Here is a 212,571-nt window from a genome sequence, read left to right as displayed (position 1 = left end):
TCCATGTACTGTTTCTAAAAGGAAGCCAGGATGCCCACAACAACCACATGGGGATTTCTAGCCCTGTTCAGAAGGCAGGCACTACTTCAGCATACCCTCCCTGGGTCTAGTTTCTTTCCAAAATGGTAATCATTAGCCATATGGCTGTTCCAACCAAAGCTTCAGTAAGATTCCAAATTCAGTTAATTTGCTCTCACTAGCTGCCATGTTGAATAGTAAGACTGAAGAACATTTCCAACTCCACATAGGGTTTTGTCAAGAACCTTGATGGACTGACTGTGAGATGAGACCCAAAATTTACCAGCGGAGTGCCCTAGTATCCAAATCTATCAAGCCCACAAAGGGATTACATGAACTGCTCAAACCCACACTGTTGTTTGAAACTATAACAAGTTATGCAGTAATGAGAAATAGCTGCATTAGGATGTGGTAACTGTAAGCTCAAGGACTGATATGGATACTGGGAACTGTAAACACTAAGAGAAGTTAATCGTATTGGCTCCCCATCCTCACAGCCCTTGGTCACAAGAAATCAGCCTTGGTCTTCTGTACCAGATACAACCGTCCTTTCATTTTTCCCAGTCTACATTGGAGAGTGAGTTCTTGGGCTGTTTGTGATGCTCAAAAAATATCTTTTCTAGAATGCCTTCATTCGTTATAGAAATCTGGTGCCGGGGAGAAATGCGTATGCCCTAGTCATTCAAAAAAATAATTTGGCCGGGCGGTGGTGGCACACGCCTTTAATCCCAGCACTTGGGAGGCAGAGGCAGGCGGATCTCTGTGAGTTCGAGACCAGCCTGGTCTACAAGAGCTAGTTCCAGGACAGGCTCCAAAACCACAGAGAAACCCTGTCTCGAAAAACCAAAAAAAAAAAAAAAATAATAATAATAATAATAATTTGGTATTTTCCATTTTTCTTGAAATTATAGTAAAATATATACAATGTGAAATTTGCCCCCTTAACCTTTCCTTTCATTCTTCTCTCCTTTTCTTCCTTTCTTTGTCTCTTTCTTGAGATAAGGTCTTTTTGTGTAGTGCAGGGTGTTCCAGACCTCAAGAGTGCTGGGTTATAGGTATGCAGTGTCATGAGTTCATGCTAACCATTTCTGACTAAAGTATGCTGAAATGCATAAATACAACATGCTCAGTCTGTAAATGCTTCCTGTACATATGTTTTCAGGGTTGGCCGTTTGGTTTTAAATAACCAACTGGTGCTGTCTTCCCTGGGCAAACGGTTTCTCTTACCCTCAGGGTCCTTAGTTGCCCAAGACCACGAATTTGAAAGAGGGTGGGGCGGGTGATATATAAGCAAAAGGAGGACTAGAAAGGGACAAATGATCTAATAATATTATAATCACAAAAAGCAAAAAGAAAAACAATTTTTAACTTTTTTTTTAATTTTGATGTGTATTTGATGTGCATTTAGGTACTCGGCAGAGACCAGAAGAGGCATCAGATTTCCTGGATCTAGAGTTAAAGGTGACTATGAGCCACCCAGTGTGGGTGCTGGCAACTGAACTCTGGTTCTCTGCAAGAGCAGTAAGCGCACCTCACTGCTGATTCACGTCTCCAATCCATTTTAGCATTTCTAAGTGTACCACTGTACACTGTCTTGCTCCGTCCTGTGAGTGCAATGCCTGGCAATCTACTAATATTACTAGATGGATCCATCTATAACTATATCAGGAACATAAGGCAAGCACAGAATGAGATTTCCATGATGAGGCAAGGAAGATTCCAAGAGCAGCAGTAGGCTGAGCTGAGTGTCTTCCCAGAGTCCTCACCTGACCTTCAGGCGCGCCACAGATCAAGGACTGCCACAAGCCGTCTGCAGGGACAGGTTAGGATGGAGACAGGGTCAACCATCCTGCCTGGTCATAATTTGACTCTGTAGACCAGGATTAAAGCACAGTGACTAATTTAGACAGGTGGCCAACTCCCAGTTGGTACCACATGATAAGTGAATTGGAACACAGGTCTGTCTTATCCTTAAGGCTATCTTATTCAAATTTCTTCCCAAGACTGGCAAGAGTCTTCACCAGGATTCCAACAGGATTCCACTTTCTATCCTCTCAAGCTGCCCGGGTCATTCCACCCAATGGCTCTGTGCCTGTGGATCTGCATGGAACCCCACTTCTATGCTTGCAGGGTCTCAGGTCTGCCTTCTCATGCAGCTGAGTCCAGTTCCCAAGCCATGCTCCTCATTGGGCACTGTGAGGATTGGGCACAGTCTGGTGTGTATTAGAACAACCTTAGCTGGGCTGTCATGTTATCAAACAAGGTACAGCCCATACAAGAGCAGCCTTTTACACTGTGCCATCTCCTGCTTCTCCTCTAGCCCTTGTCCCCCACTGCCTTAGTCCATTTGAGCCATGCTGTTCTTGTATTTTCTTTTACTCTTGCCCCATGTTGGAGCACCAAAATGTCGTTGTTGGTTTTACACTTTTTACTTTTCTGGCTCTTTGCTCTTTTGTGGGGCCTGCCACCCAGCTCCTAAATAAATCACACTTGGAGTCTTATTCTTTCTTATAAATGCCCGGCCTTAGCCTGGCTTGTTTCTAGCCAGCTTTTGCTAAATTATCCCATCTGCCTTTTGCTTCTGGGCCTTTTCTTTTTCTTACTTCTGTATATCTTATTTTACTTCTTCCTCTGTAGCTAACTGTGTGGCTGGGTGGCTGGTCCCTGTTATCCTCCTCTCCTTGTTCTCTTGTTCCTCCTTTCTCATGCTCCTTGCCTTTATACTTTGCCTGCCAGCCCTACCCATCCTTTCTCCTGCCTCACTATTGGCCATTCATCTCTTTATTACATCAGGTGTTTTAGACAGACCAAGAAACACAGCTTCACAGAATTAAACAAATGCAATGTAAACAAAAGCAACACACCTTTACATCATTAGACAAATGCTCCACGGCATAAACAAACGTAACACACTTTAAAATAATATTCCACAACACTAATTGGCCCTCTAGAACGCATGTTAAAATTTAATTGTTCCCTGTCCGGGGAGACTTAATTGGGGGAGGGGGAGGGAAATGGGAGGCGGCGGCGGGGAAGAGACAGAAATCTTTAATAAATAAATAAATAAAAAATATTTGGGAATATGGGCAAAAAAAAATTTAATTGTTATTTTAACAGTGCTGAGAGATGCTTAGGTCAGGAGGGTTCTGTGGGTGTGGATGAAACCTCCTGTCCCTCCTCCTCTCCTTCCCCTCCCCATCTTGTTCTCTTACTATGAGTTGTCTTCTGCAGTTATGTGTAGTGGCATTACAATTGTATTTTAGTAAATAAAGAGTGCCTGAAGATCTGGGAGGAAAACAGTCCCAATGGTCAGTCTTACAGACCAGGTTATGGTAACACACATCTTTAATCCCAGTAGCCACACTAGTTGCCATAAAAACCAGGTGGTGCACGCCTTTAATCCCAGTGGTACACGTCTTTAATCCCAGCCCTAGAGAGGAATATAAAACGGGGAGAGACAGCTCTCAGACACAGTCTCATTCTGAATTGCCCGGAGGCAGGATCGCCATTTCAGACTGAGGTTAGGTAAAAGTCACTGGTTGGGTGTTCTGCTTTTCAGATCTTCAGGTTGAACCCCAATGTCTCTCTCTGAGTTTTTAATTAACCGTGCTTCAGTTCTGACCCAGCAGAACAACCCTCAGTAGATACGATCCCTTGAGCTTGGACCTCCAGAACTGTGAGACAAATTAAATTCTATTGTTTATAAGTTACTTCGTCTGTGCTGATATGTGATGGTATCAGAAAACAGACTAGAGCACCTGGTGTAACAAATTAAAATAGACGGAGTGGGTTGTAAACAGAAACACCTTTCTTAGCTCTAGAGGTCAAATCCTGAGACCAGGAGCCAACATGATCAGGTTCTGGAATGGACCCTGCTCTGGGTCACATGACTGAAAGAGCTGGCTGCCGCTCTGGATTCTTCTTAAGTTGATGATGCCACTGATGGGGCTCCACTATCGTGTCCTGACCACTTCTCAAAGCCCTACGCCCTAACACTTTCACACCGAGTTTCCATAAATGAATCTTGGGGTTTACACACATTCAACCCATTGTACACCGCATCCCTAAATATAGACAGTGACCAGTGCTCTGTGCTCAGCGAACTTCTTTTGTCCTGTGTGGAGTCTCTTTCCCCTCCCCCATCTCCCATGCGCTCAAATCTTATCCATGTAGATGACTCTTGGACTGCCACCCCAAGGTGACTTCTGCATCACCTACACATTTGCTTGTCTACCTCTGTGCACTTTTTTTCCTGGGGACTTTAAGATCCCTATTTCTACAATAATCTCAGATTTTTTATTCTGTTCTCACTCCAGCCAATCTCTCCTATTATCCTCATTTCTAGTAGGGCAGCTTCAGCCTCCCCGTTGCTGTCCTCTCTGCATCTATGAAACATGCACTTGCTGTGACCTAAAAGCCTGGCTCATTTCCGTCGCCTCTCTTATTCTCTGGAGCCAGCCTGTGGTGCATCCTATTGAGTCTAACCACTTGTTTCAAAATATATCTTCTAGTTTTTGACAGCTCTCTTCATTTAAAAAGAATGTTGTCTTGGTGCTGGAGATGTGTTCAACAGGTAAGAACACTAGCTGCTCTTCTGAAGGCTCCACGTTCGTCTCCCAGCACCCACATCAAGTGCCTCGAAAGCGTCTATAACTCCAACTCCAGGGGAATCCTATATCCCCTTCTGGCCACTTCTGTATCCTATATCCACTTCTAAGGCCACTACACTCACATGAATATGTGAGTGAACACACACACACACACACACACACACACACACTGTCAGACCTGACAACCAGGGAGCCTGCATGAGACTGACCTAGACCCTCTGCATATATGTTACAATAGCTTGGTCCTCTTGTGGGACACCTAACAAGGGAACAGGAATTGTCTCCAACTCTTTTATTGGCTTTTGGGACCCTACTCCTCATACTGGGTCACCTTGCTCAGCCTCAATACATGGGGAGATGCTTAGTCTTACTGCAACTGGATATGTTATGTTTTGTTGATATCCATGGGAGACCTGCCCTTTCCTGAACAGAAACAGAGGAGTGCATTGGGGAGTGGGAACAGAGGGAGGTGGGGGAAGGGCCTGGGGGGAGAGGAGAAAGGGGAACCTGTGGCTGAGATATAATATACATGTGTGTGTGTGTGTGTGTGTGTGTGTGTGTGTGTGTTTCCTGGGGACAAAGAAATGTTCACAAGTCTTGGGAAGCTAATAAAATGGATAAAGCCCACAAATCTCAGAAAGTTACAAAATGTCCAAGGCCATCTCTCCAAGGTTATCAGTAAGCAATTGTTGTAGAAAGGGGACTTTCTCCAGCAGCGCTGCCTGGAAATCATACATACAGGGAGCTCCAGGTACACAGTTTTCATGAGGAGGTGGGCTTTAAAAAGTGAGGCATCTGCCTTTGACTCACTCATTCTCCTGCAAGCCCTCGTTGTTCATGCTTGTGAAAGTAGCCACAGTAAACCGACTGGTTCACCACGCTAACACACACACACACACAAATTTATTCATCCTGCTCTCAAGAAAGCAGAATAGTAACCAGGACGTGGAGCGTGCCAGGGGTGGGCAGAGGGGTGGGGATGAGGGGCGCTTTGTTTAGCATAGTAAACAATTTCAGGTGTAAGACCTGATGCTTGCCGATGTCAGAGGCAGATTTCTGGCTGTTGTTGTGTTTCTCTATACAAGGTCAAGTAAGAAGTGCTGCTTTGTGAGCAGGCTATTTTTCCGCAAGGTTGTGTTTACTTTCCTGAGTGGATAATCATGGCGCCGTAGGTGTCAAGTTTCTGGAGGTGAGCTCCAGAAATGGCACAAAACAGAACTTAGCCATTTCTCCATTACTTCAAGCCTCTCTCCAGCCACATCTGAACAAAATACTTGTGCTATAGTCTTTAGTTTCACTTTATTTACTCAAAACCCCGCCACAATTTCCAGCGTTTGAAAGTACCACCTAATAGTGTCTTAACAGTAATAAAGGGCTTTCACTGTTTCTAGAATGGGTGATTGGCCAGGCAGGAAGTATAGGAAGGGTCCTTCCCAATCTGTGTGCTCATTATCAAAGGAATTCAGATGAGACTCACAAGCCATGGGAAGGGCAGGAAGAGTTTATCCCATCCTCTCCGCGAGTGAGAGTGGACAGTGGCTGCATCCTTGTGCCGATCTGGATTTTAGGCAGACTTCATGCTATTTCTAAATTCTCAATTGTAAGCAGCTTGGACCTATCCTGTCCACGTGATTGACAGGCCTCTTTTGGATTGACTTTTACAGGATGGTGTAGCATATGTCTTTGATCGTTGTTTAAAAAAAAAAAAGCCTCCTGTTTTACGTTGATCTTGTAGGAATTGGGACTCCTGATCCTGAAGCCACATTGAGATAGTCATCTATCCACGAACTTCTAGGTAGTTGAGGATGTCACAATTCCACCAGGGCCGGATGGCCCACATGCCACTCCTCCAAGCAGTAATGAGAGCCCTGTTCCAGCTGTCAAAGTTTGCACGCTGTTGATGCTGAGGGCAGAATCAGCACCCAATGTCCAAATCTGCTAGTAGCACGTTAGCTAACTAACATTGACACCTGGATTTGGGGCCGCCCACTTCCAGAACTGCAGGAGAATAGATTTTCACAGCTGCGAGCCACACAGTTTGTGGTGATTATCCCTGCAACCCTGGAGAACCAACCCAGGAGCTGCTGTTCTCTCTGTCACCTGCATGCCGTAGAACATGCAGGACTTTAGAAACCCCACCATATGTCACTCAGCCCCTCCAAAGCACCCGGTCTTTCAGGCTCCCTGCAACACGTACCTTTTCTCTTGCACTTCTCTCTTGCCTCATACGCGGAGCCACTGGGAGCGGCGACCCTGAAAGGACTCCCCCAGCTTCCCGAGGCTATTAGGAAGCAAGGGTCCCAGTCTTGAGGTGGAGAGATTTGGGGGATCAGGACAGTGCCTAGAGGCCAGGGAACATGTCACACAGAACACGGGACTTGAACACAAATTTCCCTCCTATCCACCCTCTCAGCTACCCTGAAAGAGGTGGGCAGATCCTGGCACCTGTTATAGCTCAGTCCCTGGCTGTCTCATGAGGTCACACAGAGAGCAAAGGTGAGGAATAGGCTGGTGAGGACTCCCTACAGGCAGGTGGGGAGGACAGCAGTGACACAGGGACACCCACCACTGCTTACAGAGATTTAAGAGGGCCATAACACTGGAGAGTTGGGAAGTGAATACTTGGTTAATGGTAGTGGGTTGCAGGGCAAGGAAGTGTGCGCCTCACCGTTTGCCCTAAGTTTTATTCCCTCTTACAAATAGAATTTAGTTTGAACCCATCCAGGTCACAGAAGTAAACAGGTATGGAATGCTGAGCAGAGAGTTTTCAGCGCCAGCTCCCTAAGCTTGAGAGGCACTCGCTAAAAAGTGATCAGAGGCAGCTCCTTCTACCTGCAGGTGCTGTTGTGCACACCTAGAGGGCGCTGAAGCTGAAGGATGCTTTCTAGGTGGTAGGCGCTGGTGGTTCCCATCATCAGCATCAGTTAGAAGCTCCTCAAAGGTAGGAGTTATCTGTGAAGGGCACTCACAGGAGGCTGCTTACACGAGAGGCTCGGGACTCCACAGTGTCTATTTCCCCACATCCCCTACCTCTCCCTAACCCTCCTTAGATTTCCTTCCCAACTCTCAGCCTCTTTCCTGCATCCTCCGCCCCTGACTGAAGACACTCTCTTCCTGAGTGTCTCAGGGCTAATTCAGACTCAGCCGACTTGATCCTGATGAACTTTCTAAAGGGCCTTGGGCAGCCCACAAAATCGATATCTTTGTTGGTCTTAACAATGACAGATGGAACTGACGGTCTATGGTGAGTGTTAATTGGCAAAACCAGGTACCGTTCACCTCAGATCATCTGATCTCATGTGTTGATCCCTGAAGCATCCACTCTCTGCAGACATCTTGTCAATGTGGTTCCAGGTGGCACGCAAAAAGCATGGGCTCCTGCTGCCCCTGTCTTGTTAAGGTAAACAATAGGATACTGACAAGGTAAGTTACCAGTTTGGAAGTTCTCAATTGAAAATGCAATGCCTGTACCTGGAACCAATGAGATGGCTCAGTGCATAAAAGAGCTTGCAGTACAAACCTGGCAACCTGAGTTTGATTCCCAGAACCCATGTAATGGTAGAACAAAAGAACCAGCTTCACTGAGTTCTCTTCTGACCTCCGTGTTCACACCATGTCATGTATGCGCACACACACACACAAACACACACAGCCCACAACTACAGATAATAGTAATAACAACAAAGGTTTTATAAATAAAATTCAATACCCTTACTATGTACTGCATTTGAATTGCCATATACATTTGTGTAAAATTAATTGAATCTGCGTCAGCCTTTGTAGACCTTCACACATACACAAACACAGACATTTTCACCACCCTGTACCCAAACCTCCCAGCTGCTTCTATTGTTGTCTGTATCTTTAAATGTTTAAAATATTTATATGTATGTGTGTGTGTGAGCACATATGTGTAGACACACGTGGTGGTGCCCTTGGAGGCCAGAAGAAGGAGTCAGACACCTTGGGGCTAGAGTTACAGGCATTTGCGAGGTACTAGACATGGGTCCTAGTGTTCAAATTGGGGCCTCATGATGGATCAGCAGGGGTTCTCAACCACTGTCCTCCGCTGAGCTATCTCTCATGACCCTATTGTGCCAATGGAGTGAGGTAGGTGGGAGAAGACACCATGTTTTAGGGTCACAAGACCAGGGTTGAAGCCATCTAACTTCTCTGAACTTCAACTCTCTGCATTTCCACCATGGTCTCTGTTCTACTACTGTGAAGAGAGACCATAGATAAAGCAATTCTTCTGAAAGAAAACACTTACCTGGGGGCTATACAGGTTCAGAGGCTGAGTCCATCCCCATCACGGTGAGAAGCAGGCAGGCATGATGCCAGAGCAGTAGCTGTGAGCTTTCTATCCTGATCCATAGGCAGCAGGCAGAAAGAGAGAGAGCGCTCAGCATGGGCTTTTAAAACCTCAATGTGCCGCACCTTCTCCAACAAGACCAAACCCACTACAACAAGGCCATACCTCCTAATCCTTCCCAAACAGTTTCACTAACTGGGGACCAAACACACAAATGTGTGAGCCTATGGGGGACATTCTCATGCAAACCACCACAATTTCCTCCTACGCACCGAGAATAGCTACGTCTAGCTAGCCTCCATCCAGGATGGTAATACACACAGACACAAAAGCAGAGGGGGAACAAACAGAGCCATCCTATGGTTATCGCTTGCCTCCTCTTAATGTCTCCATGGTGCTTTAAGAACCTGGTGATTTCTTCAAGAGCTAACTGAAAAGACAAAGAAAACAGAGAAAGAAGAGTTAGACTCACAAGATGATTTTTTTTCCCTAACTGCACATGGAAATCAGTCTAAACCGGTACATTCCATTTTAGACAAGAGAGGTGTGGACGGGGCTCCAACTGGGAGGAGACACACCTGCCACCTTCTCAGAGGAGAGGTAACCCAGGAAAACTCTCACCAAGGAGGAAGGGAGGAGGAAGAGCAGTTTGGAAGCAAGTGCTGCAATAGCCTCTGGATCCCTTAATAGGATAAAAAACCATGATGGTGATGACATCTCTGTCCTTCCAGGAGCATTGGATATGGTGGCCATGGAGGGCTTTCAGGTGGCCAGAGAGGCCGTGTGCTAGTTAGATCCTTCATGCTAGGACCAGAGACCCAATCCCAGCTTTTCCACCAGCTGCCTCATACTGGACTCTTAGCCAGCGGCCATATGCTTTCAAATCCATATGAAAGATGAACCTCATGTCCCCAGAACATGTTTTTCCTTCACCCACTTCTATCCTCCCCTATGTCTGCTGCTGTCCTGCATCTGTTTCATACATGGCAGCTGCTGTGGGTTGATCCTTTGACCTCCAGTTCCATCTTATTTTGGCTGTGAGCCTAGCCTTTAACGGCCGAGCCATCCCTCCAGGTCTCCATCTTGTTCTAAAGTGTCCTCTTGAATGGAATGAGCTGGGAAATCCAAGCTTACACTTTGTGGATTCTTGACCACTAGGGTTCAGGGCAGACTGGAGCAGACATTATCAGACACGATCGTGAGTGACCAGGATTCTGAGCCGGGTGACATAGAGAAAGGGCATGTCCCCAGGCATTGTACCATCTGTGTTGTCAATGGCAACAGTCCTACACCAGGAGCATGGCAACTTCCTTAGCTGAGTGTTCACTGCGTGACTTTGGACATTAGTTCTATGACCTTATTGAAGGGCGTTTTCTCACCATTCCTGGTAATCCTGGAGGTACAGCCCGTCCCTCATAAATGTGTTTCAGTAGCGATGGTGAATTCTCAAAACCCAACCGCAAGCCCTCAGGCACGGGTCTGCCTAGCCTTGAGATAAAACACCCCTTGGTGGCCCACATAAACCCTTTCCCAGAGGACCATTCTAGGAAGGCTTCTGTGAAGCGACTTTCTACACAGCGTGATAGCATCTACAGGCTAGTACATTATAGCACATCTAACACCGGATGTGAATAAAGAGACCCAACACCACTTTGCCTCAGCTGTCTGATGGCTCGTCTTCATCGTCAGCATCCTTAGCTTCACGGTCCCCTAGGACCTCGGTGATGCACAGCTCTGGCTATGTCTGTGAGTGTATCTCCAACAAGAGACAGACTCATTCTGAATGTGGGTGGCACCGTCCTGAGAGGCGGGGAGGTCAAACAGAAGAAAAAAGGAAAAGAGAAAGCCTGCCCCCACTGAGCCCTGGAGTTCTGTTTGCTTTCTTTCTGCTAATACCAGGGCTGCTCCACTACCCCTGCCCCCCATGGACTGAGTTTTCTAAAACCAAGAACAAAATAAGAAGCTCTCCTTTCAATGGCTTCCATCAGACATTAGGCCCCAGCAATGATACACTTTAACTCATATAGCGTCCCCAAATCAAAAAGAATTCATTCACTCGGGCCAAACAGGAAAAAAAAATGTCACCGAAGTAGAAGGTATATAGAAACAGTGTACCCAAAAGACTGGGTTTGTTTTTTTTTTTTATTTAAATTTCACAGGGGGCCTTGGGACAAGGCGGGTTTGACCTTGGTAAATTCGCTGAAGAGAATTCAGGTTTCCAGCAGGGACGTCCTGGAACTCTCTGGCTGCGATGCGCCTCCCAAGTCAGACATCGTGCACATTTGGGCAATCTCCAGCTCTCAAGCCGTTCTTAGGATCGTCGTCTCCATTTCTGCTGCGTGCATAAATGTGATTTCTGCTACTGCAAATACCACCCACCGGGGCAAAGATAAGTGATACGAAGTGGGTTTTTGCAAGTGTTTTTGGTATTTTTAGGAAAAGGCATTTTGAAATGTTCAGTTGTGTGAGACAGCCTGTTGTCGGAGAGAGAAGCAGGCCTGCCTGCCTGAGCGTCATTTCTGCGTGGAAGAAAGGTTTCTATCCTGGGCCTGGCTGCATCTGCCCTGGCAACGCTGACGCACAGAATGTTATGGGATTTGGAAAAGGCAACTTGGGGGAAATGCGAAGCTAAGCCTCCGAACCATGCACAGGACGCCTGTTGGGGCGCCTGTGAGTACGCACCCCAGGTTTCCCTTTGCGAGCTTGAAGCTGCCTTGGCAGAAGACAGGCAGCCGCAGCACTGGGGGCTTCTGGGGTTTTTTTTCCAGCTGCCATAACAAACAAACAACAACCAAAAACATAGGCCAGCTGACTTACAAACAAAGGAAAGATACTCTCACAGTACCAGAGGCTGGAAGTCCAGGGCGAGCAGAACGGCAAGGTTTCCAGCAGGGGCTCACTTCCAAGTTCACACACAACATCCTGTGGCTTCACTTGGTGGGAAGGACATGGCTTCTGTCCTTGAAGCTTCCCTATAGATGCACTGAGCCCCACACGGAAGCTCCTCTCCCCAGGCAAGATCACCTCCGAAAGGCCTGGCCTTGAGTAAAGACTTCAACATAAATTCAAATCTCACCCTGTACAGGAGTCCTATGTAGAGTTAGTACACATTTAAAAAAAAAAAAAAAACTTTGGGTTTTAGCTTTGGGAGACAATGTCTCATGTAGTTCAGGCTGGTCTTAAACACATAATCCTCCTGCCTCTGCCTCCCACATACACCACCACACCCAGCTTTGACGATTACAACTTAATAAGAAAATGTTTAAAGCCTTTCAGGGGAGCCGCAAACCTTCCAACCACAGCAGCAGCTACAGTTACTTTTACAATATGAGTAAATAATGATGTCTCTGAAACCTGACCTGGTCTGATCCGTTTAAAACTAGATGCAATTCTGCTTACGGCTAGGAATTTAATATTAAAAATTGCCAAGCCACTAGCAATCATCACAGAAAACTACCATATGGAAAAGTTATCAACATGTCTGTTTTGGAAGCAGAAAAATCACTGCAATGTTTTTAAGTATCAAAAAAAAAAAAAACCCATTACACACATTTCTGGGCAATTTTCCTCCCATAGGGGTGAGAACAGCTCTCCTCCCATTAACGAAGGAGGGAGACGCTCGTGTTCTCAGAAAGCTTTAAGGGCTAATTGCAGGCAAAGATGTAAATCAGGCCTGAGAGCCCGGACTTTACTCCCACGCCTTGCAGGTCATTCATGCGGGTCCCCGGCTCAGATAGAAACGCGGCTGTTTTTTTCAGAAGTGTGGTGGGAGTCAGGCCCTGCCATTGAGGATGGATAGCTACTACTTCCCTGGGGCTATTTAAACCTTCTGGAATAGACTGTTGGTGAGTAGGAGGCACAGGCAGTCATGAGGGTGTGAGCCAGGCTTTAAGTCAAAGTGGTATGAGTGTGTGTATGTGGTGTGTGTGTGTGTGTGTGTGTGTATGTGTGTGTGTGTGTTCACTTAGGTGTGCTGGTGAGTATACCCCTAGCAAGTACACAGATATAAAAGGAGCATTCCACTGTCCTGCTCCATCACGTTCCTCCTCATTGCCTGAGACAGGGTCTCTCTGGAAACTTGGGGCTAGGCTGGCAGCCAGAAAGCCCCGGTAATCTTGCTTTCTCTGCCTGCACAGTGCTAGGGTTACAGGCATGGGCCCAGGCAGCCCCAGGTTTTTGCATGGGTGCTGGGATTTGAACTCAGGTCTGCACACCTGTGCGGCAAGCACTCTTACTCACTGAGCTACTGCACCAGCCCAAAGTTCATTCTAAAAGACTGTTCTGCCCTCATTTTCTCCATATAGTCATAGCACACTGCAGACAGCTCCCGCTCAGAGCTAGTGAAGAAATGCTACTGAACCACCAATGTGCCCTTTCTCCTCAAATAACGCGGGAAAAGTGCCCTGGCAAACAGCAAGTAATGTGGGCAAACGGCCCCTGCAAGGCTCCACATATAGCCATGAAAGAACGTGGTTTGGGAATTCCGGGTAACCAAGGCATGAGAAAAAACCCACAGCTGGAGAGTGTTTCCAAACAGAGAAGACCTGCCATTACACTTGTCTCTGATAGAATGGACCACCCCACCTGGATAACCCTACAAAGTTCCCTGCGTTCCACCCTTCGCCTCATCTTCAAGGAGCTGCCTAAGTTCAAGTGTTTTTTACTACCTCAGCTGTCATGTGTCTAATTCCCACAGCTGAATACTGGAACCCTGATTACTACTGTAGTTTATCAAGAAAGAGATCAATAGGGTTCCTTGACCACAGATAACCTTTTCCCACACACTCTCCTCCGGTAGAAAAGTGAGGACGTAGGACGGGAGCCTGGAGACGAGAGTCAGCAAGAGATATGATGGAGGGCTGAAACAAGCGGAGTCAGTGTGGGCATCAGCCACGTAGCCTCAGTGCCAGCCTTCAGATAAGATGCGACAGTCTCTGAGTGTGGGCATCAGCCATGTAGCCTTAGTGCCAGCCTTCAGATATGACGTGGCAGTCCCTGAATGACCTCTTGGCCCACTTTACCCCATCCCCCTTCCATCTTGCCTTTCTTTTGTTCACTAATAAAAATCAGGGTCTGAGCACTGCTTCAGGAATTTCTCAATTCACTTATTTGCCATCCACAGAATTTCCAAAATGTCAAAGTTTGCCTCCATCAAAACCTCAGCAGGACCAAGTCTGAACCAGTCATGCAAGGACTGGGCTGGCACACCAACAAACCAACCAAGAAGGATGGAGGGGCATGTGGGCAGGGCTGCTGTAGCATCACAGGCTAGAGGAGCTAGGAGCTAGGGTTGAGTCAGTCAAGCCCTCGCATCCAAGGGATAAGGGAAAGGAAGAAGGTCCATGCGAACAGGACATGGAAATTTATCTCCAAAGAAACCAAACAGGGACCGGAAAAGGCTATGTACACTGAAAACCACCTATAGTTCATCATCCATCGTGGGTCTACTCCCACTGTGGGGATGACAGTGGGGACACATGCCTACCAATCTGTCCGGGCCTTCATTTCCTCAGCAACCAAACAGGAAAATAGTAACCCAAAGAATCTGCTGTGAGGGTTAGGCAGGCCTCACAGCTTACAGCTCCTGAGCTTTTGTTCAAGTGATGTACGGTATAATAGGCTCAGGCCATCATCTCTGTGTGGTAGATACCACTCTCCCTCTGCCCAAGTCAGGACCCAGGAAGTTTCCTTTGACGGGCAGACAATGGGCTCTGTAAAGCGAGAGGTAGCCCTTAACCCATGGATTATACAGGACAACAGTTGTGAGGTTGTATGAACTAATCAGATCAACAGATAAAGTACCTAGAGGATACTGAAGGCCATGTCCTGGGAGTAGACTTAGTTCGTTTCTACCAAAAGACAGTCTTAACTAAGGGGCTGGAGAAATGACTCCAGCAATACGTGCTCTTTCAGAGGATCCAAGTGTGGTTCCCAGCACACTTGTGGTATAGTTCACAACCACCTCTAACTCCAGTTCTAGGAGATCTGATGCCCTCTTTTGGCCTTTTCAGGTACTGCACTCATGTGGTACACATATACACATAAACATACACACACACACACACTACTACTACTACTACTACTACAATAATAATAATAATGATAATGATAATATAACCTTATCTGAAATGTTAACTTCTAGGCCCTTGGCTATAAGAAATTGAGATAGTTATCCACAAACACAGGGGAGTAACGGCAAGGAAGGAGAGTCGACTTCTGGCAAAAGAACTCAAGGACAGCTTCTTCGATATTACAGTGCATGATCTTGAGTTATGGGAAACTTCATCATGTTGGAAGGGAGGGGAAAGCACGCACTAAAATGTGAAATTGAAAGTGTATGTGTATAGAGTCCACTGCAGGAAGCAGTGGAAATAGGCACCCAGCCAGGACAAGGTCAGGTTAAGATAGACCCTGAGAATCTAGGGAGTGAAAACTTGGATTGGTGACCCTTGAAAATAACAGAAAAGTTAATCTGGCTACAGAATCAGAGCCACGAGTCAGAATGTCACTCACAGGACTCCACGGTTCTCATGGCTGTGAGTGGATATGTCAGAGGAGCTGTTCAGGGGTACAAGGATGGTGGGGGACAACCAGGGGTCTCAGAATGATAGCTATTTACCAATTAGTAAGAAAGTATATTGCTGTGTCACCTCCAGTCTGGATGAGCCTACTTGCCTTGTACAATTCCAGGCCCGTTGTGAAGCTCTTGGAACTTCTTCCTTGCACACGGGCATCAGTTTCCCCAGGATAACCTCTCTCATTTGTCATTGAGCTTCCCTGCAGGCCTTTGGTGTCCATCTTCTGCATAACCTTCTTGTTGCCCTCCGCCAGGAAATTAGGAAGCCTTCCTTAAACTCCAGTTCCGTTTTTTCTTTTCATCTTTCAAAATTCGTATTTCATAATTCGTAACTAGTTATTATGACCAAAAGAAGGCTATGGAATATGCTAAATTAAGACCCAGCTACAAAAAAAAGAAAGGCAATGGAAATGGGAAGGGAGGAACCAGTGAATAAGAACCTCCCAGAGCTGAGTGTTAGGAGATGATGGGGGTGGCATTAGAGGCAATATTAAAGACACGGTACATCTTTCAAGGTTGAGTCATTAGGACAAAAGAAAGCATCCTAGTTGGACTGTGGAGGTTGGGAAGATGTGCTGGACAGAGAGGAGGAAAGGATAAGTCGTGTTGGTGGTAGAAGTGCTGAGGTGGAGATGTCCAAACGGAGGCAACAGGTTGTAGGAAATGGGGGAAAGTGAGCACAGAGCTAAGAGAAGCTGCTGGGGAGAGAGCTGTGGAGTAGACAGAGGTTTCAAAACAGGATCAGGGGGCTGGCTTCTCCCAGGAGAGGAGGAGCAGAGCAATGGGCTGAGGACAGGTACCCAGAAGCCTGCTCACTGATGTGGTGGTGAGAAGCAGGGACCAAAGAGAGGGCTCTGCTAAGGGAGCAGAGTCTAAGATCAGGGTGCACAGGCTTGAAGTACACAACGATGAACCTGGAACTAGAAAGAACTGGACAACACACTGCTCTGTTTTTTTCTCGTGTTTGATAATAACATTCAGACATACTTCACCTACCATCCAGTTACCCGTTAAAGTGTACACTGACTGAATTTTCGTGTATCTACAGTTATATAAACTTGATCGCCATCAATTTCAGAACATTTCATCATCCCCAGACCCTTATCCATCAAATTCCAAACCATCAGACTCCCAGAAGACTTCTACACTGTGTCTAGCTTTAGCTGGTCTGGATGTTCACATAAACAGAATTCTTGGTTCTTTGAGCTGCCTTCATTCACCCAGAACCATTGTATTGTTGTCCGTTCATGGGTTCGTGCCAATGTTTCATGCCTATTATGGCCAGATAATATTCCATCATGTAAGTAATACCGGGTTTTGTTTATCCATTCAGGTGATACGTGAGTTGTTTCCAGTTTGAAGTTCTGATGAACAATGCTGTTATGAATATTTGTGTACAAGTTCTTTTGTTTCTCTCGGGTGTATACTTACACATCGAAGAGCCAAATCCTGTGGCAACTCTATGTGTATCTTTGGGAAGAACTGCTCATACTGTTTCCCAAAGTGCCTGCACCATTGCCCATCCCCACCAGCGGTATACAAAGGTCCCGGTTTCTACTCTTCCTAAGCATCAAATGCTATTTTCATTCAGACTATTTTCTAAACTACAGTTGTTGTGGTTTGTGTGTGGAGTGTTCTCCAAGAGGCTCATGTATTGAAGACTTGGCCCCCCAACCGGTAGATCCAGTCATTGAGGGGAAGAATGGATCCTGGGGGCTATGATGTCATCAATGGTTAGTCCTTCGGCAGACTCCTAATATTAGGACATTGTTAGAACATAGTGGAAAAGAAAATGGGAATTAGTTGCAAGAAGTTGGATCGCTTGGGACATACTATGGGAACATACCTCTCTCTCCCTCTCTCTTTTCTGGGAGTTCTGAGGTGAGCAGCTACCACAGGAAGCTCCTTCCATCACAACATTCAGCCTTACCTCAAGCCTAAAGCAATGGATCCAAGTAACTGTGAACTGAAGCCTTGACGCCATAAGCTAAGAATTTCTTCCTTTAAACTGCTCAGGTGTTTGTCACAGCTACAGAAAGCTGATACAACAGCCACCCTAATGAATATGAAATTGAATCTCATTGTGGTTTTAATTTGTATACCCTTAATGACTCGTGATATTGAACAATTTATTATGTGTTTATTATGTGTCCGTTCAGGCCTTTACTCATTTTAAATGGATTCTTTGTCCTTTATGACTTAGCTGCACGCGTTCTTTTCTGTTCCAGATACAACAAACCCCTCCATCCATCCACAGCTTTGCCTTCCACCCTTTTGCTTCCCATTGGTCAACTGGTCTGAATACTAAATAAAAATTCCCAGTAATAAATAACTCATAAATTTAAGATAACTTGGTCTTGTAGTAATCTTTTAATAATTCCCATTATATCGTGTGTTTTTATTAGTCTCCTATTGTACTTAATATATTCTTTAAGCTTTATTGTAAGTACATAGAGGAACCCCCAGAGCGAACGTAAGGTTCAATGCCCCCAGGGTTTCAGGCATAACCGGAGGGCTCAGATGGTTTTCTCTGAGAGCAGTTGGTCTCTATTGGTTACAAATGTTCTCTCTCGTTCTGTATTTTTTTTAATATTTATTTATTTATTTATTATGTATACAATATTCTCTCTGTGTGTATGTCTGCAGGCCAGACCTCATCACAGATGGTTGTGAGCCACCATGTGGGTGCCGTGAATTGAACTCAGGACCTTTGGAAGGGCAGGCAATGCTCTTAACCACTGAGCCATCTCTCTAGCCCCCCGTTCTGTATTTTGACTTTCTACATTCTGTGATAGTATTTCACAGGCTTCACACTTGAAGAGGTCTAGTTTTTGTTGCTATTGTTGTTGGTGCTGGTAGGATTCTTTCGATAGAGGGGTATTATCCCTAAAAATCGGTTGCCAAATGCAAGGTCATAGAAATGTACTTGTGTGTGTGTGTGTGTGTGTGTGTGTGTGTGTGTGTGTGTGTGTTACAAGTTTCACAATTTTAAGCATCTACATGAATGCATTCATTCCATCTGGAGTTGTTTAAATAGTATGGGGTAGATTCCAGTTCATTTGTTTTATTTTATGTGTTCATGTACAGTTAGTTGTCCCAACATTATTTGTTAGAGAGAAATAACAATAATAATTTTCTCATTGAAAAGACAGGGTCAAAAACAATTAAGCATAAGTGTGAGCACTTATTCTGGGCTCTCATTATATTTCCTTAAAGCTTTACACCTGCTTTACACCCACCCATATTCTCTATGAATATTGTTGTATTAATTTGGATACGGGAGTCTATTTCCTGGCTTGATAGCACAGATGATTTCTCTTAGACGACCAGCTCCCGCGAGTTCAGACAGTATCCACAGAATCGAATTTGCATGGAAGTTGACACCACTGTGGCTAAGGCATGACCCCCCCTAACACTATGCCTTTCACAGTAATGGGGATTAAACCCGGGGCCACACAGTGCTAGGCAAGTGCTTTGCCACTGGGCTGCACCTCCATCCATGTATGGGGTCCCTCTCATCCCAAGGCCATAGCAAAATTGCAGCCTGAAGACACTAGGTCTGTGCCAACGTGCTGAGATGGGATGATGTGCTGAGAAGCTCATTTCTATGGGGGGGATGTGGGTGGGGGAGAGAGCAATAGAGAGGTGAGTGCCAGACATGGAGTGTAGGAAAATAAAGGAATAGGAAATTTGGGAGAGAGTACTAGGCAAAGTGACACATTAAAATTCTTATCAATCTCATGATTATGTGCCCCTGATTGTTGTGTTAGGAGTGGCGGGCTACTTTCCCAGCACCCGGCCGCCCACACGGCTAGCTTATGCCCAGAAATAATTACACGGAAACTGTATTCTTTTAAACACTGCCTGGCCCATTATATCTAGCCTCTTCTCGGCTAACTCTCGCACCTGGACTAGCCCATTTCTAATAACGTGTGTAGCCCACGAGGTGGCTTACCAGGGAAGATCTTAACCTGCGTCTGTCTGGAGTGGGAGAATCATGGTGACTCCTTGACTCAGCTTCTTTCTCCCAGCATTCTGTTCTGTTTACTCTGCCTACCTAATTTTATGTCCTATTAAAGGGCCAAGGCAGTCTCTTTATTTAACCAATGAAATTAACTCAAGCCAGAAGACTCTCCCCCATCACCTGATATAATAGCAGGGTACTCAGAATTCAAGGAATGGGACCCTCTGGACCTCCAATCTAATGCCTGTTCTGTAGAAAAAGGGGGGGGGGAGTAGGTGTGGTGGTGTACTCCATTAATCCCAGCACTCAGGAGGCAGAGACAGGCAGATCTCTGAGTTGAGCCCTGCCTGGTGTGCATAGTGAACTCCAGGCCAGCCAGGGTCATAGAGAAACCCTATCTAAAACAAAATAAAAATTATCCTCAGAAAGTAGCTGTAAAAGTTAAATAAAGGCATGTGGTTGCATTAGTCTTTGGCCTTGCACAAGAGGCCCACACAGCTCAAACCATAAAAGCAGAACAACCAACTACATAAAGAAATGAATCTCAAACCTTGTATGCAATAGAGCCCTTCTGAGAAGCTGACTGTTTGCCCAGACAGCAGATTCAGGGATCTGGTAATGTAAAATGGAAGTTTACATTTCTAACAAATTTCCGGGGGATGCTTGAGATAGCACAAATAACGAGCTTTGAGAACTATTCTTCTGGTCAAAAAAAAAAAGAAGAAGAAAAAAAAGAAAGAAAAAAAACCTCAAGCGCTGCCTGCTGACATCTTTAACTTCTACCTTCTACGTGCAAAGTCTTCAAATAAAAGCCCTAACAATCAGTCCCAGCCCCGGATGTTGTGGGCTACCTGGACCCCTAACGTAAGAAGGAAAGGGACGTAAAACCACAGTCAAGCCTTGTTGCTTGAAGCAATCTGTAAAGTCTTCCTGAATCTGGAGAGGCAGAAAAAAGTGCTGTGCATAGGTGCGTGAAAAAACCCCAGCGAGGTCATCTTCAAGTTCACTGTCAACACACGCGTTCCACCGGAGCCGTTGAGAAGGGCTTCTTTCTCACCAAAGTCTTCAACAAAGCACGCTGATCAAATAATGCATGCCCATACAGGAAATGCGTCGCCTGCTGCCTCCTGGGGAGGGGACTATAAATAGCTCCTTGGAGAACATTTTTCTATAATTAGCCTTCCACTCCAAGTGAACTATGTGTAATGAATTTCATATCGCTAGGTGTTCTTCCTGGACAAGGTGCGTGCAGAATCTGCATTTGTTGGTGCAGAAACTTAACTGTTCAAACAACATCGCACCAAATGCCTGCAGATCTGAAAACGGAGCAGACGAGCAAACCACACTGGGAAATAAACTCCCTTGCCCACGTGCGTGTGCATGCATGTGTACGTGTGTGTGAGAGAGAGTGTTCTTACAAGCAGCTGGGTGGGGAAATATCAGAATCACCTCTTTACAGTTGGGGCAAATGGAACGTCGGGTGGGAAGAGCTTAGACAAGGTCCGCTTGAGAGTCGGTGCAGCTGTTTCTCTGCCCGCACTTACAGAGTGCTCCTGGTGCTTGTTAGAAAAGCGCGTGTCTCAACAGCTTGTCGGGGCCTCCACCAACGCTGGCCAAGAGCAGAAGCCTCCCTGAGTTGAGATTTCTCCTCCGTCGGTTGTGCTGGAGCTCTGGTTTTCCGCAATCCTCTCTGCTAATTACAGGAGCTAGCACCACCTCCCATCCTTCTGGCACCTTCTCAGTTCCCCCACATTGCTGCCCTCACCACCTGCCTTTCCCCAGCCCTCAGCACCCTGTACACAAACACCTTTCAGCCCTTCTATTTGTCACAGGCACTGAATGCCCCTCCCACATTCCACAGGTTCACCGCGAAGGCAGTTAGCACACACCGGGAGTGGGAGGGATTAAAGGCTTTCTAGGGCCACTCACAGTTGCTATCTTGCCCATGAGAAAGGATACATCCCTGTACATTCAACCAAGCACCTTCCTTGGACTGACCTATTCTGGAAGCAGGAGGAGGAGGAAGCCTGAGCTGTACCCAGGGACTCTATAAGGAAGGGAACTCGCATCCATTCCCAGCCTAAGACCTGGAATTGGCTGGAAGGTCACCTGTATTTGCAAGCATACACTCCCTTCTAGCCTACTGCCAAAGTCCAAACAGTGCCTTGGTGAGATGCCAGCATGCCGGTCATGCACATATTGACCCATGAACTTTATTTCCTTCACAGAATTATCAGAAGGACCAGGTGTTGCTCTTTCACCAATCCCAAGCCTTCGTCCTAGACTTCTGTTTCAAACACATGGAACAGTGCGGCTATAAAAATGGAATAAAGAAGCCGGGAGTGGCAAACGCCTGTAATCTCAACACTTCAGAGGCAGAGACGGGTTGGTCTCTGTGAGTTCAAGGCCAGCCTGGTCTACGCGGGTGTACGTGGTGGACTGGGCAGGAGACGCTTAGACACACACAGTATTAAGAGTCCTGCTCATGCTTTTCTCTGTCAGATTTGTCTGCTGATTGGCTGAGAGCACCTTGAACAGAGCCTCCTGAAGATGAAATGAAGTAATTTGAATACCTGGCACATGATATTAGATAAATGTCACCTTTTATTACTGCAAACATTATTTACTGAGGTTTCATTTTAAGATACCTTCTTGTCCAGACAACTGATTTTTTTTTTTTTGGCACTAAAATGAAATGAGCTATTGAGTCGTGAAAAGACACGGATGAAACTTACTTAAATGCAGATAACTAGGTCCAAAAAAGCTTGCATACTGTATTATAGCAACTGCACAGAATTCTGGGAGCAATTAAAAAAGTCTAGAGCATGGGGTGGGGTAGACAGGGTTTTTTGTTTGTTTGGTTGGTTAGTTGGTTCATTGGTTTTTAAGGACAGTGTTTGATGCCACGATACGGAGGCATGATACATTTGAAACCACCAAGAGGGAACACTAGTGCACGCTGTGACCCCAAAAGATTGCAACACCTCCTATGGGCTCACCAAGTGTCAGAAATGTGGGGCGCCAGCTACAGAAAAGGCTCAGCAGTTAAGAGCCTTTACTGCCCTTTCAGAAGACCCAAGTGTGATTCCCAGCACCCATGTCAGGCTGCACAAAACTGCCTATAAGTCCAGCTTTGGGAGTGCCGACACCCTCTTCTGGCCTCTGAGGGCACTTGCAGTCACAGGTTCAGACTGACACAGAGATACACACATTTATACATAATTTAAAAATAAGAAAAATAAAATTTTTTTAAGCAGTAATAAGCACGAAGGCCTAGTGGGAAGTGTTGGTATTATGTGTCTACAGTGGGGGAGAATACGCTAACTCTCTTAATTTCTTGTGAATGAACAATGCTCTGACATGTCTGCAATTTTTAATGTTCCCGGAGAAGCAAATAAGACTAGATTCAGACTTCATTATCAGAGTTGTCTCTGATAATAAAGAGACCTCCTCCAAGAGCTCAGTCATAAGGAAGGCTTGTTCTCAAGTGCCCATCTTTCCTACAGTGCCAACCGCTCTTTTTCGGATTTCTGTGTGCAAGCCTGCGAACCCAGACCGGGCCCCATGCGCACCATCTCCTCCAGGGCTCTGTCACCTCCAGACTCCTCCAGCTCCATTTTCCAGCCTGGTCCTGCCCGCCAGCTCACTTCACTCTTCAGCTGATCTACCAGACAGGAACACCCAGTGAGGTCTAAACTATACCAGGCTGGCTGTGCAGGCCGGATTGTCTCCTGCTGACTTGGAGGCCCCCAGGGGACAGCCAGCTGCATCCTGCTCTTCCCTCTGCTGTGAAGCTGCTTTAGGAACAGGGTACCTAATTCTCACCTTGATAATTTCAACACAGGGTAGGCAATTTCTGACTATTTTCTTCATCGCTGCTCACAAATGCTGGCCTTTGCATCATCCCCAGTTCCTGCAGTCGCAGGCCTCCTCCTGATCTTCTATTCCACTCTCTGCCGTGTTTGTCTCAGACTCTTTTCTAGCAAAATATGATTCTACGTAAAAGGCACGGTATGGTACTTGAGTTTTCTTTTGGGTGGAAAAAAAAATGATGTTCGGAGGTAACGGTCTAGAACCTTCTAGTTATTCAAATCAAAGGGCCTTCCCACCTGTGGCTAACTAGATATTTCTGAAGGAGCTATCCTTCAGAGTGGGACTTGGTTCTATTGATTATTCTGAACCTGTGCTGCGGTTACTATATGTGTGTCCCGTTAAGAGTCCCAAGCCCTAGGCTAGTGCTGTGTTTACTGTTAGAGCCCACACAGTCTCGCCTGCATACAACGCTAAAAGCAGACACCAATCGCTGCCCAATACCTATGTTGAAAATTAATTCTATTGATATTCCTAATCAGGACATGCTACAGATTTGACTTCCATGATGGGGAAGATGCAATTAGACAATGGAAATTTTAAAAAATTGATAAAGAGGAAGAATTTTATCATCTACATCACACATTTTCATCCCTTGAAAAGTACCTAGGGTTCCTTGGGGAGTCATTGAAAGCCTCAATCAATAAAAGAAGGCTCCTTTCAGGGTTAATGAGACCGGGACCACTTGAGAATCTCCCGTGCCCAGGTTTGAAGTGCTGCATTTGATCCATGTTGCATATTTTAAATAGTGTGTAGGTCACGACAATCCAGCCCGACGTCATCACCTTGTCATTGGAAAGTCCTAGCCCGTAGGCCATCTTCCTCAAGAAGCCCATTCCCAGTTCCTCTTTCTAACTCCTCTGCCACTTGCCCTATTTAGCTCATGTTTATCTCTGTGTCAGACTGCGAGCCTTCTGTGTACACAAACCCTCTCAATGGTCCCCCCACCCCACCCCACCCCACCTGGGCCTTCTTGTGAACCTGGCCTGAGTCATGGCAAACTTTCAACAAGAGGCAGTAAAAGGAAGAGCTCGGCCAAATGCATAGAATGAAGAGTGGGCAGTCTGCATTTGGAGGGAAAATGCATTCTTCTGGGGACTCTATTGTCCACTCTAGCTCAGGGTCCTACCTGGGAGGGAAGAAACACTCATGTAATGGGTTGAAGCTCGGAGTAAGTATAACAACCACACCTACACCGTCTCCATATGAACAGGAAGAAACCAATCAGTAAGATATCTTAGAACCGATAAAAACAGCACAGAGCAAAAATACTTGTTGCACTGCAGACTTGATGAGTTATTAGGCCATGCCAAGTTTCTTAAAAGATCTCCCAATGAGTTTTCAAACTGCCAAAGGGCGTTTGGAATCTCTTTCAAAGAAAAAGAAAGAAAGAAAGAAAAAAAGGAAGGGAAGAGGCTCTAAATTCTTCATTAAATCCAGCTAGAAGCACACAATTTCATCTTTGCTAGATATTAGTCATAGCCACCCTTTAAGGGCAAAGTTAAAGCATACTTGCCTGAAGGAAAAAGTAAAATGAAAGACTCCCCTTCTCTAGTTGGAACATATCAAGGGGTCCTCTTCCCTCAGAATCCCGAAGCAAGCCTGAGAATGTCAGCATCTGTGGGATGCTTGGAGGTCTATACAGATGCTTATTTTTCAGGAGAATTAAACAAAAATAATACAAATGGGAAATAAAGAGAATGACCTACTTTACTGTGTGTTGGGGGGGGGGGCGGACTCTGTGAGTGTTTTGATCTAATTGACGGTGTGGGGTTGCATGCCCAAATAAGGCGTCTTTGGTGTTGGTCCTGTTTGCGCTGGAGAGGAGAAATCCAGACCCCGGAACCCCATGAGCCACACACACACACACACACACACACACACACACACACACACACACACCACGGAAAGGGGAGTCAGCGATGGCGCTTTCCTTGCCTGAGCCACTTGCTGGAATGTGGGATCTAGAAAGACACTTGAAGGACTGCCAAGGCAGGGTGCTGCTCCAAGAAGCCAGCACAGAGGTGTCAGGGAGCAAGTGATCTTTGTGTGCCTAGTGCGGGGGAGGTGGCTCTTTCTTTGGACTGGGCTAGCCAGGTGCCTGCGGCCCTCAATGATCACCGCCGGGAGTGGAGCATGGTTATGGGTTTGAGTAAAACCTGCTACCCTTGTGCTCCCTTCACCAGGTTACCGGGTTAGCAGTCTCCGCCTTTCATCCCATTTGCGCCCCCAAGCCCCTCAGCGTGTCCAACAGCAGCCCCTGGTTCTGAGACACCGTGTCTGCACATCTGTCTTGGCTTGAGGTTTGCAGGAGCTTGGTAAAAAGCCTCCCTGTGTTCTTGCGCGCGCCGCTCTCTCCAGCTTCTCTTTTTCTTGGATTCTTGCCTGTCTCCTCCCACAGGAAAAAAAAAAAGGTCACGTATGTTTGGAAAAATATGTAGGTCAGTGGAACATTTCCTGCACTGGTGCAAAAGGAGAGAGGGCAGTGGGGGCGGGGAGGGAGAGGCCCGACGCTGTTCCGAGGGCGCCTCCTGGCCGCAGCCCCCGACCTGCTGGCCTAGGCTTACGAGGGGAACACTTAGCGGGTTCTTGCCAATCCTTGACCCATTTTCCGGACCAGCTACATTAGCCTTGGAGGAGGCACCGAGCATTCCTCTCTAACAACCGGTGCTGTTTTCCACGAACAGCGTTCACTCTCGCGTCCCCGGAACCTCTCTTCTCACCTGGTGTCTCCTCACCCACCCACGTCCCAGTAGACCTGAGTCACAGAAGCACGTTGGCCTGCCCTTTCAGGTCAGCGTTGGGCAAGGGGGAGTGACAGTTATGTTCTAGCGGACAGGACACCCCCTTCCCGTGACAGCAGAGTGGCAGCAGACACTGCGATGCTTTCCATTTACCCGGGGCGCAGGATTCTTTACTACCCCCCTAGTGACAACTTTAGCGGGACCCCAGCTGGCAGCTCCACGATGTCATCAAGCTTGCCTCCCTTCTTCCCGGTTCCGCGCCAAACACAACCTCCACCCTCCACGGAGCCCAGACTGGCCGGACCCCTCCACCTCTAGCCCCCAAGCTCATCCTTGAAGCCCCCGCAGGACCGCAGAGGCCTTGGGGACGCACTGGTGTCTGTGCCTCCGAGAGACGCCGGGGGTCGCAGGGTCCGTGTCCCTGCGGCACGCGCTGAGTGAGCGGCTCAGACTGTGTCCGGGCCAGGAGGGAGCGGGCAGCCGCGGGAGCCTCGAGGCTTAGGAGGAGGAAGAGGAGGAGGAGGAGGAGGAAGAGCGGGAGGAGGAGGAGAGGGAGGAGAGGGAGGAGAGGGAGGAGGCGGCGGCGGGGCGGGGAGGCGGCGGCGGCGGTCCCCGGTTCTGTGCGCCCAAGAGTTTGCGGCGCGAGCGGCGGGCTTTCCCGCAGGACCCGAGGGACCCGCGCAGCAGTCGCGGAGCTCCGAGACCCCGGCGGCAGCGGCGAGAGCAGCGCCTCCCGCCGCCGCCCGGGAGAAGGTCCCCGAGCCCGCCAGCAGCCCCGGCTCCCAGCGGCGGCGGGAGGCGCGTCGCCCCGGCCCAGTTGGTGCCCGGCCTGGTGGGGCCACCCCGGCCAGCTCGGAGGTAAGAGGCCACTGCGCCTGGGGACGCATGATTTCGGGTGGGAATACATGCGCGTAGCTCGCGACTCTGGTCACCTGCTCGCCAGCGCTGGGGACGCGCGGGGCAGGGAGGGACGCTCGGGCGCGACACCGCGCGAGGCTGCGCAGCGCAAGCACCCGGGGGTGGGGGCGCGGGGAGGTGAGTCCTGCGCACTACGGTTCCTGTCGCCCGGGGCATCGGGTCCCACCGACCACTGCAATCAGACGGCCGGTGGGTTCCCGGAGCTGCTCGTCAAGGGAGAGGACTAGGCACCCCGAACCTCGGGATTGGGGCCCTCAGAGGGTACTAGAGGGGTACTGCGTCCGGGACAGGAGCTTTGAAGATTGCCAGCTGCCCTTCCAGAGATCCATCTCGTGCATCTCTAAACGTAGGGAGCCCGGGACGCCTGGAGAGTGTGACTACCGGGCCGGGGCCCTGGTGTCATTGCGTCCCTGGGTCTGACTTGGCTTAGGGCCGGATTGAAAGCCGGGTCTTTGTGCTTAGACAGCCCGAGGCTCCTGGGACTCCCGGGATTGGGTGCTAGAGCGTTGCTTTACTGGGATGTGTGCCTCCTCCCCATGTGGAGGAGGGGTGCACCTTGACCTTTCTCTAAAACCACTTAGGGTGGGAACCAGGGGGCAGGGACAGGTACCAAGAGGCTCAATTCAAAGCCAGCCTCTCCCCTCTGCCCGCCTCTCCTTAACTGCTTAAGGTAAGAAAGTTTGTTTTCAGCTCTGTAATTCATAAATAATTAGTAGCCAGTTTTGTTGACGAGGCAAGATGGAAACCTTAAGTATACACGCGCATTTCCACGAATTCTAAAATTTCCCAAGGTTAAATCCGGGAGTCTCTAGCTCATAAAGTTCTAAACTGCAGTGTTCAACAGGTGTTGCAAGGGTCCTAGAGGGGCCAGCTTCGTGTTTTCTTCTCTGCCCATTGCCTTAGGATCCGCCCCGAGTTCGTGGTTAGCTTGTTTCTTTACAGGTGAATATTGAGTAGTTATTAACTGAGTCGGCGGAGACAGCTAGTCTGTCTCAATCACTAGAACTCTATTATCCCTAATAGGGTTTTCTTTAATAGGAGGGAGTTCCCATTTGGACTTTCCAGGTAGTTAGTTCTGAAGCAGTTCCTGGCGGGACCGCTCTCTCAACACCTTTGTGTCTCCCACAATGAAGTCCCCATCCAGCTAACTGGCCAACTAATTAAGGCTCTTATGAAAAACAGAGCTAGCCCTGGAAGGCATCCTTCAGACTCAAGAGCAAATACTGGCTTGATCTTCCATCCTGCTACTAAAATTCCCCTGAAGAAAAACGTTGCCAGAAATAACCTCCATTTTTTTAAAAAAAAAAATAACCCCCAAATAAATATCGTCATGTTTTTAAAAGAGAGTTTGCGATCTGGGCCACTATTTCACAAAGCAAAATTTTTCGTTACAGACAAAATGTGAACCAGTAGAAGTATTGGCATTTCCCAGCAGTCTACTTACAGATTTAGTTAAAAATAAAGTGTGGAGCATAAAAGCTTTTGGTAATTATCCTCTGTCTCAGAGAGACGTGGAGCGTGGCTTACAAGATTTGTAAATGTGCTTTTTGCCATTTTCCCGCAGAAATCCATACCTCTATTTATTTGCTGATGTGTCCCGCTGTGCAGATGTAGAAATGGTTTTATTCTCACTCCTCCCCAGAGGGACTTCCTGGGGAGGAGCACAGGCTATACTCTAGAGAAAGTACATTATTAATAAAACGTTAAGCACCATCCCCAAGACTTAAATGTGCCTAGAGAATGAACTGAGACACTCACAATCGGTGTGTTGAAAGGAAAAACCTCTAGTATGATAGATATTCAGATGGTAAGTTGAGGGATAACATTTATATAGAAAATAATTGTAATGTTTTAAAGCTTACTTAGTCGTTTGTAACAATTTGGTCCCTGCTTTATATTTCTGGCTGTTTAATAATGGAAACATAAAAACAATGAAAACAGTTTTAAAAATTGCACGATGTGTCATCAATTTAAATGCATCCATCTTTAAATCCATCTTTTTGTACTATCCTTCTTAGGTCTTGGTAACCTATAAAAGCAGCTACTTCTCAAAGGCAAGAGTCAATGGTATTGAATTCCCTAGGTTAAATTAATGCATGGGTCTCTCCATCTTTATAAGTTTTTTTTTTTGCCCCAGGATTTTGCTTACAAATAAATCTTCAGAAGCCAAAGTGCTAAATCTTTGTGTATTTTAAAAACAAGTATATATGCGTTTTGTCCTTGACGTGACTGGCTGTCCGTGAATGTCCACTGTGATCAAAACACTGGTTGTTTTATGCTGATACCCTGCACATTGCAACATCTTCCCCAGCACAGGTCAAATTGTGTGGGGTTGAAAATAGCCTAGTGACTCAGGATTCTTGGCTGCTTTATGCTAACAGTTTAATTGGCTTCATCATAGCAGGCATCTAATCGAGTTTCACATTTAAGTAGTGAAAATGGTACTTGAAGCCTTATTGGCTTACAGGGATGTTTGATTAGCATATTTCCCCATCCTCAGTTCTATTTGTAGCAAAGACAGGAGGTTGGGGACAGTGACATTCAGATGTCATTTCTTCCTTTCATCTCTAGGAGGCCATGTTCATAATAGATGCTCAATAAATAGGTGTGGGAAACAAGCTGAACTGTCGGTAATCACTATCCAAAGGTTAGAAATTTCTGAGTGTTAATGGGGTACTTAACTATGAGTAATCCTGCGGTAAATCAGAGGGTGATTAATATAAGTACACCAGGACACAATTATTAAACACCAGCATGGAAAGGAGACATTTTTCATGCCCTCTTTAGCTCAGGCCGCGCTGTTTCTCATTTGAATTTGTTTAGATTAGAGACCACTTGCTATGTTAGGCCAGGAGTCATTTCTTGGGAAAATTTCCCCTAGAGGCCACTTGAGTGACTGCAGGTCAGAACGTCTGGTTCCATTTGATGATTCACAACAGAAAAGAGAATTTCTCTTTTCTTCTTCGGTGAAATACACAGTGTGTATAAAGAGGTGGAAGGGGTGGAAGGGGTGGGGCCTCTGAATACAGTGAGTCACTGGGGGTGGGGTGGGGGTTTGTTAAATGAAGATTCTAGTTCAGGAGCTGCGGTGCACCTCACCAGCTCCCGGTGCAACACACGAGCCAAGCTCTGGGATATTTACCTTCATTAACACGTGCTAACTGGACATGCACTAAACAATGGACCAGATGATACATCACATGGAGATGGGGCATGCCTACATCCTCAGAGCTGAGAGACAGACGAGGGGGAGGGAAGTGCAATGGCTTCCTACCATGCCTCTCTGTAGGGCGGTGGACCAGGAGGAGCCTTGCCTGCAGTTTTCTGGGAGGGTTCCCTCGTCGCTGCCTTTGTGCCTTGGTGTGGATGGAGGAGCAGGTTGCGACCTGGCAAGAAATAAAACCCAGTTTGAAGTCAGAGGGACTTGGGCTAGGCTCTCTCACACCCAGCTGCCTAGGGGCAACTTTTTTTTTTTAACATTTATAAGCTTAAATATTCAAGTCAGAAAAAGATAATGGAAGTGATGAATGTCTTGCCAGGTCTCTGGGATCACCAGTAAGGGTGTACAGAGGCCTAGCAAATGGGATGGCTCTTGTTGTCATTTCCGCTCCAGCAAGTAGCTCCTCACCCATATTCCCGTCAGTTACCCGAATAAAACTCATTGGCTCACCCAGTTGGACTTTGGTGGTATCTGTATTCTGCTGTCATGAGCTCCCTAGCTGGGGTGAGTAGATGTGTCTGTCACATCTCCCCAGGAAGTCTGCCACATAAGAATCAGTAAAATAGATGGAGATCATGTTAAAAGTTTTTTTTATTTATAAGAACATATCACATAGATGTTGGAAAAGACTGAAAATAATGGAGTGAATGAAAATACATATCTTGGCCAGGGTGTTTTCCCTCCCAGTCTCTTTCCCAGAGTTTAAACTGTTTATAGTAGACTTAAAATTCACACACAGAATTTTGTCCCTTTCACATTGCTGTCCCATGATGTCTGACGAAAGCAATGGAAGGAAGGAAGGGACCATTTTGGCTCACAGCTTGGGGTACAGTTCATCGTGGTAGGAAGAAGGTCAAAGCCGCAGGAGGATGAGACAGCTGGTCACCCTGCATGCCCTTTCTTCAGCTCAGGACCCCAGTCCATAGAATGAGGTTGCCTGTATTCAGGGTGAGTCTTCCCAAGAAACACCTTAATCAATACACCCAGAGCTGTCTTTACAAATCCAATCAAGTTGATAATGACAATTTAACTGCTACACATACAGGAAAATCTTACAGGAAAAAAGTCAAACAACCAGATATATTTCAATAAGAAGCAAAAGATCCCTTCACCTCCCTCGTGGCCTGCTTAGCCACCATTTCCCATGGTTTGACTTGAAAGAAACCTGGCTTTTCAGAGGAGTCTGATCCCCCCCACCCTGATGTGGGGCAGGAGGAGAATACTGATGAGCCACCAGGAGGGCCTGTAGCCTTTTCCAGTGATTGGCTCCAAGTGATTACCAATAAAATGTGAGGTGAGGCTACTCAGAGGCGTCGAGGAAAGTTTCCTTAGCTCTGGAGATGAGGTAAGGGAATAAACCACCCTTCTCCCACACAGTCCTGTGCAAAAAGTGTCTATTAGCTAAGCAACCACGGGCCTCTGGGTAGGTGGGGCCGGAAGAATGCAGAGGTGGGACTGGGGTCTCATTAGAGGCTTTACCCAGAAAGTCCACTCTGAGACATTTCTGAGCTCTGAAACCTTTGCTACTGTGTGTAGCTGGCCCAGTTAGGTTTTCCTTGCATTGTAGTAAAGTCACTTGGGTACCTGCACTCCCCCACCCTTTACAAGGGGGAGGAATTTAACCATAGGGCGTGCTCTGCTATTCATTCTGACTGATGCACTTACACACGTAGGCACATGTTTTAGAATAAAGCTCATTCTATACGTATTATTGATTATTTTGTAAAGCAACTGTGTGACACAGAGAGCTTTGTTTTGTAAAAGAAAATCATCACTCATATTCCCTTTATGGACCATATAATATCATTTGATGTGGCCAAAACCTGTTGTTTTTTTTTTTTTTGGATCATGTCTAAGATCAACATTGGCTACATTCCTCCCACTTTACATTTTTATTTACCTCCTAAATATAAATCATTTCATCTGTAATTCATGCTTTTGTAGGTCATGCATTTCTAGGAAAGGATTCCCAAGCAAAAGGCATATCTCTTTGGAATATTGGTAGACACTGTTCAGTTGGTAGCTAGAGAGTGGTACCCATGCTTCCCATCCATCGGGCTTGGCTGTCTTGCTATTGTGTCTTCACTACACTGTATATCACCCAACTTTTAAATCTCTTCTGTGCATTTTCACATGCAGGGCACTTATTTCCACCCGTGATTGATTGGATGCTCTAGGGTGAGCTAGAAGATGGGGAGCATGGAATGCAATCGTTGGGCAATGTTTCCATGTGTGTAAAGGTGCAAAAGGAAACCTTAGAAACCAAGGCTGTCTATGAAAATTGAATAGAAGTGATTAACCTTGTAGTAATCTTGGAATATTCCTAGAGAATAGTGTTAGATGATCTTTAGTGATATCTAATGAGAGAGACTTTCAGGTCCTGGTCTCCATATGTATCTCTGGCCGGCCTCGAACACCACAGAGATCCCCCTGCATCTGCCTTCAGAGTGCTGGGACCATTGCGTGTGCCACTGGTCCCAGCACTGGCCCCATGCACTTCTGAGAGGCTTTATTGCTGGAACCTGTGTGTTACCATTTGATGTACTCTGATTTGAGCTTTCTGAAGGTTCCGTTATCACTTGCAGATATTTTGTGTCGCTCATGAGACCCAGCTAGAAAGAAAGATGCTGGATCTTTTGACTTTTTCACAAAAAAGACAGGGAAGAAAATGGAATGAATGAAACTCAAGAAATACTAATCGCCCTTCAGAAAAAGGTGGTTGACAGGGTGGGGCTCTTGTTCCAGCAGTGACCACGCACGGTCCTCTGATAGAGAAGGGAAGGGGAGCAAACACACAGAGAAACTCTCCAGGAGAAAACAGCCACACAAACAGATATGACTTCCTAATGAGAGCTCTCAGTAGACTTTCTGGGTGTGCCACCAGGTACCTGACATAGCTTTTTGGTCTTTATTGTATGGATTCCAAATATGTTGAGAAGAATCAGATAGTCACCAAACCATCTTCAGTAAAGACAGAAGACAGAGGAAATTTGGAGATGACCAAGAAGTAAGGGCATGTCCATTTCCCATCAGTTTTATTAATATTTACATTTTTTGGCGTACAAATGCAAATGATTTTTTTCTTATTTAATTCTGGCTGGTTATTTTTATTAAAGCCCAGTGTCTTGTTGCCGACTCTGTGCATGGGGCAGAAGAGCTTCTGGGTGATGCTACAAGTCTTCACATCAATAGAATTTAGAATTTATTGTCATGCAGAGAAACCTTCATCCAGTGTTGTGCTGGCCATTTTTCTGACACCGCGATAAAAATCCTGAGACAAGCTAGTTTCAGGGAGGAGAGGTTTATTTTGGGCTTATTTTTCAGAGGTTACGTTCTTGGGTCACCTGGCTCCAATGCTTTCTGCTTCCTAACATGACAGATCATGAGAGAAGGGCTCTGTTCACTTCATCACGGACCGGAAATAAAAAGAGACAGGCTGGGCACACCCTCGGCAAGCTAATTTCCTTCCTCCAGGTCCATCTCTTCAAGGTTCCACCAGGTCTCAGTAGTGCCACAGGTGATGCCCAAGCTTCCAGCAAGAGCCTCCTGAAGCGCGTTAAAGATCCAGGCTGCTGTGCATGCATTCAGCTCTGGAACTGTTTGGTTTCCGTTTCCCGTTGTTTTGCAAGGGTGAGTGATGTTTGGAAATGGGTGTCATTAAAGGCATGCTTATCTCAGGTGAACAGTTCAGAGCAGCCTCCTGTTGACAGCACCTGGGACAGAGGAAGGCAGAGGAAGCCAGGACAACGGCAGTACTGGCCAAACCAGTCATGACATCTGCCACATCAACGCGTTTGTCTCTTTCTCTGTCCTAGTTACTTTCTTAATTGCTGTGATAAGACATTGTGAGCAAGGACATTTAGAAAGCGTTTCTTTTGAGCTAATGATTTCGGAAGGCTAGAGTCCATGAAAGCCAAGCAAAAGTGTGGCGGCCGGAATAGCTGAGAGCTCACAACTTGATTCACACTCAAGAGGCAAAGAGAGCACACTGGGAATGGAGTCTTTTGAATCCTCAGAGCCCTCTCCCAATGACAGCACCTCCTCCAATAAGGTGACACCCCTAATTCTTCCCAAACAGTTCCACCAATGGGGGAACAAGTATTCAAACACATGAGCCTGTGGGGGCCATTCTTGTTCAAACCCTCACAGTCTTGGGCAGACACAGCCTGCCATTCATCTGCCCTGCTAAAGATGCTGGTTTCACTCTAAGAGAAAAAAAGAGAAACACTGTTGCACCCAAGTTTGGGGCTGTGTTTGTTGCGGGGCTGAGAATGAGGCAGGAGCACTGGAGAGTCCAGAGGAGAAACTCACTCAGGGTAAATGAGCATGGCCACTGTATAACGGCCGTCAGAGCCTTCATGCCAGGGACGGAGCAAGTCACCCCATGCAAATGTCGGGTTTGCTTTGCCAGCAGTCTCTGGGTGGGTGGCTCAGGACAAACTGAGCTTTGTTCAAGACGAGGGAGATTCTTACTTCTGAGCTGCTTCTGGGACTTTCCATACTCCACCGTCCTCAAATCTTAGCCTTTCCTGTAGAGAGTGGCGAGGTGGCCTTGAGCCACCTGGTCTGGATATCACAGACGTTCTATGCTCTACTTTCTCTCCTGATTTGCACAAGTCTCCCCCATGCACCAGGGTCACTAGTGGGCACAAAACAAATGCTTTCAGTCTCCCTTCGGGAGATGGTGTGTAAGGTGTGGGAGTGTCTAGATACTGGGATTTAGAGTTCAAGGTGACCTAGATGTGAATAGTCAGTCCCCTCTCCGTCACTGCAGAGTCTCCCTTTAGGTAACTTAGGCTGGCCTCAGACTCACTTAGGCTGCCCTTGAATGTCAAGTGACAGGTGTGTGCCACCACGCTTAACAGCCATAGCATTCAATGTTGGGGCTGAGAGAACTAATTGGCTCCTGCCAGACAGCGGATGTGTGCCCTCACATTGATTCTCCTATGGGCAGACAGTCCTTTGTCCACCTTCCCACTTTGGGCCAGTTTGGTATTCATCCTTAATCACTGATTTCTTTAGAAATCTGCCCCAAGCTCTCAACTAGTATGTTTACAAGTTATCCTAACCCTGGCATTATTGGGTTTTCTACCATTCTGTATTGTTTTCATGGTCTACAAAATGATGTTGTTCTAGGCGTCAAGATGGCACGTTTGGTTTGCACCACATTTGTTTGGAAATGTATTGATTGACATACAATGATCCCTAGGGCCCTTGGGGCTGGAGAAGTTTCAGGACTCGTGAGAAAATCAAAATCTGAGCATGCTTAAAGTGCCTTATACAAACATACATCAATAATGTTTGCATGTGACCTACACACGTCTGCCCGTGCGCTTTAAATCACTCATGCGTTGCATAGTTCCCTGAAAACCCTATGATTGCTGCGCAGATCAATATTGTACTATACAGGCCACAACATGAAACAAAAAGGCGAGGCCATGTTCAGCGCAGACAATGTATTTCCAAATATCTTCAGTCTGCGGTTGATGGCATTGGTGGAGGCATAACTGAAGGGTGCGAAAAGCTGACTGTGTGTGGCTTTACTCGGCGGTCACCTACCGCCATTCCAGCTCTCTAGGGCAGTGGTTCTCAACCTTCCTAGTGCTGTGACCACTTAATACAGTCCCTTGCATTGTAGTGACCCCCAGCCGTAACACTATTTTCATTGCGACTGCATAGCTGTAACTTTGAGGCTCTTATGAATTGTAATGTAAATATCTGATATGCAGGATAGCTGATACATGACCCTCAAAGGTTTTCTTATTCTGTGCTCCCTTCTGGGGACAATGGCATTTCCCCTACAAGAAGCTTGCTGCCTGTCAGCTTCAGACTGGGTGCTATAGCCACTTGCTGGCTGAAACCTAGGAAGTGAGGGTTCCATTAAAGATGATGCCATACCTCCACTTTTAAAAAGAACCATTCTTTTTGTGTTCCTCATTTCCATAATGTCTTCACAAAGTATCTGTTAGGTGGTCATCTAGGTGACTTGTACTTGCTATAGACAGCCTCCTTTGGTCCCTGCCTTTCTGTGTATCTTGGGTCATATCACCATTTAGTGGCATCTCCATCCTCATTCAGGGCTTCTGAATGTGTCTCGTTTGGTGCCTCACTAGGATGTACTGACTGGAGGTTCCCTCTGTGTCATCTTTTTATATTTTGCTAAATTTGTTTATTCTTTCTGAATGTATACACAGAACACACCCACACATGCATGAACACACACGTGTATGCATATACACATATACACCTACTATATATATAAGCATATCTCTAGTATTTACACTTGTGACTAAGGACAGTTAAAGCACCACTAAAGCTAATAAATAGAACGGATCTGAGACCATAAGAGGATGCGTCTCCTCTCCCATCACGCCCTGGCCCAGATGTGAAAGTCGGAGGATAACTTGCAATTGGCACTTCTCTCCTCCTACGTAGGTTTCTGGGATTAAACTCAGATCCTTGAGCTTGCTGGCAAATACCTCTACCCACTGAGCCATCTCGAAGGCCCCGATGCTTGTGTTTTCCAACATCTCTAGTACATGTGATTCAATTAGGTGCCTATAAAAATTCCTCTGGTCCTCGGGTGTGTCAGCATTGACTTACGACCTTGCTTTAAATCCCAGCCTATACTGTCACATGGGTCAGTGACACTTTTGTATGGCTTAATGGACACAGCTTGTCGCCCATAGTAGGAGGCTTTGTCATCTTGACCCCGTTGCTGTGACCGAACAACCTTGGCAAGTTCCAAATACCTAAGAGTCAATTTTTCCATCTGTAAAGGGAGACACCAATATAAAAAAATTGAAAATCAGGAACATAGACTCCTTCCTAAATAGTTTCCTATAAACAAGAAGAAGTAGTAAGGTTTCATCGCTGTTGTGACCCGTTCATCCAACCGCTGCACACATCAGCTGGGGACATGCCAGCCTCAAAATGTTTTCTTCTTGAATGAGGCTCGTGGGTTTGTTTTTCCCCGACTATGAGCACTGTCTGCACACACAATTAAAAGCATAACGTTGCTCGGTGTCCTCATGAAGGCTAACACAATGAGGGAAAGTGAAAGAGTCAACGGTAGAAATGGAACACTCAGAACGCCTTGGCAGTTGCTTGAGGTTGCAGTTTGCTTTCAAAGCCTTTGTCCATTTAAAAGAACAAAGTACGGTGATAACCCTGTGTGCCTGAGATTGTAATCCCAATCAAACAGCCTCTGTGCATTCCTGGTTCTGAATCTTATGGGCTGTGTGGGACTGTGTAGGTGACGAATGTGACCTTCACTGTTCCGTGGGATCTTTCTTTTTCCTTTTCTAAAGAAGTTTGGTCTGAAGTCCTGAGTCTCAGCTCCTCCCTCCCTGAAAGGGTCTTGTCATTTTTCTCCTGTGCCAGAAGCTCCCAAAGAGCAAAACTGAGCTGATTTTCAATGGGACCAGAATTCTGGCTAATCAAGTGGTCTGATATGGAAGGAAGAGGCCTCAGCCATCTCCTAATAGTGCAGCTCATGTTTCCCACAACAAAATTGGAGGTGAACACACCCACAGCTGCCTGCCCTGGTCCTGGAGCTTGTAGATGACACCAGGCCTGTGCATTTCTGGGTGGCTGGGTGCTTTCCTCCCTCCTTCATCGGGAGAATCAGGGACTTCTTGGGCTCTCCTTCCAGCCAGTCCCCAGGAACGAGGCTTCCCCGGCTGCAGCCAACTCATGCACCACCCAGAAGTCCCGGGAGGGCCGTGCCGCAGACAGAAAGGCCAACTTTGCCCTGCCTCGCCTCATCGCTCTGCGTGCTCACCCCAATCTGTGCTCTGACATGAGAATAATAAGATAAAGAAGGCAGAGTTCTGTAGACAAGCCAGTACAGGGAGAAACGAGGGCAGGGCTGGGCTCGGAATGTCCATACTCATTCGGTGAACCTCCTCGCTACTAGTCTCTGACATCCAACTTTTCAGATAAATAATTTTTTTACAAAGTACCTTGCTTTCGTAATAAATTAGTAAATACTCACTTTAGTGACAATCCTGGTTAGTTCTGTTGCCAACATGATGCACCTGGACAATTGAAGAATTGCTTCAATTGGATGGGTTTGTGGATATGTCTGCAAGGCATTCCCGGGCAGGTGGGTCTGGGCCTCATTAGAAGTGTAGCTAGCTGACCGAGAGTTTGAGAGGAAGCCAGCAGGTAGCATTGCTCCCTGGTTTCGGTTTCAGTTCATTCCTTGAGCTCCTGTCCTGACGTCACTCCCTGGAAGTATAAGCTGAAATAAAAGCTTTCTTCCCCAAGTTACTTTTGGTCCTGGTGTTTTTCACCAAGAAATAAAACTAAGGACAGTACGTTTAACAACTGGCAAGGAACTGTATATCCTTTTGGGAGACAGTGTGTTTCCCCAGTACATTTTTGTACTGTGTGTGGGTCAGCTCGGGAAACAGCTTGTCCATCATCGCCAACACTTCTTACTTCCTTGTGATGAGAACATTCCGAATTCTCTCTTCTAACTGTTTAGACAATTAGTTTATTTTCTGTTTTTTTGGTTTTTTTTTCAAGGTTGGAGAGATTGCTCAGTGGGTAGGATTACCCACTGCTCTGACAGAGGACCAGCGCCCGCATTGGGTGGCTCACAACTGACTGGACCTCCAGCTCCAGGGAATCTGACACCCTCTTCTGGTCTCTGTGGGCATCTATACACACACACACACACACACACACACACACACACACACACACACACACACACCACACGGGGGGGGGTGTAAAATAAAATAAGGCTCCCATGTTGTGTTATCATTCACTATCTTTACTCTGAATGGAGTGAGACACCAGAATGCGTTCTCTTATCTAGCCAGGGTTTATCTTCACTTTCAATGGTCCTCACATTCAGGGTCATACAGGGTTGGGCACAGGATTCAAACCTGCGTAGTCCCTTTCTGGGCATGGTCCTTATCACGTGTCCTTTAGCAGTTAGACAAGCATGAGTATCATTAGCTCCAGAGAACACCTGGGAGAGGGGGAGCCCATGCCAAGGTCATTGTCATCCTCTCCACACACAACTGACGTCCCTTTGATTCAATGATAGTCTCTGGAGGGCAGGGTTACTTTGTTGCCATATTTCTTTTTCATGGAAGAAGTTGAGGCCCGGAGGAGTGAGATGACTCAGGCAGCTGGAGTCAGAGCTTGAATGTAACCCTTTACAAAAAAAGGACCAGAAATAGAACCAGCAGTGTGTATTTACTTTTTTTTTCCTGAAATGCCACCTCCAAGAAGATAGAGAATGTGTCCAGAGCAAATCAAGCCTTCTACATACGCCTTCTTCAACTTAAGCACTTTTCTCAAGTGCGCGCTATTGTGCGCTGTTGGGTGTGTGCAGTTTGGTTCCCGTGTGCCACCCGGCCCTTGGGGAGAGAAGGCCGCATGTGAAAGGGCACAAAAGAGGAGCGCTGGCAGGAACACCTTTTTAGGGCACAATCATTATTCCGTCCCTTGCCATCTTTGAGTAGCTAACCTGCTTTTCAAAATCGTTTCTCTGCCTGTAATAAGGACTGTTAAACCAGGACACTCGTTCAGCCGCTCCTCATCTTCTTGGAGTCAGGTACAACTTCCTTCAACAGGCTCAGCTGGGAAGTCACTCGAAAAAATATGGTGGGAGCTGTCTTGGGTACCACGTTTGCCAACCAACATTTCAGCAAGGCTGTATCCCCCTACCCCCCACCGCAGGTGCCTAAAAAACTGGAGAAGTCTCCGTGTCTCCAAGAAGTCATTCAGAGTTATGGTGAAATCTCCCCCCCCCCACACACACACACACGAGTGCAAACCTCAGCCCTCAGTGTAATATAAAGAAACATACAACCAAAGTATTGGAGGCTTTCCAGTTAAAAGAAAATTCCAAGATTGACTTTTTAAATGTATGCATGTATGTGTGTCTACGTGGGGATATGTAAGTGTGAGTGTGGGTGTCTGTGGAGACTGAAGGGAGGGGTCGGGTCTCCTGGAGCTGCAGTTTCAGGAAGTTGTGAGCCCCACTCCGAGGTGGCATGGATGTGGGGAACTGAACCTTGGTCCTGGAAGAGCAGCAAGTACCCTTAACCCCTTAATCTCTCCAGAGCTAGTAATAGCACTTTTTAGGTTGTTTCTTCATTTTAACTGTAGGGGAATACCCCTGAGGAGGGCTACTTGCTTTGCTAAGGGCAGGGCAAGACACCACAGCCCTCCTTCCCTTCTGATGTCTTTGCCAGCTGTGGACTGAGGTACCAGGCTCTTCTTGTATAGGAGCACCAGGAGTCCCAGTTACCTGTTACCTATTTACCTGCCTGCCACTACCATTTATGAAAAACAAAATCTATAAGCATAAAGATGATTTGGCCCATCTTATGATTGACGTAGGTATGCACACACATCATATTTATCCCCCACAGAGTTTAAGTTAGCCACTCAGCACCTCCTTAGAATGAGTCCAAGACATTTCTATTTATTTTTCCTTCAGAATTCTTTAGTAATATCTCTCTGAATTATTTCTGGCGGCATGTGAAAGGGTACAAGGGAAGGATGCTTGCATACATATTTTCAAAACTCTAGGAAATCGACAAACTGATGAAGGAAGGGTGTTTGAAGGAATGGCAAGGCAAATGGAGGATGTGATTCGATAGTGGAATGCGTGGCTAGCGTGTATGAGGCTTAGATTTGATTCCAGCAATGTAGAAAGGTAGATAGATGAATGGATGGGTGGTGGATGGATGGATGGAAGGGTAGGTGGGTGGTGGATGGATGGATGGGTGGGTGGTGGGTGGGGAGATGGATGGATAGGTAGATTAGATAGATAGATAGATAGATAGATAGATAGATAGATAGATAGATAGATAGATAGATATCTAAATAGATAGATGATGGATGTATAGATGATAGATAGACAGAAAAAATAGGAGACAAAAGTTTCTTTGTAGAGCAATGGTGATATGGGAGGTTAAATTTGTATGGGACAACCATTAAAAAATATGTTAAGGAGCTAATAATTCAAAAGTACAGCAGAATTTCAGTAATGCAAGCTGGGTGTGTTTTCCAATTTGCCTTTACTATAACAAAATAACCTGAGACAATAATAGGAAGGTTCTAGTTCATGACTGATTCTGCTGTTTAGGGGTCTATTTTGATACATGGCAGAACCATGTAGGAGGGCCAGCTATTTACCTCATGGCCAGGAAAACAAGAGAGAAAAGAGACTAAAATTCTCCAGTTGCCATCAGGAATTTGTCTCAATGACCCAACTTTGTCCCACTAGGCCCTGCTTCTTTAAGGCTCCACTGGTAGCTTCATGCTTTCAATACAGGGCCTTTGGAGATGTTGAAAATCTAAACCATAGCATCAGGAGTGGCTGTACCAAGCGACTGCTTCCTTACCAGCTCCACACACAGATGTTTCTGCATCCTGGCATCAGTGCCTCCCTTGTTCACTGCTGTACAGTTTTGTTTACATTCAAGGTAGGTCTCTAAGTCACAGTGGTCAGGGAAGGAGATAAACCAAATTTACATGGAACGTTTCCTCTTCAGCTTTCCCAGATACAGGAGTATTTAGTCAGAAATACCAAAGGATTGCATGAAGAGCATGAGAGAATTGGGTGACTTGGAAAACAAAGATCTTCACTTAGTTCTGAGGTAGGCTTCTTTTTTCCAAGATAAATAATCAAAACCAAGGATATTTTTGAGCAATGTACCTTTACTATTTTTTGCTTTACCACACTCCTTTGCTATTCCTAGTGAGTTGGGTTGGTTACAGACACCTGGGTCATGCAAGAATGAGACCCACCCTTCTAGACTTTCCCATTGTTCTAGGGTAAATTCTAATACCCTAAGAAGACTGTTACAGAAAAATCAAAGACCTGAACTCATTTGAATTCTGGCAGAATGGATAATTCATTTAGATCACTGAGGGCCAATGGATGACTATGGTGTATCCTTGAAAGGCTGTATTTCCCTCATTGTCCCATTTCTGTGTCTCTGTGTTATACCTTCGATACTATATATATTTTTGACAAACAGACTGTATTCCGCATTTGCAGTGTTTTGATAAGTATCACAGACTCCTAGCTGTATTTAGAGTTAGTTTCCTATGAGACTGAAGTTAAACTGAGTTTTCTTTAAATGGGTCCTTTTGCCCTCTTTGAGCTAAAAGGAAGGAAAACGGAGCACACCCCGAGAAGATAAGATACAGAAGAAAGGCAGCTTCAGTGCTGTTGCTTTGCAGGCGCTGTTGGCTAGACTCGGGGCAGTTGGACAGGCTGTGAGCTGGGAAGCCAGAGCCATTGTGTTACAGAGGGGGAGCCTAAGGCTCAGCAATGGCAGAGCCTTGGAGGGATTGCCTCCAGCCGCCCATTATGAGGCGGCCACCTGCCTCTTCTTCACTGGGCTCTCTGAAACAGCCTTCCTTTCTCGCCCTACCTGCCAACCAGGAAAGGCGCTGATCATCTTAAGAGCAAAGACAGGACTGTTCCGTTGACATCCTAGAAAAATCTCAAGCCATTGAAGCTCCCAGTTGCCATCACCAGTTTGGTTCATTTTTCTGATTTCCGTAAATTGGATGTTAAATGTGCTCTCCGTGAACTTAGAATCTGATTTATTGTCCTTGAAACTTGATTTGCAGAGTTAGTGAGTGGAGAAGCAGAGAACTGGGTCTCCCAGGTCAGGAGGCCCTCCCACCCCCAGTCCAGATCCTTTTAATACACTTACTGCTTCAGTGTGGTGTGTGTGTGTGTGTGTGTGTGTGTGTGTGTGTGTGTGACTGTGCATCTCTGTGTGTTACAATGTCTGTGAATGTCAGAGAACAATTTCTGGGGAGTCCCTTCTCTTTCCACCATGTGGGTCCCAGGGAATTAACTTAGGTCATCAGACCCACTGACTGGGGCCTTTACCGGCCACCCAACCCATTGGTCTTCCAGCCATTTTTTAGCCTCAGTGAAGTTATCTACTTCTCTGAAGCACTTAAGATAACAAAGTCCACCTTCTATTTGTTTTATTTTTGTTTTATTCAGAACTACTTGGTTTTTTAAAAAAGTGTTTGAGGTTGTCATACACTATACATTATTTACATTATTTCCATCCCTCCTGTTGTCCCCCAACTCCATCCACCCATCAACCCACTAATCCACCCACCAATCCACCCATGCATCTACCCACCCCCCCATTCATCCATCCACCCATCCATCCATTTATCCATCCATCCACCTACCCACCCACCCATCCATCCACCCACCCATCCATCCATCCATCCATCCATCCACCCACCCTCCCACCCACCCACCCATCCATCCATCCATCCACCCACCCCACACCCACCCCCCAACCCCCCATTCATCCATCCACCCATCCACCCATCCATCTACCCACCCACCCACCCATCCATCCACCCACCCACCCATCTATCCATCCACCCACCCATCCACCCATCCATCCACGTACCCACCCACCCACCCATCCATCCACCCACCCACCCATCCATCCATCCATCCACCCACCCACCCTCCCACCCACCCATCCACCCATCCACCCACCCATCCACCCATCCACCCACCCACCCACCCATCCATCCATCCACCTACCCACCCACCCACTCATCCATCCACCCCCTCCCACCCACCTACCCATCCATCCATCCATCCATCTACCCACCCCACACCCATCCACCCATCCAACCATCCATTCATCCACCCATCTACCCAACCAACCTACTGAGTACACTTAGTGTCACTTATATGCACACATCTGTAGGAATAGCTTCTTGGGATTTGACACATTCTTGGAATCTCATTCCTGGAAAAAGGTGATCTTCCCTCCCCCAGCAGCCATTGATCGCCTGGAGCTCTCCATCTATGGATGACAATTTGTGAGTCTTCCCCATTTGTGCTGGTATATTGACTGCCATGGTCACTATGCAGGTTGTGGTTAGGTAACCATATTGTTGAGACTTAATGGGTACAGCAACCCTCTCCCATCTAAACTACACCATCTTGAAGCAGGCATCCTGATCCTCTGACTCTTAGAGTTTTTCTGTCCTTTCTTCTGCCACGTTTCCCGGGCTCTAGGTATGAGGGTTGTGTTGTAGATGCATCAGCGGGGACTGGGCACCCCCAAAGCCACTTACTCTCTGCATTTTGACCAGGTGTGGATCTCTGTAGTAGCTTCCATCTGCTGCAAAAAGAAGCTTCCTTGATAAATGGGGAGAGCTATATTTATGTTGTTGGCAGGCACTCAGTTGGGACTCTAGATGGGCGGCCACCTTCCACTTGTGATGAGCAAATGACATAATGAGGGTGGCTCGTTTTGAAGACCGTCGGTACTTAAGACTAAAGGGTATTTTACTCCTTTGTGTCAGAGAAGTGGTTCTAGCATGCAAAAAAATTATGATTGCAGTTTGGAAATGAATATTAATATTGGGATGTAGATTATTTCAGCGATCCGCAGAGTGTTCTCCTTCCTCTTTGTTTTTATCAGAAAATCAACAGCTAGGGTGTCTAGAGCTTTTGTTTCATATCGGTTACATGTTGTGCCTACAGAAAGACAGTACTGCATATTCTCAAATGTGGAGGCCAAAAAGGTTGACCTTGTAGACACAAAGAGCAAAACAGAAGCTAGCAAAGGCTAGGAGGATGGCAAGCAGGTGGGCGAGATGTGAGGGGACAAGAAGGATAACCTCTGATGTCCTATGGCACAGCAGGGTCATTGTCATTGACACCAGTTCATGGACTGTTTCAGAATTGACAATGTAGAGGGTTTTGAATGTTTCTGACATAAAGAAATGTGTGTGTATGATCAATAGTTCCTCTAGTGGCCCTGATCTGATCCTTGGAGTGCCACACCATGTTCTGTCTGGGTACAATCACTATTGTGTCGATTAAAAAGCCTCACACATTTTAAAGATCATGTGCTCAGCTTTTGAAATTCATCTATAGACTGACTGTGAGCAGCACTTACAAGCTCTTCTGTTCGCTTAAATTACAGTGTCATTGTTTTATTTGGAATTTAGGGCTGTGTAAAAGCTGCTCCTGATCAGCACCTGCTAAGTCTGTGAACCCTTCTCATCCATGTCCAGGGGTTTGTATTTGATGTTTCATGTGTACAGCGAGTGTTGCTTGCAATTAGCTCTCATCTAGGATTCCGAGACTTTGCCTGTGTGTGGCCTCTGCCTTGAGCATCCTTCTCCTTGCCCTCGCCTGCCTTCCTGCGGGACCAGCTTCCATCCTCTGGGTTTGCACAGACCCTCTTTGAGTCTGTTCCATGGCAGGGTGTGTATTTCTGTTCTGAGGTTGTCAGCTTCTGTAGCTCCCTAACATTGGACCATGGGCTTCATTTACAGAAATCACACTTTCTGACTTCCTCAGAACCCTCTGGTAGTGCCTTCTTGACAGCTTCATGTCCCAGGAGCCTTTGTGTCTACAACCCTTCCTCCAGGCTGTCTGAATCTATACAGCCTGAAGTTCTCCAGGCTTCGGGGTTTGGCATCTACAGTCAGACACTCCACTTCATGTCTTGAAGAGCATGGGAGCCTGTGAAGTCATAAGCCCCCTAGTTGTGGGGCGGAGACACTGAAAGTATCTCCACCAAGATGGTCGCATACACCAATGGAAAAAAGCAGCTGAAATTCTGAATCCACATCCACGAAGGACTGTAAGCCTGGGGAGGACATGTAAGCAGCCGGGGCTCTAGAACAGAGTTTTGAACTAGCTGCCTGGAGTTAAATCTTGGGTCTACTTCTGCCAGGTTTGCCACTTGGAAAGCTGCTTACAGCCGGTGAGTCATCTCTTGCCCTGTAAAACAAGCGTAAGAGTTGGGCCTGGCTCGTCATGCTGTTCTGAGGATTCTCTGAAGTGATGCACACTGACCCTTCAGGGATGCGCCTGGCATCTTTGGGAAATGATCAACACCTAATCAGCATCAAATTATCTACAGTGAGGAGATGTCACTGACCATGAGGGTCCACGTGGCCCATTCCTTCTTTCAGCAAAACACCTAGTACATTTTTTTGGTACAAACTCTCCCTGGGTTCTTTTATAGAAGCATACAGTTTGATGGGGTGACTCGGTCCTACGCTGCTTCTGAGAGGGGTGGAAAATGCTGGTACCCCTCTCTGGGCATTCTAAGTTGATTGGCCTCATCTGGAAATTTCATACACTTTCTTTCTGATCAGAGTCCAAAGACTCTACCTTGTTCAAGTTTTCATCTTCGGTTCTCTCCACCCATGCCCACTCCTGCCGTTGTACACACATATTTTAAACTCAGACCGTGAACGGTGATTTAGTTCCTTGTTTGGCTGGGGGTGGGCAAGCACATACTTCACTAACCAGGTTACCAAATCTGTCATTAGGTGGGGGCGCCGTGTCGGTCTCAGAGAAAACAGCTCACTTTTGAAGTTTCGCTCTGTGCGCTTTGAGTGTTTTGAGATAGCCTGGCCTGTGTGCCGAGTTTTGCAATGGATCTGTCTTCTCTGTTATTTCTTAATATTTATATCAAACAAAAGAGGGAACAAGTTAGGCTTAAGTGCTTTCCAAACTCTTACTAATATGAACTTTCCCTTGATTAAGAAAGCCTGGTGTTCCATTTCTTTGGAAGAAAGAGGTGACATCGATCAGCCTGTCTAAAGTATCAGGCATCAGGGGAAGGTGATAACAGATGCCCAACTGAACCACTTCCTTCTCGGAATTTCTGATACTGCCCCATCAGTTGGCTGTCCAGATAGGTTGGGAAATGGGCGGTGATGTCGAGATAACCCATTCCTGAGCTGAGGTAGCCTGACCCTCCTGTCCTCGGTCCTGTGGTCACTCAGGAAACAGAAAGTGGTTTGATACTCAGAGGAGACAAGATGAGCAAACAGAAAGAAGATGGGTTTAGAGGGACACCTGGCCTGCCAAGATAGTCCATGACACTCAGATTCTTGGGGTCCTATCAATTGTCAGTTCCTGTAAGCTCACAGCCTTGCCAGAGCTGATGGTTCTTTTGTCAGTGCTGAGCCAGCTAACACAGGGTTGGCATTGGTCCTATACGTGGTGAAGTGATTTAATTATCTCACGTGGGCCCAGTGTTTCTTAGGCCCTCACTGTGTTGGGCACTGTGGTAAGTGTCTAATGGGATCCTGGAGAGGTTTAGTGCTCATGTCCCAGACTTGCAGTAGGCCTTCCTCTGTTGCTGTAACAGACTACCCGAGACCGGGATTTACAATAACCAGAAATGTATTTGTCTTATGATTCCAGTAGTTAGGGAGTCTAACATAGGATGAGGTCCTTGAGACGGCATAATCCCACAGTGGAAGGGAGACAGGCAAGGGTAGGCAATCTTTTGTTGTTGTTTGTTTCGTTTTGTTTTGTTTTTTAAAATCAGGAGTCTTCTGCTCGGCTAATGCCTAGTCACCTACTTCCCATAACTCCTTCATGGAGGGTTAAGTCACCACATGAACTCTGAGGACTCATGCAAACCTTAGGAGACCTTTACCTGAGGTGTTCAGAGAGTCCAGAGCTATGGCTAGCAAGCAGTCTGATGATTCTCTCTGAATATATACCTCATACTTAGAACAACAGTTTTCGGGGAATTAAATAAGCAGACGTAAATGCTACTCAAAAGTTTACCAGTTGAGCCTTTTAACTAGAATGGCATCATTTCTTCCCTCCTGCTTTTTCCTCCCTCTCCTCCCTTGTCTGCCCCATCCCCAAATTCAGTCTCCTTCTCTAGAACTTTGTCAATTACATCTCATATACATAGAAACAAACCAACACAGAACTACAATCTGCTGAGTCCACTCTGAGTTGTCTGCATATGTGTCTAGAGCTAACTTGTCAATACTGGATAACCAATCAAAGGTCTCATTCCTGGGGAAGTCTCATTTATCCCCCTCTCTCAGCAGTTCATTTCTTGTAGCTCATCATCTAGGAGTGCAACCCTACGAGATTTTCCCATCTACGTTGGGATGTCAGCTAGTGTTGCAATCGTCCAGGTCTTCTTTAGGCAGTCACACTGTTGAGATTTCAAGGGCGTTGCTTCTATCTTATAGTTAGAAGGCACAATCTCACAGCAGGCTTCTTGGTCCTCTGGCTTTTACAGTCTTACTGTCCCCTCTTTGAGGATATTCCCTGAGCTTTAGATGCAAGGGTTGTGTTGTAGATGTATCAGTGGGATCTGGGCACCCCGTGGTGAGTTGTTCTCTGCATTTTGACTGGTTGTAGCTGTCTTTAGTGGTCTCCTGCAACTGCAAAAAGAAGCTGGTTTGATAAATAGTGAGAGCCATACTTACCTGGATGAGCATTTAGAATACAGTTGGGAAGTCTGCTGGTTTAGAAAAGCGGCAGAAGTAGGTGCTCCTTTAAGGCCCATGGCCTTGCTCTACACGAGTAGTTGGCTATGCTTGCAGCATCGGGAATGATTTCCCTCCAGTTAGAGGGCCATAAGACAAATTAGACAACTCTTGGTTACATCCAAACTATTGTACTTTAGAGATACCTTGCTGCTCTGGTCATATCTGAGTAGGAGTATTAATAACTTTCTTCCTTTAGCAGTTTACACATCACACCTTCTGCTACTGTGGCATCAAGTCTTTGGGGAGGTAGCGTTTTGGTCAGTTCTACCTCAAATCCTCTGAGTCCTGTGTCCAAAGTGTATGGTGTCTTTAGCAATAGGGATTGGGCTTAAACTTCCAGGAGGCAACCAAGGTAAAAAATAGCAATAGGCTCTATTGTTTTGGGAGTCTCTTGGACGCCCTGGACCAACAATTTGACAGGTTTCTCATGCCTAGTACTAGAGTTTTTGTTAAATAATCTATGGTACTTGGGGGGAATATGATCATCTCAAGTGGCATAATTTTATTTAATATATCAATATTATATTCATCTATCAAGCATCCTTGGTGATTTTTAAGCCCCTTCTCCCTCTCGCTCCTTTTGTATACCTCTCTACCTGACCCCCACGTAAGCCCCACCCCCACTTTCCCATTTCCCCTTCCCCTGCATCCTGCTCTTACTCCGTCTACAGCTCCCCACCACCATCCCTAGGGATGTAGCTCTGTGAAGCGAGTGTTTGCCTAGCATGCATGAAGTCCTGGATATGATTGATCCTTAGCATCACCTCCACCAGGTGTGTTGGCACATGCCTGGAACGTAAGCACTTGAGAGGTGGAAGCAAGTTGATCAGACGTTCAAAGTCATCCACAACTGAGTGGCAAGTTTGAGGCCAACCTGGGCTACATGAGACCCTACTTCAAAACATAAATGTTCACCTTGCTTATTCAACCTCCAGCAGTACTGCGGAGCCCATAATGATGAAAAGCTGCTGCATGTTCCCTGCTGGTTTTATGGCTGAAAAGGGTTGGGTTGAGACACTGGCACGTATCTGCAAGAGTAAGGGTATCATTGAGGCAGACTCCTAGTGTTAGCAGCCACCCCCTTTCACTTTCTCAAGAATCCCTTCCTTGGGGGATTGGTAACAACATCCACTTTTCTCTCCCAATGTCCTGATGACAATCCGCTGTGCAAATCTACCACAGTTCACACCAGGAAACCAATGGGTTTGTTTGGCTTACACAGAATCCTGGGAGTGGAGTCATTGGCAGGAACATGTGACTCCCAAAGCTCCAGCCCTGAAGAGTCTTCACCCAGTGTAGTGATTGCTTATAGCTGCATAGGTGGAGCCCCTCCCCCTGATGCTTCCTACCCTGCATGCTCTAGTCTTCCCCAGAACCCCCAAGGCTGTATTTGGCTAGGAGTCAGCCAATTGCTTACAAATGGCTGGGAGAGGTGGCTGGTTACTTAGGTATGGGTTCAGTGCCTCTGTCTACCCCTCCTTCTAAGAGGGAAAGTCAGCAGTCCACAGGACAAGTCCCGTGGAGATGGAGTCTCCCAGTAGGAAGCATTGAACTCATGAAGATGATGGCAGTTTGGCTTAGAGCAGTGGTTCTCAACCTTCCTAATGCTGTGACCCTTTAATACAGTTCCTCACGTTGTGGTGATACCCAATGATAAAATTATTGCTACATTGTAACTGTAATTTTGCTACTGCAATGAATCATAATGTTAATATCTGATATATGACCCCCGTGAAAGGGTTGTTCAAGCCCCCTCCCAAAGGGACCACAACCCACAGGTTGAGAACCACCGCCTTACACTAATCCACATGGATGGTGTGGGCACCTGCGGTTAGTTTTTCTACATCAGTGAGTATTTACTGCCAATGCTTTCATCCAGGTCACTCACTGTACCTGAAGGCGAGAGAAGATGATCATTTTTCCAGAGCCATGTCTCATGCCTGCCTTAGAATTTGTTAAATTGGCCTGGTGGTGGTAGCACACGCCTTTAATCCTGGCACTTGGAAGACAAAGGAAGGCGGATCTTTGTGAGTTCAAGGCAAGCCTGGTCTACAGAGTGGGTTCCAGAACAGGCACCAAAGCAACATAGAAACCCTGTCTCGAAAAACCAAAACTAACAAACAGATAAACAAATAAACAAACATATGAAATGAAAAAGAAAGAATTTGAAGAATTTGCTAAATTGCCCTCAGTACTTTGGATATAAACGTAGATAAAGAGGGGAGCATGAGGAAGGCGTGAGAGACCTAGTCCTGTTGGAATAAAGGAAGACTCCCAAGAGAGAAGGGTGAAGATTTCTTAGCCCTCACTGCAGTAAGGGGGCTGGCCACTGCCGCCATCCACACAAGTAGGGACAGGAAAAAAGTTCATAGTGAAAGAAAGAAAAAGGTTCTCTGAATGGATATGATTGGTCCGGAATAGCCAGTCAGGTAGGGGGCAGGGTTAACTAGAAAGGGGTCAGCTGCGTGACAGGTTGGGAGTGCACACTGGTTTGTTCTGGTTGGTCCAAACTGGAACACACATCAGCTTACCTGGTAACTTGCTCCTTATCAAGTCCTGGCAAACTGGGGTCTCTGGTATTACTTGGCCTCAGGGATTATTGTTATATAAGGTGTGACTTCTGCAAGTCTAACATAGTGCAGGCTGGGCTTCTAGGCTGGGTCCTGCAAGCTCATTGTAAGAGTTCTGCTTTTATATGTGGCCCTGTCTGTGTGTCCAATCTTTTAGAGCCAATGTGTGATGTTGGAAAGCCGCTTCTCCAGGGGCAGAACCTTTTAGAGGACAGGATCAGCCCACCAGAACCAACACTGGGGTTCTTGCTCTTAGCCTTAACCTGGCCCTCACTGTAGCAGAAGGGCTTTCAATCAAGAATGGATTATGCTAACCATTCTAAAATTTTCTGGAGCAGTGAATTCCTGCGCCACTGCGGAAGCTCAGTGCCATGGCTTCCCTGCCCTGGGTGCTTCAGGAATTGAAGCCTGAAGGCTGTAGCACAGGTTTAGCTGCCCATTCCCCACAGTTGTGGGACCCATAGCCCTCTGACATTCAGGACACTCGGGGACCTCTGTGCAGCTTTGTTCTGACATTTACAGGAAATTCCTCAGTGGAAACATGTCGAATAGTCAAGAGATGCAATGGAACCTTTTACTTTTTCTAGAATATGCGGGGTGGAGAGGAAGCTTGCAGCTTGAAGCCTTAAAGCTTTACAGAAAATGTGTTTAAACTACATAAGTTCTATAAATAAACTAAAAACATTGTGTAGGGATTTGAAAAACATCTGCAATTTTTGACGAGGGGTTGGTTTTAGAAAGACATCTCCTCTGTCCCCGTGTGTGTTTGCGCTTTTAAATTAAATGACATCCGCTGTGTGTAGGAGTTAAACTCAAAGCTGGCAAGAATTTTTTTTCCCTCCTAATAACAACTCTTGTGCCATTGACTACCAAGAATAACAATAAGATTTTTTTAAGTTAAAAAAATGAGTATTTATTTTTGTCCCTGAAAGAACAATTATCTGTGTCCTTAAATTATTTAAACTATTTCTTTGAGTTCTAAGAATAAAGCATTTTGAGGTTCTGTAGCATGAAGTAAGACTTGCACCTGGAATGTCTGGGCTGCTGGCCTTTGGGCAGGCTCTGTGTCATCTGGTGGACACAGCTGCGTCATCCGCTGTTGGAAATGTGTTGAACGTACTGACATGGGCTCTTCAGCCTTGCCCCACTTTGTATCTTGCAGACTGGCTTGGTCCACTTTCCACCACATGGCAGAATTCTAAACATATAGGCAAATAATAAGTACTCGAGATTGTTTGGGCAATGGTGCTTGAGGTTGGCAGGTCCCCAAGGCAAGATGTGGCAGTTCATCTTCATCCCGTGATGGAAGGCCGAAGGGAAGGTGAGCACCGAAGCCGAGGGGGTCCAGTTGACTGTACTTTTTCATTGGATGCGCTATTGTGATAAGGGGTGGAGCCCTCATGACCCAATCACTCCTGCAAGCTCCACCTGTTAATACCATTACAATGGCAGTTAAATTCCAATGAAAGTTTTTGAGAGGACATTCAAACTCTGCTACGATCTGAGGGCCAGACAGGTTCAGTCATTTGCCTGAGATCACGCAGAAAATATGTTCTCGTTAAACCGAGGCCACCAGACATTCACCGTAAGCCTGCTTGGACCGGAGAACGTTCCGCTGTGTGCTGCTGCTGAGACAGTCAGCTTCTCTCTTGTTTTCCCTGAAACGCACATTTGTTATATATGATTCTCCCTAAGAATCCTTTAGACTTTTGCCGTCGGAGAGATAATAATGGCCAGTGTGTTCTCTTTGGGAATTTGACACGAAGGGGCTGATGACACAGTTGCTGCTGATTTATCCCGAAAGCTAAAGTTGAAGATGGGTCCAAAGGACACAGAGAATGGTGCTGATAAAAATACGCCATGGCTCTCTTCTTATCTTGTGGTTCTCTCTGTACAACTAAATGACGCCATTGAACGAGTCTTTTAAAGTGGCTGCAAATATAAAATTCACCTAATGTCTAGTTCATCACAATAAGATGAAATGGACGTGTAAATACATATTCATTTTTAAATCCATGCTCAGCAGGGTGTGATGTCCGTGAGTCTCAAAGGCGTGCTCATGTTCTGTGTTGACCTCAAGAGTAACCAGAAAGCTTTAGCAACACATAAAGGCCTCAGAGGACTGAAACAAGGGAAGGACTTTGGGTGTCATCCCCGCGCCCCTGTTTTAGTGGCCTTAAATCCACTTCGGTTTTATCGAAGCCTGAGGACGTGACAAAAAAAGAGAAAGAATTGGGGAGCTGTGTCTTTAGTAGGGGTGCAAGGGGAAAGGGAGGAGCCAGAAAGGAACGGGGAAAGGACTGTGAAGGATGGGGTCACGGGCCATGGCTTTAATGTTAGTGAGCCTGGCTTCCTTCAGGAGTGGAGTCCTCAGGACTTTCCCCTTCACAGAAGCCAGGGTGGGCACTGGCGGTGTGGGTGGGCCTGGAGTGTTAAAGCTATTCACACAAATCAGATACATCCTCCCTACTCTGCCCTGATAGTGGTTTTGTTGACGCTATCAGGGTTTTGTTTTTTTAAGACTATGGTTTTTTAACCTCTCTGAGATCCAAAGAGGATCTAAAAAGATGAAAGTGGGTGGTGGAAAGGAAAATTCCAGAGGCTCAGCTCCCCTACATCTGGCCTGAGCTCTCCCAGCTCACCATAAAAGGGTGGCTTCCATATCTAGGGAATGCTTTGCGTCTCAAAGGCCTCCTCCCTTTTAAAATGATTTATTTACTTTTGTTTTATGTGTATGGGTGTTTTGCCTGCAGGTGCCGCATGCGTGCAGGGCTCACGGAGGTCGGAGGAGGGTGTTTGAACTAGAGTTAGAAGGGATTCATAAGCTGTGGGTTCTAGGTACTGAATCTGGACCCTTACTTGCTGATCCAGCTAGAACTAACTCCAGTCCCTTCAAAAGCCCTCTTTGAAGGACAGAACACACCCATGCCAGCGTAGGTTGAAGCAGTAATCTTCTCAGCCTTAATCGGTGAGAGCCTGGGAGCTATTTGCAGTGAACAATAAGCGGGAGACAAGTCCAGTCAATGAATGCATAGGTAAGAAGCTGGAAATGAGTTTAATCTCAGTATTTCCATAATAGACAAACTACCCATGTGTATAAACCCCTCTCGACTGTGAGCAAGTTCAAAAAAATCTTTTTGGGGGGATAAAGCTTGTTGTCGCTTGTTCCCAGTTGCTCTGGGTTTCTCTGCTTTATTTCCCCACGTTCTGTCTCTTGGAGTACAGCTAGTGGAGGTCAGGAGTCCTGTCCACTTAGTACTCAGGGAATAGCTGCAGCAGGTCACCTCAAGCCCTTTCCTTGCTTCCTGTCAGGAGTGCAGATCTCCTTGTACAAGGGTGTTGTGTGGGAAACCATTCCTGGGAGACACACGTGTCTATTTTCCAAGAAAGGGAAGCCATAGCAGAGCCAAGTAACCATTGGATTGAAGCCCCTCTTGGTGAGCCAATGAGTTGTTACTGGGGTTACTAACAGGAGTGTAGCTAAGGGGTTTACTGCAAAGGAGAAAGGGTGACCCAAAAGTGTACTAATAAGAGCGGCAGGGCTGCGTTCCCGGCACCCGGCCACTGACATGGCTAGCTCTAGCTTATTCCCCGAAATAATTACATGGAAACTGTATTCTTTTAAACACCGCTTGGCCCATTATATCTAGCCTTTTCTTGGCTAACTCTCGCACCTGGACTAGCCCATTTCTAATAATCTGTGTAGCCCACGAGCTGGCTTACCAGGAATGATCTTAACCTGCATCTGCCTGGAGTGGAAGAATCATGGCGACTCCTGACTCAGCTTCTTTCTCCCAGCCTTCTGTTCTGTTTACTCCGCCTACCTAATTTTTTAACCTATGAGGGCCAAGCAGTTTCTTTATTGCTTAACCAATGAAATCAACAGATTGATATATGACACTCCCACATCACAAAAGAACTGAGAAGCAGGGAAGTGAGGGAGAAGAGGAGGGGAGAGGATAGCAGGTTCCATCCTCGATGGTGCCGTTGTCTCTAAACAGTCTATGTAAACTAAAAGAGGCATCCGAAGTTGTCGTGTGGAAAGGCGATTCTGCACTGTTCACGAAAAGACTAAAAAACGAAGTCTACAGATTTACATCCCTACCTATATAGTCTGCATTAAGTTCCAGACCCGTCTAGTGGTGACATTCTTTCTTTTTTGGAAACACAGAAGAAAATAAAAACTAGAAATATTTGTGGGCCGCTAAGAATAAAGAACTCCCTAAGAAGAGCAGAATGAAAAGAAATCACGAAGACCAGAAAATTCCAGCTATACTCCTGTCCTCTATAAAAAAAAGAAAATAAAATCAGGTGTGGTGGTGTTTGTGCATGCTCCTCGCACTTGGGAAGGACAGGCAAGGGGACTCGGAGTTCTGGGTCATTCTTAGCTACATGCTGCCTTTCTAGGAATATCCTCACAGACACACCCAGAGACAGGCTTGACTAAGCAGCTCTCAATCACCCACTTTGATAATGAAGATTGGCACAGATGGGTTGGCACTGGTTCTTGGACGGGGCTTGAATGGGACTTTTAAAAAGCCATTAAGTGTCTTGGTACGAATTCACCCATCTATCTTTCCATATCTCTTAAGATAGGAGGCAGTGTTAACATCCTGGGCTTTCGTTGGGGAGCAGGAATCAATCACTGGAGTCATGGATTTTAATGGCCAGTCTTATAAACACTATCTCCCGTGTGACAGAGTGAAGGCGCTCCAGCTGCACTCCTTGGGTTCTCAGGAGGGCTGTTTAAGATTCTGTGACCCTGCCCATTATTGCTCTAGTGAATGGAGTGTTGTGGAGAGATATGGCGCTCAGCTACCATCTGAACGCAGAGCTAAAAAACAAGGGAACAACACCTGATTTAAAGGGAGAATTGCACTCTGTTTCTAAATAAAATTGCATGGCAAGTTTCTATACATGTAGCAGACTCCTTTGCATATACTACTATTCATAGTGCCATTGAGGCCACACCCAGGTCTACTTCCACAGGGTGTCAAGTGTGGCTCATAGATTCCCTGAGGGACAGTTCTTTGGACAAGTGTAGAAATCACTCTAAAGGGGAAACCTCACACCTATGCAGAGGACAGGGATGTCATCCTTGTACTTATAGCCTTGGGTCTAGAACCTCTCCTTTAGGGCTAGGTGGATTTGAGATGTAGGTGTTTCAGAACAGGCCTTTTATGCAGCGACAAAGGGGCCACTTAGAGCCTGGTGGGAAGGCAAATTCTGGCCCATTTGCTTCGGAAGGTGTGAGGACAGAGGGGAGGTGCAGGCTTCAGCGGGAGATGGAGACACTTGACTTCCTGGTGCATGTCAATCCACAGGACAGGGGTGTGAGGACAAAGATCTGAAGCCACGTGGTGACCTGGGCAGGGCACTGATGAAACTTAAAAAAGATGCAAGCCCTGTCTGTTGGGTGTCCCGGTGTTCCTCTCTGAAACTTGTTGCCTCACAGGGTCTAGACGATAGTGATGGGGGGAGTGTCTCCCTGCCAGTAGCTGAAACCCAACTCGGATTAGTCTACACATGTGTGAGAAGACTGGGAAGGGATTGAAACTGGTGGCTAAATCTGTAGAGACCTGAACTGCGGCCTCGGGGCATGGAGCCACTGGTTTTTGTTTCTTTGTCTCTCTGACATTTACATTTATTGGTCTTCTCTGGGCACCTTTCCCTCTAGTATGGGTGAGGACAGTGTTAGCTTTATTTCCATAGCTCGTTTATGGGATGGTTGGCTTATGGATATCCTAAGTGACAATTTTGTCTCTTCATGGCCTCACCTGAGACAGCCTCAACTCACAATGGGGAGAGACCCAGAATGACATCCTAGAAACCAGGAAAGAAAGGCAGAGAACCCCACCACTCCCTCACCTGTCCTATCCAACTTCTGTTTTCAATGTTTTGGCTTGCCTGATCACATGTCCTCCTATTAGACCACTGTTGTGGTATAAATTATGTTTGGAAGGCCAACACTAGGTAATCATCTGGGAGTGAGGAGACAGATACCCTGTGAGTGACAGGGGTGAGGAGGCAGATACCCTGTGAGTGACAGGGGTGAGGAGGCAGATACCCTGTGAGTGACAGGGGTGAGGAGGCAGATACCCTGTGAGTGACAGGGGTGAGGAGTCAGATACCCTGTGAGTGACAGGGGTGAGGAGGCAGATACCCTGTGAGTGACAGGGGTGAGGAGGCAGATACCCTGTGAGTGACAGTCTCATTCAAACTGTCACAGAAACTCAAAGGAAACAAACATCAAATAAACTAACCTGAGCCCCCCCCCCCAAGAGTCGGCTACTGAGGCTCTGAGATCTGAGCTCTGCTTAAGATACATCATAAGTTTAAGATATACGTTACCGTTAAAAGATTCAGTGGGGGCAGGGGAGAACATGCAGTATCCTGCTAGCATGTTTCATATTTATTACTTGTTGGAATGATGGCATTTTGATATATTGACTAAAATTAAATATCTGACCAAAATTACATTCACCTATATCATCTTCTAAAAATGTGTCTTTTAGATTTTTTTTTCATTTATTTTATCTTTGTGTGAGTGCAGGTGCATCGGGGCCACAGCACGGATGTGGAGGCCGGAGGTCAACTCTTGGGAGTTTGTTCTCTCTTGATGCTTTGTGGAATCCGGGACTCTCACCATCAGCCCCCACTGTAGGCCTCTGTCCCCACCAAGCCACCTTACCAGCCCACTTCTAGATATTTTAAATTACATATATGAGTTGCATGTTTCTCTGCATAGCATTTTTCTAGACTGTTCAGGTCTGTCTTGGGATATTAATATGACAAAATACATATTGTGGGTAAAGCTTCCTGTCCAACTGGGTCATAGTCTTTCATTTTCCTTGAGTTATCCACAGATTTAAGCATGGATTCCCAGTGTTGGGGGATTTCGGGGGTGAGTCATCATTTTCCTTTCATGGTTCTGAAAGAAAAGTCTTCTAACTTGTTTAGTCTGTCTCATGAAGGCCAGACTGCGGGTTCACTGGAACCACCTCAGACCCAGGAGAAATATGGTGTCTGCAAGATGTCACAACTAGTGAGATTTCATTGTTGAAGTTTACACATCTCAGTTAAAACAATTGCATTCAGAATCTCTCTCCCTTTCTCTGTCTGTCTGTCTATCTGTCTCCCTCTTTCTCTTCCCCCTCATTTCTTACAGGTGTTTTGTTGTTTCCCCCCCTTCCTTGCTGACCTATCATGCATTTTGTCTGAAGCCCAGGTGTGAGGGAGCTCTTCAAATCTTAATGAAAACACCAACCCTTATTTTCCTTCATGGGCCTCACACCTGTTTCCCCTGTTCAGCCATCTTCCCCTGTTCTACCCTCTACCCCTCCATCCGTGATCTTGTCCCCATTGCTGGCATGTCCCATGGGTGCTGGGTGCTGGGTGCTGGCAATATTGCAGTGAACCCACTCATTCTCCAAACTAGGGGAGCCAATGAACTGCCCACCTACACATGACTTCTCCTTACACATGACTAGTCAGTGGCTCTAAACCAGTGTCCCCAAAGCTCTCCCAGGAAAGGCCACTGCCAGGAGCGAAGAGACCCAGAAGAGTTCAGCTTCAATGGAAAGGTCACTGTGGGGACAGGTGTCCTTACTGTTCTCTCCAAAGGGCTCTGCAGAAGCCCCTGTCTCAATCATTCCTGTCTTCAGAAGCCCCTGCTTCCGATCACCTGTGTCCTCTCCAAATAAGTTAGCTTGGGCTTTCAGAGATATATTTTAATTCAATGGGTTAGAACTGAAATTCCTATTAATCAAGCAAAACAACAACAACAACAACAAATGAGATTTCTCTGAAATCCACAGCTTAAGAGAAGACCAAAATAGAAAGGGGTCCAGATGTGCCTGGCTTCTTGAAAACCCTTCCCTATGGACCTACGGTAGGTGGCCAGCGGCTTTCTCTGTGCCAACACTGTCCACTGAGAAGGAGGCAAGATGCTAGCTACTAGTCTCTGTCCTCTTTAAATAAGCAGACAGATTATTCTTGATTAATTAAAATTAAATGTCAGCATCATTAAGTCATTGCCCACATTCCTGAAATATTTCTGATGTTCCATACTCTTACAGGCCCCTTACTCATGAACCTCTGGCCAACTGTGTGGCCCCAGCTGGAGGCTCCCGTTTCACCTGCCAGGGCACCATGGATGATATATTCATTGATGAATAGTCAAGTGTTTTCCATATATACCTTAGTAGAGATACATTAGAGAGCATTTGAGGTGAAGGAGAAAAGTAAGAAAGAGAATAGTTCTCCTCTTTGGACTATTGACTCTCTGTAATTTTTTTTCAAAAAGATACAGTTTAAAAAATTGAATATAATAATACTTAATGAAAGCCACACAATGTGTTCTGAGTGTGTCTACAAAATCAGAAACAGCACAAGAAGAACATGAGTCCAGAGGGGAGCATGTGTTTGACAAAACCACAGATGATGTGGGTCAAAAAGGAGCTTGAGCTGTGTGGCCAAGGGAAGTCACCACATAAGAAGGAGAGGCGTGGGCATGCTTGGCAACCAGACTCACAGGCCATTCGCAATGTTGGAGGGTAGAAAGACAGCTCTGTGTAAGTCAGTGGGGCAGATGGTCCAGAGTGGATGGCAGGGGTGCACTTTTGATGGAGCCAGGCATAGATCTCTAGGAATGACAAAGGGGAGGAAGAACAGGATGTCCAAACCCAACTTAAAATGTCATGCCCTGAGACCACACACGCATACAAGCACACATACACATCACAATTGTGTGTGTCCTCATGCATGTATGCGCTCATGTGTGCACATCCCTTGTTGTAATAAGAGCGGTGGGCTGTGTCCCCAGCACCCAGCCGCCCACACGGCTAGCTTTACCTGAAATAATTACACGGAAACTGTATTCTTTTAAAACTGTATTCTTGGTCCATTATATCTAGCCTCTTCTCAGCTAACTCTCACACCTGGCCTAGCCCATTTCTAATAATCTGTGTAGCCCACGAGCTGGCTTACCAGGAATGATCTTAACCTGCATCTGCCTGGAGTGGGAGAATCATGGCGACTCACTGACTCAGCTTCTTTCTCCTAGCATTCTGTTCTGTTTACTCCACCCACCTATGTTTTAACCTATGAGGGCCAAGCAGTTTCTTTATTGCTTAACCAATGAAATCAACAGATTGATATATGACACTCCCACATCAATCCCTGCGACTTTCCACTTCTTGTGAACACCTGCTGAAGCCTTCTGCATATGTGTGACAGGGACGAGGAACTAAACAGTCCATTGTCTCTGAATAAGTCCATTGTCATGAGTAAACACAGCTGAGTGGCTACCCTAGGATACAGTCACTGGGCTCTGTGCTCACCAAGGAGGGTCGGGCCAAGATGGGTAACCATCAGATAGGTCACTAGACCTTAGTTTTAGAGAGAGTTCTGATATTGAAAGGCCATTGACTTAAAGAGTAGAATTAATTGCCCAGTCTTCCTGGTGTCAGAGGTGAGCTCTGCCCACATCTCTGTCCCAAGTTTTTGCTACCCATGCATCTCTGCGCCCGTGCTTCACTCTGGAACTCAGTCTTCCTTTGTGAAGTGTCCGATTAACTTTGACTGTTAGTTTAACAGAGCTCAGAGTCATCTGAGAGAATTGTCTAGATCAGACTGGCCTGTAGGTACATCTGGGTAAGTGTCTGGATTCTTAACTGCCATAGGAGGGCCCAGCCCACTGTGGGTAGTGCTAGCCCTCAGCAGGTGGTCCCGAGCCCTTTGAGAAAGCTAGCTGAGTGTGAACTGATCTGTGGGGCAGCTAGTGAGCAGTGGCCCGCGTGCTTCTTTGGTTCCGGGTCTACCTCCTTGGCTGTAAAGTGAGCTCCTTGGTTAGCGGTCATACTGTGTGGAATCCCAAGTAGGCCTGACTCTGTCTAGCCTGTCTTCCCTCAGAAATGTCAATAATATACAAGCTGTGAAATAAACCCTTTCTTGCCCACAGTTTTGGTCAGGATATTTTATCACAGCAGCAGACTTGAAACTAGGACAGTGTCACCAGGTCCCTACTTGCTCCATAAACATTCCACTTGGCTTATTTTGTGACGTATCTCCCCAGCTTCCCCTGTATGAGGACTCAGCCCACCCCTCTCACACATTGCCCCAATGTGTATCCAGCCATGACTGGTTATAGGAAAACTGGTTAAAACATTCTTTTACTTTAAGAATTTGGAAGAAGAGGGGTTTGGAAGATGATTCAGTGCATAAAGCTTTGCCTTGTATGGTGGTTTGAATGATCTGTCTTCCTCCAAGGCTCTCGTATGTGAATACTCGGCCATCAGTTCGGGGAGGTCCAGTGTTGGGGAGATTATGGAACCTTTAGGAGACAGAGGTTCACTGGAGGAAATGTCGGTAGGGTGGACTTTTGCCTCCACTCCCAGGTCACCCTCTCTGCTTGTTTTTGTGGTTGAAGCTGTGCTCTCTCAGCTTCTGGCTCCAGCTGCCTGTTGCCATGCCTCCTCCATGTCATTACAGACTCTCCTTCACACTTAAGTTCAACGTAATCCCCTCCTTCTATAGGTTGCTTCTAGTTATGGTATTTCACCACAACAACAGAAAAGTAACTCATACACCTTGTAAGTGTGAAGACCTGATGAGCTCAAATGCCCAGAGCATAAAGCCAGATACAGCAGTGTGCGTCTAAAGCCAGATACAGCAGTGTGCGTCTAAAGCCAGATACAGCAGTGTGCGTCTAAAGCCAGATACAGCAGTGTGCGTCTAAAGCCAGATACAGCAGTGTGTGTCTAAAGCCAGATACAGCGGTGTGCGTCTAAAGCCAGATACAGCAGTGTGCGTCTAAAGCCAGATACAGCAGTGTGTGTCTAAAGCCAGATACAGCAGTGTGCGTCTGTGTTCCCAACCCCATTACAGTGAGATGGGAGTCCAAGAGAGAGAAAATCTGGAAGCCTGTGAGCAGGACTATCCTGACCTATGGCATCAAATAAGAGTCCTTGTCTCACATAAGGAGGAAAGAGATAACCAACACCCAAGGTGGCCCTCTAAGCTCTACACATACGCTGTAGTATGTACATACCCGTACTCACACATGCTCACATAAGCCCTTGTCTATGTGCCATCTATATGCACATATACAAGGATTAAAAAGAAGGAAAAGATTATACAGGGGTTTTGTTGTTGTTATTTGGTAGTTGTTGTCGTTTTGGTGCACACAGTGGAACTCAGAGCCTCAGTCATGCTAAGTAAACTCTGTTCCACTGAACTACACCCCATTTCCTAGCTGTGGCTTTAAAAATGTGATTAGTATTCATCAGTTTGTCTGCATGCTAGGCCTAGACCAAGAGAGTGAGGTCAGCCTTGATTCTGTATTAGTCAGCGTTCTCTAGTCTAGAGGAACAGAACCTAGAATACACACACATACACATATACACAAACACACATGCACACAAACATACACATATATACATATACACAAACACACACATCCACACACATGCACACAAACATACATACACATACACAAACACACACATGCACACACATGCACGCAAACGCACACACATACACACATGCACACAAACATACATACACATGCACAAACACACACATGCATGCAAACATACACATATACACATGCACACAAACATACATACACATACACAAACACACATATCTACGCATGCACACAAACATACATACACATACACAAACACACATGCACACAAACATACACATATATACATATACACAAACACATACATATCCACACACATGCACACAAACATACATACACATGCACACACATGCACGCAAACACACACACATATAAACATGCACACAAACATACATACACATACACAAACACACATATCTACGCATGCACACAAACATACATGCACATAAACATACATACACATATACAAACACACACATAACACATTCACACACATGCAAACAAACATACACACAAACATACATACACAAACACACACAAATACAAATTCTGCTGCCAGCTCAGTTCAAAAAGCCTGACTCTTCAGCACTTCTCATCTGGCACAAAAGGCACAGGAGTTCCCAGGAGAGATGCCCATGTTGAGTCCAGTGACAACTGAGTCCTATGTCTGTGGTTGCTACAGAAACCTCAGGAACACTTACTTGGAAAACCACCAGCCCATTACTTGATGTTGACATATTTGTGATCCCCAGACACTGCCCTACGTATATGTCAGTCCTCTCCAGAATGGCCCTCACAGACAGCTCCAAGGTGTCTGTCATCCATCCTCAAGTTTCTTATTCGGGCCAAGCTCAGACCGGCCATCACAAGTACTTCCCAGCAAGCCATCACTTAGCACTATCTTATCACAAAAGTCACTGGTCATGTGACTCGGCCCTTCCATTCACAATGCTGCCTTCACTTGAAACTGACGTGGGCACCTACAGAAATAAAGTAGATGACAAGAACCAGATTTGAACACATATCTCTTGCCCTACTCTTTGCCAAATACCGCCTCTCTCCCTTGGTCTTTGGATTTCTACTCTCTGCTTTTAAAAGCTACAGAGAAAAGCATGGTGGTTCTGAGATGTGCCCTTGCTTTGTTTTAATCACTGGAATTACCTCTCCGAGCAGAGAGAGCATTGGTCAAACTAAAATCTGCTGGGTGAGCATCTATTTCTGGTTCTCCACATGTCTCCCACTTTAAAGAGAGTAGTAGCCCGTGGCCGACAGGGTTGGGAGAACTAGGAGGGCTGAGCGAGGAGCTGTTGGGAAGAAGTCAGTGGAGGGCTTCCAGGACTGAACATAAAAATTAATTACAGAAAAGAAATACATCATTAACGTCAGAGCTCACAATAGGTCCCAGTGTGACTATTATGTGAAATTAATTACTCCCTGCTCCACTTTCTAAAAATCATCTTCTCTGTGCTATGAAAATAGTCCTAACTACTGGCGTCAGTTGTTTTAAGTCATTAAGGGTCATCACTTGGTATGTCGCTCGTTCTGTGGTTGTACTGGGGTTTAAATATAGCAGCCCTCATCTCTGTGAAGATCTTTCCCCCCCTACACTTACACATTTGGCAAAGCTATGTCAGCTTGTAAGATCAAGGTCTCGGGGGGGGGGGGGATAAACAGGTATTAAGGATAAAATAATAAAATCTATTTTTTTACATGGAAAGACTATTGTCTGAGACTAGGATGCTGGCCACGTCTCTGCAAGCGAGATCTCTTTTGCAACTGGGTCTTGGACCTGGAAGATGAACGTGGGGAAAACAAGCCTAGCCTAGAGTTTATGGCAACTGTTCTTCACCTTACCGAAGCTGCCATCCTTCAGTAGAGTTCCCAAATGCGGTGACCCCAACCATAACATTATTTTAGTCACTTCTTTGTAACCATAATTTTGCTACTGTTATGAATTGTAGTGCAAATATCTGATTGCAGGGTAGCTGATATGTGACCCCCAAAGTGGTCTTGACCCACAGGTTGAGAACCACTGACTTATCGGCTGGTGGGGAAGAGGGAACTTCAAGTGGGCAGGTATAGAACGCTACTCACGGTGAGGACCTTGATCTAGTCTAGGGAAGAGGAAGCAACACTTAAGCCGAGGACTGAGTGGTGAAAAGAGGTGGGTAGAGTTTTCCCAGCGGTAGAAGGCGTGTCTATAAACCTTGTAAGGCCTGGAGCGACAAGGCACTGGCTAGAAGCTCTTTTAGAGAACCAAGTTTAGTTCCCAGCGCCCATACGGGGCAGCTCACAACTGTAACTCCAGCTCTAGGGGACCTGACTACCCTCTTCTGGCCTCTACTGTCACCTGCACACAAGTACACAAACCTCCACCTGTATATGTACGCATACTTTTTTTTAAAACAACTTAAATTATAAGCAGAGAAAAATAAAAATGTGATCTAGGGGGCAGGCAACTGGAGTTCCAGGATCCTGATGTAGCTTGAAGTATTCTGTGCCAAAGATGCTTTGGGGCATGTTTTTGAGGTCATTTGCTTGGACTAAACATTTTTTTCTGAATCTTTTCACATTTAAGGACCAAGAATAGTACAACTAAGTTCCTTCTATCCTCCACAGGAGGATGGCTGGAGCATGATGCAGCTTCATGGGTTGGGCAGTGATGGTGCAGGAGGATGGCTGGAGCACGGCGCAGCAGTGTGGGTCGGGCAGTGATGGTGCAGGAGGATGGCTGGAGCATGGTGCAGCTTCATGGGCTGGGCAGTGATGGTGCAGGAGGAAAAGGCAGATGACTGTAAGGTCGAAGGGAAGCTAGAACTGGCAGAAGAAGTAATGGGTGGGATATGGCAGTGGTACAGGGGGATGGAGATAAGGAGGGAGGAGCAGGTTTTGGCAGACGTGACTCAGACTTCTAGTTTGGGCCTGTGAACCTTGAAAGTTGAATGGTAGCCGAGCAGTGATGAGAAGGGGCAGTGCACACGGGAACATGGGGCTGAGGAGAGACGGGAGCTCAAGCTGCTCACCTAGGAAGAATCAAGCACAGTTTTCCCTTGCACACGTTTTCAATCAGGTCCTCCTGAGCAGAGAATGCTGCAGGCTGTACTCTGCCTTACTTTCTTTTGCAGTACTTGGCAAATACTTGGCATTTTAACAGCAGATTTTGAAGCCTTGGGCTGTTTAAAGCTTAGGGCCTGTTCTCTGGCTGTAGCCCTTGATATATTCATCAAGAAAGAGGACTATAAATAGATTATTTTCTTGTACCATCGCATGGGTACCTAACTCCAACACACTAGGGAAGGCATCAAACTGTCACATTTTGCCCATGTGTTCAGTGATCTATGCCGGTGCTAAGAGAAGAAGGAACACGTGACATGTGTATATGCAAACATGTATTCGTGTGTAATGGTAAAACTGTTTACTATCAAAGATACGTTAACAAAATTATTAAAAACAGACCGAGAGGGACCTGAAGAGATGGCTCCGCAGTTAAGAGTGCTGACTGATCTTCCAGAGGTCCCATGTTTGAGTCCCAGCACCTATATGGTAGCTCAGAACCTTCTGTAACTCCAGAAGGCACTGCATGTACATGGTATGCAGACTTATGCAGGAAAAACACTCATAGCTGTTCAATCAAAACAAATAAATCTTTAAAAAGTAAAACAGACCGGAGACTGGAGGGATGGCTCAATGGTAAAGAGCACTTACTGTTTTTCCAGAAGACCTGTGTTCTGGTCCCAGCATCCACACCAGGTAACTTACGGCAGTGTGAACCCCAGCTCCAGGAGAGCCAATGTCCTCTTCTGGCTTCTGTGAGCACCCCATTCATATGCACAAAGATTTGAAGGCACGCATGTAAGCATGTAATTTTTTGTTTAAATTTTTTCATTTTGCATTCCAACCCCAGTTCTTCTTCTCTCCCCTTCTCCTACCCCCTAACCTCCTCCTTTCTCACCCCCATCCACTCTTCAGAGGGGTAAGGCCTCCCTGGGGGAGTCATCAAAGTCGGGCATACCAAGTGGAGGCAGGAACAAGCTTTCCTCATCCCCAGAACCAAGGCTGAGCAAGGTATCCCACCATAGGAAAATGGGCTCCAAAAGCCAGTTTATAAGTATTCCATGGGCTGAAGAGATGACTCGGCAGTTAAGAGCATCTGTTGCTCTTGCAGAGGACCTGAGTTCAATTCCCAGCACCCACATGATAGCTCACAGCCATCCCTAACTCCAGTTCCAGGATATCCAACACCCACTTCTAATTTCCATGGGCACCACGCATGCATGTGGTACATGTAAGCAGGCCAAACACTCCCAACCACAAAAAATAAACAAATAACTCTAAGAAACTATATTTAAAAACTTCAAATAGCACCCTCTCTCTGATCAAACACTGTACATTTTTTTTAAAAAAAGATATTTTTTTAAAAGAAAAGCAGATTATTGCTTAAAGTCATGACAGACACTCTCTCCACAACATCTCCATAACCCAGGGGGGCTGCAGAGAATTCTTCTCAGCCCAGGAAGATGCTGGGCTTGAGTATGTTAAGAATGTGTCTCCCAGAGGTAGAGTGTGCTAGACCCCAGTGGGGCAGTGTTGCTGTAGACCCTCTAGGGAGTTGCATGTAGGGGAAGGTGGCTGGGTCACGCGACATTGGGGGGGGGGGATTAATGATGATCTCAAGGAGCGACTCAGCTCTTACCAGAGTGGATCGTTTTAAAGCAGAACTACCCCCACGTGCTTATGCGCATAGCTGGCCCTCTTTCTGCTTTCCATCTATGCTGTCATTCAGCTGAGGCAGGGGCGCATGCGCTAAAGGCTGAATAGATGGCGTCACCTAACCTTGGACATTCAGACTCCCAGACGCAGCTTAATAAACTTATTTTCTTTATAAACTATCCAGACGTAGGTATTTTGCTATAATATCAGACTAATACACAGGACCAAAGCCCGAACTGCTACTAAATCAAATACATAATTCATAAACACGTAGTGATTTGGTCATAAACCTTGCTGCTCGGACTGAAAGAGAGAGGGATTTGGCTTTCATGCATCTGTTCGGTTAGTGCAGGTTTGTTTGTTTTGGCATCTGGGGTGATGTTTGCTGAGTTCCTTTTTCTTCTGAATCAGAAACAGCTGATGTTAATCAGGTTGTTTTTAAATTCGGTTCTCACCACGGAGCTACTTTGGGAGTGTCCGAGGCCCTTTGGTTTCATTTTTAAATCAAGGACTGCCACTGACCATGGTACAGAGACAAAAACTGGTGAGTGGCCAGGACTGGTTCTATCAACGGAGTAGCGGTCATGTGGCCGGGGCGGAGCCGTGTGTAGCTTATGACCCACCTACTCTGTACCTAACACATGCATAGGCTTTGGCCTTGCGCTTCGTCAGATTGAATCAAAGCTCTTTGTGGAAAGCTCAGGTGACGGTCGCTCTTAATGAGATCGTCTGTGTACAGGCTCACCGTGTGCACCTCTGGCTTATGTCTTTGTCATAAGGAAAACATCAGCTCTTAGGCCCCCTACTTACCCTACTGGTTGACAGCATTGGTAACAGCTTATGTAGTGCCCTCTGCAGTTAGCAAGGACTTGGCTTCCCTTCTCTATCGGGGACCACAGGCCAGGCAGAGCAGTGTAATGATGGCAGACCATGGTTTCTCAGGTGATCTAATGCCTCTAAAAGCCTCCATGGAAATGGCATCCCCCACTCAAACAAGAAAGTGAGCAAAAGCCTATAGCGACATGTGACATAGCATGGTGCAAACACAACTTGAGCTTGTGAGTGCTGTATATGCAGAAAGTCACTTTGACGTTTGGCCATTCACGTTCCAGAAAGTGACCACCCCTGCTAAGTGTGCCTTTCCCACAGTGCAATAGTTGGTGGACCAGTTTGTTTGGTGAGCACTCATGTGGCTACTCATGAGCCCCTTTCTCAGTTACTGATTGTATTGAGAGAGAAAAAAAGAGAGGGGGAGGGAGAGAGAAGAAGGGAAGGAGGGAGGGAGGGAGGTAGGGAGAAAGAGAGAAAGAGAGAGAGAGAGAGAGAGAGAGACAGACAGACAGACAGACAGACAGACAGACCCTGGCAGGTAGAGAAACTCCTGCCTGGTTGTACTACCCACACACATAGCCTGTATTTGATGCACTGTTTGCTTTTCTCAATATATGAAACCCATCACTAACTTCTGTTATGGAAATATATTTAATGGGTCAGAATGGTATGTGAATGACTTTAAATAGCATCTCCATGTTTTTGTCCTACTATCTAAGCACTGGGGTGGGAAATTATAGATGCTGACGAGTTGCATATTTAAATACTGCTAGACCAGTTTCACACAATGGCGAAGAAATGCTTTGTGCCAATATTTTTATCTCTTTGTCATTTTGATCACTCTTATTTTAGTCTTTTCCATCTGTGAGCTCTAATGGATCCTGTTATATATGTGATGTGTACGGAACTCCCTGGGTTCCACCTCATGATGCTATTGCTGATGTATTACTGCTCCACAGTGTTCATAATGTAAACATTTGGCTCAAAGCACATGTTACTTCTGAGCTGAACTCAATTCCACACATGGATGAACAAAAACATCTCCTACAGTGAGACTGCTTAGGTTCGCCTTATGCCGCTATAACAAATACCTATGACGATCAACTTCGGAAGAGAAAAGGGTTTCTTTTGACTCAGAGCTGTGGAGGTTTCAGCCAGCAACTGGAGATCCCCATTGCTTTGGGCCTTCTGATCATCTTCATTAGAGTGAAGCCACTCACCTCATGGCCAGGAAGCCAAAGAAAAAGAGACCCGGGTTCCAAACCCTTCCTTGATAGCATGTCCCCAGGGAATCCTTTGGGGCTCTCACTGAAACAGCCCACCCATCAAAAAGGGTAGCTTCTACTAGGCCCTACCTTTCAGTAGCCTGAGATGGGAGGTGAGGTTTTGGGGAGCTACTGAGGATCAAACGTTGCAACACTCGTGGAGCTATAAGGTTGCTATGCTGCAGTCTGGAGATAAACTGGGAACTGCGACCAGCACATCAGTGGCTAAAGGCTCATCCGGAAGTCAGTTGGTTACGATCAAAGTTTCTCAACATGTAGGTTGTAACCCCACCTTTGGGAATCAAATGGCGTTTTCACAGGGATCACCTCAAGCCACCAGAAAACACAGATATTTACATGATTCTTAACAGTAGCAAAAATTGCAGTTATGAAGTAGCAACAAAGTAATGTTATGGTTGGGGGTCACCAGGACATGAGAAATGTATCAAAGGGTCACAGCAGCGGGAAGGCTGAGAACCACTGGTTTAGATTACTGTAAACTAGCATCGGATCTCTTTGGAAGTTAGAAATAGTTTAGAGCATATATGGAGAACCTTTCTCTTCTCCTTGGCTTGTTGGTTTGTGTGTTGCTTGTGTATGAGAAAGAGGACTCATCTGAATGTCATAGCAACATTTTGTGGTATTGTATCAGTCATGTGTTCAATTAGCTTCACTTCCAAGCCTTGGCAGTCTATTGAGAGAAAATATTAGGAGTATATCCAAATTGTTCAAAAATGTCCTGATGTTTTCCAAAATAGTGTCATATAATGAGATTCTATGCTTCCTAAGAGGCTGCAAATGAAGCCTTTGCAGCATTTAAATCGTGACAGTTCCAAGTTGAGTTCCCATTTGATTAGCCAAGAAGTCTTTGGGATAAATAGCTCCATGAGGACCCTAATTTGGGGCACACATAACATGCCTACTTTCGAAACTATGGAGCCATTTCTGAGCACAAGAAAAATGCCATTAAACAAATGATTGCCACCACTTCCCTATGACCATACATCTATACAACAACAAAAATATGGCACAATAGTTATGTAGCCTTGTTTTTAAATTTATTATTTATTTTGTGTGTATAGGTGGCTTTTTTTTGCATGTATCTCTATGCATCACATGGGTGTGGTATCCATGGAGGCCTGAGGAGGGGATTAGATCCTCTGGGGGACTGGAGTTACAGATGGTTGCAAGCCCACCATGTGGGTACTGAGAATTGAACCCAGGTTCTCTGGAAGAGCAGCCAGTTCTCTTAACTGCTGAGCCATCTCTCCATCCTCATCTCATAGTTTATAAAGTGATTCATGTTCCCAGTGCAACGGTTTGAAGTCAAAGATTTAACAGTGAAAAGCTGAAGTATTAGACTGATTGATCTCAACACTCCTGGACATTCCTAAAAAGTTTCAGGAGGAGTGTATCTATGGTCCTAAGAAGGTTGAGGCAGGAAGATTGCAAGTTTGAGGCCAGCCTCAGCTATCTAGTGAGATCCTATCTCAAAAAGAACAGGCAGGGGGAGAAGGGGAGGGAGAGGAAAAGGAATAAAAAATCCTATCTGTGAATAGTTGCCAGGTTAGAAATTGAATGTGAGAATGGTTTTGAGTGTTTGTTTATTCCTTTTAAAGTAACAAGTGCATTTAAACAAAGTAACTGTTTCTTAAAACAGTTTAATCTGGTGAGAAGAATGACATTGCTTTAATTTTTATAAATCTCTTCAGTGTCTGGCTTCTCAGAGGCAAATATCACACATCAGTAACCCCTGGGAACTCCCCTGCACATTCATGAGAAAAGTGAGCTTCAGAAAGGAAAATAATGTCTTGGTGTTATTATGAAACTAAAATGGAAAAAGAGAGAGACTAGTTTTGATTTCGCAGCTCATGATGCAGATGCCATCATGAGTGACCCAGACCACATCCTGGAAATCACAATCATAATAATTATTTGAACAAGGATATTAAACCCTGAACCAATGAAAATTCTGCTCTTTGAGGCAAGATAAGAGGAGTCTGTGGGAGGACACAGGCCTCTACCTGCTTAAACTAATATCATCTTTTGTCCTCCATCTTTTCTCTGTAACTGGGACACAGCCCCCATTCTTGTCTGCTTAGGATGACACTAACTCCCTACTTAGCTTCTTTGTGTTCCTAGGCTGATGTTTCCCACTGTCTTAGTTAGGGTTTCTATTACCGTGAAGAGACACCACGACCACAGCAACTTTTACAAAGAAAGCATTTAATTGTGGTGGTTCACTTCCAGTTCAGAGGTCTAGTCCATTATCATTATGGCAGGACATGACAGTGGGCAGGCAGTACATGGTGCTGGAGAAGTAGCTGAGACTCCTGCATCTCGCAGGCAAAAGGAAGTGGTCTGAGACACAGGGAGGCATCTTGAGCATATATGTGACCTCAAAACCTACCTCCATAATGACACCCTTCCTCTAACAAGACCACGCCTCCTGGTAGTGCCACTCTGTTTAGGGGCTGTTTTCTTTTCAAACCACCACACCCACTCAGTGTTGTTCCTTGGACGGCTCATCTGATTCCTGTGGTCCCATGACCTGTTCTGCTCTATCCGACACCTGTGTTCAACTCAGAGAACCTGGAGATACCCATCCCTATTGACTAAGCTGAGATGGTAGCTCCTGAGCACCCAGGATCCACCCTTTGGACTACCTCAGAGATGAATTTGGAAAGGGAACAATTTCAGGTGTCTGACGCTATGGCCTGAACCTTCAACCCATGTGCAAGGGATCAAGCTTCCGTTGGGTTTACAAACTGAAGTTTCTCTGCTCTGTATGGATAATGCTGACTTTGAACAAAGTTGTTTCCATTTGGACCAAACTGTTGGCTTTTTGGAAAGCTTCCAGCAACCCTAAGCACTTGCCTAGACCCTCATCCTCCTATCTTCTGCTTCTTACTTTTACACCCATTTGAACTGCAGCCTGGGACATACTTCTCAGGCTGCTTGCCAAGGGTGATCCTCCAAGCCTGCTTGAGTACTCATGTTTCACTCTACTTTCATGGGTGGAGAATACATGGTGCCTTCTTGAGACGGTCCTTGGTGTTGATGATGCTCTTTGCTAAGCCCTAGCCGGACCATGAGTGAAGATGAAAGATTGGAACCCAAGTGAGTGCTGACATAGAGGATTTAAGATAAAATGGAGCAGCTGACCAATGCCGAGAATTCTTGCTCATCTTCACTTCTCCGCAGACACTCCTGAAGGAATAATATACCCATAAGTCCCTTGAGTGCTGGGAGATTTCCTTCCCACATCTGTAAGAAAACTGCGATGGAAGAAGAGCTTGATTCATTCTTCTTTCTTCCTTCTACTTAATGAAATGAATTCTTTGATAATTTCATACATGTATATAATACATTCTGGTCACTCTTCCCTGCCCTCTTATTTTTTTCCATTTCTATCTAGCCCTCTTCTCCTTCCTCCTACCAGACTCCAGATTCATGACTATCAGTTTTGTTTTATGGCTCAGTTAGTTCAACTGTATTGAGCATTGGCTTAGAGCTGCGTGTGGGATTCTCGTGAGGTTACCAGTGGGTTCATAACTTAAGGCAACGACTTCCCCTCTTCCTGAATCTATCAGTAGCAAACAATTTAACAGTAAGGGGTAGGGCCCTAGCTCCATCCTCCATCCATGTCTGACTGTTGACAGACCCATTCGTGTGTAGATCCAGTCATTTTTCTTTCACCCTCCCTCCTACTTTTCCCAGCAGGCTTTGCCCCTAACAGCAGGCCCAGGTATGCCTGAAGGACATCTCTTTGTCCACCAGTTTCAGATGGCATGGAGCTGGTGTGTGGAACACAGAAAAACAATGTAAACACAGAGAGCTTTCATTCTAAAATACATGTCAGAACTGGAATGTGGGTTGACTAAACTGCTCACTTGTCCAATTGATTTTGTCTGCCACAAAATGTTAGTAGCTGTTCTCATATCACGAGGAAAGGCGAGAGACTATCCAATAGAGTATAGCAACCTCGTTTCTTCATCCAGTTTTCCAGAACTATCTACCATGTGTTACAATATGTCAGGCACAGCCCTATCTATAAACATATATCATCATCCCATCCCACTAATACTTTAGCCAATAACAAGTCAGGCAAAATTTTGGACAAAATAAATTTGTAGGGCCTATAATGATGGCTATTTTGGATGTTAGCGCTTTGATATTTATTTGCTATTTCTTTTTTTTTTTTCATCAATTCAGGGATCTGCATGTAATTGGAATAGACAATGTTTATTCTCTTTGGTGACATGAGACACAGTCCATTCTAAAGACAGGTCTTTGCAGCTTAAGTTATTTGATATCCAATATAATATTTGGTCACCTACCAACGAGGGAGAGTTTGAAATGGTTTCTCGAAATTCTCTGTTATACAGACCAAAAACCTACTTTTTAGATGATCAATATTTGTTACGTTTTTTTTATTGGAAACTGTTTCTTCTAATGTAATTGGGAATGATGTCCCACTAGGTCTCTGATCCTCAGTTTCTATAATTCTAATAAATTGTTGTATTCCCTGATATATCAGTTGTGAGATGAGATATGCCAGAGATTTCTGGCCATGGTAGAATTGTCAGCTTTTCCTAGTGGTTCAGCACATTTTTGCTTTATGCATTTTAAGAGCACACATACACGCACAGACACTCATGCAATAAGCGAGTAATCTATTTTTTAAAAGGCCTCAGCAGACACATGGCCTTGGGGATGGTGCAGATGTGAGGAAGATGATGATACAGTGACCAGCATCCCAGCAGACGGCAAGAGCGATCCTCAGCAGGGTCCCACCCTGCGTGACTCTTGGAAGCAGGGCTTGCTGGGGCTTGAAAGGCATGGGCAGGGCTGCCTTCTGTTAGTTCTGTAGACCAAAGGAAGGTCGTTTACTTTGGCATTTTTAACAAAGATTTAAAGTTTCTGGAATTTTCCAGTCACCTGGTCTCTCGTTCAGATTAAGCAGTGTGTACTTTATATTGCCTTAAACGCAGAACAATAGCCTGCCGCATAAAAGCTTTCTCGGGGCTGTTCTTCCCCTGAAGTAACAAAAACGAAGACGAATGAGGGGGGAAGAAACCACCCACACAGACTCAAGTATCACAGAAAGCAAATTTCAAGCCACATGATGCCAGCACAGAGACTCTGGGGACAGGTTGAAGCCATACACAGCACACCTCAGAAGTGAGGCCTCTTACATTATTTTTAGTGTTAAAAATGCCATGAATCCTGTTCTCCCACCACACTGCACTGGATCAAGCCATTTGCCTTTCTCCACATTCGCCATGACAAACTTTTCTGTGTGAGCAGACATGCTACAGAGGCCACTCTCGTCAGATCCTCAGGCCTACTTTGGGGCAACCCATGGCCTAACTGGCTCTGTTCCTGTCTCCCCCATAACTGGTACTGGGAATGGCATGTGGAAACTGTAAGTTGATTCTACAATCTTCCTTTAGGATGAGGAGGGTAGTGCCCAGTCCCAAAGTAAACTCTGTGATTTGTGTGTATGTGGGGGAGGGGGACCAGAGGGCAGTGAGTTGAGAAACTCAGCAGTGGGCCTGTCCTATGCCTTGTGGGTGGGCAGCCTATTCTACCACTGTTATGGGGTTTTGCTCTCCAAACTCTAAGAGCTCTTCAGAAGAACGTGAAGTCAAGTATCTGCCCCTTCCTTTTTTTTTTTATTGATTTTTATTGGGCTCTACATTTTTCTCTGCTCCCCTCCCTGCCTCTCCCCTCCCCTTCAACCCTCTCCCAAGGTCCCCATGTTCCCATTTTACTCAGCAGATCTTGTCTTTTCCACTTCCCATGTATTTCTCTCTTAGAGTCCTCATTGTTGTCTAGGTTCTCTAGGATTGTGATTTGTGGGCTGGTTTTCTTTGCTTTTATGTTTAAAAACCACTTATGAGTGAGTACATGTGATAATTGTCTTTCTGGGTCTGGGTTACCTCACTCAAAATGATGTTTTCTAGCTCTGTCCATTTGCCTGCAAAATTTAAGATGTCGGGTTTTTCTTTGTTGTTGTTTTGTTTTGTTTTCTGTGTAGTACTCCATTATGTAAATGTACCACATATTCCTTATCCATTCTTCAGTCAAGGGGCATTTAGGTTGTTTCCAAGTTCTGGCTATGACAAACATTGCTACTATGAACATAGTTGAGCACATGTCCTTGTGGCACAATTGAGCATCCTTTGGATATAAACCCAAAAGTGGTATTACTGGGTCTTGAGGAAGGTTGTTTCCTAATTTTCTGAAAAATCACCACACAGACATCCAAAGGGGCTGTACCAGCTTGCATTCCCACCAGCAATGCAGGAGTATTCCCTTTACCCCACAACCTCTCCAGCATAAGTTTCTATCAGTGTTTTTGATCTTGACCATTCTTACAGATGTAAGATGGAATCTCAGAGTTGTTTTGATTTGCATTTCTCTGATGACTAAGGATGTTGAGCATTTCCTTAAGTGTCTTTCAGCCATTTTAGATTCCTCTGTTGCGAGTTCTCTGTTTAGGTCTGTACTTCAATTTTTATTGGATTATTTGTTCTTTTGACAACCAATTTCTTGAGCTCTTTGTATATTTTGAAGAACAGACCTCTGTCTCATGTGGGGTGGGTGAAAATCTTTTTCCATTCTGTAGGCTGTCATTTTGTCTTGTTGACCATGTCCTTTGCTTTACAGAAGCTTTTCAGTTTCAGGAGGTCCCATTTATTAATTGTTTCTCTCAGAGTCTGTGCTGCTGGGGTTAAATTTATAAAGTGGTTCCCTGTGCCAATGCATTCAAGTGTACTTACCACTTTCTCTTCTATGAGGTTCAGTGTGGCTAGCTTTATGTTGAGGTCTTTGATCCATTTGGACTTGAGTTTTGGACATGGTGATAGATATGGATATATTTTCATTCTTTAACATACTGATATCAAGTTATGCCAGCACCATTTGTTAAATATGCTTTCTTTATTTCCATTTGATATTTTTTGCTTCTTTGTCAAAAATCAGGTGTTTGTAGGTGTGTGGAATAATATCCAGGTCTTTTATTCAGTTCCATTGGTCCTCCTGTCTCTTTTTATGCTAATACCAGGCTGTTTTCAGTACTGTAGCTCTGTAGTAGAGTTTGAAGTCAGGGATTGTGATGCCTCCAGAAGTTCTTTTATTGTACAGGATTGCTTTGGCTATCCTGGGTTTTCTGCTTTTCCATATGAAATTGGATACCTTTCTTTCTAGTTCTGTGAATAATTTTGCTGGGATTTTGATGGGCATTGCATTGAATCTGTAGATTGTTTTTGGTAAGATTGCCATTTTTACTATGTTAAGTCTACCTACCCAAGAGCATAGGAGATCTTTCTACTTTCTGGTGTCTCTTCAATTTCTTTCCTCAAAGATTTAAAGTTCTTGTCATACAAGTCTTCCACTTGTTTGGTTAGTTTCTCTGAGCTATTTTATGCTATTTGTGGCTATTGTGAAGGGTGATGCTTCTCTGATTTCTTTCTCAGCCCACTTATCATCTGTGTACAGGAAGGCTACTGATTTTTTTGAGTTAGTCTTATATCCTGCTACATTACTGAAAAATGTTTATGAGTTGTAGAAGTTCTTCGGTAGAATTTTTGTGATTGCTTATATAAACTACCATATCATCAGCAAATAGTGAGAGTTTGACTTCTTTTCAGATTTGTATACCCTTGATCTCCTTTTGTTGTCTTATTGCTCTAGCTAGGACCTCAAATACTATATTGAATAGATATGGAGAGAGTGGACAACCTCATCTTATTCCTGATTTCAGTGGGATCGCTGAGTTTCTCTCCATTTAGGTTGATGTTGGCTGTCATCTTGCTGTATGTTGCCTTTATTATGTTTAGGTATGTACCTTGTATCCCTGCTCTCTACAAGACCTTTATCATGAAGGGATGTTGTATTTTGTCAAAAGCTTTTTCGGCATCTAATGAGATGATCATGTGGATTTTATTTTTCAGCTTGTTTACATGGTGGATTGCGTTGACAGATTTTCATATGTTGAACCATCCCTGCATCTCTAGGATGAAGCTGACTTAATCATGGTGGATGATAGTTCTGATGTGTTCTGGGATTCGATTTGTCAGTCTTTAGTATTTTTGCATTATTGTTCATGGGTGAGATTGATCTGTAATTCTCTTTCTTAGTAATGTCTTTCTGTGATTTGGGTATCAAGGTAGTTGTAGCCTTATAAAAAGAGTTCCTGCCTCTTCCTTTTGGACTTGACCTTCTAGCCCCTTCACTCGTAGCTGTATGTCACAATCTCCACCCATCCCGAGGGCTCCAGGAGCCTGAGTTTCTGCTGCTGCTCCAAGATGACTGTGACTAAAATTCATGAATTGGATAGTTCATCTTTGAGGCCATAGATTGATGGTACTTGGAGGTGGAGCCTTTGAAAGGTGTTTCTTCTAGGACTGGGTGAAGGCAGAGCCCCTTTGATGTCATCTGTGGCTTTATAAGAAAGACCTAAGTTAGCACGATGCTCTCTGTCTCACTGAGTAATGTCATCTACTACGTTAAGTTTCAAGAGGAAAGCCCTTACCAGATGTCAAGCAGGCACTGGCACAGTATTCTTGAGCTCTCTAGCCTCCAGGACCATGAATCAAATACACCTGTATTCTTCATCCATTACTGGGTCTTGGGTATTATATTATAGAAACAGGAAACAGACTAAATAGCTGCTCTCTACATCACTGCCCTCCTCACCCAGACTCAGGAGCCACAGCCTTAGTCATCGCCTTTCCATCTGTTACCATCCACAGACGGCTTCATCGTGGACCTGATGTGTGGCTGGTCGGGAGGAGAGCCTCATAAATCCCAGCTGCTTGTTAGGATGGTGCATGTGGTTCTAGGAACTCGAGACTGAAACCTATCCCTTTGCTCATCTCACCACTCTGGATAACACAGCATAAAACAGAGAACAGGATCCACCGTGCTGAGCCCCCAAGGAGGAGCAGAGCGCTCACCAACCTCTTACTGCAGATACATGAAGGTGACATCTGCCCCACCCCCAGGTGTTCAGGACAGGAGTACTGTGAAGAACAGGGACTATAGCTGCCAGGAGAGGTAGGCGACCCTCTCAGACCAGGCAAAGGGTAGAAAAATGGCAGAAAGTGGGAAAATGAACTGAAGAGGTTTGGGGTTGCATGAAAGCATTGACTTTCATGGATCCAGTTCATCTAGATGACTCTAGCCCAGTGGTTCTCAACCCTCCTAATGCTGCAACCCTTTAATACAGTTCCTCACATTGTGGTGACCACCGACTAGAAAACTGTTTTCATTGCTACTTCATAACGGTAATTTTGCTACTGTTCTGAATTATATTGTAAGTATCTGATATAAAAGATGGTCTTAGGCAACCCCTGTGGAAAAACCAGTGGATCCCCAAAAGGGTCACAACCCACAGATTGAGAACCATTGCTCTAGCCCATCAAGAGGTAAAAACTGTCCCATCTACCCTACTGAGGCAGGCGAGATAGGATCTATCCAAAATGGTTAAAAGAAGGAAAATTCTGCAACAGTATTTTTAGAGGATTTGTATTCCTATCCCATGAAGCCACACAAGACCATCCTCTCTCTTTTCCTCACCTCTCCTCTCCTCTCCTTTTCTCTCTTTCACTCTCTTCCCTTCTCCTCCCCTTTCTTCCCCTCTTGTCTCCAGTGATCTCAGTAGCTGTGGGATGTTCAGGAGGAGCTTCCTTGTTTGAGAGCATCCTGTGAGTATTCCCACACATTTTACACAAGCCTACATCCACAATGCTTTTGCCCCTTTTGATTATCATCCCAAGCTTCCGTAGGTAGATCATCATCAACCTGGGAACCGTTGTTTTCATCCCATGAACTGTCTTGAAAGCATACCAGAGACCTTACTTGTTCCAGACCAAGGACCAGGTGAAACAAAAGCCAAACAGTCGGCATGCTGGACAGCTAACAGTCTTTGCAATGTTGGCTAAGAACACCCATATAGACACACACACAGAAAGACACGCACACAGAGACACACAACACATACACACCCCACAAGGTAGAGAGAAAACTGAGAAAAGAAAAGACAGGGTGCTGTGTTTGTTCTTCTGAACAAGTATTTGGCTTTGGTGTCGACTGACATGGGAGATGGTCTTGAAGGGCACACAGGGCTCAGCAAGAATGTCTACTTCCGGTTCACTGCCTGGTCATTCAAGGTAACTTCCTTGTTTGTTGGCAAGTTCACTGAGGCCAGTTTGGTGGATTCTCACTGATAATGAACTCCAAGCCTGCTTGTTTGAAGTTCATCCAAGCTTGTGGACTATACCCTGGGTTTAAATGTTCACTATTGATCTTTTAATACCACAAATTACTTGACAAAATGCTTTCAAAATGTTTTCTTAACTATGCAGTAAAAAAACTGTCCCTGGGGCATCTGTTGGAGACAGAGATAATTTATTTTTGACACAGCTTCATGGTATTGTATGTGTTTGGCATTTGTAAAATGATGTTGTGAGACATGCAGAAGGGGAAAGTCACAATTGTAAAGCTCACTGACATAGCCATTACCTCATGGGGTTAATTTCTGGATGACATGAGCAGTTAAAATCAACTTCTTTAGCACAAAAAGAAAGGAAAAAAAGGAAAACCTTACTGTAACATGATCTTTCCCAACTATTCATGACATGTGTTAGAACTTTTGAATTGTTCCTTCTTACGTATCTTGTGTCTTCTTTGAACAATATGTGGCATTCCCCCATACCTGATAACCAATGTTTTATCTTTTATATTTAACACACCCCTTTTTTAAAAAAAATCCCACAAATAAGAACAATCATTCAATGTTTATATTTGTGCATCTGGTTTCCTTCACTCAATGTAACATCTTCTTGGTCTTTCCATGTTGTGGCAAATTGTAGGCTCTCCTTTATAGCCAAATAATATCCCCTGTGTACACATAAACCTTCCTTTACCCATTAGTGTAGACACCAGTACTGTCTGCACATCTCGGCTATTGGGAACAGCACTGCAGTCCACAGCAGGGGTTTTGTGAGTCTGAGCTTTCAGTTCCTTTGGGTGGTCGGAGTCCAGAAGTTGAATTGCTGGGTGTGGAGTATTATAATAGTTCCCTGGTAAAACGGAAATGTTTACGATGTTATGCATCACATCATTTCCCTCTTAAATCTAGAGTCACAATCTCTCTTTAGGAAAGAAGAAATCGCAAACCTTTTAACATTTTAGCAGGTAAGGGGGAAATACGGCTCCTTAAATATAAGAAGGAATAGGTGCACGTGGCTGGGTGCTGGACAGAGTGGCATTTCCACGTGCTGTGGTTTGAGTATGAATGGCCTCCGTAGACTTATAGATTTGAATGCTTGGCCACCAGACAGTGGCCTGCTTTGAAAGGATCAGGAGGTGTAGCCTCGTTGGAGGAAGTATGTCCCTGGTGTTGGTCTCTGAGGTTTCAAAATGCCCCCTCCAAGTCCAGAGTCTTTCTCTTCCTGCTGTGGAGATCTGAACGTAGAACTCTCAGCTCCTTCTCTAGCACCGTGGCTGCCTGCAACCTGCCGTGCTCCCCACCGTGATGATAATGGACTACACTGCTGAACTATAAGCAAGCCCTAATTAAATGATTTGCTTTATAAGAGTTGCCAGGGTCATCTATCCCTGGTGCATGATCTGGTTTGTTGGGGCCCATTCCCTTTGTTGGGACACCATGCTTATGCAGGGGCAAGGGGCTTGGTCCTACCCCAACTTAATATGCCAGACTTTGTTGACTCCCCATGGGAGCTCTTACCCATTGGGAGTAGATAGGGGTGGGCTTGTGGGGGGGTGAGAGGGGACACGTGGAGGGTGGTAGGAAAAACTGTGGTTGGAATGTAAAATAAAATTTAATTAATGAATTAATTTTAAAAGAAGAGTCACCATGTTATGGTGTCTTGTCACAGCATCAGAACACTGACTAAGACACCACGCTTTGCTTGGACTCTGTAACTTGAGGCCACTATTGGAAGGTACCTAGATGCAAGCCCACACTGGTCAAACTGCTTTGGAACCAGCCACCCCACCCCTCACTTTTCTCTCATGACTCCTGCCACTCTGGAGCCTCCCGTCCCCTCCATGACCTAGGATCCTATGGGCTCTCTCAGACCCAGGGAGACATGGCTGCTCTGAACACCCAGCAGCACGACATTCTCCGTGCCTTCATGGAACTTCACCACAGACTGTCACTTTTTTTTCCATTTAGAAAACACCTGTAAAGCACTCACAGGGTCTACAAAACCACTGCAGCAGAGGCTCCTGGGCTGGAGCTAAAGGCTGGCCATAGCTGGTGGCCTGCACAGCAGACTCCTAGACCCAGCACTGCAGTAACACCGGGTACCTCCAAAGAGCATGTGTCGGAGGGTCCTTGACACTTGAAAAGGGAGTGAAGATGCTAGGCTTGAAAAGGAGGCCTTGGGCAAGGGGTCAAGGTCATTCTGCTCCAGTATCTGCGACTGCAACCCCAGCATGTCTTGAGTGAGAAAAACATTTTTGATGGAAACAAATAAGAATTGGTGAGAATACGGAGAAATTACAGCACTCAGACATTGCTAGCGGAGATGTAAGCTCTGCAACCAATGTGGAAAACAGTAGTTCTGTAAACCATCGGATTGCTGTGTGACCCGGCGATCCTTCTCCTTCATTTGCCCCCAAGAGAAATGCAAACCTAGGTCCACATAGATCCATATGTACCCACATCTCTGGAAGCTCTGTGCATAGGAGCAGAGAGGGACAGACACAATGGGATCTACCGTGGGATAGGTTAGCCACTCTTTAGAAGGGGGAAGCATTCTGGCACAGCTCCAATGTGGATGAGCCCTTGAACTACAAAGCTAAATGTGAAGCTCACGACACAGCTCCCATATCACGCGGTTCCATTTATAGGATGTAGCTAGCCAATCAAGAGCAGACAGGTGGTTGGGGAAGATGGGAATGCGAGGCACTTGTTAATGGGCTTTCTCTGCAATGATGAAAGTTTTTTTTTTTTTAGCCCAAAACAATTATAATTTTTTTATTGATTTTTTTTAATTTATTTATTTATTAAAGATTTCTGTCTCTTCCCCGCCACCGCCTCCCATTTCCCTCCCCCTCCCCCAATTAAGTCTCCCCCCAGCCCGAAAAGCAATCAGGGTTCCCTGGCCTGTGGGAAGTCCAAGGAACCCCCACCTCCATCCAGGTCTAGTAAGTTGAGCATCCAAACTGCCTAGGCTCCCACAAAGCCAGTGCGTGCAGTAGAATGATGAAAGTTTTGGACTGAGATCCAGCTGGCCTGAGCACTACCTTGTGAATGCTGTAAATGGCACTAACTTGGGCATTTTAAGATGCCGAATGCTCACATGGGATCACCCCAGTTAAAACATTATGATCCGAGCTGCTGTTCTATGTGGTGCTAGAAACAAGAGTCAGAAGCCATGACTAAATGCCCCGCGAAGGGAGGGCAGTGGTATTTGGTCTCAACAAGGAGTGTCTACTAAGTACAATTAGCAGAATAGGCAGGGAGTCACAGGAAAAAGTGGCCGTGCAACTCTCTGTGAAGTGAGGGGCCCAGGAAGCACCGCTGGATACTGAGAGGCAATAGATGCTAAGGAGTATCAGCGGTCACACTGGCTACAGCCTGGAATCTCCTGGGCAACACTGAAAAGGAAAAAAAAATAAACACAAAAACTAGATCCCTACCCAGGGATGCTCATGCCGCTGGTCTAGGGCATAGCCTGGTCGTCCAATTTTAGGCATCCCCTTCCCAGAATAGGCGCAAATGTTTGATTCACCTTGATAGTCTGGAGGCCGGTTTTAAAAGATCCATGAGGGCTGACTTGTGTGAGCTGGAGGCCTTTCTAAACAAGATGCTTTGAATTTCATGTTCTCATGTTACCATGTGGGTGGGTGGGTGGGTGTTGCTCATGCATGTGTGTATATGGATGCTAGAATGTGTGGGGGTACTTGTGCATGGTGTGTATTTCTGCTCAGTGTGTGTGTGTGTGTGTGTGTGTGTGTGTGTATGTGTGTGTGTGTGTGTATGTGTGTTTGTGTGTAGGCTAGAAGTTGACCCAACTGTCTTCCTAACTCTCAACTGTATCCACTGAGGCACTAATTTAAGAAGTCTATCTATGTGTGCCTCGGGGATTCCCTGTCAGAGCCTCTGAAGTGTTAGGATAACCTGCCACACCCACCAGGTTTTACAGAGGCGCTGGAGATCTGAAGTCCACTCCTCCTACGTCATGGCATGTGCTTTGTCCTCTGAGTCATCTCCCCAGCCCTTCATTTTACCTTCTCAAAACCACAAGTAGCCACTAGAGCAGGTGACAAATGTCAACCATTTGACAGCTGAGAAAGGCCAGGCACAGGGAATTCCCTTACTGCAATGCCTCAGCACAGCCCATCTCCTGGGATGGCCAGTCCCGAGCTCTCGCCACCAGGCCTGGGAACCCATTTCGTTCATCTTTACTTTTCCTTTCCCCAATTTCACCTCCGTGTCCTTCCCAGAACCAGGCTGGGTAAATATTTGATATATTGAGGAAGAAGAACCAAAAAGTGGAGGAACCACGGGCCCCTTCTGCTGTGTCCACTCCCAGGAGCCCAGCGCGCCTGTGCTTTCCCTAGCTCAGTCTCTTGTTTCTGACATCTCTGGTCCCAGCCCTGCCTGGTGTTCTGTGATGCAGGGCCTCACTAAAGGTACCAGTTAGGTGAGAATGAAGTCAAGCACAGGGAACTGGGTAGTTTCCTTAAGGTGAGAAACTGGCAGCGGCAGAGCCATTTTGAAGAGGTACCAGAGCCTTAGCTAGGACAGGAAGGGTCTGCTCTCCTCATGATGGCTGCAGGGCCTAAGGAAGGATGCATAGCAATGTAGACGTTGCATGTATCTGTTTGCATGTGCTTATGTGCACATAAGTTGGCTTTACTGGGGCTGGAGTTAACCAAACCTGGGTCTTCTGCAAGAGCAGTAATGCTCTTTAACCACTGACCTCCCTTTCCAGCCTTGATCCCTTGCTTCTTTGGCTCAAGGTCCATAATCTCCAGAACTCTAAACAAGTGGAGGGATGGATGAGAGCTCTTGTATCCCCATGCCCCATTGATATTCAAGCCCGTACGGAGTTGAAGGCCCTCCCCAGGCTGAACTGACGTGGGGTAACAACCTCCAGCCTTGGTGTTTAATGACATGGGGCCCCTCACAGTATGCCCCTCATCTTCTCATTGGCTGTTCCTTAAAAAATAAATAATAAAAACACACAGAGAGACACACACATACACATGCACACACATGCGCACAGAGATGCACACACAGAGACACATATACACATGCATGCACACACAGAGAGACACACGTACACACACGTGTACACACATACACACGCACACACATGTGCGTGCACATAAAGACATGCACACATGTACACACACACACCTTGAGGCTGAGAGATGGTTCAGCTGGTAAAGGGCGGCCACCAATCCTGACCACCTTAGTTCAATCCCCAGAACTCAAATGGGGAAAAAAGAAGACAAATTTCCGAATTTACAACAGCTTTTTCTTTGAAATAGTATGCATTCTGAGGAAGTGAAAAAGGTTCATGCTCTGGGCCTCCATCATCCATTAGTGACATCCAACATTGCTGCAGCACAATCACAGCCAGAAAGTTGTCACAAGCACAGGTGTGTGAGGTCCAGTGTCATTTCACAACAGTATAGATGTGTGCAACCATGTTTACACATTCCCTTATTTTAATTAAAGGAGAGAGAGAGAGAGAGACATCTTGGCAAATTTTATAAAGACCGACTTCCTAGTGGCAGGAAAGAACTGTAACATATCAAAGAGCAGGTCACTCAGTGTGGAGCGGCACAGCCATCCTCAGTGTTGCCTGATATTTTCTCTCATGGGTATACATGTGTACACACACACACACACAGGCACACACACACGCACAGGCACACACACACACACACAGGCACACACACGCACACGCACACACACACGCACAGGCACAGGCACACACAGACACACACACACACAGGCACACACAGGCACACACAGACACACACACAGGCACACACACACGCACAGGCACACACACACAGGCACACACACACGCACAGGCACACACACACACACAAAGAGCAGAGGTACACACACATAGGCACTCACATACATAGGCACACAAAAAGGCATAGTTGCACACACATAGGCACACACCCAGGCACACACACATAGAGGCATAGATACACACACACACATGTGCACACACACACAGACAGACACACACACAAAGAGCAGAGGTACACACACACACATAGGCACTCACATACATAGGCACACAAAAAGGCATAGTTGCACACACATAGGCACATACACAGGCACACACACATAGAGGCATAGATGCACGCACACATGTGCACACACACACAGAGGCAGAGGTACAACACACAGAGGCATAAGTGTGCACACACATTGGCACTCACATACAAAGGCCCACACAAATGCATAGGTGCACACACACATAGACACACACATGGGCACACACACATAGAGGCATAGTTATACACACACATACAGAGACACCATGTTCTTTCTCTGGGTAAAAGCCTGAAGTATTTCATGTTGCTCTGAGGCCTGTTCCTCTGTGCTCGGAAGGGACAGGAACGGGCTCCTTTTACCCATATTTCTTTTCAGAGGCGAAATTGGATAGTCTTGAGAATAGGAGTTGCCTTTCAGTGCAAGAAAAAGAAACTGACTAAGTCATCAGGAAACTCCTCCAAATCCCATGTCCTGTACTTAGAAACGTAGCTTCCATCCCAAGGAACACCAGAGTCTCTGCCTAAATCCAAATGAGTGAAGAAAGAATTTTCTTTGAAAAAATCATAGTAGCAGGGGATTGATGAGTACAGCTCGTGGACCCCTTTTGTGGCCACTGGTCTGTTTATATTAAACAAGTCACGTTAATATGTTAAGATAAAAGTTTGTGTAGCTCACAGTTTTGGAGACTGAGCTTGGCCCCAGCTCAGGGTCTTATGGTGGTCACAGTCACACTCCCACATCCTTAAGAGATCACACAATGAGACAGGACACAAAGGAGGGACTGGAAGACCAGGTTCTCACAAGAACAACTAAGTCTTGGTCACAAAACTAACTTACTCCTTCCTTCCAAGGGTAGCACCCCAGCCCCCGGTGACTCAGCCACTTCTCCCTAAGCTCTGCCTCTTAAGACCAGCACACTGAGGGTCCAGCTCCCAACGCAGGAGCTTTCGGTAGAAAGACATAGCAAAAATATTAGCTTGTTTTGAAACAGGTTCCTATCTTGAAAACAAAAGGCCTGATCCAGATGTTGGTATTAGTATCTGGATTTATACCAGGCCATCGGCAAACTTGGTTGTAGATGTTCCAAGCAGGGCTTGGGGGTCAAAATGGACTTGCAGCCTGGTCCCTTCCAGCGCCTGTCAGCAGGTGGGAACCATGTGACTGGCAAAGGCATGTCAGAGCCACTGCTGGTAGCAGAAGCATAGGAAGCCAGGCACTCCAGGACATTAAGGTTTGTTAAGAGGGTTAGTACCAATGACTCTTGAGTCGCCACCATGGCCACTGATGGAGAATAGTGTAAGGTAACCAGGGCTTCTGCTTTCAGAGGTTCCTACCGTCATTCCTCACTCTTCCTACGTAGCCACTGGTGCAAGTGACTCTTGCCTCAGCATGATGTAAACGGCCACCTTCAAATAATCACAGTATCTCATTTCTACTGTGTTTTATTTATTTTATTAGCATATATTCATTGTCTAGAGTAGCAGGCCTCATGACAACATTGTTAATGCATGCATTGTCAGGTCCTTTCATCATATGCATCCCACATTCTCCTCTCCTCTCCTTTTACTGCTTTTCCTCCTCTTCACAAAACGTCTCTTCTACTTCGTGTCTTTTGTCTTTAATCCAGACTCCGTGGATGAGAATGAATGTAACATTTCTCATTCTGGACCTGGCTTTTTTCACTTAACACAATGATCTTCCGTTGCATCCGTTTTCCTGTAATGACATACTTTGTCCTTCTTTAAGGCTGTATGTGCACTATTGTTTTCTGATGGACCTTTGGGCTGCTCCCATACCTTGGCCATGGTGAACAGTACCTCAGTCAGCATGAACATATGGGTATCTCTATGGTACCCTGCTCAATCACAAGACTAGTTTTAGTCTTTTGAGAAACTTCTGTTTCCACTGATATGTATAGTGGCTTAGCAACACCAACAGCATATACAGCATTTGATAGTTTACAGAAGTTCCTTCCTATTACACCAAAGAAAACACAGTCCACGTAAGGCCAACAGTTCCTCCAAGGTTCCTCAGGGATGCCACAAGGATCCTCGTCTTCTAGGACTGAGCATACTTTGCCATTGCCTTGGACCCCTTTCACCCCTGGAGGGAGGCCCATGGGCCTGAAGCTCTTGTGGGAGGCAGGAACAGCACCCCTTCTGTGGGAGTGCCTTGGATTCTCCTCTTCTCATCCTCTTTAGAAGTCCTCCATGCAGGTGCTTGAGAGATCTTGATCTTGACTCTTTATAGTCTGGGTTTTCTTAGCCATAGCTGCAGATCCAAGGGGGCACTTTGAAAACAGCTTGCTGCATGAAAAACCACTCTGTTTTTATTCTCATTTATTTATAATATTATGATTGTCTTCCTAACTCCTTTCTCTTTGCCGGAATGCAAGCCACATTCTTACCTTCTTCTCTTGACCATGCCATATAAGAAGTTGTGAGGGCATGTAGAAACCCATTAGGAAGTAGTGTCTTTAGAAGATAAGGTCACTTGTTTCTCTGTAATCAAGAGCAGAGGCAGCCCGTGGAGGAACATCCAAGCTCTGCCACCAAGCATTGCAGGTGATGCGCCATCTTCTTGCCTGCTGAACTCTTGGTCTTGCCAGAAGACAGCTCTTACTGTCGCCTGGCTCTGTGCATACAGATACAGACTTTCTTTAGGTCTCACTTGTGACCGAGGATAGTAAAGGTGGCAGTGCTGTTATTATTAACTAGTCCTTTGTCACCCTGCGAATGCTTGCAAACTTGGACACCCAGACGGCACTCCTCCACAGGGAACCAGAGTAGGCTCATTCTAAGTTGGTCGGTGTTCCTCAGTGAGGTAGAGTACGCAATTTAAATATTGTGTGAAGGAAGACTCACAAGTGAGAAACGTAGTGGAGGGGTAGGTGGAGAAGAGAGAAAACAACACTGATGAGCATAAGATTGAAGCATCCATCAACTCTGACAAATGTTGAAGATGGTCTTCATCCTGCAGGATGATTCAGTGTTCCTAGGAGAAGGGCTTAGGAAAGACGTAATATCTTACTACTACTCCTTTGAAGAATGTAATACATACACACACATATAAGGGGAGCAGGGGAAAGAGAACTTGACTGCTTAATTAAAAAAAAATAACCTTAACATTTCTTGCCAAGTGACACACTGGACTGCTCCTGTAACTTAAGTAACTTGGAGGATGGAGCACTCTTTGAGAGAACGCTGCTGCGTTAAATGCCTGGGGTTGCAGGTAGAAATGATGTGTCTCCACGTTTAACAACGGTTCGCAGTTGACTTTTTATAATTTAGCTAAGCGCACAAGAAAGAGTCTTTACTTAAAATTAAAACAATAATCACAATTCAGACATCTCTCATTTTATCTAGGATTCCCAAGTTTGGAGAGAAAAAAAAAATCAAAAACAAAAACAACAAAAAAAAAGAGAATGCATTTAGCCCCGGTTGCCTGGAAACCAGGTGTGTGCTACTTTGTTTGGCAGCCTAATTGGCAGTGAGGAATTCTGCATGGCAGAAGGCTCATTAGTAAGGGTGGGTGGGACTCGGAGCTCCCCTCGCTGGTGGCTGTGAGCCACTCACACATTCAAAGTGTGATTCAGCTCATAGAGATGTTTACTGCCAGCTCTTCAGGAAACTCCTTGCATGCCAGCCGACTTCCCTGGTCTAGCAACCATGTAGATAGCAAGGTCCATTTAAAAGGACGCACTTTGCTGGTTTCCTGGTGGCGGGTGACAACTGTCTCGGAAGTTTAGAAGTAAAGCTAATAGCTGCTGGTCAGGAATTGGTTTTCAGTTGTAAAGACATACGGACACCCTTGGGAACTGTTGTGACAAAAATGGTCACCTGCCCATCCCTGGTGTTTTACGTTCTAGATGCTTCCAAGTTATTGTGTTCTCGAGTTTCACAGCCCCGGGGCAGGCTGGAGACAAGCAGAGAGAGTAGCGTGGCTCAGGTCACTCAAATGGCTGGATGACAGACAGTATTTGAATAAGGGATCGTCCTAGACCCGTGCCTCCTGGAGGGTGAATCCCAGTCTCTCTCATTAGTGTTGGGGTCCCTTTATCACCTGCTAAATAAATTCATAAGTATAGGTCAAGGGAAGGAGATAGAGGGGAGAATGGAAGGACAGAGAGAAGGAAAGACAGACAGATGGCTACTGTAACCTTTTGTTCCTAGAAAGTCAGAGAAAACTTTTTTCATTAGGTCATCTCTTAAAAGAGGTTGAGAGAATATTCCCAGAGTCCTGGGTATTTCCTGTTAGATGTTTCTCAAGGACCAACTGACAAGGCTTCCTCATGCGTCCATCCATCTCTTGTGGAACGGCATTCAGGAAAAACCGCGACCTGCGTTAGAAAAACCTCTGAGAAGCGTGTCTGCTGCCGCTTTGCTCTGAGCGTTCTGGGACCCCAGACCCACTCTCGTTTGCCCCATTTGCTGAGAGCGACACTCCAGTGTTCTCTGGGGGAGCTCTGGGCTCTAACCAGTCTGCAGGTGTGTGCTAGACCCTTCTGGAACCACCTGCCTCCTCATGCCTGTTCCCATGCCTCACCTGCCTCTGGTCGATTTCTGTTCAACTTCTAGACAGAAATGCCCGGGGAAGGCCTTTCCGTATGTTTTCTTGCAGTGCTGGGACTCCAACTTAGGACCTCGTCGTAGGCAAATGTCCTACCACTGGTCCAGAGCCTCAGCTAGACCTTTCTGTCTGTACAGCTGCAGCCTCGTTACGCCATGGGAACAGCAGAGGATAGCAGACCCCTCGCGAGGTCTCTGTTCCCACCAGGCCCAGCAACCCTTAACCAAGTCATTCCTCTCTCCCAGGCAGCAGCATCTATTCCAATGGCTTCTGGGTTGGTCTTGGGGGGGGGGGGGAACCGCAGAGGAACCTGCAGACCTGTGAGGTCGTGTTGCCTTCCCGGTTGCCCATGTAAAGTGTTACAGCAGAGCCCTGAGCAAGTGAAGTTGAGCCAGCTGCATCACAATAAAGACTTAAGCCAGTTTGTCTTTAGTGACAAGTCTCCTGGGCCTCCAGGAACTTCTGGGAGCATGGACCTGGGCTGTTTTACTGTAGTTTAGGTTCACCACATTTTTGTTGGTTTATTTTTTTAAAAGCCAGTTTTTATTCTTTTAGTTATGTGCTTATGTTTGTCTAAGGGGGCAGGGGGTCTCGTGGGAGTGCAGGTGCCCACAGAGTCCAGAAGATTAAGGAGGCAGATCTCCTTAAGTGCTGCTGTTTCCCCGTGCTTTTCTGTGGGTCCCCTGGCTGCCACCTAGAGGCCACCCTGAACTGCTCAGGCTGGACCTGGGACCGGCCTTGCCTTCCTCACGGTTTATCATCCAGGAAGTGCAGGGCTGTTATGCTGACCCACTTTTGCTGTTTGCCCACAGCAGGCTAAGCCTGTCTGGCCTTGCTCGGTTGCCTTCGGAAGGAGTGCAGATGGCCGTCTGAGTCTGCGTGTTCTGTCTAAAGAACGCCCACCTGGCACCCCAAGGTGGCTGGAGCACAGGATCCAATCACGGGGGTAGAGGGGGGGTTGCTCCACATTCGGCCTGTCTCCTGTCCCCAGTAGCCCAGGGTTAGGATACACTCTCGCTGAGAACCAAAACTGGGTTGTTCTGCCACAGCTTTAAAAACAGATCCCCACGTGCAAACTATGTCTGTGCACAGGCCACGCTGAACACCTGCCCCGAGCCCTAAGAACCTCCGTTGCTTGTAGAGCCACCTGGAAGGTGGAGACGCTCCTTCCTTGAGGGGTTTGCCATCCAGGAAAAGGGGTTCTGAGTGTCTAAAGCCAGGGAAAGGGGATGGCAAATAGAAAAGAATGGTACCAGGTGCCAGAGACAGAGGAAGTACTGTGGCTGAGCAAAGGATGATGGGAGTGCCAGATCATCGATTGACAGCTTGTCATCGGGGCTTTGGATGCTACAATGTGATCTCTGTCTCCTAAACTATGGGGGCTGTGTTGATTGATGTGTGTGTGATCCATCCCTCATCTTCTCTGCACAGACTTGCTACTTGTATTTCTTGCCGCAGTCTTGCCAGATTGGTATTTGTGAGCATAGGATAGCATCTCTTCATTGTTTTGGATGGATTAGAGCTATGATCTGATGCCTATGGCAAAAATAAGTTGATGTATAAGAAAACCATAAGCCAGAGCTTTAGCCAAAACAGGTCTCACCAGCTCATATATTCATATATATACCCATGAGCCTTAAGAAGGGTGTCCTGGACCCAAGACTTCTGATTCTGAAGCCAAAGCTCAGGTGATGATTTAGTGAGTAAAACACGGGCATCTCAAGTGTGAGGATCCATACTGACAAGTACAACCCCAGCACTGGGGGGAAGGGGACACGCAGAGGCAGATAGAGCCCCAGAGCTCGCTGATCAGCCAGTCTAGATGGTCAGTAAGCCTCACTGAGGTGGAAGGACAAAGAGGTGGTTCAGCAAGTAAAACACTTGTTTACCTAAGACAGACAGCCTGAGTTCGATACCCAGGATGCATAGGAGAGAGAGGAGAGAGAGAGAGAGAGAGAGAGAGAGAGCGCAAACTCCCAAAAGTTGTCCTCTGACCTCCCGGTGCAAACTGTGGTACACTCAAGTGTGCGTGCATATTGACCTCTGGCCTCTATATGCACGGGCAAGCACACCTGTATTTACTCACACTGCGGGGGGTGGGGGGGGGGGTGAGAAGAGGAGGAAAAGGAAGAAGAAAAAAACAGGAAAGCCCTGCTCTGCTATAAACTTTCTCTGGGCATGCTGGGTCTCTCCAGTGGCAGACTGTGCCTGGGTCCAGGTCAGACTCAGAGTTAACAGGAGCCAAGCTACTTCACACTTGACTGTAGGAAGGCATAGCGAAGATGGCTTTGTTTTGTGGTCGGCAGAGAAGCAAGTCAGGGATAATTAGTTCCCAGCCCTAGATGTAGAGCTGCACTGAACCGTGCAGGCCTTCATAAGAAGGACCTAGCAAGAGGGAGAGGGGCCTTGAGGACATCTGGATAGGACTGTAGGTGTAACTGTAGTACCTTCAGAACAGCACGCCAAGGGGCAAGTAGCAGCTAGTCACATAAAGTGACCTGAGAGCTCCTGACACACCCTGCCTTCTCATGATCAGGACCTTTGAACGAAACTGCGCTGCCTGCCCCTTCTGTTCTCAGCTGATCTGCTCTAGAGCCAACTGAGGAAATACGGGGAGATTTAACCTCATGGGTACCTTGTAAAAGAAAGTAGAATAAAGCACAATAGAGTTTCACACTGTGAAGAAAGAAAGCCCCTTGCTGCTGGTGCTCTTAGACAGCCCCTACAGGAGCCAACGCCACAGCCTGTGAGCACAGCCGGCTTAGCAGTATTAGCAGAGTGGGTGGGCCACAGCCCCCTGGATGTTTAGGGCAGGCAGACAGGGCACTCTTCAACTCTAAATGAAAGAAGCAATGATATCAGGAGGAGGGAAGAAACAGTTGCTAGTTACTGATTCTTCATCCTTGCTGTTGCGTGGCATTACGCAGGCCCGACCTGGAAAGCTGTGGTTCCAATGTAGCTACTGTCCAGTAGAAGAGAAGAGGGTCCTAGTGGTGTCTCCTCTTGACTGCACAAGACAGGTCTTAGCCACATCCATTGCTGATGAAATCATCATACTCAGGATGCAGCAAGAGCCACCACAGGACCAGAAGGGAAGAGGGTGAAGGACTGTCAAACCCAAATCCAACTCCCTCTCAAACTAACTACTGCCTCCACCAGCCAGGGGTTCACGTGAAACATCCCACATTCCGGTGAACTGTTATTGGACACCCTGATGTTTTAAGCTCAAAACCCCACACGCTAGTGTCCAAACTAGTTTTGGCTTCTTGTTCCCAAGGATATCTTGTTTTCCCTTTGTTCTCTTTGAGTCCAATTAGGATGAAGTTTCCCAGGCCCAAAGGATCTTTTGGAGCGCAGTTACCTGGAGAGAGAAGCAGGGCTGAGCATTACTTGTGGCTCCTTTGGGTTTGTCTTTGGCAGCAGCTCCCAACAAAGGCTGCCAGTGACTCAGCTGCCAGCCTGACTCACGGGCCTCCTCTCCCCACTTACTGATTTCTCTAAGGCAGCCATTGTCCACGCCCAGGCCACACACTGTCACTCATCAGATTCCCTAGTTGACTCAGGACGACCGCAGTGTGGCTTGAAGTCTTCAAAGGAGCCCCCTAGAGGGAATCTTCAGGGATGGAGGCATAGGTGCCCAAGGTTACAAGAACTGCATGGACAGTCACAATGGCCCTTTCACCCAGATACCGTGACCATTTCTAGTTTGGAAACTATTTGATGACCAACAATGTCATTGTAAGTTGACTTAATAACAAATTTTCTAACTTTCTCCATTCATTCTTTCATTGCCTATGTCATCTTTTCCCTGAACAGTGAATCACCAGGCCCTTAGAAAATGGCAACTACAAAAGAACCAAAGTCACAAGAGGCAGATAAAGCCACAGCCTTGGCCCTGTGGATGTTTGTGGCAGAGCCGCTGGTGGTCACGGGAGCACTGTAAGGGTCTGGTCATGGACTTACCCTGAAGTCTCACTCTGTGAAGCCACAGAAAACACTCTTGAGATGTGGCTTCTTGTGGCCAGTTCTGGGTTGGACCAGAGCTGAGATCAAATCTGCCAGCCTGGTTCTTCCCCACTCAGGAAATATGCCTGAACCTGAGAATTCCTTAATTGTAGGGCAATTGGGATTGTGAGAGCAGCTGCTGCCGCTCTGGGTTTTAGTGCCTATTGCCTTTAGAAAAAACTATCCCCCCCTCCACCCGCCTCAGTGAATGAATCACCAGCAAGCTGAAAAGCCATTTCCTGAACAGGAAGAATCACAATGTAGAAGTGACTTCCTAGTTTCCCCAAATGACAAGGGGGGTACATCTACAGTTCATTGGCAACTGTCCCTCAAAACCTTTTTATAATGTAATAAGGAAAAATTGCTGCCAATCTCCCATGTACAAGATACAGATACTTGTTGAAGCCAACATGAGACAATATCAAGGGCTGCCTGGACAAACAGAAGGCAAATTCTCTGTTCATAGCCATAAACCCAGCCAGCTGGGGAGGATGTATGTTTGGCCTGTTTTGATTTCGACTTGTTTTTGTTTTCGGTGTTTTGGGGTGTTGTTGTTGTTGTTGTGTTTTATTTCTTCCTTTTAATAAACTAGATTCACCAGATTTTGTCGGTATGCTAGGGATTTTCCAGCTAGCTTGGGACCTGTAATTCAAACCACTTCTGAGCCATTTTGAAAACATCTCCCCTTTATTTTGTGAAAAACATTGGCCTTGTAGCACAATAGACTTGTGGAAGTCATTTCACAGAGGATCCATGATGATACAGAGTGACCCACTGGGCCTATAAAGATAGCACAGAAAGTTCAAAATGACTCTAGTGATAATTTAACACGCTTGGCCCTCAGCCTATGTTAATAGATAAAGTTTTATTGGAACACAGCCATAATGCATATGTGATCAATGCCTGGTTTCACATGGTCGTGAGAGTTGAGCGATCACACAGACTATACGGTCTGCTCCTAAACTGTTTACCAGCTACTGACCCCAGCCTTAATAAAATAAAAATAATATGATTTCAGTGGTTTGTTTTAACAGATTTCTAAAGAATCTCTTTTTTTTTTCTTTTGTTTTAGTACATGAGATCATAGGCCTGGGACTTGCACAGAATTACAGGTTGATAAGGAAAAATCTTAGTCACAAAGGTTGAAGGAATCCTTCCTATTCTAGGTCACAGGGGATAAGATGTGTTTTGTCTTAAACAAAGTTCATCACCCTACTAGTTAGTTAGGCTCTCAGGAAATTGCAGGTTTATTGCTGGGCGGAGTAGGTTAAGCCCAAAGGTCACCTGTGCTTGGGCCACAAGCCTGATCTATTGCTATTTTAACATCTTTATCTATGAGAAGAAGGACTGTTGTCTTTGTGTGGGCAATCTTTACGGAAAGGTTCTGCTCGCTCGGAATTGTTGACTCTCGGAAGGTGGGAGGGAGGCTTCCTCTACTGCTGAGCTGTTGTCTGTCTCCACCCTGCCGGTCCTTGCGATCACTACTGCAGGAAGTCAGATGAGATGCGCAGAGGAGAGTGTTGAACACAGCTGGGGGTCTATCACACACACAGGGTGGCACTCTCAAGGGTGAGGGCGCCAAGCTACCAAGGAGGAAAACACTCTAACGGGGTAGCGTAGATGATGGCCAGCGTCTCCATGTTAGGCAGACTTCTGCTGACCCTCAAGAATCTAGAACTAGAAAGCTTTACCGGGTGACTGGCTTGCCAATTTGGATTAACTCTTAAGATAGAGAGGGCAATGGTGTCTGTTCTTTACTAGAAAACCACTGGTTAAATAGTAATCTAATGACCTGCTGGGCACTTCAGACTCTTGCGATTTCACCTAGGAACTTAGATTCATTGAGATCCCATTCTATTGATCAGTAAGAGTGTTTCAGTCCATGGTTATTTTTAACTAGTTACCTAATTTACCTGGTTATATCTAACTAGCTACCTGATTCACCTGGTTATATCTAACTAGCTACCTAATTCACCTGGTTATGTCTAACTAGCTACCTAATCTGAAGGCTCTATGTCTCCTTCATTTTCCTCATGTCTTGTCTCATTTCTATTTGGTCTCTTCTGAAGCCCCAACTGTCAGCTGCTAGTCCCCAGGCAAACCCCGTCCCCTGTCTGCCGCACTGTTGACTCACTGTGAGCCCCAAAGGCATACATATGTAGCACCAGGAAATAGCCACACTCTCATTTACCAGTTCCCGTTGATTCAGAGGCAAAGCCCCTACCCACTGGTTAATAACTAAGTGTCTGTGAGAAAGAATGTTCCTGGGTCCTCAGGGCGGAAATGTCACCCGGGTCATATAAATGTTATTTGGAGCCTTGCTGTATAAAAGATATCTTCAGTCACTTCTGCCCATGCTTATTGCATTTCCCCGTGTTCCAATCCATTCTCCCACTCCTTCCCAACTTCATAGTGGCCAGGGGTGTGTCCCTGCTATCATCAGCATAATCTTTCCTCCATTCGGCATGCACATGTGTCTGTGTGTATATTACCAACAGTGCATGCATGTACACACACACTTTGACACTGATAGGTAGAAGCAATAATCCTCCTCCCAAAGACACCTGCCCCCTTCAGTACCACGCCCCACTGCTGACCCCCTTTTTTTTTTAATCTCAGTATCGTTACTGATACCGGAAGTAACAATGACTACAGTTTTAATGACTTGCTTGTGCCAGGGACTATGCTAGGGTTTGGATTTGCTCATCTTACCGACTAAGCACAGAAATGGAGGCCCTGCTGTCATCCCCACTTCACAGATGGAAAACTAGGGCTTCACACATGCGTGAGATCGCATGAGCAGAGGCAGAGCCAGGGTTCCAGCTGGAAAAGTTGCCGCAGCCACGCTCTGCTTTTCCTTCTGATGTGGGATGGAACCTGCCCCTTTCCGCTGCGCCGAATTAACCATTTTAGGTCCTACATACAGTGGAGCGGACGCTTCTCTCTGAGTCCAGTTATGCCACTTAAAATAATGTCCTTCCCAGACTTCAAAAGAGGACAAACAGCTGATTGACAGGTATTTGGAAGAAGCTCAACTTCACCAATCATTAACTAGAGAAACATCAATCCAGGTAATACCATGGTCAGAAGCCAGAAGATGGCAAGTGGCGGTGAAGATGTGGGGGGAAGAAGGCTTTGACCAGCACAGAAAACAGTATGGCTCTTCCTCAAAAAATTAAAACCATAAGTGCCCTAGTGTCCAGCAACCTTCTTCACTGCTGGGCACATTGTTGAAGTTGTCGGCGTTGTTGAAGTTGTGTCTTTACTTGGATATTTACAGTAGCAGCGTGGGCATCAGACAGTGACTGGGATCTACTCAGAAGTCCTGTCATTAGTGACCACATAGATGGGCATCCCTTGAAGGTCAGTCTCTGCACACAAGAGGGTCACCAGGGGGTGCGACAGACACAAACCCTAGAGTCACACAGACCTAGTGTTTCATGAAAGGACTCTTGAACAGAGGAAGGGAAGAGCCATGTGGCACACAGAGATATACAGTACACAGTCATGTGGTACTCAGAGCCATGCAGTATACAGAATCACGTGGCACACAGAGCCATGCAGTATACAGAATCACGTGGTGCACAGAGCCAGATGCCCAGCTGCAGCCAGGGCTGCCCCCACAGCCCCAGGGACCACTTGAAGCTGGCAGTGTGTTGGACAGAGTGAGACAGGCTGAGGCACTTGTGCTGGGCCCAGGAAGCAGAACGAGAGAAACTAACCAAGCAGGAACAGAAGTGCACTGAGTATGCTGAGTTTTCTGGAAACTGTCAGGGCTGTGAGGAGACAGAGCATGGAGTTACAGGTGATGGAAGGCAGGAATAAGCTCCAGTGCCATTCTGTGCAGTGGAAAGACGTGATCAACACATCCTGGAAGTTTAAAAACAGCGAGCAGACAACAAGGCAATGATAAATGGGGCTGTAGCTCAGTGATTGAGTGCTTGTGCGAGGCCCTGGGTTCAATCCCCCCGCACTAGGAAGAGAAAGACAGTAGTTGCCGGGGATGGAGAGTTACCCCATTTGATCGGTGTACAATGTGGAGGTGTGTGGACACATCGTACTGTGCTCTGTAATACATAGCTTTAAAAATAAAGACTAAAGTACATTACACTTAAAAAGGGAATTCAAGGCAAACAACAAAATGGGAAACTGGCACCACCTGCCTTAACTAACAGACTTGATGACATGTTGTCAGGGTTTCAGTCCTGCCCGGTTCCTGCAATCGTTAAGTCCCAAAGAAATCACACAGAGGTCTACATTAGTTATACACTGATTGGCCCATTAGCTCAGGCTTCTTATTAACTCTTATAACTTATGTTAGCCCATCATTCTTATCTGTGTTAGTCACATGGCTCAGTATCTTTTTCAGCGAGGCAGTCACGTCTTGCTTCTTCTGTGGCTGGGCCAGCACTGCAGAGGAAACTTCCTCCTTCCCAGAATTCTCCCATTCTTGTTGCCTACCTCTTATTCCTGTCTGGCTACTGGCCAATCAGCATTTATTTAAAATACAATTAACAGAATATAGAACCTTGTCCTGCACCAGTGACAGGGGAAAAGGCAGAACAGTGGTGTGAGGCAGATGAGAGATGATACATGCCGGGCATCAGACTGGGGCCCTGGCTGTGCAGGTATGTCTCCTACCTGGTGTGCGTAGCCTCCTTCTAGAATAGAGAAACAGGCTGGCATCTAAGTGGCTCACTGGTGTCATGGAACAATTAGGTAACAAAGGAAAATTAAAGTCAGGCTGGCAGAAAGCCAGTCACCCTGAGCAGCAGTGGATGGAGGAATGTGGCTGTGTCCATTGCAGGGCCAGTACTCTGTCCTCCGAGTTCCATCTGTGGGCAGGCCATGCATCCCACCTGGAGATGCCTTCCCAACTCCTACACAGAGGATGGCTGTGGCCAGCTTCCCCCAAACCCTCACCATGGAACTGGAGGGAGACAGGAGCTTTGGTTTACCAAAACCTGGCTGTGGCCGAGAAGTGGTGAAGGAATCCTTGGGCACGGGCTACCATTTCTGTCCCCGAGGGTTCTCTTCAGCGGGTAATTCCTGCATGCACAGCAGTTCTTCCTTTCATTTTAGTCGTGAGGATATAATTGTACCTTGAAATATATTACATAAACGGTGTTACCCTGGATGCTCCACGCTCTCAGGGAGCGATGTTAGCAATTGCAGGAGATGCAGAGAGGGGGTCAGCCCAGGATAGTCCCTGCCCACCCCCATCCCTGTCCCTGTCTCTCCTTCATCCCTCATGATTATATCATGTACTAACTACGCTCTGAAGAGTGGCTGGATGTACGGACTTGTGAAGACACACTATGCTCACGCCTGGCCAGCTGTTTCTGTGTCGGTTGTGAACCTGGCTTTGTAAACTTAACTCACTAAAAGCTTCAGCTATCCTTGGAGGCTAGAGTCTGTCACTCCTCTGCCCAAAACCTCCAGTGCCTTCCCACTCCACTTGGATAAAAACCCAAAATGTCCCCATCTCCCTGATGGGCCCCCAACTACACTGACTTCATCTCTCCTGCATCAACTCCACCCTCCGTCTTGGCTTCTTAGCCGCCTCATCACAGAACTTAGAAGGAGCGGTAGGGAAAGATGTCCTAGTCATGGACCAGACCCTTAGCACATCAGTTTCCCCAATCTGAGTCCTAGACTCAACATCACAGTGGCGATAAAAATCACAGAAAGTATCTTTATGAAACCTGACAGGCTAATTCTAATTTTTCATGGAAATATACAAATTGAGTGTCTTGGCTGGTCTTTGTGTCAACTTGACATAAGCTAGAGTCATCTGCGAGGAAGGAACCTCAAATGGAAAAATGCCCCCATAAGATCAGGCTATGCACAAGCCTGTAGGGCATTTTCTTAATTAGTGTTTGACATGGGAGAGCTCGGTCCATTTGTGGGTTGGGCCACCCCTGTGCTGGTGGTCATGGGTGCTATAGGAAAGCAAGTTAACCAACCAATGAGGAGTCGACCAGTAAGCAGCACCCTTCCAGGTCCTCTGTCAGTTCTCGTCTTCTGGTTCCTACCCGGTTTAAGTCCCTGCCTTGGCTTCCTCCAGTGGACTGTGACTCAGGATATATAAGACAAATCACTTTGGGCCATGGTGTTTCGTCATGGTACTAACAACCCTAACTGAGTATAGACAAGACAATCTTAAGTAAAGATAACATCAGAAGATCTACACCACAGTACTGTTGAGAATTGCTGCTAGCTGGGCATGGTGGTATATATCTGTGAATCAGCAGTGGGGAGACTGAGGCAGGATGGTGACAGAGTTGAGGCCAGAGGTTAAGTCCAGCTTGGACTACAGTAATAAAACCCTGTCACAGAGAGAGGGGAGGGAAGGGGAGAGAAGGGGAGAAGAGATAGAGAAGTGTCTCAGCTGCTCGCTGGTTTTGCAGAGGCCCAAGTCCACTTCCCAGTGCCCAAATTATGGGGCTCACAACTGCCTGTAACTCCAGCCCCAGGAGATCTGAGCCCTCTTCTGGACTCTGTCTGCATCCACACACATGTACACATACACACAGAGACACATACATTTAAAAATAAATATGTAAAGGATATATGTTTAAGAGAAAGAACGAGAGACAGACACTAAGAAAGAGAAAGTCTGTAAACATGTAGGAAATTTAAAAGAATGTCACTGGAATAAAGACAGGTCGGAAAATGCTGTTACTTCAGATGCGGGTCAGCTATGCTCCCTCAAGGAATGCGCAACGCGTGCCCAGGTGCTTCTGAGTGCCGGGCGATGAGTCCACTGGTGTCAACGTGAAGACATGGAAATTTTCACACGTGACCTTTTATTCAGATTAGAAACTGCATCTGCTTTAAGTTTATACATTCTCCAGATCAAAGGGTGTCTGGAAGCTGAAAGAATGCATTGCACATGCTGTGGAAATATAACTGACACACCCGTGCTTTATTACATGTGCTACATGGTATATATGACTCTTAACACTGTGTACATAGCACATGGCAATATACCGTTCCTTATCAGGAAACTAACTTCCCACTTAAAGATGAGTTCACCAGACTCAGCAGGTAGAGGAACTTGTTATCAAATCTGACGACCTAAGATCCCAAGACCCACAGGGTTGAAGGAGAGAACCAACTCCTGCAAATTGTCCTCTGACCTCCACGTGTACAGTATGGCGCACACATGTGCATACACACACACACACACACACACACACACACACACACACACGAAAGGGGGAATAATAAAATAATAAAAAAATAAGTTAATCACTACCATAGTCTTATTTTTAAAAATAAGGCCACCCTCCACAGGATAGGTTATAGAGACAGCACAGTGTTGGGGGAGGCCACGTGACCTCTGGGATACTCCTCCCCAAATCCACAGGAGTGAGTGTGCTCTTCGCACGAGCATGGCCATGTCAAGGACCGCAGGAAGTGGCAAAGCCTGCCCTCCTGATCTGAGTGTGAATGTTGACAGTATGTGGAGAAAATGTCCATTGCAGCTTTGGCTGTTGGAGGACTGTTCCTTCTACAGAGATCGTTCCGACCCAAAATAGCTAAACCTGCCTCCTTGCTTGGCTGCTGAGAGTAACCCTCCCTTCCTGTAGTTCTCTTGGGGAGACGGGGAGAATGAGGCAATGGGTATTCACTTCTTGGATCCCGTCTTGGTTTGTCTCTCGGTTTATCAAAGGCTGCTTCTCCTGTGTGTCTGTCACTTCCAGGTGTGGGAAACCACTTTTCCTCTAACCCCTTACCTTTACTGTTGCCGACCCCGGTAGTGACCCCATCCCACCTAGTTCCCTATGGCCCACACACCTTTGCAAAGTGAACCTTCCTTCAGGTATCCTCACAGTACCCTCTGCCGTCTGTAGAGTCCCGGCTACCCAAGCCTTAGGACTCTGCTTATTTGGAGGGAAGACCTCGGCTTCCTTTCACACTCCACCCTGGTGGTGAATCCCACCAATGGGTGTTTCTCCAACCCCAAGAAGAAATTCCCTTCTCTCCACAGATTTCTCCCCACCGTCTTTCTCAGGTCGTGAGAAAACAGCTGCTCAAAGTTTCCTTGTTGGAAACTCTATATAATTGTGTAAAGCAATTATATTCCTTCATTATTTCATTGTTGCATGCCTCCACAAATTTTTTAACTTCTTCCTGAATTCCTGTTAGTCCTTTAATGAAACCAAGTGTGCATTGAAAGACGAGCCAATAAACAAGATGCGCTATAACTGACGGCGGGCTATCACTCAGCCTTTAAAAGGAAGGAAATGCTGTCACATGGTACAGCATGGAGAAGTCTCACAGGCATCAAGACTAAGCAAAAGAAACCATCTTCAGAGGACAATACTTTAACACTTTAATATCTAAATTCATGGACAAATTCACACTAACAGATAGTAAAACAAGAGTCACTAGGGCTGGAGACAGTGGAGGACAGGGATATCGAGTTGTAACTTTGAGGAGGATTAGCGTTCTGCAGAAGGACGCTGGGGGTGGTTGCACAGTAGGGTGAATGAACGCCATGCCACTGAAGTCCATAGTCACGAATGTTACAACACTGTGATTCATTATACGTACCTCACCAGTATTTATAGTAAGAAAACAATGCGTAGGGAAGACATGGGAGATGGCGGAGGTGACAAAGCAGTGGGGACAAGAATGCCCTCTGGGGAGGTGTTGCTGGGGAGCTGGGATTCTTGCTTCTCAAGAGGAGCAATTTGGCTAACCAGGGGGAAGGAATGGTGGTGGAGACATTGGAGGGAGGGGAAGAAAAGGAAATGAGTGCAGGTCACCCAGGCTTTGTGGATCCAAATAGTTATAAATGCAGATAAATGATAGCTATTGGCTTTGAATGCTTGGCTTACGATGCATCCGTCCCACTCACCCAGTCAGGATCTAGTACCGGACCATTCCATCCCTCCTGCAAGCGTGCTCTGTCCAGGGGCATTGTAGACACGGCTTACTGGACCCTCACTCCTCCCGTGGACACGTCTTACTGCCACAGCCCTTGGTGGTGGCACAGGACCCAGGCAGGGCCTCACTGAATGCCCCTAAGGTCTTTTCCTCAAAAGCCCTGAGCAGATTCCATCCGGAAAGCATCAAGGGCGTGCCTGTGCAGGTGCAAGCCCCGATATGGATGTGATGCGAACCTTAGCTGTTAAGTGGAGCTCCTGGTGCGTTTACCCCTAAACCCACCCACCACTGGCCAAGAGGGCCATGGAGATGAGCAGCCGCCGTGGCTGCAGAATTTCCTGCCCTTCCTCTGGCTCAGCTATGAGCTTGGGCATGGAAGCAACCAAGATCACAAGACGAAACCGCCTCGGGAAAACTTTCATCCGAAACTTCAAAGATGCAGTGTATTTGCCAGGGAGGGCCAAGGGTGGAGTTCAGACGTCTGGGGAAGAGCAAAGCATGATGGGGAGGCTGGTTCGTTGTCCCCGCTGGCCCCAGCCTCGCTCAGCCCTTTTGCCCGCTCAGACACTGCTACTGTCTGCTTCTAGTACCCCAGTGGGCTCTTCCTCGTGGGCACTCCGAGGCTGTTTCTCCTTGGCTGCTGGCTGTCGGGGGAGCACTGCAGGCAGGCAGGTGGTGCATGATAGAAGAAAGAATCAGGGATATGCTCTGCTGTGGGAAGAAAACCCAGGGCCACCCAGGGCAGATAAGGAAACTGCATTTTTGGGGCCCATGGCCCAGAGAGTAGAGGCTCCAAGTGGTAGAATTTGGGATACAAGAACATTCCAGAATGATTGTATTGTCTTTCATATCCATGAGCTTTAAGGAAGGTCTATATGGGTCACACTTCTTTGGGGCTGAGTCTTCCTGGTCACATGTCTTTGAATGGACAAGTCAAGGGCAGTGTCCTCAGGATATCACAGGCATCTGCCAGAAGGAGCTTCCTGGGGTCTGGTTTAGGACAGAAACGCTGCTTCATTGAGAAGGGTCTTTAGGACATTTCTCAAAACATGACCAGGATACACCTAGATCTACTTTTGAAAAAGTAGTAATTGTTCGCTTAAAAACAAAAATACGCAGCCGGGTGGTGGTGGCACACGCCTTTAATCACAGCACTCTGGAGGCAGATGCGGGTGGATCTCTGTGAGTTCAAGGCCAGCCTGGTCTAGAAGAACTAGTTCCAGGACAGGAACCAAAAAAAAAAAAGACGCATTCCCTGGGGTTACAGTGAACTTTTCTAGAAGCTGCTTAAGCATCCGATAACTTATAACTCTAATAGCACCAGCCCCTAAGGATCTGTCATTGTGGTCCAATACAAAAATCATAAACACACCTGAAACAGTGTGAGGTTTCTCTCTCTCTCTCTCTCTCTCTCTCTCTCTCTCTCTCTCTCTCTCTCTCTCTCTTTCTCTCTCTCTCTCTCTCTCTCTCTGTGTGTGTGTGTGTGTTATATGTGTGCACACATGTAGGTGGGGACCTTTGCCCATTGAGCACATAAGGAGGCCAGAAATTTATATATCTTTTCTCTATTGTTCTCCATCTCTTTTTTCTGAGGGGGGTGGAGGATAAGGTCCATCATTGAACCTGGAGCTCACTGTTTCAGCTAGACCGATAGTCCAGTGAGTCCTAGTATCTACCTGCTTGTGCTCCCCAGTGTTCGGGTTTTACACACACACACACACTACTATGCTCAGCTCTCACGTGAGTGCCAGAAATCCAAACTCAGGTCCTCAGGCTGATAAGCAATGAGCCACCTTCCAGCGCCATCAGAAAGGTTCACCGCAATTTCACTTTGACCGTGTGGTCCTAAGCAGATGACTTTCGGATGACAAGTGGACTGCCCTTTCAGAAGGTTAGGCAGGCTCAATGCGATGAATGCTTGTACCAAAACATAACTGTTGGAACTCACATGAACAAGAACACTTTGGAATCCAGCGGGGAGGGGAGCTGCTGTGGTCAGTAAGTTCAAGAACCACTAAATTGAAGCCTGTATGTTAGATAAGACCAAAATAGTGACAACCATACAGACCTGTAAGAAAGATCTAGAAACAGACTGCAACCATCAGATTTTCCCCCCATTTTGTTTTGCAGGCAAAACTGCAGAGAAAATCTAATGGATGAAGATGAGAAGGACAGAGCAAAGAGGTAAGTAGGAGGCATGCCCCTGCCTCACAGTGCTTGCCTTCATTTGCACTCTATTTAACAAAGCTGTGAGATGCGTCTCCACACTCTCTCCCTGAAATATTTAAGAGTGGCTCCAAATTTTTGCGACTCACCAGTGAAGTTATCCATTGTGTGGGACCCTGTTGACGGTGGTCTCCAGAGGCCTCTGGTTACTGCTTTCCTAGGACAGATACCGCTTCGCAAGGCGGGCTAATAGGAGCCAAGTCTGCCTGGGCTCAAGCCTTGGTGGTGGTGTTGGGCATTGCCTGACTTTGGGTAGAATAGCATCATTATTACCCCATCATTACTGTATCCATCCTCAGTTGTTGCTGAGTGGCCAGGAACCAAACAGCACTGCACTGAGCACTGTCCTGACATTTCTCCATCTATGAAGTAGGGGCATGGTGCCCCTGGTACCACGGTTGAATGGTCTGGATTTCCTAGCCTGGCAGTTGTTATGTTAAAGCACCTATAACCCTGTGTATGTGTGTTCCTTTGTGAGCATTTGTTAAATACCTATTGCCTTCAAGGTAGCCACAAAGTTGATACTGAAGGTCAAGAATGGTCAAATGCCCTCAGACTTGACACAACCGCCACTGTGCTAAACTTGGTAAACTGGGAAAGCAAGGGCAGGTAAGTGGCTTCAGTCTCCCCAGGGATACACAAGTCAATGAGCGAGGAAAGCTCACTGAAAACTAGTAGGGTACAAGAGACAGGACAGCAGTAGAGGGAGTAACATGAAATGCGGGCAGGGGAGCCTCCATGACGGAGCCACACACCAGCCTCCTCCTTTCAATTCCATCCTGTTCCCTTCCACACTGTGCGGGGCAGGTACTCCATCCTCTGCTCTAGGCCTTCCCGTGGGCCCCTCACAGACATACCTACTTCCCTCCATAGAGCTTCATGACTGACTTGCACTGTGGTAGCTCTACAGCGACTGTCCCCTGAGGAGAAAGCCATGAGAGACACAAGTCTACAGCCATGGCAACGTTGCTCAGTCTGACTCCACAAGACTGCGGCAGTCTGGACTGTTTTAACGGCCCCTCATAGTTCCAGTAACTAAAGGTCAGTGTGCAGACCAGGAGCTCAGGTGGGACCAGTGTGCACGGAACGAGAGGTAGGAAGTGGCAGGCCAGCCGTCTCCTTTGATCTTATTTTCCTTGTTTTTTGGGGGGTAGCGGGAACTAAAGGGAGAACCTAAGGCCTCATGCATGCCAGGTTATTTTATCCTTACGTCCACTTTTTCAAGCGCACAGACACCCCTGCACAAACGGTCCAACAATGACACCTGCGAGTCTTGAGCTTCTTCTGAAACAACAGCTCTGGGCCCTTCACCTGGTCCTGGGAGTTCCAGCCTCCTCCAGAAATGCTTTTGAAGTCACAGCCTGCAAGGTCACAAAGTCCATTTGTGTCTTCCCAAACAAGTAAAGGAGTGAACTAGACTGCACAGGCCAAACACATTCTTGCCTGCTCTCATGGACAGGCTGGCACCTAGCTCTTCCTCTGGAGCGTTTTGCTTTTGGATTCCTGCAGGGTGAGCTAGAGACAGAACAGCCTTTATGATTCCACGCTCCTGTTCTCTCACCTGCGATACAAGACCTAGTCTGTTGTTCTACTCGAGGTATTTTGGGAGCTGGCCACCACACACACCAAGTGACACTTAGGCATGGCTCGCCATGTGTCTGAAAGTTCATAGCGCTTTACAATAATATGCTGACAGAATAGCAATATGAGAATTTATACAGAGACCAGTGGTGGCCAGCACGCACGGAGAGTTTCCTGCACATATCCGCTGAGTACTGAGCAAAGTACCTGTGTGTGCATTACCCCACATCATCAATTCAACATCCTTTTGATGTGTATATTGGTTTTATTCTAAACTACGGCTTAGGAAAATCAAGGAAGTGGCAGGTGGGACATTAAATGTGGGCTTTCTTAACCTTAGACTGTGTTCTAATCCCTTTGGACATGCGAGAGACTTTTTTCATATAAATACAAATTCCACATCCACCCCCCACAGGCCTGGACCCAGACGTTCTATTTAAGTCCTTGAAATCAGTCAGACTCCCTGCGTTCTGCTTTCATTCATTCCCAATCCCATTTGCTCTGGGCTAAGACATCTCTCCATTTAGTCAGGTACCCATTGCTATAAGAGAATAAAGCGGGGAGGGGTTTCCTTCAGTCAGAGTATTGGTGGTGGAAGGGAAGGGACTCTGGCGAGAAAACTGTGGGAGATGGCATCACATAGGAGCCAAGAAGTAGAGGGAGAGATTACGGCAAAGGATGAGGAGAAAAAGAGGGAGTGGGAAGGATGAGGATGAGGGAAGGAGAAGAGAGGTGAAAGGTCACATCATGAGCATCATGAGCATCATCAGATCAGGAATCCAGAGCAGAGAGAGGCCAGGCTCACTGCTTCCCATTGGCTGCACATCCTTGGTCTCTCACCATCTCTTCACACCATCCCACTGAGGACCGCTTCCTACAATATCCCTTTCTACAGGGTACCACTACATGGATATCTACATACAGAAGCTGCTAGCCCTTGCTTCTCTCACCTTCAGACGCACAGAGGGACTCAGAACAACTGTTAACGCCCCCAAGCCTTGGCCAAGATGCAGCCCTTCCTAACACTGTGACTGTAGACTGTTCCACACTCTTTTCAAAATCTCCAGTTTTGCAGACTTTTGTGGCAGCAACACAGGAAGCCATTCCTTTAGCATACCTGGAGACCCTGGAAGGATTTCCTTACATTCACAAGACATTCTTATGATATTAGCAATGCTTATTATCTGGAGATCATGATCCTCATTGTTTCCCCCCAAAAACTTACTTTATGTGAAGCATGATTCTCAGAGCTTTGGGGGGAAACATAGTGCCTTCAGATGGATGGCTCACGTATTCTGGAAAGGATTTGATTCTGCTCTCTTCTGTGAATTTCCATGTCAACCCAGTGGGTATTTATTGAATTCATCTAACGTGTCCAGGACCATCTACTGCTTTCTTTGGGGAAGGCTTAAATCCAAGAGGTCAAAAGAGAAACACTGTGGCTGAGAGATGTGAGGTCCCAGGTCAATGAAGCTCCCAGTTTGCCATTTTGTATAGGAGTATGTCTCTGTAATTCAAATGAATCACTCTGTATGTATGTGTGCATGTATGCGTGAGTGTATGTGTACGTGAGAGAGAATGTGTGTATGCACACATGTGTGTGTGTGTGTGTGATACATAGGCATCAATCACACAAAGCTGGCTTTGATTCTTTTTGTCTATTTTGGACAGGCCACCAAACTACCCTTAACCTCAGCTTCATCTACAGTATAATAGGTGTGACTGAGACAGTCACAGGCATTCAGTGTGTGTAAGCTTTTGGCACCGCTAGGCGTCCACGGTGCTGAAGAGACAGCTAAGGTATATGGGCCCCTTGGTTTGCCTGGGTCGCCCAATCTACAGCTCCTGTCCCATTCTTGTGGAATCCCTGCAAAGTGGGCTATTACTGCCCTACAGTAGAGAAGTTCTGGAACCTGGGATTCCACAGCCCACCAGTGGCCACAAGGATCAACTCTCAATATCCCTGACCTCCTCCCACGCTTAAGAGTAGAAGCTTTGCTTTGCTTTGGGCTCAGGAGACAAGGGCAGAAAGTGCTGGCAGTTGCTTTGCTCAGAGAACACAGGTGTCTGCAGGTTGTCTGCCTTGTGGAATTGTGTGCTTGACTCGTTGCTAACGGATACTTGATGCTCAGTTCATCTCTGACCTGGTATTGAAGAAAGTGATGCTCTCCTCTTTCCAGTTGGCTAGGAAGTTGTTTCCATAACCCCGGGTATTTAGCTGAGGTGAGGAGGTTATGGCTTTGCTGTGTTTTGTTCAAGAGAATCAAGAGTGTCAGGCAAGATTAGCCGGCCTTTGGGGTTCTCAGTAGGGATTGCTGGATCTGAAATGTGAACTCTTGTTCATTCTTTGACCCTAATCCTTAGTCTCAGTGTGGTTTGGGCAAAAGGGAGACATTCAAACAGGATGAGAAAGAATTGTGTTCCCACCACTGCACTGAGGGAGCCATGTGTGAGGGAGAGCTCCAGCCACGCCCAGGTGTGTCGCTACTTCTCAATTCCCAGGTGGTGGGAAAGGGTGTGGACCGCTGCCTGGGACCATCCATTTGCATTTGTTAACCGAGTCCTACAGTAAGCAAGTGAATGCTATAGAGGAAGGCAGGTAGCATCCTTCCTGCAAAGGGCACATTTGGGGCGGGGGTGGGAGGCGATCATGGAAACCATCATAAAGGGGAAAACAGAGCCTGCGGTCTGTTAGGCAAAGCCGGGGCAGTGAGTGATCGAGGTATGAGCTCTGCCTTCTCAGGCAACTTTTCACACACTGATCTTGTTTCATTTGTACGAATTCTTTGCCTACAAATAATGTAGGTGTGGGTGGAAAGGCTCACAGACAAAGGTTGCGGCCAACACAGAAGATGTGGGATCCATGCGTGCTCGCAGAGTGCCACGCCCACAGGCACCACGCCCACAGGCACCACGCCCACAGGCACCACGCCCACAGGCACCACGCCCACAGGCACCACGCCCACAGGCACCACGCCCACAGGCACCACGCCCTGGCTCTGTGCTATTGCTCTTGTTGGATCTTGGATACTCGTTTTGCTGCGATTTCCTATCCCAGGCTTTGGACTTGATTTTACGTATATCATCATTAGCTCCATCACGGGACAGAAATGACAGTAAGCCATTTTCGAGGCTTTCTCTGTGTGCTTAGATGGTGATTAAGGCAGCGGCAGGCATCGCAAGAACAGGGGCGGTAACAGGACATGGGATTCATTTATATTACCCCGTAATTTCCAGATGAGTGATTCTGCTCTCAAAACAAAGGGAAAAGTAGAACTGTGCTTGCAGGCAGAATGCTAATTCTTCCCGTGGCCCAGTAAACAGCAGAATGGAAAAGGGGGCTCCCTCCTCTGGGGCCCTTTAGCTCTTACCTTTCTGGTTTCTGCTCTTTTGACTAAAGAGAACTCTCATCAGAAATCTGTGCCTGGAAGGTTTGGAAACCTGGAGCTGTCTTGGCTCGGGGAAACCCAGAACCTCTCTGGGGCATCCGAGGTAAGGGATAATTTATTTCAAAGCAAGTTCAATGATTTCAGTAAGTTACCAGCCAAGTAATCAAGGACAGCCAGGTGTCCACCTTCTTGGCCAGACCATCCTTCCTTGGAAAAGGCTAGCCATTCCTGTAAGGAGTTTAGTGACAAGCTGCGAAGGGCCAGACTCAAGTTAAAGGATGTGCGTGTTAACTAAGAGTCACTGTGAAATTAGGCCAGCTTCCCATTGGGATGCCGACGTTTTTCTGAAAATGGTGGCTAAGAATAAAGATGTCCTGCACCATCTCAGAAGCAAAGAAATGCCTCAAAACCACTCTGAATTAGTTGCCAAACCTGCAGAGAAGTCGTAGCTAGATCCCCAACTTCACCCCAGGTGGCATCAACCTAACCCATTTTGCCCGGTATGGAACTTTCTGCCCTAAAACCCAAATAACATCTTCTTCTACAAACTACTTCAGGCTATGTGGTGTCCCCCCACCCTGACATCTCTTCTTAGGCCTCCACCTGGAATCCTAGACTGGCCATGTGGGACTGATCTGAAAAACCCTATGGACTCCTCAGCAGAAGTCATAGAAGCGTCTGGAAGTGGGACACTGTTTTTTAAGTGTCAAAGAAAAAGTGTTCATCTTAAATTCTATTTCCAATGAAACTGTCCTTCAGGGAGGATGCTAAGTGGGGATGATATCTAAGAAAGGGGGGCCATGCTGTCAGGAGACCCCGCTAGGGAAGAATTACTCAAGTAGCACTAACAGTAAGGAAATAATATCAGGCACAGAAACCGGGGAGTTCATGAGGGATAAAGGAAGGCGTAAAGGAAATGGCAGCTAACTGGGGAGAGACGGTAATGTCTGACATATTAAAACTGCATAATCTCCCAGTGTAGTTGGGGCTTAGCATCTGCACACCGAGTACAAAAACACAGAAACGCTGCAAACTGGGAGAGAAAATAAAGAGAACTACACAGAGTCAAATTTCACACGCACATTCTGGAAAGATAAATTTCCATTGTAGAATCCCTAAAGTGTTTACTACACACATTGCAAAGAAATAAAAAGGAATATTAGATGAAATAAAGTAAAATACTAAACAAAATGTTCATCTAATTCAAAAGAAGATAGAAAAGATGAACGGGAACAACCAAAAGGAGCGAGTGAACAAACAGAAAACAGATTGTAGAATGATACATTAAGCCTAAACATAGACACACACAGAGACACACACATACACTCACACACACAGAGACACACACACACTATTCTGTTAAATACAAATTATCTAACAATGACACAGAGGTTGTCCAATGGGGTTTTTATTTATTTATAACTAGGTGTGTGTGTCTGTGTGGGGGTACGTGCACAGAGTGCAGATGCTGGCAGAGATCAGAGGCGTCAGATCCTCTGGAGCTGGAGTTACAAGCATTTGTGAGTTGTCTGAATACACGGGTGCTGGAAAACAAACTTGCTCTCCCAAGAACGGTGCCCTCTCCCAATCACTGACCATCTCCCCAGGGCAATATCTTTTAAATTATAATATGCTTATATAGTCTTTGAGAACACCATACATGTGTACAGTTTTGTTCATAATTACCCCACACCCCAATTCTTCCCTGTTTTGACCTCCAAATTCATGTCCTCTTATTATTTTTATAAATCACAGAGGCCATTTCGTGCTGCCTATACATGCGTGTGTGTGGTGTGTGTGGGTTCATCTGCTGAAGTATGGGCCAGGCTACCAGCGACCACACCTGTCCTAGTGATGACCAAAAGGCAACCTGGAAATAAGAGGGCTTGTTTGACATACACTTCCATATCATTCTTCATCAGTGCAGGAAGTCAGAGAGGAACTCTAGCAGGGCAGAATCCTGGAGGCAGGAACTGAGGCAGGGTCCACGGAGGGGTGCTGCTCACTGCCATGCTCCTTGTGGCTTGCTCAGCCTGCTTTCTTATGGAACCCAGGACCGCCATCCCAGGCATGGCCCCACCTACGGTGGGCTGGGCCTTCCCTCCGTCATCATCACTAATTAAGAAAATTAGTACTTCCATACAGCCTACAACCCCTTCTTATGGAAATGTTTTCTTAATAGAGCTTCTCTCCTTTAGAATGACTTTAGCTTGTGTTAATTGCCGTAAAACTATCCAGCACAGTATCCCTAAAGAAAACCAACTCTTCTTTGCCTGGCAGCCATCAACCATCAACAGCTCCTCATCTAGGGGTGGGGGCTTATGTGCCCCCTCCCGCATCTATACTAGAGTGTTATTATGGCTGTGCTTGGTCTTTGAGTTCCAGAGTTCAGTGGTCCTGCCACATCCAGAAGACACTGTTTCACCCCAGTCCTTCCTGACCTCTGGCTCTTAGAATCTTTCTGCCTCCTTCATCCACAATGTTTGCTGAGCCTTGGGGGTGTGGCACAGAAGTCCCATTAATGTCTGATCATTCTCCAGCCTTTCATTCTTTGCACTTGGGCCTGTTGTGAATCTTAGTATTAACTAACCACTGAACAAAGATGCTTCTCTGATGAGAACGGAAAGCTGCACTAATCTATGGGTATAGAGATACATGTTAAAAAGACAGCTTGATACAGTGCCCATTTAGCAAAGTAAGAATAGTAGGTTCACCTGTGGAGCCTCAGAGCTCCCCAACCCTGGTTCTGGTCAGATTTTCAGTACCAGGCATGAGTTTCCTCCTGTGGAACAGCCTTAAATCCAATCAGAAATGACACTATTGCACCCATAGGCATAGCTTGCCAGGTCAGTTGTTACTGTGGCTCCCAAAGTTGACAGCTGTAAAACTGTTGATGATTTTTCTTTCCTCTGGAACTATGAACTCTAGTCAGCAGGGAGAAAGCTTCCGGGCCAATACCAGCTTGATTTCTCAAATTCTGTAACCAAAGCATGTGATGTCTTCAGCAACAGGGTCTTACCATCAAGCAGGATTTAAAAAAAAATAAAAGCAGCCTAAATACATGCTGTCACAAGAGACACTTACCAGAAACCTAATCCTGTAAGTAGGTTAAAAGTAAAACAGAAACTTATATTTGGCGCAAACAGTAATTTAAAGAAAGCCAAAGTGATTACAAAGTATATGTCAGAGTCCAAAATCGTACCAGGAAGATAGAGTGACACTCATGAAGATAAAAGATCAATTCACCAAGAACAGATAACAATTCTAAATGTGTGCACACTAAAAAGCAAGAGCTTCCAAGTCTGTGCAGCACAACCTGAAGAACCAAGAGGAGTCCTCACTGTGCCTTCCTCAGTGATAAACTAGCGAGCCGAGACGCAGCAAAGATGTCAAAGAGCTAAAACGCACTAGCAGCCAACAGAATCTGATTGACATTTATAGAACGCGCCACACAGCAATATCAGAATCCGATTTTCAAGTACCTATTGAACACGTACCAAGATAGACCAAATGTTGCTTCATTAAACAAATGTGGAAAAATCCAAATGAACCAAAATTAAATTAGAAACAGAAAAACTTTAGGAAAAAAAAGATCTCTGAAGCTTAGAAATTGAATAACAAACTTCTAAGTAACCCTCGGGTCAGAAAGGATGTCTCCAGGAGGATTAGAGACTGTATCGGCTGAATGAAGCTGAGAGTATGTTTCAGGTGCTGTGCTCTACGGCGGCTGTAGTGCCTAGATAACCCCGCAGCAGCAGATACTCACATCAGAAAAAGAAAGTGTCCTATGCCACCACCCAGCTCCCACCACAGAAGGAGGGAACTGTAGGATGACTCAGCAGTTGAGATGCGGTTGGGCTGTTGCAGAGTTCAGTTCCCAGCACCCACATCAGGGGGCTCACAACTGCTTGTGACTCTAATTCTGGGAGACCTCTTTTGACCTCCTCAGGTACTGCACACACCGGCACAAACTCTTATTCACACACACACACACACACATACACACACACACACATTTTTAAAGGTAGAAAGAAGGGCTGGGGAAATGGCTCCATTACTAAACAGCCTGCTATACAAACAGGAAGACCTGAGTTCAGAACCCTGGCTCTAGCATCTATGTAAAACCAGGTATCTATAACTCCATCTCTGGGGGCCGGGGGCCAAAATAAGCAGCTCCCTACATCTCATGGGCCGGCCAGCCTATCTGAATCGATGAGCTCCAGGTCTAATGGAATGCTCTGTCTCAAAAAAAAATTAGGTGGAAAGCAACTAAGGAGCGATTTTTGGTCTGTACACACAGATGGAGGGGGTGGGGAATAAAAGGGAGATAAAGAGATGAGAAGAGAAATGGAAAAACAAAATTAATTCATAGAACAAACATAGCAGCCATGGTGGCCCATGCTTTTAATCCGAGCTCTGGGAAGGGAAAGGCAAGCAGATCTCTGTTAGTTCAAGGCCAACCTGGTCATGTAGTGAGTTCCAGGCTTCCCAGGCATATCTAGTGAGTCCTTGTCTTCAACAAGAAGAGTAGCATAAATCAACAAACTTGAAAGCAAAACAAAACAAACAAGCAAGCAAAACATGGAGAAAAGCTGACTAGACAGAAGGTGATTCTTGAATCAAGCAAATTGACAAACCTAGTTGAGAGAGACCCCCTCAAAAAAGACACGGATTATCAGTAACAACAAAAGAAGACTACTGCACAGCTCTTTGCCATTAAAAGGGTCATAAGAAAGTTCTATGACCAACTGTGTCCATGTAAATTCAAGAACTTAGATGAGATGGACCAGCTATTTAATAACCACAAGCAGTCAGACTCACATGGTGTAAAAGAGCCTGAAGAGTTCTCTGATACATGGATTTGAATTTACAAATGGAAACTACAAAAGCCCAGATCCAGATGGTTTAATTGATGAATTCTGAATTCTGCCAAATATTGAAGGAAGAAATACCTCCCTCATTATGCAGTCCTGTGTGGAAAGTAAAAGAAGCGGGGAATGCATTCCAGCTGATTTTATGAGGGCGGCATTATCCTCTGAACAAACAAGAAAATAAGCTAGGGACCATGTCCCTTGTGAATGCAGATAGAACATTCCTCAAGAAAACACTGGAGTTCGGTATGGTGGTGCACACCTCTAATCCCAACACTTAAGAGGCAGAGGCAATCAGATCTCTGTGAGTTCGAGGCTAGTCTTGTCTTTATAGTGAGTTCCAGGGAAGCTAGGATACAAAGAGAATCCCTGCCTCAAAAAATAGGAAACATTGGTAATCCAGTTTGTTGGGCACATACCTGGAATCTCAGCTCTCAGCAGCTGAGAGAGGAGGGTTATGAGTGTGAGACCTACCTGGACTATGTAGTGAGACCTTGTGTGATCTTCACACAAAACAAAGCAAATACACAACACTGGTATTTCTCCCCTGCCTGCTTTGTGTGTGGGGGAGGCGCCGTGGTAAAGTCACAATCAAGTAGAATTTATCTAAGGAATGCAAGGCTATGTAGCATTTTAAAATCACTGAGTACAATCCACTGCCTAGAAACCCCAAATAATAATGCAAGTGACACACAAAAAAAGAGTGTAATGAAACTGAACAATTTTTCATGAAATATAAAGCAGTGCTTAACTCAAAATAGACCATAAATTGAAATGGGAAATACATAAAACCCTAAGAGAAAATGTTATGACCTTGGGTCTAACACCAAAAGTATAAGCCAAAGGAAAGAAAGGGGGGAATAGAAGAGAGAGGGAGAGGATGAGGGAGGTGGGGAAGAGAGGAGGGAGTGAGAACAAGACAGGAGGAGAGTAGAGGGGAGGGGAGAAAGAGAGAGGAGAGGAGAAGAGAGGAGAGGAGAGGAGAGGAGAGGAGAGGAGAGGAGAGGAGAGGAGAGGAGAGGAGAGGAGAGGAGAGGAGAGGGGAGGGGAGGAGAGGAGGAGAAAAGAAGAGAAATATATGGTTTGGATAAAATGTTGGCAAATCCCATATTTTCCAAATAACTTGTACCCAGAATGTAACTCAGCATCAAGAAATAAGCAATGCAGATAAAAGTCAAACAGGAAAGGGCTGGCAGGGTGGCTCTGGAACATACCTACAGGAGGCAGGAAGGAACTCACCCTGAAGGGTTGTCCTTTGACCTCCACACACGCATGCGTGCACACATACATACAGCACACCGTAATGAGAAAGCAAATACATGAGCAGTGCTTCAGCAGAGGGAGAGAAACACTGAAGAAGTGGTCCATTTGGGTAAGCGTGCTTAGTTAACTCCGCAAGCACTCTGACCTGAGTTAGGCTCCCCGGACCCCACATCAACACTGAGCATGGCTGCCAGTGCCCTGGAGGGTAGGGGTGAGGCTGGGTGAACTCCCTGGTTCGTCAGCCTAGCCAGAACAGTGGACTTCAGGCTCAGTGAGAGCCCTTGTCTCAAGATGATGAGGCAGAGAAAAATAGAAGACAGCCAGTCCTGCTGTGGCTTCTGCATGCGTGTTCGTGTGTGTGTGTGTGTGTGTTCATGTGTGTGTTCGTGTGTGTGTGATATCATTTTGCAATATGGAAATGTAAGTGAAGACCCCAATAAAGCAGCACTGTGCATTTCCTAGGAGAGCTGGATGTAAGAACCAACAACACTAAATCCCTGGAGGACAGGGAACCCCTGGCTCATTTGCACATTGCTGATGAGAAGGTAAAATGGCCACTCTGGAGAAAGAGCTGACATTTGCTTAAGAAGATGAATACACATCTTCCCTAAGGTCCAACTCTCCTGCCCTGTATTGTTTACTTCAGAGAGCTGAAACTGTCTTGTAAGCGCTTGTGTCCAGTCTATAATCCATGACTCTCCCTGGACACCACGTGAGTGTCCTTCCGTGGGCAGATAAGCCAGCTGTGTTGCTCACTCTTAGAGCAGAAAAGTCCTCGGCAGCAAGAGGATCAAGACACGGACACAACTGAGATGACTCTGAAGGGCATCGTGCCAGGCAGAAGCCGAGTTCAAAAATGGAAATCACTCAGCGGTCATGACTGCCGGCTACTCTTCCGGAGGACCCACGTTCTGTTCCCAACGCCCACGTTAGGCAGCTCACATCTGCCTATAATTCTAGCTCCAGATCTGAGTCTCTCTTCTGGCATCTGAAGCCTGAAGGTATATATACAGAGAATCATACACATACATTTTCAAAAATTTATATTTTAATTTTTGATTAAAATTTATCTATATATCTTCTTCATCTCCATGTCCTCTACCATCCTCCCTCTCAAAACTATGTTCTCCTTTTCTTTAATTATTATTATTACACACATACAATAAACACACAAATACAACCTGCTGGGTCTGTTTACTGTTTCCTGTATTATATGATTTCAGGGATGACTACTTGGTATTGAAAAACTAACTAGGTAGCTTATCCCTGGGAAAGACCAATTCTCCCCTCTCTCTCAGCAGTTGTTAAAGACCTGAGGCTCTTCATCCAGTGGTGGGGTCACATCCTTCCCCCATCTACGTAGGCATGTCAACTGGTACTCTGATTGCTCAGGTCTTGTTTAGGAGTCTGTGTGTTGAGTTTTATGGGTGTAGCTTCCCTGTCATAGCTAGAAGGCACAGTCTCACAGGAGACTTCCTGGTACTCTGTTGTCTGGGTTTCTGTCCTGCCTGGTTCCTGCAATCATTACATCACAAAGAAATCACACAGAGGTCTACATTAATTATAAACTGATTGGCCCATTAACTCAGGCTTCTTATTAACTCTTATAACTTATATTATTCTTGTCTATGCTAGCCACATGGCTCAGTACCTTATTCAGTGAGGCAGTCACATCTTACTTCTTCTGTGGCTGGGTCATGACTCCAGACCAAGCTAGGAAAATGTTGACATCCAAGCTCAAAGTCCAGTTTCTGGCGAGTAAGTATAATCTTCACACCATTGTAAGGGGAACTTCACACTGGGCCATCAGAAGTTGGGGACCATCAATGTAGGGGTAGAGAGGAGAACAGGGCTCACCAGGTTATAGAGGGTGAAGCAGATTGGGGAGTGTGGGGTCAAAATGTTCACGCTAAACACATGGTGAAGTATATGGGTCTCTGCCCCCAAAGTCTCTTATTCTGTGTTACTTTCAAGATTATAATTTTGAAAGAATTCTATCATCAGAGTTCCCTTACTGTGGTGGTTTGAATAAAGTGGTCCCCATAGCTTCATATAATCGAATGCTTAGTAACCAAGGTGTAGAACTCTTTGATAGGACTGGAAGGATTAGGTGTGGCATCGTTGAAGGACACAGGTCATTGGCCTTGGGCTCTGAGGTTTTAAATAGCCCACACCGGGCCCCAGTGTTTTTCTTTTGCTCAGTGGATCAGGATGTATCTCTCCGCTCCTGCTCCACCACCACACTCGCCACCATGCTCCGCACCGTGATAACCAAGGACGAAACCTCTGAAAACCGTCAGCGAGACCCAGCTAAATGCTTTCTTTCATAGGAGTTGCTGTGGTTGTGACGTCTCTTCACAGCAACGGAACAGTGACTAAGCCGCTTACCTCAGCAAATGAGACTGGACAGGGGCTCCTTCATTTACAAACCCCTGAAGCCTGGAGTACCAATGGCAGGAGTTAGGACTGACTCTGGAGAATAGCAAATAGCAGTAACCCTGGAGAAAACCCTGGGGTGGTCTTTGCACGAGGCTCCCCTTAATCCTTCTGTGTCTGCTCACCGCCACACACTTGCTTCCTTCCTGCCTCTTCCTGGTGCCCTCACCAGTTTCAACACCTTGCCTCCAACTCATCCAAATGTTCTGCCAACATGGTTGGATCTCATTTTATGGCTTGGAAGATTCTCAAAGGCTGGTTCTGCCCAAGAAAATAGATGAGCAAGGGACAGAGTCCAGTTTGGTCTGTCTGGCCAGCCTGCTAAACCTCATAAAGCTCTCTGGTGGGGAGTAAGCCCAAGGTGGACCACAGATTCCTCCTGTTCTTTTGCAGGAGTCAGGGTACTGGTCCTCAGCTCATCTCACTGAGTTTTATCTGGAATGTGTCCAGGGCTCTTCTCTAAGGCTTTGGCCAGCAATTTGGCACAGCTCCGGTAGAAGGGTCAGATCCTGTGGCCCTGCCGCATATGACTTGAAGTGTCCTTCAAAGTAAAAGATATTCTGAATTCATAGTGAGTTCTGAATTCACTCAGCACCTTGGAGATGAGGAAACTTGGTGCAGGAATACCATGAGCAGTCCTAAAGAGGCTGTACCACGATGTTAATGATGCTTACAGCAGTGGTATCAGACTCATGTGGGGATAATTGAAGGCAGGGGCTCCGGAGGCAGAGGGCTCCAGCAAGGCTGGACCACTATGGACTCTTGTTCCTTCACCCTCTTTTTGCCTGCCAGGCTTCTGTTACTCTGGAGGTGACCTTATCAACCAAACATCACCACTGACTGTCTCACCCAGTGGTTGTGGGCATGTCATTAGACTTAAACTTCCACAGTACCCCGTTCCTGCTGCTTCCGTGACTGTGACATGGTCTACACACCACTCCCTGTTCGCACGCCTCTCCACACACACCCTTTATCCTTCTGAGCCCTCTCAAGTGCACTGTGTCCTCTTGCCCTAACTATCTGAGCGCTTGCCTGAAGTCTCTTGAAACTGAAGAGTTAAGACAGTAGTGGTCTACACTCAAGGGCATGGGCCAGAGTACAGTCTTGACAGAAGGATTTTCAAACCTCAGGGGTACCTCAGATGCCTGGAACAGCCTGAAGGTACTGGCCTCTAGTTGGGGTATCAGAGCAGAAGGCTTGGGGACACTACTGGCGACCAGGGCCTTTCAGAATTGGTTGGTTGTGGTGGGAGCTTGTGCAGGATGGAATATTCTCAGAACATTCTTGGTCTCTGGCAGTAAAGGAGTTGATAGGATGCTGAGGTTCTTCATTGAAGGGCCCAATGGTCATTTCAAAAGGTAATGTCTTCATATCAGCTTGGGAGGGGATTAGTATGGCCTCCAACAGTTCTTGCTGTTGGTGAATTTTCTCCACCAGCTGCTTCTGCTTCTTTCTGTGTCTTTGGGTCCTATTAAATGTCCCCAGGTGAGTCTTCTGCTTCTGTTCAGAAGCCCCACACTAGTCTTGTTCAAGATCATGGTTCCCTGAGCAAACTCAGGTACTAGGGCAAATTCTCCTACCGAGCTCAGCTGGAAAGGGAGGGTCATCCACTTCAGACACAAATCACAGCAAAATAGTGGTCAGGGTTTCCACAGCCCTCTGGCGTTTGAAACGCAGCTCACCAGATGGTGGAGGGCTGTTCCATTCAGTGGACAGGTAGCCAAACTCACCCCAGAACCTGATGGCTCCATTCTGGGTGATAGTAAGAGCCTTCCCATGATATGCCAGGCTTTCCCCCATTGCCTCAAGCAGGTGCCCAACTCTTCTTGGCATCTGCAAAAACCTGCTTATTATGTGTATGCTGTGGGACCAGATGGTGCCCATCGGAGACCTAAACCACTCAGCCACGCTTCCCTCCAGCCATGGGCCAGCTTTCTTGCCCATCTTGATGAAGTGGCTACAGCTGTAAAAGATAAATGGTCCACCTAGGGTTGGGCATTCAACGTTCTCCCCCAAAACAAAAATCAGCTCCTTGTGGTTTCTGAGGGCTCCCCACTTGGCATCCTTGATGCCGGCACAGAGTAATAGCTATATTCTGAGCCTGCCACAGAATCACCCTGGAGTCCTGTGTGAGGTCTCCCACACAGAGAAGCTTCTAATGCTTGAGCTTTTGCTCACTGCCTCCTGGGTCTTTTCTTTAGCAACCTGTGACAGTATTTACACTGCTTTCTTCTATTCCTATCAGTCCTGGTTTTGAGATGGCCTAACATAAAATTGTACAAAGTAGACTAGTCAAGGAGGGCCTCTTGGTCTTTACCTTATATCCATGCGTGAGGATAGGTATCAGACCTGGCAGGATGTGTCCAGGAAGGCTAATCTGGCTTAGCGCCCTCTGTAAAGGTCTTGGCTATCTGGATATCTGGTTGGATGTTATGTTCTGTAACATCCATATGCTTGAGATGAAAGATATCAACAGTGCTCTCTGTAACAGGAATCTTCTTCCTGTCAGCCAGCCCTGTATTACTGCCACCCCGCTGGTGGTCCTGGAACCCCTAGATTCTCTGTCTGTGCAATGAAAGGCGAATCACGGCTTCTCAGGAAGCCCCCATATGGGGTCATCACTTCCTCCACAGTGCAGAAGACAGAATATTTAAAAATGAACTTGTCCTCAATGGCAAATTCCTCCAACAGGTTCCTGTGTCCAAACATTCTAGGTAGACAATAGGCCTGGTTTCATCAATGCCTTCTTCCTCATGAACGAGCTGAGACAGAAAGAAGCTAGTCATGGTGTTTTCCTTCCCGGTGAAGAGGGTAAAATCCTTCCCAATGTACACTGAATCTCATTTTAAACCCATTCCTATACTGCCCAAGCTGGGTAGACTTGGTATCCGTTTGGCTGGTTTCCCAAACTGGATCACACTGGCAACACTCCCCAAGACATTCCTGCTCCAATCTAAAAAGGAAAGTATAAATCCTTCTTGGAGTCACATGTCAAGACTTGTTTATCTTTTTGCCTCTTCCTCGTTACGTGATGGAATGATATTATTTCCTGTTTCTAATTGTAAGATCTGAGGGAGCCTTCTATCTCTCACGTCAGAATCCTAAAATGAGTCTCAGCGCATTTTGCCTTGTTGTAACAAAATGCCTACATTAGAGTCTTTAAGAAAAGAGGTTCCTTTGGCTTACGTTCCCTGAAGTCTGATAATATGATGCTAACATTAGCTTCTGGTGAGGACTTCATGGTGGGTAACTGAGCATGTGTGAGTGTGGGGGCAGTGTAGCATGAAAAATAAAAACCTAGAGACAGATATTGGGGTTCAACCTGAAGATCAGAAAAGCAAAGCAGCCAAGCCACTAGAGAGCTCTTACCTCTGTGAAATCGTCAGATTGAAAGAGTTCCTGTCTCATCCCATTTTATATGCCCCTCTAGTGCTGGGATTAAAGGCATGCACCACCACTGCCCAGCCTCTATGGCTAACTAGTGTAGCTGCTGGGATTAAAGGTGTGTGCCACCACTGCCCGGCCTGTATGGCTGACTAGTGTGGCTGCTTTGCACTGATCTTCAGGCAAGCTTCATTTATTAAAATACAAATAAAATATCACTACAGGGAGGGACAAGAGTAAATTAAGAAAACAAACTTGCTGCATAGCAACCAACCCATGTGGTAGCTAATTCACTCCCATCAGAAGAAATCTTAATTTTCTTCTCAGGGTGATGGCCTAATACTCTACCGTTAGTCCCTACCTCCTAAGGATGCCACCACCTCTCCATACTATCCTACCAAGATTCTTGCTATTAAGTGTCCTCCTTTGGGAGCTCAGGATGAGAGAAGTGTCACCTGCCTCATTGCCGAAGCAGGAAGCGGCAGTTCTGAATGGACATTCGAGTCTCTAACTGGGAACAGACCCCTACATTTCCGTGTCCAAGAGTCAGAGCATGACCAACTTCCAGGACAGAGAAAGACAAGCCTGAGTCTGTCTAAAAATAACAGGGAAATATTATAGTTTAACAGCAATGCACTTGCCCACAGGTGACCACAACAGTACAGTGTGACCACAGGTGACCACAGCCATGGAAAGGCTTCTCCTTAAGGAGCTAGAACTGGAGTCCCACTCTGCTCGGCTTTCTATAATAGCCAGTCCCGAGGGGGAACACAGACTGTCTGCAAGGCTGTCTTCTGTAGGGCGTGTGTTTCATTCCTGTGCTATGAATGAACCACAAGCTATCGGCATTAGTCACCTTCCGCTCTGGGCTCCCGGAACACGGGGTATGTGGCTTCTTAGCAGATGATGCCACGTGGCCAAGGGGAGCTGCACAAAGAGGCAGGGGTGTGCTGGGTCTCACGCATTGATGCCTACGCCAGCCTGCATTGCCACTGACCCCAATGTGTGAGAGTGACAATTTACACACTCCGTGCTTTGGCTTCTGCAATGGGAAGATGAATAGAATAGCACCTACCTAATAGGGTCATTTGTAAGCATGAAAGCCTCAGCATGGCCGTGTGCCTCTTACTGACAGAAATAGGCTCTGAGAAATGAATCATATGGTGATTTTGTCATCTCTGCAGGCATCATAGACTATACCATGTACAAACTCAGACGGCATGTACTTCTGCATGCCTAGGCTGTTGATATAGATGTAGAGATAGAGATATAGAGATATCTATGTCATATATATATATATATATATGACATATATGTGTATGGCATATATACCTATGTGCATGCCATACTCTACTGCTCTTAGGACTATAATAAATAAAATGCTATGAGGTTGAATCAAGCACAAGAGAAAATGATGCCTTCAAGAAACCTGATAAGCAGATGTATGACATTGTTGCTGCTGATGGAACTTGCGCCCTGTTTTCTGTCAACATGTTTTCAGAAGTAGGTGTATAAACCTCTATGACGATTTAAAATGCAGCTAATACACAAACCGGTAACACGACTATTTTTTCATAAATATTAGTTCCTACGCATGGTTGTTCATGTTGGACTTTTAGGCGCCTGAGTGCACAGTAGGTTTGTTTACACCAGTGCTGTCAGAATCACATGAGCAACATATTGAACTGTGATGTTGTGAGATCAATGGGCAACTACAATTGTTCTGCTCTGTGAAGCTCTTATGTGCCTGGTGTGTGATGTTTTGTTAATGGAAACCTTATGCGGCGTGCAACTGTATGTCAAGAACCACATAGCACCTCTTAAGTCATAAGTACCCAACAAATGAGGCCTATGAAACCAAACTCAAGCTCCTCAAGATGTTCAAATGATGGACATTTCACAAAAGGTATCCTGGGACCTTCATTCCAAAGCCAAAGACTGGTTCCTGAGGGTATGTGTCAACACAGAGGCATCTCCTTTATCCTCCATTCTGCTGTCTCTGTCGTCTCTTATCTCTGTCCCCCCCATAAGACAACACAGTTGCTTATAAAGGCATAATTGAATAATTCTTCCTAAAGAAGACATATTAAAGGCCATAAAGCATACAAAGAGATTTTCAGTGTCACCACTCATTAGAAAAAGGTAACTCCAAACCACAATAAAATCACACTTCAGTGGTAAAAATTGACAGTCCCAAGTGTCGGCAAAGATGGTGGCAAGTGGGAATCTCATTTGTTCCCGATAGAAAGGAAGCCCTGCTATAGCCAACTTCATGTGACAATATTGTGGTGTCTCAGCTAAGCCCCTATTTGTTAAATGACCTGACAGTTTTCTGCCTCTGATTTGCCCAAGAGAATGAATCCCTATCTCTGCTTAAAGGCATGTAGAGACAAATGTTCAGAGTGCATTGTTTAGATTTTGTTGTTGTTTCCGTTGCATTGGGATGGGGAGTTGGGGCATGTATGTGTGTATGCATGTTTGCAAGTGTGCACATCCTTATGGAGGCCAGAGGTTGATATTAGGTGCCTTCTTTGATTACTCTTCACCCTATTATTGAGTCGGAATCTCTCACTTGAACTCAGAGCCTGTCAATAGGCTACTCCACTAGCCCTCTTGTTCCAAGGATCCCCTGTCTCCACCTCCTGAGTCTGGGATTGTAGAGACACTGTCAAGCCTTCCAGGTTTGATGTGGGAGCTGGGGATCCAACCCCAGTTCTCACACTTGTATAGCCAGTTCTTTCTCCACTAAGCCATCTCTCCAGTCCTGTTTGTTCGTTTGGGGTTAATTCGTTTTGTTTGGTGTTTTGAGATAGCTTCTTGCTATGAACCCCAGGCCAGCCTAAAACTCATGGTCGTCTAACTCCAGCCTCCTGAGTACTGGGATTATAGGTGCATGCTACTATGCCTGCCTAGTTTTCTTTTGTTATTGCTGCTACATTTATTTTTATACCACTGCTGGTGGGAGTGCAAACTTGTACAGCCACTTTGGAATCAGTATGGCAATTTCTCAGAAAACTGGAAATCAGTTTACCTCAAGACCCAACAATACCACTCTTGGGCCTATACCCAAATGATACTCAATCGTACCACAAAAATACTTGCTCAACTATGTTCATAGCAGTGTTATTCAAAATAACCAGAACCTGGAAACAACATAGACGCCCCCAACCAAAGAATGGATAAAGAAAATATGGTACATTTACACAACGGAGTATTACTCAGCAGGAAAAAAAAAAAGCAATGACAGCATCTTTTTTTATGGTGTATGTATTGGGTATGCACATGTGTGGAGGTCAGGGGACAACCTGTAGGAGTCACCTCTCCCATTTTACCATGTGGGTCCTGAGGATCAAACTCAGGTAACCGGGCTTGGCAGCAAGTGTCTTTCCCTGACAGGGCTACCTCCACACTCCCAATTCATGATACCCTCAAACTGGACACACGCCAAGCATGGCATATCTACACAAAGCAATACTAGAGAGTAGAAACAGAGCTGTCAGTCTGTGCAGCCATGTGCAGGAGTCCCAAAAGGTATGCTAAATGAAGGCCCAAGACTTAGGATTCCATTAACACAAAATGCAAACCGAAGCGGCTGCGGTTGGGGAAAAACAAAAAGAAGAAGCTGGGGGAAAAAAATCCCTTGAGATGAAGCGGTTGTCTCTCTCGTGTTGGTGGCAGTCAGCAATTACAAAGACTCATTAAACCGCGTGCTTTACATGGACGCCTTTCGTGGCATGCAGATAATGTTTTCAAAAATCCCGGAGGCCAAGTGTCCCAGTGTCATCCAACCTGTTGTCCCAGATCCTCGGTCTAAGCAGTGCTCATTACTGGAAACAAGGTCATCCCAGGCTCTTGGCTTCCTCTTGCCTCCGAGCTGCAGATCCAGCTGACATTGACCGATTTCCAGGGTGCACCGCGGTGCATCCCAGGCGGAGGCCAATGGAAGCAAGCTTGTGTTCCTGTCACTAACGATAAGAGCCTCCATCGGATTCTCTGCCAGGCCGCGTTCATCGTCGTTACGCCCATTGAAGATGAGAGCGGAGCAGTAATGAGCTGGGTGTTATCAGCTCACAAATAATTTATAACGGGCAAACTAGGACAAGAGCAGAGCTTTTTTTGGCTGAGGAGGTTGCATGTCACTCTTTAAAATCTAGGCTAAAAATGATTTATAATACATAGCCACTCAGCAAGTGAAAGCGTCTCTTTCTTCTGTCTCATGCATTTGAACACTGGGCCTTTTACCCTGAGCAATGAAGAGCCTCCACATCTCACCACGCTGGCCACTGATCTGTGACAAGAAGACAGTGGCTTGGTCAGAAATGAGACCTTTGCAGAAATCCCTTACTCCCAAAACCAAGACCAGGCAAGAAGGAAGGAGACATCAGAGGAAGAAAGGACCCCTTAGAAAAGCCTAGAGATCACGCACTTGAGTTGAGCTTTGGAGAGTTGTTAAGATGTGGTCGGGAAATAGCCCCGCCTGAGACAGAATCAGGGGAACTGGACTGCGTCTGTGTTTTTGAAATGATGTGGATGTTTGAGGCAAACAAAGTGGCTAAACTATGGTGGCATCCGGGGAAAGGGTATTTGAGGTGTGTTCTTATGTTTCGGTGGGCTCTTCGGGGAAACGATACTAATACCTGTAGGTGTTAATACCTGCCCCAAGAGAGGTGAGCCACTATCCACCAAAATTTTCTGTCCTAACCATAATTCGCCAATAGTCTCCTGATAACAGGATTAACTCCCCTAGGAACTGTGACCCTCAGATCCTGAAGTACATGGACCAGTAGGCAGACCACATGTAGGGGTTTCCATTTCCATCAGTGAGCTGGCTCTCTGTTAAAAGTTCATCTTGGGTATACTTGGGAGGGGTGGGGCAGCTTTCCCAGCCGTGGATCACCTCAGAATCAGTTAAATTCTTTTATGTATTCATTTTTAGTGTACATGGCCTTTTGTGTGCACATATATCTGTGTACTACTTTTGTGCCTGGTGCCCACAGAGGCCAGGAGAGGATATCAGATCTCCTGAAACTGGAGGTGTTACAGCTGGTTGTGAGTTACCATGTAGGTGTTGGGAATCAAACCTGGATCCTTTGGAAGAAAAACAAACAAAAAAAAAACAGCGCTCTGAATTGCTGAGCCGTCTCCCTAGTGCCATAAGCTGATTGTGTGTCATTGAGGCTCAAGACTCCACCATAGGGCTGCTTCCTAAGCTTTGAGGGGTAGGTTGTCCTTCTACCACATGTTCCTTATTCCTCTTGTTAGGACAGCCCCAAACCCAGATTCCCTGTTCTAAATCCTTCAAAGCCTGGGGTTCCTCAGAGGCCCTCAACCTGGGTAGCCTTGCTTTCATCTCTTCTACAGACACCCAGTGTAGAATGTCCTTTTGAAAGCAGACTTCATCTTGTAGTCCAACAACCAAAGAAAAAAATGGATGGGAAGGATAGAGGTTCCCATACAGTCCTTGTCCTGCATCCACACGAATTTCCTTGCTGTAGCCGCCCTCCAGATGAGTGGTAGGCATACCTGTCACAGTTGGTGACACTCCTTGGCATGTCTCGATCTCCTATGGTTTACATTGGGTGCCCTTCTTGGTGCTGCATGTTCTATGTTTTCGCAGAAGTATGGTGCCATATGCCTGCCATGGTGGTATCAGACACAGCTGTGGCGCTGCCCCCCAAACCCTCTGTGCTGTGCCCAGACATCCCTCACCGTGAGCCTTGGTGAGCCAGGATTACTCTACCACCTCTGGCATTTCACCTTTTCCAGAAGTTCGTACAGTTGGAGTCATACAATATCTGGCTTTAGCAGCCCCGTTTGACTTAGGAACATCCGTCTGAGCTTCTTCCATAGCAGGCTGAAGAGCGAGTGTTCTATTTTCCACGGCTCACCAACCACTTGACAAACAGGACCGCAGTGTCTGTCATCCATCACCCTGGATCTGCATGGCTCACAGGCTGTGCCGAGACAGCTTTACCCCTCCAACAGGATGGTGGTTCTTGGGGCACGGGCCAGGACATGTGCATGAGTGGTACAGCCAGAAAACCGAGCCACACCTCATGACTTGGCATGACGCTGGGTGCTCTGGGCTAGAGGAAATAGGATTGGAGCCTCACCAGGGGCTCTCAGAGTTGATCCTGGTAAACAGCATGCAATTTGCTTCCTGGAGCTTAAAACTCTATGAAGTTGGGAGGCTGTATCTGTCAGTGGAGCTAAGCCATGTAAGGTTTTGTACGTGAGTCAGAACTTGCTTATTATTAATGCCGTCTCTCTTTGTGGCCAAAAGTCTAGCAAAACATGTTTCTCGCCCCATTACTCAGCTCTGAGCTGTGGCCAACCTCACCTCCATGGGAGTCTTTTCAGTCGGGTGCTCTCTGCAGAACGCGCTCTGAGAGAGGAGGCACCCGTTTACAGAACAGAGCCTTCGTGGAGTGGAACGTTCTAGTCACCTGTGTTTTGTGCATTTCCAGAGCCTCTAGAAACAAGTCTGAGAAGAAGCGCCGGGACCAATTCAATGTGCTCATCAAAGAGCTCAGCTCCATGCTCCCGGGCAACACGCGGAAAATGGACAAGACGACCGTGCTGGAGAAGGTCATCGGATTCTTGCAGAAACACAACGGTAAAGGTTGCACTTCTTGCTATATCTATTCCCCCTTGCTCTTCCCACGGGTGATGAGTGTGTCAGGCAGGGCAGCCCTCTTCCTGTTATCACAGGGTCATCACCCATGAGCTCCCCCTCAAAGGCTCTGGACTCGCCGAAAAAAAAAAGCTCTATGTCCAGTTGGGGAGAAGACAGTCACACTACAAAAGACTTTATCATCCTGAGGGGAGACTTGAGAGCAGCCTCACAGGTGGCCCACAGCCTGCACAGGTGGCATTCACCATGTGTCTTCCTTTGTCATAAACCCTTGAAACTCCCCAGTACCTGCCCCTAATGCCACATCTTTCCCCACGTGTGACATTTGTTCTGCCTCCACACTTGAAGCCATTTCTGCCCTGTGGAATCTTAGTTGGAATCACAAAGTCCATTTATACTCCCCTCCCCCTGTCATTGGCAGAGACTGTCCTGTCACGTGATGTCACCACGCGATGCCATCCTGGAACACGTGTTTTTCTCAGATTATCCTCCCTCGGTGCTCTTACCCCTTTGTGCTTGATCGCACCAATTCTGCCACTCACTTTGAACGGTATCCAAAGCCACAATGATGAAAATAAATAAGAAAAAGGTCAGAGAATAGTTGAGAGGAATCAGGAGCCACTCACAAGCCTGGAAAGAAAAAAGTCTTTTGGCCTGTGGTACCAAACAAAATAAAATCAGGGAAAGTCCAAATCACAGACAAGATGACTACATCCTGAGCTTCACATCCCTGCTTTCCTCTGGACGTGTCTTAGACAAGATGGAATCACCGCAGGAAGTAGTGCTGGGACATGGGAGAGTGTCCTTATACATGTCATTCTTTCATTATTTCCTTGAGAATTGTATGTTCCTGTTACCATCGTTGACAGTGGTGACAGGCTGTCCTTTATCTTGGAGATGCTGTAAGAGAGAGTAAAGAATGTGTTAATTACTTTTGTTCAAAGTCGGGGGAAGACCACACAAGCTGAATGGCAACAGTTCTATCACCCTGATAGTTTCATCAGAATACTTTTATTTCCTAAATAACATTGTAGCCAAGTGAAATAGCAGGTTGGCTTGATTGCCAAGATATTTTGTACAAATTACTTGAACTAGGTCAGTGCCTCGGAGAAGCAGGACAGCTGTTAAATAGGACAGCTGGGATCAAGTTCATCGGCGTGACATTTATGCCGCTCTCTGTCCACTGCAGAGTTACCAGATTCCCTCCTCTGGACCCCAGACAGGCCAGATCAGCAGCGGTGAGCTTCCTGACACCAGGAGAGCCTCTCCAGGCTTGCCTTTTCATGAGGCAAGTGTAGTAATATGGACGGCGGGGCTGGGTCCCCAAAACACCCCAGCCGCCTGCCCTGCCTGGCTAGCTTATGCCCCAAATAATTACACGGACACTGTATTCTTTTAAACACTGCTCTGGCCCATTTCTAATCATCTGTGTAGCGCCCCTAGGTGCGCTTACCGGGAAGATTCTAGCCTAAGTCCATCCTGGGTCGGAGCTTCATAGCGTGCGTCTTTCCTGGAGCAGGTAGCATGGCGTCTCTCTCTGAGGTGTCTGCTCTGGAGAGGAGAGCTGCGGAGTCTGACCTCACTTCCTCTTCCTCCTGGCATTCTGTTCTGTCTACTCCTCCCACCTATCTTCTAACCAATGAAATGGGCCGAGGCAGTTCCTTTATTGCTTAGCCAATGAAATCAACAGATTGATATATGACACTCCCACATCAGGCAAGATCTATCTGCAGGACTATCTATGTACAGATATATAACTGTACATATAACTATGTCAGAGTTATGCAGAATCACATGTTTCTGAGATTCCCCGTTCAGAATAAGGGGAGGGAGATCCATGGTAAATTTCACACAGAAATGGGGTGCTCGCACCAGACTGTGGCTTAAGGTGAAAAGGCAATACAGTCACTTTCCATGTACACATGATCTCCACAGGTCCAGGCGACAGAGTGGAATTGTGACTTTCCTTCTGTGTTAACTCAGGGCTCCCAGAGAGCCAGTTTCCCTTCAGTGCCTCTAAACTTTACAACAGTGCTTTATGCAAAGTCTGGTGGCAAAGGAGAAGCAACTGATGTAGAAGAGGTTAACTTCCCAGAGTCAGACAGCCAGGAAGATGCGGTCTTTAAACCCAGCAGCCTGCCTTACAGAGCTCTGTTCTTAAGTCCCCTTCTACTGTTCTCTACAAGGTGTAATGCCCGGGGCTCCTGGAGAATCATTTGTCATAGCTGCACTGTAGTCGTGTGTGTTAGTACACCCACTCGGATAATTGCTTCTCAACCTTGGCTGCCCATGAGAATCACCCAAGGAACTTTGAGAATAATCCACTCCATGGATAAGATAACCAGAACCTTGGGGTAGCTCCCCAGCAGTATGCTTGGAGCCTGCTGGTGCCAGTTCAAGGAAAGAGTGCTAATTTGTCCATGTATGCACTTGTGCATACGATGCATATATGTGCGTGTATGCACATATGTGTGTGTGCATCATGTAGATACCAAAGGACAATCTTGAGTCTCATTATTCAGGTGCTTTCCACCTTTTTTTTGGATACATGGTTCCTCACTTGTCTGAAGTAAGCTAGGAAGGCTAACCATCAAGCCCTGAGGATCTGCCTATGCCTGCCCCTCCCACCTCAGGGCTGAGCTCACAAATACACACCACCATGCCCAAATGTTTTTGTGAATTTTGAGGATAAAACTCAGGTATCTGTGCTTGCAAGGCAAGAACCCTACCAAATGCCTTAGTTAGAGTTTCTATTGCTGAGATGAAACACCATGACCAAAAAGTAAGTTGGGGAGGAAAGGATTTATTTGACTTACACTTCCATATCAACTGTTCGTCACTGAAGGAAGTCAGGACAGGAACTCAAAGCAGGAACCTGGAGGCAGGAACTGATGTAGAGGCCATGAAGGGTTGCTACTTGCTGGTTTGCTCCTTATAGCATGCTCAATCTGCCTTTTCTGAGGGATTAGGCTATAGCAATGATTTGTGTCAAGCCCTGGGAGTTCTGCCTCACCCCGTTGCATCAACTTGACAGCCCCGAGATGACCTCTTAGCCTAGCTTTGTGTAGCACCCTCTCTCTGCTTCCCAGAGTGCATTTCGCTATGTGTATCGTGCAGCCTAGCACTGTGGGGCAGCCCTTGCCATGGATGTGAATGGACGGCCTCACAGCCCACATGGTCTCCTCCAGATCTCCTCCTGTGCTCAGTTAACAAAGTCTCTTTGAAGTCCTTCTGCAAGCTCTTAAGACCTCTGTGCTGGCTAGTCTTATGTCAACTTGCATAAGCTAGAGTTATCTCAAAGGAGAAAACTTCAATTGAGAAAACACCTCCCTAAGATCTGACTGGAGGCATTTTCTTAATTAGTGACTGATGGGGGAGGCTCAACTCATGGAGTTGTCCCTGCACTCGTCCTGGGTTCTATAAGAAAGCAGACTGAGCAAGCCACGGGAATCAAGACAGTAAGCAGCACCCCTCCGTCGCTTCTGCCTAAGTTCCTGCCTCCAGGTGCCTACCCTGTTTGAGTTCCTGTCCTGACTTCCTTCAGTAACGGACAGTGATATGGAACTGTAAGCCAAGTAAGCCCTTTCCTCCCAACTTGCTTTTTGGTCATGGTGTTTCATTGCAGCAACAGAAATCCTAACTGAAACAGCAATACATGAAGGACAGCCCAAGTTTGTCTAACAATGACAACAACGTGTTCTTTCAGGCATTTAGGAGGGAAAATACTTCCCAGGAGACCTTGCTTCTCACAGGGATACTGGGGACGGGACAGGGGGGGGGGGAATGAGTCAAGGTCTAGTCTCATTCGTAACTTGGCACTTCCCACCCTCTTTCTCCATGAGTAACTAGTGAATCCATTTAGACTCATTCAGAGAGAGGATTCAACTCCCTCTCCATGGGGGGAGAGATTGCCAAGATCATGGGTGCAGGTGTTGGGTGTTGCTCATCAACAGTGTGTGCCTGGCATGTGTGAGGTTCTAGATTTAGTGCTCAGCACGTAAAGGGTGCTAAGGAAAACAACCGTGAAATCTTCCCTGTGTACAACGGGCGGGTTCTCTGCCTGCACAATCCGCTTTCTGCAGGAAGTCGTCCCACAGGTTAGTATTATTCCCCACGCGGGGTAAGCGGTATAGTCTTACATTTGCATTGGTCTTGACGTAAGTGAGGGAAATGTTGGTTTAAGATAGAGGATAAATAAGGAAAGCCAAACAGATACGCTATCATGTTTATAGTGTCCGTGGTAATAGCGAGGTAATTTAATAATAGAACAAAATTTAAGTGTAGAAAAAGCTAAGGTGTTTAAAGAGTCCTACCTGGGCCAGTGAGAATCCAATTGACAAGTGTGAACCAGGCCATCAGGTCACCATCGTGACAGAGAATAGATTAGAGTAATAACAACACAAAGAGTTTTGAGAACCGTAAACTCAGAACCTGAAAGCAGCTCTGTGGGCGGAGGACAGGAGCTGTGAGCCAGGTGCCTCCCTAGCACGCGTGAGGCCTGCACCCCACAGAGGCCCAGCTGAATAATGAGTGTCTCTCTAACGAACTGTTGCTCAGTAATGATGAGAGGGTGAGAAATGACTTCCGTCCTATGTGATACAGTGGGCTTATTTACTGTAAGCCTGTGGTGTTTCTGGAATTTTTTTTTAAGTGCTGGGAACAGAATCCAGGACCACACACATAGGAAGCACACTCTCTAGCGGGTGAGCTCTACCCCTGGCCCTTGGATTTTGACACTCCTAGATTTCAGAAGTGTTTATTCTCTGCTTTGACCATGGATAAGTAACTTGACAAGACACCACCACATCAGTCTTTGTTCCTTCCCTTGAGGGTGCAGGCTGCCTAATCCTAGCTGCTCCAGCTTTGTCACATAAGAGTCAAGGTCATGGCAGTGGCAGGCACTCTGCTCTACCTGTGCTCACAATGGGATATTCTCTTCTCCATGGTGTCGTTAAAGGCTGTGACGCCATCAGAAGTGTATTTTCATCCCATTATATCCACAGTCCTCAGAGTTTGGAAGCCAAGCCTAGCATCTGCCCATGGCTTTCTTTAATTAAAGATTTACACAAAATAACATAGGAGAGACATGTGCTTCGTTTATTAATTCCAGATTCGAGGTGCCTTGAATGTGAAGGCTTATGTATGCGTTTCTTTTCTTGATTTTTTTTTTGTTTTAGAAGTCTCAGCCCAAACGGAAATCTGTGACGTTCAGCAAGACTGGAAGCCTTCGTTCCTCAGTAACGAAGAATTCACCCAGCTGATGTTGGAGGTAAAGTGTACTTTCAAGTCAGCTTACTAAAGCTGGGGGTAGAATGGGGAATGAATTGGGGGGACACTTACAGAACAGACACAAAATCCCGTGGCGGCACACACCTTTTATCTCAGCACTCTAGAGGCGGAGGCTGAAGAATCAGAAGTTCGAGGCCATACTCTGTTACTTAGCAAGTTTGAGACCAACCTGAGATACACATACCCGAGGCCTTTGTCTGAAAACAGTAACGATAACCACCACCACAGCAAAACAAATGAGCAAACAAACAAAAAGCAAGGAAATAGCTCAGTCAGTAAAGCTCTTACCTCATAGGCACGAGGACTTGATTTTGGTCCTCAAAAGCCACGTTTTTAACAATGCACACATTTCTGATTCCAGCATTTGAGAGGTGGAGACAGGCAGATCTATAGGTCTAGCTGTCTAGCCAGCCAACCTAGTCTACATGGTGAGCCACAGGACAAAAGAGAAACCCTGTCTCAATCAAAAGAATCAAAGCGAAAGGCCCCTGAAGAACAACACCCAAGGCTGATCTCTGCTGTGCATGTATATTCACATACATGCACACACACTCACACACATGTAATATGCACTCATACATATATGAATCTATATTCACACACATGCACATGAATATGTATTCACATATATGTACTCACACGAGCGCTCACGTGCATGCATGTGCCCATACATATACCGTCATATACACAGACATTCACACATACATGTCCTTGATAGGTTAAAGAGTTTAGTAAGTTAGAAATTAAAATGCAGCTGCTGATTCCTGTTAGTTCTCATGCCTGAAGAAATAACTGCTCAAAGCCTTGGAAAAAAGCTTTGGAACAGATACTGCTGGGACTCTGCCTGCTATTGTTTATGCTTTGGCTACTGAGTTGGGCCACCTAAGCAAGTGTTCCCAAACTGGAAGTGGTGGGGTGCTATCTGTGGCCTCACTGACTGTAGGACAGGCCCTCTTTGTTGTCTCCAAAGAAGGCATAGAGCATGAACCAGGAGTGAGCGGCAGAAGAAGACAGCGTGAAGAGGATTAGAAGATCGTGACAGACAAGCCCCTCTGCAGAATGCCAAGGTTGTAATTTCCTCCTTAGTGGACACACACATTGGCAAACAAGTCTTTGAAAAGTATGTTTTAAGCCTGGGCTCATAGTACATTAACATTTATGTGGATGTCAGTCACGGTGACCTGTGCCTCCCACCCAAACCATGCCCTCTTTGTATAACATGACTATGCTCCTTCATCTGGTCCAGTCACCGAGTTTCCCTGAAAGACCAAGTTGAGGCGAATGGCCTGCTGCTGCTGAAGTAATAACCTCCAACAGCATCCTTGAAATTGTCACAGAGGGCTTAAAGTCCTCAGGACTGATTACGCCTCTACAAAGCACCAGCAGATACTGACTTCTGATTTGGGGGGTTTACTGGAGGTGCATGCCAAAGGCCATCAGACGGACAGAACCAGACGGGACTTGACTGAGACGTGGGACAGAAAGTCTAGCAGAGGGAAGTTCCACCTGGGCGCAATGACCGTGAATGGCTCCCGGCTGAGGCTTCGGAGGGTGGATTGTTAGGATAAGTCCGTCTATAGCTCCTCCCTGTGCCTATATAACACTGATGTAAACTTCAATTTCCATAGATTATCTATGCAGAAAACAGAAAGTACTGGAATAAGAAAATGCCAGAATAAAGATGTCTAAATATTATGAAACATAAATGCATTAATGAACATTGCAGCAAATGAAAGCTACTTAACTCTGCATGGGAACTATATTTAAAGAAAATACAGAACTTTCCGCAGAAGCAATGTATTTTAAGTATGTTAAATTTAAAGCAGCTTGTGAAATAGAATGTTAATTTAATGCATCATTATGCCGCTTTACAGGAATTGATTTATCTCTTAATTCCTACGGAAAAGAAGTTAAAAAAACATATAGCCCTCTAGAATCAGCCACTTTTTAAGAGCCCGTTAAAACAACCTTTTTGTTTTATCCAGTGAGTTTCATAGTGTCCAAAGAATTTCACAGAACGAAGCTTCTGTGAAGTTTTAAAATTGTTGATAAATCCATGTCGGGAAGGAAGGTCTAGCCATCAGAACTAGCATTTCTAGAAAAAGATTTTAGATTAATGTGAATAATCTTAATGCCCTTATGCCGCTGTCTCAGATGAGAGTCCTTGAAGCAGAGAGAGCGGAAGACTAGATGCATTCATCCCTGCCCGCCCTGGTCCATGGAAGGCAGCTCTGAGTTAGATGTCCACCCAGCCCTGGTCCACGGAAGGCAGCTCTGAGTTAGATGTCCACCCAGCCCTGTTCCATGGAAGGCAGCTCTGAGTTAGATGTCCACCCAGCCCTGGTCCACGGAAGGCAGCTCTGAGTTAGATGTCCACCCAGCCCTGGTCCACGGAAGGCAGCTTTGAGTTGAATGTTACCCAGCCCTGGTCCACGGAAGGCAGCTTTGAGTTTAATGTTACCCAGCCCTGGTCCACGGAAGGCAGCTCTGAGTTAGATGTCTACCACCTAGTGCAGGTGTCTAGCTAAGTTGAGCTTCTCTTCCAGCCTGTTGCCCTTCAAAAGACACAGATCTGGGACTGTCTCAGCAGAACCATCTGATTTCTCCTCCCTGATGGTCTGAACACTGCAATGTGCCCCTGCAGGTGATTCATGAGTTTCCATGGAACAACTTTTTCCTAGGGTTTGTCCTGTCCCTACGGCACATTCCCCTCTTTCAGAGAGCATGTCCTTCCTAGCCAGGAGATTCCGTCTACTTCCATGGGGACCCAACCTGGCTGGGAACACATATGCCCCTAGGGAATCTCTAGTGTCTCCAAGCATGAATCTTTCTTTCTTCCTACCATCTGTCAAAGGGGCACAGAACCAGATTTCAAGACTCACACTGTTGTGAAGTACAAAAGAACAAAAAATGGCCCAGTTAGAGCCCAGCATCTCTGGTAGAGTGTAAGACTATGGCCAAAGCACTCGGAGAAATGACTCAAAAAGATGGAAATTTCCTTTTTTTTTTCTTTTCTGTCTTTCTTTCCCACCCCCTTTGGATATATCTCTTTTATTTTTATGTGTGTAAGTTTTTCACCTACATGTATGTATAGACATAGCATGGGTGCCTGGTGTTCAGAGATGTCAGAAAAGGACCCTGGATACCTTAGAACTGGAGTTACAGGCTGTCTCAAAGCCACCATCTAAGTGCTGGGCACCAAGCCCATGTCCTCTGCAAAAACAAGTGCTTTGCCTACTGAGACATCTCTCAAGCCTGGAAAAAAAGAGAATTTCTTGCTGGCCAAGGTTTGGAGAATTCAAGGTTTTTCAGAAAAGTTTTAGCAATTCTTTCTCTTAGCCCATGCACTGCCCCAGAGAATGCAAAGACTGTTCTACCAGAATCAGGAGTCTGTAGATAATTTCATCTCTCTGTGATATGTGGTGTGGTTAAGCCTCCAGGACCTGTAGGACCTTTGGAAATCCCCCTTCCATGAATAGGGGCACATTGTGGTTCTGTTGTACCACAAAAAGTGTGGCAGTGGGATTTCCAGAGCCATGGCAAATGGCAATAATTGTTCACATAGAGATTCGATGTGGGTCTTACATACTTTGTGCATAAGGCCAGTGAGCTGGTGGTCATCTCACATCTGTGAATACACTCAGTTTTGTAATGCCCATGTGCCTGACAGGCCCAAGAAGGACAGGGGTTCACTGTACAAAAAAAATAAATAAATAGAAAATTGACTTGTTCAACTACTTTCCCCAGGCTTCCCATATATTTCCAGAAAGGTCCAGTTGACAAGAATGCCCCCATGCCTTAGAAACCTTCACCTACAGACTGCAGAAAGCCTGGAGGAAAATAGGGGTTAACATAGGCTGGAGCGACGAGGGGTGTGGGATGAGACAAGACTAACGAATAGGCTCTGATTTACAGTCAGCTCGAAACAAGAAGTTCTGGGGTGCTATAGCACTATTAGGGCAGCTATAAGTGTTGTGAATTACAGAAGGTAGATGGAACTATTTTAAATGTCTTCACCATGAAGAGATGGTCAAGATTTTAGAGGCAGATACCTCTAACCAAAATTAAACATTATACTATCTACACACATAACAAATATCCCATGGCACCCCATGGGTAGGTCCAACTTTATATTTTTATATATCAATTTGAATAAATCTAATTAAGGGCTGGAACTGAATCTCAGTGATAGAGCTTACCTCCCACACGTGACATTCTAGATCCAACCTCAAAGCACCACCCCCAAAAGAAACCACTGAGTTGAACTTGCATTGATGAAACAAATTTGAATTTTAAAGGAAAAACCATTTAGGAGAATAATGGAGGAGGGTTAAATTTACTGGGCTTTGCTCTTTCTCACCATCACTCCCAAGTCTAACCCAGAGTGTCTTGGCCTCCACGTGACTGGCGTTTTGTGCCTGATTATTCTTTGATGCCCTGTGTATTATGGGATGTTTTTGCATCATCCCCTGCCTCTCCACGCTAGAGACTGCTGTCAACCTCCAGTAACAACAACCCCAAACACCCACAGCATGGCCAGACACCTCAAGGTAGAGGTTCACGGATGTATCCAAAGCATGAGGCTCCTTTAAGAGTTGTGTGTTACAAAAATCAACTCAAAATGGATCCAGAACCTTCTCATAAGACCTGAAATGCTGAAACTGCTTCACAAAAGAGGCAGAGGAAAGAACTTCTGAAAAAAGAAAAAAAAACCCAACCTCAAGAATTGATAAGACAATGAGACAGCATGAAATTAAAAAGCTTCTATACAACCAAAGAAGCTATCAGCAAAGTAAACAAAAAACTTACAGGATAGGGGGAAAATCTTGCACAAGGTATCCCTCAGACAGGGGGTTAACATCTAGAATATGTAAAGAACTACAAAAATCAAACACCAAAGAAAAATAAATAAATAAAATTCTATCAATAAAATGGGCCAGTGAACTCAACAGTTTTCAAAAGAAGAAACATAACTGGTAGATAAATATTCGCAAAGGTCTTCAACATCCTTAGCCTAAATTAAAATTAAGGTTCTGCCTCGCCCTACTCAGAATGGCTAACATCAAGAAAACAAATGAGGGGCTGAAGATGTGGTCACATGATTCACATCCTGCATGCCAGCCCAGCCCCCTGTGTCCGCCTGACTTCATCCCACTTACACCATATCCAGGCTCAGGACCATTCTGCTATGGCCACATCAGACCCACAATCAACAAAAGAAGTTAGCATACCCAGGTCTCATTCCACAAACACAAACAATATGACAGATCAAGACAGTATGCATCACCCCAAACCCACCAGTCCTATGCTACCTGAGTGGTAACTCTCAGGACAGGACAGAGAACATGAAAGATCATTCATAAGCTTCATCGGAGAATTCAAGGTGTTTAAAGACACACACAGAGAGAGAAAGAAAAAAAAAACAGTTCAGTCAACTTAGAATAACCCAAGCAATGCCCATGAAAACATAAACTCAAGGCTGAATTTCGGAATGATGAAGACAATCCAGGATTTTAAAATGGAATTCAATAAAGAGAAACATGGGAGAGAGCTAAGGCTGAAATCAAGATGGAATTGGAAAACTCAGTAAGAAACTCATGGGAAAGCCTTCCGAGTAGAACAGATCAAAGAGAAGATGGAATATCAGAACTTGAAGATAGGGGAATTAGAGCACACAAGCAAACAATAGGGAAGGAAGTTAAAACATAGGAGGAGGAACACACAGGAAACGTAGGACACCATGAAAAACCAAACCTTTGAATTATAGGCATAGATAAGGGAGAAGTCAATGATAGACTAGATCTTCAACAAAATCATAAAAGAAAACTTTCCCAAACTAAGAGAAGACACACCCATGCAGATACAAGAAGTCCACAGAGCCCCAAATTAAAAAAAAAAATAAGAAGACCAAGAAAGAAATTCCCAGAGCATATCGTACTTAAAACACTAAGTACAGAATGAAGAAAGAGCTCTAAACGATGCAAAGGTAAACACAAACCACGTCTACAGTTAGTGCCCTGCTCTGTTCCTTGCTCTCCCACACTCAGGCACACCCTCCTGACTTCACAACCCCTTTCATGGGGCTAGGTTCCCAGCGGCACTCTGGGAGGATCTAGGGAAAGGCATCCAGAATGTTCCCAACTCCTTCTAAGGAAACATTCTGTCTCCTCCCACAAAGCAAAAACATTCCCGGATTTGGAGAAGACAGAATTTCAAAGACATGGCTGGTGTACCAGCAGTGGCAGGCTTCCCGTGGATATCCACCTGAGCCTGTGTGCTGTTCCCTCAGAGACTGAATCTCTGGTGAAGTGGGCCTTGCTTTCATTCGCTCTAGCTGTTGGTTCACCAGGTTCCCCAGATAGCCAGATGCCAGCGTGACCCCTTCTTTGCTGAACTGCATAGATTGAGTCTTAGAAATTAAATTGACGTCGAGTTGTGTCTTAAGAAAGCATTATAAATATTCATGGTCAGATTTCTATAACACTAAACCTCAAGAGACCGACCCTACCCTGTGAAAGAGCACGGTTCATGTTCATTTTCTCATGGCCAAGGCAAGGTGTCTAGCGGATGGTATAGATGCTTCTACGTACATGGAATTTTTAGATGTTTGAAAAACACTTGTGTCTGGATGAGTTAGTTATAAAGTCCCCACTCCCACCCAGCCTGGTGGAACAAGGTGATTCCTTTTGGAGTCAGTAGGGATTAAAAACAAGTTTCACTATCCTCCTGCCTCGGCCTCCCAAGTGCTAGGATTACAGCCTACTGCCATCACAATGTTCTTCCTTCGGTGGCTACTTCTGTGGCCATGGATGCTGATGGAGGTCTGCCGTACCCAGCACGGCTCCAGGGATGGACTTGACCGGGGCAGCAAGGGAATGAAAAAGAGACACACAGAGGGACAAGTGGACAGAAAAACTGGGACTGGGTGGACTGGGCTGCCTGACGTAGAAGTTGCAGCACCCCAGAAGCTCGGTGTGTTTATTATGCAGTTGAACAGGGAGGCAGGATTATTGCATATAGCTGAACAAAGAGGCAGGTTTGGCTAATCTTGGTAGGAGCAGTCTCTGGTGGGGAGCAGTCTTCAGGCCTTAAACATCCATTGAGGGTGGGGGCCAGGGCCACAATGGACATTTTCTACACACACTATCGATGTTTTCACTTGGATAGGAAAGGAAGGCTTTGCCATTTTCCTGTAGTCCTGAGGCACTAGGGTCCTTGACATGGCGGGCTTATGTCAACCACACAAGTTTGCTCAGGCTTTCGCAAGTTCATTCCTCAGTTTCCCACAGAGACCTGTTTGGCCTGCCGGCACACGTTTCTGATTGTGAGGTATCTTTCTCCATACCTTGCAGGAAATGTTCATTTGCTCCTGAGCACACAATGACTTTAGGGGCAGGGCCTGGGGACTGTGGCCTGTTGCTGATGCCATGAAGCGGTAACATGATATTCTGATTCAGCTCAGTAACATGCCTGCCATGAAACCAGCTGAAGCAGTTTCCACGGCTGCATTTCGTTTTGTGATACCAATAGGTGAACTTTTTCACCGAACCTGCAGTGATTTTGCAAGCACTTTGCCTGAGCTGGACAAACGGTGTGCAAAACCATCCTGTGTGTAAGGCAGGAAAGTGCTGTGAGGTCCTTCACAGAAACGGTCTGAAGATTGATTGGGAAACAAAGCCAGCGTCATAAAAGGTGGACCCTTCGCTTCAGTATCATGTTCTTCCATAAAAGCATCTCTAAAAAGCTTTCAAATGTTGCATTTTTCCCCCAGGCATTAGATGGCTTCATCATCGCGGTGACAACAGATGGCAGCATTATCTATGTCTCCGACAGTATCACACCTCTCCTTGGGCACTTACCGGTGAGTTTCTGCTCCGGCGGCCTTGGCCCGTGCACCTTTTTATGTTTCTCTGAAGAAGCATTCAGATCTAAGATCAGAAGCAGTGCAGGTAGAGGGAAGCTCTGTGTGAGAAGGAGGTGTGTGGAGAGTTCAAGAGTGTCCGAGCTCTGCCGAACCAAACCGGGCTGAGCCCAACGTCCTGGGGCAGGTGACAGGCAGGAGAAGGCATGTATCAGCCTGAAACCTAGGCACGGAACCATAATCTTATCAGGCCCAGGGCTGCCATCGGGATGGGACTGACATGATCGTATCTCAGTGCTGCTAGCAGAGCCCAGAGGACAGCAGATGTCCCTGGTCAACGGAGAGCTGATTAAGAAAGGGAGACAGATGGCTCCTGTGGGATATGTGGTTTGGAGCTCTGGAGACACGTATGAGATTGCAAGTAGGTTGTAACTCTTGTCACACCGAGTCTTCACTGCAGCAATGTTTCCTGGGAACGGAAATCCTCTAACAAGATGCCGTAGGACCAGTGATGTGGGGGCCTTGGGGAGTGAGAAGAGACTGCACAGGAAGGGAGGAGAGGACAGCTCTGAAGCCATGGATGGATGGTAGAGGCTTCTCTGTGAGGTGGCTGCAGGCCCCTCTGTTCCTTCTCCTTCCCTTCATCTTCCTTCCTTTCTCCTGGTTTCTTCCTCCCTCCTCTTGATGGCTCCTTGATAACAACAGCCCCACGCGAAGTCACTTGCAGATCTGCACCAAACTAGAAGAGGATCCACCCTTGAGGAAGCCTCAAGCCTTTTCCCAGCGTCCCATTTCTTGCCTTGCCATTATTGATTGCCACAGAACGTGGCCTGAAACGTCAGCTCCACTGGGAGCGACGCGTGTGAGTGAGGGATAAACATCCCCTCTTCTTGGTCCTAACCAGACTGGCAGAACCCACCACCCCATTCCTAACCCTTGCATTCTGAAGTAAGGCCTCCAGTTTATGTGACAAGCAGGGTAGTCACTTGCCCTGGATTAAAGGAAATCCCAGACAAGTGTGACGCTAGGAAAGTATGGTCCCCCTCTTCCTGGTCATGCCAGGCCAGGAGACAGCATGACTTTGCTTCATGAGCAGCTTCTGTCTGTCTTGTAATGATAAGCTCCTCTCTGCTGGGAGCTCAGGGTTCCTTCTACATTGTCCCGGCCTATTGGTTCCTCAGAAGTCATTTGTGCAGATAGTTTTGTTCACCTACAGAACTATCACCGGCATTCTCCCATTATCCCTGTCTCTTAGGTCTGGAAGGTACGTTTGATCTCTCTGGTTGTGGACCTATCCCATGGCATCAACGGTATCTGGATGCCTTTCCCATGGCATCAGAGATATCAGCAGTGTTTCCTGATGCCAGAGGGGGATGGGCAGACGGGGTGTCCTCTTTGGGGACAGCTGCTGGAAGAGGTTCCTTTTGGTCTTGAAGGATGTTGAAGAGCATCCACGCCTTGACCTTTGTCTCAGTAAGGAGGGTGGTGATGGATGGGGAGTGACCTCCACTTTCTTCAGCATGGTTTCTTGGTGCTTATCCGAGGATGGCCGGGGAAAGAGGAGAAGATAAGGTGCCTTTCTGGGGGGAAACTTCTATTCTGTTTTGAATGGCAAAGCTAACACAGTGATGGCCCCGACTGAAAAACAGTCAAGTGTGACCTGCTTTCTGGCTGGGAAGGGAGGCCAGAGCCCAGAGCTGTTTGGGTAAACAGGGCTACTCTTTTCTGCTTTATGCCTTCATGACTCTCTGATGACCCAGTTGCTATATGTGGCAAAGAAAACTTAGTAATTTTTCTGGCTTGAAATTTCACTGGGGTCTTCCTTTGCAAGTGGCGTGGGCAAGGGCTTTTAAGGGCAGACATGTCCCTCGTCCCAACAGCATTCAACCATTTATTCTGGGAACCACTCCTCTATTGCTTCCAGCTGAGGAAGCCCAGGGACCCAGCCACTGAGGGCAGAGCAGGGGCTGAAACAGGTGCCGCTATGATGAGATTAAGCTGGTTGCCATTTCGCTCTGGTGTCTTCCTGAGGCCAAGAATTTGGATTGCAGCTTGGGAATTCATCTGGGTCTTATTTTCTGGCGTGAAACCAGGACCTGTCTGTAGAGTGTTGAATATTTGCAGAAGCCATGTGAGGGTGACTTTCCTTCAGGATTTCAATCAGAGAACTTCTGCCTTTTCCACTATTCGGAACGCTCATTGAGCACTTGCTGTCCACCAAGTTCCTGTGTATTAATATCTGTAAAGCATCTGGAACCTTCTCTCTCTCTCCTTACTGATCCTTACAGTAACGCCATGACAGTCATTGCCCCCGTGCACAGACAGGAAAACATGGCAGTACAGAGGAATCCAGGAATTGGCCCACAGTCCTGCAGTCAGTCCAGGGTGTGGCTGTGGTGTGAACTGGGACAAGGGCTTCAGAGCTTAATCATTACTCAGATCTCTCCAGAGGACATTTAAAAAGGTGCCAGTTTCCCACATTGTAGTGAGAGTGGTGAGAACTGGAAGGCAATCATTCTATAGGAGAAGTGGCCATTGGGGAAAGGTATGGCTGGCTGGGGACAATCAGGACGAGAGGCAGGAGGCCGCAGATCCTAACAGCAGAGCCCAGCCTTTTTGCTTAGCACAGGCTGGCATGGCAAGGTTCAACCCCTTCGTCTCCCGGGTGCCTGGAATGAGAGAGTTGTCCACGATAGAGAAAAGCCCACCAGAACTCTTCCCACGAGTGAGCTGGCTTCAAGGCTGTTTTCTTTCATCTTCATGTGATAATATGTTCCTGATAGATTCTCAGACAGTGGTTTTCTGATGAAACCACTCATTTTGATGAAACCATTCTCAGTTTGGCAGAGGGAAAAAAAAAGAGAGAGAGAATGAAACAAAGCAAACAGCAAAAACACGCCCAAAATAGAAAGTGATTTTAAGATAAAAGCAATTTTTTTTCCAGTGGTGTTAGCATCAACAGTTGGCCTTTCTCAGTGTCTAGAATGAGCACAGGCAACCAAAGCAGAAATGGTGTGTGTGTGTGTGTGTGTGTGTGTGTGTGTGTGTGTGTGTGTGTGTACCTGTCTGTGGGTGTATGTACCTGTCTGGGCCTGTGTGTGTGTGTGTGTGTGTGTGTGTGTGTGTGTACGTGCCTGACTGTGCCTGTGAGTGTGTGTACATGAACACATTTCCAAAAGCCCAGGGCTAAAGGGAGCTTTTGAGATGTCAGACTTTCATGGGAAATGCTGGGGAAGCAGACTGCATGCCAAGGGCACAATTGGGAAACAGTCTGGCTATGGCAGAACCACATGATCTGGGGTTCCTGTTTGGACTTATTTCATTTTTTTTTTAACTTCCATTCTGGTTCCTATTTCTGGTTTGTTTGCAAACGTGGTGCTTGCCTGAAGCACTAGGTCACTGTGCTCTCTGAAGACAGAAGTCACATCCCCACCCCTGAGCATGGTATACGTGTCTGAGTGTTTATGAAAAAGACACCAGCTTCCTGAATAGGCCTGCCATATGGGAGCAACTGCCTGCACATAGTTCCTCAAGGTGGGCGTGTCCCAGAAGAAAGGCAAACCTGCAGCTATCTCAAAGAAATCAGATAAGATTAAGGAAGTCTAGAGGCTGGAAAGTACTTTTGTAAGAGTTAGTTCTGCAGGCAAAAGCTCCACCGAGAACCACATACATGATTATCACGAATATGTGGGCAAGTTCCCACGAGGTTCACAGTAGGGGAGCCGGTCACAGGAAAGGAAAGGCTCAGCCTCTGGCTTGTGTTGCTGTGAAACACAGCAGCAAGGTCAAGGCCAACAGCAGACCCACTTTCCTGGAAACAACCCCCACCCCCACCGGCAGGAAATGTCTACTCCAGGCCGGCATTAGAGGGTTCCAAGGCAGGGAGCCCAACAAATGTGATTGCGACTTGAAGTTGATCATGTATTGCAAGTCCAAACTTGCATGCGTGCGTGGGTGCATGCGTGCATGCGTGTGTGTATGTGTGCATGTGTGTGTGTATGTGTGCATGTGTGTGTGATAGCTCTAGAATTTAAACTAGTGACTGAGTATGAACAGGCAGGTAAAACATCGGTCACCAAGATTAAGAACTAGAATAGATCTGAGAGCACTGAGGGCCCATCTCCTGCCCTCTCACCATGCCTCACCTCTGCCTAGAGACAACTCTCTTCCTAAGTTTCAACCTAACTACTTGCTTGTTTTCTTTGCAGTCTTATTAATGCCAAATTGTTTGCTGAGCTGTAATTTAGTCGAGGCTAAGAATTTCATACCCCAGTGAGACAGTAGTGGCGCACGCCTTTAATCCCAGCACTCCGGAGGCAGAGGCAGGCGGATCTCTGTGAGTTCGAGGCAGCCTGGTCTACAAAGCAAGTTCCAGGAGAGCCAGGGCTGTTACACAGAGAAACCCTGTCTTGGAAAAAAAAGAAAAGAAAAGAAGAGAGAAGAAAAAAAAGAAAGAGAGAGAGAAAAGAAGGAAGGAAGGAAGGAAGGAAGGAAGGAAGGAAGGAAGAAAGAAAGAAAGAAAGAAAGAAAGAAAGAAAGAAAGAAAGAAAGAAAGAAAGAAAGAAAGAATTTCATACCCCAAATGTTTTTGGAACAAGGAATGTTTCAGTATGGGACATTGCCCTTCCTTCTGCTAAGATTTTTGTTTATTTGCATAAATTTTCATATGCCTCTATATTTACATAATGAACTATCTTGAGAATGGTCCCAAATCTAAACAAACAAAACACATCTATGCTTCACCTGACATTCGTAGCCTGAGGAAAGTTTTAGGAAGTATTTAAAATCATTCCATGCATTAGACAACATTTCACAGTGTAGAATTTTTCTAAAAGTTTCAGATTTGGGGGTGGAGATACAGCTCAACAGTCAAGAGTACTTACTGGCTGCTCTCCCAGAGAACCTGGACTCAGTTCCCAGGACCCACATGGCAGCTCACAACCTCTGTAATTCCAGTTCTAGGGGATCCAACGCCCTCTTCTGGCCTCTGTGGGCACTGCACACATGCAGGCAAAATACCCATTCATGAAATAATTTTTTTGAATCCCAAGAAAAGCAAAAAGTTTCAGATTGGGGCTTTTGGATCAGAGGTGCTCAAGCTCTGTTCCTTTGCCCTTCTTCGTGTAAGAGGGTCATAAGAGCGGATTACAAAACTAGAGCTCTGATCCAGCAAGTCAAAGTGCTTGCCACACAAGCCCAATGACCTGGGGCAGAGCCCTGGAACCTGGGGGCAGAGAAGGCATCTCTTTGCCCAGAGGATCCAAGTTTGATACCCAGCATCCACATTTGGTGGGCAACTCAAAATCTCCCGTAACTTCGGTTCCAAAGAATCTTAAGCCTATGGCCTCTCCTCCACTACACACACACACACACACATACACACATACACACATGCACGCACATCATTTTTAAAAGCAAGATTTCCCTTGTAAAGGTTAAAAGAAAGTATCAGTTCCCGTAAGTTATCTTCTGACCACTGTAGGCACACTGTGGCACACACTCCCCACCACACACACACACACACACACACACACACACTAAAAATAAAGTTGAAGGAGTTTTAGAATCAAGCAATAATAATAACAAGACTTCTCAATCTTATTTGTAAGCTCCAGAGCAGCCATTGGTTTCGGTTACAGGGCAGGACCCGTTGTAAGAATGGATTCCAGTTCTTCCTTGTGTGCCTCTTTCTCGCACTTCCTGGTGAGGATGAGCAAACAGCCCTAGATAATTATTTATTTATTATGTATACAATATTCTGTGTGTATGCCTGAAGGCCAGAAGAGGGCACCAGACTTCTTTACAGATGGTTGTGAGCCACCATGTGGTTGCTGGGAATTGAACTCAGGACCTTTGGAAGAGCAGGCATTGCTCTTAACCACTGAGCCATCTCTCCAGTCTAAGAGAAGTGACCCTGTGTAGGATGTTGGTTTGCAGGACGGATACTGTGCTTTCACCCTCTCTAGATGACGTTTGTCTGCCCCCAAAGCTGTGTCAGTTTGCCTCTGCCAGCAGGGGGCAGCATTCTGGAAACTCTGAGTCATCAGAATTTGGTGTTTGTCAGGGTACTTAGCCTTTGGCAATCTCATGTGTGAGAAGATATCCCATGAAGATGTCACTTGTTTTGTTTTGTTTTTTCCTGGATACTAATCTGTTTTGTCATGTGCTTACTGGCCAGGTGGATGCTCTCTTGTGTGAAGCATGTATTCAAGGACAGTTGGGGGTTCCTTCTGATGCCTGCATTAGTAGCTGCTTGTCCTTGTGCGAACATAGTGTATGCTTGTGGTTGCCACACACCTAGGCTGTGTGATGGATTCTGCTATTACTGCTGGACTGGAGCCTATACAGCATGCTTTTGTGCTGGATACTGTAGCAACTGTGACAGTATTTGAGTGTTTGTGTATCTGAGCAGAAAGGGTACAGTAAACAGTGTATCATCACCTCATGGGACAACCAGGATAGGACATTATCCATCACCACCCATCACCGCCCATCACTAACCACAATATCCATATGCAGCATGTGTCTTGTATTTCGGTACTGTGTTATTGGACTTTGACTTTCTCCGTAGCATGTGGCAGGCATTCTCATCACAGTCTGGACACTGATTCTCAGGGAGGATTGCCTCAGTCACCTCTTAGGCCCCATCCTGCTGGAGATGTCCGAACACAGCAGATGATACCCGACACTAGATAGCAGAGATTGACTGCAGAACATGAGTTACCCATGTCCAGAACCCAGGGGACAAGAACACTGTGCATCCAAAGGGCCATGGCAGCTTTTGCATAGATGAAGGAGGGGGTCAGAGAGAGAGAGAGAGAGAGAGAGAGAGAGAGAGAGAGAGAGAGAGAGAGACTGACTTTGTAATAACAAGATGGGAGTATGCACCCAGATCCTAGTTAGCTTCTTTGAGTCATTCTACCTGCAGGGGTTGGCACCAAATCCTCCATCCTGGAATGAGCAAGAGGTATGCCTGGTCTCTTAACAATAGGAGCTTTCAGTTAGGCCATCCAGGCTTGCAGATGCCAAGAGTATATACCACATAACATTGGGCCTCAGTCTGGAGCCTTTTAGCGTAGACAGCTAAACTGTAAACACTGATTCTTTGTGTGCCTTACCGCTTCCCTCTCTTTAAGATATATTGGTGAACAGAGGTGTTTTTCCTTTGTGTTTGCTTCTTTTGTATTTAGATGCTCTTTCATGGAATCACAGTCAGAGGGATTTCTGTACTGTCTTCTGGGAGCTTGAATGTCTGGCCATGAGTTAGACTTGAGACTAGATAAATCTAAGAATCTCAAGCGTGTTTCTAGTTGGCTGTTTCCTTTGCCTGACTCAAAGCCTTTAGGATTCTCCTGAGCCTATGAGCATGTCTTCTCACTGGGAACCAACCCTGGGACCTCTCAAATGGTCCTTTTTAGCTGTAGCCAATACAAAGCTTCAGCTAGAACTGCCACAGTCCCTCAGGGACATTTGAGAGCTGAATGTTCACCCAACCTACTTGCAGAACTGCAGCCATCTTGAAGTTGCTTTTGGTACAGGCTCACTACACATTGCTGGGCGCAACTGAACTGCCATTACCTGTTCAAGCCTGAGATGTTTCCTGGGTTCACAGCAGTCTCAGCTCATCCCGAGACTCCTAAGGTTTGGCAAGGAGAGACCTGAGAACAACACAGTGTGGAACTCAGGGGAGGCCTTCCCAAGAAAGTCCCAAGTGGGACTAACTCCTAGATCAGTCAGCCCAGGGTCTATCAACAAGTGGGAGAGAGCCCCTACTGCCTCCCACCTCCCACAGATAAGTGACACTCCTGGAGATGAATCAGGTGGGAAGATGTCCGTAGACAGTGTGGTCCCTCCTTCCTCTCTGAAATTGCTATTACTTTAATCAACAGAGCTTGGCTCATTGAAGAAACAGTTCAGCTGCAGAGGCAATGTACCCTTCCCTCAGCACTAGGGTTTACATTTTACAATTATCACCATTTGTAGCAGTTTTTATCATCTGAAAATGGCACCATAGTAAAATAAGCAGCAAATACACGTAAGATCTAAGAGCAGCACTGAGCCCTTGCTTAAATATCAGCCGACCAAAACCTCACAACCTCCCATATACCCACATGCCCTACCCCTATCCATTTGTCTTCACTCTAAACAGTCATTCATCCTTGTGCCCCACAGCCCTCCCACCTACCCTTGCTCTCCCACATAAGGCCCTAGGCCAAAAGGTCTCTCACTTCATTCTGCCACACCCACCCTAGGGGAAGGATTTAGATGGAACCCTCAGAGAAAAGACTATGGAGGGGCTTCGGGTTTGCAAGAGTCTGAAATATCTTTAAGAAGACAGGCTACTGTCATCTGGATGAGCATTAGTCATATGCTAAAAATGCTAGAGGGAATTGGCTTAAAATAAAATCCCGAGTGCCAGAAGGGAGGTGGTGAGAGCCAAACAGAGGAAGGATAAAGAGTGTCCGCAGGGTGTGTTGACGAAGGTACAAACTCACGTCTCCAGTGTAAGCTGCCTGGATACTTCCTTTCCTCGCTCCCAGTCAGCCAACCCCCCTTGTCCCTGGTCCTCACACCTCCTTAAATGCTGGCTCCAGGAGGGGAGGGATTTACCTGCTCTGTGATGCTTTCTCCCACTCCCAAATGGAGCCTGACACCCAGGAGCCCTCAGTGCTGCTGGCTGGAGTTTAGCAGTGAATTGAGTCCCATGAACCCCATCCCTGATCCCTGTTCCCTTCCTGGTTCCTGTTCACACTGGGAGCATCTCCAACCCAGCTTCGGGTGTCCCACCCTTCACACTATAAACGTGAGACCTCTTGGCTTTGCAAGACGCTCTTCACACTTGTAACAGAGTGGTGTCCTGACGAGCCCATCTGCAAGCTGTGATCATCATTAAGTAGGAAATGCATGACATGGACCCAGGTCTGTGCCTTGGCTTTGTATCCCAGGACATGCTGGAGCTTCCGTCGTGATTATGAAGCTGACCAGGGCAATCACTTACCGGCACTGCCCAGGTCCCCACAGAGGAGTGGACTGCATATTTCTAGCCCAGGAAGAGATAAAAAGTTCAAAACTCTAAGTGCAATTTCCGCAGACTGTGAGTCCACTTGGGGCCATTGGCAAGTCAAAAAATTGTAAGCCAAGGACTGTCCACCACCCACTCTCACAGTCTCAGTGCCCTCCTGGTGCACTAATTCCTCCAGCCAGGACTCTGCAACCTGGGTTGGCATTCTCTTTGCAACCTCCTCTTCCATAGCTACCTGCCCCGCCCCCTGCTCCCATCCTCTGACTGCCGTGTGCTAGGTGTGTGTACTGACTTCTGCCTGGAGTTCCTTTCCACTCTGACCGTCTCCCAAACTCCATCCTACTCTTGGATCCCACGCAAGAAGTCCTCTTTCTGGAATTGTTTCCTTGTAGACCTCCTAGCCTGTCATGTGAAATCAGCACCCATACTCGGGGTTCTCTGGGCACTTTTTAAAACCTTCTCTTATGGGGCTGGCTGTCCAGCTAGTCCGCATGACATGGCTGGGGATCAGGAACATAGCAATAAATCAGCTCTGGGGTTCCTGTGGATGGCAAGGGAAGCAGAGGACACCAGTCTGCAGGTGTATGAGCAAGCAAACATCACTGCAGTGTGGATGCATCTATATGCATTCCCTGAGTGTTTGCTCAACATACCTAGCATTTATGGAGTGTTTGCTGTATACTATTTGGTCAACAGCATTTCCATCTCATTTAATCTTTACCCTTCCTCTTTCTTGCATTTGAGGAAAGCACAGAGCCAATGTTTAAAGCCCTTCTGGGAAAGCTGTGGGCTTTACTGTGACATAAAGTCATGCTGATAATCCAGCAGAGGGGCTGTCCTCACAGGTCCATAGGCCAGCAGCAACAATATGACATAAGAGTGCATTGGAAGAGGGGCCCGGGATGAGTAGCTAGGGAGAGCGTGCTCAGGAAGGAAACTGCAAGCTCCTTCAGAAGATGTGTCTTCAAAGCTCAACAGCTCACTGAGCACAAAGGTGTGGGATGGTCCAGCTGGATGAAGGCCCAAGAACCTGAACGATGGACGAATGGGAAGCTGGTAAAGCGGGCGGCGCTAGGGATAGTGGGCAGGCAAAGGGCACAGAGCTTAAAAACTGGGGTGAGCTGAGCCTCTGTTCTTAGGACGGGGAAAATCCAGGGACAGTGGTAATCAGGTGATGACTAGGACCTCTTCTGGCTGCTAGGGAGGTCACATTGGACAAGGACCAGCACTGTGGTGCAAAGCCCATTTTGTCCATGTCATAACTCAGGTAAGAGATAAAGGTGATCCACATAGGTAGGAACCACAGAAGGAGTGGAGCAGAGAGAATTACAGGGCATGACACCAAGCAGCCCCAAGGACACTGTCCTGGTTGGTTGTTTTGGTGGTGTTTGTTTGCTTGTTTTGACAACTTGACACAGCTAGAGTTCTCGGGGAAGAGAAACCTCAATTGAGAAAACACCTCCATCAGACTAACTAGTGATTTATGTAAGAGAGCTCAGGTCGGGGCGGGAGGAGTGCCACACCTGGGCAGGTAGGTGGTCAGGGGTTACATAAGAAAACTGGCTAGCTGGGTGGTGGTGGCACATGTCTCTAATCCCAGCAGCACTCAGGAGGCAAAAGCAAGTGGACCTCTGTGAGTGTGTAGCCAGCCTGATCTATGAATTAAGTTCCAGGACAGATAGAGCTGCTACACAGAGAAATCCTGCCCTGAAAAGCAAAGCAAAACAAAACCAAACAAAAGCAGGCTGAGCAAACCATAAGGAGCAAGCCAGTAAGCAGCACCCCTGGCTTCTGCTTCAGCCCCAGTCTCCAGGTTCCTGCCTTGACTTCTTACCCTGACCTCCTGCAGCGAGGTACTGTTACCTGCAAGTCTAAAATAAGATAAACCCTGCCCTGTTTGAGTTCCCGTCCTGACTTCCTTCAGTGATGAACAGTGATGTAGAAGTATAAGCCAAATAAACCCTTTGCTCCTCAACTTACTTTTGGTCACGGTGTTTCATTGCAGAGACGGAGACCCCAGCAAGGACTAGTTGGTACGAGCTTAGTGGAGCATTGCTGCGACAGACCTGACCATGACTTGGGGAGGCTTGTGGAAGAACTTTGAAATTTTGAACTAGAAAAGCCACTGAGTATTGAGAGCTCAGTGGGATGTTTTGTAGAAGCCTGTGAGATAAGAATATTGAGAGCAGTTCAGAAGATGGAGGCCTGGTTTGTGAAGTTTCAGAGGGAAGCTTAAAGACTATCAGGGCCATTGGCTATTTTGAATTAAGAGCTGTCTTTCCGGTCAGCTGGGACCAAAGGGCCAGCCATGATTAACAAGATACTGGCACCACTGAAGTTAAACCTTTGTGTTACTGGAACAATTGGTGCTGGTTAGGTGGAGCTAAGAAATTAGTAGTGGTTAAGTAGAGACCAGCATCACTGAGGTGAAATATTCTGGGCTGTGTTTCCCCAGAGTCAGCACGCTGAAGCTGTGTTCCAGAAGTGACCGAGGTTGTCACTTGTGCCAGCAGGCGAACTTAGTTGTGTAAGAGTCATCTAGCTGGTACTGGTTTTGAAGGCAGGAAGGGGTTATGGGAAGAAGCTGAGGCTTGGCACTGTGAGAGGGCAGGAGAGGCCATTGGTAAACGTGCAGCCTCAGTGGCAGTTGAAGACCCAGGCTGAAGGAATCATGAGGCTTAGCACCACAAAGAGAGCCTATGGGAGGCTATTAGGGAAAGGTCATTGGCCCAGTTACAGCAGATGACCCTAGCAGTTTTGGAATGTCAGTACCGTGGGAAGACCACCAAGAACAGCAGCAGCAGTGTAGTGGAGCTGGCTGGAGCCTAGAAGACAAGCTGTGTGTGCTGCAGAGGGTGGAGCCAGAGAAGTGGCCCAAGCCCTTTGGAGGCACCCAGGAGATCGTGAGTGGGCCCTGGATGCTGGAAATTCCTTTATTAACACTATTGGGAGTTTGGCTTTGCTTTGTTCAGATTGTAACTGTGCCCTGGTTCTTCACTCTTGAAGTAAGAAAGTATTTAATTTTTGATTTTTAAGAGATGTCCACAGTTGAGAGACTAAACGAGAGAGAGAGAGAGAGAGAGAGATTTGGGGGTTCATAGCGAATTTGAATTTAAGTTTAGAGAAAATGTCTTATATTGTGATGTCTTTGTTAATGTGTGATCTTGGGGATGATCAAGAAAAGAAAAGTTGTGACTTAACAGCGATGTGTTTAGGTGTCAAGTTGAGAAGAGATCGGTTGTGCTGGCCAGATCTTTGTCAACTTGACACAAACTACAGCCATCCAAGAGGAGGAAACCTCCACTAAGAAAATGCCTCCATAAGATCAGGCTGTGGGCCAGCCCGGAGAGCATTTTCTTGATTAGCCATTGATGGGGCAGGCCTATTCCATTGTGGACCTGGGTTCTATAAGAAAGCAGGCTGAGCAAGTCATATGAGCAAGCCAGTGAACAGCACCCTTCCATGGCCTCTGCATCAGCCCCTGCTCCAGGTTCCTACCCTGTTTGAGTTCTTGTCCTGACTTCCTTCAGTGATAAAGTACAATGTGGAAGTGTAAATCATATAAACTCTTTCCTCCACAGCTTGCTTTTAGTCATAATGTTTCGCAGCAATAGAAACCCTAGCTAAGCCAAGCAAACGTGGTGCACACCTTTAATCTCAGCACTTGGGAGGCAGAGGCAGGTGGATCTCTGAGTATGAGGCCAGCCTGATCTATAGAGCGAGTTCCAGAATAGCCAAAGCTACATAGAGAAACTCTGTCTTGAAAAAAAAAAAGAAAAAGAGAGAGGGAAAAAAAAAGAAAGAGGAAAAACCCTGGCTAAGACCTTCCCCAAATTGCTTTTGGTCATGGTGCTTTATCCTAGGAATAAAAACTATAAGATAGAACTATCTGAGTGTGGCAATGAAGGTGTAAGGATATCTGAACACCTCTTTCATGGGTGATGTACCAGGTAACCTGGTGACCAATTAGTAGTACCATCTGTAGAGATGAGACCCCTAGATGCAGAGAGGACAGGGAAAAATTAAGATGACATGGATTACCTATGACTCTATGGTCCTGGGGAATCTGAGTGATTGATGGAAGGTTGGGTCTGTGTACTTGAAGTTGGTGAAGATTCGAGCTAAGCCCCATACAGGTGGTATTAAAGCTACATGACTGGGCGTATCTACTAGGGGAAAATGAGGAGGAGGGCGAGCCATGCGGGTCTCCTCTCTTCACTGTGAGCTCCTCGTCACACACCTCTAGTCAAACCATTGTACCTCAGTCACACTGACCACCTCCCAAGAATTCAGCATCTGTGTGGGCTGATGCCTTCTGTCACAGATCAAGACCATATCCACTTCCGTTCACTCCACTGGCAGTTCTGTAGGACATAGTTGGACCTAGACCGTATGCAGTATTCATTTTGTATTCCCACTGTCTGGACACTCAGGGAAACAAAATCCAACTCCATGAATTAGGGGCCTGTGAGAAATAGACAGTAGCTTTTAGCTGAGCTAAAGCTCCAGGGAACTCCGCGTTCTCTTTATGGTTGTTTAAATGAGTGATTGACCTCTCTCCAGGGTTCCTTATGGTCCTCACCGACTCCAGCCAGAAGGCAGGAGTCTAGGCAAACAGGGCTCTCCACGGCAGGAAGGGGCGTGGTTCTTTGTACATGTGTCAGACTTGACACTTGGTTTCTCTATAAGCCACAGACAGCAGCATATATGAATATGAGCAAGTGTGCACATATCCATGTGAGCAAGTGCACACACAGGCTTGTGAGCGAGTGCAGAATCCTCCTGGCCAACAGACCGAACCAGCTGCAGGTTGGAAACCCTTGAGACAAAACTGCCTGCCCTGACCATAAGCAGACCCCTTTTCTGTGTCGTTAGTCTCTAAAGGATACAACTCCGAGCAGGGCATTCATGTTGCCTCAGGCACTGTGAGGTTGTTAGAGATGACCGGAGCCCAGGTTCTGTGAAAAAGCTATACCAAGGATTCCACAGGAGATCCTTCAATAATCTCCTGACGGCACTGGAGAGCATCTAAAAAAGCCCTTAATGTTTTTATTCTTTGACAACTTCATACATAATGTGTTCTAATCATTCTCAGCTCTCATCACCCTCCTCTCTCATCTCCCTCCCACTCCCCTCGGGCCCTCTCTTCTAACCAATGTGCCCCCTTCCTACTCTCAAGACTTTGTTTTGCTTTGGTATGACCCAGTGTGTTTATGGAGCCTTGCCTACTCGTGTACATGTTCGTACATGGGGAGGGGAGGTGTTATTTACAAGATCATGGGCAAGTTGCCGGTGGTTACTTAAATGACTCCCCCTTCCCCAGAAACCATTAATTGCCAGTAGCTCAGGAACCCCCGCCCCTGACTCTCTGCAGTCTGTGATGGAATGGTGATGGGGGCTAATAGCTTGTGCAGGTCTTGGGAAGATGCCCACAGCATTGTGAGTTCTCGAGCCCAGCAGCCGTACGTGTCCAGAAGACAGTTCCCCCCATCCGCTGGCTCTTCCGTTCCTTCCACCCCCTCTTCTACAAAGTCCCCTGAGATACGGAGAGAGTCATAAATAGATGTCCTAAAACTTTTACCTTGTAATCTATTTATTTGCAGCTGACTAAGTCCAGGGCCTCATGTTCTCTAAGCAAGCGCTCTCTCTTCGAGCTGTGGTCCCAACCCCTGTAAAAGCTTTCACGTGGCAGTTCCCCATAACAGAGGAGGGGTGGTTCATGGAGACTCTTCACAGACCATGTGGCCCCTAAGTTTTCATCTCTACATCAGTGCTGAGCTTCCAAGAACTCTGGGGCTCTGCCCCCTCTGGCGTTCATTAGGTCGAGCGTATGCCTTTTCTCTTTATTTTCTCTTGCAGTCGGATGTCATGGATCAGAACTTGTTAAATTTCCTTCCAGAACAAGAACATTCTGAAGTTTATAAAATGCTTTCCTCCCATATGCTTGTGACGGATTCCCCCTCCCCAGAATTCCTAAAATGTAAGTTCACCTTCCTGGTGCTGTTATTGGATCTCAAGACAAGAATTAGCTCTAGCTCGTGAAAGGAGGTCAGAATGAATTAAGAGGGGAGGACTAATTTTAAGAATAATTTTCCTCGTGACTCAGAACATCTCCAAGATCCCTTGAGGTATATTTTAAGGGGAAGCTAAAACTGGAACTTGGAGAATGTAAGACACTTTAGCTTTTATGTGGAAAAGTTGCAAGTACGGCCTCATAAGGATAACATGTTTTGCATGTATGACACGAGATGCCTTTTCACACGGGGGTAATAAATAGGGCAAAAGTCAGCGAGCAGCCTGCTGCTTTTAGGGAATACCAAAAGGTAAAGTTTCTGTGGTAGCGAAATAATCAACCGCTAATTGAATAATCAGGCCGGAAATCCATAGTCTGTCCTCCTGGGGCTGTCATCTGGTTATTTATATACATGTGCAATTTCATGGGAGTTTGAGATTTATATCAAAATATTTGGCAACCCAGCTAGAAGGCGGGCCTCGGTGCCTGCTTACCACGCGCCGCTTAACGAAGCATACGCAATTGCAGGCGGTAGCAAAGATGCTTGCATTTGCTCAGGCCCCAGTCCATTTCCGTGCATAATTGGTCCCGTCGTACATCTGATTTCCCTTCAAAGCAAAGCAAGGAAAGATTAAATTAAGGAGAGTGGCTCTATACGAGCAGCTTTATTTTAGTACGGCATGTGAAAACAACCAGAACTAATCGATGCCGACACAACCAACCACAGACATCTGTGAGCAAATTGACTAATTGGGTCCAAGTATAGAATACGGAATATGGATGAGCTATGGAGAGACAGGCCCGTAGCTTCCAGGGTTAGAAGCCAGATCCGACAGTCCGTGATAGGAAGAAATCCACGCAAGCCACGCGTGGCATAGATCATGAAGGCATGACTTGTTTAGGCTGGCGTCTGTGTAACCTTTCCTCTCCCTTTCTCTCTCCTCCCTTTAACGGCCCAGCTGACAACGATTTAGAGTTTTATTGCCACCTTCTCAGAGGCAGCTTGAACCCAAAGGAATTTCCAACTTATGAATACATAAAATTTGTAGGAAATTTTCGCTCTTACAACAATGGTAAGCTTTAATTGTCCTATCCTTTCCACGGTGTCTTTTATCATGCAAAACATGCACAGGAGGTCCTAAGAATTATTTCATGTCTGCATTTGGGTTTTCCTGTCCCCAGGACCGTGTGTGTGTGTGTGTGTGTGTGTGTGTTCATCAGTGTTCTCTCCCATTCAAGAACACATACACACACCAGTTTGTGCCGGTTTGCACATGCACCCTCAACTGTATGAGTTCTGTTTATTTGTTTTCCGGCTGGTGGGATAATTTTGTGCAGTGAGAAATAGTTTACAGTTAATAAAGAACAGACCCAGCCTACTTAGTCTACCAAGCAAGCCTGAATTGTGACACCCAGATCTGCCCCTTGCTCCCTGCATGTTTATCTCTCCCATACATTCCCACCGTGAGCCCAGTTTAATAGATCTGGCTCAGGTCACTCGCTAAGGCCCTTGTGCACACTAAAAGGCCTGTTTTACCATGAGTCAGGAATCTACAACGGATCAACTAGCTGGCAAAAATCAGTCTTATTTTCAGAAACGACCCAGACAGCCAATTGCCCAGCCTCTAACGGCAGAGACACAAACTCTAAACCAGACCTGAACATTCATTTTGACTTGTTACCTATGCAAAATGGAAACGCAGGTCTAATGCCAGAAATTTCAAACCCAGGTCCTATTCTGAGCAGAGCACAGAGGGCCTGCTTCTTTAGTTGCTGTGGCCCTCAGACTCAACACAAAACAGATAGCATTGGAAAAATCTAATATTTTATAAAGAAAAATAGGAGACGACATTGATGGGAAGTGGGGGTGGAGGAGAGAAGAGGAGAAGGGAAGGAAACCAGAGGAAAGAGAGTAGGATGCTGAGCTGCAGAGCTGAGGAGGAGGGCCTGTGGGAGGCACAGGGAGCACACGAGAACAGCTCTAACTTCTGCTGCTTGGGTTACTACTCTTTGACTCAAGACCCACTTGAGGCTGTTGCCCCAGCCAAATTAGTCCCAGGTTCCAATGGGACAAGCCAAAGTCCTGGCACCGCACTCTAATGCTGAGGCTAACCAGGATTTTTTTTCCCTTCCACTCTAAATGATCCTTGGCCGCATGGTATTTCAGTAGACACGCATGCTTTTAAACGATGGCTAAGTAGAGGAAACCTGCCAGAGTGATTTTCAGGTCCTTGCGCAGGATTTTTTTTTGCCTGGAGAGTGGCCTCCATGGCTGACTTGGCCCTTCAGAGGACCAATCTATCCAGCGATCCATGTGACTATGATGGTAAGTGAGGGGGAGGGGCGATTCGTTCTCCTCTGTGGGCCCCTAGGTCTACACAAAGCCAAGGCCTGACCGTGTCCCATCTGGCTGATCAGAAAGGCGTGGGCAAGCTTCATGAGGTAGCCTTAGGAGCCATCCCATAGAAGTAAGTGGTAGCTTGCAGGCTGCCTGACTGAAGACCCCTGGTAGAAAAGCCAATGTTGTGCCAGCCCCAGAGCAGTGATTCCTTGAATGAGGCAGCTTGTCAAAATGCAAATTCTTAGGCCACGTTCAAAAAATGCTAGTCCAGCGGACCCACAGCCTAGGGTCACGCAGTTGGAGAGGGCTGGAGAGATCCTGGCTCCAGGAGTCCTGGACTTCATGAGTTCGTTATCGTATCATTCCCTAGAGACAAATAGTGCTCCCTCCCCTCAGCTTTGTCGTTGAATGTAAGTGGACATTTAGAATAGGCTTAAAGTGTGGATGCTGATTGGTTCAACCCCAAACTGAACTACGATACGATCCAGTCACCCCACTTCTTAGTACATAGCCAAAAGAAGTAACAGCAAGTGCTTGAAGAGGTATTTGTGCATCTGTGCCAATAGAAGCATTAAGCGTCATTGCCAAAAGGTAGAAGCCGTCCAATTGTTCATCCGTGGGTGAAGGGATTTTAAAAAAAAAAGTGTGCATTATCCCTACAGCAGATTATTACTCCGCCTGAAAAAGAAGGCAATGTTGATGCGTGCGGCAATATAGAAGAGCTTTGAAACTAAAGCACGATGCTAAGTAAAATAAACCCATCATCGAAGGGCAGACATTGTGGGATTCCATGCATATGACGTTCCTAGTATAACTAAATCCATAAGGATAAAGTAAAGGGTATCTGCCCAAGGCTGGGAGAGGGGCTAGTGGGGAGTTGCTGAGTGGGTGTGCACCTTCCATTTTCTAAGGTACAGTTCTAGAGATGGATGGCGGTGGTGGTGCACAGAGATGCTTAGCTGTATATTTAAATGCAGGGTGGGCCTGGAATGTGGCTCAGTGGCATGCTCAGTCCCCAGCACCAACAAGAAAAAGGCTAGTGTTAAACCGATACGATAGTGATTTATCACACTATCTGAAACAGGTGTCCCTGTTGGCTGTCATGGCAACTACTACCGTTGAAGACTATCCTTAATGGCCGAATGCACAGAGGGAAAAGGCACGGCATTCAGACTGAGTACTCTGGGATGCTGCTCCTCCATGGCCCTGTGCCAACAGTACCCATGATCAGGTCAAAGGGTCACTTGTGGCTGGCTGGTGAGCCGCCATCCTGCACCCCGTGAATTTATGTGTTTCCCTTCCAAAAAAAAAAAAAAACAAAAAGCTTCCAAATAGCCCTTCAAATCATCCTGTCACGCATCACATCTGAGAAGGCTTCAAGAAAATAGGCTTCCTTCTGAATACCTGAGCTGTGTTTTCATCTTTTATCTTTTAAGTAGCAAGGCTTTATTTTCACTTCAAGCTGAGACAGTGTTTGTTTGCTTGAAAGAATGTGTGGAAATTATGTGTGACTTTTTTTTTTAACTGTTGCTGCAAGAAACACGCAGCATCAAAAGCAGAAATGTTGAAGTCAAGAACGTCATCTATCTCCAGACCTTCTTGGGTAGGCTGACGTTACAAAGGTTTGGTTGGCGCAAGAGTCCCCAAGTGTACATGGAGAGTTTGGCACAAATTCAAAAGAGCTCAAGTGAAATGTGTAGGCTGGCTACCGTTAGACTAGAGACATAAATTCTTCTTAGTTTTTTATTCTTCTTTACATATCAATCCCAGTTCCCCCTCCCTCCTCTCTTCCTGCTCTCCCCTTCCCCCACCCCACCCTCATGCACCCCTCAGCTCCTCAGAGAGGGTGAAGCCTCCCCTGGGGAGTCAACTAAGTCTGTCCCATCACCTCATTGAGGCAGGACCAAGGCCCTCCCCACAACCCACACCACCCCACCAACAACAACAACCCCGCCTCTATGCTAAGCAAGGTATCTCTCCATAGAGAGTGGGCTCCACACAGTCAGTTCATACTTTAGAGTTAGATCCTGGTCCCACTGCCAGGGACCCCACATACTGTTTAAGCCACGCCATTGTCACCTGCATTCAGAAGACCTCGTTCGGTCATAATTCAAACATAATTAGACATAAATTCTAATGCCCTTTTCTACCGCAGTAGGGTGACTAGGGATAGCCATACTATTTCACTCATTTAAAACTCTAGAAGAAAGGAACTCGGTGTTTGTCACCAAAAAGAAGTGATCAGTGTTTAAGGAGGAACCAATCCTTACCATGACTTGAACATTGTACAACATACATGAAGCATCACCTGGTAACTCCTTAGCATGTACAGTTGTTAGGTATCAACTTAAAACACAAGGGCTAGTGTAGAACTGGGTGATGGAGGTGGCAGGCATGGGACCCTGGGTTCCATCTGAGCAAGAGCAGAGGAGGGACAGGATGATTCTGAGCCAATGAGAGCTTTTGGAGACCCTCACAGTGCAACATGAGGATCCTGTCTGCTTTCTTGTTGACCCTGGATAACACTTTGATTTTCCCCCAGTTTCCTGACCTTGGCCAAGGGAGTGCAACTGAAGGGAGAGAGGGAGGGAAGGAGGGAGGAAGGGAGCGAGGGAGCAAGGGAAACATAGAAGAAGGAGAGGGGAGTACCTTTGTCCCCACTGGTGAGATTATGCTTTCTCATAGGAGTTTTGGGACCACCCATTCACCTCTGCCCACCACCTAAGTTTGTTGGGCAGCATAAACAGCAGAATTGCCCAAAGGCTTGAGCAAAATGTCATATTGTATATTTGTTGGGCACCCCTTAGGAGATGATCATTGGCCCCAATGCTCTAGGAAGAAGGTATCAAACATAAGACTTTTTAACATGTGAAGAAATATATGTTGGGAAATGAAACAAGAAATGAGTCTTTTTAGAAGTGTTCACTTGAGGACAGTTTCTGACCTGCCTGGCAAAAGGCTCCTGAAGAATACAGACTGGGCTAGGTGACCGCAAGTCCCGTCCTTTCCCAGGAATCCTGGCTGGTGGAGAGCATGGGGTAGCCCCTGAATGCAGGAGTCCTGCCTTCCTCTGCCCTGAGTGTTGACGATTTCTAGAGCATCGTGAAAATAAAAAGACTGTTTTTGAACTTTGGCTGACCTGTCCAGATGTTCTCTCCAAAGAGAGACAAGGAGAGACACTTTTGAAAAAACATACTGCTTTTTCTCACTCTTCTAACTAAATACGAGGGTCAAGAGGACCTTCCTAAACTCCATGTACCCAAGTGCCATATCCCCTACCCTACCGCTACAAGAGCGTGGAGGAAGCAGCTACAGACGCATCAAGAATACAATGAACATCTTTGCTTTCAGGGGTCATAAGAAGTGGGCTCTACTCCTGATAGGTCATTTCATGGCAAAAAGAAAGCCTTTATTGGGTCCTCTCCCAGCCTTGGACTTAAATGTGCATCTGACTGAAATCCAGAACACAGTATTTCAAAAGTTGTTGGTATGGTTCCAAATAGGTCACCCTCAGCAAACATTCCACCCTGGGCTTTCCAGAAACCACACACCAGAGTATAAAAGTTTCCCTTGCCCTCATTCTACCTAGTTGCCTCTAACCACAGCACCAGATTGAAGTGCTGGCAAAAACCGGGGCCTTTCAGCTTCTAACACTTGGTTCCATGTGTTCCCTGGGGTTTCTGTAGGTTGCCTGGCTTTGAGGTTGCTGCTTCTGCGTTTTGTTTCTTCCCTGTGCTGAATTAATTAAGATGTCTTGGTTTAAGAGATCAAGGCAGAGATACACCAAATCTCCCTGGATACAGAGGCAGGGGGTGAAATCTCTTATTCGGTGTCTTGATGTGAGCATCTCTGGCCCCTCAGTACTAGAAGGGAAACATGCTCTTCACTCAGCCACGCTGCATTGAGTCCTCCCCCAGTGGAGGTCAGCTATCAGATTAGGCAGCAGTAGGTTTCAGGTCATGGTCAATAACAAGCCATGATCCTGCACAGTCATCTCAAGTCCATGTTACAATGGAGCGATAAGGATTGGGCAGATATTCATCAGCTGCATCTTTCCATTTGCTCTCATCTGAGAGTGACTTCATGTGCAAGACGGCCTATAATTTTAACTGAAAATACACCAAAAATATCCAGACAGGATGAGGAGCTCAAGAAGTTACTCAGTTTCCTCAATACATGAAGAATTTACCACTACCCACACCACCCCTCAGGGGACGTCTTAATTCCATCACCAAAGTCCTCTGGTCCCCTGAAAATACTCAGTGAATGGCAGGAAGTAGAAGAGATTGGAGTAAGACATACAGTTGCCCTTTAGAGCAATGTTCTTTCCTCAGCTCACCAAACTGCAAACCCAGCCTTCTCATGGAGGGTACTTCTCACCACACAGACCTGGCAAAAACAAAATAGCCAAGCATTATGTGAACCAGGTAGGTGGTGCTCAGGCCAGGAAGTAGCAGTGTGTGTTACTGTCGCCCAAGAACATTTTTATTTGGCTGCTCAGAACATACCCAATAAAGCATGCTGTGAGCCAATATCTGGCTGTTCTGAACATAGCCAATTAACCACGTTGCAAAGTAAAAACATAAATCTGAAATTGGCATTCATTTGTATGAGACGATGCCCCATAATGGACTGAAAAGTATTTTCCTCCCAATGGTCCCAAAACCCAGAAATATGTAGGATATCTATCAAACATAGGAGGTTGGAAAACTCCTCCTTCTGCAGAGCAAACTCATCTCTGATTGCTAAGTCATGTCTTCCCAAATACCCATCAGCCTGATCCTCATTTGTTTCAAGAAACCCAGAAAGCTACCCTTTACTTTCTGTGTGGACTAGTGTATGCTTTCCCAGAAATTCTGCAAGTAGTTAATCAGCAGCCTATCTGGGGAGAGTCGACTGAGCTAGGAGCTGAGTGGAGCAGGATCAGGGCATCTTTTTCCTCCCCTTTGCTGCTAGCTGACATCTGCTGTTAGTGCTGACCCTTTCCGCCCCCACCCCGGTGCTGTCCTAAACCCCTTAAGACAAGTTCTCCTGCTACCTGAGGTCTCCCAGCCTTGTGTCCTTATCATGACTGATCTGAGAGGTCAGCTTTGCCATGGGACAGACTTGGGAGCCAACGTCAGGTATGTTCCAAGGAAGTTAGACAATCTAAATACCCAAAGAACCTTGGGAGTTTAATTTTAAGACTCCCGAGAATGCCAACCCAAGACAACTCGTTCAAGGTATTTAAGATAGAGATGATATTGAATAGCTCAGAGCCTGAGAACCTTTGGACCAAACATTTTAGTTTGAAGATCCATAGCAATGTCACCATGCATCTCTCCGGATAAACAATTCAGTCCTCTGTTAGGCACTGCCGCTGTTTGTCAACCTTTGATGGCCATTGTATCATGTAATTCCCAGACACTATCTTAACCCAGGCCTTCTTTGGACCAGTGTTTATCCTTCAGCCGGGGAGTGAGCTAGCCTATTCAGGCTTCTAGAACCCTCCCACAGTGCCAGAGTAGAGGAACTCCGAAGGAGAAGCCACCCCAGGGTTCCCAAGTCTGTGTGCTAGTCACTGACAAAGATCAGAATGTTCCTTCCTGGACTGAGCCCTAAGCTCAGTTTGAGCATCAAGTAGAAGTCGTCCTTGAGACATTCTCCAGAAAACCTGTGCTGAGAACTAGCTCAGCGCTGGAAATAGGAAGTAAAGCTTGGCTCCCACATGGGAAAGGCCCGCTTACCCAGCTTTTGGCAAGGGTAGCATCAATTTTAAGTAAGCAGACTCTAGAAAGAAAATGGAGCAAGAGAGAAACACTCCTCTATATCACGAGTTTGGGAGACCAGAGGAAGAAAGGCTGTACAGACAGTAGGTGGCAAATCCTCCTGAGACATACGAAAGCCAGTTGTAATTAGATGTATTCTTTCTATTATTTAAATTGAAATAGGTAATTGAATCCTTAATTAATGGCTTTAAACTGCCTTGGGATCTGAAGTGCCAGAAAGATATTCAGATGCTAAGTACGGCTGCGAAGGCCGGGTGTACAGTATGCATGTGTGTTGCCTCTGGAACAAGTGAGGGGCCTTGTGCTTCAAGGAAAAAGTCATTTCACACTTAACCAGCACTGTGTGAGGGAGTGTCCTTCCCTGACTTCCTCTGCAAGGCCTTCGTCTTGGCCTTGACTAGAACATTCACCCCAGTTTGCTGTCTATCACCCTGGATCAGGCTCTCAGGTATTTAAGATTTTTTTGTGGGAAAGCTGGTTGAAAAAAAAAGCAATTTGGGGCCTGTCTGTAGAATATGCATCTAAATGCAGGCTACCAGTAATAATGGAACTTCCCTAAACAAGGATGGGGGCAGAGCCGGGGATTTTCACCTTTGAAGCCTTTGAAGTTATAAAAGAGCAGATAAAACTGGGCTGGAAGGCAGCCAGGCCTAGTGGAAAGTCTGCAAAATCCCACTAATGCCAGTCTCTGCCCTCCTTAGGGAAGGAGCATGCCTTAGGCAGGTGTTTCCCTCTTCTCCAGCTTCTGTCCACTCCTCACAGGAAATCGGGGAGAAGGCTCTTGCTGGCAGCGTGTGGGTTTAGTAGCCAAAGGGTGGCTCAAGCCAGGTGCATCAGTTTCGGGGAGAAGGCGGCCTTCTTAAGTTACTAGGGAGACCTTGGAAGCTTGTCTCCAAGGTCTCGGCATTCCAGAAAGAGCCAAGAGAATTTTATTAGGTCATTATCTGGCGGGGTAATGTCTCTTCGATTCAAGCAGAGAGTATTTCACATCTGGGAAATTTTTAATGTCTTTTTTTTTTATTGCACAGATGTTCACATCTGCAGACCTTCCCTTATGTGGGATTGTTTTCCTTTCTCTTGATAAATCTCTTGGCTCACCCCACAAAACGAATCTACAATAGTCTTAAGTCAGCTCATGACAGATGTAAACTCTCTCGAGACCACTATTTTTTATTTTACTCACTTTGTATTCGTGTTTGGAAACATTTATTAGTATTTATGTGAGTGAATTCAGAGAATGTGTTTGGTAAAATGAATTTATTCATGTTAGCGGAGAGCAGACCACATTATAGATTCATTTACAAACCTGTAAGTATTAAAAAAAACCAAAAAAATGATTGGAAAGCTAAACTATAATCCTGCAGATCCCATTTTAAAATGGATTTGGTTTTCTGATGTTCCATGTGGTATTGGTTACATTGGAAAGCATAATGATGCTGAAATCTGTGAGTTTAGAAGGCACAGGTTATGCAGACACCCCTCAGTATTCACTGGGGATTGTTCCCGGGTACCTCAGACATACCAAAACCATGAGTGCTCAAGTCCCCTGTATAAAATAGTGTGGTATTTTCCTATCTCCCCTCACACCCCCGATATGTTTAAAACCATCTCTAGATGACTTTCAGTGCCTAATAAAATATAAATGCTACATGGTTTTACTGAATTGCTTAGGGAATAATGATGTTGAAAGTGAGTGAGTGAGTGTGTGTGTGTGTGTGTGTGTGTGCGCGCTTGTGTGTGTGTGTTCCATAGATATGTAGTGGCTTCTTTCAGATATTTTCAAATATATGGGGTCCACAGTTGGTCCAGTGTACAGACTCAGAGGCCTCAGCTGTGAAGGACCAACTGTAACCAGCCACATTTTTTAAAGGAAAGGTCATGTGGCCTGTTCCTCTAGGGATCTTCAGCCCTGACCACATCATGGCTAGTCAGTGGAGGTCTGGAAAGTACCCATGACTGAATTATGTGATCTGGGCGGAACCCAAGTTACCAAACCAGAGGACCCAGGGGAGCCAGCCACACACTGAAATTTGAGGATTCTATGGATGGGCCAAGTTGGTTATTTTCATAGTTAACCAGGTTCTCTCCTCCCCTCAAAAATTCAATCTACAGATAATAGAATTTCTCTGGCCCAAAAGGTCATATAGTTCTTCACAGTTACCCTGAAGAAAGGTCTGGTTGTCCCCATGAAGAACCCAGGGGGATCATAGGAGGACATTGGAGCCTGATTCCAACACATTGGTGGATGTGAATTTAGATCCAAATCCTTTATCCCCTGAGAACTGGACTTAGGCAAAGACCTGTGGGACTGTCAGGTGACCTTTCCAGACCTCAGTTTCCCCATCTAAAATGGTGGCAGTCATGTCTTCTTAGACTCGTGAGGAAAACGACAGACTTGTGGAGGGAGATGTCATCACATTTTGTTCTACTTGTTGACATTTAGCAAGTTTAAAAGTTATTTTGGTTCAGGGTTTCTGAGGTTTCAGTCTGTGATCCACTGTCCTGTTGCGTTGGGGCCTGTGGTGAGGAGGATGGTCACATCAGGGAGCACAGAGTACAGAGCAGAACAGAGGTGTATAATCCATGCCTGGAAGAGAGACAGTATGGATGAAACCAGAGTCTCATAATCCCTTTTGAAGGCCGACCCCAGGAGTCAAGAATATCCCAAGTGTATCCCCCAAGGTTTTCCCACTGCCCAATAGCATCAAACTAGAAATTAAGCCTTTACCCCATGGAGGGCATCCCAGATCCATCCACAACCACCTAAATTGCAAGGGCAGCTTCTCAGTGATCTGGCCCTGTATCATCCTAGACTCCCTAAAATGAGATTTGAGACAGAGTCCTTGATGCTTGCGAAGCCACCACTTCTTCTCCTGGGACTATCAGCAATGGAAACACCGCTGGACAATGTAATTCACCCTTAAAACATCAAAGCCAGCATCCAGGCCCTTCCTTGAGAACAGTGATTCTCAACCTGTGGGCTGCGACCTCTTTGGGGGTCTAACGACCCTTTCACAGAGGTTGCATATCAGATATTTACATTACGATTTATGACAGTGGCAAAATTACAGTTATGAAATAGCAATGAAAATAATTTTATGGTAGGGGATCACCACAACACGAGGAACTGTATTAAAGGGTCGCAGCATTAGGAAGGTTGAAACCCACTGCTATAGAAGGAGGGCCTTTTATTGGAGAGCAGTTTCCCCAACACAAGAAGCAAATTCTGAATAGCTAGTAGAAGTGAGGGTTAGTGGGGGTCTAGTGGTTATTGCCGTGACTTCAATTCCTAGTTCAGCCAGGAAGATGGCCTCAAACAAGTGCCTCAGTTTCCTTATCTGTGCAGTAGGAATAACAGGCTTACCTACCTCCCCAGGGTGCTGTAAAAATGGAGCGAGGTAACATGCCTAAACTGAAAGCAGGAAGTGCCAGGTAAAGGTTAGCTATTGTCGCCAGGCAGGGCTAACCTGTGCGTCTTCCTCCCACCAGTGCCTAGCCCGTCCTGTAATGGCTTTGACAACACCCTCTCGAGACCTTGCCGTGTGCCGCTAGGAAAGGAGGTCTGCTTCATCGCCACCGTGCGTCTGGCGACACCACAGTTCTTAAAGGCAAGTTCCCAACAAGTGACATCACGATGCGGACCTATTTCAATGGCATCACATTTGGTTACATGTCATTAATGATCCTTACCGAAGGGAATAAAATCACGATAAAGTTAGATTTAAAAATTAGTTTTCAAAACTCTAAATGTCTAGGCTCTGGTCTGCCCCTAGGGCCCATCCCAAAGCCCCAGGTTCCTGTGGGATTTTGGTTTGAAGGCAGTACCCGTTGGTGATGAATCTACAAAGATATCTGGCCAGGCTTCATATCTTTGCACCATCGTTATGCATATGTTTTGAGTAGGTGGACCTCAGACTGTGAGTCAAAAAACTGAGAGCCTTTATTGTATTTTCCCTTCTGTGGTCATACTTCCTATCTCTGGTACAAATGTGATGGAATTAAATTCATGATTCGAATTCAGAGGAAAAGCCCTCACCTCAAGTTTTCTACACGGCCAGATAATGGGAAGGGGGTGAGGCACAGTTTGGCTTCTAGGTACTTTTCCCAGTTTGTGAAATAAATTTAGGGTCAGCTAATACAGAAATTAAGTACGGATGATGAATTTCAGTCCAGCACCGTTTGGAGATTGGCTCAGAGTCGTTTTAGCTTGGGTTACCCATCATTCAATTCCTTTTGAACCAACCATGGGTGAGCATTTGGCACCCTGAGCAACATTCTGGTTTGTTTTTTTTTTTTTTCTCTCTTCCTTTTCCAACACAGGAAATGTGTGTAGCTGACGAACCTTTAGAGGAATTCACTTCGAGGCATAGCTTGGAATGGAAATTTTTATTTCTGGATCACAGGTTTGTGAGAAGAAAAACATATTTGAGTTGGGTCCTTTTCAAGAGTTGTTTGCAGGAGCCAGGCTCCGCTTGGGAGAATGAAGTCCAGCCTGGTACATTGAAGGGGAAGGACTCCTTGGCGATAAGAACAGTTGTTCCCAGCTAAGGGGAAGGTCGGGATCCCGTTTGTGCCCAGGTCCTACGTTCAGAGTGATGTCTCAGCCCCAAGACATCTTTGGGATGGACCCAACTTAGGCCATTCCTACTTCCTGACTGTCAAAAGCAAATGTGGGGACAGAAATACTCTGATTTCTTTGATCATCTTTGGATCCTGCAGCCCAACGCACATCATTCCCGGTTTGTGAACTAGCAACCATCCCCTCCCTGCCCTTTCATTTTGAGCATTGAATTGTCCCAGTTGATAGCTGTTTTAAATTCTCCAATATCTACAAGTTCTTGTTAACATTTGGGTCAAGTTATCCCAAGGATTGAAATGCCTGTATGCTGGAATGAGTGAGTTCCTTTTCAATATGGGCTCTCTGATCCTGACCATAATTGCAATACTGCTTTCCTGCCCCTGGTTCTTGATAAACGAGGCCTCCATGGAAACCACTAAGCATGCAAACTGCCCCTCCTCACCAAGTGTTACAACCAGCTTGTATATTGTGCAGTTTCCTCTCGTAAAGAGTTCCTCTTGCCTCCCTACAGGGCCCCTCCGATCATAGGGTACCTGCCCTTTGAGGTACTCGGCACCTCAGGCTATGACTACTACCACATCGATGACCTGGAGCTCCTGGCCAGGTGCCACCAGCACCGTGAGTACCACTCGCCAGCCCAGCTGGGAGTTGTGTGCTTGCCAAGGGTCCAGATAGCAGGATTCTGTGCCACTGGAAGTCGGCTTGCCACAGTGAGGGCAGGCATGGTGTCCCACGCAGCAATGACGTGGGCTAATGGGTTCTTTCACATGCTTAACTCCATGGGCCCTACTCTAACTCGGAATTGGCATTGCCCTGATCCCCAGCAACATCCCACTGTCAACCAGAGGAGTCACATTCTTTAATCCCAATCAAGGAATTAAGGTAGGGTTAGATTTTTCTCCGGACTGCCCTCCCAGCCAGAGTCTACTGGGAAATCCAGAAGCAGGTGAATTTGCAAGACGCTGCCAGTGTGTGGCAGAGGTATGCACAGGATCTTGGGGGTGGAGGGGGATTTGGAGGGCCCTCTACAGTTGATGGAAAAGTCAGAGAGGACTCTGTGCCACAGAAGAGGGGAACATTCCGACAAGCATTCAATGTAGGCCTCATGCCATAGGGCAGCAGGAATCACAAACTCTTCTTGTTCGCGTTTCACAAGAAGAATCAGAAACCAACCACTCAGAGTCATATTTTAGTGCCAGCGCTCAGCTTTGATGAGGAACAGTTTCCCAAACATTGAGCTATGGACTCTGAGCTAACAGACGACAGACACTGGCCTTCAGTAGCTGCCTTGTCTAAAGTGGTTGTTAGGACTTTCTTCTCTGTGCCGTCCTTGTTGACAAGGGAACATGCTGGAGTTGCTGCTAGATCTGTCAGGATGGAAAGTTCATCTTCATCTTAACCCTTCATTTCTCAAAAATGTAGCTTAAGCAAGCATGTAAGCACCAGGCTCCTTCCACCAGGTATCAGGAATGAGAAAATCCGTTTTCACAAGTCCCTGCGGCGGATGGTGATGCACATTCAGATCTGAGGCGCGTGGCTGCTTTAAACCTCTGGCTGCCTCTGCCAGCATAGAGAAGCCTCTCAGGTGGCAGAATCACACTAGGCATCTGATAGACTTGCCCGGCGACTCGGGCAAGAAGTGCTCGCTTTGTAGCGCCCACACGTCCACTCTGTCAGGCTTCTCTACTCAGATCCAAATCTGAACAGTGCAGCGAATCCTTTGCCAGCTTCGCTTCCCTAGGTAAGATTCCTCATGACTGTGTTCATTACAAGACGCTAAATCACTGGCACTGTGGTAATAAAATCCAAATTGGTCCTCTTCCTTGGATCCATAATTTATGCTTTTGCCTCACGTGAGCTAATAAACCACCAGCATGCATTCTGTCCTGTATAACCCCCCAAAGGAGCCATCTGCAGATGCAACTATAAAGTCTCTAGGCAGCCATGCCGCTGCAGGGGGAGACCTGGGCTACAGGCATCCATGCCAGACTCTCTGTTCTAAAACGGTGTGGGCTGAGACTCAACTGTTGGTGACAGCTGTAGATGCCCATCAGTTGCTGGCTGGCAGGTTTATTTTGGGTCCATTTCTTTCAGTGTCTGGATGTTCCATCCTCTGTTCGGCTCTTGAAGTCCCAAAGGCATCTCACCTGCAGGAAGAAAATCCCAAGAAAATCAGGGCCTCTTTTTACTTAAATCTCCAGCTGGAAAACCTATCCTTGTGTGCCCTTACGTGAAGAGTTTTTTCAGCCTTAGTGCATTTGGGAACACGTGAAATCACTGTATTAAGAATTCTTCATGTGGCCGTGCGGTGGTGGCGCACGCCTTTAATCCCAACACTCAGGAGGCAGAGGCAGGCGGATCTCTGTGAGTTCGAGGCCAGCCTGGTCTACAAGAGCTAGTTCCAGGACAGGAACCAAAAAAGCTACAGAGAAACCCTGTCTCGAAAATAAAAAAAAATAAAATAAAATAAAATAAAGAATTCTTCATGTGCCAGGCGGTGGTGGTGCACGCCTTTAATCCCAGCACTCTCGAGACAGAGGCAGGCGGAGATCTCCAAGAGTTCGAGGCCAAGCTGGTCTACAAGAGCTAGTGCCAATACAGGCTCCAAAAGCTATGCGGGGGGGGGGGGGGGGGGAGGTGCCTGTCTCAAAAAACAAAAACAAAAAATTCTTCGTGCAGGGTGGTGGTAGTTCACACCTTTAATCCCAGCACTCAGGGATAGATAGATCTCTGTGAGTTCAAGGCCAGCCTAGTCTGTAGAGTGTCCAGGACAGGACAGCCAAGGCTACACAGAGAAACCCTGTCTCGAAAAAGCAAAACAAACAAAAAGAAGTAATACTTTTGTTAATTGTTTTGCTGGGATTAAAGGTGGTGGCGCACACCTTTAATCCCAGCACTCGGGAGGCAGAGGCAGGCGGATCTCTGGGAGTTCGAGGCCAGCCTGCTCTACAAGAGCTAGTTCTGGGACAGGCACCAAAACTACAGAGAAACTCTGTCTTAAAAAACCAAAAAGAAGAAGAAGAAGAAGAAGAAGAAGAAGAAGAAGAAGAAGAAGAAGAAGAAGAAGAAGAAGAAGAAGAAGAAGAAGAAGAAGAAGAAGAAGAAGAAGAAGAAGAAGAAGAAATACTTTTGTTTAACTGAGTATGACCAAGTCAGATCAATTACCTAGTAAGCATGAGGCCCTAAAATCAATTCCAGCACCTCACAGCCCCCCCCCCAAGTATCAGATTGTGTGATAATAGTCACTTAAACTACAGTGCAACTAGGGAAATAAGTAATGTTTGGTACCGTCTTCTGGAACTTTTGGATTTTAATAGTAAGTCTTGGGAGAAGGGTCCCTTTTCAGTGAGCATTGTTACATGCAAAGTCTACTTCTTTTCCTCCTAGTGATGCAGTTTGGCAAAGGGAAGTCATGCTGTTACCGGTTTCTAACCAAAGGGCAGCAGTGGATTTGGTTACAGACCCACTACTACATCACCTACCACCAATGGAATTCCAAGCCCGAGTTCATCGTGTGCACTCACTCGGTGGTCAGGTACCGTCCAGACCGGAAGCCTGGGCCCCTGTGAAGTGCCTGGGAGGGTGGGCGAGGCCACCAAGGGTGTGGGGAAGGATCAGTGACCACCTTAAGGACACCCTGTGTCAGGGGAAAGGCTCTGGCTGTCGTCGGCAACAAACTGGATGATCAGAACTCGGGCCCCTGCCCAGGTACACGCTCTCCCTCCTCCCGGCTCTGAGACGTGCTATGAGTTTTCAGTCAAGCCCCTTTGAAAGCTGCCAGGATATTATTTAGTAAGTTCCAGCTTCGCTGACCTACTTACATATTTTTCCCTCATCTCCATCCATCCCCCAACTTTCCCTTGTTGGTGTTTTTGAAAAGAACACTGTTACCTCCAAATAACTCAAACACATACTTTTTTTTTTTGTTAAGGCTTCAAAAACACCTGTTGGCAGCTGAGGCATATTAGGACAACAGCTGGGCTGCCTGTAGGAAAGTGACCCTGGGGGTCCCTAGTAGCTTTGGGGAGCCCTCAGCTCAGGGTGGGTGAGCAGGAATTCAAAGGATAGCAATATGCCCAGCATGGCATGGATGTGTCCTATGTGGGTTCCCAACTCTCAGAGTTAAAGAAAACGGGTGATTCACCCTCCATCCCAGGAGAGACATGCCAAGAAGACAAGTCATCTAGAGGCTGGCTTAGAAGAGAGACTTTGTGCCCAGCATAGTGTCTGGCTCCAATAATCCTAACATGAGGAAGGCTGAATCAGAAGGATCTCAAGTTTAAGGCCAGCCTGGGATACAGAGTGACCCCATTTCAGAAAAAAAAATCTAATAAAAATAATTAATAGTTTACCCCATATCAAGTGGACTTTGTGTTCGTATATTTTGGCTAAACACTGATGGAAGATAATTTTAAATTGCATTTATAGGAAACATATGCAAGCATGTTTCTTCTCACTGCTCCCTAAAGAGCATAGTATACCAAGTGTGCACATGGCATTTACATTGCCTTAAGTATTAGAAGGAAGTATGCAAGACGTGAAGTATGCAAGAGAATGGACACAGGTGATGTGTAAATGCTACCCCCCATTTTGTTAGGGACTTCAGCATCTGTGGGTTTTAGTATCCAAGAGGGTCCTGAGTCTGATCCCCATGGATACTGAGGGACAACAGTACATATAAACCATATATGAAGGTGGATACACGCCTATGCACATAGAACGGACTTGCTTAGTGGTTGCCGAGAACAGAGAAAACTGCTGGCCTTCCTTGGCCAATGACCTTGATCTGATTTCATGACATCTTGTGCTCCACTCTCCAATCCGTCCTTTTGGAATTCCTCAGCCAGTGTCTTGTGACTTCATGGCCAGGAGTCATCCGCTGCCTCCCAGGCTGTGTCTTTTCCAGTGGGATGCTCAGTCCCCAGGAAGGGAAGATGCTACCCTCCTTGATCCTCCACCTCCCAAATCATAGGAAGAAGCTAGTTCTAGGAGAGCCTGGGAAGCGAACTGAACAACTAAATAAGGGGTCAAATGCTCCGGTTTCTCATCCCAGCCACCTCCCCATCCCGCAGCTCCACATGCGGGGTTGTCTACAGCAGTGACAGAATGGTTCCCTAGATTCAGCAGTGACCTGGGTCTGGCTAGTTCTGGCTTTGTTTCTTTATGTATAATTTCATACACACTGTCTATAATGAACATGCTTGAAGCACGGTTTTTAGTCCTTTACATACAGAAGCTCATCAGCAAATAAAAATATATCTTAAATGTTACTATATCTGGAGGTTTGGGGAAACCAAGGGATAGAATAGTGGGGAAGGAAACAAACCATCCCGGAAATGGAGGTGTCTGCAACATCTTAGAATCTGTGTAAGGCAACTTGGCGGGGATGAAACTCAGACCTCTAAGGAGGTCACAGATGGGTTCTTCTGTGCTGTATACATCATGAGCAGGTTTTATGTAGAGGGCCCCCATGTGCTCCGTTGGGTATTGCCCTCCTGGAATGTTCCAACACCACTGTGGTCTGTCTCTTTCCTGAGCAGTTACGCAGACGTCCGGGTAGAGAGGAGACAGGAGCTGGCTTTGGAGGACCCACCCACAGAGACCATGCATTCCTCCGCACTGAAGGTGAGCTTATGCCTCCCTGTCCAGAGGATGAAAACGGACAAGGGCTAAGCAGTGACAGCCACCATGGCTTGTTTTGATCAGTTCTTGGGTAGCAAGAGCAGATTCCTCTCAGCTGAGCACTTGCTGAGTTCCCCATTACTCTTTGTGGGTGCCTGCTCACTTACCTTTCGTGAAGGCCCTATGGAGTGGGCACTGGGTGCTCTTTTCCCTCAGGTGAGCATGCAAGCGTGGGGATCCAAGGGCACACTTGGAAAAATTGGCTCAGAAGGAGCCTCTGGACCCAAGGGATGGCTTGGCAACTTCTCAGCCTTCCAATGATGGCTATCAAAAGCCCAGCTTGCATTTCTCCCGCAGATAAAATGCTGGGGGGTGATTCCATAACCCACTAGAGTGTGGAACAGTTCAAGGCCTCGGTCTCTCCTTTAGACTGAGCTTTGTTGTGTTGTTTCCAGTTAGTTCTTAGCCTGTCCCTCCTGCTCTTTCTGGTTTTGGTTTTTGTAGTGCTGGGAATGGAATCCACACAAAGCTACCATCCCATCCTCCATGTTGTTTTTAGTTCAGTGTCCCAGACCTTAGTTAATAGCCACGTTGTGTCAGCTTTGTATAAAAAGCTGGTGTATAAAAGGGAACTCCGATGCCAAAGAGATCTTTCGGTCTACAAAGCCTTCCTTCCTTCTCCTACCCTGAGTTCCCTGGTCCCATCTGACCAGGTTTTTCCTCTGACAAGGAACTGTGATGATCACCTACAAGCAGACCAGAGCCTCAGTTCTTCAAAGGTCATTCATAAAGCAGCAGAAACATTAGAAGACAAAGAGAAAAAAGGCAAGAAAGGAAAGAATGTTGTATTTCATTAAAACTAAGCTATCAGCTAGAAGAGCCAGTGTTATTTTAAGAAAGCAAAAATTCTGCCAATCAATATGAAATAATGATTTTCTTGTATCAATTATGGAATAAAACCCTTTTTTGGATATGTTGAAAGGTAGTTCAGGGGGCAAGGAAGGAAGAGGAACAGAGGAAAATATATAGCTCAATAAATTCAATTTTAAAAAGAAGAAAGGTAGTTCTAGGGTGTCCAGCAATCTAGATTCCAGAATCTGACCAAAGGCTTTGTGGCAGCCCACCAGCCTGTCTGTGATCACCAAAAACGTCTCTCATCCCTTGCCGATGAAACTGGGAGGAAGGAGAAATCCCCTTTAAAGATCAGAGAGCAGTGTCTGCAGCGGCCTACCTGCTGCTACTCTGCCTCCGCAAGCCATCATCTGCATTCTTACACGAGGAGGCTGCCATTGCTTAGGGAAGAGTCTGGTACCCAGCTCACCACATCACACACCGTATATCATGGCGGAGAATGGAATTCCGCTAGTATTTGACAAGTGTTCAGCACACCATACATCACAACCAAGGAGCAGGTGTAAGGTGAACCTAGCCATCAGCCAATCAGAAATTTGTCACTCAGATTTCTGGGTGACAAGGTATCAGCTCCTTTTGAAGTGGAACTTCTGGGACATTGCTTCTCAAACTATCCGTGGTGATCCTATTTGGGGGAGTTTTAACGTTCCACTGGCTGAGATGTTTGTGAAATGCTATTCCATCGCCGGATTGATATTCAGGCTTGGCCATGGTTGTGACAGCCCCTCAGTGGGCACACTCACTCCCTGGGTGATTCCTCTGCTGAAGAGGAATGTGCAGTTCACTATGGTCATGGTGCAATGGCCCTGGAACCAGCCTTACCTAAGTAGATTGTCTCTAAGCAGCTATTAGTTCCCACCACACAGACAGGCACATCCTTTTTGGCACAACAGCTTGTAGGTCTCATATCAATCACCGCAGTCCTCTTTGCAGACACACACACACACGATGGTGGCAACCATCCTTACTGGAACCATGAGTCCAAAGACAGAACAGCACACGAAATCGCATATGTGAAATTGAATACCCAGGTCAGTGGTCATATCACAGTGGGTACTGGCAATTTCCACCTTTCTGAGTGAGAGCAGGACTTAGAATAAACACTACTTTTTCTTCTTCAGCTTAAAAAAGCTATTACAACCTTTTTTACATTTGGCCTAAGCCGTGGAGGATGGGAGCCGGGCCACTGCAGCTGCTTTCTCTCTCATCATGCCTTGTTAGAGGTAGAGATGGCCTGGAAGCCAGGACCAGTTAAGAGTCAGAGATCTAAAGATGAGAGACCCCAGGCTCTTCACTGATGCAGGGAGCAAGCCTGAGCAGCAATATGAGACGTGTCTTTTGATGGCCTCATGGTGTTGATCTCGCTGTCCGTGTTAACAGTTCAGTGCTTACAGTAACCTTATTTCTTTCTGATATCACCTCTCATCTCAGAATCCCCAAATTCCAGGTGATGAGATAATGATTTTAAAGAAAAAACAGAATGCACAGTCAGTGGGGGGGGGATGTGAAAATTCAAAATAGAAGGTGAGACGGTATAGGTAAATGTGGCTTATAAGACATAAGCCTCCAGGCAATGCTACATGGAACGTGAGCTTCTACTCTACCCAAATGTATATACAGTGTTGCCAAAAAATAGAGTATTTTTCTCCATTTCTTCCAAATTCTTCTAAGTACTAGAACTAAAGTCATGTTGTGTCATTTGTTCATGGAGTCTTAATGCTGAAATATGGATTTTTGTATGTGTATGTGTGTGTGTGTGTCTCTGTGTGTCTGCATGTCTGTGTGTCTATGTGTCTGTCTGTGTCTCTGTGTCTGTGTCTGTATATGTATGTGTCTGTGTGTCTGTGTGTGTATGTCTGTGTGTCTGCGTGTCTCTGTGTGTGTATGTCTGCGTGTCTCTGTGTGTGTGTCTGCATGTCTCTCTGTGTGTCTGTGTGTCTGTGTCTGTGTATCTGTGTGTCTGTCTGTGTGTCTATGTGTCTGTCTGTGTCTCTGTGTCTGTGTCTGTATATGTATGTGTCTGTGTGTCTGCACGTCTCTGTGTGTGTATGTCTGTGTGTCTGCGTGGCTCTGTGTGTGTATGTCTGCGTGTCTCTCTGTGTGTGTCTGCATGTCTCTCTGTGTGTCTGTGTGTCTGTGTCTGTGTATCTGTGTGTCTGTGTCTGTGTGTCTGCGTGTCTCTGTGTATGTATGTCTGTGTGTCTGTGTGTGTCTCTGTGTGTGTCTGTGTGCGTGTATCTGTGTGTGTCTGTGTGTGTATGTCTGTGTGTCTGCGTGTCTCTCTGTGTGTATGTCTGTGTGTGTCTGTGTGTGTGTCTGTGTGTCCGTGTGTCTGTGTGTGTGTCTGTGTGTCTGTGTGTCCGTGTATCTGTGTCTATTTCAGGAAAAGGACTCAAGCCTGGAGCCCCAGCAGCACTTTAACGCACTTGACATGGGTGCCTCGGGTCTAACTACCAGTCCTTCGCCATCAGCGTCCTCAAGGAGTTCCCACAAGTCCTCGCACACAGCCATGTCAGAACCCACCTGTGAGTGCCGTTGCATGGACGGGAAATGAATGGGAACCCCATCAGACCAGGGGCACAGAGTTACACAAAGTCCCAGACTGAGTGGAGCCAGGCCATCTTACCCAGAAAGCCCAGTTTACACTGTATTTCACACCACACTGATGGTGTTTTCTCATACATGTTAGTTAGGGTTTCTATTGGTATGACATAAAACACATACACACCATGATCAAAAACCAATGAGGGGGAAAAAAACCAATGAGGGGAGGGATAGGTCTGTTTCATCTGTCATCCAGGGAGTCAGAGCAGGAACTGGAGGCAGGAGCTGATACAGAAGCCATGGAGGAGTGCTGTTTACTGGCTTGTTCCCCCTGGCTTGCTCAGCCTGCTTTCTTATGCCACTTAGGACCCAGGGGTGGCACCACCTACAATCAAGAAGTTGTACTACAGGCTTGTCTATAGGCCAGTCTGGTGGGGGCATTTTCTCAATTGATGCTCCCTCTTCTGAAATGACCCCAGCCTGCGTCGTGTTGACATAAGGACTAGCCAGAACACCATCCCCTGTCTGTACCCTGGCATGACCCTGGTTTCCTTACAGCCACACCAACCAAGCTGATGGCTGAGAACAGCAACACAGCTTTGCCAAGATCGGCCACCCTACCCCAGGAGTTACCAGTGCCGGGACTCAGTCAGGCGGCCACAATGCCGGTATGTGTGGGATCTTCTCAGCAGGGCATTGCTGCCTTGAGACGTGGGCTGAAGAGCCACGGGAACACACGGAGGCTCTAGGGAACCAGTCTTACTTAGGGAATGAGGGGACAGGATGAGGTATGGTGGGCAGGGAGGGAGGCATAAAGCCGTGGTATTCATTTAGCAACTAATTTTAGATATTTTTTATTGGAAAATGGGCATGGATATGTACTTGCAGAATACAAAATTCAAGTGATTTTAAAAATAGGACTTAGTGCTTCAATCATAAGGGTCTGTCTCCTGAGCCTCTAGGGGCCCTCCTGTTTGAATCTCATTCTACGTGTGACTTTGTTCAAGAAGACTGGTGGCAGGCTATGGTGCTGATGTATGCCACACCATAGATTGTTGACCTGTACACAAAGTCATCAACAGACCACATTTTGTCTTGGAGGGTGGCCCAGTGTGCTTCTGTCTCCCCCAGACATGCAGGGGACACAGAAGAAGCCAAGTGAGCCTCTGGAGGGTGAGACAGCCTCTGGTGGGCAAGCTTGCACCTGGGATTCTCCCTGGCATCACACCTTCCTGATGCCACTTCCTCCCATTGTGGTCCTGAGCGATGCTTTCTATGCAAACTGCTTCTTACAGCCCCTCGGGACTAGGCGCACTGGAGGATAACTTCAAAAGAGTCTTCTTTCTTATCTCCCGAAAACATTTAACAGCCTGTGAAACTGGGAGTCATAGCTCTTGTTTCTACATATTATTTCCCAAGTGATCAGGAAATTACTCCATTGACGACATCCTAAGAATAAATGCACTGGGGAGAAGAGTAGCCTGATCCTCACAGAAGGAGTCTGTCTAGCACAGGGCAGCGGAGGGAGACAGAGTAGAGTTGCCAAGGGCAGGCAGACATCAGCAGCCTTTGCCTAAGACATGGTGGTGGGGAATCATATACTCTGAGAGCACCCAAAAGTGGCTCAAGAGCCACAAGTGTCTTAAACCAGCTGTGGATCGCCCTTAACTTTGTGTCCTACACCGGAGCCATTGCAATCAGGAAATAGAGGCCTTAACTTTCTCTAAGTCTTCATTCTAAGACTTGCAGCTAGAAAACCCAGCCAGCAGAGGGCTGGGCCCCTGAGCAGTTTGGAAGTGATCTTTAATAAAGCCCCCCTTTCTCACCAGGCTCCCCTGCCTTCCCCGTCATCCTGTGACCTTGCAAAGCAGCTCCTGCCTCAGACAATCTTGCAGAGTCCACCTGCTCCCATGACACAGGTGAGTCAGAGACTGGGGACAGAGGGACGTCTTCTGAGTTTGTGAAGGTTTTCACACTACATGTATTGTACATGCAGCACCAACTAGGGTCTGAAGTGGGGGATTTTACCCCAAAGTGCACTTGGGACCTATCTAACAATGGACTTCCCTATCAGCGCTGTCCTCAGCTGTCTCTTGTGTCTTCTCACTTCATGTTCTTTTCCCCAGTGTCTGATTTTTGTCTTCACAATCATCTCTGTTCGTCACGCTGCTATTTGTCTGCATTCTTTTCATTCTATATACCTCCAAATTTTAGGGAAGGTCTGAATTAGACAAAGCATCATAGAAGATCCCGGAAGGCTCTAGAAGCTATTAATCCATTGCGATAAATATCATGTTTCTTTTAAAAGGGGGTGCATTATAGCTCTGTGGAGCAATCCCTTCCTTGTTGTGGTAACACTTGGTGAGTTCTTGCTTGGGTCAGTCTGAGAGCAAGGCGTTAGGGATGCAGGAATGCTTGTAACATGGCCCTCAGTCTTAGTTTGTAGAGTCAAGGGGGAAGTGGTCAGAGAACCCACCTCTTGCAGATGCTTCACAGGGCCAATTAGACATAGTCTGTCTAGGACAGCTTCCTGGAGGAGGCATCCCTTGAATTGGCCCTGAAGAATGGCTAGGAGATTGGAGATGAATAAATGGGTGACAATAGAAAAGAGAAACATTTTAGAGAAGAGCTGTGTAACGCCCCACTTGCCTGGCTCAGGGCAAGAGCCCCAGCATGAAGCCATCCACTCTGTGGTCACGGGGAGTATTGCACAGAATCACTTCTGTTTCCACAGTTAAGCCAAGAGCTTAAGTTTCCTTATAGGCATTTGGCATTGTCCCAATCTCTGGTCCCAAGTTGTACCTGTGTCCCAGATGGCCATTCACCAACACCTCAGCTTCTCAGAGTTTGGCTGTCTCTCTCTGTACAGCTCCGAGATTGCTGATGGGAACATTTCGGAACATATGCCCTCGTAGAAGTGGCCTCGGATGCTTTCCTGGAATAAGAAAGACGTGTGTTAGCATATGCTTCTTGCTAGCGTCTGACTTGAGCAGTGATATCAAAGCTGTTCAGCCAGAGTCTCCTCATTAAAATAGTCCATCTTTATCCTCATTGGGGGAAAAAGAAAATCAGAATAGTGTTCTTCCTTTTCAAGTTCTTGAGATAGATATGGTATGAAATGTGTGATTTGTTCCAATCCAAAGACACAAGAAACAAAAATCCCTTTCACTTCTGGGCCTTGCATCTCAGAAAAAAATTTTAAAAAGTGTATTGTTATAATACCTAATGGTAGCTGGCCCTTTGGGAGTTCTAATTTTTTTCTTGAAATCTATGTATTACTAACTATTCTTGGTCTGTGGTGTGCTCTATACATGATAACAACTGTATTTAAGATTTATTTTTTATTTATATTTGTGTCTATGCATACCATGTGCATGCAAGTGCCCACAGAGGCCAGAGTATCAGTTCCCCTGGAGGCAAAATTAGAGATGGTTGTGAGCTACCATTAGGTTCTGGGAACTGAACCAACGAGGGTCTTCGGCTAGAGCAGCAAGTGTTCCTAATGTCGAACCATCTCTTCAGCCCCAACCACTGTATTCTTTAAGACAGTCTTATGAAAAACAGACAGACTGGTTCTGTCTCTCCTGACAGCTCAGGTCCTGATGTTTCCATGGAGCCTGCTCACACCCTCTCACATCCTGCAGGTCCCTCTGGTGATGAGTGTCCAATCCAATGCCAGTACCCTACCAACAGCTGTCATCTGTAGTGTTGCAGAATAGCAGTGAAGAGGCATGTCTGCACATGTTCAGTATGCATGTTCAGGGTGCATTAAAAATGCATCTGAGTTGGGTGGAGCCACACTAGCCAACTCTCCTGACTTCTCAAGTCCTTCTCCGAGCTACTGCAAGTGAGAGAGGATGAGATGCTATGATTTCCCTTCAGTTACGTACCTAGCTTCTGTTATTGTATTGTCCTGTGGCGAGGGCAGGGTGTAAAATCCATGTCTTGGGAGACATTTGTCTGAGTAACTCATAATTTTACCAAAAGCCTCTTTCCCTTCATACTCATAAGTTAGAGTAGATTCCCCTATCACAAAGGGGCACTGTCATGACTGTAGTTCAGTGATAGGATACCTATCTAGGCTGTGCAAGGCCTTGAATTCAAGCAAAACACACACACACACACACACACACACAAACACACACACACACACACACACACAGAGAGAGAGAGAGAGAGAGAGAGAGAGAGAGAGAGAGAGAGAGAACACTAGCTCCTGTAGTCCCTACCATGCCCAACCAGAACCACCCTACTGCCAGCTCTTCTCGAGTATACCATGAGACCCTGACATTTACAGACCTTATAGAACCCACCACAAAAGCTTTGTGGCTTGTTTTTTAATTGAATACCCAGTGTGGCTTGGTTGTTCCCTCAGTGGAATGTTCTTTTAAACCCCAACTGCCTACTTGGATGGGTTACATTGCAGCAGAGATTTATGTGGGGTAGATTAGTCTACATCAATCATGATTAAACTCCTGTGGGGCCGAGGAACCTTTTGTTGAGGAGGTCTGATGTCAAAGCTCCTCTCACTGAGGTAGGACTGGAGATGAGAGAGGAGAGGAGCTTCCTGATAAAACCTCTGAGACTCAGGTCCAGTTTGTCCCTATACCCATGCAGCTCTCTGACCTCTAATACACTTGGCATGGGTTTATGGTGAAGAAATGAAGTTTGCAGTGGAGAAGTGGGGTGTTCCTATGTCTGCTTGCCTGGGGGATGGCTGATGAGTGGGACTCTCTGCAAACAATGGCAACTACCCTTACCATTATAGGCTCTAGTTTTGGCCAGTACTAGGGACTGAACCCAGGGCCTTGTATTTGTTCGGCATATACTCTCCCACCGAGCCACACTCCCAGCCTACACTTTCTGTTGGTATGCTGTTCCAAAATGGTGCATCTTCCAGAAGATTCTATCTGCATTCTCAACTCCACCGCCCTTCTTTCTTTGCCATGTAGGAGAGGTCAAAGGCCAGAGTAGAAAAAGGACAGATTTCATGGATATTTGCAAAACGACGGTGGACAAGCAACAGAGCAGGAAGATATAGGGGTAGAGGTTGAGGAAAAAAGAGGAAGTCGCTGTTTAAAAAAAAAACGGAAGAAAGAGAAAGAGATGAGGAGGAGAGAGAGGAAGAAAGAAGAAAGGGAAGGAAGGAGAGAAGTAAAGAAGAAGTGAGAAAAGATAGAAGAAGGAGAAAGAGGAGACAGAGAACGGGAAACTGCAAACCTAGCAAATTTGCCTCAAAACATAGGCATCAAGCTGGGTGTGGTGACATACAATTTGTGATCTCAGCACTCAGCAGATTGGGACAGGAGGATTGCCATGAGTTCAGGCCCACCTGAGCTACATAGCAAGAGCCTGTCTCAAAAAGACGGGCGAAGGGAGGAATGGGAAAGGGACTGGAAGGGAAATAAGAAAGAAAGGAGAAAGCAAGCCCAGAGCAGGGATTGTGCACCCAAGGAAGGCCACCCCTATGTCTCTCTTTTGATTTCCAGCAAGGAAAGAGCCCTTGTTGAAGGAGATGTAAAGGGTATAGAGTTTTCTAAGGCCAATCTCAGTTTCAGGAAGGGATTCAGAGGGGGGAGCACGTTGTTCGGGTGAAGCAAACTAACGGTTCATGTTATGGGGCCCCCTCGGCCATGACCATCCTGGAGGCAAACATCACCTTGTCCTTGCCCATAGTTCCATCCTGTGTGGTTCTGGGAGGCAATGGTGAGTACGGGGAAAGGGTGAGAAGACCTCAATGGAACCAGGCCCATTAGATTAAATTAGATCAAATTGAGGACGGCAGGAGGGCTTGCTGCCATCATCAGCACAAGGAAGGTTGGCTAGAGACCCTCAGAACACCTAGCCCTTGTTCTAGATTCTGCCTCCTTCAGGGCTGAGCAGCGTTTTCTTCAGAGATATTGAGGACAATGGCTGAAGAATAGGAAAGAAAACCCTGTAAGACTGATTCATCAGGATGGTGGCAAGGGTAGTCTCAGGCTGAAATAACTCTTTGATCTGATTTACCCTTTTTTAAAAACAATTCCTTTTGAAGTTTTCAGCACAATTCAGCATGTTCCAGACCATTAAAGAGCAGCTGGAGCAGAGGACGCGGATCCTGCAGGCCAACATCCGGTGGCAGCAGGAGGAGCTTCACAAGATCCAGGAACAGCTCTGCCTGGTCCAGGACTCCAACGTCCAGGTGATGTGCCCCACAGGCTGGCCTCTGCTCTCCTTAGGATACACCTCTGTGCAGGCAGGACGTCCCCCCAAGTCCCTGTGCACTGTGTTACAGAACCTAGCATGCTTAGGAAGCACGTGGGAACTCCTACAGACAGATCACATGAGACAAACTTGAAATCCACTCGGGGTCAGACTTGAAATCCTCACAGTGTCCTCTTCCTCGCCCCTCACTTCTGTGGGTGCGTTTCTGTTTTCTGTCCCTCCTGAATTTCCTTTCTGGAAACCATCATCTGGTTTCCCTGCCTAGATGTCCCCTCGGTCATGGATTCCACCTCCCAGGACCTCTATAGCTAGGTTTCATAGAGCCAGGCCAGGTCACTGCAGAAAGCTCTGCTGTCTTCTCTGACAGAGCAGGAGATGAGAAGCCATGCTACCTATTCTGGAGCCTAAGGAAGCAATAGAGACAGTGGTCTGTCACCCTGCCACCCCACTGGTGAAAGTCCGTGGGGACGCTCCATAGTCTGACTACAGTGGCCTATGCCATAAACCCAGATTCATCGCTTGGAATTCTTCTAAGAATCGTTTGTTTGTTTGGGGTTTGGGTGTGTTCATCAGGGACACAAATATCAGATCTACCTCAAGGATAGGTTACATGGACTCCCCCACCCTTGCGGAGAGTTATGCATATTTTAGTTCAGGACTGCTTAACTTTATGGAATTGGGCCCAGCCTTTAACTGCCAACGTCACTGTAACTAACCTTGAGACTGTCTTGAAAGCACCAAGCATTTATAGCCACCTTAGGCAAGCTACAGAGGGCAGAAAGGACAGATTAGGACAGTGCCCACAGAATTGTCCCCACTGATTACACTTCTGTCCACACCGACGCCCCCCGAGCATCCAGCAGCGACAGGCACACCATGGTGGGTACTGAGGGGCAAGACTTACAAATGACAATGTGGTTTCATTGGATGGTCACAGAATCCTCTCTCCAGCCATTCTGCTTCCCTAAGTACTCATCAGCTCTGCTGGGAGGTTCAGGGGACCTCGGTGGCACCTGCTGATCCTGTCCTTCCAGCCCCTGCATGGCACTCTTACCAGAAGGGACAACCTAAGATACACCTGTGCTGAAGCGCGCGGAAAACCTTCTGTGTTCTTGCAAGCCTTCCTCGGTGAGCTACACTCTCCCTCTGCTGCAGTGACTTCTCTGCCTGGACACGGGTAGACGCTGGAGCAGTTCCACAAAATTAAAAGCGTGATCATCGAACTGTCAAATTCATAAAAGGCCACTTGTTACTCATTCTTCCCCAAGCGCAGTATTTTTTTTTCTCCCGCACAGATCCATAACCTGGTTGCTAGCCTTGAACTTGTCTCGCTTCAATTACATTAATGGAATTTTTATACTAACAGGAAGGGGGGGCTGAAACAGAAAGTGCTAAAAAGCAAGGTAGGCGTATGAACATCCTCCAGAGCGCCTGGAGCCTTCTGCTTCCTGCCTGTGCCACATTAGAGCAAGGCTTTAAAATAATAGGCAGCAAAGCTACCACTTTTGCTCCCAGCTGTAAAGAATAAGATGTTTCCCCACTAGGGACCCATTTTGTGAACCCCTCCCCCCAAAGCATAGATGTGTGCCAAAACACATAGGTACCTGAGTTCTACAAGGAGCCGTGGGAACCCAGTCCCCCTGTGTGTGCCTTCCCTGTGGATATAGACTGTTCTAGTGCTCTCCAGGCTTGGAGATGCCAGGTCCTAAAGTCCAGGACTCTCTGTGGCTATGTCCTTCAGTGTGCGCACCACCCTGCGAAAACCAACCTCTCACCTCCGTCTGCACCGTAAGCTCTTCAGTGCACACCTCCCTATGCAACATAAGCTCTCCAGTGCACGCCTCCCTCTCCCACATAAGCTCTCCCGTGCACACCTCCCTTGGGGAAGTCATGCACACCTCCCTTGCTGAATCTATGCCCTCCAGTGTATGCATCCCTGTGGAGAAAAGGAACCCGAATGTACATCTTCCTTCTAGAAGCCAAGCCCTCAGTGGACACCTCCCCTGTGATGCCAAGCCCTTTGGTGCACCTCTTCCCGGTGGAAGCTAAGCCCTCTGCTGCTAGCCTTCTCTGCATGCATTCCTCTGTCCTCATCTTCGCAATGGAATTTTCCAAAAGGACATGGAGATCCACAGATAATCAAACCAGAGAACATCTCCTCCAACAGCCTGACTTTTTGTTTTTCTGCAAGACTTAAATACATCCTGAAACTCCTACCAAAATGTGATCCTTGTTTTTTTTTCTTAAAAAAAAAAAAAGCTGATTCAACCATAAATATAAGGAAGTGGAAACGACTATAGGCTCCCCACACCTCTACCCCACACACCACCAGAGAGGGAAGACAGAAGGATGATAACATATTGGCGATCGCTGAAGCCTGGGGATGATGTCATAGCATACAGGCCTTTTTGTACCGTTCCTATATTAATTACTTCTGGATGTCCTTTAATAATAACAATAATTTGCAACACTAGGCAGGTATGAAGAGTGGAAAATTACACATAAGTGTGGCCTATTTTTTCTGACATACTTTTCTTACTTGGTTCGAGGAACTATTTTTCTATAAAACTGACCCCAGAACCTTTTGGAGAAGTCCACGAAATTCTTCTCTGTTGTTGATATAAAAAAACAAAAAACCAGAGGCATGGACATCTGTGCTCAGAGGCAAGCCAGGATCCCACTCAGTCGGAGTCCTTTACCACAGCTCAGTGAGCTCGCTTCACGGGCTCGGAACTTAAGCGTGTACTAGTGAGTTCTTTTAAAGTTCGGCTATGAGGAGGTCCTTCGGGAGGTTTGATGTTTGCTCCCAGGTAGATGTGAGGAACACACATCAGTCGAGCTTTGCTGAGAGACCCTGGCACTCCCTCCAGCCAGAAGAAAGTGGCCTCTTGCTTTTTATTTTTTATTTTTATTATTATTTTTTTAACTGGAACATGTGCACCCTCTGCTGGCTATTCTAATGAATGCCTAAAAGGACAGTTCCTTTAAAAAAAAATGGAGAAATAATATGTGGGGTTTTTTTTATTGTTTTTATTAAGCTTCACCCCTCCCCTTCAACCCTCTTCCATGGTCTCCATGCTCCCAATTTACTCAGGAGATCTTGTCTTTTTCTACTTCCATGGAGATTAGATCCATGTATGTCTCTTAGGGTCCTCTTTGTTGTCTAGGTTCTCTGGGATTGTGATTTGTAGGCTGCTTTTCTTTGCTTTGTGTTTAAAAACCACTTATGAGTAATATTATATTTGTCTCTCTGGGTCTGGGTTAGCTCACTCAATCTGATGTTTTCTAGCTCCATACATTTGCCTGCAAATTTCAAGATGTCGTTATTTTTTTCTGCTGTGTAGTACTCCATTGTGTAAATGTACCACATTTTCCTTATCCATTCTTTGGTCAAGGGGCATTTAGGTTGTTTCCAGGTTCTGGCTATGACAAACAATGCTGCTATGAACATAATTGAGCACATGTCCTTATGGTACGATTGAGCATCCTTTGGATATATACCCAAAAGTGGTATTGCTAGGTCTTGAGAAAAGTTGTTGCCGAATTTTCTGAGAAATCACCACACTGACATCTAGAGGAGCTGTACCAGCTTGCACTCCCACTAGCAATGCAGGAGTGTTCCCTTTACATGGAACCTCTCCAGCATAAACTGTCACCAGAATTTTTGATCTTGGCCATTCTTACAGGTGTAAGATGGAAAGTCAGAGTTGTTTTGATTTGTATTTCTCTGATGGCTAAGGATGTTGAGCATTTACTTAAGTGTCTTTTAGCCATTTTAGAGTCCTCTGTGGAGAGTTCTCTGTTTAGGTCTACACTCCATTTTTTATTGGATTATTTGTTCTTTTGATGACCAATTTTTTGAGTTCTTCGTATATTTTGGAGATCGGCCTTCTGTCCGATGTGGGTTGTAAGCTGCCATTTTGTCTTGTTGACCTTGTCCTTTGCTTTACAGAAGCTTCTCAGCTTCTGGAGGACCCATTTATTAATTGTTTCTCTCAGTGTCTGTGCTACTTGAACAACATGTTCCTTGATTGGTTCTTTGAGACATCCTTCAGTCTAGCCAAACATCCAACCAGCTAGCTATCCAAATATGTATACCTCACTTGGCCGTATAGTGGGAGGGCGGAAGGCTAAAGAGAACAAGGGTTTTAATCCTTATGGATCAACACAGATGGGCCAGCGTAACATACCAAACTGTTAGCTCCATGACACTACCAGAGACAGCTGGAGCAAAAAGATTTGTTCCCTTATCTGTTTGGCTGTGTCTTTTCCCATCCATACCTTTCCCAGGACCCTATATGCCCAAGCAAAGGAGCAGAGATCTCTCTCTTCTATTTGAAGTGCGTTGTTCTTGTCTAGTATTCATTCAACACTTCCTGCATCTTAAGTGTGTACTCTGTCTTGCCTTCACTAATCCTTTCTGATACTATGTGCTACAACTGTCACTGGGCTGGCTAGTTCCCTGTCAGCTTGACCCAAGCTAAAGTTGTCTGAAAGGAGGGAACTCCCATGGAGAAAATGCCTCCATTAAGATACAGCTGTAGGCCAGCCTTTCTTAATGTGTGATTGATGGGGGAGGGTCCAATCCATTGTAGTTGGAGCCACCCTTGGGCTGATGGTGCTGGGTTCTCTAAGAAAGCAGGCTGAGCAAGCCTTGAGAGCAAGCCACAGCACCACTCTATGGCCTCCTGCCTCCTGCCTCGAGGTTCCTGCCGTGTTTGAGTTCCTGTCCTGACATCCTTCAGTGTCTGACAGAGATGTAGTAGCACAAGCTAAATGAGCCCTTTCCTTCCTAACTTGCTTTTGGTCATGGTGTTTCAGCAGAGCAATAGTAACCCAGACTAACACAGAAATTGGTACCAGGAGAGCAGGGTGTTGCTGTGATAGACCTGACCACATGTTTTTGGAAGGAGTGTGGAAAGACTTTGGAACTTTTAAAAGTGGGTTTAAAAGAATCACTGAGAATGCAAAGCTTGGGGTGTGGAGAGAAATGCAGAGGATGGAGACCTAGCCTGTGAAGTTTCAGACGGAAGCAAAGACTCTCTGCCAGGCCATTTGTGTGAAGAATCTGTGGTATCTGGTCAGTTAGAACTGAAGAATGGGCTGTGATTAATGAGAGACCAGAACCACAAAAGTGAAACGTTTGCTTTGCTGGGACAATCAGTTCTGGTCAGCTGGAGCTAGGAAGAAAGCAATGATTAAGAAGAGATCAGAATTAATGGGGTGAAATCTTCCGAGAAGTGTTTCCTTAGAGTCAGCACATGAAGCTGTGTACCAAGGGCAGCAAAGGTTGTGTCTTGTACTGATAGCTGAACTGGCGGAATAAGCGTCACCCAGTTGGCACTGGTTTTGAAGTCATAAATGAGTTGGAGTGAACAGCTGAGACCTGGCACGTGGGAGGCCAGAAGAAGCCGTTGGTGAAGGTGCAGTCTCAGTAGCAGTTGAAGGTCTGGGACTAAAGGGGTTATTCAGGGAAACTGAAGCTTGCTTTGGTGTTTTATCGCAGCAATAGTAACCCTAACTGATACAGTGAGTCCTACATGAATGAAGAAACCAACTCACTGAAAAAGTTATGACTATTGCCCAAGATCATTCTCAGTGGCGGGACCTTATTTGCAATTCAAGTAGGTCGTCTTTAAGGCTTGGAGAGATGGCTTCGTGGTTAAGAGCACTGACTGTTCTTCCAGAGGTCCTGAGTTCAAGAACCAGAAATCACATGGTGGCTCACAACCATTTGTAGTGAGATCTGGTGCCCTCTTCTGGCCTGTAGACATACATGCAGACAGGACACTGTATACATTAACAAATAAATAAATCTTTAGGAAAGGAAGGAAGGAAGGAAGGAAGGAAGGAAGGAAGGAAGGAAGGAAGGAAGGAAGGAAGAAGAGAAAAGGAAAGAGATAAGCCAGGCAGTGGTGGCGTGTGCCTTTAATCCCAGGACTCGGGAGGCAGAGACAGGCAGATCTCTGTGAATTTGAGGCCAGCCTGGTCTACAAGAGCTAGAGCTCCGGGACAGGCTCCAAAAAAGGAGGTGGGGGGGGGGAAGAAAGAGAAAGAAAGAAAGAAAGAAAGAAAGAAAGAAAGAAAGAAAGAAAGAAAGAAAGAAAGAAAGAAAAAGAAAATCTAGACACAGGCCTCTTTGGCACTATCAGATCCCAGTCACTTAACTGTGACCCTCAGGAGGGCAGGTACTCTCTCTTTCTGACCCAGACAATTCTGTGCAGTGTGTTGGTCCACGCTGGCAGCATCACAGACACACACTATCTGCTGCCAGGGGATCATTTTGAGGTGTGTCAAGGATTCCAGGCATTTTTCCCTCTTCCCTGGGACAAGGAAGACAATGAAGGTGGACACGTGCGAAGCCCACACAGCCCAGACTTCACAGGCATTTCTCTTCTCTTCCCAGATGTTTCTGCAGCAGCCAGCTGTGTCCCTGAGCTTCAGCAGTGCCCAGCGACCAACAAGCCAGCAGCAGCTGCAGCAAAGGCCTGCAGCAGCCTCTCAGCCCCAGCTCGTGGTTGACAGTCCGCTGCCAGGGCAGATCACGTCGACCCAAGTCACAAGCCAGCACCTGCTCCGAGAATCGAATGTGATATCCACCCAGGTACTGTTCCCTCCTGCGCATCCTGTCTGCATCCCTAGGGTATGCTCGCGCAGCCAAGAGGCACTTGGCTCCTGCAGCTGTGCAATTCTGGAAACCTTTGTCTGAACTAGGGGAAGAGTACGCGTGTGTGTTTTTATTTAATTATTATTATAAAGCCATTTTGAGGGTCCGAGCTATATTGTTTTTCTTTCTGCACTTTGCACCTGGGCTTTATGTCCCTTCCCTACCTGTCCTCTCTCGTCACTGTCATGTAAATACCTACCTCTGTTCACTGTCCCTTGCCCCCGGACCACCTACAAAACCCTTTTTTTGGTAGCCATTGCCATGCAGTACAAACCACCAGTGACCTCACAATTTAACCAGGTCACTATGGTAAGTGACACTTGTATGGAGCAGAGCAAAGTCCTGAGTCCCTTGTTCTGAGAAATCACAGCATAGATGGCAGATCGCTGCCTCTCCTGATGCCTCCACAGCCACACAATGGACTCCAGTGTGTTGTAAGGAAAGCAGACTGTGTCCCGCCGCCTGGCTAGCTTAACCCCTAAATAATTACACAGAAACTCTATTCATTTAAACACTGCCTGGCCCATTAGCTCTAGCCTCTTATTGGCTAACTCTCACATCTTGATTAACCCATTTCTATTCATCTCTGTGTTACCACGAGGTTGTAGCTTACCGGCATGAGTCTAACCATCGTCCGTCTTGGGCAGGAGAAGCATGGCATCTGCCACACTTCCCTTCTTCCCAACCTTCTGTTCTGTCTACTCCGCCCACCTAAGGGCTGCCCTATCAAAAGGCCAAGGCAGCTTCTTTATTTCAACCAATGAAAGCAACACAAATGTAGAAGGACCTCCTACACCACCAGTGTGTATCTGTTCCCTAGGGAGCAGCAATAAAAGAGGGGTGTTGTAGACCTCAAGGTGTTCCTCATCCGGTAGAGAATCTGGAAACTGGGCCAGTGGACAGTGCAGGATGGATAAGTAAAGCCATCCCTCCAGATCCGTAGTGGATGGTATGAAATTGTTCATGGATGCCAAAACTTGAGGAGACCCAAGTCCCTCATATCAAATGATAAAGTGTTGACACAAGATATGCATGCATCCTCCTATATAGTTTATTTCCTTATTTATTCATTCTGGGGCTCAGACTCGGGTCTTCTTAGATGCCGTGGAAACACTGGACCAGTGTGCTGCATTCCAGACCCCTTCGTGTTTTAACTCATCTCAGATGTTTGTTTGATTCTATGTCTATGGGTGTCCACATGTATGTCTGTGCTCTGCATGCCTGGTACCCACAGAAGCCACAAGAAGGGATCAAATCCCCTGGACATGGATTTGCACCTGGTTGTGAGCTACCATGTGAACGCTGGGAAAAGAACCTGGGTTCTCTGGAAGAACAGACAGTGCTCTTAACAGCTGAGCCATTGCTCCAGTTCCATAGATGACTTATAATGACCAATATAACACCAGAGCTATAGGAATAATTGTTATCTAGGGATGATGAGGACAGCTGTGCATGGTCAGTACAGATGTGATGTTTTCCAAGTACTTTGTTCAGGGATTAGAATCAAATCTACACACAGAAGGGAGCTTAGTTAACCCTTAAACAAATTAAGAGTTTTGCCTAAAAACACAGCCTTTTAACTTGAAAGAGTCATCAAAACAAAACACAAAACTAATAGGTGAGAATGACCAAGGGGATTTTGGAAAAGCAAAGACTGAGGAAAAGTTTACACAGATACTAGAAGATTATTGTAAAAGCTAAAATCTAAAGCCTTAGGGTGTCACCATAGGAAAGGTCAGTCAGTGTCACAGACAGAAAAGAAAAATCAGGGCAAGGCCACCCCCTCGTTCACTTGTTATCTGAGGCAGTAGATGTTTATTGAAGCTCACTGCATGGCTTGCACTGAGAGATCCATGAAGTTCCAATGGGCAGAACAGCAACAAATGGGTACACAGCACAGTGTGTCAGAGGGTGGCATGGGAATGCCAGGCAGGAGACGCGTTGTAGATTTAAACAGATGGTCAGAAGAGGCCTCCCTGGGAGGACTATGTGTCAGCAAAGCCGGTGGGGGGTGGTAAGAGTCAGCTGTATCAGCATCCACCTGAAGAACCTTTTGTCAAGATGAATCAGCCTGTGCAAAGGCCCTGAGGCCAGCGTAGGACCAGTGAGGTAGACAAACAGCAAAGAGCTCTTTGTTACAGAAGCAAAATGTGGAAGGAAAAAGAAAACCCGCAGTTCAATGGTTCAGTTCTGCTGAGAGCCTGGAACACGAGACGAGATTTTCAGAATCTTCAAGGTGCTTACAATCCGGTGGGAAAGATGCTCAAAATAAAAACCATTTGCTGCACTGTTGCTAGGCCCTACCTTAGAGGCAAGGCAAGATGGAAGTTGTGTGAGCTTTCCTAGAGAGATGGTCTGGGCCGAGTCTGAACTTTCCCTCTTGTTAACCGATGCTCCAGGGTCCAAAGGCCATGAGAAGCTCACAGCTGCTGCCTGCCAACAGCCGGTCAGTGAGCAGCCTGCCAGCCCAATTCAGCAGCGCGACTGCCGTGCTTCCGCCAGGCCTGAGCCTCACCACGGCTGCTCCCACCTCTCAGGATGCCAGCCAGTGCCAGCCCAGCCCTGACTTCAGCCACGATCGGCAGCTCAGGTACGAAACCACCCTGTCGAGAGGCAGGAAACTTCCAAGGCTTCCCCAGTTGGTCTCAGTTAAGGTGACAGCAGGGAAGACCTTGGGGTCCTGAAGGTCAGGGACAATGACCTGTCGTGTGACTCATAATACTGCCATCAGGGAGCCACAGTTTGGGTACTGTTCTAGTTCATTTCTGTTTCTGTAATTTAAAAACAAACAAACAAACAAAAACCACTCTACCATAAAGGAACTTGGGTGAGAATGGAGTTTTCTTCTGCTTACAATTCCAGGTTACAGTCCATTACTGTGAAAAAGTTAAGACAGGAACTTGAAACACCAAGTCCCATGGCATGCACGGTAAAAAGTAGAGAGAAATGAATGCATACATGCTCACTCGCTTGCTTGTGCTCAACTTGATCGCTCCGCTCTTACACGTTTCAAGAGCCCTGTCTAGAGAATGGTGCTGCCTGCAGTGAGCTGGCCACAGCAATTAATTTAAGACGGTCTCTCCCAAGACATGCTCACAGGCCAACACAGTATAGACAGTCCCTCAAGACTCTCTTCCCATAAATCCGGACTAGCTGAACATAGCAGACAATGAGGAATACTGAGAACTCAAGAACTATCGCAGTGGGTTTTTGATCCTACTGCACGTACTGGCTTTGGGGGAGCCTAGGCAGTTTGGATGCTCACCTGGATAGAGGTGGGCGGTCCTTGGGCTTCCCACAGGTCAGGGAACCCTGATTGCTCTTCGAGGGGGACTTGATCGGGGGAGGGGGAGGGAAATGGGAGGCGGTTGCGGGGAGGAGGCAGAAATCCTTAATAAACAAATAAATTAAAAAAAAAAAAAGACTCTCTTCCCAGGTGACTCTGGATTGTATCAGGGTGACAGTTTGAAAACCAACCATCACAAGTACTGTATACTGTCCCTTTTCTCTTTCTCCTTTGAAAGGCTGTTGCTGAGCCAGCCCATCCAGCCTATGATGCCCGGGTCCTGTGATGCCAGGCAGCCCTCGGAAGTCAGCAGGACTGGACGGCAAGTCAAGTAGGTTGGATTTTTTTCCTTAAAAGGATGCTTCAGGACATGATATTCCTGGCAGTGGTACTCCAGGCTTTTTTTAAAGATTTATTTATTTATTATGTATACAACATACTGCCTCTATGTATGCCCACATGCCAGAAAAGAGCGCCAGATCTCATTACAGATGGTTGTGAGCCACCATGTAGTTGCTGGGAGTCGAACTCAGGACCTCTGGAAAAGCAGCCAGTGCTCTTAACCACTGAGCTATCTCTCCAGCCCCCCGTATTCCAGGCTTTCACAGTCCTGGTCAGGTGCACTGTGGATGTCCTACAATGTGTGCTCATAGCCTTCAGTGACTTTTTCCCAGAGCTTTCCTTCCACAACGCTCATGTAAACAGATAAAACCTGGTACCCAGTCTCATGCTCCAAACGAGAACTGAAGGAAATAATGGCATCTCACAGGTTACAGCTATCTTTGGACTTTAAAAAAAAAAAAGATACAGATCTCACAGTCTTCATCCTAGCTGACATCCTGAATGAACAACAGCTCTTTCCCCTTCCTAAGGCTTCTCTCCAACTTCCATGGGTACTTTACAACCACACTAAGCTTCCCTGCCTCATGCTTCCAGCACTGGTACCCAGGACCAGAGGATGCTACACATACAAGCTCCCTTACCCTTTCAGAGATACAGCCTCCCTTCCATCTCAGGGCATTGTCTACTATTCTAGCCAAGTGTCACAGGCAGGGTAATCTATGAGAGTTTTATATGCCTCCTGATTCTAGATAATGGAAGTCCAGGCAGGTGCTGACACTTGCTCAGCATCTGGTGAGGAGCTTCTTGCAACATTATTGCACGGGAGAAGAGCGTTCCCGGGAGAGAGAGTCAGTGAGCCAGCAGAGTTCTCTTGTTCTTCTTATAAAGCCATTAATGTCAACATGGCGGCACCACCCTAATGACCTCATCCAGCCTTGATTGCTTCCAAGGGCCCCACCTAAAATGACCATAAACACAGAGTTTAGGAATCGGATTCCCTTCCAACACATGGGCTTTGGGGAACACACTCGGGCCAGAGAAGCCCCCCTTTTCCACTTACCACTGCTGAGGAGCAGATTTGCACAGCTGTTGAATTCGCAGTGACCAGGGATGCCGGAGACAGAGGACGAGTCATTCACATGGTACTAGAAAACAGGCTTTAAAAAAATCGCCCCTAGGTTTTGATTTCCCTCCTCTTTCACAACAGGATTCTCCCGCCTTGGCCTGAGAATGCTGGGGTTACAGGTGTGTCCCTCCATGCCCAGTCTTTAGACGGGAGGCTGTCACGTGACCCTTATTTGTATAAACACTGTTTGAATTTGAGTTCGAAGTTTATCAGGACAGTGCTAACTATTGAAGCATGGTCCTCTCAAGTGGCCCCCAGGACTGTCCCTAAGATTTCCTTCTCTGCCTTCTGCAACCCATAATAGCAAAACTGAGCAGCTCTGGAGCTCGGGGGGTGTTGGGCTATTTCTGTTTATCCTATGGCTTAAGAACACTTTCAATTCCTTCAATTCCTTCCATCAATGGAGATCCTGAGCTTTACAAGGATGTATCTGGAAGGCCACACATCACCTACATGACTCCAGAGCACTAAGTCCCTCGGCTTTGAATCTTCAAAATGGCCTTGTCGGCCCTGTCTGGGGTCTCCCTTCAGCATATGGAAAGCTTTCTGTGTCATCTGTGCCCCTTAATACTTGACCTCCCTCCCTCTGCCCATGTAATCGGAGCAGGCATAGGCAAACACCCTGTGGGAAGCCATCTTTAAAATTCACAGCTTCTGGTCTCAATTAGGCAGGCGGGTTTGGATTTTGGTTTTGTGTTGTTTGTTCTTCCAAAATGTTCCAAGTAAGTGGAAAGAAAGATGCTTGGTACCTCACTTTCCAAAGAGGCTCAATTCCTCTGTGAATGAGGCAAACCCCAGAGTGTTTTCCCAGCTATAACTGCCATTTTCGGTCAAACCAATCATTCCTACCCAACTGTCTCTTCCAGACATGACCTAACAGTTCTGTTCTCCAGGGGGTGTCCAGCTCTGCCTCCCATATACACACAGACGTCTCTGCAGGGGAAGTCTGGGAATCCCAAAGCCTGTAACAGATGACCTCATACAGAGAAAAGTCAAACACAGAGGGGAATTCCTTGTATTGTCTTCAAACATCATCCTGTTCTTCCAGCCCTTCCCATAAAGGCCACTCATGGGTCCTCGTTAAAGATCATATGACCAACATCTTCTTATGTTGTTGTTGTTAGTGTGATAAAGTACACATAATGGAACATTTGCCATTGACACGTATTATAGCATCGGCCGTTGTAACAATTAACGTATATAGTTCAATGGGATCAAGCGCATGTGCACTTTGAACGGCCATTCCCCACCATCCATTGCCAGAACTTTTCCTCTCCCTAGATAGAATCTCTGTGTAACAGCTCCAGTCCCCCTCCCCACAGAACCCCTGGCAATCACCATCCTTTTCTCTGCCTTTCTGGGATTTTGACTTTTTGGAGACAAACCCTTTGGTAACAGACAATTTTCAGTTAGCATAATGTTCTCAAGTTTCCGTCCTGTCGTAGCCTATGTCAGTACTAAGGTGTTGCGTTCCCTTGTGTGGACATATTCATCAGTCAGTGGACATGACACCATTCTGCCTTCTGGCTGTTGTTGTGAATGATATTTCTACGGGTACACAAATATCTATTTAAGTGTATACATTTACTTCTTTTAAATATATAACCAGAAACAGACTTTCTGGGTAATATGGTAATTCTATTTTTATTTTTCTTGACTTTTAGTTAACAAATGAATTAATGGAATATGAAATTTCCTGACATATGTGTGCTCTTATCAATCCCCCTCCCCATTTCTCTTGCCTTTCCTCCAATCCCACCCTCTTGCTGGCTTCTGTCCTCCCCCACAAGTAGTTTCTGTATAGAAGTTTTTTTTTTAATGATCATGCAATCCTAAATTCTTGGAATTATTTCCTGTGGGCCTATGGTCCTTTGAAGAATGTCCTTACTTATGCGTGTCTCTAGAAATGTTTTTCTTTAGCAGCCAGAGTTCCGGTGCTAATTATGGTCTTTGAACAATTTTGAATTGATTTTGCTTCAGGTGAAGGATATGGATCTGGTTTCTTCTTCTACTTGTGAGAAAACAAGTTTTTCCAGAGGTATTTTTTGAAAATACTGTCTTTCTTGCAGTGTATCTATTTTTGATACATTTGTTTATGGTTTAGTTGGTTTGGTTGTAGGGGCTTGTATCTGTCTCCTTCATTCTATTCCTTTACTCCACTCGCTTCTGTCCCAGCAGCTTGTCACTATGGTTTTACAGTGTGATTTGAGGTCAGGGTTTGGCTCTTTCTGAAACGGACTGCTTTGACTATTTGGGGTCTTTTGTATTTCATTTTCATTTTTGGACTTTTTTTTCTGTTTCTGTGAAGGGTAACACTGGAATTTTCATGGTGACTGTGTTGAAACCATAGATCTGTTTTGGTAATAGAGCCATTTCACAGTATTGCCTTTTCCAATGACCCCATGAGTGTAGGAGGTTTTTCTACCTTCTAGAGCCTGTTCAACAACTTTTTTCAGTGTTTTATGTTTCCACTGTAGATGTCTCTCATTCCTTTGGTTAGGTTTATTACTGGTCATTTTCAATGATGTAAGATTTTTTATCTAGGCATTTTAAAGCTATTACGAATGAGATTATTTTCTGATTTTTTGGCTAAGGATGTTTAGCATTTCCTTAAGTGTCTTTCAGTCATTTTAGATTCCTCTGTTGAAAGTTCTCTGTTTAGGTCTGTACTCCTTTTTTTTTATTGGATTGTGTGATCTTTTAGTGTACAATTTCTTGAGTTCTTTTTATATTTTGGAGATCAGGCCTCTGTCTGATGTGGGGTTAGTGAAGATCTTTTCCCATTCTGTAGGCTGTCATTTTGTCTTGTTGACTGTGTCCTTTGCTTTACAAAAGCTTTTCAGTTTCAGGAGGTCCCATTTACTGTTTCTCTCAGTGTCTGTGCTACTGGGGTTATATTTAGGAAGTGGTCTCCTGTGCCAATGGGTTCAAGTGTACTTCCCACTTTCTCTTTTATAAGGTTCAGTGTGGCTGGCTTTATGCTAAGGTCTTTGATCCATTTGGACTTGAGTTTTGTGCATGGCGATAGATATGGATCTATTTTCATTTCTCTACACATTGATATCCAGTTATGTCAGCAACATTTGTTAAATATGCTTTTTTCATTTGATTTTTTTTTTTTGCTTTTTTGTCAAAAATCAGGTGTTTGTAGGTGTGTGGATTAACCAAAAGGCAAAGAGAGAATATCCAAATTAACAAAATCAGAAATGAAAAGGGGGACATAACAACAGACACAGAGGAAATCTAGAAAATCATCAGTTCATATTTTGAAAACCTGTACTCCATAAAATTAGAAAATTTAAAGGAAATGGACAACTTTCTGGATAAATGTCACTTACAAAAATTAAATCAAGCCGGGCGGTGGTGGCACACGCCTTTAATCCCAGCACTTGGGAGGCAGAGGCAGGCAGATCTCTGTGAGTTCGAGACCAGCCTGGTCTACAAGAGCTAGTTCCAGGACAGGCTCCAAAACCACAGAGAAACCCTGTCTCGAAAAACCAAAAAAAAAAAAATTAAATCAAGATCAGATAAGCAAATTAACGGACCTATAACTGCTAAAGAAATAGAAACAGGGGGCTGGAGAGATGGCTCAGCTGTTAAGAGCACTGACTGCTCTTCCAGAGGTCCTGAGTTCAATTCCCAGCAACCAAATGGTGCCCTCTTCTGGCCTACAGGCAGGATACCTTATAAATAAATAAAAATAAATCTGATTTCTAATTCTTTTTTTAAAAAAAAAAGAAAGAAAAAAGAAGAAGAAGAAATAGAAACAGTCATCAAAAGTCTCCCAATCAAGAAAAGCCCAGAACCAGATGGTTTCAGCTCAGAATTCACAAGATTTTTCAAGAACTAATACCAATAATCCTCAAATTGTTCCACACAATAGAAACAGAAGGAACACTGTCCAACTCTTTTTATGAGGCTGCAATTACCTAAGAAGTAAAGACATTACAAGAAAGATAATTACAGACCAATCTTACTCATGAACATTGACACAAAAATACTAAATAAAATACAGGCAAATCAAATCCAAGAACACATCAGAACCATCATCTGCCATGATCAAGTCAGCTTCATCTCAGAGATGCAGGGATGATTCAACATACAAAAATCTGTCAACATAATCCACTATATAAGCAAACTGAAAAAATAAAAAGCACATGATCATCTCATTAGATGCCGAAAAAGCTTTTGACAAAATACAACATCTCTTCATGATAAAGGTCTTGGAGAGAGCAGGGATACAAGGAACATATGTAAACATAATAAAGGCAATATAAAGCAAGCCAACAGCCAACATCAAACTAAGTGGAGAGAAACTCCCAGTGATCCCACTGAAACAAGACAAGGTTGTCCACTCCCTCCATATCTATTCAATATAGTTCTTGAGGTCCTAGCTAGAGCAATAAGACAACAAAAGGAGATCAAGGGGATACAAATGGGAAAAGACGAAGTCAAACTCTCACTATTTGCTGATGAGATGATAGTTTGCATAAGTGATCCCGAAAATTCTACCAAGGAACTTCTAAAACTCATAAACACTTTCAGCAATGTAGCAGGATACAAGATTAACTTTAAAAAAATTAGTAGCTCTCCTGTACACAGATGATAAAAATGGACTGAGAAAGAAATCAGAGAAGCATCACCCTTCACAATAGCCACAAATAGCATAAAATATTTCAAAGTAACTCTAACCAAATAAGTAGAAGACTTGTATGGCAAGAACTTTAAATCTTTGAGTAAAGAAATTGAAGACGACACCAGAAAGTGGAAAGATCTCCTATACTCTTGGGTAGGCAGAATTAACATAGTAAAAATAGCAATCTTACCAAAAGCAATCTACAAACTCAATGCAATGCCCATCAAAACCCCTTCATATTTTTATGAAACCGTTTGAAGAACATTGACATCAGCTCTTCTTGGAAGACTTGTACAAATCAGCAGCAAATACATCTGGTTCTGGGATTTTCTTTGTTAATATGCTTTTAATTCCTGTTTCATTCTTGTTGGCTTCTGTGGATCTGTCTATCTTGTTTATATATGCTTGATTTAATTTGGGTAGGGTCATATGCTTGAAGGAATCTATCCATTTCTTCTAAATTTTCCCAGCATTCTTTGTCTGTACTCTAAGCCTTCCAAGTATTCCCTATGATCCTCTGGATTTAATTGAAACTGATTTTAACATCTCTTTTTCATCTCTAACTACATTAATTTGGTTTCTCTCTCTTTCTCTCTTTCATCAATCTTGCTTATCATTTCATTTGATTAATTCTATATTCTTTTAACTTCCATTCCATAAAGTTCTGTCCTAATCTTGATTACCTCTTGCCACCTACTGCTTTGGGGCTTGGCTTATTCTTGTTTTTCTAAGACATTGAGGTGCATCATTAACAAATGTATTTGAAATCTCTGGATTTTTAATGTCATCCCTCATAGCTATAAACTCTCCTCTTAGAATGATTTACTTGTACCCCAAAGATTGATAAGTTGTGCTTTTATCTTCATTTGATCCTAGAATTTTTCCCTCTCCTTTCTTCATCAACCGATCATTCATGAATATTTTATTCAGTCTCCAAGTATCTGTAATTCCTAGAGATTCTGCTATTGTTACTGATTGCTAGTTTTATTCTATTATGGTCTTTTAAATACAAGAAATTGTTCAAATTATTTTGTATTCCTAAGACTTACTTCATGGCCTAGAATATGTTCTATTTTAAAGAAAGTTCCATAAGCTGGTGGGAAAAATATGAATACCACATATGCTGAATGAAATATTCCATAGATATCTACTAAATCCATTTAGTCTATAATATGGTATTTGGGACAGACCACATATGCTGGATAAAATATTCCATAGATATCTACTAAATCCATTTAGTCTATGATACAGTGTTTGGGGCTTTGTGGGTTTGTTTATTTGTTTTGGGCTAGGTCCCACTAGGTAACTCTGGCTGTCCCAGAGCTCCTGGAAATCTACCTGCCTCTGCCTCCCAAGTGCTGTGATGATTGTTCCTCCATAACCAGCTCAAGATGTGGTTTCTAAGAGTTGAAAAAAAAACATATTTATGAGTCTATGTATTTATCAGTGAGAGTACATACCACCTGTGCACAGTGTTTGCAGAACCCAGAAGAAGGCAGAGGATTCCCTAGAGCTGAAGTTGCAGACAGTTGTGAGATACTCAAGGGTGCTGGGAACGTAACTACAGTCCTCTGGAACAGCAACAAGTGCTGTTAACTGCTGGTCTATCTCTCCAGTCTGTGTGGTGTCATTTCATTGTAGAGCTTCTTCACTGGTTTGTAGTTTAAATGACCTATCTGAAGAGAAAAGTGAAATATTGAAGTCACCCACTCTTACTGCATGAGAACATACCCCATGACCTTTAATGTCCACTAGTGTCTGTTTTATGAAATTGGGAGTCCCAACATTTGATGAGTATATTTATGATGACTATATCTTCTTAATATATTGTTTTCTTTGTTAATATATAGTGGTCTTTTTATTTCTTCTAATTTTGGTTGGACGACTATCCACTATCAGAATAGCGACAGCAGCTTCTTCCCCACTTTTACACACTCACTAGATTCGTTACCATCCTTCTACACTCAATCTGTGCATGTGTTGGCTAGAAAGATGTATTGCTTGGAAGCAACACCAAGCTGCATCTTAACAGCAAGCTGTTTTCTTAACCCAGTCAGCAAATCCATATCTTTTTATTTGTGGTGAGCTGAGGTCATTTACATTTAAGGTTATGCTTGAGATATGGTTACTAATTCCTGGAGTTCTGCTGATTGTTTCTGCTTGGTTGAATTGTGTATTCTTTCCTTTAGAATTAAGTTTTGCTGATTTGCTTTGTTGAACATGATGGCGTTAACATTTCTTTATTCATCTGCTTCTCTCATAAAATTTATTCTTTCATTTGCTGTTGTGATTAAGACTTTCTTCCTCCCGTGTACATAGGGTTCCTTTAGTGTCTTTTGTAGTTAGTGGTGGCCGGGAGTTTTGATGGTTGGCTTTGATTATCGACTTGATGCAACCTAGAATAACCTCAGGAAACTGTCTCAATGAGGAATTGTCGACTTTGGGTTGGCTTGTGGCCATGTCTGTAGAAGACTGTCTTAATTAAATTAATTGATTTGAGAACCCCCAGCCCACTATGGGTCTTCTTAAGAAGGGAATCCTGAACTGTGTGAGGGTGGAAAAGTCCAGTTAGGCACAGAGCACAGAACTAAACACACATGCATTTAGTTCCTTGTGCTCTTGACTATGGGTGGGATGTGACCAGCTGCTCCGAGCCACTGTGACCTCCCTTGTGTGATCGACTGTAACCTGAGATTGTCAACTAAATACATCCTTTCTCCTCTTTGTTGCTTTGGTTCAGGGTGTTTTATCACAACAACAGAATCCAAAACCAGTCCAATGGTCATGAATTACCTTTATTTGTGGCTATCTTGAAATGTCCTTAATTATCCATCAATACAAAAAGATAGATTCACTAAATTTAGGAATGTTGGTTGAAAGTTATTTAGTTTCAGGGCTTGAAATAGATTGTCCTAAGCTTTCCTGGCATTGAAGATCCTGATGGGAGGTTAGATATTCTGATGATGTAAGTTGGCACTTTTCCCTTTCAACTTTTAATATGGCTTCTTTGCCTTTTATGTTAACAACTTGACTATATTATCTTGCAGAAAGATTCTTTTCTACTCATTTCTATTTGTGGTTCCTGGTGGCCCTCGTGGTCTCCATATTTGGGAACTTTTCCACTCTAATCCCATGAACTAGATTCCCCATGTCTGTGATTTTTATCTCGGTCTCCTGCCCTGGGTTCATGGACCCGGTCTTATCATCACTCCCCAGAGCTCTGGACATCGTGGCCACACTTGTTCTGTTTTATTTTTTTTATTTACTGAAGTTTGAATCAGTATTTTCCCAACCGTGTCCTCCACCCCTGACTGTGCTTCTTCCCCTTGGTCCAGAGCCTTGGCTACACGTCTCTCCACACTTCTCCTTTGATCTATACATTTCTAGCTTTTTGTCAAAATCTCAATTTCCCTGTTAAGTTGCTCTTCCCACACAGCTGAGTTAATCGTCTGCTTTACTGACTCTTCTGTGTGACTGGTTTTCCTCCCCAGATCCTAAATTGAATTCATCTGTTTGTTTGTATTTTCTTTGGGATTTTTTTTTATTTATTTCTTTTCATTTTTTGCTGGGCAACTTCTGAATGCTTCATTTAGCATTTCACTTATTTCCCTAGCTTTCAGTTCAGGAGGCTGTGTCTTTACGTCTTCCGAACTTCCTAAGCAGTGATGAGCCTGCTGGAAGGATGGAGCAGTTGCTGCCACGAGCATGAGTCTGCTGCTTTCTCACGCTGCTGCTCGGTGAACTTGCATCTTTAGGATTGGGCATCACTTCTGGCTTTATTTAAAGGGCTTCCTACCACACAGCAGCCTGCTCTTTTAAAAACTCTTTTTATTCTTTTTCAACTTTATGTGAACGAGTGTTTTGCCTGCATGGATATCTATGTACCGTGTTTATGCCTGGTGCCTGGGGAAACCAGAAGGGGGAATCAGGTCCCCTGGGACTGGAGTTGCAGATGGTTGTGAGGCACCATGTGGGTATTGAAAATTGAGCCCAGGTCCTTTGGAAGTGCAGGCAGTACTCTTAATCACTGACCCATCTCTCCAGTCTCCCTACAGTTTTTTTAAATACTTATTGTTTAGTGTGTGCGTGTATGTGTGTGTATACACGTGCGTGAGCAGGTACCTATGGAGGCCAGAAGAGGTGTCACATCCTGTAGCCAGAGTTTCAGAAAGTTAAACTCCCAGATGCGGGTGTTGGGAACTGAACTTGGGTCCTCTAGAAAAAGCAGCAAGCTTTCTTAAGCACTGTCTCAACTCTCTGGCCCCAGGAAGTTTACTTCTATGGATTCAATCCTTTTACTACTTAGAGAGAAAACACTACTGTAATAGCAACATCAACAGATTATAGAAGATATAAAACTATATTTAAAATCAGTTAATATCACTAACATATCTCCAAACATCATAAAACAGAAAAATTTACAAAACTACAAGTGTTTTCTGAAGTTAAAAATGACTTAAGGCAAGTGTGGAAACAGTAAATGAATGAGGTAGAAGATGTTCAAGGAGAAAATGGAGGGCAGTGAGGGCTGAATCAGGAGATAAACCAGAAGTGAAGGAAGGTATTAAAATAAAGAAAAAATAATAATTTTCAACAGTGAGAAAGTTTTAAGACAACAGTAAGATGAAGGGAAAATACTAGAAGTATAGGACAGAGAAAACCACAGAAATGGGGAGAAAGGAAAGAGAAAAAAGGGTGAAGGAAAAGACTTAGCCCAACAATCAAAGGAATATGTTGTTTGTTTGTTTGTTTGTTTTTTTAAAAAAAAGGTCAGGCCGGGCAGTGGTGGCGCACGCCTTTAATCCCAGCACTCAGGCGGGAGGCAGAGGCAGGTGGAACTCTGTGAGTTTGAGGCCAGCCTGGTCTACAAGAGCTAGTTCCAGGACAGGCTCCAAAACTACAGAGAAATCCTGTCTCGAAAAACAAACAAACAAAAACTGGTCAGTTGGTGACACATGCCTTTAACCCCAGCACTCAGGAGGGAGAGACAGGTGAATCTCTGTGAGTTTAAGACCAGCCTGATCTATAGAGGGAGTTACAGGACAGATTCCAACCTACACAGAGAAACCTTGTCTTGAAAAACAGCCAGAGACAGAGTTAGGTCAATGTATGAAGGGAAATAATAAATAAAAAAAATTCTTGGGTGTGGTGGCACACACCTTTAATCCCAGCACTCAGAAGGCTGAGGCAGGTGGATCTCTGTGAGTTTGTAGCCATCTGGTCTATACAGTGGATTCCAGATCAGTCAGACCTACATAGTGAGATTTTTCCTCAAAAATGAGTTAATTGTTTAATTAAAAGCATAAAAGATTTTTAAGGGTAATAAGGCAAAACTATCACTAAAAGTGTAATAAAAATAAAGAAGATAAATCAAAAGGCAAAGGAAATAAGAGGGGAGGGGGAAGAAGGGGAGGAGGAGAAAAGGGGGAAGATCACCTGTGAAATACCTCTTTTCTAGGTCCTCAAAATCTGGAAGCTACCAATTGCATGCATGGAGGCAGAGGTGTTAGAATTTGTGGGGTCTTGTCTTTTTCATGGTTTATGGTGTTGTTGAGCTCTATTAGACAAGTGTCCAGTGTTCACTGAGGCCGGCTCACTTAAGTGGTTTCTCTTAAAAATGTGGGGAGGGGGCTCTCTGCTGTTCACACTTAACTTTATACCCTCCCAAGATTCCCAGCCTGTACCTCTCTGGGTGGGCTTCTGTTCTATTGGGGAAGAATCTCCCGGGTACATTAAGAATGAGGAAAGCAGCCACAGCCCTGAGGGCTGTACACATGAAAGACCAGTCTGTCCTTTCTAATAGCCTTCTGTACTGGTCATCCAGCCGGAAGGATGTAGCGGTAGATGTCGAATAGTCCAGTAGAACCTCAGACGCAGCAGATAGGTGTCTCTTCATCCCAGGGTTGTTCTCAGTAGAGAAGGTGTTCTTCTGGCCCTAGAGTCCAGGGTTGCTGTACCCGATGCTCTCACTGCCTGAGCCAAGTCTCTGGCCACCTGCCCCTTCCAGCTTGTCAGCATCTAGTCTCTCTTGTTCTCTGTAACTGCCTCCCAGATCATCTCTCTGGCCCTGGGATTGCAGGAGATTAAGTCAGGCTCCCTGGTTTATGGATTGCCCCATTTGGGGGAGCCTCCAGGATTACCTCAGTTTTAAGCAGTAAATTAGTTCCCTCTGAAATGGGACCTGGCCACTGCTCTCTGAGACATACAGAACGACAAGATGGAATTCCTCCCCACTGTTGAATTGTCCTTTGGAGGAATCAGACTCGCTAAAACCTGAAGCTGGACCTGGGCTTGTGAGAGCTGTGGGTTTGTGCGGCGGGTAGGATTTCATGGCTGTCTACATTATCAGCTTTTAAATGAGGCTTCTGGTCTACCTCAGAGCCACACGACTGGAGCTGTTTCAACTCGGCCGCATAGTTCTCGGTGCATCTCCCGTCCTCTGTCTCTTTCCCCACGCTTTCCAGCTCCCAGAGTTCTTTCTCTCCTTGGAGCAGACTACATTTTCTTGTTCTGACTCTTCTCCCTCACCAAGTAACATGGAGGCAGCTTTTAATATGCCATCTTACCCAGAAATGCCATGTTTTGATTTCTGAGGCATCTCCATAATGATTTCCAGAATGGTTGTACCATTTTACGCTCTCATCAACATTATACAGAATGTTTAGTTTTTCCTCATGTTTAATAACAAGGGTTTTTTTTCTGGTACATGTACATACACATAGATATAATGTCTTCAAGGTTACTCATAGTATATATCAAAATTTATACATGTATAGGTATGCATATCTTCATCATAATGGCGTGAGTGGATAAATGGATAGCTCATTTCAGTTTTGATTGGCATCCTCCTATTGACTAGGTACTATGTGTATCTTTTGCTTATTGGCCTTTATATCCTTTCATTGGATGGAAAGGACCGTCCAAGCCATTTGTCCATTACTTTGTTTGGGCTCTTTGGGTATTATTAGGATGTTGTTGGTATAGCTGTGGGCATTTTTTATATATTCTGAATATCAATCCCTTATCAGATGTATGATGGAGAGAGATTTTTCTCCCATACTCTGAATTACTTTTCTGTCCATGGATAGTTCCCTTTGATGTACACATTTTCTAATGAAGTCTACTTGACCCATTTTTTTCTATCATTGTCATTAAGGGATTTTTAAAGATTTATTTTATTATATGGGTGTTTTGCCTGCATGTCTATCTGTGCACCTGTAGAAGGTAAAAGAGGGTTCAGATACCCCAAATTGGAGTAACAGGTGATTATGAACCACCACATGAGTGCTGAGAACCAAACCCAGGTCCTCTGGAAGAGCAACCCGTGCTCTTGAGCACCGAGCCATCTCTCCAGCCCCTCTAGTTGGTGTTTCTAGTATCGTGTCAAGCGTCTTCTCTTTCTCAGAGGATTTATTCTATCTGTCCTGCATGAAACAGGTACTCACAGAGCCAGGTCATGTTTCCAAGTCCAGACTCGCACCCCGCCAGCAGCAGTGCCTCCACCCCTGTCCTGCTGATGGGGCAGGCGGTACTCCATCCCAGCTTCCCCACGTCCCAGCCATCACCGCTTCAGCCAGCACAGGCACAGCAGCAGCCACCGCACTACCTGCAGGTAGGTGAGCAGCGGGGTCCCAGGGAGACCCGAGCGGCTTTGATGAGCAGAGGATGAGTTCCACATTCGACTTCTTCCCTAGTAGAGAGATCAACCTCAGAGAAGTTCATATGTGGCTAATTTTAATGCTTAATGTACAGTATGGAAATTAAGAATAGGCAAACAGTACACTTCATTCGATGGTATGCCGAAAATATCTATTTAAAAGTAAGTTTTTAACAGTTTTGCATCTTGATATGCTCATATTTTTACAAAAAAGTCAAAAATTAATGACTAGTTTTGCCGTACGTTTTAGTGTATTGAAATATAAAATTAAACCACGTTTATTTAAAAAACACAATTACTACTTTAGGTAAATATATTAACGTGTGAGATAAAGATTTGCTGTGAAAACTGGGGGTACATTTCACAAATACACTATTCAGAAAGCAGAAAGTACTATCGAGCAAGCATCACGCACACCAGAGGAGGAAGGGTGGACTGGCCTGGGGTTTCAGATAGGAGCACTGTCCCTCCTGAAGCTCTCATAGGTCTCCATCCTCCCCTCACACGTGTCAAGGGCACCCTTCTAGCTCATCCTTCACCCTACCTTGTGGACTTCCCCTGATAAGGACCACCTACTTGCTCTGCTTGGCATCTTTGAGGCCAAAAGACAGCATGCAGTGGCTGAGACCTCTTAAGAATGGTGAGGCAGAGGTGGCTACCGCATCCTTAAAGACCTGGTATGTCGCTTGTTTCCAAAGCTGTTAAAACAGCTGTGGTCTAATTTTCAAATTCCCCTGGCTGGACCCACAGTGAAAGGTGGGTGTCAACTCTGACTTCGACTTTGTGGATCTCGTCAGCTCTCAGGACAAGGACGTAATCTGGCGCGTGAAACAATGAAGAAGAGAGAAAAGGGGGTGGATGTGAGAACAGGAAAAGGTCTTAACGCATCTTCAGCAGCAGGAGTTAAATACCTGCTGCGTTCTAGAGACAAAACAGAGAGGCAAAGAGCTCTTCAGCTATCCCATCCCCGTGACCTGGGGATCTCAGAGCGCATGCGGGGAGGTGGGCTCGCACAGAACACTCTGATTGTACAAAGAGAGAGAGCACCCGGTGGAGAAGCCGTCGTGGAGAAACGCTCAGATGCATTTCTGGCAGAACCCGACCAGCAAGATCACAGACAGCCCAGCCTTAGGTCAGGGAGAGGCGTGCTGGGAGGCCTCAGAGGTGGTGCTGGGGCGCTGATTATTGGAGGGGGACGTTTATTTGTAGGCAAGAGCGGAAAATGAGAGCGGAACTTTCAAAGTCGGACTGACCGGCTGAAGCTTTTGCATTTCCAATCATGAAGTTTCCTTCCAGGTTCTTGAAAATGGCAGTATTTGAAGTAGTCACAGGACCAGGGACCGACTTAAGGGGCATACATTTGTCTACGCCGATTCTTCCCTTCCCACAACCTATGTGGGCTTCAGACTCCACCATCCACACACACACAGGATGTATACAGATAGCATGTACCTCTGGTTCGGAAACCTTACCTGCAGCCTCAGCCCCAAGCCCATTGACCCAGAAGGAACCCCTCTTCTCCTCCCCACCCAGAATCGTTACAAAAGTGTACTGTCAAAGAGCTTGGCTTTTCCCCATCATGCACTCCAGCAAGGACACAGGCAGGTACATATGCCTAGCCGTCTGAGGGGAGTCCCAGAATCTGATAGCATCTGCAGCAAACCCAGGGGGTACTGAAGTGGCTTAAGAATGGAGGAACTGGCCAGCCACACAACCCCTTTTCTCCTTTTTCCTGCTACAGGCACCAACATCTTTGCACAGTGAGCAGCCGGACTCGCTCCTTCTCTCCACCTTCTCCCAGCAGCCGGGGACCCTGGGCTACGCCGCCGCAACCCAGCCCACACAGCCTCAGCCCCCACGCCCTTCCCGCAGGGTCAGTCGCCTGTCAGAGTCCTCAGGTCTCCAGCAGCCACCCCGATAGTGCCCTGACACTGGAGTCCAGATGCAACCAGCTTTACCAATGGAAGGGAGGAGGGGAATAGCCGTGGGAAACAGAAAGAAAGGTTTACGTGGCTTTGGCACACCCTGTATACATTTCAGAACTCCCCATGGTAATGTGTCTGGAGTGTGGCACTGGCAGAATGGGGGAAAGAACAGGAATACTGGCCATGATTCCCTTGCCCCGAGGTCCTCGGGCATCCGCTACAGCCATACTAGACAGGAACCAAGTGCCCCCGTAAGGGGGTTCCTGCTCTATTTGCAGAGGTGGTACCTCTCGCTGCCTCCAGGAGAGAGCGCGCCAGGTACTCTACCGCTGACACAGGTCCCAAGCCCTAGCTGGCCTTCACTCTCTTGATGGTCTTTCCTTTATTGTCAAGGACTATGTTAGAGGTCTTTGGAGAGAGAGAGAATAAAGAGATTCTTTTCATTATTTTTAAAAGGTTGTTTTTGTTTTAATTTGCACAGCTGCGCACAGGAGAAATAACTTAGGCACTTTCTGGCTTTTTTTAAAATTTATTTAAATAATAAGATCTCATGGCTTCACTGGGAGTACACAAAAAACAGCCCACCAATCAGATAAGCCTGTTATTAATGAAGTTGCAGAGCCACACCCCTGGCCCAAACCCTGTGGACCGAGGCTCTTCACCGCCACACCCCACTGGTAGCCATTTTCCACCTAAACAGAACATTGGACTATTCCTGTTGACTTCACCGATAGTAACCATAAGGGTGGACTCAGAGCAAAGCACAACCTCACAGCTATTCCAGAATCCCCTAGAGACCTCTTAGACCATGAGGGAAGAGAGTCCGCCAGCAGGGCAACCCGGCAGGCTGCAGTCTCCCGGGGAAACCAGTCACGTGACGGCCATCCTGGTGAGGCCGCTGCATCTTTCCACAGACCTCCCCTGACGATTCTGAAGATTGGATTTTCCTTTTCAAAATGCACTTTGCTTTTTTTTTTGTATGTTTTGTTATGTTGAGATGTTTCTAAAGAGAAGATTTTATGTAATTTTAAGAGGAAATGTAGTGAATTGTACAGCTGTTGTAATAATGACCTATTTCTATAAAAGAATAAAATTGTACGGATTATGTGTAAATTATTTTGTATCTGAGACACCAGTTCCATTCCCAAATATAAAAGTATAAAAGTTTCCTTGTGTTTTTCTGTGAGTGAAGATTTTGTAATAAATTAACAAGTTTGTACAATTTCCTTTGTCCCTTGTTGTATGTCCACACACATACACACACACATTTTTTTTTTAATTTCAGGATAGTGGTGCACACCTTTAATCTCAGCACTCAGGAGGCAGAAGCAGGTAAATCTCTGAGTTCAAAAGCCCATACTGGTCTACAAAGCAAGGACAACCAGGGCTACACAGAGAAACCCTGTTTTCGTTGAGTGTTCTGTTACTATAATGAAATAAGTGAGGAGATGAGCTTTACAGACATGGGTTCATGAGCTCAGAGATTTCAGTCCATGGTCCCTTGGCCCTGGTGCTTTGGGCTATTGCAGCACAGAATATTATGGAATGAGTTCATGGCAGAGCAGACCTGCTCACCTCAAGGAAGCAAAGAAAGAGAAAGGAGTCAGGGTCCCACTAAAAGACATACCCCCATAACCCTAATGAGCAAACTTTATTCCACTAGGCCCCACCTGCTAAAGGTTGTGCCACACCCAGTAGCTGAGGTCCAGGGTTTCAATACATGGGCCTTTGGGGGGCCATTCAAGACCCAACCCCCAGTATGATGGAACACACAATACAATAAGTGGTACGGGGATGGAGCTTCTTGGGCTGCATCCGTCTTCCAGTATCCTAAGGTTCAAAGCTGTGACAGGGAAAGCAATGTTTCACTGTAGAAAT

At 46.0% G+C, this 212,571-nt stretch overlaps 1 protein-coding gene and 1 pseudogene across 2 annotated transcripts; one reads left to right on the top strand and one right to left on the bottom strand.

The window, feature by feature from the left end:
- Window positions 1–26,605: 26,605 nt before the first annotated feature.
- On the top strand, window positions 26,606–211,919 carry Npas2 (neuronal PAS domain protein 2). 2 transcript variants are annotated; one of them, XM_075980373.1, is made up of 21 exons: window positions 26,606–26,953; window positions 105,246–105,299; window positions 128,733–128,881; window positions 134,077–134,168; window positions 141,960–142,049; window positions 156,931–157,051; window positions 158,044–158,157; window positions 168,683–168,801; window positions 169,514–169,596; window positions 170,284–170,390; window positions 173,160–173,307; window positions 175,313–175,397; window positions 178,690–178,831; window positions 179,409–179,518; window positions 180,680–180,769; window positions 184,885–185,031; window positions 191,461–191,658; window positions 194,121–194,311; window positions 195,246–195,338; window positions 208,549–208,723; window positions 210,510–211,919. In XM_075980373.1, exons 2-21 carry the CDS (start codon window positions 105,268–105,270, stop codon window positions 210,687–210,689), a joined length of 2,466 nt encoding a protein of 821 aa, XP_075836488.1. In that variant the 5' UTR covers window positions 26,606–26,953; window positions 105,246–105,267; the 3' UTR covers window positions 210,690–211,919. The 2 variants fall into 2 exon arrangements, with proteins under 2 accessions (XP_075836488.1, XP_075836487.1); XM_075980372.1 differs by lacking the exon at window positions 26,606–26,953 and adding an exon at window positions 27,107–27,683.
- Window positions 120,088–128,611, bottom strand: LOC142853531 (ATPase MORC2-like; annotated as a pseudogene).
- Window positions 211,920–212,571: the final 652 nt, after the last annotated feature.

This window comes from Microtus pennsylvanicus, chromosome 7 (assembly GCF_037038515.1).
Source record: "Microtus pennsylvanicus isolate mMicPen1 chromosome 7, mMicPen1.hap1, whole genome shotgun sequence".
In the NCBI taxonomy this organism is placed as follows: Eukaryota; Metazoa; Chordata; class Mammalia; order Rodentia; family Cricetidae; genus Microtus; species Microtus pennsylvanicus.
Note: the sequence above shows the minus strand (reverse complement) of the source record. Positions and strands in the feature narration are given on the sequence as shown.

Coding starts and splice junctions, on each gene's coding strand:
- Npas2 (XM_075980373.1), top strand. CDS start 105,268: ATGGATGAAGATGAGAAGGACAGAGCAAAGAG. Junction 142,050..156,930: donor CTCTCCTTGGGCACTTACCG/GTGAGTTTCTGC, acceptor TTTCTCTTGCAG/TCGGATGTCATGGATCAGAA. Junction 180,770..184,884: donor CACCTGCTCCCATGACACAG/GTGAGTCAGAGA, acceptor TTCCTTTTGAAG/TTTTCAGCACAATTCAGCAT.